The sequence below is a fragment of the Columba livia genome, chromosome 12, assembly GCF_036013475.1.
Source record: "Columba livia isolate bColLiv1 breed racing homer chromosome 12, bColLiv1.pat.W.v2, whole genome shotgun sequence".
Taxonomy (NCBI): Eukaryota; Metazoa; Chordata; class Aves; order Columbiformes; family Columbidae; genus Columba; species Columba livia.
The window spans coordinates 7451838-7710853 of NC_088613.1; the positions used below are offsets into that span (position 1 = coordinate 7451838).

At 43.6% G+C, this 259016-nt stretch overlaps 6 protein-coding genes and 4 long non-coding RNA genes across 31 annotated transcripts; 5 read left to right on the forward strand and 5 right to left on the reverse strand.

Moving 5' to 3' along the window:
• The first annotated feature begins 517 nt into the window (after positions 1-517).
• RAP2C (RAP2C, member of RAS oncogene family) lies at positions 518-10484 on the forward strand. The gene is made up of 4 exons (XM_065077640.1): positions 518-689; positions 772-1184; positions 2940-3259; positions 7973-10484. Exons 2-3 carry the CDS (start codon positions 912-914, stop codon positions 3216-3218), a joined length of 552 nt encoding a protein of 183 aa, XP_064933712.1. The 5' UTR covers positions 518-689; positions 772-911; the 3' UTR covers positions 3219-3259; positions 7973-10484.
• Positions 10485-13141: 2657 nt separating this feature from the next.
• FRMD7 (FERM domain containing 7) lies at positions 13142-31240 on the forward strand. Of its 12 annotated transcripts, none has more exons than XM_065077615.1 (16): positions 13142-13156; positions 14630-15149; positions 16227-16690; positions 18150-18352; positions 19069-19291; positions 22371-22475; positions 22844-22886; positions 24477-24555; positions 25434-25790; positions 25992-26139; positions 27649-27744; positions 28038-28201; positions 28446-28514; positions 28608-28683; positions 28838-29859; positions 30787-31240. In XM_065077615.1, the coding sequence occupies exons 5-16, from the start codon at positions 19235-19237 to the stop codon at positions 30803-30805; spliced, it is 2235 nt and encodes a 744-aa protein (XP_064933687.1). In that variant the 5' UTR covers positions 13142-13156; positions 14630-15149; positions 16227-16690; positions 18150-18352; positions 19069-19234; the 3' UTR covers positions 30806-31240. The 12 variants fall into 12 exon arrangements, with proteins under 12 accessions (XP_064933687.1, XP_064933686.1, XP_064933688.1 ...); XM_065077623.1 differs by lacking the exon at positions 13142-13156 and having other exon boundaries at positions 14296-15149; positions 25434-25531; positions 25676-25790; XM_065077625.1 differs by lacking the exon at positions 13142-13156 and having other exon boundaries at positions 14298-15149; positions 24522-24555; positions 25434-25531; positions 25676-25790.
• LOC135580704 (uncharacterized) lies at positions 19418-28683 on the reverse strand. The gene is made up of 2 exons (XR_010475650.1): positions 28297-28683; positions 19418-19675 (listed from the first exon to the last, which is right to left on the reverse strand). It is a non-coding gene; the product is annotated as an uncharacterized LOC135580704 (long non-coding RNA).
• A 2483-nt stretch (positions 31241-33723) lies between the features above and the next one.
• On the reverse strand, positions 33724-66604 carry STK26 (serine/threonine kinase 26). The gene is made up of 12 exons (XM_065077626.1): positions 66309-66604; positions 66084-66202; positions 50115-50345; positions 43171-43227; positions 41423-41531; positions 41172-41329; positions 38534-38719; positions 37751-37899; positions 36990-37083; positions 36443-36505; positions 36216-36352; positions 33724-35652 (listed from the first exon to the last, which is right to left on the reverse strand). Exons 2-12 carry the CDS (start codon positions 66123-66125, stop codon positions 35628-35630), a joined length of 1251 nt encoding a protein of 416 aa, XP_064933698.1. The 5' UTR covers positions 66126-66202; positions 66309-66604; the 3' UTR covers positions 33724-35627.
• Positions 66605-87715: 21111 nt separating this feature from the next.
• IL13RA1 (interleukin 13 receptor subunit alpha 1) lies at positions 87716-105299 on the reverse strand. Its single transcript, XM_065077652.1, has 10 exons — positions 105129-105299; positions 101734-101891; positions 99538-99673; positions 97529-97649; positions 95174-95358; positions 94682-94833; positions 93328-93460; positions 92732-92828; positions 92043-92127; positions 87716-90459 (listed from the first exon to the last, which is right to left on the reverse strand). Exons 1-10 carry the CDS (start codon positions 105205-105207, stop codon positions 90340-90342), a joined length of 1266 nt encoding a protein of 421 aa, XP_064933724.1. The 5' UTR covers positions 105208-105299; the 3' UTR covers positions 87716-90339.
• A 6528-nt stretch (positions 105300-111827) lies between these two features.
• Positions 111828-191982, reverse strand: DOCK11 (dedicator of cytokinesis 11). 8 transcript variants are annotated; one of them, XM_065077646.1, is made up of 56 exons: positions 191789-191976; positions 175169-175285; positions 174857-174946; positions 174065-174147; positions 172865-172934; positions 170595-170690; positions 167460-167594; positions 166107-166284; positions 165577-165656; positions 164921-165004; positions 162737-162877; positions 160846-161055; positions 160354-160476; positions 159377-159459; positions 157779-157901; positions 157521-157597; positions 156373-156557; positions 156206-156271; positions 155950-156042; positions 155423-155546; positions 154660-154781; positions 154127-154213; positions 152820-152909; positions 151247-151365; positions 149007-149076; positions 148804-148929; positions 148178-148249; positions 147573-147719; positions 146982-147065; positions 146460-146571; positions 144824-144862; positions 143145-143323; positions 140973-141089; positions 140186-140261; positions 139782-139885; positions 137681-137792; positions 137442-137508; positions 136662-136709; positions 136387-136458; positions 136018-136160; positions 135225-135340; positions 133318-133455; positions 128093-128275; positions 127310-127423; positions 125401-125616; positions 125262-125319; positions 123713-123819; positions 122667-122789; positions 121646-121759; positions 119724-119870; positions 118434-118644; positions 117904-118094; positions 117147-117247; positions 115784-115922; positions 113308-113320; positions 113074-113213 (listed from the first exon to the last, which is right to left on the reverse strand). In XM_065077646.1, the coding sequence occupies exons 1-55, from the start codon at positions 191888-191890 to the stop codon at positions 113315-113317; spliced, it is 6210 nt and encodes a 2069-aa protein (XP_064933718.1). In that variant the 5' UTR covers positions 191891-191976; the 3' UTR covers positions 113074-113213; positions 113308-113314. The 8 variants fall into 8 exon arrangements, with proteins under 8 accessions (XP_064933719.1, XP_064933713.1, XP_064933720.1 ...); XM_065077647.1 differs by lacking the exon at positions 113308-113320 and having other exon boundaries at positions 111828-113213; positions 191789-191982; XM_065077641.1 differs by lacking the exon at positions 113308-113320 and having other exon boundaries at positions 111828-113213; positions 154127-154210; positions 191789-191975.
• LOC135580705 (uncharacterized) lies at positions 139970-147681 on the forward strand. The gene is made up of 3 exons (XR_010475652.1): positions 139970-140095; positions 141214-141269; positions 147546-147681. It is a non-coding gene; the product is annotated as an uncharacterized LOC135580705 (long non-coding RNA).
• Positions 191983-192232: 250 nt separating the features above from the next.
• Positions 192233-193404, forward strand: LOC135580706 (uncharacterized). Its single transcript, XR_010475653.1, has 2 exons — positions 192233-192359; positions 193249-193404. It is a non-coding gene; the product is annotated as an uncharacterized LOC135580706 (long non-coding RNA).
• A 6525-nt stretch (positions 193405-199929) lies between these two features.
• On the reverse strand, positions 199930-224823 carry WDR44 (WD repeat domain 44). 4 transcript variants are annotated; one of them, XM_065077649.1, is made up of 21 exons: positions 224620-224823; positions 218658-218691; positions 215608-215682; positions 214455-215085; positions 213706-213836; positions 213519-213611; positions 212504-212640; positions 211453-211536; positions 211041-211147; positions 210233-210384; positions 208640-208778; positions 208480-208544; positions 207161-207274; positions 206456-206578; positions 205389-205580; positions 205122-205223; positions 203789-203904; positions 202274-202401; positions 201459-201590; positions 200893-201017; positions 199930-200792 (listed from the first exon to the last, which is right to left on the reverse strand). In XM_065077649.1, exons 1-20 carry the CDS (start codon positions 224694-224696, stop codon positions 200923-200925), a joined length of 2727 nt encoding a protein of 908 aa, XP_064933721.1. In that variant the 5' UTR covers positions 224697-224823; the 3' UTR covers positions 199930-200792; positions 200893-200922. The 4 variants fall into 4 exon arrangements, with proteins under 4 accessions (XP_064933721.1, XP_064933723.1, XP_005500544.1 ...); XM_065077651.1 differs by having other exon boundaries at positions 199930-201017; XM_005500487.3 differs by lacking the exon at positions 224620-224823 and having other exon boundaries at positions 218658-219012.
• A 5003-nt stretch (positions 224824-229826) lies between these two features.
• Positions 229827-235706, forward strand: LOC135580707 (uncharacterized). The gene is made up of 3 exons (XR_010475654.1): positions 229827-230028; positions 230122-230277; positions 232442-235706. It is a non-coding gene; the product is annotated as an uncharacterized LOC135580707 (long non-coding RNA).
• The last annotated feature ends 23310 nt before the right edge of the window (positions 235707-259016 follow it).

Sequence of the window (259016 nt, forward strand, 5' to 3'; positions counted from 1 at the left end):
GTGGATATAAGCCATGTATGACCAGCTGGTGGGCGGCGAACATATGGAGGGACAACCCCGGTGTTGATTAAGAAATGCTACTTTTAAATCCCAAAAACGTGGTTTTAAGAGTTTATTTGCCGATTTTACGGTATCACCAGCAGGCACCCCGGCGGGGCCCTGCCCTCCCCAAAATCAGCTTCTGCTGAGCACCGAGGGGGAGTCGGCCACCGCGCTCCTCGAAGAAAACCACCTTTAAAATAGAACCTCTGCTGTGACTAAGAATGATTTAGACGCTGGGGGCAGCTCGGCCCCGCAGCCCGCGGCGGGATCGGGCCCGACCGGCCGGTGCTGGCGGGAGGGGATACCCCGCGCCCCCACACAGCTCGGCGACCGCCCGCCGCGGCCGCCATCTTGGGGCGGGTCCCGCTCGCGGCCGGGCAGGTGCCACGCGAAAAGCCGTCCCCATGCCGGAGGCGGCGGGGCCGTCTCGGTGCCTCACTCAAACCCGTCCCCTCCATCTGCGCAGGGCGGTGACGCAGCACGCCGCGGGGCGGGGCCCGGCCGCAGCTCCGCGCCGGAAGGGACCGGGGAGCGCGGCAGGGAGGGGCGCGCCTCCGGGTGCCGCAGCGTAACCCTTCCGGGCGGGGGCGGCCGCTGCCGGGCGGTTCCCGCGGCGGAGGCGCGGCGGGATGGAGTGAAGCGCGGCGGTAAGGAGCGGAGCGGGGCGGCGGGCGGCGGCGGGGCTGGGCTGGGGCTGTCTGGGCCCTAACGGCTGTCTCTCCCCCTCAGGCCGGCGCGGGAGCAGCGGGGCCTCGCCCTTCTCCTCAGGCGGGCCGGGGCTATGCGAGGGCCGCGCTGCCGCCTGCCCTAGGCCCGGGCCGCGGCGGCGGCGGGCCCGGCGGGGGAGCGGCGAGCGGCTGTGGGGCCCGATGCGGGAGTACAAGGTGGTGGTGCTGGGCAGCGGGGGGGTGGGGAAGTCCGCCCTGACGGTGCAGTTCGTCACCGGGACCTTCATCGAGAAGTACGATCCCACCATCGAGGACTTCTACCGCAAGGAGATCGAGGTGGACTCGTCCCCGTCGGTGCTGGAGATCCTGGACACTGCGGGGACCGAGCAGTTCGCCTCCATGCGCGATCTCTACATCAAAAACGGCCAAGGCTTCATCCTCGTCTACAGCCTGGTCAACCAGCAGTCCTTCCAGGTAACCCGGTGGGGAGGCGGCTGGACCCTCCTCAGAGCCGTTCCTGCCCTGGGGAAGGCGCTGGGCCGAGGAGGAAGGTTTAGGGTCAGCCATGTGCGGGTGTAAGCGCTCTATCTCTGAAGGGGCCAAAGGGAAAATGCCCTGCTCGAAGGCACATTTACCAGCCCGAGGGGGAAGCTCCTTGCTTTGCTGGTACTTGTTAGGGTACCACCCTGTTAAATCCCATGCAGTGTTGGAAAACAATGACCCACTCACATTTCCCGCATAGAAATCTTTTGGCAATCCCACTTTATGAAGAAATCACTCTATATTAAAACCGAGACTTCCTCTTTTTTTTTTTCTTTTCTTTTCTTCCCCATCCCCCCCCTCCTTATTGAAAGGCCTATTTCTTCAGTTGGTCTTGAAGAGAGTCTTATTGTTCTGCAGTTGTGACTTGTTAAGTAAGCTGCTATTTTGCACCTTCTTCCCCTCAGATATATTCCTGTCCAGCATAATCTCGATGTTTTCACAGAGAAGGTGGTGTACTGGAGAGAAAAAGCAAGTCATATGTGATAATTTTTCGGTCTGGATTTCATTTCTACTATTAAAACTCTCCAAAAATTTGAAATATCTTAGCCAGTAACTCATCCAAGATGCCTCTAGAAATGGGGCTTTATTTATGGGGAATAAGTGGATTTAGCAGCACTGCATGCAGCGCACTGCATGCAACTACTACATTGGCTTCAGTTGCTGAGTTGATTGTATTCCAGCTACTTGGCAAAACCTTGCACACCCCCACTGAAGCAGTATGTTTGCTTCTGCTGAAGGCTAAGCTTTATCTGAGCAGAGGCCTCGAAATAGCCCATGTGCAAGCTGAAGACATACTTTATTTGGAAAACAACAGCAATGACATTGGGATGCTTCTCCCCTTGTTTTCACTTATTTTGGGGACCAGCAAGTCCCCATTATTCAAGGAATGGACATACAGTCAGTAGTCCACCCTGCTGATATTTAATGATTTTCGTCTGTCCATGGCATGTTTACTCTGCAGCTTGTAGGTGTAACAACTCTCTGCAGTTCTTTTACACAGTGGTAACTTCAAATGCTTAATTTGCTGTGTCTCAGAACTATGCAAGAATTTGTAGAACTTAGTAGTGCTGATAGTAACTCAAAACGGTCAGGGGGCAGAGGAGGCTGACTCAGACTTCCAAGTGTAAACTCCCAGTGTTAGCTCAGACTTGAATAAATGCATCTCTAGGTAATAAAATCTCTTTACAGTATCTAATTTGATTACTTACATGTGATTAAATGTCTTCACAATAAATTATTCTAAGCATTCCAGAAGTGAGAAGACTTCATTTAAATTACAAGCTTTCTCAAGCTGTAAACTAAACACAAGCTTCCTAAATGATGGTGTAATGGTACAGGTCATTCGACTTCAGATATTTTTTTTTCAGAAAACTGCAGTCAGCTTTCAAAGCAGCTCTGCTGCGTCTTTCTCTAGCTGAAGCAAAACTCTCTCTTAGAATACAGAAGTCACTTTCTGTTTGTATATATGCATGCATTTTATAAAATATGTATGCATTTATGTAAAACTAATAATCTTTTGTTAAAAATGAATAGTGAACTTCCTCTGAGTTCTAGATCTGCATGAATTGAAGAAGGCTTCTGATGTATTTTGAATGTTCAGTTGCATGTGAGGGTTATTAAAATGTGGTTATGTAGTAATTTCATGTGATTATTTACCCATACTAACCAATTGGATTGTTTGATCAGGACATCAAGCCGATGAGGGACCAGATTGTCCGGGTGAAGAGATACGAGAAAGTTCCCCTGATCCTAGTGGGGAATAAAGTGGATCTGGAGTCGGAGAGGGAGGTCTTATCTGCAGAAGGCAGAGCCCTGGCTCAGGAGTGGGGCTGTCCCTTCATGGAGACATCAGCCAAGAGCAAAACAATGGTGGATGAACTGTTTGCGGAGATCGTCAGGCAAATGAACTATGCCTCCCTGCCTGAAAAACAAGATCAGTGTTGTACAACTTGCGTCGTCCAGTGAGAGAAATTAAGAAAAACCTCAATCATGGCCATACAGAGCAGGTTGGTGGAGCAGTCATAACTAATTGAGGTGCATAGTCGTGCTGTTTAATTAAGCAGATAAAGCGTGACAGGGAGTCTGAAATTAAGGAGTCTAACCTGGAGGTAGCCTTCCTCCAAAAGAGATAGAAGCTTGTGCATTTGGTTGCACATGATTACTCGAGTCAAATGGATTTGTCGCATTACTTCAGTAGGGTTAGTCAGGGAACGCTACATTTAGTTGCAGCAATTTTACGAGACAGGTTATCTCATCAGCACCTATTTTGAGTGTCATTGCGTATATGACGTTGCATTATCCTTAATGATGTTTTGTGATGTTGCAGTGGGTTTCATTCTTGGTTGTAGTTGGTATCTGAATTATTTTCAAGTAATGGGAATTACTTCGGAGTTCGATGGGATTATTGTGACCGAGTTTCCTAATAGTTTTGCTAAGAAGACTTTGAGCTTATATTAAAAAAAAAAATCTATGGTACAGAAACTGAATGTACTTCGAGTACATTTCAGTGGAAGAAATTTAAAAGAGAACCACCCTGAGTTGTGAGGAGTAGCTTGAAGCCCATGTGTACTAGTCAAGGGCATGTGCAAAGAGCTTTTCAAGTGAAATTTCCAGACCAGAGAACACACTATAAAATGGCATCCCAGTGCCCGACTGTTTCCTCTCCGTGTGACTCATCAGAGGTGTGGCAAGAGTGGAATGTTGAGAGGGGCATCTATAAACCTTCCCCTGTCGTGGGCATTGCTTTCGTTTTTATTTTTTCCGCAAGGATAGCTGCTCTTGGCCCTTCGCACGCTTGGTGGTTGTTGTCAGTACCTTTTTCACCTGATGGTGTAAATGCATCTGCTCCTCCCCTGCGTGCAGCGGCGCTGTCATTCCTGTGCAAGGCAGTTCTGGACCCTTCTGTTCTTGTTTTTGCCTGTAGCCGTTGCAGGTCTGGTTTTACCATCGGCTTGAATCCATGACAGGGGCTCCTCTGTGTATGCTCTGTGTGCAGCCAGCCGGTCCATCAGACCTTCAGTTGTCTGTTGGATCTCTCTTGGCGAACAGCTCGATGTGATCTCTGAGGGCAAGTGCAGGGATGAGGGAGGACATGGAAATTTGGGGGAAGGAACTCTTGAGAGCTGCACTGATTGAGGCTTTGGCTCCAACTGCCACATTAGTAGCTCTTGCTCAAGTCAAAGGAGCTTTTTGTGTCTGAGTGACTAGAGGGAAAATAGTTTATTACCGGAAGCTTTGGACCATGTTACCTCTTTAATCTTGAGTGCAAGGTCAGAGAGTGAAGTCTCAAAGCTTGTCTTTGATATTGTTATCAAGTGCTTTGTGAATGTAAAATTTTAGATACTCATGACCCTAGCAGTGTCATACTGAAGATAATACACAATGTTTTTATCTCCAGTTCCGCGAAATAAGGAAAGGCTGCTGTCACCACGTAAGAGGTGTGTGCTTGCTGAAAGGTGAGCAAACTGCTTGTATTGGAGCAGAGAAAAATACACCAAGTCCTTCCTCAGTCAATCCGTAACACATGCAGATTGTAGGAAGGAGCAGACCAGATGAATTACTGCTTTTTTAATGGAGCGATGCAGGGTTAATATCTTGAATTATATAGTATAGCAGTGTAATGTTTTGGCTGTTTCTAAGTCAGCTTCACAAACAAGAATGTGGACTTGATGTATCACGCCAAAGCTTGTGGCAGTCCCCTGGGTTACTAGTGGTTCATCTTGTGCAGGTTGCTGTTTTCCACTCTGGCAAAATCAGGCCTTCTGTCCATAAAATGTATACATTCAGAAGGGGATATTTCTAAGGGAGGCTTTTTTGTAACCTGTCTGCCCCTGGATTTAGCATTAAATATCAACTTTAATCTTAAAGGTGAAATTGAGGTGATATAGATTTCATCTCCTTCATTCTGCCTAGCTCATAGTGTTACATCAAGCTTCTAGCAGCAAAATACTTAATGCTTCTAGGAGATGCTGCTTCTGCACAGTGCAATCTCATCATCTGTGCCAAACTTTCCTGCCTAAGCAGTTTCCTGTTCAGTCCAGATCTCACCATGTCTGCAAAATCTTTTCTTATTTTTGGTCCTTGCTCTTCACAGCCTTCGTCCTCCATATCTTTCATTTCAGCCTCACACTTTTGGTATCTTTTCTTCTTCCATGCTCCCATTTTATTCTTGTTCTTTGATTGAGTAGGTGTAGGTTCTCATTAATGTTATGACAAGCCTTTACTGCTTGATAATTTCTGTCTGATGTGCTCTAATGTAGGAGACCTGCTGATGGTCTCCTGTGATAGCTTCAACCAGCTTTGTAATTCTTCTGCTTATCTGTGATCCAGGAACAATTGCTGCTTCTCAAACATCTGCTTTAGCAGTGACCCCTCCCAGGTAAAGTGAAACTGAGGAAGTGGAACCAACTGTCTGAAAAGCTGTGTGTAGGAAGTGAGCTTAAACTATAGCTCTGTCCTGGCATGATCTTCACCATCTCTGAGTTCTGTGACCAGTCCATGTCAAGCAGGAGTCTTTAGGTTAGTTAGTTCAGAATGAATTAAGTACAACAGTTTGAGTCTCTGCAGTTCTGATGGAGAAACCCAGCGGAGAGGTGTATGATATGCTGGACCTGATTTTATCTAAGGCTGTTTCAGTGTCAGTTCTAACTAACAAGTACCACTTATCTCTTTTTTGGTACTGACACCTCAACCTATCTGTCAAGTATGATGTTGTATTGGTTCTTTCATGACATGTTTTAGCAGCACTTGCTTAAATTACTGTTCCAGTCAGCCGCCTTGGGTGAAATGAAGGATGGAACATAACTACATAACCAGGATACCCCATAGTTCCTTTTAAAAATGTGTGTTGTTCTTGCATCCTGTTTCCCCCTCTTCCCTTTCCTGCTTCTGCAGTGAGCTCCTGTCACCTCATTATTGCATTCAGAGATGTGAGATTTCCCGTAGCTGCTCTCTGTTCCTTGCTCTAGTATTTCTCTTGAATTCTCAACATGACAGTGGTTTGTATTTTAAATCTTCTTTAAAATATGGCACCTCTTACAGTGCTGGTGTGTTAAGTTTTCTGCAGAGGTACTGATCGCTGTGGGAACACCTTAGTATTGCGGCAAAAGGCTGATGCTGATTAGTGATTTCTATCCCCTTCATTCATGAATAACTGATAGAAGCACACTTTGAAGGAAGTGTACTCTGCTTTAGGGATAAAAGCTGAAAGTATATTGTCTTCTGGTCTGTGTGGCTGTGCAGCACAGCCAAATTTATCACACTAGATTGTTTAACACCCCCCTCTTTCCTGCCTAGTCACAGAAGAGAATAGAGTTAGAGAGTGCTATAGAAATTTCATGGGCAGGCAAAAGCGGATAAGGTACTATACGGTGCTAATTGTAGTAACTAAGCGCAAGTTAAATAGAAAGATTACAAATCTGAATCAAGAGGTCCCTAGCCTGCAAGTACAAGGACACTGAAAGAGCATGTGGAGGAAAATACCATTACTTGCTTTCTCTATTCTTACTATCCCCAGCAGTTCTTTGCTGGCCACAGCACTGGATACTGGATTTAGGTGAAGTTTTGGGATCCATCCAACTCGTGCAGGATGAGAAGCTGCACTGTAAATGGTTTGCCTTTTCTGTGCGCTAAGAAAAAACAAAACACCTCTTAAGTGGGTCTAATCCATCCCTGTTAAAAGTTAAGTGTTTGCTGTTTGGACAGGGCAGGAACCCCCCCTGTTTAAAATGCTGTGTGGTGGGACACATGATCACCAGAGTGGGTGAGAACTACTGTTAGCTGGAAAACAAACAGGCAAGCAAAACCTGGCTATTGGCTCCTGTCAGTACAGGAGTACTGCTCCCAAATGTTGGGGGTGACCTGTTAGGCAAGTAGGGAAACCCTGACTGTTGGAGCACTCTGTAGTGACAAACTGTTAATTGAGAGCAAATCAACAGCTGAAAAGAAATGGTGCAGTAGGTAATGTAAGGACCTGACTCCTATGAAGGAATTACTTCAAGAATTGAGAAGACTCATCAAAATCCCTGGAAGGCCAAGTGTCAAGCTTCAGTGAAGTGCAAGCATACATGTATGTAGGACAGACTTCTACAGACTGAGCTTCGGCAGAAGCTGTTAGGATATATCTGCAGATAAATCTTTGTATTTCTGATAACTTGCTTGCACTTCACAGGATGTATTTGTCACATTGGTGACTACTTATGAGTGTGCTTGATTGAGTACAGAGGCTTACAGTTCTGTCCCTGCTGGGGCTAAATCTGATGAATGCTAAGGGGATTTTTTAGTAGTAACTTAGAGGATCTGGCTGCTGAGAACTCAGATATCAGAACTGATTACTTGGCTCACCTGCCTGTTCCCAGAACTTGTGCAAAAGGCCATCGCTTCATGTTAGTGGGTGCTGTAGTGCCTGCTCACCACCAATGCAAAGCCTACTGTATGTGTTTCTGTACAGGAGAAATTAAATTTCCTAAGTATTTCATATCTTCAGAAGCAATTCGGTATCCCACAGGGGCAGGTGTTACAAAGTTCATAGCAATGAGTTGTTACCTGCTTACCTCTTGTATCACCAGAATTAGAGGAGGAGAATTTCAACAATGCTGCTTTGGAGCGAGGCTTTGGAGCGCACCATGGAAAACCAGCTGTTCCACGCTGTGGGAGAAGCTGAGTTTGCTTTGAATGTGTATTGAACATGGCTTTCATTAGTTATTTTGTTTAAATTGCAGATAAAACTCAGAGGAAACGTGCACAGATGCTGCTTTGGAGAACTTTCAGCCCAGGTTGCAGAGCTGAGCCTTGGTAAACCTGTCTCTATTACAGCACATTGCCATACATCTAAGTGCATAAGGTTGGTGGCCTCCAGGATCCACACACCTTAATCAGAATGCTTAGCATGTTTACCATAAGTTTAAAAATCTGTTCTTTATCTATCAGTCCTTTTATAGCTTTCTAAGTTCATATAATGGCTAATATGCAAGAGTTCATTTTTAATATTTTAATTGATTTCTTTAATCAATTTCTGAACTTGTATTTATTAAATACTTAAACTCAGTATTACCTACTCAATGCCTTTTAAAAGAAGAGAGTTTTAATGGAGAATAAATTGAGCCTTAAACAAATGGTTACTTCTGTATATTACCTCGCATCAGTGCTTATTTCTGTTTGCAAAGTTTTCTCCTACAATGTACTTGGACATTCTTTGAGACTTTTTGTTTACGTGTGACAGTGTCATGAAAAGATACTGAAGGCACCTCTGTTGTATGGATGTAGTATCCCTTTTCTTGGCAAATGCAGCTGTGATATTGGGTTTGTAACTGGTCTGATTTGGCAATAGGGATTACCTGGAATGGGATGTAAAGTCTCCAGCTGATGTTTCTTTTCTTGCAATCATGGGTTTCTTAAACTCATTTAATCAAGAATTACAATTGTAGCATTGAAACATGGCAGCACACTTTTCCTTCTACTGAGTTTCTAAACTTGCTTGTTTACAAATAGCTTCTTTATGCCTTGAAAAGGGATAATTTATCCTTCAAAATGGGCTGTTGGCCTCGTCAGTCAGCTCAGCTTTGCCTGGCACATTAAGAGACATCTTAGTAGACCTCTGCACATGTAAATCTAATGCAAATAAGATCACTTTACATTTTATACTTCCTAATGTTTGTCTTTCTGAATAATATTTTAAAGCAATATTTGTTAAAGTTTTTCTTGCACTGTCACAAATTGCTTTTTAGTTATTTTTTTTTCCCGATAAACAAGTTTAATATTAGAGACAAGTTGGTGTAACAAGGGGAAAAGCACCAGGTTTCAGTGATACTAACTGCAAGTGTGCTTTGAACAGCCATTGCCTTCCTTATTGTTTACCTGATCGACATTTTCTCTGAATACTTGAAAATTTTAACAATAACACAGGTATAAAGAGCAGAATGAAAATGTACAAAGAACAGATGAAATCTTTTTGTTCAGTTTTATTAACATGTTGCATACATGAGAGATTTTTCTAGCAGTGGTTTAAAATGTGTAATTTTTTTTGCAGAAATTTAATAACTGCAGCTCACCTACTGCACCAAAGTTCTAGGTTTTTAGGAGCCCAGCTTTAGTCATTTGAACATGCTTCTAGAATTGTACATTCTTTCCCTGTAATAGCTAAATAACTTTGAGAAAAGCTCCAGTAAAAGCAGTGATGGATATATGAGGTTAAGCAGTTTCGAACTTATGAATTGTATTGTGGATGATGGCATTCTAAACAATAAAAGATCACCGGTACAGTATCTCAACATTAATGTGTTTTATTGTTAATAATGCAGGCTGACTTTACAGTGTTAGCAGAAATAAAGATTCTGAGTCTACATTCAGTGTTGAATTTGAATCCTTCAAAGAAGAGGACACCAGGTTTTCTGCTTGGGTAGCGAAACACCTGATTTTTTAATTTTATTTTATTTTCCCTGTGGGGTTACTTGAATTTTTTCCCCCCCCTTGTTTGTACAAATTTCATAAGCAGGCTGAGGCTAATACTTAGGTTTGCACTTTAATCTCAGAATTAAACCAAACCTTGCATTCAAAGTAGATTTTTCTTTTTAAGTGGTGGTTGTTGATCTTTTTCGTAGGTTGTAAGGAAGTAATAGGAAATAAAAGTAATCCATAAAAGATCTTAGTTTTCCTTTGTCTGAGGGGGGGAGAAGTTGGTTAATATGAATCAGTGGTTCATTCCTATGGGTAGTTATCAAATCAGTGTTCATTATCATTGACCTCAGCATGAAAAAACGAAAAAAAAAAGAAAAAAATAAGAAAAAAAAGCTTAAAAAACTTGAACTAGCTTAGAGTGACAGGACTGGGAAAATGAGAGATGGTTTCTTCAGCACACTGTGGGGGGAAAAAGGGACCAAAAGTTATTTTAGGCTTCCTCAATAGATTGCATGTGAAGTTGCTTATTAGAGTAAGAGGCTAATAATAAATGCAATATGTATTGTCTTTACTATGGCATCTGTTTAGGAGTTGTTCAAATCACTGCAGTAGGGCTCTACAAATAAAAATGTAACCTAACATCATGTATCTAATGTACTGTATCTTTATCAGTGATAGGTGAAATCTGGAATAACAAGTGCAAAAATGGAACAATTACCTATAATGCTTTGTAAAAAGTTTTTTTCCAGTAGAATTCATTCTTGTCATTTTGTAAGACAACCCTACAGTCCACCTGTTTGTAACTTTTTTAATAAAATAGATACCTGTATTACCAAACTGGGGTGAGTAGTCTGTGTTCAGTTTCTTGTAAAGTGGGCTGAAGTGACAATCTGCTATTTATTTTATTTTGCTGGTTATTTTAAGCACAGTGACATCAGAGCAGCGATGGTGCCCCTCCTCACAGGCCAGTAGGATGAAGGTTTGTTCAAAAGAAGTATCTGCGTTTTTCTTGTCCAAGTCTTTAATGTTCTTATTTTTCCTACAGGCTGTGTGTGTGAACACAGCTGTGAGTCCTGACAGCACCTTGCAGTGTTTCTGTAGCTGCTCTCTACCATAATAATCCAGAACTGGCATCTTTCCACCATTCTAGCAGAGTGAGTGCTCTTGGAGCTCTGCCTCAGGAGAAGCAGAAGATTTTTCTAGAAAACCTTCCAGCGGAGAGTGCCCAGAGCAACTTGATAACAATTAAATGCTCAGGAAAAGCCTTGAGTTTGCCAAGTCGCTGATTGTCATCCGGGCCCTGTAACAAAAAGCACATCTTCCTTACCACTTACAGCCGTGGTACTGACCTTTAATATCGCATTTGTAACTAAACCCATGTGTTAATGTAGAATGTGATTTATACTTTAGAAAAACATGCTACCTTAGTACTTGCAGTCCTCAGTGATGTGTCAACAGACAAAACCACCTAGCATGCTCACCACCCCTCCTCCAGCTAAAACAGCCTTCATCTTATCTTGAAGGTAGGTTGCAATGCTGTTTCTTCTTCCTGCTCACACTTCCTTCACTGTGGTGGAGGAGTAGTTTCTGTCTTGAGAGGAAAATGACAGAGAAGAAAGGCAGAGTATCCTTCCAAGTGATATTGGATGAAATTTCTGCTTCCTTTAACCTTGGCGAGGGGCTGGGGGTGAAGCACACCCTGTTCTGACAGGCAGCCAACACGTCAGGACTGGTCTGCTTCAAGAGGTGACAAGTGGGTTGGTCACCGAGTCTGATTTCTCATGCTGTTTAAAAGAAGTTGTAATTGAGCAATAATATTCCTGATTCCTTGTGGCACTTGGTGCAACTCAGCGAGTTGCTTCCTGTTCCTTCTCAGAGTCTGGGAAGTGAATGCAAGTACAGCCAGTAAGTGTCTGTGGCTTTGCACAACTCGGCTGGTAGTTTTAAGGAGGTCTGCAAGATTTATGTTTAAGGCCATTATCTTTTGAAAGTCTTGGTGCTGAGAGTGACCTCAGCTGCCACTATACGAGTAGTTGAGTGATGTCCTTCATAAAACAGGTGTGACAGCATCACATTGCTTTAAATCTGGGGTGGCTGTTTTGGGGGGCTGTATAGATGGAGTTTCATAGGCAGCTTTTTCTTTGGTGTAACAGCTCTTTTACAAAACTGCACAGGCCCTCCAGAAAGCTCTCCCGTGTCCCATTTCCCCTGTGCAGCCAGAGGACGGGTACATCCTCCAGTGTGTTTGGAGGGCAGGAGCTAACCACAAACCAGAGGATTCTTCTCCCCCGCCCAGCACGGGTGACACGTAAATGAGTCGCTAATGAGAGCAGATCCGGGCCTTGCAGCCTGGCCGGCTACGCTTGGGCGCGAACCCGCAGTGGGGACAGCGCTGGCAGGAGCTGCAGGAGACACAGATCCCTGCGTGGGTGGAGGAGAGCTGCCGGCCACACCTCGTGTCGAGCAGCGCGCCGCTGTCTGCCCTAATAGGCTTGGCTGTGATTACAGTTTGAAGCTAGGTGGAAGTGTCTAGTCTTAATTAAAATGAGATATGGATTCTAAAACAATACACGTTGACTTGTTTGAGTTATCTCTGCTGAAAAGCCAGCAGTCCGGGCAGCTTGGTTTGCTGGTAGGCGCTTCGGTTTGGTGAGTCACCGCTCGCTTGCTCGGCAGCCGGAGGAAGCGTTTGCAGAGCTACTGGAGCTGCAGGCGAGCTCCCCAGCACAGGAGGTGGCCCTGTGCTCTGTGCCCTCTGAAAGTGAAATAATGTGACTTTTTTTTAATTAGCCACTTTTATCTCTGGCTTGTCAATACAGCTGTGAGGAGCGGAGACGGACTTTCATCTGTAAATCGGCAACAGTGCTCAATTCAGGGGTCAGATCCTACGTGTAGTAGTTTGTTGGCTCTGCTGAGGGCAGCATTGAGCTTCCAATAGCTTGGCTGGCAGTGGTGATACAGTTGCATTACAAGATTGTAGGGGGTGCAACTTTCTTGTTCTCCGTGGAAACAAAATAGTATGGAAGTAACTAACTTGCCTTTGATTCTGCCTTTGGAAGCTGTGGTTCCATTCCAGTCCCCCCAAAAAAGTCTGGAGCAGTAATTGCAATAATTGCAAAAATTGATGGGGAAGAGTCTCTTGTGTTGCAGGAACCTGCAGAATGTTCACCCATAGGCAGGCTTTGCTGGTCAGTTGGTTTGTGTTGTATCTGCGCTCCTCGGTGTTTGCTGGTTCTGCCCGAGTGTGCTGTGACAGCTTTCTTAACACTGGCTTACTTCCTCCAAATCATCTTTCTAGTGATCAGGCTTGCGTGGTTGAGACACCAGGATGCTGCCTGTTACTGGATGACCTCAATTGTTCTCGCCTCAGAAGAAAAATGGTAATTGTAGCACTTCCCTCCTGAGGGCACGATGTGGGAGGCTGTGTTAGAGACGGGGAGGGGCTTGGACTTACCTGGAATCAGATGCGCCAGCGTTGTAGAATAATTCTGACACTGGACTTCTCGCATGTAAGTAAATAAGTGGTCTAGAACCTAAAAAACAAAGTTAAAATTTTATTAGATTTATTAAAAGCATTAGTATCTTTCATACATTTCTGAAACTAAAATGTAACTGATTCACTTCTTATGCTTTTACTGAAAGGTATACTTGATAAATCACTGTAACTCAGTAAACCAAATGATCAGTTCTCTGGGAAATTTCTGGCACTAAGTTTTTTGGTTTTGTTTGTTTTTTTCCTGCCTCTAGGCTGACTAGTTCATCCAGTTTTATATCCTTAGAAGATCTGCCTTGACATCAGATTTAAATTATCTGGTCAGCCCATAAAAGAGAAAATATATTTGCTTTTTGTGACATTCCTTAAGGGCTACTTGTCTTCTCGGGAACTGGTAGATAGGATGATTAACCATCAGCTTGGGATTCATCCTACCTTAGGCCTTTTTTCTTAAAAGCAAATTAATAATGATCGTGTAATCAGCAACAGCATGGCTGCTAGGAGAAAAGAAGCAGAGATGAACTGAATTTTCAGCAAAGCTGATTTACGTTGGAAAAGAGAGTGAGCTGCTCACAGAGCTTGGCTGAGTGCTGGAGCAAGCGGTTCTGTGCAGGTGGTGGGGATGTTCAAAGCTGACACGGGATGACCACTGCTGGAGGAAGGGGCGTGTGTCCTCTGGATAGCTCCTGTCTCCGTGCGCTGGGTTGTCACGTGTCATCTCCTGAAGTCCCTTACAGCCCTGCGTCACGTTGCTGATCCTGGCATTGGTTTCCATGCATTGTTCCAGGAATTAGCACAGACTTGCCAGATGTCCTATGTCTAACCTCAGTAATGCAGGTGTATTTTTAACAAGTTAGAAGAAAGATTTTTAGCTTTGGGGTCTGTCCAGTGTCAGACAGTGGTTAGAAGCACTTTGGAACCCAGCTATGTTCCTTTCCTTTCAGCTGGCTAAGCTGTTTCTCTGTTGTCAGCACAGTATCTCAGGCTATCTGAATTGTCCCATTTTGGGGCCCATATTAATAATTTAGAAAGGTTTTATGAATGTAATTCTGAAACCTTAGGACAGTCACGATGTAGGAATGTTGCCTGTTCTTTGAAACACATCTGTCATCTCACAGCTATCACCATCTGCCAGAGGGCCCTGGAAGAGGAACCATGAGACAGGGGTTACCTTGGGCTACAAAAGTACCAGGCTCCCAGCTTCAGGTGGTTGCTGCTCTGTCCTCCACTGCCTGCTCTGAAGAATGGCTCTGACACGACTTTAGCTCTGCTTTGAGCTATATGCCTGGAATTTGGCAGGCTTTAGTAGGACTGAAGTGTGATAAGGGTCTTTTGAGGAAGAATAAAAGGAAAAGAAGGGAGTGGGGGAAGAAAGTCTACCTGGGAGGGAAACTTGTTAATGAAACTCAGGATCAAGATCCATATGTTGAGATGGGTCTGATCCATTGGCCTGGAGGCACTTGGAAAACACGTGCATTTCTTTGCCTAGATGTAATCAAGGCTTACTCAACCAGAGCTAGTTGTCTTGAGCCAAGAGGGAAGCCACATATGTCATGAAAATGAGCAATATAGTTCCTCAGAACTCCGTCCTTCCCACTAGGATTTGGTCTCTTCACCCAGCATTACGGACTCAATTTGGCAGCTTCCTCAGATGAAGCCTTTGGCCGTATGACCCTTCCTGATGATGCTCAGCAAAGGTTTTCACCATCCTGGCCTTTAATTCACTTCTGAAGAGCTGCTGCTGCTTCCAGTCTTGTAACTCCCTGTTGCCAGAGCTGTGTGAGCAGAAGAGCAGACGCTGCCCACCTGTCAGGTCAGATTTCTGCAGTGTGCTACACGGGGGTCTGTGGTGTTTTATTTTCCCCTTGAGGTAGAACCGATGAAATATCTGCACGTGGCTCATGGAAAGCCTTAGGGAGGGGGTAGACTGGTTTGAATTCCCTACAGCGCTGGTGAGGACGGAGACCCTGGGCATGTGGAGACCTCTTGGCAGGACCGTGGGATTGCAGGTGAGTTTACGCTGCTTTCGGCTTGTTGGTGTGGGGATGTGCAAGCAGAGCAGGAACGATTCGTGCTTGAAATGAATTAAGGACAGCAGATACGTGTCCTGTGCTTTGCACTGCTACATAGATGTAGTGAGGTGCGTCTCTACCTGGAAATGACCAAATGCCAGGAAGTGCCTGAGTCTGGAGGCACGAGCACTCCTGTGACTCAATACAACCATGCAGCTTTCTTTTTCTGGATAAATGGCTTTCTCATGTCTTGGAAGTGATCTGTTTGAATTAAACATCACAGAGTGCTTTTCATATAGCTGTGCCAACAAGAACGCAACTAGCATATTAAAAAATGAGATAATGTGTTCTCAATAATACCAGAGTCAGGCTGTTATTTGGTTTCTTGTGTAGCTTGTGCTATCATTTGCATTTGCCTACAGGAAACTGCTTCAGTGTCTGGTAATAGTTTCATAGAGCATATAAATCTGAAAAAGGAAGAAAAGTCAACAACATACATTGATGAACACTAGATTGTGTTATTTATTGCTCACCCGTGCGAACAGAACTGTCACCCGTATTTGTCGTTGGGCACCAGCACCACGAGAGGGAGCCGGGAAGCAAAGATCTGGTTTGTCCTGGCAATGGGGCTGTGGGCTGGAATGCGCGCACTGTTCTGCACAGGTTGAGAACGGAAGAGAAATGGAAATAAATTTATATTTCAGGACTTCGGTAGCACCGTGTGAGTATATATTAACAGGATTTTAAAGAAAGTTTTGCACTTACAGTTAGTTTGTCTATGGGGTGTCTGGAATTGCAATTGTATTTGGAGACTTTTGTGCATAATCAAGGTTATTTATGATTTCCTACTCTGTTATTACAGGTAGGTATAAAGAGCAATTTACCTCAGCTGCTGAAGCTGAAAGAAGAATATAATCACAAGAATAAGATTTGATATAGTTCTGCTTCCTTGAACATCAAAAACCTACTAAACAAACAAAAAACCCCAAAACATGAGATAAGCCCGATTGACTTTTAATTTGGCTTAGTGCTTAAACTCAGCTAAACTGATTTATTCTTTTATTATTATTGCAGCCATGTCCAGCAGCTGAAACACCACCACGATTCTCACCACCTCGGGGTCCTGCTCTGCTCCCACACACGTGCCTGCAAGTTGTACTGACTGTACTGTCTGCTGGTTCTGCTGGGATACCTGCCTGCACAGCAGCCAGACCTCTCCCAAAACCTCTGTCTCTGTTTATCACGTAATCCTCACCAGCTGAATATGCAGCGAGCATGTAACTGTGTCATCAGCTGCACCAGAATCACCGGGTGGGAGACCGCCAGACAGCGCAATTCTTCTTTAAACTTGTCTTAATCTACAGTCTAATGCTATGGGTGTTCACCTTCGCTCCTCCTGCCAGCATTCGTGCACAGAAGCTGCTCCACTCCCGTTGGTCTCATCCAGTTTTTCAGACAAGTTATTAGTGCTGATGAGCACTGAGGTGTCTGTGGAGTTGCTTTCAGCGAGTGAATAATATTTGTCATGTTGCTTTGCCGTAAGTACAGCTCTCGGTGGGAATGTTAGCGAGATGAGGAGGCACCGTGGTGGGATGTTGTTGGGTAGGATTGGGGAAAACTGGAGAAAAAATGTTGCTTCATAACGTCACCTTCCGTGGCAGCAGGGTCCAGTGTATTAAAAATCCAAGGGTCAAGCTGGCTGAGCAAACAGCTCTGCAGCAGTCCTCGCTGCTGCTGCTCGGTATCTCCTCTCTACCTGCTGGTACAGCTGCGTTTGCCCTTCACCTTTTCCACGTTTTCTTGCACCATTTTCACATTATTCCCTGCCCCTGTGGATAAGGAGGACACATGTGCCCGGCTGGAGATCAGCACTGACCTGGAGCCAGGATTGCTGGTGCTCCTCATGTGTCCTGCTCTGTCTGACCCCGAAGTCCCCTCCAGAAGAAGGAAGGAGATGGATGGGGGTAAAATGGGTGTCTCATCTGGTGGATCTCACCTGATCTCAGCAACAAGCCCCAGGTCACGTCTCTTCAGGCCTTCCCTTACTTTCGTGCTCTGAAAAAGTCCTCATTTACCTTGTTTGCCTCTGACGGATTCACACTCTCTGCATCAATGCCTCTATAGGGTAGCTAGAGGCCCTGATAAACCCCAAACTGCCCCCTTTCTTCACGCCACAGTAGTGAAAAATAACCCTTTTCTTCCACCCACAACCCAGCTGGCTGGTGCTCAGCTTCTAATAGCATCCATGGACCCCAGGGCTGGTGTCCCCAGCAAGTCAGAAAAGCCTGTAGCAAGGTTTGGTTTCCTCTGGGGTTTGAGGGCTCTTCCATCACATCCCCATACATCCTTCCTGCCGGTCTGGTGCAGCGGTGGCAGAGCCGTGCCTGCGACGTGTGAGCTGCTCACCAGAGTGCTGCTCTCTCCTCCGTCGATATGTGACTGCACAAACGTTTAAAACTGCAGAGAGAAAGTGTACTCAGCCCCTCCGGATGGTTTGTGTGTGACACTGCCCTTCTCCCATGACACAAAGAGCTCAGACCCGGGGCCAAGGGCAGCTCTGGAAATTTGGTCCTCGGCAGCAGCGCCTGCACTCTGGGTCCAGCCAGCCCCTGCTGGCCACTGGCAGAAGATGAGCTCAGCTGCTTTGTGGAGTATTTTCACATGGAAAAGCAGATTTGCCTTAACTTTTATGCTACTTTTTTCACCCCAGTTAGTAGAAGACTAGCAAGTTTTTCTGTAACTAAAAAACTCCAGATGGCAAGCTATGTGCATGCCCTGACAGGCTCTGTCCTGATATCCCCAGGAATATTTTGGAAGTGTAAGAGGGACCAGAGCAAACAGCCTGCAGTGACTTACAGTGCATGTTTCAGTGGAAACTGGAAAGGGAGAAACAGGCATAATCTCCGCAGCACTCAGTGTGGCTTTTTCGGTTTGCTGAGATGCATTTTTATCACTCTGGGTCCTACAGGAACGTGTGTGGTTGTGATTTTTTTCCAGCAGCGATAACGATCTGTTACGACAGTCCAACACCTGCCTTTTTGCTCTACTCAGTGCGTTTATTTCTGCAAGTGGAGGCTCCTGCCCAAATGCTGCCTTCATCCAGATGCTCAGGGAGGGGAAGCTGCAGCTGGAGGGCAAGAGCAGCTGGAGAGGTGAGGCAGCTCATCACGGCCCCGCAGTAGCCGGGGCAGGGACACCAGGTGAGTGTCAGCCCCAGGCACCCACCACCCAGCCCATCGCAGGCTGAACCCCAGGGGGATTTTGAGGGTGGGTAGCTGGCTCTGGCACTTGGAGGATGAGCTGGTGTGTGGAGATGTGGGGCTTTTCAGGTGTGAACCAAGAGCCAGGTTGTCTCAAAAGCTTGTGCGGCATCACTAAGCTGCCAGACCAGGGTGCCAGCTGAGAATGAACAACAGGTCCTCCTCTACCTCCACGGGAAGGACTTTCACCCGGTTTCGAGTTCAGTTGGGAACATTTCCGAGTGTCCCGTGAAGTATACCAGCCTGTCTGCCAGCCTGCACTTGACTGCTGAGCAGACAGGACCTTACCTGACCGCCGCTCGAAGCGAGCACGGCTGCTCTGTAAGTGCACATAACCAGAGCAGAGAACGGGGAACATCGGCTGCTGGGCGACTTCAGAGACAGAGTCGCTCAGCTCTTCCCCACCAGCCCCGCGGCCCCAAGTGTGGGTTTGCTTTGCCCTTGCCTTGCTCACCACCAGCTGAAAAAGCTCAATATTTATCTCAGCCCTATTAGTGCCACTCTTGCAGAGCAGCTGCACAGCCTTTCGTCCTATTAATAGACCCATAATTCACAGGAGGGAAATATTCTTTAATGCAGCAGTGATATTTAAACCAGGGGACGTATCGTGTTGTTGGTTGTTTTCTGTGTTGTTGTTGTTTTAAATTGTTTTTTAGGCATTCAATTCCTCTGCTCCAGCCTCCACTCCACGTCTGTGCAGCCTTCTCCATCCAGCTGAGAGGGAAATTATGTGTGCAAGAGGAGTCAGGGCTGCCTTCCCGGCACACCGTGCACATCACTAGCACTCCCGTGCCCACCGCACGCTCAGCCACATGCTCGAGGATGCTGCACCTGAAAGTCCAGTTTCTGGATGACTCCCAGAAGATCTTTGTAGTGGATGTAAGTGGGTATCATATTCTTATTGTGTTTTTTATTGTGGGTTTGTGTTTTGTTTTGTTTTTTTGGGTGCTAATTATTAAAGTCATTGCTGCTCTGAATGATTGCATGGTCTCTCATAGATTCTAGTTTTCAGCTTTTAAGGAAAAAAAAAAAAGCAAAAGAACCTCAACTCCAAAACAAGAGGTTACACTGCTGATTGCTAAGTGTCTTTCAGCATCAACACTCACTTGTTAACATCGTTTATAACAAAGGAGGAATGGCTTTTATTTATGTGGTGTCATCTTTTTGGAAATTGGCTAATATGAGCTGATGTTCTTGACAAGTGTTGAGTTCTTCTGTCGTTTATCTGACTGCCAGTATAAGCATTCACCAAGGAAGAAAAACCTGGGAACAGAATAAAAATAGGATATTTAACCAAACCACCCCAGTGAGAAACATCTGTGTGCATCCCTTCCTGAACATCCAGCTGGAAAAGAAAACTCTGTGGTTTTGAGAATAGCAAAGGAAAAAACTCAATCTTATTTTCTGCATGATAGTATCCCACAACACACTGTCATTAATAACTCACATTTAGTCAATGATAGCTCTGAAATAGGTTTTAAATGCTAAAAGTGTTTAATAACTGTGGTGTTAGACTTATATATATGTATGTATACAGATAACTGAAACTAGATATATCTTGACTGTGTTAAGAACACATCTTCTTACAAGTGTGACTGAGCATTTACTGTTGGTTAGGATTTGATAATCACAGTAGGAAACTGTGTTAGCTAATTCGAGGAGATTTGTCCTGGTATTTACGGTCTCCTATGGGATCAGAGAGTTTTGTATAATTTTGGGTTTTTTTTCAAGTTCTATTGCATTTCTCAGACAGTCCTGCCTCTGGTTTATAGCACAGCCTGAGAATTGCTTGGTCTCAGACATACTGCTTGGTTTCTTTGCTACAGCAATTTTGCACAAAAGAGGATTGTAAAGCAATTCCATCACTTGGCACAGCGTGGAAGTTGTTTGATCTAGTTAAATTAGTGCATCCTAGACCTAGAGTAGGTTTAAAAATGAGACTAGTGATTTTGTTTCTTTTTCCTTATTGATTAGATCAGGGCATAGTGAGAGACAATTTGAAAGATGCTGCTGGTACAATATTGCTGCCTTTTTTTCCATCTCTGCTTTCTTATTTGCCCAAAACACTTACAGCACTATAGTTCTGCATGACATGTTATTGCAGCAAATAGCTTCCATTAGAGGAACTCCTGGTCATTTCTTTTTTTAGCATGAAACACTATTGGAAACCCCTTTTAGGCATTTCATGCATTTGATATGCTGTATGGATACGATAAATGAGTAGCTGAATTAGCGACTTCATTATAAAAGGACCGCTTTGGGCTAAGTTTTGAGCAGATATTTCAAGCAACTCTTCCTAAACCTTTCCTGACTTTGGAAAGCTCTTTTCAATGTGCGATACTTCAGCGTAATGGGAGAGAAAAAGACAAAAGAGAGAAAACACACTGGGCCTGATTTCCCCTGCGCCTCACGCTTGGCGTATGTATCCATACCTGCCTCACGTGGGGATGGCCGCTGCTGGCACGAGCAGCAAGGTCTGGTTTTGCATGGGAATGCGGGGTGGGGGGAGGCGGGGGCCTGGCACATCTCCGCACACCTGGGATGGGGCACCTGCAAGCTCAGCTCTGCAAGGGGAAAGCCACTGTTTTTAAACTACCCCCTGCATCACAGGGCTGTGTCTCCCCGGTGAGCAGGTTTTCCCCAGGGATGGAGCCATTCGCCTCCACTGCCCTGGGCGATGCTGAGTTTGGAGGAGCGCGGGTCACTGCCAGCAGTCGTGGTGGGTAATAACCTGGTAAGAAATGCTTGTCTTGCCTGGCTGCCTGACAAAGGCCAAGGCCTTTCATGCTAGAAAATTCTAGCTTGGAAATCAACGTTTATAATTGTTTTAATTACTCTTGTGCTCTAGTAATTTTGGGGAGAACCGGGAGTGCTGCAGAGTGAATACTGTTATTACGCTGTCACTTTTCAGCGGCCTTTCAGCACGGAGCCAGCAATTTCATCCCAGAAGCAGCTGTGAAAGGTGGTTATTAGCGTGCATCACCACCGGCAGCCGGGTCCCTCTGCTCCAGCCGGGAGCAGCCGCTGGCGTGGGAGCTGCAGCCTGCCTTCAGCTCCATCACCCGAAATGCCATAGTTTAGCAGCTGTCTAACCTGACCTCTCTGCTCTGGCTTGCTTTTGCACTAACCCATGCTCATTTTTGGTCTGTTTTTCACAAGCTGGTAAAGGAGTAGCAGGGTTTTTGCTGGGAAGGGTCACTCCCAGGTTCATTTCTGGTGCTTTCTGGAGCATTTTCCAAAGTCAAAGGCCCTCTGGGTTGTTCCCCAGCCATGTCATACAGCACAGCAACAAGTCAAGCAAAACACCCTCTGAGTGTTTCTGTTTACTGGGAATAACTACAGCCTGGCCTCCTTTACCAGCATGTAGTGCCACTTAATTAATATTGCCAAAACGCATGGATGACCTAGGGCCCAAAGCACGTGATCTCTGCAGGGTCCTCTTGCTGTTAATTACTATTAGCTATAATAGTAGTTTGTCCCCAGCAATTTGGTCCCCAGCTGTTGGGGCACATGGGCTGACTGTGCAGGTTTGGGTTGTGCTCCCCTTTGCTCTTAACAGAGCACGTTTGCCATGGCCATCCCTGGGTCAGGCAGATGCTCATCCTAGGGATCACTCCCTGGTTTGCCAGAGATAAAGCTACCTGGACAGTGATGGTTGCAAAAGGTGAGTCAAAAGCAAGATTCCTTTCCTTTCTGGTTTACTAAAAAGGATAGAAGTGATGAGAAGGAATCTGATTTCCAAGAGCAGAGGTAAGAGGAAAGCAGAGTGCACTTGTCCTTTCCCACATGCTGAAACCAGCAGCATTTATTGAGTAAGGTTTTGGGAACAAGAAAAATCCCACAGTTCCTCCCAGGGTGAAGGCAAGGAGCTAAAACTTCTCCCCATCTCACCAAAATCCCATCACCATTGCTGTCAGCATTGTCTAACTTGCTGTTTCTATGGTGTGCTTTTTGCTAGCAAAAATCCTGCGGGAAAGGGCTGTTCAACCTCGCCTGCAGCCACCTCAACCTTGTGGAGAAGGAGTACTTCGGGCTGGAGTTTTGCAGCCAGGCTGGGAACCAAGTGAGTGCAGGTTGCAGCGTGGGCTCCTGGTGCCACACCGTGCTGTCCTGCTGTGCTGTGACCCCATCCTCACAGCGGCTGCCCGCATGGCCGAGGGCTTGCTAGCACCTCCCTGAACTGCCACATGGGAAATTGCCACAGAAGGATTTGCCACAATGCCAAAAACCCCTTGGAAGTAGGGGTTAGGAGGGGAGCCACAAGCTGGTTGGCAAAGCCACAGTGATAGCGATGTTTTATCTGTAGCCATCAGCAGGTCTGCTTGTCAGAGCTGGCCAACATTTTTGTGTTGCACTCTAGCATGATAATGCTTTTATTCCCCCTGTCACTTGTGCTGTTTATTCACCCAGTTCTTCCTTGCTTTTTTTCAGGTCTGGTTGGAGCCACTAAAACCCATAACAAAGCAAGTAAAAAGTAAGTATTTCAAGAATAAAATTATTCTAAATCACTGCCAGTGACAGACTAGTGCAGACTACTGCAGCTTTTACTGCTTGGGCATGGGAGCTTGGTTTCCAGCATTTGCCTGAGCTCATTTTGTATCACAGTATCACAGTATGTTTGGGATTGGAAGGGACCTCAAAAGATCATCCAGTCCAATCCCCCTGCTGGAGCAGGAACGCCCAGGTGAGGTCACACAGGAACATGTCCAGGCGGGTTTGAATGTCTCCAGAGAAGGAGACTCCACAACCCCCCTGGGCAGCCTGTTCCAGTGTCTGACACCCTCACTGAGAAGAAGTTTCTTCTCAAATTTAAATGGAACCTCTTGTGTTCCAGCTTGATCCCTTGTAGCATGAGGCTGGACAGGACTCTTTGCAAAGACACCCCAGCCTGTATAAAATCCTGTAGAAACACTGCTGCCTTTGCAATCTGGTATCTGCACCAGTTTGGGCTGGAGTTGTTAACAACCTGCCAGCTTGGCAGAGCAGCAGGGCTGTGTGTGTGTGTTTCTGAGATGGCAAGGCAGCAGCATCGCTCCCTGCTCACCCTCCTTGCCCCATCGCAGCTCTTGGCAGCCCAGACGTCTGCGTGGTGTGAACTCTGTGTGGAGCAGGGTTTGCACCGTGCCTCACAGGCTTGGAGATGCTGTGAATCCTGATGTGAATTCAGGTTCAGCATCCCTTGATGCGGCCACAGCCAATGTTAACGCTGTGCCACTTTCAGCCTATGACTCTTTCCACCCCTGCAATGAACCAAATTATATTTTTCCCCAAATACATGATGACCGGGAGGTGGTCAAAAGCATGAGGCCACAACCTCAGTATTTGTCACAGGGAGGCTGCAGTACAGTGTTTGCATTAATTTTCTTGTAAGAGGAAAGCCTGATAAAGAGCCTCCCCTTTCTGACTGCACCAGAAGCAGGATTATTTCAGGCACCAATTTCTTTTTCCACATCCCTTCTGTCCTGCTCTTGTAAGGTCTTGTTCCTGCAGGGGCCTCTGAGCCATCACATGGTGCCATGGGACGGTCAGTGCTTACAAAATTGCTTCTCTCCCTCCCTCCCTCCTTCCCTCCCTCCCTCCCTCCACTCTCTCTGCCTTGGGCTTGGCGACTTGCTCTCCCTCATCCTGTGGAAAAGCTTTGCCCAAACGGCCTCCTATGGAGCTGTTGCATCCCAAGTGATTGGAGGGCTGAGTTCAATGTACAGCCCTGCTGATGGTAATTACACTGGGGCTCTGGCCATGCTCCAGACCAGCATCCCTGGCACTACCCCATGGAACCCCCGTCCTGGTAGGGGGTCTTTGCAATTCAAAGAATTGCTGAGGCGTTTTCTCTTCAGTATTATTTAGGTGTCCAGCTCCCTGTTTGCTTCCACTGGTAACACTGGGGATCGGGGCAGGCTGGTTTTTGGGGGCAGGTTGGAGTCCCTAATGTTTAGGGTTTCCAGCTCTGATTTGTAAGGGTCCAGAGTAATTTACTCTGTAAGGAGACAGCATGTGTGAAGAGAGTTGTAAATGTTCTCAATAGACACGTAAAAGAAAACTTATGAAGATGTTGTGTTTTAAGATCCTAAGGAGGTTCTTTTCAAATTTATGGTGAAATTTTTCCCAGTGGACCCCGGCCATCTGAGAGAAGAGCTGACAAGGTACCGTACTTGTTCTGTTACTTTCTTACTGCACAGTTCTGTATTTTTACAATTGTGATGTATGTGTCTAATTCCTTATCTTCATCTACCTGAGCCCGTCTGTGAGCAGTGGTTATCCTAAGTACTGGAAGAGCTCTGTACTTTACAAAACAAAAACTGAGTGTCTTCTCTTGATCCTCTGTTTTTAAACAAAATCCACTTGAAGGATCAGCCATCTTAAGAGGCTGAAATTTGTTTACTGCCAAATGCTTTAGCAGTTGGGCATCGAGTCTGACTCTGCTCAGTCTAGCTCCTGCCTCAAGCTGTGTTCTGAATGAAGCACTTGAATTTTATTTTTAAAAACGACATTGTTAGCTCTTATGTTTTAGAGAAAGCATTGCAAACAGGAACTAAGAATAAAACCAAGACAGTGCTTCTGCAGAACAGTAGAGATGCAAATGCATGCCAAAGCATAAAGAAATGTTAACTCTGAAACCTATTAATGGCCATTTCAGTGGCAGGGTTGTACTGGTTGTGGTAGTGCCCAGCTGCAGCATTCTGCAGGGGTTGTGTGCTCCTCTCGTGACCTCATGAACCTGCATCCCGTGGGCGAGCGCAGGGAGAGGTGTGGGGCTGGTCAGGTCCCTGCAGCAGAGCCCTCACGCCTCAGCCTGGCACCCGGCTCTCTGCTGAGCCCGTCTCCACCAGGGTAAGCTCACAGAATCACAGAATCGACTGGGTTGGAAAAGATCTCAGAGATCCTTGAGTCCAACCCTTGGTCCAACTCTAGTCTGTTTACTAGATCATGGCACTAAGTGCCATGTCCAGTCTCAGTTTAAAAACCTCCATGGACTGCTGAGCCCATCTCCACCAGGGTAAGCTCCTGTCCCCCTCCACAGGTACCTCTTCACCCTCCAGATCAAGAAGGACCTGGCACTGGGGCGGCTGCCCTGCAGCGACAAGAGCGCAGCGCTGCTCGTCTCCCACCTGCTGCAGTGTAAGGGCAGGCGAGAGCCTGCAGAGACAGTGCCCCTTCCCCGGGTAGGGGGACAACTGGTCTTGGCTTTGGCTGTGCAGCCCGGGTCCCCCCACCCAGTGACCCCTCACAGCATCGCCCACACTTTCCTCGTGTCCTCCACAGCCGAGCTGGGTGACTTCCATGAGGAGATGGACCAGCAGCACCTGGCGACCCACAGGTATCTTCCCAACCAGGAGTATCTGGACAACAAGATCATGCACTACCACCGGAGACACAGGTAAGGGCTGCTCCACACAGGGTTGCATACCCAAAGCACCCGACGGACACCTGCCAAGGGGGCTGTCCCTATCAGCAGGCAGGGCCGTCCGCAGGGTCGGTGTGATGCCAGTGTGTGCACATCCAAAATGGATTTTCTTTCAGCCCATTTCAGCAGCTGCCTTCTCACTCTTGTCACTTTCTGGTGCCTCTGTCTCTCCAGTGGGAAGACGCCGGCTGAGTCGGATGTTCAGCTGCTGGACGTGGCCAGGAAGCTGGAGATGTATGGGATTCGCCCGCACCCCGCCAGCGATGGCGAGGGGACGCAGATCAACCTGGCTGTGACGCACATGGGGGTGCTGGTCCTGCGGGTGAGCCCAGGGCTCAGGGTGGGTGGCCTATCCCAGGGACAGAGCTATAAAGATGACGAGGGGTCTGGAGCATCTTATGAGGAAAGGCTGAGAGGGGATCTTATTTATGCTTATAAATATCTCAAGGATGGGTGTCTAGAGGGTAGGACTGAGTCTTTCCAGTGGTGTCGATGACAGGATGAGAGGCAATGAGCACAGACTGAAGCATGGGAGGTTCCACCTGCATATGAGGAGAAACTTATTTACTTTGGGGATGCCAGAGCCCTGGAACAGGCTGCCCAGAGAGGTTGTGGACTCTCCTTCTCTGGAGCTATTCCAAACCCGCCTGGACACATTCCTGTGTGAACCTGCTTTAGCAGGTGGGTTGGATTAGACAATCAGAGGTCTCTTCCAACCCCAACCATTCTGTGATCCTGTGACACGGCCTCTAGTTGGTAGGGGACCTTTCTCCTCTCCATGTGCTCCAAACCCTCCCAAATCCTACAAGAGGGAGTGCACCCCAGCAGGCCTCAGGCACAGAGGTTACGCATTGCTACAGGGCTCAGCCCCACCACCTCCATCCGTGCCGGCTGAGCGCCGCTGCGCCCGCCCCCGTGTAAACACCACAGGTTACATGGCTGCATCACACGTATTCACCATATAATCTTCCATCAAAAATAGGCACCTCACGTCTGTGCAATTACATAACGCTGTAATCACGGCGTAGCTGCGGAATAAATACAGACTTCCCTGCAGCCGGCGTGAAGCAGTGCTTGCCTCCCACACCACCTAATTTCAATCTGGGAACATCTTGCCAGAGCAGAAAAAAAAACCCAAAACAACAAGCCCTTAACCATGGGTCTGCTGTTCATAATTAGCACTGCCAGACCCGGTTATTTATTATTTATGGCTCCATAAACACCCCTCACGGATGATTAGAGTATCTGTAAACCTATTAAGATCTGAACTCTCCCAGAAATCTGAGAGGGTCTCGATGCCACAGCATCAAGTAACGCAATTTTAGCTGGTCCTGCCCCTGACACCAGTGTTGTGCAGCTGCCTCCAAATTGATGCATGATGATAATGAAGAGTAAGGTGTGCTTGCAGACTGCTTAAGCTGAGTCTAAAGGCATGAGAGTGAGATGGACTCTGCTACGCTTCCCAGAAAAGGAGAGAAGGATCTTTTTTATTTTGGGGGCCTGATATTGCATTAACTCATTTGCCTCTTGAGCTAGGATGGATGGGATGCTCTGCCTTTACCTCTGTGGGGTTTATCTTGGGATCCTGGAGTTTTACAAATAGCTTCAGCCAGCAAAGTTAAGCCTTGAATCTCAATTCCCATTTTTGGGACCAGCTGATGGAGAAGAGGGTCAACCAGCAAATCCTGACTCCCCTTCCTCAGACCCCAGCAGCACTGAGAGCTGTGTTGGGGTCTCATTCAGTGTCCTGCAAGCTCAGGACCTGGCCCATCATACTTGGGCTATTCTGAATTGCCCAGTCCTGGCTTAACTGCTGTGTTTGTCCTTCCAGGGCAATACAAAGATCAACACATTCAACTGGTCCAAAATTCGCAAGCTGAGTTTCAAGAGGAAGCATTTTCTCATCAAGCTCCACGCAAACCTCTCTGTAAGTACCGCACTGCAGGCAGCTGCCAGGCTCAGCAGTAGGTAACTGTGGACTGAGGATCAGTCACACAAAGTCTCCAATTGTGACTAAAATCCATTTCTGCTGCTCATGGGTGATTCTCCTTCCCCCACTACCACCTCGAGCATGGCATGTGCCAACCCCGTGTCCCCAGCAGAGTGACGCTGCACAGCCCAGAGTCACTGGCAACCCAGTGTGATGCTTTTGGGGGGGTCAGGAGGGCAAACAGCAGAGCCCGGCGCCATGGCCCTGACACTTTGTCTCTGGCTGCACAGGCGCTGTGCAAGGACACGCTGGAGTTCACCATGGCGAGCCGCGACGCCTGCAAGGCTTTCTGGAAGACGTGTGTGGAGTACCATGCCTTCTTCAGGCTGTCTGAAGAGCCCAAGTCAAAGCCCAAAGCCCTTCTGTGCAGCAAAGGCTCCAGTTTCCGCTACAGGTAAAGTCCTGGGGCAAAACCAAACTGCTGGGATCAGGGGGGGTGTGGGGAGGACTCTAAGCGTGCCGCCCCCCCCCCCTTTATGTTGGACCCACCTTGATGCAAGGGGATGATGCTTGACAGCTGCTTTTCCCAGAGAGACCACTGCTCGGGTCCTGCCGCATCCCTTCTCCTCCCCTGGGATGTGCGTATGCCCAGGGCTGGGGCTGATAGTGGTCTTCATGCCTTTTCCCCATTGCTGCAGTGGGAGGACACAGAGGCAGCTGCTGGAGCATGGGAGGAAGGCAAAGATGAAGAGCCTGCCCTTTGAGAGGTACTGGGGGTGTGGTGGGGGGGCAATGCCTGGGTGACTGTGGGCAATGGGATCCTCCTGGCCACGCACACACCCATGCTCTTGGCCCTGCAGAAAGCACTACGCATCCCACTACGACGAGAGGCAGTGCCGCTCCTCCCCGGACCTCCTGACAGACGTCTCCAAACAGGTATGTGAGGTAGTTCTAGGGCTGAGAGGGTCTTGGCATCACAGCTGGTGGAGCTCAGCTGGAGTGCCTCGGCTCTGGGCACTTGCTGCTGGCTCTTTTGCCCCTCTCCCCAGCCAGGGGTCTGGGCACCCACCCACCCTCTGCCCCTGTGCAGGTGGAGGAGCTGCGCCTGGCCTACGGCAGCCGGGGTCCCTACCATGCCAACGGGGTCCACACCTCCGAGCCCACGCTGGACAGCCGCTGCTGTGGCTCCGCCGTGGAGGTGACATTTGCCACCGAGCTGGAGCGCTCCAAGCCAGAAGCATCCCCCACCTTCCTGCCTCACTCCAAAAGCTCATCTGCCTTCCCGCTGCTGTATGCTGAGCTGGAGCTGGAGCGAGCATGGGAGCCCTCTGACCTCTTCAGTGCCAGGAACCCCTTGACGTCCTTTCGACCCCACCACCAGTTCACCGGGAACAATAAAAGCACCTCGGTGGGCAACATGCAGGAGGTGAGCACCCGGCCACTGGTGTACATGGATGTGCCGTGTCCCCCACCCATGGTCGCCCCAGCCCCCCAGGTCCTTTTCTACCTGGACAGGCCCCCACAGCCCCCGTGCCACGCACCAGCACCTGGTGAGGACGTAGTAGGACCAGCTGGTGGATGTGGCCCTGCAGCTGCAAAACCCCCCCGGCGGAGCCTGAGTGGGACCCGGGCTGGGGAGTTTGATCGTGAAGCCATGTGCATGGCAGCGGGCATTAGCGTGACTCCCACTGGGGAGAGCAGATTGCTGGCTCGCTCCTTTGATTATGGGCTTCAGGAGCAGCCTCCTAAGCGGTCTTGGAGCCAGTCGGACATGAAAACCATCCGATTCCCCTATGGCTCGGAGTTCAGGCCCCTGGGGCCGTGCCCCACTCTCAGCAGCCGGAAAATGAATATCTTTCGGCACGTGCCAGCCCAGCAAGGCCTGGGGCTGCGACGTTCGGCCGAGCGCTACGTGGGCAGCAGCACCGAGTCCAGCGACTCCGACTCTGACCTGCTGGCCGCCGACTACTGCTCCCTGTATGGCCGTGTGCTGCGGTCACCCATGGCCCGGGTCCGGCTGTCCTCTGGCAGCCTTCAGCTGGATGAAGAGGATGAGGAGGTGTCCTTCGTCACGGGCGCCACTGAAGAGACGACTTCCAGGGGGACCTCCAGGTATTTCACTTAGGTGCCTCACAGCAGTTGGAGGGAGCACAGGTGGCCAGCACACCTGGGGACACAGAAGGGTGACACCTGCAGGGCTGTGTATGGCTTGTGAAACATTGTGATGGGCTTGTGTTGTGTGAGTGCTCTTAGCTATAGAGGATGTGCTGAAGGACAACAGGAGAGTGTCCAGAAGTACTCAATCCCTGCTCCACACTGGAAGCTGGTGTGTCTCTGCTACTACACGTGGGAGTCCTGCTCTAGCCGGAGGGAGCAGGGCTCTCCTAAAGCCCTGCAAAGCCCTCGTGTCCCTCCCATGGTGGTGGCTGCTGGCTACATTTGGAGCCCAGCTGCTGGAGTCTTCATCAGGGAGGAAAGGAAAGAAAAGGAAAACAGAAACATCTCACAGAAGAGCGTAAGCATCTATTTTTCACAGGTACAGGAAAGCATAGTGATGGGAAAGGTGTTTGAGGCCATCCATCCTGCCTTTCCTCCCTCCAGGACAAGAGAGCATGTGTGGGATGCTTTGAACCAGAGACAAAGCAAACTGTTCTGTCTTCTCCCTGGGCAGTTCGAAACATTATCCTTCCCCAAGAAACATCTCAGCTGTGCTTGTAAATCATTTGGCAGCACCCCACAGTGAGCTCTGGGACATGGTTTAATGACTGATACTGCACAGCTTTGCTTTTCTTAGGCCGGTTAGCTGTCATGCATGGGCACCTCTGTGCCCTGCTTAATCTGGAGGAATAAGGCATATAAGGTGGGGGGGTCCTTTGGTCCCCCCAAAATCAGGCATCAGTTAAGCAGCATGGGGAAAAGTATCTCAGGAAGGGGTAGGAAAGAAGCAGGCAGCTGGTGTTTGCCCTTTGCAACCTACTTTGCCCTTGGTGATTCAAAAAGTTCCTGCTGGCTACATGAGTGTGATGTTATTTTTACCAGGGCTTGTTTCTGGCTATAAAGAAGGAGCAGGTGATGGGACTTCTCACCATCCATGGGTTGGCATCCATTGCCCTCTGGAAGGTAAAAGGTATAAAGATACTTCCTGGAAATATTTTTTTAATTACAAAAAAACTTATTATTACCCTAAAAATACATGAAATCTGCTCAGAAAACTGGAGAATGATGACATCACTGTAAGCCTTTTTTAGGGAAGAATCTTGGTGATTTTAGGAACAACTCTGTGAGACTGTAACTCTGTGTGACTGTAAATCCCAGTAAATATTCACAGCTATCACTGTAACCTCCCAGAACAGCTTTTAGAAACCAGGCGGCTGGGGCAAAGACAGAAAATAGATTAACATGTAAAAGAAACAGGGTTTAGGGGGTACCACGCCATCTGCACATCATTGTCCTTTTAGAAGCTGGACAATAAAAATCAGTTGTTCATGTCAAAGTTTTGAGTTCTTCCTTCTGCCCTGTCGAATCTGCAACTCCCCCCGCCCCCTCCACCAGCTCCTGTGCAGCCCCCACTGCTCCTTGGAGCTGCTGGTTTTGTCTCTTGCAGCTTCTTGCTGATTCCCTCTGTGCCTTCACTGTCTCAGTGACTGGGGAGACTCGCCGAGGTCCCTGAATGCTGCTGAAACAACCACATTCTTGGTTGGTTGCCCAAAGAAATGCAGTAGATCAACAAAAGAGCACACTGTAAGGTTTGCTTTTGCTCCTGCTCACCCTGTGCTGCAGAAGCTGTGAACTACAGGGACCCTCACATGCTTTTCTGGGATATGTTCTATTAGCCCTCAGAGAATGTCCCTTAAAGAGATCTTAGGGACACAGTGTTAGCTCCTGAAAGCATGTGGAGATACAGGTACAGGTCAGCTGTGCCTCAGCATGACCCAGGAACAGACACACAGTCCCACCAGGAGGGATCAGCATCCATCCACACCACCCAAAGCTCCAGGAGCTGCCAGGTCTGGCATTCAGGACTATGCTGGGAAATCGGCATTGAGAGGGAGAAACAAGGACTTGGGAACAACAGCTCACACGTCAAGGTACAACTGAAATAACCGGTAAGCCCTTCCGCACAGTCCCTGCTCAGCCCACTTCACCCAGAAGAGGCCAGAACAATCTATTGAAGTGACTGTGGTTCACTAGGGAATAAAAAAAAAGGATGGCAAGATGACAAGAAACGATTTGGTTTGCTGATAGTGTGAACTTTTACAGCACTTTGCCGGCAAGGACTGTTCCAGGGGGAGGTGGGACAGCAGCATCACACTGTCAGAACAGTGAAGTACTTGGTGCATTTGTACTGAAGTAATTTGGGTTCATACAAAATCTATCACTTACAGATGAAGTTCATCTTAAAATGTTCAACAGCTTTTAGGTGTTTATATTCAGATCCACCAACTGTACACAGTACACAAAGAACTTTGGTTTGGAGAAACACTTCAACAGGTTTCAGTGTATTTACCTTATCTCTGTATTAAGTGTAACTTAACTTATCAGTAAAATGTGAAATAAGGCAAGCCAACATCCATAGCACTAGAACTTTGCAAAGAGGAAAATAATTTTATTCCAGTGTTAAGTCATAAAACAGTGTAATAAAAATCAAACCTTTAACAACTGCTAAACTTTGTGCAAACACATTAAGAACCTATGTACTCTCCTATTCAGCTATAGACATTCAACTGAATGCAAGAACAGGTGTTTATGATACTACATGCTGACTGTACAGAAGTGTTCTAGAGTCAGAGATGGAGGGTTGGAAGAATGGTTACATTGAGAAAGGACTCATTGCCCAAGAACAAATATATCTCCCTATTCTGAGAATCAGACTACTTTGATAAAACTACTTGAGTATCAATTCTTCCCAATCTACAGTGGGAAGCCTACAAACCAAACAGGCAAGACCATTCTTGCATGAGTATTTTGATATATATCTTTCCAATAGCTACCTGTCAGCAACAGAATACTGCTGATTAAGTTACACAGGTCATCGATAACTATTAATTACACCTGGTAGGGAAAAAGACAACCATTCCCTGGAAACCAGTACAATACAGACATCCATTCTTTAGTTAAATCATAGTCTCATGATGCACTGAGATGTGAGGCACAGAAATGCCATATGCAGTACAATAAAATAAACTTGTTGAACTGACTTGAAGAGAACAAGGCTGCACTGTACACACTTGCATGGATGAGTTTTTTCCCCACGCTGTCCTAGAGGTAGGTACACATCCCACCCATGCACAGGAAAAGAAGAGGCAACATAGTTCAGCACTTTGTTACAGTCATTTCACAAATAGGGCAGGTTCCAATTTCCCCCTTAATTCACTAACTCTACCAACCCAGAATTGTTTACAGAGTTGCATAGATTAAAGACCTGATGCCAACAGGGTAGAGCCACCAGTTACAAAATTTGGGAGGAATTCTCATCATGTTTCCCCTCGGTCTCCCACATAAAAAGAACACCTTAAGGGGAAGTGACATGGAAGTAAACACATGTTTTTAACTGAGAAATTTGTATGGAGCTCTTTAGAAAGAGATTTGGGGTGAGACTGCTGAAGTGAAAGCCAAGGTAACCGTGGCACAGGCCTTTTCGTACCTTCACTCCACAACGCCGAGTTCGCAACGAAGTCAGAGCCTTTCGCCACCTCCACCACGTTGTCACAGGCTGCGCACGTTCATCTGAGCACACAGATCCTGACGACTCCTCTTCAGGACTGGAATCACACCGCGTCTATGGCGCTCCCCGTGGCGCAGCAGCGGCACGTGTCCTCCAGACAAGGAAAGCACCGGGGGACCCAAACCTTTCCAAAGCAACCGTGCAACTCTGTGCGAGGAACACCGTTCTCGGACTAGAACATCGGGTTGTAAGAGGTACGTCCACACCTCTGCCTCAATCCAGAATAAAACGCACAACAGAGCAAGCTCAGGAAAGTTTACAGAACTTAAATATTTATTTTTAAACCATTTAAAACCCCCCAAAACATTGAAATAAGCTTCATCTATAAACAGATTTACAAGACTAACAACTACAGAAGCTAGAGGAGCACTAGAATTTGTTTCTGTGATGCAGTTATTTTGTAAAGCTTCAGATCAACTGTATTTACAACTTTTGCTGCTTTTACATTTATAAAAATATTTATTTAATCCATAACATTATTGTTTTCAAAAACTATTTCCAGACTTTTTTCTCAGATATAAATTCTAATTGAATTTCAGTTATATAGCAGATGAAAGTCTTAAACAGAAACATTTTTTTTAAAATTAAAACAAGGAGTTAAAAGTAATTTTTTTTACAGTGTAGGCACCATTGAAAATAATTGTCCTTGGCATATCTAACCACCATCTCTCACAAGTGTCCTTTATAAAAACGATGTAATGGCAACTTTTGACTAAAAATGCGGTATTTACTTGCACACCATTACTTTTTCAATATTTGGCAGATATATTTCAGATTCTTTAAAATTACTTTTGTGCAAAAACAAAATGTGCAGGTCTGAACCATAAAATAAACATACCCAGCCTTTATCAAAAATAAATTTACACCAACAGTTCCACAGCTAAGTACTGAAAAACAATCCCAGTTCAAAACTTCAGCATAATATACATACTGGGTTGAAAAAGGGAAAAACAAAACCAAAAAACCAAAACAAAACAGAAGATATTACCCATCTAGCAGTACCATAAATATATAACTGAAAGCAACTTTATAGTCTTACCTACATTTATGCAAAAAAATTCACTCCGTACTGCACAGTACTACCTTTTTGTGAAAGAATATCTATAACTCAGTTATTTGCATATTAACTGGTAAATACATATTTAAAATACACTTTCAGAAAATTATAAACAAATTATGTTGATGTACTGTATTTAATGTATTTAAGAACAAAATTGTGTATAAATATCTTACAGGAGAAACAACACCACCACACAGAACGCTGGTGTTACACCGATACCTGCTTGTGAGGTATGTAGCATGTGACGCTCGGCTTCTCTGGCTCCCTTCCACCCAGGCATGTATACTCAGAGGAAAAAATTAAATTAAGTGAAATTGGACTTCAGGTTTTGTCCATTATTGCCAAAAGCCCCACCCCCTCAACTGTATTGCTTTAAATTTTCCTACCGTGACGATATGAGATTGAATCACTACTTCAAAACCTGTTCTAAAAGGTAATACATATACTGTACATCAGGATATACCTGTTGCTACATATCACCTGCAAACTATTGACATATTGCTCTCAAATATATTTAATCATAGAGCTGCCTAAAATACTGTACCAATTTAGAATTAGAATAGATACTGTTGCAGGTTTGTTTTTCAGGGCATGATAAATATATGCTGGTTGAAGCAGGTGCTACAGCAATACCCTTGCCACTACATTACATGTTTTGAATACGCTTGTGAAAAAGCTATTTTCTCTGAAGCTCATTAGTGATTTACAAAAGTTTAACTCATGAATACAAAAGACCTGCACATCTCCATGTACAGGAACAAAATAGCATCAGAACATACTGTACTTGCACTTCCTATTAACTAAAGTAATGGTTATTTCTAAAAGCAAAACTGCACCTCAACATTTATCAGATTAAACAGGTGAAACTACAATATTAAAAGTTGTTCTTTACAAAATAATTTCCTGAAAATATAAAACCATGTGCACTGCCACAAAATAGTTGAGTAGGTTCTTTCAAATCCTCAATCACCATCAATATGTTGCAAAGATCCAAAAGGCACAAGGAGCTCATGAGCTAAGCACTGCCAAGCTTGAAGTAGTTTTGGTGGGTTTCACTGGGTCCATACGAAACAGCAGTCAATTATGTGAAGTTTCTTAGGATGAGTCATTAACAGAAAACCTATGGATAAAAAATACAAGTTAGAATTATGTTAATTATATTGTTCCAGCTTGGCAAACAGCCCGTAACTATTTTTGCATCACTAAACTAGCACATGCCTTCATCTCAACAGTACATAGGAAAAACAAACAAAAAAAACCCAGAAGCAACATTCTCAATGAAATATTCCCTAAAAAGGTAAGTTGAAGATTCTCCTGTTCCCTTACTTGCTACAAATATGCTTATGACAAGATTGCAGGCTAACTTAAAGCAAGCAAGGTTTAAAAACTACAGTAGGATTGCAGCACTATAAGACCAAACAGATGTAGTAATTGTTACTGTTAGTTTTAGTCTCAAACAGATGTGTTATGTCTAACTACCAAAGCTACAAGTTTAAAGCACTGGACATAGCAGATCGTTCACTGATCGTTTAAGTTTACCCAACAGATGAAGCTCACTGTCTGTCTGTCTCATGCACCTTTCCTGTGTGTAAGTACTTAGTGTAATTTTTTTCTTTTAAAATAAAACTTTGGTTTTTGTTATCTTTTTTAATTACAATGCATACAAAAAAATTCTTAACTTACTTTTGAAATTTTTCCATAAGTTTCTTCACCATCTTATCTGTGATCCCTGGACATGTTGCTTCTGCCATATTGATGCTTTTCTCAAGTTCCTCAATTGCTTTCTTTCTGCTAGCGTTATTTGTGTCCTGCTGTTTGAGCTGAGTAGCAGAGAAAAGAGAGAAAAGTTATAAAACTTATCAGACACTCGGGCAATAACTTTCAAAGAAGTTTTTAAAGTCAAGACTTACCTCAGCAAACACAGGGGTGATTATCATAGTTAAACAACTCAGCGTTTTAACAAGATCCTGATCCTAAAAGTTAACAAATAAGGATTGCATTAGCATATTCTCATATAATGCACAGGCTGCATTTAACACAGCACGTGTGATTCTGACAGTTCAGTTGAATTCAACAAAATGCTTGAAATACATTACAAAAATAATGAAGGTACAGCACATCAACAAATGTTACGTGATGTGGAAACCGATGCTTGATGACACATCTGAAATGATGTCATATATCGTCAGAAAAGCAGTTCAGTTTTTCCCTTCTAATATTATATGAGTCTTTAAAATTCACACTTCTATGAAGAGATACTGATCTATTCATATGCGGCATCTGTTGCACTTAAGGCTGACATGTGCATAGGAAATATCACTAACAAGCATCATCTCTTGAACTACAAAAACACCATCAGTTCTTGTGAAAAGTGAGTCATTACTAAGTTTTGTCACTATCTGCCTTTAACTGGCTTCAAAACCAGCACTTCGTAAGAACTCTTCAGAGCGTACACACCGTCCCATTCTGCAGCTTCTTCGCATCTGGCTTCTTTCGAACTGTAGTAAAGCTCCACTCAGGATGGGAGTTATTTTCTTTGTTACTGGACTCCCTGAAGAAAAAGGATACGATGTACATAATACTAGCCACAACGTAACACTAAGCAAGCACAGGTAACCCAAATACATAATAAATATACACTGATTAGTTTTGTAGTCCTTAAAATAAGAAGAAAAATATGTACTGAAACATTAACCACTCTTTAAAAAAAAAGAAAAAAAAACCCACAACTTCAGAAGCTGAATAAACTGAAATATGATGAAAGCAAATGGAAGATGTTATCTACCTATAAAGCTTACCTTCTCCATGGCATCCCATTTAAAACAGATATGTGATATCCAGAAAAGCAAGAGACTTACAGAATGTATGTTGTTCCACAGGCACTGTGCCAACTTCTTCATACACCTCAACCTTTCTCTGCAATTTTTCTAATTGTGATTCATTGTTTTTGGTACAACCACTAGCCCTAGACTAGGAAATACACAGCACTTAAACAGAACTGAAATTGAGTTCAGAGAAAGTGTAAAGCGATAATGAGTGCATAGCTGACTTATGCGTTAGTCTTGAGGTTCATACAAGGGGTTTTCTTGAATGGAAAACATATGGATCAAAGACAGATACGCAGTAGAGGAGTTAATTACATAGAGAAACTGCAACAAACCTACTTCAGTAACATTTAAAAAAAAGCCCAAAAGAGACTAAACTGAAAATAAACTTACGAATCGGAGGCGTCAGAATCACTTTCATCACTACTATGTCCCTCTGCTTTCCATCTCTTAAACCTGTCAATCAGTTCTGTCAGATAGGATGTCTTCTTGGCATTTTTCATAATGAATTTGTGCTTCAGAAGTTCTTTTGCAGTAGGGCGCTGTAAGAAACACATAAATATTTAATGTTATGCTAACATTTCATGATTTTAAATGTTAATAGGGGAGATTTAGTAAGACAACTGACTTGTAGAGCTAACTCATATAGTATCAGGAAATTAGTGAAACAGGAAGTCAAGAAAAGCCAGTAATCCACATTTACGAGCGCTCTAAAAATATGACCAAGTCACACAAAGACTATACTGCTTGTCCTTGTATGCTAGAAGGTACACACCCAGGAAAATGACTAATCAAAATTCTCCAATGCAACATTTCCTTGTAAGCAGAATTCAGACAGCAAGAGTTCTGCTAGAGAAAAAGATGTAAGATTCTGTCTTCTGTCAAAGCTTCTCTCTGGCATTATCCTGCGCTTGAGTGCATTTTAAGAAGCTGCCTCCAGCACCATCACTTCTTTCAGCATTCCCCCTCTCCCTTTCAGTATTTTGAACAAAAGGGACTAGGACAGAGACATAGCTATTAAAAACACCACTACTATTAACAGTGGAAAGTATGGTCTCTAAAACGATTTCAATCAGTTATGGTGCACTACACCAGCAAAACGGTTTGCAAGCATGAGAGAGCGTAAAAAACAAAACTAAAACATCTACACACACACACACACACATATCTACTCACAAATGTTGGATCCTTGTTCAGACAAGCATCAATGAATTCTTTAAAAGGTTTACTGAATTCTCCTAATAAAGTCGGAGGATTGTTTTTCGGAATGAGAAACAGAACTCTCATCGGATGCATATCAGAGTTGGGAGGCTCCCCTTTGGCTAGTTCAATAGCAGTGATTCCCAGTGACCAGATGTCAGCCTGAAAGAGGAAAAAGTTGCTCTTAGTACAAAATTAAGGGCTAAGTATTTAATAACTGAAATAATGACATATACTGCATCTACATAATAAAACTAACTTTGGTCTAAGTAGATTGTGCACAAAGATTCCTTTCTAATACGTGGAGGCTACAATTCCCATAGACCTGACTAACTTAATCAGTCTTTAATGACAAACATCTACACCATCACTTCGGTTGCACACTGTCAGCTAGCTAAACGTGCACCTGAATACACATGCTTTTGGAAAACGCTTCAGAAACATTGCTCTTCCTTTGATTTTTTTTTCTATATAATGAATTACAAACCACCACAAATCTCCTATGTCTAATTCAGATTTTGTTTAGACAGCAGAACTGCTGCTGATGTTACTTTTTAAGCTGTAGATGCACTGAGGTGTTTGACCTTGTCTGACACCTCTACTCTAAAGAAAAAAGGCAGAGACTTCAATCAAATCCAGCGGGTGATCACTTAATTTCTTTCTCAACAGACTCTTTGATGAATTTAGCTACAAAACTATCAACAAGTAGTTAGACCTGAAACACCAAGTTCACAGTGTAAGTTTCTGAAGAATAATGAAGTGGTATTTATATTAGCTAAAGGTAAGCACTGTAAACAAATTCTTTGTATCAAAATATCTTACAAACTAGAGAATTCTTTACCAATTTAGTGATTTTTCCCAAGTGAAATATACATTACTTGCATCTTTTTAGATGAGTTACAATAGCTTTTAAGGTCACTAAAGGTGTTTCTCAATAAAAAATGGTTGGCACAGAAGTCATAAACCGAAGCTGCCTACAGAGTAAACACAGGTTACAATTTGCATCTCTCCATTATTCTTGTCCTATTTGTAAGAATTAATATTTGTATTTAATATTGAAGAATTAAACTAGCTCATTGTTTATTACTGAAACATCACAACCAACAATTGTATATTGGAGCAAAATTCGAAAGATGTGACTTGTAAATCTCTCCCACTACAAAAATATATGTATTTCTATCTTATTTTCAGTCATTTTAAAGTAGGATAGAGGGAGCAAGGCTAAAATTCAGTCCAGAAGCCAAAATATTCATCGGAAATAACCTAGAAATTGAAGTCTAAAACCCTTCATCTGTCCTACCGAAGGCTTGGATCTTCTTTGCTTTCCCACCACACGTTTGGCATAGAAAGAAAAGAGAGAGCGCATTGCTCTTGCAACATATTGAGGAGATATGAAAGGGAAAAGATCAGGTTGGTGGGAGAACATAAACGAAGAGGTGATACAGCTGGATTTGTACACAGGAAGAAGAGGAATTACTCTCTCTTCGACTGGACGGCACACATTTTTAAAGCACGGTAGAGTGCTTTTCTAAAATGCCCTAAGGAGTACATTAGAGTTGCACCACTGAAACCCTAAACCTGAGAACTACAACATACTCCTTTTATTAGCCAGAACCCTTGTGACATGTACACAAGTTCCTTCAAGCCTGAATGATCCTGGGAAAGTCTCCCGGAGCATGAATATCTTCAGGACATCTCAGATATTCAACAGTCTTTCATTTATGTGCACATCACAAGTATAGTTACATGTTTACTATTTGAGAAGAACCAGTAGGAAAGTATTACTCTGCATATATCAAAGTTTTTAGATTTCTTACTCCTATTTAAGGTCACAGAGTGCAGAAAGTCCAATGCCAGCACCAAAGCACACTGCCATTTCAGTAAGCACATGCTCTAGGTTGGCTGGTGGGCAGACACATGGGAAAAGAGGGGATTGTTCCCTCCTTATAATTTCTAACAGCAGTTCCCAACTCTCAGAACAACACAAAGGAGGTCTCTTTTTCTATGGCTAGTTCACAGAAGGAAACTCTCCTTTGCAATTAGTCATTCATCAACAGCTCTCATGGCAAAGAAACACGCGAAGTACCATAATGTTACCACAGCTGTAGTTCAAGTTACATTTTTCCTCCTCAAAGTCAGTCCCCTGTGCTAAAATCTTCAGTATGACACAAGGTCCTCAGAAATACTATTAAAGAAATTATATCCAGAGCTGTTTATAAAAATCTGAGAAAACAAACTGATAAGTTCTGGTGGCACTCTAATTTGCGAGAGCTTTGTTACTGTTTGAATTAAATGCAAAACATGGAATTGAAATTAAAAACAAATGAACCAATGAACCCAGAACACTGAAAGCATCCAAGGAGTTTCTCTGAAAGAACCTTAACATGAAAGCTTTAGTCTACTTGGTGAGTTTGCATAGGTTTTGCATGAGAGTACAGTGACATGTAACTGCTGTACAACAATTGAATTGTAGTTTTAGTTTTATTATTTGAAGCCCTGTAATTTGAAATCTGTTTTTTTTCTCCATACTGATATGAGACAAAAGGAGAAAAATCAAAGTCATTTCCATTGGGTCTACAGATACAAAGAAAAGGTATTCTACTCTCATACTTACTTTTGAATCATACGCTGACTGCTGAATAACTTCAGGGGCCATCCAAAACGGAGTTCCAACAAAGGTATTCCTCTTAATTTGTGTGTCTGTCAGCTGCCCAGCAACTCCAAAATCAGCAAGCTTAACATCGCCTTGTTCTGACAACAAGACATTGGCAGCTACCAAGGGGAAATAACATAACACCTAAATTAGAATGCTGCTCTTATGATTTTTAAAGGCTTTAACAAAGTAGCATTTAAAATGTTACGCACCTTTTATATCCCTGTGAATTTTCTTCTCTGAGTGTAGGTAGTCGAGACCTTTCAAGATTTCCTTTAGCATGGTCGCAATCTGGAACTCATCAAATGGGCCAGCACGGAGCTTTAGAGAAAAGACACATTAAAATAATTTCAGTCTTGAGATTAATTTTTACCTTGTTTTTCATATTAAATCTTAAACTTGAAACATTTTTTTTTTAAAGTTAAGAACTAACAAAATTCATGAAATATTCAATGAAGTGTGTCAACATTTTATCAGAAATAGATGCCATTGGAATGATCATCTTCACATCTTCTCTATGGATAGAAGACTGAAAACGCTGTTACTTTTCTACTCTAACGTATACAGTATGCACTCCCCTGAGCACACAATGCACATGAAAAGCTACAACTAACATTCCACAAATTCAGTTTCCTATAGACAGCAAACAGAGCAGACTGAATTTTGCACTTTAACTTATTTTGAAATAAACTGAGTTTCTTAATCGACTCTATTTACTCCGTTTTTAAAATTTAATGATGTATTTTTTTTCTCCGTACAGCATTTTTGATTTCACGCTTGCTTTTGCATCAAGAACATAAAACACTACTATAAAGCTGCTAGTATACAATAATTGTAAACTTTGCACATTAGAAAGCTATGTAAATAAAACAGATGCAATTAAGGTGGGTGATTCTGCTATTAAAAACAAAAAACCAAGAACACGGCACTGAAACAGAGAACATCCCGAAATTTTGGTATGGTAAAGTGAGGCAAATCTTGAATGTTTTTTCTTCTAAAGGTCAGTGGTTTCAATTGTCACTAGTAAAAGCCAATTCCCTATTTCTGGCACTCCACACAAGACTATCAATTACTCAAAAATGTTAAAGAGTAAGTATCTCACAGCTCCTTTCTCAAAAGGACTGAGTTCCAGAGCTACAAACTCCTATATGCTACACATAATTACTACGCTTTGGCATTCCTGTAGTTGCGTTGATGTGATGTAATTTCATACAGAAGTTTAAATACATTTGTGAATATACTTCAGCTCTTGCAGGCAGGACCGCTGTTAGCCAATATATAACCAGCATCATTCTGTAATATTGAAGACATTACGTTTTTCCTTCAGAATGACACAAACAAAGCCTGAGTTATCTGACAGGAAAGGGTGGGTCTCTGAGCTGTACTGAATGTGTGGGGAAACCACATCCACATCCAGGGCACCGTGCTCTTGTACTCTCCAACCTACAGCCGTCATGAATACCACCCCATCTTGAGTAAAACACACTTTCATGCTTAACTGAAAATGGAAAACCCAACACCTTTAAACCAGTTAAAATTAACTGTTCTCTGTGGGCACACACTTCAATCATTCAAAGACCCAATCCCAAAGGAAACATTTTTTTAATTCAAGTTTAATGAATATTTTACTGGGGAGAGGGGACAGACAGATGACTCGAAACCCAAAAAACCCCACCATGTGTGGTAAAAACAATACTTCTTCTCATACTACAAAAAATTGCCTTACATTTGTCTGAGAATAAATGGATGCTTCCTGATGCTTACAGATAAACAGTAAAAACAAACAAACAAACCAATATCAACAGAATATAACAGAACTTCCATTCAAATTTGCATTTTTTTGAGTATTACAATGTAGCAGTGATGCAGTATCAGCTGTCTTCATATTTTATAAAGAGATATGAAAGTGCAGTGAAATAAGGCTTACTAGTACTTATAAAAAAACCAACCATATACTTACAAGATCCAAAGCTGACCCTCCACCCAAGTATTCCATTATTATCCATAGTTTTGTGCCCTGTAAAGGAAAGCATGAGTCGTCAGAAGTCCAAGGCTGCCATAGAAAAAGTATTGCAATAGACTACCAGCATACTGTTAGGAGAATGCAAATGCAGAGTCCCATTAACCACCAAGTTACATGTAATTACTTCTTGTAGAATGATCACACAGTCCCTGTGCAAGGTGTCTAAACTTCAATGGAAGTTTGACTTCCATATTTAAAAAAGCAACAGAAAACTCCCCCATCACTAATCATTTTCCACTAAATGATTCCACCTAAAGGAATGGAACTTGGAGAAAAAAGTGATTTGATGATGGTTTAAGTTTAAACTAAGTGTTTTAATGTAAGGCTGTAGTTCTTACATGACTCTCTTTGCACTACAATTATTAATTCCAGCCATTTGTGATATATAAGCATTACAATTTCAGCAGGAAACTTTCTTGTAATGTCTACCATGCTTTTCATCTGAGGAAAATACTCAGAACTTAAATTACTTCTGAGTGAGAGAGTGAGCATAAACACACTTCAAAGACAACAGAAATTTAAAGCCTAATGGAGGTAGCTGCCAGCTGTCTCTTCACCTACATGGTAACTGTGCCAAGCGTGTATCTAACAAGTCCGCAAGCTCCAACTTAAGTTGTCAGATCCAGCAAAAAGGAAGAACTGACAGCCCGTGAATATGCTTGTACCCAAGGATTCGCATCCTACCAGAACATGTCTCTGCTGCCACAGGGGCAGCTCCTGTTTCGGGGTACAACCACCAGCCCGGAGAAATGGCACTGCCACACTTGGAACCCCACAAAAATGTTCCGGTTTCTGAAGTTTTCAGATCAGAGGTTCGAAATTGGCCATTAAAAGGTCGAAGACAGGAGCAATGTAGTTCAATTTCAAGTATGTCTTAAAACACCTATCTTAGGTTGTGAGGTTTTATCCTTTCTAGTAATATTGCAAGTTCATAATATTCCTTCACTATATGCTATTTGAATTCAACCTCTGGGAATACATGAGTTTCTGTGCTTGCTTTATGGAGATGTCTCAACTACCAGAATACTAGACCTGACAAATGCTTCTAACACTGATTTCTAGATGCTGACTTTGCCCTTGGTAAGTAGCTACAAAATGTGGCTGGTTCATATAAACAAAATTGGAAAGATTTGGTATCAGATCTACAGACTGCACATTTCCAAACTTGGATCTTCTGCTATTTACTTGTCAGAGTCCCCTCACTTTTCAGAATAAACACAAATATTAACCTATGGGCTACTAATCTAATGAATTCTGTGAATAAAAACATTTCTTTATTTAAAACAAAAAAGCAGTTATTAAAAATATTAAAGTGAACCAGACCCGGTGAAGTACCAGGTAAGCTATTTAAGTCTCCAGCAAATATTTACCAGTGCTAGTTCCTTATAGAGAGCATAAGCTTATGGCAGAAGTACTTTTCAAAACCTCTTGCATTCCACATTGTATGCTTGCCTACCCTACTGCCTGACTACTGACAGAAATCTAAAGAAAACTCAACAAGCAAATAAAGGTGCAGTTTCTGAAGGCACCACATCCAATTACCTTAACAAAGCGTGCTCTATTAGATTTATACTGAATTTAAAAAACACACCATTTATGAGAGTCTATTCCAATATTATGAGATCAGCAGGGAAGGGCTGGCTAATTTTAGCGGTTTTTATAAAGCCCAACTTTGTCAGCTGAGAAGACCTGCAAGGAACTCCAGTTTAAGGCAAACATTGTGGTTACCGGACATGTCTGGAGGATTTGACTATTACTTGAAAACAGTATAGAGTGAAAATGAATAAGTACTGTGTTTCTGAAATCATGTCTCAAAGAAATTGCTACTATCCACTGTAACCGGGTGTGGATATTTTCTTGCCAGGCATGAACAACCTTTTTCCTAGCTATTTTAGGTCAACCAAGTATAAATAGACAACGTAGAACAAGCAGCATCTGTAGACAGCCTCAAAGCTTTGCTGCATAAAGTGCTGTACAATTTTGATGGAAGTCCCTGGATGCTATTATAGAAATTCTCCACATTGAAAGCTGAAAAACTGAGAATAACTTCAGGCTTGCTTTGATTTGCAAAAGAAAAGAGCAAGCCCAGGAGGCTGCAGTAGTTACAAGCATAGACATTTAAACTCTTCAGCTAGATGGCACAAATAGGGAAAACAATCACAAAATTTCAGTCACCAGGAGCAGATGTATCTCCGTGGGATCAGATGGAAAGTTCAGCTCAATTATTTCATCAAGCTTCACAAATTTGCGTAACAGAAACACGGCAGTATGACAGTGACTTTTAATATCTTTAATCTTTTTCTTGCCTGAACTGATAAGGCCGTTATACATTGTGACAAGCCGGTAGGCTTGAGGAAAACACTCATTTTTGCTTTCCAATGTAACTCAGGCTGCAGTGTTGCTCTGCACTATCACTTTCAAGGGTACCCTCCCCAACCGACGTTTTATTTATTGAGAAGTGATATTAATTGCAATCAAAATGCAATACGGGATAGGGAGACAAATTTAGATCCTGACGTACCACAAATACAAAAATCTACAGACATGTGCATCAGGATTTAAGTTATCTAACAGCTGCAAAAGTTTCATTAATACACCTCTAAGACTGTACTATACAATTCTACATGCATTTGTGAAAGACACAATATAAAGGTAAAACATTTTACTACTGTACACGGATGTGTTTATTATGGTGCCTTCTTTGACTTTATAGATGCTTGTACATCACCTACCAATACGTTCAGAAAACACTACTGATCTTGCCAGATACCAAATTAAAATTTAAGAAAAAGAAATACTAGCACCCAAACTCTAAGATTAATTCAATTTGAAACTGCAATTCAGGCTCCAAAATTCAAGACATACAGGTACTCTACATTACAAAGATATGGGGGTTTTACATTTTTGTGTGTCACAATAACTAAAAGCTGGCATCAGCTTTATCTCAAGAACCTCAAAGGAGGTAGACCTTGACATTTTTTATCAATGATGAGGTTTTTAAAGCACAAATTATCTGATAACAGACAAATAACACTGCGCTGCTAGGTAAAAAATATTAAGGGACATTTACAAGTCAGATGAACAAGCTGTAGCAAATGAACAGCTAGGCTGCGGAACAGGAGAGTATCTTACATGGCATCAGCTGAGCTAAGTTACAGATCAGTAAGTCAAGTAATTGAAATAAAGACAGTGTTCCCGTCTCCTTTTCAGCAGCAGGAGCTTCAGGGGGAGCCTGCACGGAGCTGCTCCCGGCCTGGGCCACGGGGCTGGATTCACATCCCGCAGCACCAGGAAACGGGAAAGCTGTGGAACAGGAACAGACTGCACTAAAATAAAATCCCTCATCAGAAATGCTTGCAATTAGAAAGCCCCCACAGTTAATGTATCTTATTTCGTGTTTTAGTCATAAACAACTTTTAATTATCAAATATGTTATCTTACCAGAGTAAAAACCAAACTACATACTGATGGCAAGAATAATCTGCTTATTCAAATTAAAATTGGTTAAAAAACCAAGAACAAGTTGCAACAGAAGATGTTCATTACAGTTCAACTGGATGAACTGAGGTGCACACGAAAAACCTGAAGCCAACACATGGTCACAGCTGCAGTTTCTCTAAAGTAAAAACTATCAAATTCCAATGAAAAACTCTCAAATTTTGTAGTATTTAAAGATTTAAACCAGATCTAGATTACTCAACTGAAAAAATATCAATAAAGCGTTATAGGCAACCTGAATGACTTCGCACTGAGGGTTTGCTTTGTTACCGTCAGGAAAATATTAAGTCTCTTTGATTTAAACTGTGCAAAACTCAAAAACATTTCTAATGCCATTCCTAGAGCTTCAGAGAAAACTGCATGTATGATTAATATATGTTAGCAAATTATTTCTATTCCATAGGCATGATACGAAAGATGGCAGGCTGACTCAAAAGTTTTCTTTTCCTGTAAATGAAGATGCAAAGGGAAAAAGAAAACTCTCTTAAACTTTGAAATACCTTCTATCTGCTGTATGCTTATGCTCTTTTTAGCCATTACCTTAAAAGGTATTTCTAGGAATATTTTCAGTGATCCTTATACATAAAACTAAGTATGCACCAACAAACCTACAGGACCACTTTTAATGTGATTTTTCTACCAGTCATATTGATAGGAAACTGCTATTCATCTCTGCAGCCTGGGACTTGGCTTTGTAAGAAATAAGATGTCTTTATTTTCACAATTTACCTCAGTGTTCTTTAACCTTTAATTACACAGCCATTCGGTACACAACTGTACCTATTTCACCACTTCCAAGAGATGTCTACAGTACAGAGAGAAAATAAATCCTGAATGAAATCCTGCACAGCTAAATACTTCGGCTGACAGCCAGAGTAACAGCTCATAAAATGTTAAAAGCTATAACAATTAAGTAAAAAAAAAAAAGGAGATAGAACTCTCAAAATACCTGTTATTAGTAAAATGAAAAGGCAGCATAAAAGATTCTTTGCACATTTAATAAGGCTAATACACTCTTTCACCTAAGGAATCCGAAGCTGAAAGATCTAGTATCAGTATCTAGAATAAATCTAGCCTAAGAAAAATGTAGATACTACTTACACAGTAATTTTATTTATTTTTAACTACAGAACTAAAAGTAATCCTTTATTTGTGAACATTTTTATTAATTTGCTTGGGGAACAGCAATCAGCATAACTACCTATCACGCTAGTCGAGGATGAAAAACATTCCTGTGAACCATATTTTAGGTCGGGTTTTTATGCATGTTTGTTTGGTTGGTTGTTTTAAGAAGAATTTCTTAAAGGAATGGGAAAGTAACCAAAATTCCACAAACACCTTCCCAAGCTCTACACACAGAAATTTTCCTTCCCCAAAAATATTACAAGTGTGAAAAGTAAACAGGAGATCAGCATTAATCTTTCAAAACGTATCCATGTAGAACAGAAATGGAAAGAACTCAAAACAGTGGTGAGGAGATGAGGAGAGCACTGCAGCATTAACACGACCCTGGATTTGGCAGGAATTTTTTAAAAGAAAAAATATCTAATCAGAAGTTGAAAGTTTTATAGCACCGATAGAATAACTACATTTACAAATCTAAGAAAAGGGGTAAAAAGTAAAGACTTGCACAACAAGGCCAAAGACAAACTGCTGTGATGGAGGTTTACAATACCCTTTTTGCTTTCAGTACCTATGTTGCTGGAAATAATGAAAATACTATTTTCTTGTTCAGTTCATGACCTATAAAAGCTTTTTCCAGCCACCCCTCAAAAAACAACAAAGAAACAGAAACCCAAACAAAACCAAACAAAACAACCCCCCAGCAAATCAAAGGTTTCATTTCCCCATTTAAAGCTGCTGAAATTGCTGTTTAGTTCTCAAATTTAATAAAACACTTTTCCAAGCAAAAACACCTTCCAAGATTTACATTGACCTGTTTGTACTTAAGGGCAAACAATTGGGCTTTTACAACACGAAGTTAAAATGATGATACCCAGGAGGATAATACTTAGGACTGAGCTCATCACAAGTAAAGGACCATAAAAAAGACTGATCATGTCTGGATCTGCACTACCACTTGTGCACGGCTCCAGGGGAACATTTCTAGCTGAATTCAAAGTTATCTTGAGAAGAACCAGCTTGTTGTAATACACTATGGTACAGGAAAGTAAATTCTACTACACCTCTGAGCATTATCACTCAACAACAACCAAACAAAAAACTCCCACTGATGGAGCCCAGTAAAGAGAAGGAAAGATGGGACACTAGTGACAACTTGTATGTTCACTTCAGAAGAAGAACCCACAGAGTATCGAGTAACTAAGCAAATGGCAAAGCCACCATAGCTGCCTTGTCTTGGTGAAAATGAGAATTCATATTTGGAGTACAGAAAATTAACCAACCCACTTAGCATTGAAATATAAAAAAAATCGAATACTTTGGCAATTTAAAGATGAAAAAAAGCCAAAACTACAAAGAACAGTACTAAATAAATTCTGCAAATAATTTATAGTATCACTGAAAGATACAAGTGTGATACAGGAATGTTTCTCAGAGATCTGCCTTTAGAATCATGTCAAAACCCCCACTATGCCTTAAGGAGCCAGAAACAAACAAACAAACCAAAACCCAACACAACAAACAAAACCCAAACCCAACCAAACAAAAAAACCCGCAAGCAAACAAAAAACCTCAGACATTTAAGATAGCTCTAACTATGGTTAACACTTCAGCTTTTATTCAAAGATTTTTTTATTTTTAAATCATCTAAAACATGTATGCACTGCAGATCATTTAAGCAATATTTAAGGTGACTATACCTGGACAGCTCTGCAAGTTCAAAAGACTTACTCAACATTTTGGATTTCTGTAGGTTTTCGTTTTTGTTTGTTTGTTTTTAAATTACGCCTTAGATAACATTTCACAGAGTGGTTACATAACTCTGCTGATGTCAGTTTTACTTCGTCTCAGGCCTGATATGCCGCATAATTACTAACACATCTCTACACAGTGCAGCATTTCTTCCCATACCAGGGAAAGGTTTTTGTTTGTATAGCTATGACGGTATTTTCTTCTTCCCCGGGAAGGCCACAAGATTGTGCTAGGGATCGTGGAGGGAGGAGAGAAAACCAGGTCCCAACAGCAATGTCAAAAGGAATCCTCTATCAACTCCATTCATTCTCTAGCCATTTTGTGAAAATTCCAGCCTCAAAGAGCAAGCAGCAAAAGGAGCAAAACAAAGTAAAAAGCTCTGCTCAAAACAAAACCTACTGAAAATGGTCAAGTTGGCATGATAAATCTTCCTCGATTTTAGAATTTTTTCCTAGTAGCATTCAAAACAACTGAGCGCTAGCAAATGTTGGTGCAATACTATACATTACCTTTAAATATGATCCGTAGTATTTTGTTACATAAGGACTATCACACTGACTTAAAACAGTTATCTCTTGCTGTATATCTTCTATTTCATCTTCTGCTTCCTCAAGGTCTATGATTTTTATAGCAACCACTTGCTGTGTCCGATTATCAATTCCTTTAAAGACTTCACCAAAGGAGCCTTTCCCAATGCGTTCCAGTTTTGTGAATAGCTCTTCTGGGTCTGCTCTGTGGTTCTAGAAAAAAAAAGAAAAGAAGAAGAAAAAAACAAAACCAAAAAAAGATACATGAGTTACTTAATAACCTTCAAGTTACCAGCGCTCATTACTTCCCAAGAGGCACATAATGCAGATTTCTGGTCACTACAAGGCTCGCATCAGATAAATTTATTTCCTGCACGCTAACTTCTAATTCAGCTATTAGTTACAGAACATGCATTACGCAATTGTGTCAAAGGTGAATGAGCCTCACCAGGGAAGAAGTCGGGTACAAACCTCACTTCCCGACATAACAACCTTTTTAAAATGAAATAACAGAGCCATTCTTAAAATTAATCCTACCTATGCAGTAATTCAGAAGGGTGGGGAATGTAACTACCGGCACAGAAGCACTCACATCATCACCCAGGCAGAAAGAAAAGGCTGCGCCTGCTACCTGGCCAACAGCCTTGGCAGACGAAGCATCCTACCAAGTGCGGAATTGGTTGTGAGAGGACCACACTACCCGGTATTTGCCATCAGATTCTGAGATCTGATAAGATCAGGTGTCTTCAACCAAGAGTGCTGACAGAAAGTAGAGCAAAAAGGACTGAGGGATGGTCAAAGAAGGAGTAAGAAGGCTGGAGCAGAGTCCTGAAATGGGGATACTGATCAGAACTGGCTGGTGTTACCCAAGCATGTCTTAAAAAGGGGAGCAGAGCATTGCTGAGGATACCTGGCTTGGAATCTCTGTTGATTAACTACTCTGAAGATCAGTAGACTGATTATTACACAAATGTTTTGAATTTCTCAGCTCCATTCAAGTAGCCATGTGGGAAACAAAAAGGAAGTAAACTCTTATTTTCCCTTCAGGATAAAGCATGCTACATGGCTGCTTAGAGAACCCTGTGTATCCAAAAACCACAGCAGGGACTTCTGAAGCATAGAGATGACTTGCCCCACAGTTTAAGAACACAAAACTTCAGATCACAGTAAGAAAGTTTACAGAAAAGTGGTTTTAAGAGGTAAGACAGACTTGCTAAGGGAACAGCCCATGCTCTGCAGAACAACAGAATTAAACACATTACTGCCGCCAGAACCGGGCAACTCATTGTACAGAAACATCTGCTCCAAAAAGCCCTCTGACCCCATAGCAACTTATAATATGAAAGAGATGCCCTGCTTTAGATCTTTCTAGCACCGCAAAACTCAGAAACAGCAAAAGTGACAAAAGCAGACATGCAACCCAAGGCACACATTACATAACAAAATACTCGGGTATCAACATGAAGCTCCAGAAAACATCTTTACACCGGTGTTTTTGCAAATACATGCAAAAATCTGTACTGGGAAAAAAAATACATTACTACTTGAACCTAGTCTGAAATGGACAGTCTCGTTTCCTCACAGGGCCCTTATTGTAGCTTCTTCTACCACAACCAAAATTTCATAGAATCATTTCAGCTGGAAGAGACCCTCAGGATCATTGAGTCCAAATGTATTCAATTTATTCCACAATATGATGAGATGGATCAGGAAACAGATTTAGCTAAGAGTTAACCATATGACTTGTCAGGCTTATTTTCAGTGGAATCAGTTCACTGCTCATATATACCAGGCTGTCATTTGTGCTATCAGAAGAGGAGGGAACATGAAGTCGTACGGCAGATTCATGCTGATCTGTGGAGCTGCATTTTTAGACTGCACAAATACCCAAGAAACGCTGCTGTTCCTGAGCAGCACATTAAAGCAATAAGAAAAAGGAATTTCCCCTTTGTCTAGAATGGGCTCCCTGCTATTCTGCTCCACTAAAAACAAACACGCCCAACACCTTCAGAGAAATAATTAAGCAAAAATTTTGTATTTTCTTCTGTTGATAGAACGAGTAGAAAAACTAAAAGATTAACAAACCTATATCAAAGCAAATGAGAAAAGATGAGTACTATTTGGTCTTAAATGTGGGACAGCTAATGTAAAATTGGGAAAGAATAATTACTGAAGGCTTCAGGTATTCATAAAGCTTTTGGTTAGACGAAGAAACATCAAACCCAAACAAACCGTAAATCTTTAAACTGTCCAAAGACAGCCATATTACCATACACTACTGCATCAGTTCCTGCCATGTTTTATTAACTAAGACTAAAATAATAATAATAAAAAAATAAAACCTGAATTTAAAACTCTATTTTCAGATGCATTTCAACAAATCAATTTTAGGGACAGGTGTGACGGAAGCAGCAGCAACTGCCACCCAGCCTTTCCCTGCTGCTAGCTGCAGAACTGTCATTTATCTAGCAATGTAATGCGTTCCTGAACTACAGCATTACTTGCAATAAGGTATAATTAACTGATAGTTCTTCATTTATAATAAACAATGAACACCACCACCCCATCCCCCCAAGAAACAACTATGAGAGGGGATTAGCAAAACTTTACATTAACTCGAAATAACATCTTCAGAAATAATAGCTTCATTTTGAGACACACTTTGAGCCTGGGATTCTGGGAGTCATTCATATTAACTAACAGCTATTGTTGATTTGAGATGAAACCTGTTAAACACTTCCAGAGAGACAAAAGAAAAGCAATTTAATCACACACACAGCTAATCCAACCCTTCACAAATGTCTGATGAACTCAAAGGGCAACACTTGGGTTTTGCTTGGGGAGAAACCTTAAGCAAAAAATTCCTCTGGGCTCCTTAGTGGAAACGCACATTGTTCAATCCTATCCACCCACTTAACAGTCACCAACAAAACAAGCCAGGCCTCCAAACCCTCTCACCCAAGCTACCTCAGGTGAATCAGAGCTTTACAGGCTATTTTAGCTTCCAACAGCTCCTAACTCCATTCCACGGGAGTGCTGGATCAGGCACGGCTGGACCTCCCGACACCACAGAACTCCCTGTACATCCCTGGGAACAGAGGGGCATCCTAGGAGAACAAACTGCGTGGCACTACTACAGGAAGGAGCCACGTCGTTCTATCCTGAGAAAACCCTCTCACAGCGGGCAAAGTCAGCTTTACAGCTTCTGTTATCCACCGAGGCTGACAAGGGACTGCAGGACACTCCAGGATAAGAGCAAATATTTCTGACCAACTATGGTTAATCCTGAGATAATGTCCTTTGGAAGGGTTTCAAACTTAGAATGGTACATAACTTAAAACATGGCCTTAGAACAAAGACTGCATTTTGAAACAAATTTGCCTTTACGTTTCTTAATTTCCTTGTCTTTCAGACTATTGTTCTACAGGAATGTTTTTCTACAACTAATAAAAACCAAAAAACTTTAAAAGACTGGTTTTTAAACAAACATAAACTTACATAATGCAGTAATGCTTATTCTCCTCTCCTGGTATAGAAAATGATGGATATATATTTTATATAAAAGTGTGTATATATACTCAAATATATACCAATGAATTTTTGCAGCACAGCTGCCAGTTAAGCTTCTAATATGATAAAATTAAAATTTCTAACACTATTAACACTCTTAAGCAAAACAACCAATTGTTATTCCCTGTTCTTTCACAGATCTTTCATTGAAAGAGAAAACTGTTTAGAAGTTTTGAAAGTTGACTGCATGAATAATCATTGTTTTCTTAAAAATAAATACTGGTTTCTATGGGGAGTCATGTCTGTTGGGCAGCAGATGGTAACAACACAATAGACAGTGTATGGACTCTGTCATCACCTCTCTGAAGATAACACCTACAAGTGGACAAATCAGGAAGAGAATCTCCTCCTCATCTCCTCCTTAAGCACGTTTCTACAGAGGAAAAGAACAAAAAAAGAGCAGCAACAAGTATAACAAGCACAGGCACATTCACATGGCAATTTCAATTCAGCCAGCTTGAGTAATGGTACCAGCACTAGCGTGACAACACAAGCCCTCCTGGTACCTTAGGAAGCCCAGCACGTCCCCATGTCACCAGTCCAGCAACACTGCACAGCCTGCTCTAGTGTTCAGTAAAATCTCTCCTTATGTGCCATTACTGTATGTGTTTATACACATACATATGTACGCATATGGAGTCACAGGATCATAGCATAATTCGGCTTGGAAGGGACCTCAGGAGGTCATCTCATCCAACCACCTGCTCAGAAGCCCCAAATAAAAAACACTACAGCATAATTTTTGCCAGCATACTTGCAGTAGCTGCATCAAGTATTCTGCCCTTATGGCTTATTTAAGCATTTTCTTTTGATTTCAATAAACACAGCTACACAGCAGTGTCCTGGCTGTATTCTGCTACAAGACTGACTGGCTGACTCACCTACCCACCTCCAACCCTTTCACATACCTGTTCTCTAAATTGTTCTTCCTTTGAAACAAAGTTAAAGCACACTGAATATCTAACTTCCAAGATTATGAAGACATCTAATGACATACACCAAATTAGAAGAGACAATCTGTCAGACTGCTTCAGGATCTGTCAGTACAGGACGGATCTTTCACAGAAACAGGTCTGCTTAGAAGATTTGTTAATGAATTTCATTAAAGGGTACTGAGTACAACTGAATGAGAAAACAAAGCTTCAAAGAATCCTGGCCAAAGACTGAACTAATGTCTTGTATCTAACACAACCAAAACTAGGATCCTCTAGGTCTCCCAAAGCAAATAATTTAACATAGTCTTGTGAGATTTCTTCTGTCCATGTGAGAACACATATCTTGTTGTCTTAAGAGTATTTCTAAAATCTGATCCAGAGATGCTGTTACACTATCCCGATTTTCAAGCACCTCCCAGGCTTTATTTGGGACAGAAGTTTCCTTAAAATTGTAGCAGTGTTACAGAATAGCTCACCTACATTGGGAGGCATCACTCAAACACCCCTTAGATGAAATGCAATAACTAGCTCCAAAGATTTTATAAAAGATTGGTAGAAGACTAGAGTGTCTACTTGTACACTCCTATAGCACCCAAACACATACTGGTATCTCCGGAAGCCAACACTATTATCTGCGTGTTTATAAGACTGTAATTTCAAGCAATTGCTCACTAAAGTAGAATGATCATGTAAAACCTGATCTTCATAGCCAGGGAGAAGTCAGAGGTACACTATAATGAGAGGAGCTATCTTGCAGAAAGGTTGAGGAAAAGAAGGTTATGTTACAGCAAAACACCTAAAACAAAACAAAACTAAACCAAAAACCTCACCAGTAATTAATTTGTTGTGCAGCCTCACAGTTACATCAGTATTAAAATGCCAGATGAGAACTGTACGCCAACTTTGTTGCTGAAGCCAGCATGCAACGCACCATTTCTCTTAAGTTCCACTGGCTGAATTACAGTTAATAATAAAATTAAAGAGCAATTATGAGGCTTAGTTTATTATCTGCAAAATCTCCATGTCTTAAGAACGAATATCTGGAATACAATGAGTTTAAAAGACACCTGAAAGTCAATAGAAAAAAGACTAAAAGTTAAGACATTTCATCTATTCTCAGCATTTTTCTGACTTTTAAAAAATACTGCATCTGGGTGCAACACATTGAAATCATAGTAATCATTGCAATCATGGATTTATCTGTTCTCAGATAATGAAGCACTTCTAAGTTTTTCCTTTTTTTCAGAATTCCCAAAAAATTGAAATTAAGAGGGAGTAAGACTGGTAAATCTGGTTTAATATCTTTCCATACACTATCTGCATTCTGTCTCAGATATTGCATATATATTAATCACACACCATGCATAACCTATTATATAACAGTATATATGCACATACATTATATGTATTTCTGTATTTTACCTGCATAAGGAACATTTCAGTTCTTTACAACAAAGCCACCACAGGTAGTGATAGATTTTAATTCCTGGAGCTCCTCTCCACCTCCTCCTGCTGATTTTATTTTAAAATTCTATTACCATTAAAATTATTATCACAAACAGTGCCATAGGTGTGTGTGTGTGTGCATACATAAAAATTTAAATAGTTTGAAGTTAATGAAGGAACAGGTGCAGATCCATTAGTACTTATAAAGAATCGGAAAAAAATGAACCTGCAGACATTCAAAACAAGGGTGGTACCTGTAAATGTCTTTTTTTTCCCCGTCTTGTACACACACTCCTGCTTCTCAGCGACTTTTGCATGTAACTAATCTCAGATTGCTACCCCACAGTCCTGTTCAAGACTCAAACATCAGGATCATAGATACTTCATTATATTTACTGGAACTTTATAATACATGTTGAAGAAAACAATTCATTTAACAACAAAACAACTTTGACTTTATACAGTATCAAACTTTTACATTATCAAGCTTATCTACACAGTAGGTAGCAAAAACTAGATCTGAGCTTTGCTGTCCTTAAATGGGACCTGTCCTCTATTACATCCTCCATGAATTACCTCCCTTATCTGAAAAGACTCATTGCCATTTTTAGTGAGAACGTGGAGAAATTCAATATAAAACACAAGCAAAAATAAGCACCAAAAAGCCATGTGGCTTGGTTTTCAGGAAGTCAGCCATAAGGTGAGCTGCTTGAAAATTCAATGACTATTGAACTTTAAAATCAGCATTCAAACCCACCCATTCTCAGGCTTTTAAGGAAAGAATCATTTTCATCTTCGAAGTATCTCTGACCTGTGGCAGATCCAAGCTGTCACCTTTATGTTGTGCCAAAAATGGAAACCACTGAACTCACTTCCTCTGTTCTTAGCCATTCTTTCACTTTGGTAACACAACATGAAGCAGCTTAGGAAACAGCATAAGTAAGTTAAAAGTAAGAATAACAACACATCTTCCAAAGATGAGCTCTTTGACAAAGGTGATTTTAAAAAATTACACCAATTATTTATGAAGAGTATTCTGCATTGAGGAAAGGAAATACAAAGAGAAATTTCTCCTACAAGTGAGCTTCTCTGTAACTGAATGTCCTTACATTTCAAATGGAGTCCCACTTAGCTTCCATTCTATGTATCAGTACCTTCTAACTATCTAGTATCTTTAAAATAAGTATCCTCAAATCGCTGCATACAGCTACATACCCTTCAATCTGCCCACACCTCTGAGGAGCATGGCCTGCCAAAAGAGTCAGAGAAATTAAGGAGGAAGGGGGGCACAAATTATGTGGCCAGGTCTTTACTATGATTTGAGAAACACCTAAGAGCTGAATGCTCTATAACTAGAAGGATGGATATCCTTAGATGGAGATAGAAGTCAGCTCAAGAAATCAACAGGTTCTGGTATCGCAAAGTGTTCAAACTGTTCCGCATTTATTACAGTTCAACAAGCTGATCTTTCAAAACACATTTCATCTCCCTTGTTGAGCAGTGCAGGACAAGTGACTGGTGAATGGGCAATTAACCCACCTCAACGAACTACCTACCTGCCCCCCTGGACTACATGTCAGGAGCCAGAAGACTACTGCAATTTCTCATTGCTGAAGAACATTTGTAATCTCTCTATTTTATGAACTGCTCTGAAAAACGTAATCTGCAGAGAGATTACAAAAGCCACATCTAATAGGAATATGGAAAAATAACCATTTATGGACCGCAGCCTACTTTTAGCAGTACGCTTTTCCTTTCAGCAAGCAGCCTGCTTATCAGTACCCAAGTTTTTACATTTTTGCCACACCCATTTAAAGCAACATCTACGTCAAAACCCTGCCAGCTATAAACCATATCATTACAGCATCTGGATCATTTTCCCAATATCTAGAGGTTCGGTATCTACAGCTAAATGGCAACTGCTACATAATTTTACAGGCCTCCTCACTGCTCTATCTTAGAAGCCATTTAGTATTCTTCTCTGCAAGTTAGAACTTGATACACAGATTTTCCTCCTGTAAACAAGATTAAACTCATACTATAATCCAGCTAGAGAAAAAATAACAACAAAATCCAGCTTTTTAACTTGTCAGTGCATACATGAGAAAGCAGCCACAAGACCTCAAGTTTAACACGTATCTTCGTTAAATCTCTCCACTGAAGCAGTCATTACCTATTTTCAGGCTAAACAAAATTAAAATTAAAGCAAGGCAAAAAAACACTAGTTGAAAAAGGATGGCTCTGAAACACAATGTGGGTTAAAGAGCAGGCCATAAGTATATTCACCACAGATAAGTCTCTAGGCATAATCATTATCTGCAACAAAGCCCAAGCAGGTTAGAGTACATCACACCAGTCCTTTAGCTTTGGTAGAGACTGTTTTAAGAAAGGAAGACTAACACACCAGTCTACTAGAATCCTAGATTTCTGTCCTCTCCCCAACAGTAGACGACCACAAGCTTGCAAGCTGTACTATCCTGAATATTGGCCCTTGATCATATCAGTCATACTGGACCTGAAGCTACAAGAAGCACATAATGAAAAACCAGAAATACAACTCCAAAATGAACTACAAAGGAAGCAAGAAACCTACCCTGCCAGAACCAACCTGCCCATTTCAGGAAACTCCTTTTTCAACTACTTTGCAGCTCATTCATAGCATGGCAAAGCACTTCATTACATAAAAGGCGAGGGGAAGGGGGAGGGTAGAAAGAGAAACACCCTGGAAAAAAAAAAAATCAGATTATTCTTGCCAACTAGGTTAGAATAAAGCTCTGCAGGAATGTAAAAATGTTCTTGCTATGACTGGTTGCCAGATAACACCTTCCTAGGTGAGGGATCAACAGCAAAATCATCTTGCTCCCCTCATAATTATCTATATGTTTTTAACTTATTTACATCAGTAGAAGATCAATCTTTTTAATTCAGCGTTTTACATTTTAGGCACTTTACAACACTTACGGTCATTTCAAGTTATAGAGTGTTTTTATTATTCTGCATTCACTCCCAACACAGAAGCCTGCACTGAAATACAGCTTGACGTCTAGCAAGGCATAGACACACTCTGACCCTTCGCCCCAGTCTAGGTTATTAAAATATTCAGAACATATAACAGCAGCCAGTTCAAAGGAAAGCCTGCAAGAGTTTGGGCAGCAGGGGGGGAAATAGGAAGGTTTAAAAAAAAAAAAGAGGAGGAAAAACAACACCACCACCAAAACAAACAAACAAACCAACCCACACAAACAAACACACAACATTCTCCAGGACGGAACACACAGCTCTGCACATCTGGTTCATGAAAATAGTGAAGCCACCCTGGGCTCTGAGACCCCCTTCCACAGCTCAAGTGTGAAACCTGCAGACAACCAACATTCCTCATTCCTTGTTCTCCTTCAACGATGCATACAGAATTCACGCAGAAACAAGACAGATCACGCCACAAAGCTTTTCCAGATACAGTGCCTCAATCAAGACCATTCAAACACAGATTTTGGCAAGACAAACTTGGCTTCACACTTCTACATAGTTCTTCAAAGCTTCCTTCATAAAGAAAGACCTAAACTGAAGTCATGGACCTAATCAGTACAGACTATCTCTGCAAAACCACATGCACAAGATATGAGGAAGAATGAGACTGGTGAGCTACTGTTACCCTGTCAGACCCTTTATCAACCATTTCTCTGATTGAGTTCTTTTTGCCCGATTTATCTGGCTAGCAATTCCTCTGGCAGAATAGATTTCAGTGAATATCACCGATGGGCATCCTTCCCAGGAGATTTAAGTGTCTCCTTCAGAGCTAAGGAGTGTGCTTAGTGATCCTCATCTAATCAACAGAACAGACTTGTTCTAGAAGAACTGCTATAAGTTTAAATCTAAAGAACAAATGACAGTTCTTTAAATAGAGTAAAAAGTGGTAAGGCAGTGTTAGGAAGGAATTTGATTTTCAATTATTGTAAGTTAGAAATAGGCATGATTTGCAACAGTGACTCCTGACATGATAGATAGCTCACCAACTCTTAATTTCTTCAAAGATAACATACAGGTAGCCACTAATTACAGCAAGCCAGAAAGTTATTTGTTACAGAAGGATTTCAAAACCAAGTCTGTAGTGTTCATCTCCAACCCCATCCCCCTAATACTGAACTCTCCTGTCAATTATTAAATTCAGTCCCTAAGAATGAATGAAAGACAAAACAAGAGTCTCGTATCACTTTTCAGAGTTCATGACTCTTTCTTAAACCTGAAGGTAATCACCAAAGAGCAAACAAGTGATACTTTAACTAAGAGATTTAAAATTCATCCTTTCACTTTTGGAGATGATTGAAAACCGCGTTTTCAGGACACTGAAAATAATGAAAATTGAGGGTACTATATGCTTGCCTGCCTTCAATAAGATGTTCCATAGGCCTCATAGGATGAATATTGCTGCAGAGGCACATTCAGTCGCATACATTCTTCATGGTGTGCCACAAAGTTACTACTACCTATAAAGAAATTATCTTCCCCTCAAAATAAGCATCTAAATAAAACTTTTGTTCCACTTTTTAACAGCAAATTGCAATATATTACTGAGCTATTGTTATATAGTGTCCTTTTTGAGGAAAAGGAGAAAAGAAAAATACAACTTTCATCGGGACTTGTACAGCTGAGACACTGGAATTCAAAAACAGCCAGCATGAACAGTTTCAATGTTGAATTCAACAGAAGAAAAAATACTATAGAAGAAAGTAACAATTACTTTTTATTTTTTTATTTTTTTAAGTTAAAAGTCTGGTTTCAGCTGTAAAGTTTTTATCTTTTGGGAGAAATCACACTATGCTCAAAACTGACAGCATATGATGGTACAGAACAGCAGAGAGATTTAGGTAAGAAGAGTTGAGTTTGTTGTATGTGCTCTCTGCAGCTTCAGCAGATTTGCCCCTGAATTCCAGGCCAGCGCACTTAACGTGTGTACAAAACTGTAAAATCTGCACAAAAACCACGAGTATAAAGACTGCTGCTTTTTTTCTTCTAAGCCTGAAAAAGCGTCTGCTGAATTCCAGGTGATTGTATCTACACAGCTACCATGCATTCAACCCGTTCCAGAGCTCACTCTATCCTCTTCCTTTGATAACACAAGACAGTACAAGTATGACTGAGCCCTACTTTTCTTTGTCATCAGAGTAACTTATCACAATGCACAAGATGGAAGAACCAAGTTCAGCTAATAAAGCCCGAGCTGAGTTAGCAGGCTGCTATTAGATATGATACAGCTTGTACATCAAGCACAACCAGGAAAGGAACAACCGCAGTGTTGAATTCCACAAATATTTTGATACATATCTGCTTCAAGTAGCAAAGAGGCATGTTCTCCACAGGTCTTAAAATACTCTCTTCATGCAGTCTGCCTGCACTGTGGCTCAAAGTACAAATCAAGGAACTGAAATTGGACAAGGTATTAATCACCAAAACACTGGAGTCCATCCTAGCTTAACCATAAGAAATCCCTGTTTTCTAGGCACTGCCAAAGTCTCCTGATGTCCTACAAATGCTAGACTTTCCAGTTCCCTTTAAGTTATGTCTCTAAATAATACAAGTTTAAAGTCTTTTCAAATTTACTGTAGAAGCATCAGGATACAGCCCAGTTCCTAGGAGAAGAATAACAGATCCTTGAATGGATCTTTCTTCAAATGTTTAAGTTCCTTTAATGCCCACCCTCTAAAGTATTGGATAGTAACAGACTGCTTGCTCTTAACAGAAGTCATATTCTTGTAATTACAATGCCTAAAGTTTACTAGAAATCTGACACACTTCCAGACTAACTTTAGGCACCACACATGAAGAGCCCATTTTTACAGGTGCACTAATTTTAAGAAAAAAATCTATTTTTTTTCTAGCTCTATGAAAAAGACCAATGCAAAAATAAAACACTAGCTCTCCTTTAATCTTCCTATCCCCACTCAATAACTGGATGTTAACTCATGTGCCTCTGAGCATTCTGCAGGGAGAGCCTCTGCAGCTGCCAGCTCAGGTGGTTCTGTGAGCAGCGCCCTACAGCCAGGCTGTTAACCAGCAGCACAAAGAGCAAAGATCACCTTTACATCCAAGTTTGTGTTTAATCAAGCAATTCTTCAATTGTGAATCAGAGTACACAGGCTGACAGGTCACATCCTTCTCTTTTAGAGGAAGTTAGGCTCTTTATTGCATTACAGTCTGAATGCCAGTAAAAACAGATGGAGATCAGGTCTGAACAACCTTTCTGGCTGCACTGAAGACTACTGCCATACAGGATCAGGAGATACAAACAAAGCCATGACAAAGCAAGCAAAAAGTGTCTATATTATTAGGATAGCAGAGATAAAGAGAAATAAAGCCCCAAATCAGGTTCCAAAGACACACATATTGACAAGAAGAAACGCAAATGAGAAAAATCAACATTTCCATCAGCTAACGAATTAATATTTGCACAATAAATTAGAATAGGAAAAAGGAAAGTGTATACATAAAAACTCTACCAGCTAAAAAAAGCATTTATTAATTAAGTGATGCTTCATTGCAGGTTTTCAGACTAGCTGGGAAATACAGGATGCTGACAGCCAGAAAAATCTCCTCACTGTCCACCTTGTTAATTGTTACTCACTTGTAAGTTAACAGTTTCCAGCCTCTTTCATTTGTAAAGATGTTTTAGAGTTATCTATGAAATGCTGCCAAAAATACAAGTGCATCAGAAACGCATCAATCTGAAAGGACTGACATACTTTAAACTTTCAGATCACTTGAAATAAACATGACCCTCTGAACTACACATCCCACTTGCTGGGCAAGGGAAAGCAGCAGCGTAGGACTATGAGTAAGGGGTCCAAGACCTTCACCCCAGCTCTGTTTTCAGTACAGGCCCTGGACTGATAAAATCATAGGATATCAGGTTAGAAGAGACCAGGAGAATCATCGGTCAAGACACACGTAGGCTCTAAAAATCTCTCTTGCATATCTAGAAACACTTTGTATGAGTTCAACTAGACTCCTTGAAGACAGTAGCAGTGGAGAAGTTTCTCACTGTGAGATCTCAAAACATTCCAGACTAAGAACTAGTTTGAATATTTTTATCCCAAGGAACAAAGTTACAGGGACATTATTGAATAAAAACTCCAACCTGATATTCAAACTTGGGGAAAACTGTGCTTCATGTAACCAGGACACCTTTAATTGCACTCACATAGCTCTATCAACCTTTGTTTTTTCCCTCGTTTTGGATTCTGTGTAAAATGCCATAATTTGGGGTATCATGCTTGGCTTTAGAGTACTCATTTTATACATTCACAGGGTACTTTGATTTTATTGAATGGGCTTAGAAGTTTGGCAGCAAGGTAAGTTAACATGATACAATAGGATCAAGTGAAGCCTTTCCAACGCAGTGAGGAAAATGAATGTGTTCAGGAAGTTGTCTGCGCAGGCAAGAATTGTTAGGTATAAAATTTGGTTTTGTTAGGGAGACAGGACAGGTTAAGCAGAATGCAACCACTACATAAACAAATGGTTCTGTAACTACTCATAAGGGCAACAGATAATACTACCTCTGGGTCCTATATGGTTGCCAGGCTACTGAAGTCAGACTCTCAGTTCACCAAAATAACTGTGTGACTTTCTGTAATTTTCCATGTTTGGGTATTTTTTTTTTTTTAATGGAACCTGAGTCTTCATAAGATGAAAGATCTTGAAACAATCAAAAAAGCTTCTGTTATACTCTAGTGATAAACTATCAAAGTCTTCTTTTAGGAGTATGAGAATTACACATTATTTCTAGATTTTTATTGATTTTTTTTTTTTTTTGGTATAATGAAATAGGAGGGAAAGTATAAGATTACAATAAAATTGAAAACTTCAAACCTGTAACACATTCTCTGGCAAATTCAGTTTCCAACTGTTATATGCAATGAAATGTTCCCTCAACACAGACTACAAATTACAAAACAAAAGGTTTGACATTACAGGCACTTTCCCACAGTGATAGTTTTAATGCAACTATCAGATCTTCTTCCATCACAGAAGAACCTGTTTATTCCCTCTTCAATCGATCACAATGCATTTAGTTTAACATTGAGCAGGAGCAGGGATGCTTTTATCATCACTTGGATGATCCTGACTCAATAGTTAAGATAGGTTAAACAAACAAAAGAAGCAACCCTTATACCTCAGACTACCACACGTTTCTAGAACAGGTTCGGGGTTTTTTTTTAATTAGAAGGGTCTTGGTATTTTTTTTAAGAGAAGAGTGAGCAGTATAATTTTGCACCAAATTCTATTTATTTGCATTCTAAGACTTTCAGGACTTGTGTAATAGTCTTCATTTTAAAAGAAAATACGTATTTTAATTCTATGCAGCTGTACATATCTAACAGTTTAAAAAAAAAAAAAAGCTTTAAACATACAGATATATGTTAAGGGATCTGGGTTAAACTAACAACAATACTAGTGGAACTAAGTATGCTATTACATAAAGTTTATTAGTATAACAATGGAAAATGGGACCTTAAATAATTCCAAGGTCCTTTTGTGATGACAGGACAGCTATGGAAAATAGGAGAGCAATACATTAAGCAGATATAAAAATAAGAAACTGAGAAACTTGGATTTTGAAATAGAAGTCTCCCAAATACAAACAAACAACATGCCCCCCACCCAGTATATAAATAAAGGAGCTCTGGCTAAAGCTTCTAAATCTTTTATCACAAAATTTCTTTACGATGTGCCAATACAACAGTAACCCTGACAATTAATGGAACAAGGAGGTGGAGAAAATGTGGTTTATGTCCTCTTGTATCAACATAAAGTCAGCAGATGGCCAAAATTTAACTGATGTCAAAAAGCCTGCAAATTATTTGAAATCAGAAAGGTAAACCAAACCTTGCTACTGTAACTGTCCCAAATCAATATATAAATACTCTTCATACATCAATTCTACACTTTCTAAAAGCAATGAAGATACCTGAGCAAGAGAAATTTTAACTTTCTGCTCTGAAACGTCCCGAACTCTTTATTGTACATGTCTCACATATGTATAAAAAAAGTTTTTACGTTATTTGAACTGAAAAAAGCTCCAATATTATCCAGCTGTGACTATCTCTTAAGTTAAGAGAAAACTCAAAACACTGTGCTGCCAGCATCTGAAAATCAAAAATCAACACCAAAATTAGTTTGGTCCTCAGCTCCTTTACGTTTGATAGAGATCCCTGAATAATTTTGTATTACACTGTCCAGTGTAATAACAACGAAGAGTCACAGAAACTCCACCTTTCCTATTAATATCAGTAACATACGAGCTTGCTTATTTTCTAAGCGGACACCACAAACACAGAGAAGCGAGAGCAGGTCTCATTCCCCATTCCCGGCCGAAGAGAGGTGCAGGTTTCTGACAGATGACGGCTCCCGGAGCAAGGTGGCCGGGTTAGCACGGACCTTCCCATTAACCGAAGGTCCTGGGAGAAGCTCCGCTACAGGCCCAGCGCCCAAGTGCCTGTTGGTGGGGAAGTCCTGCAGGAGGGTACGCCTGCCAGCGAGCTTGATATGTCATTTACAGCACACCCACACACCCTGCGATTAACTTCATTTCGCCTTTAATCAGTTTTAGAAGCTCTGACGCGCTCCTGGATGCGGCGCGGCCAACCCTGAACAAAGGGGGGCGGGAGGGAGGGGGCACCCTTCGCCTCCGAGGGGCTGGCGCAGGTACGCGACCCGCGGGGCACGCTGAGGGAGCGGGGCCCCTCCAGGGCCTCCCGTCACCTCCGGGCACCTCCCCGCCTCGCCCGTCGAGGGCTCCGGCCCGCGTTCCTCCCTAGGCCGAGCGAGGCCTTTCGGCGGCCAGGCCGCGCCGCCCGCCCCGCTTCGCCCACCCGCGGTCCCCCAGACCCGTCGCCCCAGCAGCGGCCTCCGCCCGGTGAGGCCACAAGCGCCGCTTCCGGAGCCGGGGCCGAGCCCGGGGCCCGTCGCCTCCATTTTGGGGCCGGCGCGGCGCGGAGCTCACCTGCATGCCGGGCACTTGCACCGCCACGGGCGAGTGGGCCATGGCGGGCTGCGGCGGCCGGGCGCCGCCCGCTGCTCCCCTCTCACGGCCTCCCTGCTCCTGGGCGGCGGCGGCGGGGCCTGGAAGGACAAAGCGGCGGGGAGGCGGCTTCAGCGCGGGCCGCGCTCCCTCCTTCCCTCCCCGCGGCCCGCCCTGCCCGGCAGCCCCCGCCCGCCGCCGGCTCACCTCACGGCCGCGGGACTGGGGCCGAGCTGCGCGACGGCAAGGGGGGCCCTAGCGCCGCTCTGCCATGCCCGCCGGGCTCCTAGCAGCGGCCGTGCCGGCTGGCGCCGCTCGCCCTGCCCATGCCCCGCTGCCCGGTCCCGGCGCGGGGGCAGCTGCTCGGGGCCCCCCAGAGAAGCGCGCGGGGTGGCGGCTCTCGGCACTGCCGGGGCTGAGCTCAGAGCGCCATGTCGGGCTCCGGCAAAGAAGCGGCGGCTGCTGTGCGGCGGCGACGGCTTCTTCCGTCTCAGCCCCGGCCTCGTGGGGCGGAGCCGCCACCGCCGCCACCGCACGGGCCCCGGCGTCAGCTGCCCCCGCCTCCTCGGGCGGGCAGGGACCGGGGGGCGAGGGAGGGGCGGCGGGGGTCCCCACAGCGGGGGTCCCTTCAGCGCCGCCCGCGGCGTTGCGCGTTACCCAGGACCCCTCGAGTGCTGTCACTCTGGCCAGGGCTCCTGAACACGGTGTCACACCGGCCTGAACCCCTCGGGCACACTGCCACAGGGTCGTTTCCCCCTCAGACACGCCGTCACAGGGTTCTGTACTCCCCCATACACCGTCACAGCGGCCGAACCGCCAGACGCACGGCTTCTGCTCCTTGCACCCCCAAAGACACAACCACCACCGCACCCTGGGCTCCTGCACCCCAGGGACATGTAGTTGCAAATCACCGAGTGGATGTTTTATTGGTTTTATTTGCTTTTTGAGACACAAAGAGGTGGTGTCTTGTCTCCTTGCAACCAGGCTTGGAGAAGGTAGCATGGGCATGTCTGATGAAACTGGGGGGGTTCAGCTGTCCATTTGGGGCAACTGGTTTTCTTGTGCCCCCAGGTCTCCACCAGCTCTGTCCCAGCTGCCACCGGACCCACCCAACACACACTTCAGTCTCAAACTGCCTTCTCCTTCCCTGGTGGGGTGGGTTGCCCCCACATTCTACTGGGACCTGGGGAGGAAAAAATAACTGGTTTGGGGTGACATTTTTCCTGTTCATACGTGACTCACCTATTCGTGCTTGTGATTCACATTCTTTATACACGAGAGTTTTTGCCAGTTACTCAAGCAAAGCTAAACCAAACATATTTTATAACACTCGTCTTCCCCTCACCCCTCTGAGCAAGAATGTAGAAATCACATGGGCCCATCAAAAATATCCTCGTGGGTATGCGGGGACTTCCCCCAAATTCACGGGTTTATAGGTCCAAAAGCCAAGAAAACATAAGGTAAGCTGGAGGTGTTGGACTGTTGGTGGTATCATAGCTACCCTGTTCAGAGGGTGGGTCCCTTTGGAAAGAATGTGAAGGGAGCTGTTCTCTCCCCCTTGCAACTCAGAGAAATATTGCACTGTGGCAAGGAACACAAAACACCTCTGTTCAAGGTAAGGTTGTGTTAAAGCAGGCTAATGCCAAGAATTTAAACGTTGGGCAGTCTTTCCATCCTTAACTCACTGTGGTTCGAACCAAAAAAACAGTGATGTTAGTTGAGGACAGGCTGGTGGCTCATGCTGGAGTATTTTTGTTTCCAACTTGCCGGTTTGTTAAGCCTTTACTGTTATTAAAATATGTACTTTCTTCTGCACCTTTAAAAAAATAACATAGCTTTAAAAGGCTCCTATGCAGTAGCTACCTAGGAGCCTACAAGGAGTTCATTTTAAAGGGTGGAATATATAAGGTAAGTATTTTCTGGAAGTTTATACCATATACTTATATTTGAAAATGTTTTTGATTAATAAGCCTTTGGAAAGAAAGAAGATTTTCTACTGAGAAAAAGCCATCTTAAGTATGTACAGTGATTCAGTAAATAAATGAACATTCACTCATGGAACTTATGAATCCTGCCTACTTCATTCTGCTCAAACATACTTAAACCACTTTTCCTCTTACCTTTTAATGATCTTTAGAACACGACCCCTGAAAAAAATCCTGACAAGGGAAATATGAGAATTTTTGTTTCATGCTGCTAATACATTACTGTCCCTCTGTTCCTCTTCTGGCTCCAAGACTCTGCTTTTCTTTTTCCATCCATTAATTACCTTGATTTTTCTCCCCAGAATCCCACTAACTTGTTATCTCAGCCTTGCCTGGATTTTATACTTTTCTTCAGATATTTCCTCTTGAAGACACCTGTTTACTTTCTATCAGAGAGAGTACTAATTGCAAATCCTTCCTGTTTTGGGGCCATATAGTGAGATTTTTTGCCTTTCATGCATTTCTGACTTGCATGCAGCTTAATATAACATGAAAGGGACTGTAACAAATTTATTTAATAGAGGAGGACAATTGCTATGGATGTGATAAGGTACTCTGCCCAGTAATTATATCTGTAGTTATTTCCCGCCTCTGGCAGGATGGCCAAGAGAATCGCAGTGACGATGCAAAGCAAAATGTTTGGCAAAAAGGCAACGCTTGTTTATGCCACACGCACTCCAAAAGTCCTGGGATGATACAGTGAGTGAAGCCAGGGAGGAAAATCTGTCAGAGAATCTTAAGTAATCAGCTGGTCATGTAACAACTGAGTCATCCAGCCAGGCTGTGCAGTGAGGTAGGCTGGCACCATAACATCTAAGAAAAGGCTTGTAATATTGTATGCCACTCTGTAATTAGCAAGTTCTAATTTGTGCATTAAGAAAGTCAGGTGGTCAGTTGCTGATATTGCCATATGAAAGACGTTCCCTGCCCCTTCTCAGCTCGCCCTGTAAATACAAGTTGCTGCAGTTTTCCAAGACTTAAAATGGGTCTACAATTCACTTAGGACAACTCACAGGGCCTTACAGTAGTGATGTGACCCAAGTCAGACCTTCTACTGTTTTGTGTGTTTAACTACTATTTTTGTGTTGCTAGTGTGAAAATGTTTTTATATCAGAAGACTGCAGAGAGCTGGTAAAAACACTGGGCTCTCTGAGAGTGCCTGCACCATGTTAGCTGATTTAGACCTACCGCAAAAAATAGGTGAAATTTCTCTCAAACTTCCAAATGCAAATTAATAAAACAAAATAACTTACACTGCTAAACAGAAAAATACTGCATCTTACAGCTGTGAACTCCAGGGACTCCTCACAGCAATTTGCTGGGGTGAGGGAAGGAGTGGGTGTCTGATCTGGTTCTGGCAGAGCTGATGCAAATTCACCATTAGGAAAGACCCCATCAGACTCACACAGCTGTCTAGGAAATGTGATACCCAGTTTCTATAAGTCAGGGTGGATCTGGGTATTGCAAACCCTTTAGTGCCTTTGCAAAGTTCAGCTGGCCGGTGCAGTGCCCGCCTGGGCTGTGGTGACCATGCACAGAGTGCATCTGCCTCACACCTTTCTCCCAGCAGCATGGCTAGTGGGTCATCACATAAAAGCAGAATACAGAATCCCAAACTGGTGAAATTCAATGCCTTTCTTGTTTTTACATTTGAAACATCCTGTCAAAGATGTTGTGGAGGTTAAAAGTTTACTAGGACTGGGAAAAAAAAGGGCTAAGTGTTCACAAATGGAGACATTCACATAAGATGGCCAACACGCATTTTCTCCAAGGGACAACGCTGGCACATCCTTGACACAAGGATGATGGCTTTACCGCATTCCACATCCTCCATCAAAGACAAGAGGGCAAAATGATATTTCTTAGCAGGGCAGAATTACATATCTTCCTGCAATCTTCTTCTTAGAAACGGCTGAAGTATTTTTTAATTGACACTTCCTGCACTTTTAAGAAAAATGATCAGGCTGAGGTAAATACCTAGGATGGAAAAGGTGGGTGAGGAATGATGGCTCACCATCTCCTTCAATGCAAGAACTAAGGATCATTAAATCAAACAAGCAGGTGCCAAGTTCAAAAGAAAAGTTGGCACTTCTTCACACAGGATATAGTTAAGCTGGCAAACTCCTTGCTATGGGCCAAAAGTGACTGAACAATTTAATGGAGGGGAAAAAAAAACACATTGGGAAATACTATTTATAAAACTAGCACCTCTGGTGGAGGAAGTACATGAGCTGCAAATCCCCGCAGGCAAGTGCAAGTGTTGCCCCTGCTCACTCTGTTCTCAAGCAGCTCCCCAAGTCCCTGCCACTGGCTCCAGCCAGAGATGAGCTGCCATAGTAGATGAGCTTTGCTCTGGCACGATCAGCCTGTTCCTGTGTTGAAGTTTCGACCTGGAGGGTTAACATTTGGCCGGACAGCACCCAGCTGAGATGGGAGGGACTGTCCTGCCATGGTAGGCAGAGGTACTTGCTAACAGAACAAGTAGACATGGTGCCCAGGGCACTAGATGAGTCTATAGCAGTTTCATTTCTTTCCTGGGAGATCTTCTTTGACATAATCTTTAGTTATCCTTAACAGGAAAAAAAAATCTGTAAATTGACTTTATGCAGGTACTAAGCTAATAGTGAATGTGTATTGTACCAGTGTGGTGAATGGTGAGTCATTACTTGACTAAGGATTACGATAAACTGAATGAACTGTTCACAAGTTCAAGGGCACTTTCCACCTTTGTGACAAAAATATCCTTGTACTGGTGAACTTTTTATTTCAACATAGTAATTGGCTTAAAGAAGACAGTCTCTACAGCATACTCCTATGCTTCTAAGATTGCAACATAAGTGAGATGTGGTTAGTGCTGTCTTTTTGACCTCTTTATTACAAATATACTCTACTTACACTTCTCTCTGTAAAATAAACTACCACATATGTGTATATTTATAGGTAATTCTATCCAATTCAGTAGTTTAACGTCACAGGACACTGATCTTCTCAAATTAATGTTCTCATATATTCTCCTCCCTGCTTGCAAATATACTTTATTCTTTTAAATAACTCTTCCCTAGTCTAATTTCCCCCTTAGCAGGAAATCAAAATTTCAGCAAAGCTTACGCTCTTGGAATACCAAAAATAGTTTGGCCACAACAGTGGAAGGGGTGAAGGAAGTGAGTGAGAGGCCCTGCCAGTGGGCAAAGAGAATGCCAGCCCCAGCAGCACAGTGTCTTTGCACAGCTAGTACAAGCTTTTTTTTTTTTTTTTTAATAAAATACATACAGTATTTATAGGATTAAAAACATGTCTATGTAAGGCAACAGCAACAAGAAGTTAGTTCTAGTGGAATTCCCATACTAAGCACCACTACAAAGGGACACAGGCTGATAGCCCCGGGCAGGGCTCCGGGCAGGGTGGATGCTGCTCTTAGCACCCACTTCTGCCAGCACCAAGAACAGGGTGGAAAGAGAGTCAAGATGGGTTAGAGGAAAGCGAGAGAAGAAAGTGGTAGTTTTTAAAAGATTCAAACATGAAAACTAGGGAGGAAATGGAAGAGGAAATGGAAGAGGGAAAAAGAAAAATCCAGGAAGAAGTGGTATCTCTTCTCAGTAGTTCTCACCTGGGATTACCGTTCGAAAGAAAATAATCTCTTTCTACCACATCTCCAGTCTTTTTTGGTGCCTGGCTTCTCTTGCTCTCAAGAAGAGGATGGTCTCATCACCTCAGCCCCAAGCTATGCTGATCCAGGTCTGCAGCAAGGCAGCAACAATTTAACGAAGGCAACTGAGAGAAAAAAAGAAAAAACTGAAGCGCTGGAAGCTGCGAGCAGGAGTCTGGTTTTCCCCAGCCTCTCCAGGCTTTCAGCACCAAAACGGAGCCACGCAAAAACACCTATGTGCACACACATGCACACCCATTTTCAGCCAGTCTCCCCAGAGCCTGAGTGATCCCTCCAGAGAGGCTGGGGCCATCAGCTTGCTTTGTGCCATCCTGCCACATGCCTCTCAACCCCATTCCCCTGCACGCTGGCTGCAGCAACAACGCCTGCCTGTTGGTCCCTGACAGCGCTTGGCTCCCGGGAAGAAGTATTCACACACGATGGCAGCTCAAGAGAAAAGTTGAAAAGGAATCAAAGCCATCTCTGTTGAAATAAACATCTGCTCTGCGTTCAGTATCGTGGCAACGGGGCTCACAAAATGCACGGGCAGCCCTCCAAGGGCTCCTGGCACATCACAGCTATCAGTACCTGCTGAAAACAGGCTGGCAGAGTGGTCACGGCACGGTGGGGAGTACAGACGGGGATGCTCAGAACAGAAAACTTGGGTCAAAGTTAGAAATAACTTCGTAGTTCCCTTGGAGGAATATGGCTTAGAAATCCATGGCCCCTGCAGCGATGCTAGCAGGTAGGAAGAGACAGTGGCACCATGGGTCCTTCCGTGCAGCTGGGTCATGTGGTTATCACCCCAGGCCATGGACAATTTCTTCCCAGTTGCCCCAGTTCAGGCAGAGGAAGAAGGCAGTGGGATGAGGCTGTGGAAATGCACTTGTCCCTGGAGCCCGTGCAAGGAGAGATATGTGTTTGGTGGCTTTCAGTTAACATGCAATTTCCTGAGGAGCAGGAAGGGTAGGCAGAGACCCATTGCCTTTGCCTCTAGCTTCTGCAAGGCCAAACTGGGACATTAAATGCAAACCTCTCCGCTCTTTGTTTCTAGCTTTGCCTTCCTGCATCTCTGCAGCAGCAGCACTGTGACATGAGGTTGGGCTGAGTCTGACTGGGGCAGAAGGCTCTGACCACTGGGATGGTGTTACTGTCACAGCCAGTGACAGACCCAAGTGCCTTATTTGTCTTGTTTACCCTTTGCTATTAATGACAGTGCCTTAGTAAGGAGAGAACCACAGCTTGACTCGTGGAGACCCACCTGAGCCTTCAATTGGAATTAGTAATGATGGGAACGAGTCTTTTTAGTGAGTGAATTGGATGTGGTTGAGCTGGAAATCAGTGTGAAGGGACAGCCTGATAATACCACTGTTACTGAGCTTCTCCTCAGAGTAGAAATGCACATGAAATACAGGAATCTGATACCTTCCTGGGAGAGAGAACAGAGAGATTTTTGTCTCTGGTCCAATTTACCCAAATTCCTCCAGAACACTAAGTGACAAACACAGCCTTCACTGAGAGCTTCAAAAGGAAATGGCTGTTTGCATGAAACACATACTAAGTCAAGTTTGTTGTTAAAAAGGAACTTGAGCAAGAGGAGAGAATGGAACAAATCTCTTGGAAAAATGTCCAGAAGCCACTGGATTGTGGGAAATGAGGCTCAACATCTGTGTCCCAGTTGGGCTGTCACTTGACAAGAACAGCAAGTGCCTGGCTTTGGGTGTGCTGCTACACATCACAGATGGTGGTTTCTGTATAGAGAAAATCAGAAGATGCTCGAGACTTCAAAAAGGACAGTAAGAGGGAGAGGGAGGGCACTGAGAGGCTGTGGTGAGGACAGTTTAGAGTTTTGCTAGTTTTACAGCAAGACAGAGTAAAAGCATAACAGAAATGAAAATGAAACACAGGGCTACCAGAATATCCTGTTAGGTTTTCACCTCCATTTGAATATATAAGTAGGGTCATCTGGAAAACGTCCTCTCTTCACGATTCTGGTTTCCAGTAAATGAACCCTCAAGCAATGTTGCAAACCAACTCAGCTGCCAGCATGGCTGTGACTGGCCGGGGGGCAAATGGGATGACAACAGGGTTGACAATTCTCAGCCCCAGTTCTGCAATCACATTGCTACAGGCAGAGCATGGTAGGTAAAATATAACTCCATGCAAGGGCCAAGGTCTCTCTGGGTGAATGGGTGAGGCCAAAGCACCAGTGTGGTGAGTTGTCTGGGTTTAAGTGTGTTCAATGACAGAGGCTGCAGCAAGGAGAGGAAATTTCCAGTTCAACCCTGTGTGTAGAGTCATTTTTCTGCCAACTAGGAGCAATCAAAGAACAGATGACTCATAAGTTCACATCTCTCCTGGCTGCTTTGGGAACTCTACTCTATCTGGTCCAACTGCTACGTACACTTATCCCTTGTGCTGACAAGGAAGTCAGACATAAGTATGTGGATCAAGGCCAGCAAGGCTACTAGTGAGACTGCGAATGCCATGATGGTGACAATACGACCTGTGTACTAGAAGGCTGCATCTATAAAACGCACAGTGTTTGGTGCCTCCTTCGTGTGTGCTAGTGCTTGACCACCTTTGCATCCAGGAAAGTGGGTGTACTTTTCAGTTAAACATAAATAATGGTGACACTTGTTTAAGTAGCACCTTCTACCAGCAGCTGTTGATCATCACACTCAGTCCAGGAAACTGCCACTACAAAGGTACAAAGTATGGGGAGGATATGAGTGAGAAAGGGAAGAAGGGAAGAGGAAGCATCACAGACCCCATTACCATTCACTGCTAACGAGCTGCTGAATACATGGGCCATTGGTTCCCTCTTTCTCAACGTGTGAATGAGGAACGACAGCAAAATAACCTATCAGCCAGTGGGAAAGGATCCCCGGGAGATGTGTCAAGAGTGCACTCCCGAGCCTGATCTTCCTGCTATGTTTGGAGAGGCTGCCACGGGGTAAATGTTTGCTAGGCTGACTCAGATACTAATGGGAGTCAGGGGATAAGTGGGAGAAGAGGGAAACAAAGAAGTCAGAGCAGCAGAGGAGAGCTGAACTTTCATAAGAGGGAAGTGAGGAAAGCTTGTTTATGAGCTGATTTGCCAGGAAGTCCTGTGACTAAACTTGTTTCACCAACCGATTTTATGGACCAAAATGCACAATAAGGATGTGAAAAGGTGGGTTCACATTCCTTCATAAGGTTATAGCAAACTCCCTGGAAGCTCTCCTGCCATCAGAGCAGCCCATCAGAGCAAGGCTTTGCCTTTGCAGCTGAGACTGTTGCATGGGGCCTGGGAGCAGATTTTGTAAGCCCAGGGAGGAAATGAACACAGCAGAGCTGAGCGTTCTTGCAGAAATGTTCTTTTTTGCAACTTAAAGAAAGAAAATTTGACATGCCTTAGTTTTGCACTGTGCCATTTGACTGCTCCCATGCAGCACAACAGGGCATCTCTTCACTTTCTGTTCCACCTCTCTTGCACCTGTCCTCTCCTCTTTGCACTCAAATGAAAGCAAGACTATACAGTTCTACAGTTTCAGTGGCAGCTTATGGATCACGTGGGAAATGCACAGAATCGCATGGGAGCCTTTTCTAGCAGAACTTTCCACTTTCTGCCCATACCGCAATGTGGACAGAAGACCAGAGGTGTTCTGGGAGTTTGTGCAAGCCAAACAGGATGGATGCAAAGCACAGTGTCACCTTGATAAGCCTGTGTTCGTGGTAGGACAAGTTGAGGAAGATGCTGACAGACTGAAAGAATGAGGAGAAGAGGGAAGGGCAACAGTGCCAATGCAGAAAGATTATCACAAAATAATGTTTGGCTTGCTTAAACATCAACTCACAGATAAGAGGAACAAGCCATCCTCCTGGAAGGGTTTGCACAAGCCAAAAGGATGAACTATTTGTCCTAGGCCCATAAAGGCACATGTAACAAAACCAAACAAACAAATAAATGAAGTGATTTTTAGAAGCAGGCTAAATAACAAGAAAAATGTTTATGGTGGAAGGAGGTACTAGGCAGGGTGTCAGGGCCCAGTGAGCAGAATGAGGTGCATGTGGCATCTCAGCTCTGTCACTGCTGTCCACCCACGCTGCCTGGGCCCATGGCACTGATGTGGGGATGTGGGACTGTTGTGGGTGCTGCCAGGCAGGGTGAGCAGGCACCCTCCAATGTACTCCCTGCCCTACATCCCGCTGCCAAGGAGGGGAAGCCCTGCAAAGTGCTTTCCATCCCCTGCCAGCTCCTGGGGGAAGATGGGTCACCAATCTGCAAGTGTCAGATCAGAAAGGACAAGTAATATACCCAGACTGGCCCAACATGGTGTCACCTCTGTGGAGGTTTATTCTTCAGCTGCTTCTCACCGCCTTTCCACAGCCCGTGAGCTGCTTGGAGGAGCATGAAGCCCTGAGAAAAAGGCCCAGACATCAGATATTTAGTCTGATACTCCCATGGATTAGGTAGGTCCCATCTAGCCAGTTTATCATTCTAGATATCTTCTCTGGCACACTGTCCCATGCTGCAGTTTGGTGGTTTATGGCTGCTCTCATGGATGCACTGTTGGGTCTTGTCTGGCTTGTCCCAACTTAATGAGCAGATTTTGAACTGCCTGCTATTGGCAAGGTCATACTACTGCAGAGACTGGCAACCACTGTGGCTATATTTTGATCTGTAGTGCTTTCTTTCACTTCTCCCTGATGTGGTGGGCAAAGAGGGTGGAAGCCTCCTTTTCTCTGGTGGAGAGCTGTAGAGGGAGCAGGGACATGGTCAGCAGCAGTGGATCATGCCTGGCAGAGATGCACACCATGACACAGTCTTGCGGGAGCTGTGGGTTTGCACTCACCAGGATGCTGAGGATTCCTTGTGCCCAGTCCCGGTGTCCTCCTGCCCCACCTGCTCCCGCCATAGGCAGTGTCACCAGGAACTCGTCACGTCCAGGCTAGACAGACACGGCGCTCCTGCTGCCTTGCCCATACAGTTGCGTTCACGTCCTGGGTAATTATAGCTGGTATAGATTGAAGCCTCTCCCAGCACTTACCCATCTGGTGCAGCACGTTTGGGTGGGCAGGTAAGGGGCTTGCAGCGTATTCTGCTTCCCACCCACCTCCCTGTCCCCACCACGGCTTTGCAGAGCCCTGACCATCCAGTGCTGCCACGCTGCGGCAGGGACCACTCTGAACCTTACCTGCAGCTGCAGTGCTTCCCCTGGATTTCGCCAGCACTCTGCATGGTGGTTTCTGTAGGTGCTTTGTACAGGTGGTTCCTGTATAGGTGGATCCCATTTAATCTACTTTGATGAACATGCTTCTGCTATCAGCCCTAGCACCTCATTTCCCTCCACCTGTAGTACGCCCACACTGGTGCTTCTGTGGCATTTGAGCGCCTGAATTTTGAAGCAATTCATGCCAGCGGGATATCTTTGTCTGTGCTCTATCAAAATGTAACACCAAAGCTCCTGCACATGTATGCAAATACATGCACGCATGGCCTGGAGCCCCCCCTGCTTTCCATCACCACAATAAACACCCTGACAGCACAACTTCCTCAGCCTTTCAGTTTTGCCCCAGTTATTACCCCAGCCCAGGCTTTTGTCCCAGGGAGGGATGTGAAGAGCTGCTCACAGCACAGAAAGACCCTGTGTGGTTCCCTGGAGTCCAACATAGGTGACCCTTTGTCGTGGGCTGGCTTTTGAGACCTGCCTCCACAGGTGGCTGGTGCAGACCTGGGCACGTCTCTTCTGGCTGGGGACAGCGGATAGTGGCCAGCTGGTCCTTGGCTGGGCCCATATCCTCACCCATGCCAACAGCTTCCTTCCCAGTGGGGCTCCCTGCAACTTCACGAGCATGAAAGTGACAACACCAAAGCTCATGTAACCTTCTCCTATTTTCTCACTCTGGCAAAATGGCATGGATGAGGGAGTGGTTTGCCCCAGCTGATGCCAGGGCAAGAGCTCAGCATATCCCTCCTCTCTCCAAGTTTCTACTTTGTCTCCAACCCGGGAAAGGCAAACACAGCCTGGCCACATGCCCGGTCCAGCACTCCGCAGGGTGGAGGAGGATGAGGGTCAGACAAGGTGGAGATGAGAGCCTCCTGCTCTGGGCCAGCCCGCAACCAGGGGACCATTCCCACAGACATCTGCCCTTTTCCTCCGAAAAGCCCCTCTGAGGAACAGTGCTGTATCTCTGCAAAGGTCACATGCCTTGGAAAGCCACTCTGTGCTGGCCTTTGGCACCCAAAAGTTCCCACTTTCTTCAGCTTTGGGGGATAAGAGAAAAGAGAGAAAGGGAGCAGCAACCAATGTCCTCCCCAGTGCTAACTCTCACCATGGTTAGCTGGGAAAGGCAGCAAAACTACAACAGATGTCTCAAAGCAGCAGCAAGCACCTGGTAAAGCAAAGCCTCTCCCCTAGTTATTTGGTAGATACTTATCACATAACACTGACACCTGCACCAGCACCGCCTTTGAAGCCAATTTGTTTAGGAAACAAAAATGAGAGAAAAATAACCAAGTCACTGGAGGTGTCTGAGCACGAAAAGGAAGCTCAATAGTCAATTAGCTTCCCTCTGATGCCTGAAGTGGATGGCGATTTGGGGGTGGAGGAGAGATAAGACAGCAGATTAGCTGACTTTCATTCATTTGCAAGTCAGGCCGGTTCAGCAGGATTTCTGACTGCTGACATCAGAGTGCTCCCCAACAGACAAGGTAAAGCAAACACACTAAGTTTTCAGGAAATGCCAAAGAGGTGGTCATTAGTGGCTTATTAATAAAATGTCACCCTTCCCTGTGATCTCAGGCTTTCAAACAGGGTCTGGGCACACTCTGCCCTCTCCCTCCTGAGGAACTTCCCAAGTATACTTTACCTTTAAGGATATGAGCCGTCCTGGTGGAGCAGACGGGATCCTTTCCTATTTATTTGCCCTATTGCACCAATTTCTCTTGATCTGGTAGGAGCAGACATCTTGTTTGTGCGGTGTTGATGGATGCTCCTCTGAGTACCAGTGCTGGATGCCCATGATCCCATGGGAAGCCCACAGTGTGGAGGTAACCTGACAACCACAGAGTGATGTGTAGTAGCAGAGGTACACACTTTATTGGTACCATGTGCTGCACCATGACCACAGCACCCATCTTCTGGTCCTGGGAGCACTAAAGCAAGGTGTAGAACGTTGTCAAACATCTGACAGAGGCTGGCCACAGATCACAGGCTGCTTGGTCCTGCTTGTTAGAAAACACAGATTCGGTTAAAGCAAGAATATCAGATTTTGTTGAAACATCAGAAGCTGGCTGTTACCAGGCAGTAGGGATAGAAGGCAGCTGTAAGAAGTGTCTCTGCAAAAGGGAATGTGAGACCTGCTGGTGACATGGGGTAACTCTTGGGTAATGCAGCCATGGGAGCTCTCACCTCCTGTTCTTGCTTAAAAACAAAATAAATTTCAGGAGATGGATCTGTAGGCAGCTCCAAGGAGGTACATACCACAAGGGCCCCACTCAGCCCTCTGCTCCCCTCTCACCCTTGGGCTGTATTTTGCACTTCAACCAATGCCCCTTGTAGTCTCTCTGGGTGCTCTTCAGTGCCTGGGACAAGGGCTGTGCATGAGTGGAGAAGCAGGAAGAGCAGAAGGACTCTCACACAAGAAAAGGAGGTTGGTGGCAGGCTGCAGACCAGGGACTTTCACAGGCAGAAGGTCCTTGTGCTCTGAGAAGTTCTTGGAGCTGTTAATCCTTCATGGCCAGACATCCCCCAGTTTATTCAATTAGCTGGAAGAACATGGTCCCTCTGCTCTCCTGCCAAGTCAGGTGCCCTGCATTTGTCCCACTGTGGCCATGCCTTGGAGTATGTATGTATGTATGTATGTATGTATGTATGTATGTATGTATGTACACCTCGGAGAACAGCTGCATCCCCCCGAGCACTCTTGCACGCCCAGGAGCACACCTGCACACCCAACCCTGGTGGGTGCCTGGGCACGCATGGGGTGGGGGGCTGAGTGTGCACAGGGGTGCCTGGGCATGTGCAGGGTGTGCGGGAGGCGTACAGGGGGCAGCCGGTGCCAGAGGGGCCGGTCTGGGAAGGGACAGCGCAGCCCGGGAGGAGCGGTTTTTGGGAGACTCCTGCCCCCCGGTGTCGGCTCTGGACAGCGCCAGCCCTGCCCTCCCAGGCTGGCCTTGGCTTTGCGTTGATTTTGCAGTCAAACATCTTAAAAACATTTAAGAAAACCCATCGGTTTAACAAAACAAAAGCAAACCCCAAAATGTACACCCACCTCCAAACACACACACACAAATAAACCCCCCCACCATCCCCAAAAAGCCCAAACCCACAGCTGTAGAAGCATCCTGAATGTGTGCACGACAAAGACAAGCTCCCTGCAGATGACACTAGCTCTGTCTCCCCATGCTGGCCGTGCCTTCTGGTCTCATGGCTGGTGCCAGTGCCTCTCCTCATCCCAGGCCTGTCCTGCCCCTCTCTGGTCATTAGTCACCTCTGCGCTCAAATTTGACATTTCCACTTCTTGTGTAAACCTTGTGGAATATCTTACAGTCATCTTGAGTTACTGGAAAGACCTTGATCAAAATAGAATGAGAAACCAGAATGTTTTTGTACAAGAAAAGATATTTACAATGTGTTAGACAAACTGTCAGAGTGCACGCAAGATTAAGTAAACCAATCACAAGATAACTTTAAGCACATGAACAGCTGGCATAAGCCAATTGAAACAGAAAGTTAAACGCATGTACAACAGCTACTAACTATAAATGTAAGCGCCTTGCGGAAATACAGGGTGTCTTGGTTCACCTGCACTGGGAGTCCATGGCGTTAATCCCTCAAAACCTGACTTTTCAGAAGCAGAGCAGGGGGCTGAGTGCTCCTCCTCCTCCCCAGAGGATCTTTTGGACCTTCTGGCCACCTTCAGCTGACTCGATTAAAGAGCTGAAAGGGCTCCTCCATGGATCTGCTCCTACCAGCTTGTGAAGATGGGAGAGGGATGAACCTTGAGACTGTGTCCCAGGCAAGGGATGACAGCACATCTACCTGCCAAGGGGTTGCCAAGGAGTGCACAGCACAAGCCTGCATGAATCAAGGCTTCATCTGCTTCAGTGCTCACAGCCTTTTTCTTTGACCTTTCTCCCTGTCCATCCTCTGAGCTACAAAAATAAAACATAACAGGAGCCCAGGCTCTCCTGAGGAGCTAGTTATTCTCTAGCATGAATAACTACAGACAGACATCCAAGTTGCAGCTGGCAATAGCATTGCCTCAGAGTAACTGTAAACGAGGTGCAAGTAATGTCAGGGTTTCCCATGAATCTCACAGTGTTTGACTTTTCCAGAGCTCCATGTCCTGGAGGCAAACGGCTAAAGCTTCTCCCATAAAGCAAAGCTTTAACCTTCCTTATTATTAAGGGAGAGGCAGGAACTGACCTGATTGCACCAAAAAGGCAAAGAAGCCAGGAAAAAAACCCCATGTTGGTCTGATGTGACCCATCTGTATCTATGTTGTATCAGTCCTGAATAGTCAGTTTGAATTCTGTGTTTGTGGGGAAACAACGTACTAAAGCATTCAATTTTATCTGGATTTAGCTTTTTTCTTTTTCTGGCAAAGTGGAAGGTTTTACTCCTGCTACTCAAGATTCAAAACAGAACTACAAAATAAAATGCATTGTTTTATCTTACACATAACAGCAAGTCTCCTTAATTATCTCTATCACTCATTCATAGGCATCTCATAACAGTTAAGCAGTATAATAAAAGCATTAATTCTGTACCAATTCCTGTAGAGGCCGCACACAACTCATTTATAATAGCAGCAGGGGCCTCAGGACAAGGATATGCTAACTAGTCTGTCGTATCATGAGCTGTGCATGCTGAAGAAATACTTTTTTTGCAAGCTTATTTCACTTATCTGATCTAGCAAGGAATAGAAGTGAAAACACAATTGACAAGTCAGGAGATAAATGTAATAGAAGAACGATATAAGCAGAAGCACTTTTATGAAATAATTCTGAAAACAACCTTGCGTTGTCATGTCTGTTATTTAAATATGAATAATCACGATCATATTCCAGATCATCCAGATAGACACTATAATCCCATTACCAGAGGACAATTTCTCCCTTGCACACTGGTGCTGGAGAGCTGGGTGAGCACAGACAGGTGTGAAAGCTGAAAGGCTGGGAGCAGCCGTGCCTGGGGGAGAGCACCCCAGGAGGCGCCCAGGGAGGAACTGCAGGGCTGCAGCAAGCGGTGGCCATCCGCCTCCAGCTCCCTGCCCTGCCGGACCCACCGCAGCTGAGCGCAGCAGGATGCGTGCTGGATCCTCGGCTGAACGCTATCGCTACTTCTGCTCGGAAGCAGCCGGCATCGCACCCCCTTCTGGGCTGCCCACCCATGCCTGTGGGAAGGAAAACAGCTCAGTGAAGGTCTGCTCTGCGCTAGGGACAACGCTCTCAGCTGCTCTTACCAATTGCTCTTTCCTAATCCCAGGTAGGGTGTGACCCTACCTTCAAGAAGAAGCAAAACTGTACGATAGCTGAATCAGCTCCGGGTTGTGTAAACTACACCTCCATCACCCAGGGGGGAGACGTTCATGCTAATTCCAGTGTATGGACTCGTATGTATCCAACAGTATGTTGTTATGGTGAATTTGCAGCTCTGAAAGTCTGTGTAAATAAAATTAATATCAAAAACCTCACATGCATTAAGAAGATGCTATACAGCTTTCCCACTTATGTATAAAATAAAAGGTTGAAGGTGTAAATAATACCATTTAAAGAGCAGTATCATGAAGTTGGGCCCTAGCAGGCTGATTATCTGTTACTACTTACAGTGCATCTTATATGAGCCTAACAGGGCCCCAAACTCCCTGACTGCTGTTTTTCAGAGTACTCTCCCTACTTTTGTTCTACCTCAACAGCACAACAACAGAGCAAAAATTTGCATTGCATCCACTTTCAAATATTTTTTAAACATTTTTTCTTAAATTACCATTGGCGATGTGCAAGAATACATGGCATGTAAATAAAATAAGCCAGGAAACTATTTAGGAGCAACATCAAACCACCTTTGAGGACACTCAGAGCAAGGGAAAGCTGCATGTCAGAAGGGGCTGACGTGCACACCGGCAGGACTCTGCCTCCCTCCCTTCCCACCAGGCACTTGTACCATATTTGGTAGAGTAATGAGGGCAGAAGACCAGAAGGAGAAGCCTGGCTTGGCAGGCAGTAGATAATAAAGCCTGTTTTATATACGCTGTAATTTGTGGTCACTGTCTCAGTGAGTGCTGATGCCTCTCATTCACCCCGGGCATGCCCTTCCTCTGCCTTCCAGCCCTCATCCCACCGGGAAAGGAGCTCTGAACCACAGCTTCCAGCATGGCTGAGAGCACGAAAGCAACAGGCTAAAACAAGCCTGGATTAACAGGGGACAAAACAGACAAGAAAAGAACCTTTAGGTACCTTACAAGCTAAAGGAAAATGAAGTGCAGGCTCATGACCCGACGGGAAAGATCAGAATGAGCTGCAGTGAAGCTTGGTGCAGCTGATTTTTCTTTTGTTTTAGCCTTTCCGAAAAGGATTATCTATAACCAGAGAAAATTAACTTTAACAAACAAATAAACCTACATCCAGATGAACAGGCTGGAGAACATTCAGATAAGTGGATGTCTTCAAGTGGGCAGGGCCTCATTAATCCTGCAGCACATAACAATCTAAACACTGATGCAAGCTGGAACACAGGCAGTTTTCTTTAAGGCCTGTAGCAAACAGGAGAGGTCTTTAAAAACCAAAGGACAAACATCATGTTTGTCTTCAGAAAGGAAACATCCAAGAAATTATCCATCCATTTGTCCAACTTTTAGCCCTAGGGTAATTCTGGAATAACATAAACAATTCTTTTTAATCCCTCCTTCACATTGTTTACCAGCCATTGAGAACAGTTTGTGCCAAATCAATCCAGCTTCCCTTTTTGATAGGCCTAATGTATGAGGCAACATCCTTCTAATTAGCTTGAGGAAACACAACAGTTAATTATTGAGATGGATATGCAACCGGCTAAAAAAACCCCACCTCTTAAAGAGCACTTGACCACCAGCAGGACAGCAAATGCTGCCATTCCACAGGAATGTCAGGTTAGCAGTTTTATTCAACAGTTTAAACAATTTCATCCTGTAAAGAAGGCACTCCAAGGATTCTATCAAAGGAGGAATGGTTAGAAAGACGTTTAGGGACACAATTATAATATAAAAAAAATTCAGCAGTTTTCTAAATGGCACAGCAACACATGCAATCCTATAAAAATTGTTAAAAGCATTCTTCTTAGAAAGGAGAAATCAATTTTGCAGTAAGGAGTAAATGACAGGGCAGCAGCATCGCAAAAAAGCTCACAAATTGTAGGAAGCCAGGAACTGAGGAGCAGCTATCCAACAATCCGTTACCACAAAAAGAAGGAGAAGCTACTAATTCTGGATGGACTTGGGAAAAGACAACTGAGAGACAAATAAGGTAATTGTGCTGACTTGGGGGTGATGCAGTCTGGCTTAGACAGCAACACACTCAGCTCTGGAGAAGAACAACAGGAATGATGAATTATTTAGAAAACATAACTTGGGAGACACAGTTGAAAGATTCAGGGTTTGTGGTTTGTTGTTTTTTTTTTATTTTCAAAGCAGAAAATAGCAGAGACAGAACTCATGTCAACATGATCAGAGGGCAGACAAGATGCTAAACAACCATGGTCCCTAGTGATGCGATGAAAGAGAAGGCAACTTAATTTGCAGCAAAATCAATTTAGGTCAGTTACTGGGGGAGTTTTCCAATTAAAGAGAATAAAACAGAGGGACAGAACATTTGGGAGACTCTTTCACGAGATTTTTTTACAAGTTGGACAAACCTTCACCAAGAGTTCTCTGTCCTGGCACTGCTCAGCAGAAGAGCACAAGGCAGGTGGTACCATGACAACTCTTTCAGCCTTATCTAAGCTTTAATAAATGGATGATCAATGCCATTTTACACACACCCCAGAAACAAACAAACACAAATAACATTATACACCTGATAAAAAAGTCCCAGTGTTTCAAAGGCTGCAGGATTTTTGCTCCAAGCCAGTCTCAAACATAGCCCTTGAAGTCCCACATACAGAAAGGCAGATGCCCTTCTATCCAACTGCTATGTTACCAGCTTTCTACCTTTTATTCCCTGTAGGAAAACAAAAGACCAAGTCTTGAAGACAATAAAAGCTCTATGAAAATCAGCTGTGGAAAAATGTCAGCTTATTACCTGCCAATCTAATTAGGAATATCTAAAGTTGAGTATTCTCCCAAAACATGATGGGATGTGAAGTTAAAATTGAATAGCCATACTCTGAATAAATTTCCATGTAGTCAAATTTGACATTTGAAGTACTGAGCAGTTTCACACCTTTTAAGAGTACCTAGGTGGTATTTTTGAAGTTTCTATGCTGACATTTTGTGTGAAGGAAGGAAACTAGTGAGGCTAAGAGGCTTTGAAGTGCAGGAGGGAGAAAGGCTCCAACAGGCAAAACAGATAGACATAAGGTCATACTGGTGCTCCCACTGCCATTGTCAAAAAACCCAGTGGGTTTTGTTTCAACTTGCTACATTTAAACAACTCCAGGAGAACTAGCAAAGACAGAGCTAAGTGCCTTAAAAATGCCTCATTGCTGGTATTTCAGACTTTACAGAATTACACTGTACACATGCAGAGAGCTCTGAGACTGCAATTGCTGACAGCATGGGATCTAATCAATCTTTCATTAGATCAATAGGAAAGGATGCCCATTGCACACAGCAGTTTGTTCCTACCATAAAATGCATATTCAGTTAGGGTGTTTTTTTTAGCACAGAATATACAGGGCCAGCTCTACTTTCAAAGCCAGATATTAGTTTAACTCCTGGTTCAAGTTGCTCCTAACTTTTGATCTAGCTTAGTGGATTTTGTCCAAGTTCCAAACAGTGACAGTGCCTAAGCTTAACAAAACCTCTTTCTTGCTAAGCTTTCAATCTCATCATGCTCTTAGCCAAGTCCATTTTAGCAGCTTGAGCCAAATTAAATAGAGGAAAACTTCAATGTAATAAGATAAGCGCACAATTACTGGAAGTACAGGCTAACTGGAAAGCGTCTTTTGTAGATGCTTTGTGCAAGAGTCATCAAAATAATTGCAGTACTTTAGCAAAAGCAAAACAAGGAGCAGAGAGTATTACTAGAATACACTGGCTGTTTTACAGCTTTGTGGTGACAGCAGCGATCGCCTTTCCGTGCTGAGTTACTCCCTTCACAAGACTTACTTGGCAATAATCAGTGTAAAAACTGTAGAAGGAGTACTTTAGTGATAAACAACACAAGGTTTACAAGAGAAAATATTTCATCAACCTAATCAAACAGAGTTGGAGAATAGAGAGAAAAAGAAAAAAAACCCCAAAAGTCCTCAACAACCTTTCAGGCTCTGACATGCTACAAACCTGAGGCAGAGTTTCCGGACCCGAAAGAAAGTTTGTCACTCTCCTGAGTGACAAACCCTCCCACTCAAACCCGTATTGCTTTGCTGTGGTGACTGCGTGGATACAGTTACATCGAAGTGATCTCAAGTCTCCTACTTTCACCACGATTCAACACAGCTCCCTCATCCAAATCGAGAGATTTTAATCTAGTTTTGCTTTTGAATCTTAAGTATTATCTAGAAGCTACATTTCTACAGCTGGCAGTATAACAGTGCGGGGGTTGCTCCCATAAAGGATTTTTTGCAAATATTGTGTAACATGAAGTATTTGAGAATCATCTCAATGAACCTTCTATAGCCCTGGTAGATTTGCTCCTCCCAGCCCCAATGTACCCATTCGTGGACCCGAAGAGCTCAGCTGCTGCCCGGCCACGGTGCTGGGGTGAGAAGAAAGGAGGTTCCTGCAGAGCCCTGACTGTGCCTGGGCTTCCATTCACCTGCCTCTGCTCTGCCTTGGGGGAGGGGAAAACCCTTCAGAACTGAAAGTAGGTTTTTTTTTTTATTTTAAATGAAAAATAAATCAACATTTCCCTTCAAGGGGAAATTCTGAATATTTGAAGTGCCAATTCAGAACTAAGTGTATTGCATATTTTCCAGTGAATGGAAATACCTAATCTGTGAATAGTTCTGCCCAGTGAGCATTGAAACACCTTGGCTTACAATTCGGTGTGTTCGTCTGTTGACTCATTTAAAGCTATTCACCTATGTCATGGCATTCCTGAATTTAAAGAAATTAAAATTCACAAAAAAAGAAATTAAGTGCTTATTTTTTCTATCATGCCCAATACAGAAAACTTAAATTATTTAACATAATGTATTAAAACAAGAAAAGGTCACTTATGGGGAGTGATTAAAATAATTACTGCCACAAAAACTGTGGAATTGGAAAAGAAAAATGCAAATGGATTTTTTAACTTCACAGTTTGTTAATTTTGAGTGACCTACTCACTGACCTGAAGGGAGACAAGTACGCTTTCCCCAAATCTTTCAAAGAAGCCATTGCTAATGCATTTATTTGGCACTTAAACACATTTAGGTCTAAGCAACTAGGTAATGGCTTTCATCAGTTTAGCAACCTGGCATTTTTAATGACTTTGGCTGCTAAAAAAGACATAAAATATTGGAGCTACGTTTGGTAAGGCTACAGCAACCTCAGCCAGATTCCAGTCTGAGAATTTATTAACTCTCGACAGTGTTACAAAAAACCATGCCAATGTAAGAAAGCAGCACAATATTGGGTATACAGAGGGTGAGGGGACAAGTCTTGAGCACGATGCCATCTCCATCTCATTACTCTAGCCAAAAACAATGCAGCTATAGCATTCCTCACTGATTGCATGGGCCAAGTTCTCTCTTGAAAGGGAAGAGAGCAAAGCAACACTCGTTTTTTCTTCTCTGAGTTCTGCATGCCTCAAATTTAGTTTCACTCTTCCATCTCAGTTTATCTTCTCAACCCAAGAACGAAATGTCATCCAATTATATCAAAAAACATTCAGACATATTTATTCATTCTTTACACAAACTTACAGATCAAGTAACTGCAATGAAGAACAAACAAATGATAGCAAAATTTGGGAAATTTTAAGCTAAAAAAAACCCCTAACCATAAACAAGACACTTCTAACATAAAAATATACTCAGACACTTTACATGCCAAAACACAGGCTCAAGAAATCCATCCATTAGGAAGTGTGTCAATTACTATTATTTGGGAGACAAAGAATTACCCCAAACATTTCTATATAATGATCTAAACCATCCTCTGCATTGAAGTCTTCCTTTTGGCATAAGACCATTTTTTTTTTCCACTCCTTTGGGTGTATGAATTTGAACAAATAAGCTTTGGGTTTTTTTTACCATAAACACCAAAACAAAAGTCAAAAGAATTTAGGGTAAAGTACCGAGGATCATCTTCCTGGATGGCTATACTGAAAGCCACAATATTGCACTGCTATGCTTACTTATCTTGAAATCATACATTTCTGTTTGTCTAGTGGTCTATGATGAGCATCATTCTAGATGAGGTAGATTTGAGAAATATTTATATTGCTGTAATGATGTAAGTGTTGCAGGGGAGAGGGAACGCAGCTGGCACAGGAATTCAGTTACCTTTTCACCCACCTCTGGAATATCAGATAGTGATGCTCACTGACTTTGTATAACCTGAGTTTTGCTTTATCTCACTGAAATCCCTGAGGCTTTATTCTCATTTTGTCTCACTAACCACTCTTTTTTTTTTTTTGTTAGCCTGATTGTAAGTAGAAGATTGAAGCTGATATTGGGTCTGCTAGTTCTGCTACATCATTTCTACCTCTTGTTACTGGTGGTAGAAAGGAGATGAGAGACGTGGAGGAATTTGTATTTGAACCGCTCAGGGGGGATTGGTTTATTGAGAAAGAGGGAATAAGTAAGAGGGTAAAGGATGTAAATCTGTAGCTAAAAAATCAAGCTCTGTTGGTTCTACTTCTTACAGAACAATGTGTTCCAAAAATGTAGCATTTCATTTCAGATTTTAGATTGAATAGGGTTTGAGGACATGGCTGAACTTTAAAAGGTTAATGACTATAGAGTTTGTTCTAGCAAACTTCTTCTCAGTCTGCTTAGACTGACTATATCAATGACTAATGGGTCTGCATTTATCTTGGACGAGCAAGAAATTCCTGAAGACTGACCATAAACAGCTTGCATGGAGTCCTTTCTCCCCATAATATTACTTCCTGCCTCCAGCACAATCAGTGTACTGCTGTTAACACCCTTGCTGCACAGGGTCGAAACTAATGCTCAGAATTCAGAGCAATGTCACAGTTGTGCTAGAAAATACCTGTTGAGCTTTGCTGGGTAAAGCAACCTCAAAACAAAACCATCAAAAAACAAACAAGAAAATTCATGAATTAACAATGACCAAAAAAAAGTCATCAAGCTGCTGCAGTAAAATGCAGAAGTAATTCTTTTTAAAAAAGTCAAATCAGCACCTTGTGTTAAATTGCTAAGCTCTTAGACGGGAAGGTCAAATCACAGCCTTATCACTACAGAAAGAATAAAGCTTATCCCTTAGAAAGGGTTGGTTGTCATCCCCTCTTCCCACAAATCCATCAGCTCAGCAGTAAGGATGGGTCTTGAAGTCTTTGAATTAATTCAGTTTCAGTGGTTTAGCACTTGCTAATCAATTTGACCAAAGCTCCTTAGACTCATCCATCCATCCTGGTAGTTTCGCTGGACAGATTCAGGATGACTTAGCTTCCAAATATCAGGTGTTTTCAGGCCAATATGGCCAAAGTAGAATCACAGTCTGGTTGAGACTCAATACAGTTATGTGCCACTGTACAACACAGGTAAAAAATTCTATTTATCATTTTAAACAAAACAAAACTAACCCAAGAAGCCCATGAAGGCACGATGTATGAGGACAGGCACTTGAAAGGTTAAAAAAAAAAATCAAGCTTTTTTTTAAGTAGTATGAATACCATCGGGAAAGCAGAGAGGCTTTTTCATAAACACTTTTGAAGAAAAAACAACCCTCTTCCATGGGGTTTGAGCAGGCCACAGCTGATGCACATCATCCAGAAGCGTAAGATGGTCAGTCAGTAAATGCCCTCTGGAAAGGCCATCCACAAATGGTCCATGCCACCAATAGTCCATGCTCTGCCATCCTACTGGGCAGCAGTTCCATGTAGTAGCACTAACGAGCCATCTACTGTAAACAAACCTCATCTCATCTGCAGCAAAACAGAGCCGAATACTTCAGAGAAGTCACAGTGCTTGCTCCAAAAAACCCTTTTACAGTCTAATGTGAGGCACAAACACAAGAGCCAATGACAAATAGTAAGGCAGAGCTGGCTGGAGCCAGAACAAGAGATACTGCAATGTAGTCAGATGAAATTTATGTACAAGCTCATCTCAAGTGATCCAAGATGAGTATTTCTAGCAGAGATGGAGGAATGGCCACTCTTAGTGATGTATCTCCTGAATATCAGAGAAATAAGACTTAGAAAGGACTCAGTAAGGTGAAAGTTGGTGAATGTCTTGCAGGCCTCTTCACATCTACTTTGTCACCTGAGCAGGAATGAAAGCTTCCTCATCTTTCACTGGTAAAGCAGAGTTTATCGGTTTTCTTTTTCAGAATTAGTACACTCTGGAGTTTCTGTTAAAATTAAAGAATGAATTTCTTCTTCTTTAATAAACCTGTCAAAAGCATTCACAGAATCATCCTTTGCACAACCCTGAAAGAGAACAACAACATTTTTAACAGCGCTTCTTCATGCGAGCATTGTTTTCTCAACCCAACAGGACAGACCCATTTCACAACATACAGCCTGTATTATGGTGAAAAAGCCACGGTAGCTGGGCAACAAATTGTGCTTTTTAGGGACATAGATTAGGCCTGTGGCTGACAGAAGAGTTGTCTTCTCTGGAGATGAGAAAGAACTGAAGGTTGGTCCCCATTTTAAGAGTGCTTCCAGCTACAGCTAATGGGCAGGAGGATGGAGAAGTGAGGATGTACACGCTTAGTGGAGTTTTCACTGAGACCCTGAGCACATAGAGACGATCAAGATAATACTCAGAAGCAAGAACATAGCATTACTAGGGGCAGTAACAAAACACTTCTCAAAGCATGACAAAAGCTACTATGCTTATCATCCTCATGTTGAAATATTTACCTAAAAGGCAATAAACTAGGAAGCAAGATCCATGCTTTCCACATAGTTCTGGTCTATTATTTGGTGAACTCAGAACACCCCTGTGGAAAATGGGAATACTGGATTTTGGACTCTGGACTCTGACTCCATCTACAATTGGGAGTTGTGGGAGGCCACAAAAGGAGATTTATTTTCAGAGTCAGCGATTCCTGCAACTCCTGTTCAACTGAGAATATCCAATGCATGTGCAGCACCAGACAGCCAGATAGTTATTATCCTCTACAAACATTTCACAGGTGGCATCAATTTTGAGATGCCACAGCGAGTCAGAAGGTCCCTTCCATACAAGGACTGTGTTAAGAGAACGACATACTTTGTTTCATGCCCAGGTTTGAATTAAGGCTTGTCAGTGTACTTCCCCTAGGATTTTTATAAAGAGCTACTGAGTTAGATTTGTTTAGAAATAAGGGTTTCCATAATCAGTACTATGTTTATTTTTCCTGAAATAAGGGCTCATAGCAAGTCTTTAATCAACAAAAGCTTGAAGCAGCTGTAGTTAGTTCTGTTCTTATGACAATGAGAAGCTAAATGTCCTGATTTACTTCATAGCTAACATGCTGTGATAAATGTGAGAGTGCTAAAAGTACAACTTGCTGGAAGTCAAATATGAATAGCTTTATTCCACATCATAAATATGAGCAATTAGCAGAGGAAGACCTACATGTTCAGTATAAGCCGTTTAATGGAGTTGGGGGGAAAAAAAGCCACAACCAAACCCAAACCGAACAAAAAACAAACAACAAAAAAACCACAAACCAAACAAACACTAATACTACCAAAAAAAACCCCAACAACCAGACAACCCAACCTCCAAACCAACCCAAAACACAGTCAAGGGACCAGCAGTCTGTGAAATAACAGAATAATGCAATTCTACTAATGTTTCTAGAAAAAAAGTATGTGCAATTTGAGGGAAAAAAAAAAATCACTCTCAGCTTTGGGCAATTGCTACTGTACAACTCTTATTATGAATACTTAGTCTTCATATGGTATACTTACTTATGTACAGTTGGTTTTCAGATAAACATAGGTATTAGGAAAAAGAAAACTAGAAGCTTACAGATTCCAGTTCAATAGATTAGTTCACCCAACAGCTTCTTACTAACCTGGGAATCGTCATTCTGTTCTCCAAACATGCGCTTAAGAATTTCTCTAGGGTCTGGAATTGGTGGTAGAATTAATATCTTCAGCCTTCAGAAGATGAAAAAGAAAAGCTTTAGATGAAAGATGTATTAATTTAAGACTCATCATTTCAATTTAATACTCGGGTGTGCCAAAGAAAATTTATGGCATCAGCTTCAACATCACTGCCCAGCGTTCATTCTCTGTAATTATAGCCCGGTTCCCATTTTTACTCCCCAAATGAAAATGGAAACATTCAAACAGATTCTAAATAACTTTTGCTTTTGTCAAGGACAGCAGCAAAAGCAGATTTTTTTTTTTTTTTAATCTGGTAAAATACACTTTATACATAAGTTTAATTTTAAATGCAGACTTAATTGCTTAAAGAGAGGGGATGCAATAGCTGTGCAACAAGAATCTAACTGTAAGTATGCATAACTGATGCTACCCAGGTGAAAACAGAGCACGTATATGAATGATAAACCTAATACTAATGACTGAGGCACAATGGTGGTGTCATTTTTGTTATGCAACGCTTGTTACAGATAAAACAGATGCTATTGAAACATGCCACATCATGGACAGTTACCTGCAGAAGTGATGAATTGTAACGCAAGCCAAAGACCAATCAGAATTAGTGGGTTGTAAATAAAGGGAGATGATTGTTATTTACCTTTTTAGATAAACTAGTAGAATTATCGTAGACACTGCTACTGTTACTGGAAGGGCGATTATTAAAACAAAATAGAATGTAGAGTCTGTCTTCTCACCTGGAAAACAAAAGTTAGAAACTTAGGGGTGTTTTGGAAGGCTTTTTAGGAATAATTACAATTAATTAACTAATTCTCTAACTAATTCACAGGCAGAATATTCTTCAAATACACTAGCACTTTTGTAGGTGAGGACTCCTTTTTCAAAGCATATTATAATACAGATATATTGGGCAATGAAAATTATTTTTTAAAAAGAAAAAAAAAGGAAAATAAATTAAAAAAAAATAAAAGAAAACCAGCAGGACTCTGGGCTGAAGAACTAGTAGCACTTGAAAGGTGTTGTTGCACAACAATCCCTTCAACATATATAGAAGTATAGGCAGTAATTGATGGCACTGCTAATGGACTAGAACTCTCTTGCCCTCTTTTCACCTAAAATGAAATAGATACATAGGGAAGATGATCTTTGACTACCATTCACTTAGCAGACAAAAGGTATTACATGCCTTAGGATGAATAATAGAATGCAATAAATTGCAGTCACAATTGTTCTCACCAATACTCTTTTCTTCGCTCCAGTCACTATAGAGTTTGCTGCTGTAACACTCAGGCTTTGGTTTTGCTCTCACTTTGAAGATGTACTTGCTATTAGGATCAACGCTAGGAATTGACGTATAATTAGTTTCGACCTAAGGGAAAAAGAAAAGGTAATTTGGTTTGTTCAACTACCAATGTATTCTCAGTCACTTACAAGCCCATTTTCATTGTGCAGTTACTGTATTCAGAATGTTTTTTTTGATGGAAGATCTCTTTGTGAATACTGAACTTCATAAAAAAGGACACAGTAGCATTTAACCAGTACAGTCTGCCTAAACAGAGATTCCAAAGCTAAGATTTAATCTTATTCATTGCTACATGTATCATACAGTCTTTGACACCAATGATTAAACTAAGTCTCCGGAACAATGTGCTTTGTCTTTCTTTTTGAGAAATGTTTATGAGTTACGCTGCCTTCCCCTGTCAGGGCAGCAAGGCTGATCCAGCTTTGACCATACCAAAGTCTTCTGTGATGCCTCTACAGAGAGGAGCACACACACACTGGCTGGGATTGAACTTTTATTTTTGATCCAAAATGCTGGTTTCCTGAGGAAAGTTGATATTATTCAAGTTTGCTAAATTTGGGGTAGGACAAACAACTAAATATGCTCCGCAGGAGAAGACTGCCACCTCACTTTTAAATTTATCACACTGTTTACTGTTCTGATCAAACAGTGTTGTCAGTTTGGCTATACAGATATAGGCATGAGCACATCCAGACACTGAAGTCAAGGCTTTTCACATGCACATTAAAATCATTTTATCTAAGAGCGCACACCTTCTTCTTTCACCCCATCCTCAGCCTTTTTATCCCTTTGCTTTCCTGTATAACATTCCATGTCCTTGTGTGCACCAGCAATTAATTTTGCTTTACAGTAATCAAGTCAGGTCATTCAAAATCAAGGCGAACATCTGACCGAGCACAGACCAACACCACCAGACCTAGGTCCACGGAGAAGCAAACAGATACACGCACTGCAGTGTATTTCCTGATGTGTGTTGTTTAGTTTAGTGTATACATTTTGGACTGTTCTGACACATTACTGCTTTGCCATAACAAATGATGGGCCGAGGATTCAAGACTTATGTGAATTGTGCTGTATAGATATTACTATCAGAAACCTACTGTACGGGAGAAAAAGCTGAAGTCCACACAACACTTCCAGCTAGTGCACCAGACCTGTTCACATGCAGATTACATGACTTTTAATTTTTAAACATCCAACATTTGAGTTATTGTGAATATCAACACAAATTACAAAAGATACACAGAGAATAAAAAAATCAGTTAACCGTAAGTAATGGAAAATTACTTTAATTATCTGAGCGCTGTCCATATCACCATTGTGATATCCAACTTCATAAAATAAACAATTTTGTGGAAAGGTGTCTGATTCACTCCATTCTAAATATATTTCATCATTGATCTTTGACAGCTTAACCCATCTTGGTGTAGCAGGTTTTACTGAAATGCAAAATGAAAAAAGTAGTTAACAGTATATGTCACCGCTCACAAAAATTGTTCAAGTCCCGTATTGCATCATATTACAATTATACCAGTTTAGGAAAAGAAAAAAGCACAAAAAAGCCAGGAAATAATAAAAACAACTAAAGAATAAGAGCAAAAATGAGTGGAAAATCACCCCCTCACCCCTCAACCCCACCCCGTTCATATAATTCTCAAATAAAAGATCAATAAAAGAAGGGACCATCTAATGTTGTTTCATCCACCGCATATGAGGTGCAAGCTTCTCAAACACAATTTCTTTTTAAAATCATTTTTTATAATGTGGTGTTAAACTTACCAAGGGTGGTAGGATTTTTACTTGTACACACAGGCCTAATTTCTTCAGAATCATCTCTAACCAAAATACTTATAGCTGGGTAAGTATTGGTGAGTTTTGGGAAGCTAAAATTGAAAATGCATCCAAAGGTTCCTTGGTGCATAGAATAGTTGTTGCACTTCTTATGGTTTTTCAAACCATCAAACCTATAGGAATAAAAATATATATTTTTAAACTTCAAAAGAACAGGAGGACAAGGAGCAAGCTTGTTTTTAAACCTCTTACAAATTCTAAAGACTAAGCTTGCATTAAAGCTGTGCTATAGCATATATAAAAGTAAAGCTATGCAAAGTAAGAAGCTTCTCATTTATCTCAAGCTTTAGAAAGAATATTTTTTAAAGAGTGTCAAGTAGCAGAAAGAGGGGCAGGTTTGCTTTATAGCTAAGCACCAAATACAACAGCTGCTTTTAGCTTTGATTCACATTTTCCACATGGAAAAACAATTTCAAGGAAAAAAAAAAAAATCTATTTTGAAAGCAAACTGATTTGGATCACTTCCTGCCAACAGAATTTCACTTCTGTGATGGAATGAGCTGACCGAACTCCTTCAGCAATGCCTCGGGTATCGCAGCTCTTGCTTGAGATGGTCGAGTTTCACCTATTGCCTGTATTTGCTTTCCAAAATGTCTGTGTTCACTTCCAACAACAGAGAAGCTATGACAACCTTCTTCCTTCCTTCTCTTTCTTCTCCAGGCCCCAGTGAAAATATGCTGGTAGCTCCTCCTCCCAAGAAAAGTGATTATTTATTTACATAAGAGTGATAGAGAGTAAATCAGAGCTTCACTTAGGAGCACTATAGGAGTGACATTCTCCTACTTCATATCTCAATGTATAGGGGCTGGGGAAGCCCCAACTCTCTGTTCTGTTTTCAGGACAGACCCTTTTTATCCACCCTTCTGAGCTCCCTGCCCTGGGGCTGATGGAGCCGGAGGTGCTGGGAGCAGACCGCACCGTGCCCATGCACCAACCTGCTCTCTGTGCACTGACTGGATTCCCTTGCTCTAACCTAACATCATAGTCATGTTCACTTCAGATTAAAAGGTAGTGTTTTAGAGGAAAATATGAAAGAAGAATATGAAATGGAACTAAGCAATAAGTTTTCCGGTAATTGTTCACTCATTTCTGAGAAAAAAACCAAAACCCATCTCCCCTGCATCATGGAAAATGTATCTTTCAGTCCAAAAATCAAGTGTTTCCTTAGTTTTCAGCTTTAAAATTCAAAAAGTATTTTTCTTTCTAAGCAGCATGAATTAAAACACTTTGCTGTCACTGCAGCTACATCTTTCAGTAAAATTAAGGGGTAGGTTGAAAATATATAGCTCTAATCTAAAGCATTATTACAGTAAGTATCCATATACCCAGAAATTCAGATCTTCATTGCCTCATTGGTACTGTCCTTGCAATAAACAAAAAAATTCTTTGAGTAGCAATTTAGAGAGAGAACAGTCCTCTCTGCATTTAACTAAAGCAGCATGTTTTCTGCAGTCTGCTGTCCAAATGCATTAAATTGAGCAGCCAGCCCATGAGACTGCCACTGGAGAGGAAGAGGAAAACATTCATTTAGTTAGTTCACATAAGACAGAAAGATGCTTTACAACTACTACAAGGAGGCTTTCAGAAAGAAAACTTCAATATTTCTACAGAAGCTAATGCAATGTGGCATTTCACAAGCCCCATCGACATACAGAAGTATGCATAGATAACTGTATGCAGACCTTGCTGCCAAGATTTTCCTCACAGCTCTGTTCCTTTGGAACAAGAGTCTATTTATGGCAGTCAGCTGGCAAGCATGGATGATGATAAAAATCCGTTCTCCGTAACATTCAAGATGAATCGATTATTTATGACATAGAAGATAAAAACAAAAGTATTGCTAAATGTTATTACGCTTTCATACTGTGTTCCAATGATTTAAGAGCTGACACATACATCATCGAGTGATTATGACTTAAACAGCCCATGTTTTTGGGGCTGCAAAGAAAGCAATTAATATAACAGTCTAACTCTTCTTAATTCTTCCCTCTTTGAATCCCTAACTAGAAAAAATTAGCAATCGCGGTTGCTTGCAAGTGGGCTACAAAAAGCAGCCAGTGCTTCACAAAATAGTTACATCAACTTCCCAAAAAGACTCAGCAACAGCAACCTCTTGACCCTTCAGCAGCAAAGTTTTCTGTTGGACAGGACCCAACACTAACTTGTACACAATGCCCTGGGATCTTCCAAAGCAACAGGAAGCAGACAAGCAAAATGTATAACGTAAAACTAAAGATTAGAGCTAAAGCACATTAGAGTTGGGAATAAAAAGTTCATACAAACCAGTAGAACAACGAATAATTGGTATCACTGCCTGCATTCTCCCCAGGACGCCATGTACAAACCATGTACTCCAGATTGTGCCAAATGCAGCTTAAGTCAACAGCAGCAGTACCTGGAATACCTGCAAGGCAAGTTGGAAATGTCTCTTTAAGATTTATTTTTCCAGCAAAGTCTTCTCCTCAATTTCCAGGAGTAAACGAACCTTTTTTACATAACTAAAACTGTCTGGAAGGCAAAGATGGGCTCTCAGCCTGCCTGTCTCAGCACAGCAAGGGATGAATTCCAGTTGTTTATCATTTGCAATAGCTGAAATCTCAGTAGAGTAACTTCTAAATGCAAACCAACCATAACAGTTAATCTCAGTTTCCGCCAGGTCTGAATGACTACTTAGAGATACCTGATGCTAAGGACAAGGTGTTGAGTCAGGAAAATATTTTGTTCTATAAAACTACAGACACTTTGAAAGGAAGTTAAAGTAACAGGCTATTATAGGGATAACACTTAGCTTTGTTACAGTTATTACAGCCATCAATATTAAAAATAGTCAGCATTTAATTACAGCTATCTTCACAATACTAGTTTCTCAGTATTCTGAATATGGAAATACCTATAGATCTTAAATATGGACAAAAGCAATACTGGGTAAGTTGAATTTTTAATTGAGAGCCATATGCCTCTAGACATTCAACTTCTTCAACATATTGAAAACCCAAATTACAGAACAAAATACAAAATAGCACATAGCAATTGGGAATACAGGCATTAGTGTATCTCCCAGGCAGAGCAATTACAGAATAGTCTTTCATATTCAATCCCGCATTTTTGTACAGTACAAGTTCTTTATACCGTATTATCATATTACAGTATATTAGGTATTTCTTCCTTGTAACAAGTAGCAACACCTCCACAAACTAAAAAAAAGTGCATGTTAATTTTATCAACAGTCCAGACTTACTGATGGCAAACTCCAAGCCAACTTCTACTTCCAAGCTTGCGCTCTCACTGAATTAACGACTGTGTAAGAATGTAGGAAAAGGAAACTGGTTTTCCTATTCCAATAAGCATTTAAAAATATTTTATCTGCAAGCAGACTTTTAAAAGTCCCAACCCATTCAGTACATGCTGTCCTAATGATCTGCTTCCCCAGTTTTCCAAAATACCCTTCTGACAGACATGCAGACAATTCTGATAAGGTCTCACATTCTCCTGTCCACATGCGATTTTCATCCACGTCAAGTCACAAGCCTGGGTTAGGCAGACTTTTACTACTCAAGGCAAGAGGCTCTATTTTCCTTGCCGTAACTCCCAGCATCCAGCAGAAAACAGCACGCCTTGAAGTCTGCTTCCTAACAATGTTGCTACATAGCCCTTATTTCTGGATGTCAAGAAACAACAAATATTTTTTCTCTATTCCTTTTGCTATGCACAGCTTTGTAGACCCCACACATATCTCTTGAAAAAGAGAGAACCCTACTATAACTATTTAATTAGGCCACTTATTTATTCAACAAGTTGTTAAATTTACTAGATTAATTCCTCTAATATTTACAAATGTAGGTTTATTTTAGAGACTTTTGCTTGTATAGAGAAATCATACAAAACAAACTGACAGATATTAGTCATGAAGGCTTATTACAACATAAGTTGTGTCTTATCTCACAAGCATGACAGGGACAAGAGGAATGAAGGGAACCACATCGTTGTGTTGGAAGAGCATTTAAATTTTACAAGCTTGCCCGCAAAGTTTTAAGTGTCAGAAGACTGAAGCTGTATTTCAAAGTACAGGGCATTTCAAAGAGATGGACCCAATTTGAAGTTGACTGTGACTATGCTCACTAGTATAACAGTTCTGTTGAGGCTCTACCAATTGAACCAGCCCTTGTGCCTGCTCTCTCTCTATTTCTCTATGATATATTTCTATGATATTTTGACACAATAGCAGAGAAAACAAGGCCATATCTCCTCAGGCCAAGACAGGCATGTCTGTTCCCAGTCTGGCCACATGGTACCTTTTGGCAGGAGGGAGGTCTCCACCCATCGGCTGGGCTTGCTGGTGTTGTCGTACTTGCATTCACTTCTCACTTTGAAACGCATTTCCTCATTCAAGAATGTATCCGTCACACGAAAGTGATTCTTACTCCATTCCTGGGTTTAGATGTGGGGGTGAAAGAAAACCAGAATGTTTGGCATACCATATTGGACACGTGGGAATTAGCATTAATGTAAGAACATATTACGGCCCCTCCGAAAGACTGCAACTCAAAGGCAAATGAAATGAGTGTTGAACTACACTGGAAACCTCAGCATCACTTAGATTTTCTTTTTCCTCATCAAGTACACTCAGAACTCAACAAAGGAAAACTACTTCTACTCCAGTGACCTGTAGATATGAGCAATGACCATACAGGAATAATTATAATGTGGAGAAAAACAGTTCTAGAGTAAGTCTCCATGGATGAAACAAAATAAGCCTGTTTATACTACAACTATATAAACAGGAGCTTACAGATCTCACCTTTGTGTGTGTGTGTGTGTGCATGTGAGTGTTTGACAAACAGAAGTAAGAGCATTTGAAGACAAAACCAAAAAGCAATGAGAAGAGTTTGCTTTGATCTCAGGAGCAAAGGAAAAATCTATAAAAACAAATCCACAAGTGGCTATTAAATAGAATGACACCCCATCCCCCAAGTAGCCTATGAGCTTCCATTTTCAGAAAAGAGTATGTGTTTGTGTGAGCAAAAGCCTTAACCTTTTCTCATACACTTTCTTGAGCGTCTTTTGTTTGGCTAGGGATGTGTCTTTTATTTAACTAGAAACAGGATAAAAAATGATCTTTGTGATTACCAAAGGATGGTATAATCACTCTTGTGTATGCAAAAAATAATAAATATTGACACTAACGAGAGGGTATGAAAATCAAACCGCTATGAACAGACTAGGTTCTACCAGTTGTAATGCAAAAAGATGCAACAAGATGATGCACAGTCTGGTTTATTGTGGCATGTGAAACCACTATCTCACAGCTCATTCAACACCACTGACCTTAACATCTGTAAGACCCTTCTACAAACTCAGCCTGGTAACCAAGTAGACTTTCAACTTGTTGATTTGTTAATGAACCCATCAGACAAGGTAAATAGGTTTCTGCGCAGTTTGACTGGCTCATCTAAAAGTCAGATGAAGTTCATTAGATAAGGTGGTGTCAAAAAGTATCACCCTTTTAGCAATGTTAAGCCATTAAATCAGCTCAGCTGTTTGCAAAACCAGGATATCCTGGAGTTGTCAGAAAGAGTAGGGCAGTCACTGTGAAGAAGCCATTGTAAACATCAAGCCATAAAATGGTAACAGAGCTCAACAACAAAGGACTGTTTCAAGAGGTATCATATAGATTTTCATCATATCTGAAATGATAGCAATGCTGATTCCACAGTCGGTGCATATTCGAGGCTTCAAATTCTGACAGTTTGTAATTTTCCTCTTGACAAAGAATGGTAAAAATATTTATCCTACAACCCCTTCAGCATCACGGCAATGCTACTCTCAGTCCTGACCAAAAAGTTGTTAATCCATGCCAAGGATCACATCTGGGCTGCAAATCATCTAACACAGAATAAAAACAAAAGACCAAAACAAAGAAGTTTTACAATTTCTATTCCAGGGAACAAATGTGTTCCATGTTGTATTCATAACATAACTCCTGTGGGTAACTGTATGTACAGTATTGGGACGGGGCAAATGTGAGACTACTTTAATACTCAGCATTACCTCCCAAAGATGCTATGCTGCCAAATCACAGCTACACCAAGGTTTTTTTGCACACCTCTTTCTTAAATTGATTTCAAAGTGAAGGAGATTGGCCTTTGCAAATTGCCATTCAAGTCTTAAGCATGTAGACTGCTCTGTATATGTTTCAGTTTTTCTAGAAAGCTGCATAAGCCAAGACCGAAACAAGTTCTTTTCATGTTATTATTATTATACTTCTGCGTTATCAGTAGCAGCTCAATTATCAGAGAGCGACAGACAGATTTTTCCGATCTGAAGATCCCACAAGCTGGTATGACTAGTTTTTGAGGTTTTGATCCCACAACAAGAATTGAAGACTGTATTAAAACTGTAGATACATATGTTTCTATGCTTATACACAGACAGGTTTATCACAATAAGACACAGGGGCATAGCAGAGTTTAAAGAGGCGATGCACTTACTCTTTTGTCCTGAGGGATCTCATCAATCACAATGTCGCTGGAATACTCCAGGTCGCAGCTACTGCTTACGTTCTCTGGGGGGTTCCACGTCCAGTTCAGGGTGCAGATTTGGATAAATGAGTAGTCCAGGTTGGATGGAGGTGGAAGAACTTTTGCTCCTAAAAGAAATAAGAAATTATCAGCATAACAGTCCTGTTGCTCTACGTTTTGCCATTAGCAATATTGACAGATTTTTAATTCTCCAACAGAAAAGAACACAAATGATTTCTCAACTTTGTCAGCTCATATTTATGATCAGATAAGCTACTGCCCCCTAAATTGTTTCTACTCTTTTGCTATCTCAGTCCATTAATCATCTAAATAATTATAAGAAACACACACAAAAAACTTTTAAATGTACCTTTTAAGTAATCACAGCACGTAATAACCTAGTGGCTGTGGTAATGAAACTTATGCTCACGAAGAGGAGACTCATTTTCCAGGTACTTTCTGCTGCCAGTTTGCATCACACATACTGAATCTTTAGTAAACATAGTATATACATTTTGTGGAGCAATTAACACTTCATTCTACCCCAAAGTTATCCATTAATGCAGTTTTAGACAGAAAACTTTAAAAAGACAAGTGATTACGTCTTGCAAGCAATAGCTGTATGTTACAACCACAATTTAGCCCAATGCAAGCGAAAACGAGAATGTTAAGAAACAACGAAGAAACCACAATGCTTTTTCAATTACTCACCTATTAAACTTTTAATGCTATGCTCTGGCACGGTGAGCAAAACCAGTGTGGGCAAATAGTAATTTACTGCTGGCACACTTCAGCAGTACATTTTTTCACCTCTCCAAAAGCAAGATAGAAGCAGAAGAGCCATGACTCAGAGATAGTTGTTGGGATAAATCCATTTGCGCATTGACCCTTCCGTACTCTTGTGCACTGAGTCACAGCATACTCAATAAACGGTCACACAGCTTGAAGGTTGTATTAGATCACAAAGAAGGGAAATATGGCAGAAAACAGAAAACTGCTAGGAAAAAATAAAGTATGTGTCAGACTCCAGTTCTATAAAAAAATTAAGAACTGGGAATTCCCTGAGAAAATGAAAGCATATTTAGTTGTTTTTTAAAGAGCTACTGAAATGTGTACTATTAGAAGGCATTAAATAAGAGGTCAAATGAGACTGCTTCTCAAGTATCATCACTGAGGCACCACCATCTGTTCGTGTATGGAAAGCACCCCTGTTACAAAGTAGTTTTCCGAGCACTTCAAACTGGCATCAACTAGCACTGCAGGTCTTGCTCATTCCAGGAAACCAGGTTCAACCTGCCCCAACATTCGGGGAAGCGCATAGGGAAGGGGCAGAATAATTCCCCCAAGATCGGTTCTCCCATACAGGTCACAGTGCAGCCTCATTGCCTTCAGCTAGCACAGGGTGGAGAGCGGATGGCAAAGCAAACCAGCTTCTTTTCACAAGAATTCAGCTCAAAGCATCTGTAACACCATTGTCTTACATCTCCTGAGAGCCAGAGCTGCCAAAGCTTGAAGAAAACTCAAACTCTTGGAGGATTGTCAGAACTCTGCATAGTTAAAGGACAGGCAATCATAGCAATCAACCATGATTACCATCTGTGTGTCTGTGTCTATGTGCAGATAACATACACTTGCGCAGAAAATGAGAATTATTACTAAGATTTACTGTTTTAGTCTGAATATGCTTAGCTTTTTTTAATACTTAAAACTTTGGGGATTTTTGTTTGTTTGTTCAGTTTTACAGCTGACCTGAGGAGCAGAGAAATTTCTGTTCTTACAAAAATGCAGTCTCCTCTGAGACAAGTGAACCTAGCAGAACATCTTTGCCTAGTACCTTTTCCACTAACAAAAACCTATGACACGTTTAGGAACAGCATCGGGGCATTAAGATTGCAAATACCGAGTCCTTTGGATCACGTAAAAAAGGAAATATATTTATTTAACAAAATGACATAGCTCCGAGCATTCTGTCGTTTCATGATCACTCTTCTAATTACCTCCAAAAAGCCACAAACTGTTAAAAAAGTCTCACCCTTGATTGCTGTTCTGAAGTTCTACAGATTTCCTTTTAACAGGTTTTATTAGAAGTAATTACGCTAAAGCTTGCAGATTTCTAACCACACAAAGTAAGAACTAGGTTTAGAACTAAATGAATGATTTGTATTAGCCTAGAAAATTTAAGTCTAGTAGGTTTTAGATTAATCTATACAATTCTGAAGCTCGTGCTTTGATGCTGCATTCAGCTGAAGATTTTCTCTTCTTCATAGGCTTGGCCAGTTTCATACGTTTGTTGTATAAAATATACACAGTTTAATACTTTTCTTATTAAAATCTCATCACGAGATAATTGAGCAGAACAACTCAAATACCAATTATGAACCACAGCAAAGACATTATTCCACTCTTGAAAACCAAAACCACATTGATGCTTCTACGAAAATAAAAGTGCAGCAGGAACCAGGAATTAGCTGGGACAATCCCGCATAGAAAATATTTTATTTTGAAAAGCCATAATGTCGAAACATCAAGTATTGTAAAAGTGTTGCAACACTTTGCATTTGTATTTTGTCCTCCTGTATTTTCTTAAGGTTGATGTCATAGTTATAAACCAAATTGTAGCCAGCCTAAAATATAACAAGTCTCTAATGGCTGCAATTCTATTTTTCCATAACATTAACTAAAACAGAATTTATAAGGCTTCTAGCCCCACCTATGAAACCCTCCGAGGCACACGCACCTCTTTCCTGCAGCTAAACGTTCCTGCTTCCAAAAGCAGGGAAACTAAAAGTAACGGCAAATGTAACGTTACAAAGTACAGAGCAAGGGAAATTAAAGCCCAGAGCCCCCGCAATCAGCAAACCCGCTCCCGCAGCGGGACCGGCGGTGCCTTCGCCTGATTTCCAGGAATCTGCGGCAAGACACGCACAGAGAGAAACGCGGTGGGCTTCTGCTTCGGTTTATAAGGCACGGACAGTCCCGGGAACCGAAGACAGAGCTTAAAAGGTTTCTGCCAACCCTGTCAAACGCTGCCTTTCAGAGAGAGAAAAGCAGATTTTTTAAAGCATCCCCGTTCCTCTGCCCGGGAAGAGGCAAGGCGCACTGCCGGCATTGCTCTTGCACACAGCTGACGCGCTTCGGGCATTTCTACACAAAATGAAAGCATTTCACTTAAATACACGAGCGTACCCGCACCGAGCGGGCAGCGCGGCTGTCGGGCCCACGCCCGGGAAGGTCCCCACGGCGGGTCCCCCGCGGGTGTCCCGGCTCCCGTTCCGCCGCCGGGACGAGCGCTCGGCAGAGCCCGGGAGCGGAGCGGGGCGAGCCCGGCAGCCCACCGGTGGTCCCGCTCCCCTCCCCGCTCCTACCTGCCGCTGTCCCCGCGGTGACCACCCAGCAGACGGCGAGCAGAAGCCGGCACGGCAGCGACGTTCCGGGACGATCCATGGCTCAGGCCGTCCCAGCGCGGCCCCTCGCTCCCACTTCCCGTCGCGGGGGCCGGGCCAGACGGGAAGAGCCGCGGCACGGCCCGCCCAGGTAACCCGAGCCGAGCGGGGAGCGGCGGGCGGGGGCAGCGATCCGCCCCGCTACCTGGGCAGGGCCGCCCCGCAGTCCTGCCCGGGGCTGGGCTCCCGGCCCCTGCCGCCGCTGGCACAGCTGGCCCACGGATGCCCACTTCAGCGGGGCTGGTCTGCGTTTTTGTTGCGAGGGGAGCTCCCTACGACACCCCCCGGCCCCTCTCCCTTCCCTGCGTTGTCCACCCCTTGTGTCACCCCATGTGTCGCCTTCCTTCCAGTCTCTGCTGGCCATCGCTGCCTCCCGCATCCACACCACGGAGACACTTTGGTTCCCCACGGAGCCTTCTGTGCCTCCCAGGGGCCCTCTCCAAGCCCCACCACGGCCCTGCCGCAAAACCAGGGCTTCAGTGTCGCTGAGGGACCCTGAGCGCTTCCCGCTCACCCTTTGCAGTGGCCACCACCGTGGACCATGCGCCTCACTGTGCTGCTTCCCCGCTCCAGGCCGGTGCCCCACCGAGCCCTCCTGCAGCACCCAGCCAATTCCCCTCGCATTGCACTTCAGCATGACCACAAACTTGGAAAGATCCTGTTTTGGGAGTCAAAGTCGTTTTCCTTTTACAACCAAATCTATACTCTGCTCCTGCAACTATTGAAATGTGCCCAAGACATTCGTATCCTCTCACCAGAAAATCAACCATGTGAGCAAAACCCCTGCTAGTTCTTTTGTTGTTAAACCTAGTTATTCAGTCCCCCTGGCAGAAGTCCTTGTTTCAAATTCCCTCCTGCAAATTCAGGTCATTTTTAGAGTTCTCATCTGTACTAAAAATTCATATAGTTCTTTTTCTGACCTGCTATTACAGAACCTTCTTTCTACAAACTTCCCCACACACCCTCTGCTTCAGCCCCTGCCGAACATCATATGGTCACTTGCAGTTTTGTTCTCACTTTTATTGGTGTGACGTGGCAAGTAGTTTTTCCAAATTTCCACAGAATTGGCAATATTGAGTGATATTTTTATACATTCCAGGACAAGAAAACATTTGGGATAACGCTCTTACTCCTGAACTAGATTTTGTGGTAGCTAGCAAGCTTGCTCCTTGTTGCCACCCAAATATAGGTATTATAAACATAGTACAGATCCAACAGAGAGGAAACTTTGGCTGAGTTTCAAGGCAAACCAAACTTTACTAGTGAAAATTACTTATTCTTAAGCCAACAGAACGTTTCAGTATTTACTCAGCTCTTCAAGAAGTTTTGCAAGAATTCATCTGCTTTTAAGACACTAGTTTTAGAAAACGGGAAGTGGATCTTTTTATGATAGGGCGGGGAATATCCTGTGTTGATTTTTTTGGTTTGGTTTGGTTTGTTTGTTGTGCGATTTTGTTTCCCTGCCTGTTTGTTTTTATACTCCTGGGAAAAGAAGAGGATTTAGCAAATTTCCTGGTTGCGATTAGTAAGCGCCACAGGGCTTGCAATGATAATCAAATAAAAACTGTGGCTTAAAAGTTCCAGGACATGGAACACTGAAGCTGTGTGACTGTGATCAGAGTGTACAGTATCTATAGCCGGCATGGACCACGCCTGCCAGTGATGACCTTTGTCAGTAAGGCTGATCCGAGATACTGCAATCTCTCTCCTGCTTTTGGTTTCCTTGCTAATTTTTTTTCCTTCCTTCTTTCTGTTTCATCCACTCTCTCCTGGGGGAGCCAGCGCCAAGCATGCATCCAATGGTTTGTATGCTTTTGGCTGCCTGCCCATTATCAGAGGCAGCTGAAATGTTTTTCCTCAGCTTGCTCCCTCCTCCCCAAGTGCTTGGCTTGTCATCACATTCCCGTTACGGTGCACGGCAATCAGAACTCCTGCCAAAGCCCAAAGCCTTTGATCCCTGCCACCTACCTGCGACTTGCCATTTCTCAACCTCATTGAGTCCCGTCCTGCATCTTTCTGCCGCAAACCTCATGCTCGCTCATGTTCTCAGACAATACGCCTGCGCTGTTGTGACGGGAAAACATACAGACACACCTGAGGTATCTTTAAAATAATCTGTTAAATAAGTACTTGGGGTATGGCTTCATGCTTGGTGTAAACTGATTTATGATCATGCTTGTGATCTGCCCTTGGCCGAGTGTTCCTGCCGTTTCCACCTACACAACCAAAGCTGGTGATCGTGGGGCTGCACATTGAGTTTGCTGATGCATTAAAAAAGAACAACTAGCAATCTTTTTCTGTGCATATTCCCTATCTCAGATTAAGAAACGATGCTGATGCATGGTGTGGCTGCATGATCACCAGGTCCAACAAGAGGCCGCGGTAATTAGCAGCATGATGCTGCGGGGAATTGTCCCTTTTGGGACCAGAAGAGTACTCAGTTGCCACACACTGATGGCGAGATTCCTTCTGTACCATTTCTGATTTTGCAGCAGCTTGTGTCAATATTTCAGGCCTCACCTGACATAATTATGGGCTCTTCAGAAAATGGCTGGGGTCAGTTCAAAAAAGAGCTCAGCCAATTAGAATATATCTGGATCTGAAGCACAAAAATCCAAAATCATGAGCTGAAAAACCCCGGTCTGACTCATGGGGCCTCTCCCTTTTCGACCTCATTGTTCTTTGGGGAACATTCAGAGGTTTGTGATAGGTGTGTTCAAAATGGCCATGAACTCTGCAAATTCTCTCTGAGCTGCTGCCCAAGCATCACCAGAAATCAGAAATTATGCAGAATAAAAACTATGTCCTTTAAAGAGCACTTTAGGGTAGATATGGAACCATGTAACCCTCTCCAATAAATTGCTATTGCAAGTCTGTGCATCAACTCTCCTGCTCACAGTTCCCTAAATGCCAAGGTCTATTTAATTCCTCTGTTTATTCAGCAAGGGAATAACTCCTTCACCAATCAGCAGAGGCAGGGCATGAACCTGGTTCTACAGCTGTTTGGCCAAGGCTTGTGAGAGCCCCATACAGGAAGCCTCAGAGGTAAAAACAGCAGCAGAAAATGCAGTTTGTCCTTTATCCACTGGTGAGGTAAATAGCAATACTTATACCTGACTTCATCACATCATATAATAGCCAATACAACTGCCTGAGCTTGGCATATATATATATTAGTATACACATATATATTAGTATACTGGCAACCGAATCTAGTCTTTTGAGTTAGTTGGAGTAGAGCAGCAGTAAGTACATTCCCAAAGGGCATTAGTCTGGGTTTGAAAACTGGAAATACAAACCAGAGCAAAAACCTGATCACAAACTTACTGAATATTCTTTAGGAAAGCAGGGTGATTTGCTATGACATTTCCTCACTGTTCATTCACGTTATTTCTATTTATAAATTTGTAGGCACCTCTGTGCTTGTCTTTGGTTTCCCAATGAATTATGTTTTCGGATCCTCCAAGCTGGATGTGCAAATGCTGCACATCAGTGTTGTCCTCCTTCAGTATTTCTGAATCAGCTGCTCATATTTGCTGCTGAATATTTTACTATTAGCAGTTTCGTTTGGTGTACCTATCTGTTTGAAGACTTATTACAGTCATCTTTGGAGGCAGTGTATGTGGTAGCTCATTTGACTGGGTTTTAGTCCCATGAATCTTACACTGGTATTAGCTTCAGATCACTCACCCTGTTTTGTGAAGGGAAAAAAACCCCACCCTAATCAAAACATGTGTATTACAATGCTCATTTTTCCTGGTTTTGTAGTCTTTTATTTTGACCTGGAATAAACTCTCTTTTATCTGAAGTGACTGAAATGTGATTTTGCTCTGGTTTCTTGTCCAAGTCATTGATTCTTCAAGAAACACAAACAAGAATAAAACCAGTAATATAGGATTGCTGGTCTCAGAAGCTCTGGAGTAGCATTGTGTATTACTCAGTGTCACAGGTACATCAGTCAACAACCAAGGCAAACAGGATGTACCAGTCTGTTGTCACACACAGAAGGTTAAACAGGACTTGTACAACACACATACATACAACACACACAATAAAAGCACTTCTGTTATGAATAGGTAGTAGCAGGTGTCAAATTTACAAGAAAATAGAGTAAATTACATCCAGAATAGTGGAAATATTACGTGTATATCATGAGTGGTTCACCATTGCTTGACACAAGCATATTATTTAAAGGTTAAGTACTACAGTCTGTGGTTTCATATTAGCTGTACTCAGTATTCCTAAATCCAGTAAGAACCTCTGGTTTAATTAGAAGAATTCAGCTCAATGAACATCATGGGCTCAAAAGTCTCATAAAAATGAAACTACATGCTACTCCCCTCAAGTGGGTAGACTGAATAACATGTAGTTTCATTTTTATGAGACTTTTGAGCCCATGATTTCCACTTAGGTTTTCCTCCACTCCTTTTGGGCTGTGTTACATCACATTGTAGGGTCATTCTGGAGCCTGCTGGGAAGTCCGTGGGGCTCTGTCTGTACAAGAAGGGAAAATGAACATGTTTTATCTACTTTGAGATAAAAGGTGTCATGCTTATGCAAACTCTCATTCTATATCAAAATACCATGTGGTATATGTTCAAAAGGCTTCTGGAACAAAATAAACACGTTACACACTACAAGTATCCTCACATCCATGCTTTTGCAATTGTTGACCTACCTCATGAAAATTTCAGTTATCAGAAGAAATTTAGAACATTGAGTAGTATATAGAAACATACCCCTGAATGCAGTAAATTCTGCATCCCAAATTTTTTGGGAAAAGAAACATAACTCTGAAGTTATTTGTCTTAACATACTACTTTCTAATCTCTGCAGAGAGAAAAGCAGTAAGGCAAATAAGAGAATAAATGTTTACACTTTGCTTACTCTGTCTAGATGTATAAATCTCTAAAAGCATGTTCTTGTACATAAAGTGCTGGCAGACCCTGTGGTACTTTGTATGTCGTATTTGCAAACCATCTGTCTCTGACACATCCAGAACAGTCCTGATAATGAGAGTAGCCAAGTGCTCTTAATCCTCATTGACAGATACTTTGTCCTGTTTCTTCACCTTTTATGCAAATAATTGTGTGATTGCAAAATTGCCAATTCATCACTTCTGGAGGCTTGACATGTTAATACAGCAATTTTACAGCAAACGGAATTAAAGGTGTATATATGAAATATATATGTGTGTAGCTATATGGATATAAAGAGGGCATGTGAGATCATCATTTGATATATGCCTACTAATTTTTACAGATGAAAATCTCCCACCATTCCTTAGGCAGTATAAGAAAAACAAAAGTGTTAATGAACAAGGAACATTTATATTCTTCGAAAAAAGGTAGCAAATAGGAATTACGCAATGTGAGTACCGGCTACATAAAACAGGCACATATACATTACGCTCCCCAGGTATATCTGTCAATTAAGCTATTTCAACTAGAAATAAGAAAAAATCTGGAGGGCTTCTTTAAATTGAGTCAGTTATGAAGGAAAAGGATAGGAAGAGGAATGGGAACACCTTCTTGGTGCTGTCGTCCAGATACAGCTGTAAAATATCTAATGACCAGTCCCTGTCATTTCTAGATTGGTGAAAATGTAAAGAAAAAACAAGGCTGGTTTGTTAAGAGTCTTCACAACCCATCTGAAAAGGACAATTTTTTCTTGTGAGATTTTTCTATGAAAAATTCAGTCAAATTATTTACCTGCAGGACAGAAGATAAATCCTTAGGGCATGATCAGTTTTGTTCTTCATCAAAACTGCATGTAAGTCTGTATTCTGAACTGTACTGACTGTATATATTCAAGTTGGATGGGTATTAAATATTTTCTTTTTCTTTTCCTGAACTATTGAGACAATTTTCCAGTATATTAAATTGAAACAACAAGACGGCGCCAATACCAACAATAAATTGAGAAGTTCAAACAAAAATTCATCTTGGACCACTAAAGATATCTGAAGATGTAAGAATTTCACTGGAATATCAGCAAAAGTAATGAATTGAAAATTCACCCAACAATGTTATTTCAGTACATTAAAGACATCAAACCACATGAATAACAATTTCACTACAATTCTAGGGAAACTATTAGGTTGCTGTAGTATTTAAAAGAGCTACAGAGCAAGAGCTTTTGGATGTCCAGATCTCATCATTGCTGACTGTATTCAAGATACACCTTTAGTACTGATATTTAGAGTTTAACTAACTCAAAAAATAATTTTGTAAATGTATCCACTATTACACAGCTTCATAATCTTTTAGTAATTTGGAAAACTCTCACTATGTGCCTTTAAATATTATTTGTTGAAAGACAAAAATCAATAAGGTAGTGACCATATTTAAACACACTGGTCTCTCTTCCTCTTTCTGTTAAGCTAAATTTAGAGCCTGCCTGGCATAAAAGCACATACAAGCAGGAATGTGATCTGTTTGTTACATTGCCATATCCGTGTTTTGGTTACAACAGCTAATAGGTGACTTCACGGATCACAACATTATTTTCTCAGCAGACCATTAATTTTAGGTATTTAGAATCACACACAAGAAACATTTTGGAATGTCGTCCAGTTACTATTTGAAGATAATTTTTGTAACGGAAATCAGAAGCTTAACATTTTATAGACACTATTGCCAAGCTGAACACCCAGCTGGAGTCCTTTTATTATGACATTTTGTTACATATCCTTAAAAAACCCACCCTTCCCATATGAACTACTGGAACCCTATTTACAATTGACATGATTTTGAAAAACACAGATGTTAAAAATGTTGCTGGATAAAAGAATTACTGATCTGTTTTCTTCTTCTTGCATCTACAAATGTCCTATTAAACAAAAGAGAGATACTGTATTAAAGATCAGCAGGGGGAGAAGGAATAAAAGAATTGGGAAAATACATTTTCTCCAAAGACCTGAGAGATAAAAATAAAGGGCTTTCAGAAAACAGATGTGTTTAACAGAAGGGAACATGCACGTCATATGTGGTTAAAAAAACCCCTCAATTTTGTATGAGTTATTTTGACAAACTGCATTTTTTTAAAGCACGTCTCACAGATTTTTAGATTTTTTCTAAAAGGTGTTGAAGCACTTCATAATTCTCAACTCAGTTTAAGGTGTCTTCAGAGTTTATATCTGTGTGAGACCATGAGTGGTAAGCAGAAAAATCATTATCAAATGCCAAAGCTCTTGGGTTGTCCTCTGTGACTACAACCCTTCCTCCTGCAGCCGTGAGAAGCCAAAATTGAAATCAGCTATAGTAATCTCAGCTCTCATGGAGTTTACTTCAGAATTATTTGTTCAGAGGCTGTACAAAAATTATCGTTTCTGAATTAGGTTTTACTTATTCCATACCAGGGCGAGTTTATTCTCCTTGTGTGCATGCAATTGGGCATCTGGACCTCAGGTCACTTTTTAGAAGGCGAAGGTCTCTTACTAGCAACTATGATTTCTCCTTCATGTTCCCTGTCCAACAAAGCTTTTAGCAGCAAATACAATAAAATGCTAATTTCTATATACTCTATGCTTCTTCTATTTACAAAGTGGTTTTACATTTTATTATATTCCATTGTACAACTTTACATAGTACCATTATCGTTTCAATTCAGAGTTCAGCAATTCAATACACACTTAGATAACTGCCTTTCCATCTCCTGTTATACATTTAGCTTAAAAAAAAGAGTAGAAAACAAGCACAGTGGTGCAATGTCCAGGCACTTTCAATGTTGCTCAGCAAAATAAGCAAGCACCCTGTTTGAAAGCATGGCAACCTTTTTTGAAAAAAAACATATTGAATCTTTGCTCATCATGGACTCTTTTAAACATCCTTTTTACAGTTCCAAGTATTCCTGAGAAAGCTCTGTAAAATATGACTGATATGTTTATATTTCAGCAGTGGGTCTAAGTGAACAGTAACTTCCATCACTAGATGTTCCGCTGATTGCACAGAAGACATGTAGGGAGTCGTGCATCCATGGCGAATGCATTGTATCTTCGTGGTAGATCTAGACAAAACAAAATAGTCACAAATTCAGTAACACTATCAGTTCATTACTATAATCAAGCTGTTTGAAAAGGTATGCAAAAGAGATATCCAACCTTGTCTTCAAAGCTGTTTCGCAAAGGCAGCATAATAAAAATGAGAAAGAAGAGTAATTTAGAAATTTCTGTAGCATTCATATATACACTGTCCTGTGCACTATTAGATGATTTTTAATTACAGCTATCCAGTATAGGAAAGAAACAATTCTCTATATAGCAATTTTTTACTATATCTTAGCAGTAACAGAATTTTAACCATTTATTTGGAGTATGTGCGGCTAAATACAGCACTCACTACATCCATGCCATGTGGTGAGATTTTGTAGTTTATAACCCGAAGGATGGTCTTACAGCACTGGTGGAGCTGCTCTAGAGCCAACTGTGTATTTGTTTTTCACCCTGTGGTTCGCCAGTCAACAAGTTCGTTAGCCTGAATTTACATTAGTGAAACTGAGATCACTGGCCATCATAAACAGCGTCTGGACATCCAGTCTTCCACCACTCTCTGAGGCTTCCTGTAACTGTTCTGCTGCAGTTTTACCATTTTTTTGGTGTTTACATTTCCCCAACTTAAAACATCTGTAGACAGGTCACAGGCTGACCCAGTGAGTTACACATCTGCCCTGCCAGCTCACCCTAAGTACACTGCCCATGTTGTTTTGTGGCACTGACAATATTTAGAAAAACATATGTTATTTGCAATGACAACCCTAAATTAATGCAATACGCTTCTTATGTTTGACTGAGTAATTTTGCAAAAGAGGAAAACATGTTCCATTAAGTGTAATTTGTTAGACACTTAGGTCATTTGATAGCAATACAAAGTTCAAGTCAGCAGTTATCTACATAATTTGTATAACCATAAAGAATGGTGCTCATAAATGTGATCTTTTAATCTGGCTTTTGATCTAATACAAAAAGAAAGTGAAAAGTACGTCCTTCCCAGTGAGCCCTTCACATGGACATTTCAGTTGTTATAATATTTTGCCCGTTAACCAAAGACAACATGACAGTGAATTTGCAAATCTAACAGGATAATAGGGAGTGTGATTTAACAATGCTTCTTTGTTCTAAGATAACCTTAACTATTGTACTGCAACGGTGCAGAACTGAGCGATTTGGTTTTGATTTGACTATTGCAGAATTCAGAAACCAGAAACGTTTTAACAGCTGCATGCAAATTAAATGTCTTGGAAAGGTTTACTTTTGAACAACTTAGAGTAAGCAGGTGGCAACTCCTATGAACCGACATTGCTGAAGGAAATTTGTATGCATGGTGGGTAATGTACATGAAAAACACTAGTGTGCAGAATGTGCAAAATTCATAGTTTGCACACTGAGAAAATAGTGGTCATAAGCAGAATAGTAGAGAAATCTAATGAAAGGGGGATGAAGCAGTCACTCTCAAATGGACCCTCTCTTATACTCCTACAACAAAATTCAGCCCCATCATAAAACTGCACATACTGTTACCCTGAAATTAGATTGTAATCTTCCAAAGCAAGACTTCATTTGATTCCAATAAACATTATTTTATTGTAAACAAACCTAACTTACAAATATCAACCTGGTGCAGTTGTATTATTTTGCCACTTGCATATTTTTGCATTAATGTGCAAAACTGCTCACCTTATTGTGGAATCTGCCTATATATTTTTAGTGATTTAAAGTGTTGCATTTTTAATTAATAGTCACACATGGACTGTAGGTTGAGTAACTGGGAGATTCTGAAAACATTGCTTTGAATTTCAAGTACTGTGAACCACAATGCAGCCTGTACTGTTCATTTTATGTGCTTGATAGTGTAAATCTACACTGAGCTTTCTTTTGTCATAATCATGGCAAAATTAAAGAGCAGAAGTATAGAGATCACTTCAGAAAGCCAGTTTTCATCTAATTTCACAGCACAATACCAGATAGATGTGCAACTGTTGTTTGGATCTCTCACATCTCTGATGCTACTATTAGATCTATTTTCCTAGAAAGACTCAAGAAAACGTTAAGATATAGGTCAGATAAATGAGCACAAATGTTTTAATAGTGCCTATAAATAGTGTATTGGCATCAGGCCAAAATTAAAATATAACATCCTTTAGGGAAAAAATTATAATAATAAAAAAAGGAAATTAAGCTGGACATAACAGAGGAAATGGAAATTTTGGCAGAGAATTTTGACTTGTGACTTATCACAGGATTGTTACAATGTAGAAAACATGAGGAAAAATGTGTCACAGGATTTCTGATGAGCAGAGCAGCTAGTAAACTAATGGTTTGTGTCAGCAAAGACTCCAACCTGAAGCACACTGTACACCAACACCAGGCTGAGACCTTCCATCAACAGAAGTCGCTTTTAAGAATCCACCAAGTGCTTAGTTTACTTTTCATGTCCAGCTACTCGCCTTTTAATAATATATTTCGCTAAATGACATGAAAAGTGATCAAGTTTTCAATTAGTTTTCAGTGAGTTTTCAGCATTAGCTCATTTTCAAGCACGGAGAACCACCTCTGTGGGCTCCTGAGATGCAGTACGTGCCTGTTCGTGGATGATGTCAGAAAGCTCTTTCACCATGTCCCGGAAGTTTGATTTTAGGCCCTCATGGTACTCCACTTGATCCTCCTTAATGAGTCGCTCGTTGAGCTCCAGAGCAATTCCACAAGCTTGTATAAACTTCCTGGGGAGGAAAGGAATGAACTTTGGGCATTTGAATAACCCAGTCTTCTGCTAAAACAAACAACCAGATAGGCAAATATTTCTGTTCTTTTTTTCCTCTCTCTCTCTCTCTCTCTCCCCACTTTTCTCCAATGTTTGGGACAAGTCACATTCTAGAAGCATTGCTGGCACAGTGGATCGGGGAATGGGGAGCGACTGCAACACAGGATTGAGCTTTCTGCTGGAGCTCCTTCCAGCCTGGACCCTCAGCAGATGGGACACACACACCCCCAGTGCAACACAGTGTTCTCGCACCTTCTCCCCAGCCCGTTATGGTTATTCAGTTTATTTCACATGCATGTTTCTCCCTTTTTACAGAATATAATGAAAATACAAGCATGACTTAGATTTTTTGCATGAAATAGAGTTTGTGTTTGTCCTTCTGGTTGCACTGCAAGGCTAGAAAGTAAAACAGCCTTTTCACTGTCCTGCATCCCTGCACAGGATTGCAGGGATTGTTCTCTTATTTGTTTCATGGTTTGCTAGGTTACTTAATATAGGGAAGGAAAATAGGATTGGCCCCAATGCTGCTCCTTCCATACAGTAACCAATAGACAAAATGGGGGTCACCAGCACCCCGTAACGAATGCAGAAGCTGGTGGGCAACCAGTTTCTCCTGAGACGTCCAAAAAGTAATGTGGTGATCTTGGGAGACACTTTCATGTGGGAGGTAAAACCTGCCCTAAGGGACAGGAGTTGTAAAAACGCTTGTGCAAGTCGTATAGTTTCAAAAATTAGCAAAAGAAACAAGAATGATCATCGCCCATAAACTGGAAGGGCATTTGCTTTAAAATATTTCAAGTTCATCATCATCAAGGAAAAAATCTCCCTTTGGAAAGACTGGGAAACAATGCACAATATGAAAGATCCCCGAACACAAGGTTTTCAAACACACTTTTTTCACACTATAACCTCAAATACCCACACAAATTATTGAAGCAGGCAGTCAATCAAATCTTCCTATGGAGATCACAGCCCTAAGCATGGGAACTCTTGACATATATTGTTACATTGACTTTTTTCATATGTCTGAGCACCCACAGATCTTTATAAGATCCAACCTGCATCTTTATAAGGCACATCTGAGCATTCAGCATCTGCTGATTTTGGAGACAGGCAAAACATAAGCAAAGCAGGTACCATGTTCCAGCCAGCTGGCAGGTTTTTGTCACATTAGAAATCCTACCTGAACATTTCTTTTAACTCATTCACCTTCTTAGTGGGATATTTGCTGGACTGGCTGTCACTTAAGAAAGCTCTGGCATAGGCCAAGGGACCAGCATTAACCTAGAATCAAAACCGAAATAAATAATTTATGTTGGAACTTCCGTTGATTTGCTAAAAGCAGTTATGAAGGCAATATATATATATTATTTTTTTACAAAAACATTTAGCATACTATTTCAATGCTACCAACCCTGCATGACTCATGTCACCGGAGGCCCCTGAAGTTTCAAAACTTGAGTATTTGTTTCTCTATCTAGTTTTTTTAAGACCAAAAGATAAATGGAGATTAAAAGAGAGATTCAATTCATTTCCTCATGCTTTCACCCTGTTTCTGTTTGAAAAAGCACTATGGTCTGAGTCCTAAGGTCGTTTATCCAGCTTGAGAAAGATCATGTTCACAAAAAGGCTATTTGTGCCTGATATTTACAGAACAATCTTTAAGAATTAAGTATATTTCAGCATTCACCCATGGCTAACTAAGGTATAATTACACTTAGACTTGACAATGTAAACATCAATGGACAAAATACTAATTACCATGTGCCACCCGCTAATGTACCACTGCATGTGGCAGGGCAAGCTGTGCTGGCAGACTGACTGCTGCCTTGCTGCAGACGAGGTAGTTAATGATTTCTGGAGGGTAAATGTGTTATGCTGAGATGACTCACTCAGAGATGTGTAAATAAATGTAATTTTGAAAGGACGTCAAGCCTTACCTGCACAGAAACACAGCCTTGCAATTTGAGTTGCAGCTGGATCATGTCAACATCACCAGCAGAGCAGAGTTTCTGCAGCTCTGCTGTCTTGTCTTTTATTTCATCAGTAGCGACATCAATTGGTTTTAAATTAACCTGATGTTCATAATTAACTGGAATTCTCTTCTTTACGTATGGAAAGGAGTTCAAAGCTAGCAGAAACAGCAAAGGAAGTTTATAGATTGAGAAGTCATGAAGCGAATATGAGTGCTCTTCATAGAACATACACAAGCAGATCCTTGCCCTCAGGATTTTATTCCGTGTTTGTGAAATCCTGAACATGCCTATAATTACCAGTATGACTTATTAATTTGTAAAAATTTGCACACAGAAATATAAGGTAAATTCCCCTCCCAACCAGAATGTTGTATCACAATTCTGATTAAGTAGCTCAGACAATTTCCGACTCTCTAGGGATATTTTCGTGAACTAAAATAGTCTAAAAATAGTCCCTGATACATACTGTATCATGTTCAGATGCTTGTACTTACTAGTTAGAATGGTCCTTTTTTTACACTGCTCTTCCACACTGCCATGCTTCTTTCCAGATAAAGTGTAAGGAGTTTCAAATACAAATCTGTTGATGTTATGATTTCTTTCAAATTCAGTCTTTCTTTCAGAGATTTCTTTGTCTTCGAAATACGGCTTCACATAAGTCACTTGAATATGGGCATACTTAGGATCAAGGTCTTTAATGTTGACCTGTGAAATAACAGGGTTACTCACTAGAGGAACCGATGTTAATAACTCAACGTACAGTTACTTAATTATCTCCAGGGATCTGTTTTAAACTGACTCCTTGCTGAACCAGCCCCATTGTATGCAGGTGGATGACACACAAAACACTCCCCTTGACCTTAGCTGTGATGTCTAGACCACCTGCTAGCAGACAGACAAGACAAGGAGGTGTAGCACAAGAAATATCTCATCTGGTGCCAAATAAGCTGCATCTGGAACATGTAGCCATCTGCATCACCTCACCCATCAATGCAGCATGTGCCTGAGATACGTGGTCCTTCTAATATGGCCCTATTGGTTCCAGGCCATGTGCTAATATTCATCCAGTACTGGGCCACAGCAAGCAAATCTGAGGGCTTGCACAAACCAAGCTTCGGGATCACCAGTATCACCTTTGGTAACCCAGACATATCAACGGTTGCATCACCTTTGGTAACCCAGACGCATGTGAACAGCCCTTGCAGGGAGCATTAATGGATATTCCATAGAAAAAGGAAGGAGCTACAGCTATAAGGTCACAAAAGATTTTCTTTTAGACATGCAGTGCCAAAGCAACAAATAACTCCACTTCAAATCATCTGCTCCTCTGCACTGGCTCCTACTGCCTCCCAACAACAGGGTTCCGTGAGATGTGGATTGCAATTTTCCATTCATAATTCCAAATTCAGTTATTTCCACCTTGGAGTCAGATCAGCACCAAAACTTATCCAGCTGTGCAACATGTCGACAGAAGAGCATGAGGGTGTGAGGGGCAATTGGATGCAACGTGCCTGGAGGACGCTGAAATATGGGGCTCGCTCCTCTCTTTCTACTGGTAGAAGGAAGGGATGATCTGTTATCTCTCAGCTTCAGCTCCACAGAGCAAAGCTCCTCCTTCTGTGCTCCATTTGCACAATGCTTAGAGCAGTGCAGCCCCTGGCCCTGAACAGTATTAAAATACAATCGATATTTTTGTCACGTTTGTCAGTGCCCTCTCTAGTATGTGACTCTGATGTTCACTCCTAATAGCATTTTGTTAGCTTGTTGATGCAGTGTAACTCCACCTTGTTAGAATCCTGGATAATTTTTACAGTCTCCGACCCAAACTTTTCACCATAAAGTTTAAGAAGTCTGAAGGAGATCTCTGAGAGGCCTGTCAGCTTGGGCTCCTTATAGATGTATTCCTTCCCATCTTCTTCTTCAAAGAACGCCTAGAATTAATCACAAACAAGTAGTGAGGAATAGCTGGGCTTCTTTGCTGGGAAAACTTTATTTTAGATTTGCTACTTCGAAAGCAAGTTTCTACTAACATTTCAGAAAGTCAAGAAGGTTTGGCTATGGCTTGCATAAAGTCTCATTGAACGTGGCCTGTTTTGGTGGGGTCCTTCACAAATCATATGAAAAAAAGAAACAGAAAAACCCACCACAACAAAATTCCTCAACCAACACAAACACGTCATTGCTGAGCACAAATACTTGAGTATGACCAGTGAGAAATCTAAACAATGTGTAAGAGGGGTTTGGCCAGCAGTTGACTTTTAGGAAGGTTGGAAAGAGGCAAGCAGAAGAAAAAACACAAAAACAAGGCCCACAAAAGGAGCAGAAAGACACATATATTGAAGAAGCTCTGATAGTAAAGCCACATGAACAGTCTAAAGAGAAGGATTTTGTGTAGGTTGAAAGGGCCTCTAGGCAATAAATAAAGAAATGTGTTTCCTCTGCTTTGATTCCTCTTGTATTCAGGGAAGTGGAACTCTGTGTATTTGCTGTAAATAGAGACAAACTTGAATTAAAGGTCGTGTCTGCATCACCAGACCTTCCTGTAATGGAAATAGCATGAAAGCATCATGCTTTGGCAAACTGTTCCAGCCAAAAGTTAAAACTATCTCACGTGTATCTGGCATACAAAACTGTCCAAAGTGCAAAAGCGTGGGTTGTCTGGATGATACGTTAAACAGCTTAATTTTAGGGGCTGATCCCGTTATTTCTACAGCTTCTAGAAAATTAAGCCAGCAGTTGTTCCCTTTTATCTATTGCTAACCTTATTTTTACATAACCAAAGTCGAAGATAAGATGAGGACAAAATCAAAATGTGTGTTTGCTGCAGCCAAAGTCAATGCTCAGATACTTTCTGTGTGTAACGGCTGCGGTGTTCAAAGGCACAAACCTAAGATGGTTTCAGGGGATTCATCATCTCCCCTAAAAGAAGGAACCAGGAAAGGCACAGCTAATATCATTTACATAGCATTTTCTAAAGAGGAGTCCTGCATCACCCCATCGTTATGGGTCCACAAGCAGAAGCAGATAGTTCAGAGACACAAGGGAGATGAGAGGTAACACACTTTATTAGATTAACTGGTATAGCTGGAAAACAAAACAAAATGAAAACCAAAACAACTGCTTTTAGGCTCAGAAGACTTCATTAGATATAAGATCATGCTCCTTCCTGGGATTCTGAACTCCAAATCTTGTCCATTTTCCCGGCTACCTCAGCTAACAAATAATGCTATCAATCACTACAAGCATGTAACCAACACTGATAGGTATTTTGTCTCCAGTTTCTCCAATAACCTTTTACTCTACTAATATCTAGAAGTGCAAATGTCTGCAGAAAAAGATGTGTTACAACTGCTGTTTGCATGTGGTGGTTATATACTGTTACTGGCTATATACTATACACACTAAACTGTGTTTGTGTAACTTATAATAACTATAACTAAAAAAAAGCCCTGGTGTTTTCTGAACTCACTGAGCCACTTCCTAACTGCTTAGTTGTTTTGTGAAAAGCCCACCAGCAGAATCATAAACTTGGTAAGATATCAAGCACTCCAGGAGAGATACACAAACCGTCACCTCAAGGGTGCAATGTAGATATGGCAGTGGCTGCACCAGAAGTGGCAGCAGGTTTTTCATCTCCAGAACTGCCAGAGCAGTAGTTTTTAGGGGCCAGAAACTAGGTAACTGCTGAGCTGGTGTATATACTTACTTGTCCATAAAAGGCCACTCTGAAAAATGTTCCAAGAAGTCTCTTCCTTGTGTGCATTACTTCCAGTATCTTAGCATACGCTCCATGAAGCGTTCTGTATAGTTGAGTAAGTTTCTGGAAATCAAATCTTGACATCATTAAAGCAGAATTTTGCAAGCATGAAAATCTAGCTAACACTTGAAGCTACTGAGATATCTGCACACAAGCCTTTGGAGAATTCAAGCTTGAATTTCTAAAGAGGTTGAACTCATGCAGTTTTCTTTGAAAAACCTCAATCTTAAGCACGTGCTTATCTTCAGGTCTGAAAGGCACCACAGACTTCAATAAGACCACTATCCTTAGAGAGAAGACTAAGTCTACCATCTCAGCATGCCCTGACTAAGTCTCTAAGGGTAGAGCAGCTTGCAGTATTCTACCCAGAAATTATTATTATTTTTTAATTAAAACCAGCTTTATGATTAAAAAAAAATAGATTAAGGCTTCCCCTAGCTTCAATTATATAGTTGGATGATGTTCTGATGTGGAGGGGGTCACGGGAGAGGGAAGGAAAGAGGACCGCTGCTCAGCAGTCCAGCAACAGCCCCAGCAAAGCTCGGGTCACAGCAGGTTTGGGAAGGAGCAAGGCGAGGGCTGGGATCAAATTCCTTCCTTCCTCTCCACTTGCCCCTGAATTACCTGCAGATCTGGTCCTTTCTTTGAACAGTTCTCACTTTGTTTTTAACCCTTACAATGCTCAAACATCAAAAAGAATCTGGCTTTGATGAGCATATGGGAGGACGACAGCTTTATTTTAGGGGAAGGAAGGTGGGAATTATTCACTAAATATGAGTCTTCTGTGTCTTTAGCTTTTATAATTACTGTCCAGAACATTGCTTTCACTAATTTGTTTAAAGGACCAGCAATGAAGCACAGTGTCTGCTTTACTGACACCAATTTGTTAACTCATAATTTCAAAAATAAAAAAGCCTCCTGTTTTTTGTTTAGCGATACAGGGAATTACCCGATAGATTCAAACTAGTACCTCAAATTCACGCCGCTTTTCATAAATAGGAATGATCAGTTTTGAAACTTCAGAAATTGTTTCGTAACGTTCTGCTTTCCATAGGCCATCTACACATTGCTCCAGCAGCTCTACCAAGACTTCCTACAAGAGCAGCCAAACGGGTGTTGTTAATAACAAAGCTAGAAAAGAAAACCATTTTAACTTCAGATACATTAACAGGTCCCAGTATAAGTAGCCACAGTTACATAAGTTTAAACCCTGCGTGCTCCTGGCCTTTCCAAAGGTATTCCAAACTTCTGGGAGAAAAAAAAGGACAAGTTGTTTTTTAAAAGTGAATTCATTCTTAATAAATCATTATCACAATGTCTTGGTTACTTAGCTACTCCCCCAGGAGAATGCCAAAACTCTGGGAAGGTATGGAGGTGACAGCACTGAAGTAAGAGGTACATGTCTAAGAAACAAGTCCAAGGAACACGTGTGCAATTGCAGTGGTATTCGATGCTAAGGATCAAAGAGCGTAATCTTGATGAACGGGCAGCTGGGCTGCAGGACCACCTCGCACAGCCACGTAGCCCACCCAATGCAGTTGTACAGGGATGGTGCAAAAGTAACTGTGAGACCTTGTGGCTCACTGGAGGATCCACCCACTTCCCCAGTGCTCTGCTATGGTTTCTGGATTGTTCTGCTAATGTGGTGCACAGCCCAAACTCAAGGGCAACCTAAGCTGACCTCTCACTTGGCAGAGCTTCATTGCATTCTGTCCCTGTGCTGACAGAATTAGCATTTGCATAACGTGGCAGGCAAAGATTGTGGTGTAGCTTTTTCAGTCTCAGTGCCAGAAAAGCCTTTCAAAGGAATCAAGAATTTACACCAGTTCTAACATATATGACTTGTACACTGAAAAATCCTTCAACGCAGATTTCTCATGGGAAATTGCTGTGGAAGAGTCTTCCTTACAGATGTCAGTTCACAAGTGTAATTTGTTAGAGATCACATGAATGAAGTCTAAAACTAAATCCTAATTGGCTATCAAATATCCTATAGTCTGTACTACCAGACCTCACCTCACTGTAATGTACATCCATCATCCCACCATCTTCTTTCATTGCACCTTCTTCATCAATGTTGGGAGTGATTTTCCTAAAGGCAGTGCAGCCACTTGGGAAGAGTTCTGTAGCAGACAAAAGCAAATGGATTAGTGGAATAACATATCTCAAATGTGTCATGCTTTAATGGCCAGGAAAGCAGTCTAGCTGTTAGCAAAGTCCGACAAGTAGCAGGGAACCTGACTCCCATTTTTGCTACTGGTTTGCTCTGTGAGACCAAACACATCAGAACTTCCCCAGCCATTTGCCGTGGGAGTCATTCCTAGTACGTAATGAACATCGAGCACAACAGATTTCCCAGTGAGCACTCTGAAAGTCATCTTTGACCAGCCTAACTGACTACAATGAAATGAAAGTCGTGAGGGAAGGACAAGGGTATGTTTTTGCACAGAAGATGCTAGGAGAAGGCTATTAACGGATGCTGGAGAGCTGGGTAGTAAGGCAACAAGATTGTACACACCTAGCAGACATCACAGTTAGGTACCCCAAACCTTTGAGCAGTTCAGCCTTTACTGAACCCTTTTCAGCCTACATATATGTAAAGCGTGCCAGTGGCAGACATAACTCAATGTAGTCACTTGATATTCCTTTGGATTTGTTCCTCTTCTTTTTTAGAAGTTCTCCTTTACCACTCGGTTGTGGTAAGCAGCCACCAGGGTACAAATAAAGAATTGCCAACTTTCAATACCCTCCCCTCTGCACTCAGGTGAAATGTGTATATGTATCAGAAAAACAAGTCCCGATTTTTCCCACATCTAAGAAAAAGTACAGAATTTGGAGGGACTCCAAGCCCACTGAACAAGGCACTAGGGACCTCTCCAGCCAAGGCAGTGCATATAATCAGCTTCTATGCTTAAATTTCTGAAATGTTGTGTCCATTTCAACAATACTCCCTTACATGGAAATGAGAAATTAGTTCAATATATCAACTGTGGAACAGATATTTAAGGAAAACCTGCAAAGTGGTGTTACTTGAGGACACACAAGTCCGTCCTTCCTTCCTGTTTTGCATTAAACCACAACACTCTGATGTGTTATTTCTGATTGTTCTTTACATATTTGTATAATTAGGCTATACTCTCATTTTTTTGACTGAATTTTGACAAATTTTTGTCTGTAGCACCAACAGTGATACTTCTGTTGAACATATTGACAGCCAATTTTTAACATGGGCTTCCCCTGTGAGCATGGTTGCTAATGTAAAATACAACTGAACATTTAAATCGAGACATGATGTGTCAATTCTTATTTTACTCAGGAAGCGCCAACATGACTGTCTAAGCAGACCTGGCCAGTCTAGTAAATGCCCGCGTCTGAACTCCTGAATTCCTTTCCTAAAAAACACTCATCTTCTTCTGGCTTTATCGACTGTATTATTTTTTTCCTTTTAGCTTGTTTCTAAAATAATCATTTAACATATCGAGATAAATTTATCTTTAAACACATTCTGATCTCCCCAGACCCCATCACTGCATCATTGTCCCTGTGCCTCTCAAACAGCACTTACTTTTCCTGTGCAGAAACTCTGCAACGAGGGCTGCTACATGAACATAACACATGGCTGCCTGCAAAGTACAAAGGAAAAATTAAAACGTCATCTGTACAGCTGTTTTGTTTCACATCATGTTTTTAATTAAATTAATTACCTCTGAAAAGTCTCCGTTTTTTACATGTATCTTTGCCATACTGTCCAGCCATGTTTTCCGGAGCTCTGGGGTACTTGCATAAGACTTGGCCAAACTGTATTGTAGATCTACCAACATTTCTGGATCTTTTTCATGTTCTTTCATTTGAGCTGTAGCCATAAGCACTGTACGGATTCTCTTTGTCAAATCTTTGACTTCAGAAGGAAAAGCAGTTGCCTGACACAAAACAGATCTAATTAGACGCGAATACAGAAATAAATGGTGTTCCAGGCTTTGCCAACAAAAGACTGTTGCTGCCCTTTCAGCTAACACTCCACTTACTGCCAATCTGAAAATGCCGAGACCACAGGAGATAAGACTAACTAGCTTTTGCCTATTGCACTCACACTTCATACAGTGTACAGTATTTAATCTACAATTAGAGACATTTCAACCTGGGTGTGCACAGGGTCAATCTCTCCTGGCCATGTGCAGGATGCCAGGATGGCTGTTCTCATGCTATGGTAACGCAGGTGCTTTGGCATTCCGAGGAGCTGGTGTGAGAGTGAGACAGATGTGCTTTGTGCATGCAAATGTCCCAGGATGGGACTGTAAACCATGCCCAAAGTGGCTTTCATGTCATTCAACATCCTGCTTGTTAGTCTTTGATGTGGTCACTCTTTAATTCCTAAAGCACCAAAGGCATTTGTAGAGCTTCCCACCACAGGAATGTAATAAACTGAAAAGGAAACGCAGGCTTCAGTCTGATCCCCTGCCCAGAGCAAGGCCATCATTGGGTTAGAGCAACGCTTGTTAGGCCAAGTTTTATAATCTCCAAGGACAGAAATCCCACCTCCTTTCTGGGTCCTTTTCCAGAGCTGAACCATATTCTTGGGAAATAATGTTTTCTTTAAGTAAATTTGGCCTTTCCCTTCTAGCAACTTGTGCCCGTTGCCTTTTGTCCTTCCACCCTACACCTCTGTGAAGAGCCTGGCCTCCTCGTCTCTACAGCCTTCCTTTTCAGTAGTGGAAAGCAGAAGTTAGGTTCCCCCTCAGCTTTCTTTTTCATAAGCCTGGCTCATGTTCCCTCTCCTTGGGCTCCTGTTCTCAAGCTCTCCCGGTGCACGGCATCCTCTCCAGTGCACTGAAATCTCTTTTGTACTCTTGCACTTAAACTGGATATAATGATGGTCTCATGATATAAAATACAATCAGCAAAGTGTGGCTCAGTGAAACCCTTATAAGCATCTGTGAAGAGAACTGAGGTTTTTGCCAGGTATACTCTAACTATAAATTTGTTATAGCACAACTCAACACCTGGGGTTCCCATTCTACCTTTAAGTCATAGGGTAACCAGAGAACTGCAAAAACTCTTCCCATTTTCCCCAGTCCTACCTTGGCAGCTACACTGTGTGCTATGGAGCAAGCTGCAGTTATGATATATTGTTCAATGCATTGGGTAGAAGATGTTAATTCTAGTGCAAAGACAGACAATTATTTTCTGAACAAATATAACCATTGATCATCATGAAAGAGGGCTTTTTTAATATTACTGACACTGAATTAATTAAAATTAATTCCTGCTAATTATTACCTTCAGACGACTGAAGTACCAGACCCTCCCTTGTGGGAAGGAGAGCTGGAAATTCTTGGAAAGCGCTTTGGACACCCTTGCAAACAGCACACTTTGCAAAGTATAACCTGAATTGCAGAGCTCCTTCCTCTTGATGTGAGGCCTCACGGATGGAGCATGACCTGCCTGTGCAGCTGGTCCTATTGCTGTTGGCACAGTACTTGTTTACTGAGCAAACACAGCGCAGTAGGAGCTTGTAAATCATAGTTCCAATCATTAGCCTTACCCTTAAACATGATTTCCTTGAGTGCATCTTCAGATGATAGCACATAATGTGATTTAACATCTCCAACTTACCTTCATAGGCCTGTCACTGTTTGCAAAGTTGTTAATGATGAGCAAGGAGTCCTGAAACCTTGTCCCACCGCTGAGTGCCACATCTGCTATTAATTGGCTCACTGCAATTATTATCTGTTGGGACAGGGTAGGCACTTTAAATGAGTCCTGACAGAGGAGTTTTCTTGTCACAGTTACATAAAACACTCATTGGAAAACATCACATCTTTCCCACAACATAAGCAACTGTTGTTGTTGGCTTTGCTGTCACATCTCACAAGGATAAATACTTCTCAGAGGACAAAACTGCTTTGCTGAACAGCAGCTTCACAGATTTAACAATATAACAACCGTAATACAAATCCCTATTTGTATATTAGTTACCTTCTTCCATGATTCGTTAGAACCCAGACAGTATTCATCTGCTCCACCGGGTATCTAAATTTGCTTCAAAAAGACAAAGCTGCAAAAGCAGCTCCAGAAAAATCCCTCCTCCTGCCTCAAAGGCAGCTCTTCTTGCCATCCCTTCCACCCCATCCCGGCCAGCCGCTGGGAAACAGAAGTGTCTTGTATCTGTGATTCCAAGGACTCGACAGCTTGGAGTACTTGATAGCAGCGTATTTTGCCCAAAGGGCCCTGGGCCAATCACTGGAAACAGGAATTGGGCAAAGCCTGGAAATCAAGAGGATTTTTGTCCATATAACAGTAAGATCCTCTGCAGATAGGAGGTGACATAGTTATATTGATGTATCTGTTCACTAGGTCTGAGGCATCTTGCTCTCTACCTTTTCCCTGGTCACTGACCTGAAGATGGGTTCTCAGAAACGTTTTCCTTTTGGTGAACTCAAAGTTATTTCTCATCAGGAGATAGAGCAGAGCAGAGGCTTCATTCCTTGTAGAGGACACCTTGGAAGTGCAGCACTTCAGGATCTCGTAGCAGAGGGCAGCGCACATGTTCACCCTTCCCTTGAAAAATGCTGAAGGAAACTTCAGAAAAGGCATGCAAATATTAGAAAATACACCATAAAATTACATCCACAGGACAACACACTGGGCTCCAGCCTGGGCAGCCTAAATAAAGATTCTGTCAGAGTTTTGAGCCTGAAAGTATTTGTGAGAATGGATTTGGGGCCTATTTTTAACATTGTTTCCTAGAGCAATGAGAACTTTGCTGTCACAGTTTTGGGGATGTGCTTGTGTATGTCCACATATCCATCCCAAATAACTTTTGGGTTCAATGGCAAATTCTCACCAACTTGGACAGACAAAAGTTTTATGTTCTTACAAAAGTCATAAACAATGGCAATGGGGCAGAGAGGAGAGGTCCCACGGACATTCCCACCAAAGGCTACCAACTAGGACACCAGAAAATCCACCAGAGCCCACCCAGAAATCCAGCCCCACCAGGAAACATGACCTGTGATACTTGCACAGCTACTTCCATGCATTCCTACAAAAAAGCCTAAAATCATGACTTCCCTCAGGAATGCAAACAAGAGACTTGCTTTTCCCAGAGACTCTAAAATACACAGTGACCTGTCCTGGCCCTCCAGATGGACCTGCGCCTAGGGAATAGCAGGACCAAGCCAAGCTGCATTGTGAGCTGCCTCAGCTAGCAACGGGGCTCGGAGAGTTGCATCAGGGTGAAGAAAAGCAGAAGGGGAAGATCAGCACCTCATGCTGCCATAGCACATGTATCACCTTACCAAACATCTACTTCCAAGCATGTCTGCAGAGGCCAGCTCAGCCGTGCCTGAAAAACAGACAGCGGCAGCGGTGCCCGGTCCTGGCAGGCAGCAGCCACCATGCAGGGCTCGCTGGAGCCGGGGACCGCCAACATGCATCTGTCTGGCTGTGGTCATGGGCAGTAACTGGTGCGGAGGGGGCACTGCACTTGGCTTCCTTCCACCCTGGCCGCAGTGGGCTGGGTGTAGGGAAGCAGAACAAGGAAGGGTTTTGTGCTGGCATGCAGCCACCTCCACAGCCACCACAGGGACCTGGCTGGAGAGGGGTGATGCTAACACCTCCCAGAGGGAGCAGAGGCTGCTCGGGCATCACACAGCAGCACTCAGCTCCCTCTGCTGCAGCTGAGGACCAGCCCCGAGGGAATTTCCTGGCACAAAGACGTAACAGAGACAACCATGCTTTTAATCCATTCAGGGCAGAGATGTGCTCCATTCACTCAAGGGCTAATGGTCCTCGTAGCACACAGCCCATGAGCCGCTACTATCTGCCCCATTACCTTCTCCCCATAGAAGATGACAGTAAATACTGTCAAAAGTATTCACTCACATCCTCCAAGTCAGAGCCTGGAGCTGTTGCGGTGACCCTCTACTCCTTGCATTAAGTATATTTGATTCAGAAAAGCTATGGTACTACTGTGGCTACCACCATGGTGTGCTGGTGAAAGAGTCTCAAAACAGGAATCTAGGAGCTGTAGCTAATGAGACTACACCATTGGGATTACACTGAACCACGCAGGTTTCAAGGCAGTAGGAAGACACTGCCCAAATATTTGCTGTTCACTGCCTGTTGCCAAAAATATTTTCAGAAAAAAAAAATGGGAGAAAGAAAAGAAGCAAATAAACATCATAGTAACACACGGCTAAGAGGATCATGTGTGCACTGGGGAAAGGAGCAATTAAGTAATTGCTGTCTGTCTGTAATGCAATCCTTCTCCCATAGTGAGATGGAGTCACAATCAGCACTGGGATTATTAGCCCAGCCAGCACATGGACACCTACAAAGACATGGCTGGCACTTGCTCTCAGCAAGGACCACTGTTTGCCTGCTGAGGGTTTTCAGACATTTCCAACCCAATGCAAGGGAGAAAAATTTTGTCTGGGAATCTGCTGCAGAGGAAGCCCCAAATCTCCCCCTGCACACTCCCCTCCACACAGCACCAGCTCTGGGGGGATAACTTGTGCCCTGTTCATAGGGAACTTGTGTCCCCAGCCAGCTGCCTTCTGGAGACCAAGTCAAGCAGATGCAATCACTCCTGATGCCGGGTTCAGGGTGGCAGACCCAAGGGTGTCTGTTTGCCTGCTGGAGATCTGGCCAGGTGCTGCCCGTGGCTCTCCAGCTGGCAGGAGAACACGAGCTGGGAAGAGTTGAGAAACAGCACGTGTGGCGATGACTCTGCATGTGCTGGAGGAGCACGTTTCTGATCCAGCCCGGACATGAAGGGCCAGAGCAGGAGTCAACACAGTGAGTATGTCCTGAAGAGGCCGCAGCTCAGAAGGGACACAAGAACAGGGCAGCCACAGTAGCGGACAGGACAGGCCAAGTGCCCTTCACAACTGCATGGGAGGCTGTACTGGTGCTGCGTCCTGAGAGCACTGATGTCGAGGGAAAGCACAGCTTGGTGTGGTCAAGGGAACTGTGGACAGGACAGGGAAAAGCATCTCAAATCAGCTGTTGCAGGAGAGGAGCAAGGCTCTGCTGCCTGGGTCCTTCAGGGTCTGGGATCTGTGACGCTTCTAACATGCCCTGCAAGTGCCAACGCATGGAGGGATGCTGAGGCACAGAGCAGGCAGCTACATGGAGATTCCATCCTTTTCACATCCGTGTGTCTGAGCTGCTCTTTAATTTGGTGCAAATTATCTTGGTACCCTCCTCTGTGCAAGATTTTCTTTGTAACCCTTCATTTCAAAACCATTCGCAAGCATGTAAATATGTAATAATCTCTAAGTTACAGTCTGAATGAAGGGTTTAGATGTTAAGAAAACTTAGAGTATAAAAACAAGAGCAATCTAGCTTCTTTTGCATATTCCTAGCTGGTAAAACAGAGATGGCTTCCTTCCCTAATTCCCAGCACACATACACGCAAGCAGGATTCATTCCAAAACCAAAACCAAACATGCAAGCAATTATAGACCTTGCTTGTTCTTTGCTTTCTTGTGACATTTCTCTTTTTTAAAGTCTTTTGCCTATCAAGTAACCAGATTTAATGTAGAAAGCAAGCTATTTTTAAGAAAGATTTCGGGGTGCAAAATAAATCTCAGGAGTTTTTTCCCCTCCAGCAACCATTTACTGTGACCCTAGATAAGAGGGGGATTATTTCCCTTGTAATTATTAGCTACAAAAGGTCATAAAAATGACAAATTGTCCACTCTAGCTGTGTCAAAGGTATAACTCACTTTTGGTTTTCTTGTAGTTAACACTAATTTATAGCTAGCAGTGATATGCAACACAAAACAAAGCAGTGCAGCTTTTATAGTTCAAAACAAACTCATGGAAAAACATGCCATCCTTGCACTTGTTGTGAAACACAGTGATCCCTCCAGCTATTTTATTGTCACTTTGGGCCTTAGAAAAGTCCTTCAGAGGACTTAAACGGAAGTTTGGGACTCATGTGGTTATGGAGTTAGCAAAGAAAACACTTCCTTATAGATACCATCTTCTGGGCTCATATCTTGCTTTTACAGAAGCGACACTGTGTCCTGCCATCCGGGAAATGTGAGAAATAAACTGAAATAATTCTTTCATATCTTTGAAGACCCGCGATTGCAAATTGAGCGTGGATTGAGGCTGGCATAAATCCAAGAAAATGAACCCACTGCCTGTTCTTGCAGCAGCTAAGAATGCAGTTTGCGTTGCTGTCATGGGCATTTTGGAAAGTGAGCGTGGAACCCCTGACAGGCTCCAAGTTTTGAAGGCTGAACATGAGATCAAGTTGAGCAGGTCTGCAGGTTTGGCTTCACGTTCAGACAACCACAGAAAATTTGCCAGGGAGGCAAGGAAGGTCTCTTATTTACTCTATGCACAAAACAAAGTATTTCTGGCTAAACAAACTTTAAACTAGTAAGGGGAAGAGATGTGCAGAGAGACTGTGTCTGAAGGGGGTGAGTGCAGGTCTGCATCAGGATGCATCTCAAGGTTAAGGAGATCACAGCAAGCAGAAAACTCAAAAGAAAGGTAGAGCAATAAACATGGATTGGAGTCTGTAGAAAAACTGAGTGATTCCTGCCAGTGCCAGCTGCCAATCTGGCAGGCTTTAAGAAGCCCCATGGAAAAATACCTCATAGGGGACCATGCTGTCTGGAGCCAGGCAGGCGCCTATAGCATGAGGAGCAGAAAATGTAGAAGTCTTGTGTGTCATTAGGACAAACCAAAATACAGCCCTACACATACTCATACTAGCTCTTAGCTTTGCCGTGGAGTTATAGTAAAATGTACATAGCATGGACTTTTTCCATCTTTGAAAAACAGTTTAGCAGTTTCTTTCCTTAGTCAGGCTTTGTTTGACAACTCATGCAAGACCTCCCTTGGAAGTAACACATCACTGCTTATCATTGACATACTGTGCTCTGCCTGTCTGCAATCTCACACCACTTGGATCTACCTCATTAATGAAGTGTTGCACCCAAGTAATTGAGAGGTTTTAATCCATTTTGAATATATGATAACCGAGCAGCTTGGAAGGAATGGAGTTTGCATGTACATCTAGTCTCAAAAATGTACTTACGAGAAGTGGCAGGTTTTGAAAAGCGCAAAGGGAAATGTCAGCAATAGCACAAGTCACTGCTCTTATGTGGTTACCTGCGGCTTTGGCCCTGCTTGAGCTCAGGGGATTAAACAGCCTCACTGTGTAACAGGGCTCCGAAAAGTGTAGAAAGAGGTTCAGCCAGTAGTACTCTCTTTCAAACGCAATGGGAGAGGAGCAGCTTGTCAGTACAAGTATTATTCACGCAACAGCTTTGTCAGCAATACTGACAGTTTGGGGCAAAGATTCAAGAAGCACCAGCTTTTGGTCAGATACTAATCTTTAACAGCAGTTTCGTGACCAAGGCAAGTGAAGCAACTCCTCATAATTTCTCCTTTTGTTTCCTGAAACCCATCAAATAATAAATAATTGTTGAAATAAATAACTTAACCCAGGTTGTTTTTCAAATCCACAGAGAAGTTGTTTTCTAGAACACATCTCCAAACTGCACAAAATATCAGTTTAACAGGAGTTTAAGCACACTGGTCTCTTCTGTCATACCTATATAAATTCTCCTGCACCTTTGGAGTCACGTATTACGTACCTTACTAATGAAAGCTCTCAGAGAGGCAAACACATGCTTAAGAGCGGCTTCTGATTGTCCATTTTTGAGAAAAGCCAAATGAATATCAAAAACCTTTTTCATGAGCGGATTGTGGCCATCGTTGCTTAAAAGCTGGGTCTGGAAAGAAATAGGAGAATTTACTTTGCAGAAATGTTGTGCCCAAAGCTGGAAATGACAGAGATAATTTTGCATAATCAACCACATCAGTTCTTAAGGCAGATAAAGATCAGGGCCTTCAGTAAAAACATAACCAATAAATGTGACAACCAGTACAAGCTTACACTAGTTGCTCAGATGATATTTCTCTGGCAGAGAACAGAACAAAAATATGTTACCACTTTTGCAGCACTACTTCCAAACCCTAACTGAATATTCTGTACAACTTTCACTGGTTGCCTAGAGTTATTTTAAATAAAACAGGCTGTTACCAACATAACTATCACGCTGTTTTTTCCATTTCTTCACATTTGTCTCAACAAGTGTTTCGTTTGCAGTCAAAAAAAAAAAGACTATCACATCGTTTCGCTGGACAGATTTGTAGCTGCAGTAAGTCAGTACACTTCCCTTGGCTCCTGCAAAGTTTTGACAGTTTGCACCTTTTGGAAATATGGAAAGTGAAATTACTTGGAGAGGATTAATACAGCTTGGTGTCAGAGTTAATGTGCCTGCTGTCATCCTTGCAGCCACTGCACAGGAAGCCTGGCACATTGTGGCCACTCAATGAGGATGTGGATACCCCATATCGATGGGAGATCAGTAGTGCCCATGTCATTGCCAGTCCAATCATATCCTGTAGACATCTTGTAGCAAGGTAAGATTAGGATCCACACTTTTTAACTGAACTCATTTACTCTGGCAGTAAGAACAGCATCAGCACTTTTACTGCAGTACAGAGCACACTTTTGTATGGTGACACTGTATGACCATAAAAGCAAAGCAGAAGCCCATTAAAGAGGAAGAGAATCCAGTCTATCCTGTGGTTTGAAAAATCACATTGTTTTGTGGTTCAGCGATATTCAAAAAGAGGCAACTGAGAAAGCCAAGCAAGTTTTAGCTCTTGCACATAAATCCTTCTGCTGTTGCCAGACTTTTAAGGAATAATTTAACATAGACACCAGGATGGCTTTTTTGCTCTGTAACAGAAGCAGAGGATATGATGACCTTTCTCTTCAGGTTGGTTCAATCATCTGAAAAATGCATCTCCATTGTGCTTACTCTGAAATCTAGAGTTGTTCTTGAGACACATTGCTATAATCAGGATTCCTCCACCCACACTTTGAGGAAGAGCTTTTCTGGAGCAGTATTTCAGAATATTGCTGCCAGTCTGGGGTTCTCTTCACCATCAAGGCTTTGAGTCCTGTAGATGGCAATGACTGCCAGGAGTGTGAATCACTACATGGAAGAGAAGACTTCTACCAGTCCTACTGGTCCTGTCTGAACTGATAACGACAGCTGGAACACCTCAGCCCCAGAGACATTCATGTACAGCAATTCAAAGAAACCTGGGCCTCGCTTCTAGGCAATCTATGGTAGAAAACAGTGACTGTTCTAAGAATACTAGACCTTCATTTCCCTTTCCTCTAGTCCCTCCTTTCTGTATGAGGTACATTTCCTCTTACTCTATTTTTGTAATGCCTACACTCATGCTATAACATCCATGTAATTTTCACTGGTCTTGCAGTTTTGAAGAAAATACAAGATTGCGTAAGTGCATAATTATTCTGAGATCCTGTAAAACACTCAGCATTTTGGAAAACAAGCTGCAAATGATTTGGTTTTGTAAAGCCTTCCATTATATGCCACTCCAGGAGAATGGATCATGAAAATCTACACATGTACAGAAATACAGCACACTTTTCTACAATACTTTTGATTTCAATGCTGACCTTGAAACTCTGAGTGAAAAAAGAGATGGTGTCCAGGACTGTCAGGCACACTTCGGTGGCAATATTGCCCTCCAGTAACGCCTGGTGCACAATATCTGCTTCTGAGGTGCCTGCATCTGTGGATAGAAAGCAAATCAGGAGGAAACAGTGTTCAACAGTCCAGCTCTCACAAGATCTCAATGCTGATATGGACAAGCTTCACCCACTCACACTTCACTGGGTTTGGGAGATGAGGTAAAATAGCAAGATGTTGAATTTTGAATTTGCCAGCTACATTAAGAGAAGCTGTATCAGCCTGATGCCAGCCAAGAAAACCAGTATTTGTGCTTCCCCTTAATCTCACTGTCTTTAAAGCCAGACAGAGAATGGGGTGTCCAGGTTGTACCCACAGAGGGGAAATGGCAAGGTGCTTCAATGGGGTAAAACTCACCCACGTGAAGAGGCTCAGAGCAGGTCCCGGCCCAGGTGTCTGCACGGGGCAGCTCTCCTGCCTGCCCTGCTCACTACCCAAACCAAGGCATTGCCTAGACACACCCCCAGCCAAGGAGCTAAGCCGAGGTAGACAAGAGGAAAAAGTCACACAACTCCTAAATCCCATAGGTGATTTTTAAGGGGCTGGCTCAAATCTTTCTGGTGAACTAATCTAGGGATGCTGTAGGGAAGAGCAGTGACCACCGTAATTCTGCAGAGTTTCAGCATCTTGAAGCAATAAGCAGCATGCAGAAAATGGCTACAAGCACTTTTCAGCGGGCTAATTATACTCCACGGTCCCACCTCGCTCTGCTATACATACTGTGGTTGAGTGTGAAGGAGGTCTCCAAGCTGCCCAGATGCTGGAGCCGCACCTGCATCCCCCCAGCTCTGCTGCGGAGAGCTGGCATCGTCTGGGATTTCCTATCGGTTCCCGTGTGCTTGGATAACCAGGCATCATGCACCCTGCAAGGGGAAGCAAAGACTGCAGGTTTGGACGAGCAGCAGCGGCCACACCACAACAGGATTACAGGAGGCACCAGGATGGAAACCTGGCCTCCCTCCAACGCACTAATCTGGCTCATCCTGGACAATCCCAGTGGGAATGACCAAGCTACCCTGCCTGCGCCAGATGATCCTAGAGCTAACGAAAGAGCAGTGCTGCTGCTCGGGGAGCAGAGATGTGTCTCACCTGCAGCTGGCTGGGGGGGACACTGCCAACCTGCAACCGGGAGCGCGTGGGCCTGGGGGTCTCATGCAGGAGCTGGAGGGGAGGGAAGGGGCAGGGTGCTAGGGTGAGGGGACTCTGCTGGCAGCATTGGTGCTGAGCAGAGTCCCAGCCCCGCGGGTTTCCTGCCTGTGTGGGTTCACCCGGTGTGGCTGTGCACACTCCCTTCCTGCCCTGGCTGTGGCAGGGAGCACAGGGATGGCCCCCCTACCTCAGCCCTGGGCAGAAGAATACAGTACCTGGCAATATTTCTCTTCCCCACATATCTGAAGTGAAATAAACACACCCTAGAAAGAAAATAAAATATGTATCTGTTAAAGATCTTGCAGATCAGGAATGATCCAGAACACAGGACAAGGGGTAATGGTTTTAAACATGAGGAAGAAATTTATTACAATGAGGTAATTGCTCAGAGAGGTGGTAGATGCCCCATCCCTGGAAACATCTCCGGCTGGGCTGGACTCTGAGCAACCTGATCTGGGTGAAGATGTCCCTGCTCATGGCAGGGGGGTTGGACTAGATGGGCTTTGAAGGTCCCTTCCAACCCAAACTGTTCTATGATTTAAAATCTACGCTATCCCTGTCTGCAGACACACTCCTCCATGCATGAGAGTTTGGGGTTTGTATTTACAAGGCACTTGACTCACACTCTCGGTTTCCAAACCCTATGGCCCACCCCTGTCTCCTCTCCCATCCGTTCCACCAACCTGGCTGCAAAGCACAGGTTGTGCTGGTTATGGCAGGAGGGTGGGCCACGAGCCCTGCTCCTCCTGGGTGTTGGGACACCCTCTGCACAGCATGGACTGAGCACAGGACACTGCCACTTCACCCTGTTCCCTCCATATACACCTGTTTCTCCTCAGAGGGAGGTTGAGCATTTCATTACATCATGCCAGACACCTCTCGTGCTGCCCAGGACCATGTGTACCCAGCGAGGCACATCACTTTCATTGCTTTTTCTTGGCCAGTGCTGCCCACACAAAGGTGCAGTATTTGAATTTCAGCCTCATCATACTCACTCCAAAAGCACAAGGACATTGATCAGCTCCTGGGGTGAGAATTTGTTCCAGTAAGCTAAAAGAGTATCTGAAAGGAAAAAAAAATAAAGAAAAAAAAAGAAAAGAAAAGAAATATAAAACAACAAGCAAACAGTGCACTGAGATTTAAAAAAAAAAAATGAACATAGGACCTTATAGACCAAAACTGCCAGTGATGGTTTCCTGTCCTTCTTGTCCTGCAGTGAGCAGGAGCCACCCACCTTCAGAAATCATCTTCACAATGTAGAGGTAGCACATCAGGAGTGTTCGGATCTCAAACTGGTCCAGGCGGCTGCAGTGTGACACACTGCTTCTCGTGGAGCTTCTGCGGATCTAAAGGCACAGGAATGTGATGCGGGGGACAGTGGCCCTGAGTGCATGGGCGCAGCAAACCCAGGCACCAGCATTCCTCCTGTCCCCCGACATCTGCAGCCCCACTGCACCATGTGTGACATGCTTTGGAGACATCTCAACTTCCAGGGTTGCTGCCCACCTGGTGATGGGCACTTTGGAAATGCTGGACGCATGGCTGAACACTTCTCTGCCACAAGAAAAAATGTCTAAGCAGAGAATGCTGCCTTATCCAGTGAAATGCACGGCAGCCCTGCTTTCACTTCCCCTGCTCTCTGCAGTGCCTAAGCTCCCAGATATTTTTGAAATCAGTTCTTGTCAAACAAAATAGTTCATTAGCTGTCACAGTTTAAAGCAAGAATCTAACTTTTTGTTAAAGATGTACACTTCAAAATAAAATGTCAGTTACTAAAAAGCCTGGAAATTTCAGCTTAAGAACTTTTTCTTTTCTCCTGATTTTTGGAAGAGTCTCTTGTTTTCCCTCCTGCTTAGTGACTTAGACAAAGATAAGTGAAATCCTGCTGGTAAGTCAATCTGTGTGGGAAAGGCTTGGGCATTGCGTGGTGGGAAACACAACTTCTAAAGCTTTACCTTTTTTTTCTTTTTTGCATTCTCTGTGCTCACCCTAGCTGTATCCTCCGACAAATGGATACGATTAAGCTCTAAGCAGAACGCTTCTCTTAAAGCTGTGCCTCACATGTCTGGGGAACGATCCACAGATCTTATTTGTTGTTTATTCTGAGACAAGCTGTAGATATGAGTCATAATCCAACAGAATTAAACATTCAGTTTAGAGCTTGAGATACAGTGCTATAGCCAGAACTTTGCTGTTGACCACGCCAAAGTATCAAGTCACCACACAACTCACTCCAGCGGAACAAGCGATAAGCAGCGTGCCTGCCTCTGCAGAGCAGTGTTAAAACTGTGTTCCTCCACGGGGCATTGCTTTTCAATGGTTTTGTGGATATTACAATCCCTAACAGAAAAGCTGTTTTCAAGAGCTCTAAAAAACATGTCTTCAAGGACACAGAAGAGGCTGCCTAGCTGTGGAAAGAGCTGAGCTGCAAGCAACAACGTTTTCTGCAAACCCAGCCAGGTGCTGCTGCCAGCAGGGTTGAAGCATATGCTCAGAGATTTGCCGAATATGAACAGTTTGATAGTCAAGTGTTTGGCTATACTTGGTCTTGTAGCTTCGTGATTCATGTGGGAGAGCTTGGAAGGCCCCACCTCTCCTAAACCTGTCAGGACAAAGCCAGCAGGAGCCCAGATAATCTTTGCCTTGCTTGTTGTAGGGGCCAAAGTTTTTAAAGATGCATCAATTATTCATGCCAGCCCAAGACATCTGGAAAGTGCCTTGAGGAAAACCAGGAGCTGGTCTGCACAAATACCTGATTTCCATGCCTACAATCTGCCAATAAGCAGAGTACATGCTGTTTGAACAGTGGGGTCAGAGCTCTTTTTGATGTGACCGCAGTCTCCTTGTGCCAGTTTGGGGCAGTGGTTATTAGCCTGTGGTGATTCTCCTACAAATAACTCATCTTCTCTTAAGTCGGTGGCCACTGGCAATCTTACATCACGGTGCTTTGCCTCCCAGCCGTGTGTGGAAACCAGTTCCCAGCACTGCGCACTGGGCACTGGCCAAGCTGAGACCCATCCATGCACAGGCAGCACATCTGAGTGTGGATAAATGCACCATAGGAGCAGAGATTTTCCCCACGGATTTTGCCTTTCATCTTTGATAAGTAATTTGTTGACAGTTATATTTCTGTCTCAGAGATGTTTGAAGAGAGAAAGCATACCAGACCCCTGAGTCTGACCTCCTCTGTTAAACATGAATCTCGCCAAACAGAGGCATTTATAAGCTGGCCTTTGAGAGCATTACCACAGCAAACTCCTTTTCCCTCCCCTTATTTAACACAGCCCACAGACCAGTGCAGTGAACACCATTCTTTCTAACCCCAGATACGTTACATTTTCACTCTGATCTGGAGAACTGGTCACCCCCTCTGAGTTCAGGGATCCTTTCGAGTCCTCTCGCTTTATTGCATGGCCATTTGGAAGTGCTGCTCCACTGGCTGGGAAAAAACCAAACCCCACAATTAACGCCTTTGCAGCTGCACTCTTCAGTGCATCACTGACAGCATCAGACAGCACAGAGAGGGATTGCCTAAACCCCATGTCGAAAGCTGATTAATCTTGAAAGGACAACTGGGGTGACACCGTGTTTGGGGAAAAGCATACAGACTCCAAGAGGTCTTCTGACAGATGGTTATTTCAGGTTTCAGGTAATGGGTCTCGGGGGCTGGTAATAGTTACTTTCAAATAGTTATGTTAAAAATAAATGGGAAAGTTAAAGTTTAGAAAAATTAATTTACCTGGATCTTTGTCTGCAATCAGGCTGGATCTGTTTGATGGGGATGCGAAACTGCACATGAATTCATCCCTGGATGTCTGTAAAGCAATATGAGGTTTTTGTGACCAATGGAAAATAACACCTATTCTCTTATAGAAGAGAATAATGAAATTAAAAAAGGCGAATTAGAGCAGCTTTTAAAAAACAGATGAAAAAAATCCATTTTCTTTCTTCCATAACAAGGAGACAAGTGACTTGGGGAGGAATACAAAGAATAGCAGAACATATTAAATTAAGTCATAGTAGCCTTTTGCCTTTTGTTTTTCACCATTTGAGTTGAAATTTTGAATTGTTTTTTTCTCAAATGCCTTTTGTTGTTGTTGTTGTTGTTTTGCCCAGAACAAGGTGGAACAAAGTCCAGTCTGCAAGGCTAAGCCTGCCTGGGAACCACACACAGCCCTCAGGCAGAGGCAGCTCCCCAGATCAGCTGCTGAAATCCCAGCCTGAGCCCTTTTGCAACTCATTGCACTTGGAGGGACTTACCATACCTGATAGCACTACCCATACCATACAGGAACACATTAAACAACAGCAAGGAAAAGGGGGCAGTGCCCAGTGCTACAGACAGAACCGAGTCACCAGAAAAGCCAAATTAAAAGAAACAAGTACATTTTGGCACTGTGGGGAGAAGCAAAACACACTTATTTCTGCAGCTGAGCCTGGCTGCGGGCAGTGGAAGTCACACAGGGGTGTGCGGGGAGAGGAGGATGGAGGAGGAGGGCAAAGAGGCTTCGCTGGGCTTTACTCACGGGACTGGAGGCGGCGGCGCAGGAGTAGAGAGCCTCTCGGCTGGCCACGCGCTGCAGGTTCTCCAGTAGCAGCCCGAACAGCGGCAGGTACAGCTGGGCTATTTTTGCCTGCTGGTTCTGAAAGAAGACAGGGAGAAAAATGTAGGTAAGAGACCAGGCTTTCAATAGGGTAAAAGGTGGAAAATCTGGAGCCAAAACATATATAATTTTTTTTTTTTTTTTTTGGTTACACACTTTATAGGGTGTCTGAGGACATGAATTGGCTTGGCTTCTCATCTCCACTTCCAGAGCTGCCAGGTAGGTATTACCCTTCTAGCAGCAAGCTTGGGGCATTCAGGGATTTTGGGAGCTGAAAAACATTCTCAGTCATACAGGATGTGTGATGAACTAAATCCCGGATTTCCTAACTCTTTGATAGGCACTTCACTCACATGGCTTGATATTCAAGTGCAACACCCAAGAGCAATGAAATAAAAACATTTGCTCCGTGCCTAATGCTGGCTATTGCTTCCAGTCAGGGATTCTCCATAGCAAATGCTTCTAGGTAAAACAGTTTGTAGGAACAGATAAATTTTAATTAAGTGATACAGATCAAACCTGGACAGGGTTGCCATGATGTAGGGCTCTCTAATATCCACTTCTCTTTTGTTAAAAACTTGTTATTCTGGACTTGATAGAAAGGTTAAAAAAATAAAGGTTTATGAATTGAATTGCATGTTTTAACTGATACAAGAGTTCAGGTTTTTCTTCTGATTCATTATGATAAAAGATTAAAGAAATATTGAAAATGCCCAGGGGTTGAAAAAAACCTCTCTCAGCCATTGATGGAGCTGGGGTTTCCTTGGCTGGGGTGAGACTGCAGCACCAGAACCTGCCACGCTCAGCCTGTCCTGCCCGTGACATGTTTTTTTCACTTTGGTGTCTTGGGACACCAGCTGAGCATCCTGCCCTGGCTCCAGGCAGTTTCCTGCTTATGCAGCCAGGAGCACAACATGCGTACAAAAATCCAGAGGGACAATTTTAAAGCCAGTGGTGTTTTTGAGGAGGCAGGAATTGTGCTGCATACGGAGGGGGCAAACAGCTCCTGAATTAGTGTGAGGGTTTTCAGGCACCCAGGAGCGCAGAAACAGGCTGCCTCTGGCTCAGTCTTGACAGAGAGCTGGCAAATCTCTCCTTAAAGATCAAGTCTCGCCAACTACCACAGACCGCAGCTTTGTTTTGATGGCAGTGCAAGTCACCAAGGATGATCATGGCAGAGAAAAGCAAGTCCAGCTCCCGCTCAGCCCTTCCAAACAAGCAGAGAAGAGAGAAAATGAGAGGAAAGAGGAGAGAGCAGAGAGGAGAGAGCAGAGAGGAGAGAGCAGAGAGGAGAGAGCAGAGAGGAGCTGGCTCTGGGTCCATGCAAAAGGCAGGAGCCCAGGACACATTTGGGTCACTTCTCCCACCGTTTGTGTCCAGGAGGCTACCCACATTCCCAGATAAATCCCAGGAATAGAGCACACTAGGAGCAATTCAAAGAGCTCTAGACAGGCATGTTTTCAGCCTAGAGCAAGGACAGGTAGTGTCTGCACAGGGAGCTCAGCCCTTTCAAGGACATGGGTCAGCAGAGAGCAGCATCAAGAACGAAAACAAGCACAACCCCAGGCTCTTTCAGCATCACCACACACGGAGCCTCCGACCAAAGAAGGCTGAAAGTTACCCAGCGGACACCCTGCATCTCATGAGAATCCACAGATCCTCTCTTCTGATTCACTAATTAGTAGAACATGAAGCTGACTTGTAACAGGAATCAGTCCTGTTTCCTAATTACAGCATATTATTGCAGGATATTAATTTAAGTCCAAGACCAGAAGAACATTGATGTTGCTTAATTTTGTTGAACAGCCTCTTGGCTAATGACACTTTCAAGTTCCTTAATGGCTCAGGGTTTTATAATCTAAATGCTCTGCATAAATAAGAGTGCTGCAGTTATCTGATGGCATTGTTTGTGTTCCTACATCACTTCTCAGAGCTATTTCTGTAATGCCATAACAATCAGTTACTTACAACAGTTCCCTAAAAAATAAAGAGAATACCCTTAGTGTACCACACAAGATCTAAAGCTCTGACACATGCATTTTTTTCACAAAATTCAATAATATTATGTTTAAAAGCCAACAAAATATGCCTGACCTTGTGCTGGTATCTGTTGTCGAAGGCATGCTTTATCAGGAGATTTTTTAAGACTGAGATGGCTGTATATCTGATATCATAGTTGTCCTGCAAGGCAACAGAGGCTTCTCTGAGAAGCATCCCCACCAGGAAATGATGCTTGCAATAGTCATCAGTTAAGCTGTATTCAAGATTTACATCTGAAAGAAACAGCAAGGCACTGGTTAAGTGAATTGTTCCAGGGATCTGTTCAGAGCAAGACATAATGGTTATGTAAGACAAAACAGTCTCCGAGTATGGTTCATCACTCTGTCTCCTACAGTGCGCTGATCTTTTAATAAAGCCTGAACTGACTGCAGTTTTCTCTATCACTGAGTTAAGTCATATCAAAGAACTTGGCATCTTCCAGCTAATTAATTTCAGTCCTCACCACTTCAGCAGCATCTAAATGAAGGATTTGTGCAGTGTGATGCTTTGCAAGGACTAGTGCTCTGAAGAGTAAAAGCCAGAGATGGATGAAACGGAAAAGGATGGCATGACTTATTGCCGGGGGGTTGCTTTGCTCCTGACTGAGGGTGATCCTGTAAATCCCCCAACTGCCCAGGCAGCGGAGGTGCTAATCCCCACAGAGCAGCTATGAGGGTGGTGATGGGCAGTGGAGATGGTGGTTTTATCACAGTGGCCCAGCCCTGGCAGTGCCTCTGCAGCTTGCTCCACATCCTCTGTGCAATCTGCATTCCTTCTCACCAGGTCAGAGAGCAGAGAAAAGGCAAATACTCCTGCTGGGATGAGGGATGCAAGCAAGGATGTAGCAACAAGTGATCGCTACTGCATCCTCCAGCAGTTTGCACAGCCGGGCTTGCCAGCTCCAGAGAGCCAGGACAGGGTTCTGGGCAGCTGTTTGCCAGAAACTGAGACTCCCTCAGCTTCCCACCAGCAGATATTGAAAAAAATCTCCTTAACGGCTGCACTGACTGCCAGGAGAAAGGCAGCTCAGTACCTAATGACCTTGGTTAACTTGTACCCTGCATCTCAGATTCAGGCTATATACAGTGATCAAAGGAGCGGCTGCTATGAGGGTAAGGCGTCATTTTCATTGACTTTCCTGGATAATGCAGCAGAGAAGCGACAGAGACACAGATTTCAGTGCAGGGTGTGTGCGCACTTGGGCTGCTATGAATGACCTTGCCCTGACACCATTATCTCCATCAGGCAATCCATATGTCTAACCAGAACCACAACAGGCACCATTTGACTGTTGCATTTTGGCACTAAGCCTCCCAGAGGGACAACCCCAAAGTGACTTCTTCCCCTAAAGGGTACAGATGTTGTTTGGTCAGCTCAGACTTTTTCATTTTTTTAACAAAAGCCCACAGATGTGAGACTATTTCTGTGCTAAGGCAGGATGCATACACACATCTTTGAAAAATCCCAGTCAAAGGGCTCCAACAGCTCTGTGGCTGCAAAAGGTATTTTTAGGTTTGTTGATTCATAAGTAGCATTTACTGGTTTGTGAAAGTCTGATTCAGAGGAAAGAGAAAGCAATCTGTAGCATTATCTAGCTTTCACTGTTAGTCATGTTAGCAAATGATTAAGTGTCACACATCATGGTTATCCCATTAGTTGGATGCGAGCTAGTTGATTGGAAGCTACATGTTTAATTCTACCTTAGAAGATTCAGTGATCCCAGTTGGACCTACCTACTGAAGTGAACCGTTCCACAGCAAATGAAAAAAAATCTAATTCATGTGTAAAAAGAAAAGGGACAAATAAAAAGAGAGCAAAATAAACAGGAATAAGTAATGTTCTAAATCCTGGAGAAACGGGAAAGTACATCATGTTTTAACATTATTCATAAGGCTATTGCTTAACTCCTAGCTTCTGTCAGTCTCTTGGGTTTTTTGCTATCACACAATTGCAAAAACAGTCCTGTGCTGCTGGTTGTGACGTCAAGCTCGGTGGTTTGCTCTGGCTGATGAAATACACATGTGCCCCAGGCAAGACGGCAGGGACACAGACCAGGAACCAGCCCTATTGCTTGAGATGTTTCAGAGAAACTGCTCCAGGATGCAAAGCTCCAACTGAACAGGATGTGGTCACAGGGATGTGCTCTGCCTCTGCTGCAGAAGCCCTCCTTACTCACCTTCCCAGGGGCTGTTCCTTCTTTTCTCAGAAACAGAGTAGTAGGGAGCTGGCACATCCCCTTTCTTCATTCGAGTAAGCTGACAAAGGGGTGAGGCATGCCAGCAGGATATCTCCTCACCTCTGAGCCTGCTGTCCTCTCTAATCACAGGTCTGTCCATAAAACCAGACAAGTTTGCAATGGAGATGCATCACTGCGTGCCTCTGCTGGGCAGGCAGTGCACAGGCACCTCTGCAACCTGAGGACAGGCTGCTCTACTGTCAAGACATGAGTGTGAATGACAATTGCTATCACTATTTTAAAGTATGCACCTAAAAAATAAAACCTCAACTGGTAGGTCCTAGTCACAGTAAAACACGGGAGAAAAGATGAGCTACTCTTACAGCTTTTCAGTTTAACCATCCCAAAATGCAAAGGTGAATGTTAACCAAGAAAGAGCATCCTCGTGTTATTATGCCACTAGCAAGCAACGGGGAAGGACTGTAGTTGTTTTTCTCTTTCTCAGCCTTTTCTAGCGGTGACTTTGTTAAATTATGCCAGGCAAGTAGCCAAACTGATGTAAGTGTAAGATTAACAGCTGGTCCAGAAAGCTCTGAGTGGTCAGAAACATACCAAAATAAGGGAAACTTCACAGTTTGTGTTGCTTCTACCAACGGGATGTAAAAGGAACCACTGTGGGATTTGTATGGCTGCACCCTGAGGCACAATTAAATATCCCCTCACCTGCATCAGAATAAATCCGCTGGTTTTTCACATGGGGGAATCCCAAATTTCGCTCTCCTCTCTGGTATTTATCTTGTCAGGCTATTAGCACCCAAACCTGGCAATCTTTACTGTATTTATCTAGCAGAGATGAGAAATCAGGACCCAGAGAGAATCCCCTGCTTCTCAGGGGATGCTGACACTCGTAGTAACAAAGGATTACACTTGCACGATTTGTGTATTTACTGAAATAGGGGTAATTTCTTTTGGATAGTCCCATGCAAACTTGAATATAGGAAACACTGAAAAAAACTGACCGCATATCATTCTAGAGCAAAATTGAGTAAACCAGCCAGAATAGCATAGGTTACTGTAAATCAGGCTAACCAGGAAATAAATCTCCTTGACACCAAAACAGATTCCATCTGGTCAGAATCCATCAAGACTAATAAATTATAGCTCTCTAACCAGTCTATTGAGAAAGGACATACCTTGAACTCTTTGCAGCTTGGGTTTAGAAAAGGTCATTGGTAAGTTCAGAGGAATGTAGTGCTCGTGATTGCAAATGGTTTGAAGAAATTCAAACTTGTATTCAACCAGCAGCTGAGGAGAAAAAGAAAGAAGACAAACACAAACTATGTTTTCAGTTTGACTCTTTTGCTTCCAGTTCAACGTGTTTGTACAAGGATTGGGGAATCTAAATAGTGTTTGATGAAATTCAGTAATAACTGGCAAATTTTTGTGTTGTTCCCCCTAAGTGTCAGTGCATATAGCTGTCACTTGGGACTTCTTTACCTTTTTAATCTAGACTATTAACGTATCTCTCCTTTAGTTCTGACTCTTTACATTGTTTAAAGCTCTTGGCCCAGACAAAGAGGTCTTTGCCTCCAGAAGACTCTGCAAGAATAGTGTCTGAAAGGCCTCCAAATGTCACATAAAACAATCACTACAGAGTTTTGATTGACATACACATGTACAACTGCAAACCACCTTTCAAGAAACATACTTCTTACCTTAGGGTCTTTTGGGCTGAATCCCGAAATGTAATCATTTATCAAGTTAAAAACAAATCCTCTGTCCATAAAGGTCAAACAACGCTGGAGAAAACATAGCAACATGTGACCAATTGTTAAAAATAAAAGCAATCAGCCTAAATCATCTCCATAGTACCATCCTTCCAGCAGCCAGATTTGATCCTCTGGGCTGCTGCTGACTTTCCAAAACATACTTGATTCTGTTTCTCTGAAATTATTTGGATGACATCACTTAAGTCTCCAGTGGACAACAGGAACACTTAAAAAGAGACCATATGTATTTCTTTTCAGGTTTTGAACAGTTGCTAGGCGCGACTGAAAACCCTAGGTAACATACAGAGTATCACTCTCTCTCAGAAGTTTTCTTCCCTAGGAAGGTTTATCCCCTCCAGAGTTATCATCATCTTTTCAGTTTCTTCAATGAAGAAGTATAAACACATTTGTTTGCTTGCTGCTTATTTCTAATTGTTTGTGATTTTGTTTGTTTGATTGTTTGTTTGCAATTTTGTTTGTTTGTTTGCTTGTTTTTTCTTCTGATAAAAGCCTGGGAGAAGGAAATAAACTGCTGACCTTCAGGAAGTTGGCCAAGCTAAAGTTGACATTCCTGGACTCTTCGGGGATTTCATTATAGCGAATGGTCACATGAGGAATGATGGCGAGCAGCAAGGAATGCAGGGCGTGCTGGTAGGAGTCGGGGAACCGCTGGCCTCTGGGCAGCTGAAACCAAAAGCACGTCCCACACTCAGTGCTGCAAACAGCTGGGGAGAACCGCGCGCAGGCACAAGGTCCTTTTAGCATTCGTTTATGTTATTTCTTAATAAAACATTGGTACAAATGAAGTACTGGCTGAAACTGCAGTAGATAGTAACAGAAAAGAAGGCTGCACAAGCCCACTTTCGCTCTTCCTCTTTTCACTCTCAGCTGTAATTTAGAAGTTCCAGATCTCTGGATGCCTCATGCAGCCATAAGGAGATCTGGAATTTTTAAATTACAGTTGAGAGTGGAAAGAGGAAGAAGGGAAAAGTAAAGTGGAGAAAAGGGAAAGATCCGGCTAGCTGTTCAGCTTGTGAGGGTTTTTTTTAAGAAACAAGTTACATAGTTTTTCAGACAAACTTTTGGAGGAGAGTTTGTTTGTGATGGCTCTGTAATGTAGCATCCAATAAATTTATTTTTACCTTGATTTTGTTTTCTTCCAGTAAGTACATTGCCATTGACTTTGCCAGTGCTTCAAAGAAAAACCACGAGTACTAGAATGAACAAAGAATACTATTATTTTTCTCAGCAGGATCAAACATGTTTGACTATGTGGGGAAACAGCAATGTGGGAGGGAAAGCTCAAATTCAAATGGCATTTTTAAAGCACGGCTGAGCTTGCACAGGGGGCTTGGCATGGGTGCATTTGCAGGAGTCCTGCCAGTCTTGGGGTGGGAATAACAACAATCCCCTCTGCACCCCGGTGTGCCCTGAACGGAGCCAGAAGAGTTTGGAGTGCAATCCCTGTAAAGGCCCAGAGGGGCAGAAACTCAGTGAGCCACCCTTCATGTGTGGCTCAGAGAAAATAGATAAAACTGGCAAAACGAAAAGCCCTTTGCTGTGTCCTGTTGTGAGCCTTAATACAGCCAGGTTCCCTGCAAGAATTAATCTCTGCTATAAGGGGAGAACCTCAAGGATGTGGATGTGAGGAGCTGTCCTGGTAGCTTTGCTCCTGAGGTGGGTTTGGATGGGTGGAAGTGTTGGGCTTTATACAGATCCCCTTTTCCTCCCTTGCACCCCTGGCAGCCAAGTACTGCCAATACTTCACCTTGAGTAGCTTATTGATGGCTAGAAAATCTGCTGACTGCTTCAGGATGGTGGCCATGGAAAGGACCAGGATTTCATGGGTCATCTTCGCCTGTGTGACGCTGGGTTTCTCAGCTCGAAAGACGTACTGAGGCAAGAGGAACAGCGTTAGCAGTGTGCCTGCTCCCAGCAGGGAGTTTTGCAGAGTGGTGTGTCATGACTGACCTTTATGAAGGAGCGCAAGTAGTGGTCTAGACCTTCTTCATGGCACTTGGACACGATGTGCAGAAGAACCCTGAGGAGAAATGTGGTTTGTGTTCAGCACGCAATGCGAGGGCAAGTTCCTCCTGCTCAGGAAAGCAGACACCATCTGTGTCCTATCTTATCCAACCCCAAAAGCCTCACCACTGGCACTGCCTGATTTGCAGATAGCCAGTGTTTGCTGGCTGGCATCCCTCACAACTCCTGTGGCTGCCACAAGCACAGCCCCTCGACAGAGTGCTCAGAGCTGAAGTGGCCACCTTGGTACCAGACCGGGTGTCGCCCAGACCAGCTGCCTTCAGTGCTCCAGGCTCCCTGTGCGAGCAGCTGAGGTGGAGCATTTCTCTGTGGGGGACATATCCTCTTCTTTGGCTTGACAGGATTAAAGCCTACAGCTACCTAAATTCACACTGCAGTGAACATTAGGCATCTGAATAGTGCTCAGGTGTTAGATAAGTCAAAATGAAAAATATTAAGTTAATCTGCTCTGCACTCCATTCTCTTTGGCTGCATCTATGGACCTGCTATATGGAGAACCAGCCCGTTTTCCCCTCCTGCACATACTGCAAATTCATCCACACCGTACGGCTGATCATGTGTTGAGTCCATTCTCACTGGGAGCCCTTTCCTAATGATGAAACAAGTGACAACTACTGTACTACTGCACCAAGTCTGCAAAATGAACACAAACCCCTACAGAATCTCTGTTGAGAAGGGAAGAAAAAATTCTCCATCATTATTTAATTCTGATATCTTCTTGCATCCCCTGAACATATTAATTTTGGAAGGCTCTTTTTTACTGAATTTGCAAAATTTGCTCCTTGTTACATGCACTGGATTATTTTTGGGCTGTTGCCTTGCAGTTCACTCAGGACAAGCAGACCCTGGAGAACCTGCCAGCCCTTTGGAAGCGCTCCAGGCCGCTGATGAAGGCAGCCAGCGCCTGGTTTCCCCAGCCAACATTGGGGATTTACATTCCAGTCCCAGACAGAGGGAACAACAAACTATTACACATTGTCACAGAACCCACAGGCCAAACCACAGGGAGGAGCTTACAAGTCATTTATCAGATAAATGGAGTTTTAAATTTCACTTTGAAAGACTGGATGAGAAAACAGTTGTCATTGAACGGAAAGCTACTAATGAACTGGAAAGCAACAGGCCAAACTTTGAAAAAGTCTCTGGAAGTGAGGATGGGAGCTGGTTGCCCAGCAGGTAATGGGGGTCACTTGTTCTCTTGTCCTTGCCCTCTGCTGATTCAAGCCAAGTGGGATTAGAGTGCTCCACACAAGAGAAGTCTCCACAACCTGCACTACATGGTATAGGACTGTGATTGCAATGGGCCCCGCATCCCTGAGGGACCAGGGCTCAGGCTCCAACCTCTGCTTTCATGGGAGTGAGATGCTTTTGGTACATGGATGCACAGTGCCTCCTGGAGTCAGAGGAAGATCTCCACGGAGTGGCATCCAGCATCTCCCTTTACATTGCAGCACTTCATCAAGGATGAGCCACGGGAGGAAGATGGATGTTGTAATGAGTGTATCCAGCAGTTTAAGGGGTGTCATGGCCAGAGCTTGGCAGCAAAGATACTTTTGCACCTCTTGCTCCCTTTGGGCCCTGCACAAGCCTGCAGACAGCAGAAGCTTTCTGTGGGGATCAGGCCCTGGCTGGTGCTGCCCTCTTGGGGCTGCAGGCACGGCAGAGCATCACTGAACAAATCCGCTTCTGGCTGTATGTTCTGAGCCAACACGGATGTATGTAGTGGCTACTTGTACAGCATAACACACCCAGCGTCAGGGTATATTTAGTAATACTTCTGACACAGGGGGCTGGTGTGCAGGGATGAGATCAGTGCATCGCTCCCATCTGCAGCTGGGTTGTGTCCGGGAGCTCTGAAGCCTTTTGACACCCCAGTAACTTGTCTTCCCATCCATAAACCTCTTTTCTTTGGAAAAACAAAACAGGATAACCTTTAAAACACCACATTTTTTCCAATGCAGCTCTCAGGACAAGTGCCCCATGCTGCCCCAGATGTGCCAGGAGAAGCCAGCAGCTGGTGTTTCACAGCAAGGGAGCCAGCAGCAGAGGACAGGCAATGCTGCCACTTAGCACCTTGTACTGGGAAACCACACCCTGCTTTGCACTGTAGTTTGTGGCCTTGTGTTTGTAATTGGAGAAAACTGGATGGTTCACCAGATACTCACATGGTACAGTTGACAGCTACTTCATCTTCCTGGGTCACATTTGTAAGGACTCTAAATAGTTGCATAAGAATTACAGGTAGAAACTGAATCATTACTTGGATCTCCATGGCGTGCAAACACTAAAACAAATGTTCAAAACACACTTTTAGTTCAACATTTTGCAGACGTTAAATATTTTCAGTGCACAGATATTTCTGTGGCAATAGGACAGGCATTAGCAAATGCTTCAGCCTGCGAAAGGACAGGAGAACTCGGACCCATAGCAGCACTTGCTGCTTGCCCTCCACCTGCCAGATCCCAGCTGCCTGCCTTTGGGGAGCTACCTATATCACTCATGGCAGGTGTTGATCCTCCTATGAGTTAATTAGAGGCCACATGCTGTTATTTGACCCCAATAACCCAGAATTTAAGTCTGAAGTTTTGCTCTCAACTCTTCTCATCACTTGTGACAGTTCTCCGAAGAGAATAAGTCCCATTTTTACAAATGCCTTTGGAGCATGGAAACCTGCTGGTCGGTGACTTGCAGTGAGATTTTTCTCCAAAGGGCACAGCTTGCTATTGGAAACAGGATTTAAGTGACTTGATGAAGGTCAAGATCACCTGGTGCATACACCCTCCACGCATCTCACAGACCTCACTTGCCTGAATCTCATATAATGAGTCTAGGAAAGACAGTGTGTTTCATTTTCAGTTTTCGAATTTGCAAATCTAACGAAAAGTTCTTAAATTTGTATCTAGGTATTTAAATTGCTGAAATTATTGAGGTATTGGTGGTAAGAAGCCCTCATGTGTGGTTCCCATGTAAACATCTCCCTGCCAGACGGCTGCAGCAAGGCCGCTGTGGCTGCGCAGGGCTGGGACCTACCCAGTCCCTTCACGAAATGCTCACAAAGAAGTAACTGTTCCTTTTACTGCATGGCCTCAAAACCTGCCATTATTTCTATTTCTTAAAATATTTATACGTTATCTGAAACACATCCAATAACTTTGTGGTGATAAATCCCTGACACTGGAAGCGAAGCTTTTGCTATGGCAGCACTCCGAAAAAGAGGCAGTTATGGGAGGAAACAAGGACAGTAAACAGCCAAGAAATATATTCCCTGAAGAAGCCTTTGCTGGACCTGCACTGAGGCCCTTACTCATGCCACAGTGATTGCCAAAAAGCTGGGTCTCGGCCACAGGTCATCTGTGGTCAAATGTAACTAATTGATAATCTCACAGATCTTTTTCAGCCTGAAAAAAAATCCTGTTTTGAATGGAAAAATTCCTGAAAATGTGAGATTGTGCTACAGTTTGAAGGTTTGAATCAGATCTAGGGCGGGAGGAGCGGAGAGTGCAAGCCCACCGAGAGGAGGGCTTGCCACCAGCGATGCTGACTACTTATTGACTATGAAAGGCGGTGGGAAGCAGCACACAGACAGCAGATCTTGTGTCAGTAAGCAAAGGTAAGGATCCTGCACAATGCACAGGTCCCAGTGCTGCAGCCAGTGTGTGCTCCTGAAGGGCAGGGGTCTGGGTATTTACTGGTGGTCTGTAAAAACACCAACAAAGCCCACTGATGAGAACTGTTCACCTTTAGGTATTTAATGAGCTCTCCTGGGACTTCCTTAGCTCCCCCCTGAACCAGCTGGCAGTACTGGAAGAATTTGTGCAAGTGCATGTCCTGGAAGAGAAGAAAAACCAGTTAAATGCAGCAGCCTCAATGTTTGTCAACATGTACTCTGCAGCATACACCCAAAAATCTGCTGACATACCTGTGGCAGTGGGCCATGTCTCTAGCAAGCCCCGTGTCACTACCAGTGGCACTCTTGGTCCCCAGTTGCCATCTCCCAGCCCTACAGTACTGCTCCATGCCCTTTCCAATGCACCCAGCCACTCCCCATCCCCTGGCTCCCAACTAATCTGGAGATCAAGCACAAAACTGCCAGCAGTCGTAAAATTTTCCTTTAGTTGCACTACCCTGAATCACAGTGTCCATCCAACACTGGTCTGGAGAAGGGGGAGCCCTCCTATCCCAGCTGCCTCACCATCTGCCTCACCTACCTCCCACTGTCCATCTGAGGCAGTCTCCTTCCCATTCCTCTCCCTCCTCTTCCAAGGTTAAATTTAATTACTGGGTTATTTAACTCTGAAAAGCATCTGTGAATGTAATTTGGTGAGGAGCGGAACTACTGTGCTGTTCTCAGTGCTGTACAGAACCAGTAAGACCTTAAAACAGATTTAGATGTAGCTGAAAGTGAGTTGCTGTGAATGTAAATGCAGGTGATTCCATCCAGCACAGGACAACAAGCCCTGCCAGGGGCATTTCCCCTGAGCAGCACTGACAGGAGGTGCCCCAGAGCAGGTGCTGGGGATCTTTGCTGCACATCACATGAAGCTTGGGGAAGTCCATCACTATCATAAGATCACAGAACACATGAAGACTTGGTAAAACTGCCTGACCGGTTTCAAAGGGAAATTGGGACTCTTGTTTTCTTGTGTCTGCTGTTGTCAGAAAACATTTTTTTCCTAAACTCCATAAATAGTCTAGTATTTGGGGAAAACTCCCATTTCTACCAGTTCTTCTCTCTCTTGCATCATCAAAACAGGTCATTTGCTCAAATGTTTCCTTGGTCTTGCCAGTTACAGTGCAATTAGCTAAGAAAACATCACCCTCTCCCTTGGTTCATTCATGTACACAACTGCCTCATCACGTCTAGACCAAGGAGCAGATTCCTGCAAGTAATCCCAGACCTGCTGCTGCATGAGCATCTCAGTGCTGCTCTGCAAACACAGGTACCTCTTTCCCACAGCACCCATGGCACAGCAGTAGTAGAGATACAGCAGTTGCTTCCTCTGCTTTTGTGTTGAAAGTCTTTAAGAACAAAGTGCTCAACTCACCTGGGTGTAAATGGTCGAATCCAAATGGATTCTGACCTTAAACAGTGGCTTTGCTCCATCCACCCATTTTGCATCCACACTGGGCTGCTGTGAACAGACAACATTCAAGTACTTGGTTTCAGATGACGGTGGGACGGTGGCTCTGTGCAGACAGCCACCTGGTCAGAAGGTACAGGTTGGGGTAGAAGAAAGGGACCCTCCCCAATGCAAACATCAGTGACCCCATTGCAGCCATGGCAGGGCAAAGGCATCACCGTGAGAACGTACACACAGAGCACGTGCCCACGCTCCTGCTCTGAACCACAAGCAACAGCCCAATCCAGCCTGCCACAAACATATACTCCGCAATCTTTATAACCACACAAAGTGGAATTAAAAGTGTTCTGTCTCCCACCGCTAAGAACCTTAAGCTTTGGGGGCTGTCCTGCAGCAGGAATCTTTCCAGCTGCACAAGCCCAGAACTTAGAGTTGTAACGAAAGCTCAGTTTTCCTCTTCCCTTTATGTTTAAGCCCATTTTAAATGGCCTTCATACCCTTCGTGACTCTGTGTCCCCAATACCCAAGTAGCCAGGTGGAAGGTTGGATGAAACGGGCAGATGCCGCTCCAGGGTGACAATCCGTCCGTCTTTTAGCAAGGGGACCCAGGCGTATCCCACTGTGGAGGCAACCAGCAACAGGGTTAGCGGACACACAATGATGCATGTTTAGCTCAAGCTCCAAAAAGAGCTGTGTCATCCTGAGAAAATCCAACTCGCCATCATGCAAGTGGCTTGAATGCGGCTGAGATCGGCCATGTCAGCCTTGTTAAAGCATCTTCTACCCGCTGACTTGATGAACGAAATTCAGACACAGCGCAACCAAGATCAGGAGTGGGTTGGAGGTTCAGAAATGGTGTGTGAGTCTGGAGCATCATGACAAGGGTCCTTCAGTTGCCCAAGGATAAATGGAGATACATCCCAACCAGCAGCACCTGGTCTCCCACATATGCCTTGTGTTGGCAGGATCAGCCTCTGAGGCCACATCAAGTTTTTGTTGATGACTTGACTGAGAGTAGATCCATTCATACAAATCAAGGATATGCAAAAATAGCTGCCAGATTGCAGCAAAAATTTGAGCTTTAGTATACACTAAAAACATTGTAGTTTAATCCAGTTTAGAGCCACGATTTGTATTAGATTGTTTTCAAAAAAGAATTCAGATAGGTTAGTATTTTAACCTAATATTTTTTCATGTTCCTACATTCATTTTATCTTTACTCTTACACTCCAGCAGAAGTAATTTAAGCAGTGAACATACCTTGAGTTTCAATGGTGTCTTGTTTTTTCGATGTTGCCTTTGCATTAATTTCACAGCTGACATGATAGAAGGTGAAAAGCAAATGATGCTTTTGATGGAGGTGAATTGGAAGCTCAATTTTAATCTAAAATGATATCATGATAGATAAGTCTGTATTTTTAATTGTGGAGTAATATTTTAAGTTCTATTTTATTTCACAAATTCTGTGTTGCATGCAGTTACACAAGACACATTCTTACCCATTTTAAATAACTCCCGGCTAACATTTTCATCATATTTGCACATTACTTATTAATGGCAGTGTGTGATTGGAGTGCACAAAGCGTGACAGTAAAGACAGCAGAAAATAAACTGGCATTAAAAATTGACAAAGTTTTTGGCTTTGCTGAGACCTTCTACTGAGGCAAAGGGCTCACAATTATTTTTATCTCTATTTCACCCAGCCCTGGAAAAAGAGATATCTTGAAAAGCCCCTCGGCTTTGTAGCATCCAGGAAAATGTGTTATTTCCCATCATTTTGTTTTTACCTCATCATAGAACTCCGGACTCTGGTTGTGATGCAGCACAGCAGCATATGCATTTGTGGTCAGGAGATGGCCTCCGGGTTTGCCATATATACACTGGAAACACAAAGAGCTGGATTCAGGGTTGCTGCCATGCCAAATTAGCCAGCCAAATTAAAACAGCACGGATACTCAGTGTTTTCTTCTTGTCCTGCTCAGCCTGGCTGGCACAGAGCACACAGCAGTGAGCCCCAGGTCCCTAGAAATAACAGGTACCCACCTTTAACGGCCTGGCATCAGCTTCATCTGAATCCCTGAACTCCACACAGACAGCAATATTCCTTGCCTGAAACAAGGGAGAACGGGAGGATGAGACACTGCCAGAGCTCAGCAGTATCACCCCAGACTACACCAAGTCCAGCTGCAGTGGCTCTCCAGATGGCTCACCTTTGCGAACACCTTCTGGTTCTCATACTTCAAATGCAAGGGGTAAACATAGAGGTGGTTTTTGTAGACAGTGAACGGATAACAGTATTTTGCAACTTCTGGGACAAGTTCCTCCACTTCAACTGCAATGTCCTCACAGCTCTTCTCAAAGGGCTTTATAGGAATGTAAGAAGCTGTGACACAATCTAGAAGAGAAGGAAAGCTTGGCTAAGTGCATGCCCCACAAACATGGGAAGTACAGCCCACGTGAAAGGGAATTTGTGGGCTGGAACCCTGCCATTGCTCTCGAGCATCCAGTTCTGTTCACATCAGAGGGTTGTGCGTGTTGAGCAGGTAGGAGGACTTGGACCATTCCCACTGAAATGATTAAGGGAAAATTAAAATTCTCCCCTTGATCATGCAACATCTGTGGTCCCAAACTGCATCAGCAATACTGAGAACAGACGGGTGCACAGGCACTACAGGGCTCTGCTCTCCTTGCCAGGGGAGACTGCAGAAACGGTACTTGCCTGTAGCTCTGGGCAAAGTCAAAGGGTCTTGTGAACTACCCATGTCTGGGCAAAGACGGCTGCTCTGCCCAGGACCTGCACCTTGGGACTTCCAGGAATTTGAGCCATTAAGTTACTGTTTTATAAATCACGCAAACATCACCTGACTGAAGCAGACAGGCTGCTGAGATGACGACTTTCCACGAGAAAAGCCTTTTGGACAGACTATAGAACCTGTGATAAGAGCTGCAAAAGGTCCATGGAGTAACACTGAAGACATAATGAGTGTTTTCTTTGCCTCAGTTTCTTAAAATGCAAAGTGAAGAATCATACTGACCATGTCTGTGAAGCCCTCTGGTGTTATGGAACAAAAATACTACATGAGCTTGGTGTAAAAATAACAAAAAAAACAGGCAGGTGCCTTCCTTTAGATTTAGGATGTGACGGCCAAACTGCAAAGCAGATGCACCCCTCAGGTAAACCTCAGAACTTGGACCATATCCCTCCACAGAATCCATCAGAAAGATGAGTCAAGGCTTGTGCCGATTACTCATTGAAACCCCAAATGCTCTTGTTAAGGTAACAGCAAAACTCCCCCTAGAAGCATTAACTCCTGAGGCCAGAGCCATCAGCGTTTATTTTAAGATCCAAGATCCTTACTTGTGAAGTCCAGTGGGATGTCTTTGATGACAATATTTAACTGGGCTGGAATGACCTGTAGTTTTGTCTTCTCTGGTCTGCATTAGGGAGAAAAGAACAAGAGTGTGAACATCGAAAACTCAGGTGCTGAACACACCAGTAGGGCTTTTTGTTACCCTCTGTGTATTTTAGAAATTGTCATCTCATGCTTACACTGAACTGTTTAAAAATGTATATTAAAATGCCTGCTTAGCCTCTGCACCAGTCTCTTACACTTACTTCTTATACTCTGCTAAAAGCTTCAGCATATCTTCATTTGAGATTTTGCTGCTGTCTTGCTTGTACAGAGGTGAGAATTTTCCTTCAGCATCGAGAGTGCCCTGGGAGTCTTTGAACACTGGTCTGCAGAAAAGAAGAGACACTTTTCTTAAATGTTGGTAAGTATACAGACATTGAGGTCCTTGACTCACCAGGTTGAAGGGCAGTTTATCAGGCAAGAGGTTCACTGGCCTGCGACAGCTCTGCACGCTGCCAGGCCTTCCGATCACCCTCCACACAGACTGCAATCCTCCACGTCACATAGAATTACATGGGACATCACCCATTTCTCTTCTCTCCACCCAGGTGAGAAGGACACACTCAGCCCAGACCCAAGCCTGGTCCACAATCACAAGCACCTTCAATTCTCTTCCTCTAAAACCAAGTGGTAAAGTATCTTCCTATTTGCACATAGGCTCAGAGCATGGAAATCCTCCTAGAAAAGGAGTGCGTGGTAGAGACCATTCTCGGGACATACATCAGCTTCCTCCTGAACGTAGAGCAGGAGATTGGACTCTGCCCTGGATGAATACCAGCATCTTTGCCCTTGAACAGAAAGGCTGTGGGTATCTCTATACAGCAGGAACATTAAAGCATCTGTACCCCCTTTCTGTGCAAACAGCTTCTTCTCAAACCCACAGGGATGCAGAGCAACACAGCTTGCTACATCAGGCTGTTTGCTTCTCAACTCCTTGGTCTCTAAATGCAGCTCTTTACCCAGCAGGAACAAATCTGAAGCCTAAAGAAGCCCACACAGAGCCCACAGCCATGCTGAGGCACTGCATAGGCTGTGTGCTAGCTCCCAGGAGCAAGCTGCACCCCACAAACACGATCTTGAAGCTGAACGGCCAGTGTCACAGGAAAATTCAGCTCAAGAATACACACTGCAAGCTGCATACTACCAAATCCCATCCCATTGTGACAGTCATCTGGTGTTCCCATGTCATTACCATCCCTTTTGTCAGCACCAAACAGCAATTTAGGACTAGGAAGCAGTGGCAGAGGGATAAACTTGCCTCAGGTCTTCCTCTGATGTGAGATTTAATGGAGTTAGCACTGATGTACTTTATGAGTCCCAGTAAAAGAACAGCGAGGGAACAGGATCACTATCTCCAGTCATTCTCAAGGACATACATTAGAGTCTAAGATGGGAGACCAGGCACAGCTGATTGCGACTGCCAGGCCAGGGGATCCTCTGCCCTCATCCTGCCCCTGGCAATGGCTGGTGCCAGGAGGGAATTTCTGCACCGATTCCTGCAGTAGCATGGGACAGGGTAATTCACCCCCAGGAACGTTCTGACCTGATAGCAGTAGCTACAGGTCAGCAGGAAGGTTACTGCCTTCCCAGCACTGTTTACTTTTTAATATTTTGTTTCTAATTCTAGACAGAGCATTTCAGGCCAATCCACATTCTGCCTTGGGAATGGGAGCCAGATTCTGCCCTCAGCTGTAACTTCACCGACTTCAGTCACTTGGCCCTTTGCCACTCGGACGGATCGTGTCCCAGACAACTCGCAGCAGCTCCCACCATGGCCAAAGCAGTGTCTGAGGTCACTAACCTGGCAGCCCAGCCAAAGGGCATCCTGTACTGCCCCAGACGGCTGCACACCTGCTTGGCCACCTTATGGACCTTCTGAGCAGTCTGCAAAACACAAGAGAGGTTAGTGTGTGCCTCGGCTTCTACATGGCCCTGGAAAAGGCGTAAAGAGCACTGCACCCTCCAGGGAAAAGAAACTTCAGGCATGCAGTGCAACAGTCACCAAAGCAGCTGACAGACATCCCTGTCGCTTCATACCATGCACATTTATTACTTTTGCAAAGCAACAGTGAACATGTTGTGGGCACAGTTGTATTAAAACTGACTGTAATTGGCTCATCCTACACAAAGTGTGCTGAGGCAATGTCATCACATATCAGGTGCTCCATACATTGATTTTCCAGGGATTTTGACTGGCTGCAGCAAGGCAGCATCAGTTCCATCTAGGATGCAGAGACTGATGCCAGCAGCACCAGGGCCCCTCCCTGTACACCCTTTGCTACCGTTCCCCTATGATCACGGCTCCCTGCGTGGAGCAAGAGAGAGGCAGGGTGAGCAGAATAAAGGGTGAAGCCCATGTTTTGCTGCTACTAAAACATGGCTTTTCCCAGCTGGTGTGAGCTGGGACCAGTTCAAGACACTGTGTGAGGCACTGTGTAGCAGCGCAGCCCCTTTCTCTGAGGATGAAGTGTCCCACTTTTTTACTGCCAGATCAGGCTTTGCTTTCTTGAACTGTAATGGGGAAAGGTCCCCCTGCCCCAACTGCTTGGATTTTTCTAAAAATCCTCTGTCTCCTCCCAGGGGAAGGAATCAGTTCTCCAAGGCCAGCTCAGCTGATGACAGTCTGGGAACAGCATGAGTAGCAGCATCAAAGAGAAAACAGTATTTGCCAGAAAGCAGCTAAAGAGCAGCAGAAACAACCCATGTTTCAGATTACGCTACCCTCCACAGCAGCAGACAGCATCACTAAGCAAGTACTTTCATGGCCCCATCCAATACCTTCCCCGGGTCCGAGTTTTTCATATACGGTTCTGCACAGTGTGTAATGCTGCCCTGCAGCACCTTCTCTACACGGGCCACCAGGAAGATCTCCACGTGTGGGTCAGTCACAGAGAAAACACCCTGCAATAGATACAGTAGGCTGTCAGAGAGCAGGACACTCCACCTGCACCTCTGGGTTTGTCCCTCATCATCTCACAGTTTCCTCCCACAACCCACACAGACCCAGCCCTGGTTGATGCAGAGGATGGGCCATGGGGCCTCACAAGGCTTGAACATGGTCAGGTCTTGAAACGCTCTACCTGGTGTTTTGTCTATGGCTGCCAATCAGCCCAAAGTGGCAATTGGCTTGAGACACTGACCAAAACCTGCCAGCTCAAGAGAAAAGCTTACTTCTGCTTCTCCACATGGTGGATAATAACACACCACAATGCTACTGAACAGCTACAGCCTCAACAGAGATACAGAGCAAGGACAAAGTCAGTTCTTCACCCGTTTAATGTAGCGCAGGCGAGACTCGGGGACTCCATGCACAAAGCTCTCGCCCAGCGAACGTCCCTTGGTGTTCTCTGCTCCTGATGGGGAGTTATCCAGCAGCATGTCACGGACAGATGGTGGGTTCAAGTCCACATGGAAGTCAGCTGAAATCTTGCAATTATTCTTCAGGTCAAATAATGCCAAGCTTAGGAAAAAGGGCTCAACCTGGAAATTTGATTGAATATACGTGTCAAAAAAAATTGCATGGTACAGGCTCAAGAGTATCAACATACATTGCTTTCCCTGCTAGGTTTGTCTTTTGCATCTGTTTGTTCCTTTAATTTTGTATACCAGCATTTTAGAGAATTCCAACAGACAATCCATGTTTATTTGCTTTATAAACACATAAAACTATATTTTCCTGCATCTTCCTGCATTTTGATCTAGTCAATTTGAACAAAGCTACTTTAAAACCATCAATGAAATATAAAGAGTGAAATCTATGGGTTTTTTCATATAAGTCATAAACAATGGAGTTAGGAAGAAAAGATGAACCCAATCCATCAGACCTGTTTATCCTTTGGAATGAGAAAGAAATCAATTCAGGAGTGTTTATATTCATATGCTAAAGACCACTCCAGTTATTGTCCAAAGCCAATCAGCTCTGGATGACCCGACTCAAAATGTTCCTCAGCTGCTGCACACTGGGTGTCACAGGAGCAAAGTCAGCTCTCCCAGCCAGGAGAGCTCAAATACAAGGCTAACACTGCTGAGGAGCTGCATGTGCAAAATGTGCCAATTCTCTTGTAGCTACTGACCTTGATGGCATAAGCCAAGTGTCAACATTTCCACATATTTTTAATTCAAAGATCCCAGCAGGCATGCGTCCATGTAAAGATAAAAGGGGAGGCCTGAAGGTAAGGCTGTAGTGAGTCTAAGACATTACAGCATAACTTGGAAGCATTACACCAATACTAAAAATGTGCTGATTAAGTCTGACTCTGGGCCTGACTAAGGATGAATAACAAGAATCTCTGCTATCAGCAACACATTCATCAGCTGGGCGTTACTGAGGAGAACGAGCCTGCTGTACATGCCGTGAGCTGCCAATATGAAACCATCACAAAAAAAGCCTTGGCAATTCAAACAGGCATCAGATGAAGTCCCATCAGCAGAGATCAGTCGGTGCCAGCACTGCTGCTGCCCCTGCGATGCTCTCTGCTGCTCAGGCACCCTCATCTAACAGCTTGACTCCAGCTAAGAGCAAGTGCAGGATGTGATTACAGGGAGTATGTTTTGGGAGGAAAGACTGGAGGGGTCTGGTCTATTCAGCCTGGCAGGACAAAGGCTGGGGAGAGATGTAATAGTTGTCTGTAAATATCAGAGGCTCAGAAAATACAAGGAATAGCTTTTTAAGCTAAGGCACAGCTTTGGCACAATAAGAAATACACATAATAAAGTGGCTGTGAATACAGTCAACCTGGGAGTCAGAAGAAATTTTCAGAATAGGGAAATCCCTTGCCACTAGGGGAAATGAAATAAAACACAGCAGTGAGTGGTTTGGAGATGGAGCTTAATCATTTACCAACAGGACTTTGACAGGGACCCAGAACATGGCAGACACACACTCTCCATTCCCTACGCCTCTGAACTGCTGGCTTCCCAACAGCCCCAGTTCCTGTCACATCAGGACAGATGCCATCTCCAAACACAATTTTGAAACACCAAAATACCAAGGCAGACAAATCCTGCAATGACTTGGGGCCAGCAGTTGCCACCTGCCCAGGTCCCATCGGAGCTCATGGCAAAATTGGTTGTTTTTGTCCACCCAGATTAATCTGTCAAGGGCTTTTCTTGCTGCTGAGGAGAAAGAAGACAAAGCAGGAAACACCAGAGCTCCCCTTACATTGGTGGGTCCTTCTTCCGATCTGTCGCTGAGCTGAGCGAGGAGGTTGAGGGACAAGTCCTGGCAGCACACCACGAAGCGCCTGCTGCACTTTTCCTCAAAGGGCTTCACGTCAGGCTCGAGCCCTGAGAAGTCTAGCCTCTAGACAGCAAACAAACAAATCTAGTCTCATTAAAAAAGAAAATAAACCCCTGAGTAATGTTAAGGGATCACATTACAGCCAATGCTATCTTAACTAATTGTTTTTTAAAGTGGTACAAAAGGTACAAGACATTCACAAATGAGTGCCATTTGGTGATGTTACACGAATGTATTCAAGACATGAATTCATGGGGATGTATCAATTTTTAGCAATCTGGTTTGCAGAGCACAGAAAACTAAACCTCAGTATGATTTCAGTTCCTTCCTGCTTTGCTGTAACCCTGGGGATCTTCCCAAACACCATTTAGAGCTTGGGGAAGAAAGCGGAACATAAAGCCGTCGTTACACTCGGAAAAGTATCTTCCACTCTGAAGATCTGACTAGTTTAAGAGATGGTCCCTGTGCCTGAAATAGAGAGAAGGCACATGCTGTTGGGATCGTGAACATCATCTCGAACTGGAAGGCATTTCTAGATGCACAGCAATAACTGGTGTGGTTAGAACCAACCAAGACTGTCTGTGGAGCCGGCTGGGAAATCCAGACAGTCTTGATTATAATCAACTCCTTCCTAGCCCAGAACACCCATGCCTGGTCTTGACATCGGCTCTTCCAGAGAGCAGACATATGTGACCAAGATACCATCAGCCAGATAAAGACCCTCAGCCTTCACCACACCCATTGTACTGGCACTGGGGACAGAGAGCTACTAAACACCCCTAAATACCAGCACATCTCTCAGAGACAATCTGCCACAGTCCTATTCATTTTTCCCCTCAAATCCTGCAGAAACCTGCATGCCAAACTTTGGCCGCTGAAACCTCATGATCAAGTAATTTCAGCAAAATGGGCTGCAATTGTTAATCCCATTCTGGGAAACTCTTCCTATTTTTTCCCCTGTTTCTTTCTGAGGAAAGTACGTTATGGATATACGTTCCTGCTCCCAGTTTCCTTAGCACTAAGCACAGAAGCACTCACATACACGCCAGCACTAACTGGGGCAGTGACTTTGAATGCCCAGTGTTATAGCAGATCTGACTGACCCACAGCAGAATGAAAAGCTCTGGGTAGAGAGGGAAGGCAGTGAATTCAGCCTCACCATTTGGTTATGTAAAAATATAAATCTTAGATGCTCCACACTGAATAATATTTCCATTCTTATTATCTGACTAGAACATAGGAAACTTCTCAAAGCTTCTCTTGAAAAAAAAAAAAGCAGCCTCCTGGATGCATATCTTCAAAGAAGTGCCAAGAGAAAAGTTCATTTTGTACAACTAAACCTTTTAAAGACTAATTACATTTCCTCGTTAAACCAGAATGTTCTTTTTGACAGGCGTGAACAAGCCAAAGCATGCCAGAAGGAGAACCAGAAACTATGAAATAACTTGGAACAATTCTTTAAGACTGTGTTAACAATTGCAGCTCATTCCACTGAAATCACACACCTGGACCTTGGCAGTGAGCTCAGCCAAGACATCAAAGTTGAGAAGAAAACAAGCCAATAGTCAATGAACCTCTACTCTATCCAGTGCATGAGAACAGCATGGTGTGGGTTTTTTTCCTGTTTGTATGTCCCCTACATTTGATAACTCGCTGAAGACTGAGGTTCTCCATGTAAACCCCTGTCATGGCCTTTAATGTCACTGCTCCCTGCTCCAGACGCGCTGAGCCCACGCAGCATTGCAGATGTCCTTGCAATATCACTTCTGCTTCTGCAACCATGAGAACCTCCCAGAGGCCCAGATGATGGGTTTAAAATCCAGTAACATCAAGATGCATCACAAAGAAGCCAGCAAAGCGAGAGGCAGGCCATGTGTGGGGCTACTCTGAGTCCTCCCTTCATTTGAGTTATCACCTGAGCACTGATATCTTGTTCAGCGCTCACTGACAGGAACGTGGGCTGCACTTCTGTTCTCCAATCCACCAAAAAACATGTTGCCTCTGCAGGCAAACGCTGTGGTCAGACAAGGGAACAGGAGAGGGACCACCCCAAGAGAGCTCTTACAGATAGCAGAACCTCCCACTTGCAAACATGGGGATGTTTACCTGGACTTCTGGGTCAAAAGAAAAGAGGTTTTGTCTTCCTTCATTTCTGCTCAGTTTGTTCAGCTGATCTGTTTCTCTTCCATACTAGGACAAAGGAAAGCATTGAGGTTACTGCCTGGCCACACAGAGGCAAACATTCATTATTTGAAAAGAATGGAAGCAAAACAAAATAAACATATTTCAGGTTCCCTTTGTGACACGTGAGACGATGTAAGGCTTTTCAGCTGCAGTCACCAACACGGTGCAGTGACGGTAAAGCAATGTGGCTCTGCCAAATGTGAAAGCAGACAGAAATAAGCAAGCACACTGTTGATCACGAATAGGAGGTGGCTGTCACCTAACTGCCCTTCAGCTCTCATGGCCAGGACGGTCACCCCTGCTGAGCAGGGACGAGCAGTACCGACCACAACAGCCCATCATTTGCTCCAAATCTGGTTCTTCCTTAAGGGCCCCACACTTGGAGGTGAGGAGCGTGCAGCCTCAAAGCATGGAGCTCCCTCCATGAGACAGGCAGATGAGACAACAGAGAGCTCAGAACACTTGCTGCCTGCCCAGCTGCCCCAGAACTGAAGACAACTGAATGTGAAAAACATCTTTTAAAAACAAGGTGGAGAGAATGGCTATGGGCTGGGCGAGCATCTCTGCAAACACGATACCTTCATGAGCTCCGGATGCATGCTTCTCTCCAGGCTCTCCAGGATGTTGTCTGATTTTCCCTGCGTGCTTGATTCATCATCTGCAAGGACACAAAAAACAGATGTTCAAAACAACTGCAGGAGCACTGTTCTGCCAGAAAGCATCCTGCAATATTTGCTTACAATAGCATAGAAACATTTTATGGAGACTTTTCCATTCCTCACAAGAAAGATTTTTCCATATATTACTAGTACCAGAGTGTACTATTACAGTCCACCAGGTCTTTCCAAAGCAGAACTTCAGCACAGAGCCAATTTTCCAGGAGTCCTGAAACTCTGCCATGGATTTCCCATCCAGAGGAAGGGTCATGTTTCCCTCCACTTTTATTCCTCAGACTATTGTCTACATTATACTAAGCCCTTTTTTATGATATCATGTGTCAGCCACAGTTCTTGCTATTAATCCAGAAAGAAAAGTTTTCACTTCTCCAGGCACACTGCTTGCATCCTGCTGGAGAAGGGTGAAGGTAGGTGTTTATTTATAAACTAACCTTGCACAGATTCCACAGTATCTTTCTTCTCTTGCATCAAACTCTCAGTATTGCTCTGAATGATCTTTCTCAGGGTTACCAGCCACTCTTCCATCTCCTGCTCAGTCTCAGCTGCCAGGTAGTGGCTGTACTTATCTATTGTCTTCAGTTCGAACGCATAACGGCGCATTTTAGGACACTGAAAAAAACAAACAAGAAAGAGCAAGATTTTTATTATACTTTCCTCAACGACTCAGCACAGTACCTGCCTCTCTGTGGAAGCCCCCTGAACTGAAATACCACTACACAGAATGCAAGCGCCCTCCTTCACACAGCAGTTCTCCTGCAGCAATCACAACAGGCTTCATGGCTGCGTTCAGACAGTACTCAGCTCCACGGTTGCCAGAGTGGTGGAAAGCGAGACTGAACCACAGACATCGCACTGAGGAGCAGGAGCAAGCTCCTTCTTATGTTGTTAGTATTTCTGCAGAGAAGCTAGGAACTGGATTTGTCTGACACAATAAGTAATGTTGCACTCCAGGACACTTAGAGGCTTAAAAGCAAGTGGTTTCTTTTCTGAGGCAATTTTCTGAGGTCCACTGGCCTTCAAACAGCATTTTCCAAACATAAGCCAAGGCAAATCTGATGCAACTTGGGAAGCAGATCCTCTGCATCACTGAGGCGTGTGCACTACTGCTTTTACTGCATTCAGAAAGATAAATGGAAACGCACAGCTCTGACTCATCCATGCTGAAACAAACCATTGGAGTAATTGAAGCTGCCCTGTACCAGCTGCACCACACTCAGTGCTTGAAGCTCCTGCAGAGACAGCAAAGGCAGAAGACACAGCAGCAACCCACTGCTGCACATCACTCTCAGCATAAGATTTAAGCCCCATACAAATACCTGCTCCTGAAACCTTACAATCCCTTTACAAGTCCTAAGACCCAAAGGGCTACATGTTTGCATGGAGCTATTGGGACGTAACTTAGGAAACAAGAAGCTGGTGTGAGCAGCAAACAGAGGAGGAAGGTGCCCAAGATCAATTATTTACTGTCTTTCAAGCCTCAGGTGTCCTGGAAGGCACCTGACCTACAATAAAGGTAAAGGAGATGGACAGAGCAGGGAGACAGCAGAAGAGGTAATAAAGAAACGCTTTCATTTTACTCTGACAGCAGTTCTTCCACTTGCTGTCTTCCTGGACAAAAGTGTGAAACTCCTTGCCTGCCTTTTAATCAACTGGCTGACAGAGCTCTGGATTAGTTTGTAGGTCCATGTTTTCATCCCTTGATGCCACGGACCTCAAGAGAGCATGTCTGTCTTGGAGCCGACAATGTATAAGCCCACGTACAGCCATGCAGAAAGCCCACCTACCTGAACAACGTCATTGCAAGCATCCAAGAAAATACAGCCTTTGGATTCTTTTGAAATTTTCTCGTCTTTGTAGGAATTAAGAATATAGGAACCATCTGTGAGTTGTGACAAGTAGAAATATCTCCTCTTGAATACCTGCAAAGGAACAAAGTCTTGCTCATGCAAGTAGTCACTCTGTCATATATCACAAACCACAGCCTCAGTTTCAGTATCTGCCCCCCTGCTATTGAGAAAATACCGTAACAAGAAACACCGATGACCCTAGTGTTGCAGACTCACCTCTTTGAGTATGAGTTGTTTTTGTAAAGAGAGATTTCATCATCTTCTTTAATTTTAATGTCCTTGTTATTATTTTAAGTTTGCCCATCTAAAGGAAAGCCCCAGGGCTTCCAGCTCACCTCTCAGCTGCCTCCAGCCTCATTTATCTTTACAAAGTAATGCTGCACAGCAAATTCAGATCAGCACATGGTTTGAAGATTCATCCCACCCTAGAGAAGGTATTTCCAGAGCCTTTTTGATAAAGACCTCAATTAGAATTACAAAGCAATTCTCCAGAACAGACATGTGGAAATTCCTAGCACTCAAATGCAAGCCAAGGGACTCTGTTTTTTTGTGAATTTGATTCTTTTTTTAATACAAACCCATTTTTATGATCTGGCTTTGGCTTAGTGTTCGATTCTCACTCAAAAAGCAATGCTCTCCTCAAAAAGTGAGTTTGGGAAGAAGTGCTCCTATGTTTGAATTACTGATTTTTATGAAAAAAACAAAGGTTCTCCAGTATCTCAGAACATCTTTCTTCACATTTCTCAGCCAAAAGGCACTGGACTGTAACTCAGGAGGCAAGGGGGACCGTGAGTATTTCTACCACTCTGCATATCTGGAAGCTCTATCTATCTAAACACAGCATTTTTCATCCCAGATGGGAGGCTACTAGCAATTTCCTGCACCCATCTTTGCTGACACTAGCACATGTTCAGTAAAACCACTCACTTTTGCACAGAACTGGAAGGGAGGACTGTGCTCTGAATGGTAACCTATGCCCTCTGAAAAGTAACCTCTGGCACCATTGAGATGAGTAGTTAACTGTAGAGGTGCTCCAAAGGTTGTTATGCTTTAAGTTTTATAAATTTAAATAAACCTTTAGTTCAACAAAGCATAAAAATACATGGAAAGCTATGTATGCTACGCGTTAAGCCAGCTTTAACACTGATTTAACACTTCGTTGAATCAATCTCAGAAACTTTGGCAGTGGAACCTGCAGAAACCCATGATAGATCTCTCTCTAGATAGCACAGTGCTGACATCCCTCATGGGTATGGCATTTGACGCTAAACTATTTGCATCTTTTGAATTCTGTTCAAAAGGAAATGCAGAAGCAAACAGCAAACACTATGATCTTCTTCCCTTGTAAACACCGCTGTCAGAAATAACTGTCAGAAGATTATGATGATTTGAAATTAATACTATAAACATAGGAAAAGAGGGGATATCCCCTCTGATCAGGCTACAGTTGCTGTTGGTGAGCATTGCAATTACAGAGGGATGGCCAGAGAACTGGGCAAGTCCATTTGGGCAGAGATGGAAGAAAATAAAAAAGGAACGGAAAAGGGAAAAGGAAGAAAATCTCAATGCCATGGTTCCAACACAGCATAGTGACACGCTGCAAAACAGACAGCAAGGGAGTTGGGCCAAACTGGGGAAGTTCTCTGCAAGAAAAGGTTATTTTGAAATAAATGTTGGCAGCTGTAGCATAATTACAGTTTACTTGTGGGCTGTCCCTCCACAAAATAGACTCTGCATGTGCTTAGCAATAGTGTGAGGTACCAAGAGCTCAGCACATCACCCCAATGAAAGAACCAGCACTGAAAAGATTGACATGTCCGCTTCTGCAGTAGCACAGCAGCCTCTTGAAGCAGTGGTAAGGCTGAAGACGTTCAGAGTCCTCATGTTTCTCGTGTGTGCCTTAGGAGGTATTTTGTAAGACAGAGAAGCGACTAGGACCAGCTCAGAAAATGGCTACTGATTTTCAGTGCTTTGATATCTGAGTTTCATGAGAGACTCGATGGATCTTACTAATTGAACTGAAGCCAGTGTAGTTCAGACATCACCTCTGAAAGGTGGGTCTGAGGTGCTGGGCACTGAGGCCAATAATACCACAAAAGGTTCAATAATGGACCCAAATAGCTGCTTTGAGCAGGTATGATACCTCCCTCCAGCAGTTACAGGAGCAGAAATGGCTTCAACCTTGCTGCTCGGCAAAGCAGAGGATTAGAAAACCCGGTTCTGTCTATCACCTTCAAGCTCATGAGGAATCATTTTAAAACTGAACTTAAAATTAGCCCTATGAACTGTCCTGTTTCACGCCTCATGAAAGCATAACTAGTTGAATCGAGCCTCAGAACAACTGAGTTGTTTGAGATTTACTAATATCCTCGCAAAGCATCAAGCCTCACTGCAGCCAGCCTTCAGCTGCACAGTTGAGTGTAAGTCCCTCACGTTCTCTCTATGCTGTAATAAGGCAGCTGTGTGGTGGAACAGCAGACGGGCTCATTGCCACAGCAAAAGCTCTGCAGTGGAACTACCAAAACCCTCCATTTCAAAATCTAAGCAATGTCATGCTGGATTATGTACAGCAGAGAACAGGAGACAATGCAGCTGTTGATTCTAGGTCGGTAATGCTCCATCTCCTCAGTGATATCACCCCTGCTTTTAAAGTAAAGACTTGTCATTTTGATTTAAAGCTGGCCTCTGTACATATTTCCTACCAGCAAGGAAACTATCAATTCAGAAACTCTTCTTTGCAGGGCAGCTGTTTCAGCTATTTGAATTGCTTTCCTCTTCTGGGCCTCAGCTGCCCATTCAGAAAACAATCTTGGTTTACTAGAACATGCCCAGCCTTTTTGTTCAGCTTGCTTGAAATGACTTGAAGTGTGTTGGTTTTATATTCTGTGAAGGGAATGGACAAAGGCTGTTGCCAGACTGGATTTTCCAGTCCATGTTGGGATACTCTACAAGAAGGACAGATGTCCATCCAAACCCAAACCCATACGCTGCAGTCCTGCTCGCTTTTGAGACATGGTCTGAACTTAACCTGGTGCCTCGTTCACTGTGAACATACTGCTGGATTGAACTCACCTTCATGGTAACAGTGATTGTGCTATTTACATTTGCTTTGTGCAGCCAGCCTTGCTTTATCACACCACCCTTCTGGGAGCACAGGGACGAGGAATCCTGAAAGAGAGCAAAAGATCAGAAAGAGAGAAGGTCAGGTGAACTGCCTCCCATGCAAAATTCCCCTTGGACACAAGGGATATGTCTGCCATGGGAAGGAATACTGTTTTAACTACAGCAATACAGTAACATGCAGTATATATGTGTAACCTACTGCTACACGCACAGTGTTACCATAAAAAATTTCCAGGTTACCTCTTTCCAAGAAAGAGGCAAAACTGACTAGTTTGAGTCACCTTTAAAAAGAAAGGTTACATCTACGCTGATAGAGCTGCACAGTAATTTTGCAATGAGGAAACACATGCTGGTTCTTAGGCAGTATTTCAAAAACCTGGGGAAGAAGGACATTTTCAAAATGGTCTGTTTGAACAGTTGCAAAATACAGAACTCCAGACTTATTTAGTCATTTCCTTTTGTATAAATCAACTCTCCATTTTAAATTTAGGCAAAACCCACTAAACCCCAATAGCTGAAATGGAACTGACTTGTTTCACATTTATTTAAAACTGAAAGTTTCAAGTGACCCAAGCAGGCTGTTCTCGGTGCACCAGCTGGGATTCACACCTTTACTCCTGTCCTGTGGTCCCAGAAAGGGAGAATGGTTCTCCTTCTGTACCAAACCGTGACCTCCGCTGGGGAGGCAGGGAAATGAGATCCCAGTCTGATGAAAACCACTCACCCTGGGACTTCCAGTGACTCAGCAGCAGAGACGGACCTGGACTGTCTGTCGATGAGCTATGGGGGGGCTGGTTTATATCATCTCCTGCATCCCAAATGGCAGGTTTTCAGCCTTTTCTTGTCAAACTTCCAAAGACAAAGTAAATTGTCTAATGCTTTGTTTCCATGGCTAAAACACTCCATGATATCTCCTTCAGAATGGTTCACATTTTTTTCATCAAGAGCTTTCTTTTACTTGAATTTCCATTACAGAATTCTAATGTAAATGCTCTGTCAGGAAACTGTAACAGAATCCTTTAGTTATGGCCTTGCCAAAAGATACAAATGCCAAAATATCTGACAAAGCACTTGGAATACTCTTCTGTAACCAACATCAGTAGCTTCACTTGTTTGAGTATTCAGGACATTGACCAGAAGAAAAAGGTCTCCACTGAATTTTGATAGCATATTTTTGTCCTTTTACTTTTTCAGAAGCATGCTGATAACATACTGCACAGCTTTGTCTGCAGCCCAAATTCAATATTATTAGAGGTAACACTCAAGTTAACGACATCATGCAAACCATGAACACAGCCAAAAAAAATTAAGGCCAAACTTGAAAATACCTTTCCATTTAGACCTGAGGTGCACTGGGACACACACAGCAATTGCGAGAAATGTGCATGAAACGGCCCCTAAAAATCTTCAGCTCTTCAAGAAAGAAACTTCCTCTTTCCTCTGTAAGCTCCTCAGCAGCAGCATCTTGGTGCCATGTGGATTTTAAATAGCTAGGCTAAACCCTTCCTGCCATAAATTAAACCTTCTTGATGTCTCATGCGTGAATTAATCTTCACATGCTATATGAGACAGAAAAATGCTACCCCTCCCTTTTATAGCAAATGCAATATGCACAGGGAAACGTGGCATCTGCATCATCCAATCTGACCATCAGGTTTGAGATGCCCCAGTTGTCCAGGGCTGCAAATCTTCCCTGCAATGAGCTGAGCACAAACATGGCAGCTTCCAGAGGAAGAAAACACCTCAACGTTTGCACAGTATCTACAGAATGGGACTGACACTCTGTGAACAGAGTGGAGAAGAGTGGGTGATTAAGAATTGTTGGTTATGTGGCAGAGCACAAAACTTTTGAAGAGAAGGATCCTGATATCGCTGTACAGTTGAAAGCGAAATTGCCCTATTTCACTCTGGATATGAAGAATTTGACTCAGTAATTGCTTGGCTTCTTTTTTTTCCTCTCCTGCTGCTGCACTGTTTCAAGCAAAAAAGCCATAAGATATATTATGGTTAATGTTCCAGAAAATTTAGGAGACTCTTGGCTCTAAGAGGTTATCTTGTCACACTTTGAAAATAATCACTGTCTCAGTTTTGGTCCCATCTTCACGGTACGAAGCATCTTACAAGAAAACCACTCCTGGGAAATGAATTCTGACTTTGCCTTGTTAAATCTACTTTTTAATAGATCTTAGAGTGGAATACATTAAAAAAAACCTCCTTACCTCATCCTTTTCAAAGTCTTCATCAATTTCAAACACATGGCTTGGAATCTTGTCTGGCCTAAAGGATTTGCTGAAATCACAACACATTTTCATTTTTAATGCCTGGGAAATGAGGGTCCTTCAAGTCAGCATGTGGATGCTGGATCCAGAACCAACAGCCAAACTATGGACTACAGAGTAGAACTGTCCTCCTGCAGAAGACAGACTTCAAGAGACCTACAGCCCCTTACAGCTAGAGAAAGCAATTTTTTGAGTGCATTTCATGGAAATTAAGCACAGGCAGTATGTAATTAGCTATCTCCATATTAGCTGTCTGATTCTGCAGTTTTTGCTGACTTGTAATTATGCAACACAGAGATGCAGCAGGCTGGTCTATCTTCCATCTTGCTATAAAAGAAGCAAAGTGAAACCGCAAGGTTACTCACAAATTTTAATATGATTTGATCAACAGTGTTGCCCCATTGGTGCCATCCTTCCATGTGAGATCCTCAGAACAGACCCACTCAGCCAATTAGCAAGAAAAAACATTGTACAAGCTGTCAGCATACGAGCATTCTGAACAGCGGTCCAGACATGCATGGAGAGCAAGAGCAGAACAGGCGCCACCACTGAGAAAATAACAATCCAGCAGAAATGTGAGATGCATACGCCCGTCTGAAAAACCCGATTCGCTTTGAGGTTGGAATCACTGGCACAGCCCGGCATTTCAGAGCATATAACTCTCCAGACAATATTAACAGCAATACTGGATGGGAGTGGTACAACTGTGACAAGGGGCACAAGGAGGATCTGCTCAGCACAGGAACCCCGTGTCTAGCACGCAGAGAACATCAGCCCAGGGGGACAATGAGGCTCCTGATTCGGGATGAGCAGACACTGCCAACACTATTTATCCCGCCACATGCCCAGATTGCAGTCCGTCCTCATCCTAGACGGAGGGGGCTGTTTGCACAGCAGTGGGTAGGACATGAAGTAACAACCCAAGCTGGCAATATTGTCAGCGTTTCCCTGATGGAGCTGAGCGACAACAGCATGATAACGTAAACCTCTGGCTCTTGAGCTTTCAGAGTGACATTCCTCTGGAAGGGAGGCTGCTTGTGGGACAGGTACCAGCAAAAAGGGCAGATTGTTTCTCCTAAGCCTGATTAAACTCCAGCCCTGTGACCATGCATTAGTATTCCAAGGGAGCGCGACACTTACCATGGCAACATTCGAAAGTCTCCTGAGTATTCCTCATACTTGTAGTTTACCACGTGCCAGTCTGAGCTGTAGGTTTTAATGCACTGAAAGGAAAACAATACAGATCTTTGAAAGCTGCACCAAGCAAAATAAAACCATGCACAAGTCTGAAAGGTTGTGGACTGCTGGGTGAGATAAGCACAAGTGGAAAGGGTCTCAACAAGCTGCTTCACTCTTTTTGCAGTGCAATAGAGAATTTCATAAGGAACCTCTTCAGCTCAGAGGCAAAACCACACAGCATCTGTTGTGCCGCACAGCTACTGGTTTTGTATTTACATTGCTCTGAGGCTTTAAAAAAGTAGTGACTTGAGAAGGAACTGTTTTCCAGAGAGCACCAATTTTCTGCCCTCAGAAATGTATTGCCTCTAACTCGACACTGACCATTGCCTGGCATTTAGTTCCACTGCATTTGGCAGGAATGATCCTAGAGAGCAGCACTTTACAGAACAAACGTGGGGCACTCAGGATGCCTGTGGGGCTGGGTAGTCCACCCCTGCCCTGCTGCATGCCCGCACCTTGCAGCTCAGGCAGGCAGGGCAAATCCACACGCCTTGTCTGCTTGCCTACAAAACCCACTGGAAAGAAGCACCGCACAAGAGGTGTATACAAGAACTACCTTGTGCAGCCAGCCTGCCAGTGACTGGTGCTTCCCACACAGGAAAAACTAAGTGATCTGCAACCTCACAGCCCAGGAGCTGCAGCAGAGGATCTTGCCTAAGGCAGAAATTACCGAAGACAGACTTTTGCTCCCACCTCTTTGACAAAGAGACTCTGAGCTTTCTTTAGAGCGTCTTCTGGCACTGTAGACTGGACAGTCCTTCTCTGCCGACTGATGACAGAGATCTGCAGGGAAAAGTAGAACATGGTTTCAGTGCTTGATACTTCAGGGCTTGATACTTGCTTAAAATAAATGTGGTAAGCCCAAATCACCAGTGGGACATTTTGGTTTTATGTGTCAGTAACGCAGCCAAAACTAACATATGGTTAACAGTGGAAATTTTCCAAGGTAAGCGGGACTGGAGATGAGTGAGCCTCAAACATGAGAAAAAGCCAGCACAAACTCACAGATACGTCTTCGATGGGAAATATCAGCAGGTCCCGGAGGGGATCACTGTAGATCTGAACTTTGCGTTGAAGGATCACGTTCTCATAGTCCAGGGGTTCCACCACTTTAGTTTTTTCCTGCAGGAAAAACAGAAGACGATAAAATGTATATATATATATATATATATATATGTATATATATACACACACACATATATATATAATAACTAACATGCTGTTTTCAATTTAGCCTGACAATTTCAAGCCGTTACCTTGTTACTGATGGACTACTACTTAATTCAGCCATCTAATATTCACATGATGCAAGTAACAACTGATGTACTTGTTTTGCAGAGAGGGAAATGAGGGGTTAAGTTATGCGTGCCTGGTAATAAGCTATTGGAAGAGACAAAGCACTGTGCTGCTCTCGTCCAAGCACAGTCTCTAATTTCTTAATGGAGCAAGAAATCCTCCTGGACATGCCACAGCTTTAGCAGCTGCAAGCTTCAGCATCTTTATGTTTGAGCAGCTCATCTGTATGGCTGAGAAGAAATACGGCCTCCCACCCTGGCTGTGCTCAGCTCAAAGCTGGTTTTGCTGGAGGAGCTGATGAGAGTTGTGTTCTAAATGTGTTGTTGGCGAGATGAGAGCGAGTCGGCAGCTGCGACCTCCAGAGCAGGGGTCTGGCCCCATGGAAGGAAGAGCAGCATCCCTCCGGAGAGGCAGGAAAGCCCTCTCCATAAATCACACCTCAGCCACAGCCGAAGGCTGGAAAAAATCTGGGGCCTGGTTTTGCTCCCACCTACATTTCTGGGAAGCAAGAGGAACTTCTCCAAAATCTTTGGAGTCACGAGTAAAAACTATTAGGAGAACACTATTACATTCACTATCGCAGCACTTTTGTCCATGTTACAAGTCCAGAAAACAGAACTTTAAAAAAATGTGACAAAAACATGAACTTCTGAAGTTGAAAAATGTCATCTCAGCTGCCCAGCCCTAGACTCCAGATTTCATAAGCAAGAGTCAGGCACTCAGCACTGCAGTTGTGAAAATTAAACTTTACATCAAAACCAAACCCATGACTCTGTATTAATAGGAATTTTCATAATAAATCACATACATACATCACTTGTCCTTTTGTAACAGGCCCTGCTAAAATGACCAGCACCTGAGCTGCACAGGAATCTCATAAAAGAGACAATCTGAAAAATAGAAGTCTCTAAAATTCAACAGCTAGACAGAGAAAAAGAACCCATTTTCTCTCAGTCTCATGCTCCTTAAGTGCTTAATTGAATTCAGTTAATCATCTGAAACACCAGTCTTATGTCAAGATAACATCACGTGCTTCTGAAAATTTGCCAAGCTTTGCAAATTAATGTGAATTAACAGGACATTCATGAGCTGCCCTCCCATTTGCAGGTCTGAGGCCAGGCATCCCCAAACCTCCGCTACCCCACAAGACCAGGCAGGATCCTACAGACCAGATGTAGGCTCTCTGCTGCCCTGTTCGATTACTTTTCTCTCTGCCAATCGCCGCAGCAATCCCAGCTAAACTCAGCAGCCAAAGCTGGTCAAAGCAGCACCGTGAGCCCGAGCACTTGCTTACACCAACTCCCCTGGCTTGCCTTGCCCCAGCAGCAGCTGTAACAGTAAATTAGATTCCCTCTAAGAGCCTTTCACATCAGTATGGCATTAAATAGTCTCTTTGGGTACACAGAACTCAGGCCTAATTACACAGTATTTTCAGTCCTTGTTTGCAACATGGTCCTGAAACTGGGACTGTTTCTAAAGTTGTTCTTTTTAAAAGTTGGGGGTTTGAAAAAATTTATTTTCTAGCTTTGACATCTCTCATGACCAGCAAGACAAAGTCCCAGCAGTGACCCTTGAGGGATTCGATGAGAATTAAAGTGCAAGGACTGAAAAGGATCCCACATCCTCACATGAGAAGTTTCAAAACCTGCACAGCACTGTCCACCACAGGTATGCAAAAGCTCCTAAAAATAACTCACTACAGCCCTTCCACTCTTGTGGATTTAGTGATATTGGACAAACCACTGGTGCTGTGATTTACTTCCCACAAGCCTGTGCTGAGACACACAGCTGATGGTCCACAGAGCTCCAGGAGAGAGGGACATGCACCTGCAGGGCTGCCAAGAGCTGCCACCCAGATGGGCTTTGCAGCACCCACAGACAGGCATTTCTCCTCCAGAGCTGTTAGAAATGCCGTCCCTAGAGCTCTCGTTACCCAAGCTATGTGATTTCCCTGCTTTAGCACACTGCAGGCCTCCATCACCTGCAGCACCGTGTTACACCGGCTGTGCTTGCACTCAGCACGATGCAGCCGGGCTGTCACAGGCCATGACAGGAACCACAGCAATGTCTCTGAAGTGAAGGTAAAAGATGTAGGTCAAGCTGCTCGTGACCCAAGCAGCTGCTCACGAAAGGATGTGACCTCTCCTCTGCCTGCCATCGAGCAAACACAGACTCCTCCATCCACCCTGAACTGCACTGGCTGCCCGGCAGGACCAGGCACACTTGTGTCCCTGCAAACAGACCTGTGGAGTAAGGAGGGAGCCATCGTAAATATTTTTCACCCTTCAGCCCACCCTCATGCCCAGTGTGCCAATAGGACTGGAGGTAAAGCTTTGAGCCCTGAAAATGGGATTTCAAAGTCTTAGTTTTCCTGACAAGTTTGGTTAAAGCACAGACCTCCCAGCATCCAGGGCTCAGCCTCGCACTGCCCTGTGACTGCTGTCACAACAGCAGATGGTACCACCAAAGTCATTATGAAGCAGAGGAAAAACTATTATGCTAAAGCAATTAGAGTCTTAGAAACCACAAATTCCTCCACAGGGAAAGCCGATATCCAAGTACAAAGAAATGCTGACAGTCCAGCAACAAAAACAACTGATTTCTGCAGGAAAAAATGAGCAGTGCTTCCAAAGCAACCCTGTTCTCCCCCCCACACACAGCAGCTATTCAAGCAGGGCAGGCAGACAGGTGCACTGCGATGTTCCGCAGGTTCCTCCGAGCTCTTGTGCAACAGCAGTGTGGGCAGGTTGGGGTGAGCTGCTTCTCCCACAGCCTCCGTGGTTCCAGCACCCTGAGAACACCCGGCAGCAGCTCCCAGCCCAAAGCAGTGCAGCCCACTGCACAGGGATAACAGGGCCTGTGGGAAAGACCTCAGAGTAGAAAAACATAAATAAACACAATTTAAATCAAAAGATAACAGGAGACCAGTGGACCCTGCCAGTTAAGCCCACTCACCTCTCTTTGAGAAACAACTGGTTCAAGCCCTGTGCCTTAGCCTGTTCCCAAAACCACGTTGTTCTTTCTGTCTCTCTGCTTCTGCCCCGAGGCTGCTGCTCCCAGGAGCACAGGGACATGTGGACCACGAGGAAAAGGGTTGTCTGCTGTGCTCGAGTCCCCATTCAGGCTGGGTCACGAGGCTCCGCTTGGACCATGGCACAGGCAAAACAACAGCTTATCTATTAGAGTAGTGACTCTCCAGCAGCGAGCAAGTTGGCTGGCATTTTAGCAGGAAATTCAGTGAAATGACTTCAAGAGAAACATGCCCACAAACACCAACGCAAGGCTCTGCCTTCAGCCAAGTGCAAGCACAAAGGGCCTGGCACAAGGAAAACCCCAAGTAAAGGTCCTTGTCCTCAGTGCCTGGCTTGTCCTACTGTCCTCTGCCAGCCTGAGCACAAAGCCCCACTGCATAGAAACCACCAGAGAGGGTTTGAAGGAAAGGGTTAGCAAGGGAATTACCCATTAACCAAAAGGAGGGAATCTTAAGAAGTCAGATTAAACTGTCACCTTTCTGTGTCCATTTGCAAAGCTTAAAAAATTCCTTATACTTGCTCTATAAACAGTGGTTCACAATGGCAGCTGGAGATACTCATGTGGGGAAGTACAGGAAAGGACACGTTGAACTTTTATTGCCTGAAAAACAGTAGCCACCTGCCTTCTAGTGTTCTGCATTTGTATACCATACAAATCTGCCAATGTTTTTATTACAAGTATATGATTAATGTTTTTCTGAGATACTTTTTTCCCAGAATTACAACAGGTATAATCCAAGTGATGTAAATGTACAGAAAAAAAATTAAGGAAAGAATGTTTAATTCAAGGACTTTTTAAAAACAGCAACCAAAGGAAAATTATCATAAAGCTTTTGTATTTTCAGTCCTTTGAGGCTGGCTCTCGTTTAAAACAATACTGAGAGCAGAAAATGGCAAACCCGACTGGTTTGGCTCTGCCTTAACCATTGTGTTGGTCCCTTTGCACTAACACAAGCCCTGTGTGGGCAGAAGCCAAGCCCAGAAAAAGAGCTGCACCATGCTCGACTTTCGCTTCTCAGGGCACTCAGAGCCAGCACACACACCCGCTGCTCCATCCCCATGGGTTCATCAGCACTCGGGACTTGGTGTTTTCTCACTTCCTCAGAAACAAAGCTCAACCCAGCACATGCATCATCCACACTCACTCACAAAACAGCTAGAGACACACAAGCAAGCCGGATACTAAAAGTGCTGGTTCTTCAGAGTAGCTAAAGAAAGAAGAGGAAATAGTCCAAACCACATGTACACGCATATGATTACCTCAGATTGTACAACTGTTCCCCAAAATTTAACGAGCATTTTACAGCCTATCTACTGCCTCATCTGTTGCAACCCTGTAACGCACTTCTGCAAAAAGCCTGGCAAAGCTCGAGTTTTAAAACAAATGCCAAAGGACCAAGTAGGTGAAATACACTGAAAATAGGAGGCAAAATCAGTCTGGGGGATTAAGAGCTAAAGGCAGGAAAAAAAGCAATTGTACAACTACCATTTGGACATACTGGGCACGGTCATGTCACTTCTAAGACTGGCACCAGCCCAGGGCAGAGAAGGGACCACTTACCACCACAATGCACAGATACCTCACAGACAGCAAAGAGAATTCCTAATTTTTTATTTTGCTCATGAATTTAAATGGGAACTGAGAAAACTCACTTGGCAAACTGTATGGGTACATGGAACTGAGGAATTTCTATCCATAGAAAATCTTTTCTAAGGCTAAAGATCTTGGATCAGGGATCTCTCAAATAGTGTGGTCTTTAAGAGTTGTTTGTTTGGTTGTTTTTTAAATAGCACATTTGTGACTCTTCACTATTTCTGCCCCCAGTTTCTGCACTACCATCTCATCCCATTTACGTGCCCTAACTCAAGCTTGCAGGAAAGACACTGAGCTTCATTTTTAAAAGCTGAGATTCACACATAATCCATCATTCCAGGAACTTGGGCATGAGAAAGAACAATTAAAAGTGGCAAACCCTGAGCTTGACTATCCAGCACCTGGAGCCACCATAACCCTGTGCAAAGCTGGAATAAATCCTCTGCCCCCAAGATGTTGCATTCAAAAGCACAGGAGAGAGAGCAGAGGTGTGAACAGAAGTGGGGAAGGAGGGGCAAGCAGGGAGACGAGACAGTGTGAGTCAGCACACATGGCAGCAGTCACAACACGACGCGGCCTTGCTGCTGCCAAGAGGTTTGTGGGCTTCTCAACAAAGCCACATTTTGGGAGGAAGTCAGAAGAGGCAATGAAGCAGGTGACGAGGAGCTTGTGCCCATGAGCCTGCTGCAAACCCAGCTCTTAACTGAGGTAACAGCAGGGCCCAGGGCAAGATGCAGAGATGGGCTATGGTAAAACCACAAGGATGAAAAATAGTCAATAAAGCTGCCTATGAACAGGCCCAAACTATTTTTACACTGGCCAGAGAGAAGGAAGTTTAAAAACACAAGAGGAATACCCAGACAGGAATCCTGGCTGTGCTGAAGGCACAAAAATGCTGAGCTTGAGACCACAGGGGAAACATCTGCACCTGGGACAGGGGAGGGAGGTGGGCTGTAGGGTGGACATACAAACACACCGAGCATTTTGTGAAATGCCAAGGGAAAAAACCTCCCAAAGAGGAGATGAAGCAGGGAGAGGGAAGGGTGTCAGGAGCTGGTCCAAGGCAATGCAGGGGCGGGTGGGATGGGGGATACAGGTTTTGCTCATCTGGGAATGGGGCTGCACTGGAGGCAGGTGAGTGGAGAGGCGACGTGATGGGAAGTGGGGCTTGTGGAAAGGCTGGGGCTGTGTAGCTGTGAGAGGCAGAAGATGGGGACAGGGAGGCCAAGAGGTGACAGCAGAGTGGGTGTGCACTGCAGACAGGAGAGAGGAGCCCCATGGGCAACCAAAAATTATGAAGGATGAGGTGAGGAAAAGGGGCTTGAGAAGGAGAGACTGGGTGCCAACATGGCTCAGAGCAGTGCCCTGCACAGCTATCTCGCGGGTAGCAACTGAGCAACCTCCAAAATAGCATCCTATCTGACAGCTCCAATGTCCAGTGGGCACTGCCTGCTGCCAGACAGCCTGTCCTGCACCCCATTCCATGCTCACTCAGATCCTGCATCCCAGAGCAAATCTGGCAGCACTACCTTGTGTGGCTGCTCATACCACAAAGATGCAAGTGGATGCTCTGTAGCCCAGAGCAGAACGATGAAAGCAGGACACAGGTGTGTACCAATCAGACCAACACGGGAGCAGATCTATGGCACGTCAGACCTCCAAGGGCTCTCCTCTCCCACCAGCAAACAGGTCGTTCCTCAAGTGGCATGGGGTCCCCAAGGAGTTGTTAGGTGATGCCTTCAGCAGGGTACCCCAGCACCTCCTTTCTCCCCTGCAGTGCTCATGCTATAGTCTGGAAGGAAATGTTTCCCTAGCTGCAGTCCAAACAGGCAGGTTCTGCCTTCCTGAGTCCCCACCACCCCCACAATAAGCTGCAGGACTAACTTTGCTTCTTTTACACCCAGAATTGGGCACATGGGGCTAAGGGAGCCCAGTGGCTGGACAGCACAGCTGCAAGTGCATCATTTCCAGGAGTCTCATTAGATGGGGACCTGGGTGAGAGCCCCCACACTCCCACCTCCATACAGGAGTTATGTGCCAGTTCGCATCATGCTCCAGCTCCTAAACATGGTGCAAACAGCACAAGGCAGAGCTCTCAGAGAAATAACAAGCCATGTGGCTGGGAAGGGGAGGATGGGTGCATAGTCTTGGCACCCTCCAAGAAAACACTTGCAGTGAAAATGACTCACAATTTCCATACGAAAGTGCAGAGCAAGAGCCTGCCCCCTCACCTGCACTTCCCTCCACCCCGCTCAAGTCCTGTCCAAAAGCATCTCACTGACCCACACCTCCCTCCTCCTGCCTCGATGGCCCCAGGTAGCAGTAGAACCTCATCTGAGCACTAGAAATGGCAGACTGGGTTCTGGGTATTTTGTTAGTCAGATATCTCCTTTTTCAATGGAATGCCCAGTTGTCTAGTGGTAAAGTGTTTGCAGTTATCAGCTGTGTCTCTGAGAGTGGCACAGCACCAGTGCAAGATCCCAATTCGGATAAACAGTCAAAAAATTGATGTCAGTGTAGGCATACAAACATTTACCTGTCATTACTGCCTAGGCCTGGCAAATAAAACTAATTCAGGCCTTGAAACATCTTCAAACTGGCACTGAAATTACAGGAAGTCAGGATAATCAATGTATGGCTCTTCATTTCCCTTCCACTTATTTAGAAGTGGACTCCACACTTCACAGCCTTTAGCAGATCACATTTTGAAACTTAGTTCTGCAGCCATGAGGGCCAGGAATGCTGTTTTTTCCTGAACGCTTGAGATTCTTGCATAATCACTTAAGCAAAGGAAACAGCCCTTAGAAAGAAGCTGCATTGCAACGAAGCAGTGAGAGTTCCCAGCCAACCTGTGAGCGACCCAGGCTGCCACTCCAGCCCATGTGCACTTCACCTTCGCACACCTCCTCTGAAAATGATGCCCTGCACAAGTGCAGAGTCAATACGTAAAGCACCACCAGGGGCAAGTGGTAGCTGGAGCCATGGCCCATCTCTGGCATAAGCACCCGCTCGAGGTGATCCAGCACCGCTCCTGCACAGGGCAGTGAATTAGGGCAAGAATCTGAGATTGCTTTCAGTACCCCTGTCTTCTGTGCCCTGACCTTCCTCAGGATCACTAAGTGCTTCTGTGTGAGAAACAGCTCAGTACAGACTGCCACAGCATCTCCAGTCCCCCAGCAACACCTGAAGTCCTGTGTGTCCCTGCCCACACAGGTAAAGCCTGGCTCAAATCCAGCCCTTCTGCACGAGGAGCAGAGGGAGGGATCAGCGCATCTCTACGTCAGCCGAGCTGCACCTGCATCCAGCTGAGCATCTGCCGCAGAGCATGAGAGGTATGAAAACACAGCACAGCTTTGATTTTCTCCTCTGAAAATAATAGCGTTAATAGAAATTGGCAAAAGGGTAATGGTTTCCACGGGACAGCTGAATTTCTGCCAGATATGACTTCTCAAAACATTCTGTAAGCACAGGCATGCTAAAAAAGGAAAACAGTAATTACAATGACAATAATACATGTTATTTATATAAGTTCTTAACTGGAGCATCCCAAATTGCTTTTTCAGATGTCACTGGTATTTCATCATTTATTTATGTTGTATCAGTTTTATATTTAGCATCCAGCTCCAGAATAGCCAGCTTCAGAACATCTTAAAGCAATTAATCACACATAAGTAGGACCCCTCCCTTTCCTGCCTGCCCTTAAAAACTTGTTTTTCACTCAAGAAACCACTTGTGCACGGGGCCAAGCCAACTGCGCAGCTCCTCCCAGAAGGCGAGCAGGCAAAACACTCCTTGGCTTCACCGGGGCACAAAGCAAAGCCAGGCAACGGTGAAGCAACTTGCCCAAGCCCATACAGCAAAAAACAGAGCAGGAAGTCATAAGACGGTTTTGGGTTGCCTTGGCAATTGAGCAAACACACCCAGCAATGAAGTCAATCCCCGGAGATATGGGGTGGTTTAACCAGCTCAGGAAGTCAACTGTTCAACCCCCATCTCTGCTCTGGCTTGGGGCTGCAGGCATCAGCTGCAGGTGCAGATGGCTGCAGTGGCTGCAAAGTTAAACTCTCTTCTCCCCAGCGAATGCAGGAGGGCCTGTGGACGGGCTCTGCAGTGATTCAACCTACTCACAGTCAAAACGCTGCTGTCAACAGAAGCACCTCAAAGTTTCCCCCAGATGAAGACACCCATGCAAGCTCCAGCATTATGCAAAGGGACAAGGGACTGCTCAGGGCTCCCCAGGCACAGAAGAAACAGCAAAACTGTGAAGGGAAACCCATCTGAGTTGAATGCAACTTTCCTGGATCATTAAACTGCCACAGAAAATGGCTGTGTGTTAACAGCTGGGTTTGCCTTAAAACCAGCTTTGTGGGCATTCAGCCCACCCCAGCCAGTATCACCGTCTCCCTCCAAGAGATGGAGGCTCGTCTCCCAGCCGTGCCTTTCCTACCTGCCCCTGTCATAATCCCAGCCCCTGCCAAGCCTCTCACCGCCCTGTGCCCTCCACCCCTGTCCAGCTGGCACAACCCTTCCCTCGGGTCCCCACACCCGCCAACCTTGCGTCCCCAAGGGCCAAGCCGCGGAGCCGCAGGCTTGGCAGAGCCCTGGTGGGCAGGGGGCCAGCTGCCATCCCGAGCTGTGGCTTCCTCCAGACCTGCCAGAGATGTGTCCGGCTCAACACAGACACCGCAGTGCAGCTCCAATGCACATCCCAGGCTCCTGATCACTGCCAAAATACAGTTATATATAAAGAGCAACGGACAGCACTTTGACATGACCGGGTCCTAATACTGTATAGAGAGATGTCATCTTTCCGGCTGCACCTGTGCAGTGTCCCTGCCCTGGTGATGGAGGGAACAGGCTGCAGTGGGGATGTCACCCTGCACAGAGCCAGGAGCACGATGATGTAGCAGGGACCACTCTGGATCGAAACAGGCAGGGTCTCCTTCTGCACACTCCTCAGGGACAGCCCTGTGGCAGGAGATATTAATAGGGGAGAGAAAAAACTCCATTTCAGCAAGAAAGAGAGAGGGGTGAGAAATGGGTCAGGAACGAGCAGACCTGACCCCATTAGAGAAGCAGCGGGAGGCAGGGAAAAGCTGTATAGATAAGTCACAGCCGTGCTGAAGCAAAAAGGAGCCAGCAAGGGAGAGCTTTGATTTGTACTTTTTAAGGGAATGAAAGAGAAAGAGGGAGATGGTGGCAGGGAAACGTACTCCAGCATTTCTAAGATGATAGCAATGCCCACAAAGGCATACAAGACTACCCTTTTCTTCCTTGGACAGAATAGGAGTGAGGAGGCCAATTAACCAGGGAAGCTAAAGCACATGTGTACCCTGAGCCTGACTGCTGTTCAGCTGCTGTGTGTGACTGTGACTTGCATTCTCAGGTCACAGAAATGTCAAAAGCTTTGTATAACTTTGCATCATTAGAGATAACAAATCAGTGTGCAAAAGGCTGAGTGAAGTGCTGTAAGAAACACCAGACTACATATATAAAAGAATGATACAATATGCACTAAAGCAGGTAGTCCAGGTTCAAATGTTTCTGATCCTGGCGGGGCACTCCACAAAAATCTTTAGATAACTGAAAAGGCTGAAACAAAGCCTGAGAACCATCCCCTCAATGAATTTTGAGTGCACCAAATCCCCAACCGCATTGCTGGCATTAGCTGCAGGCACCACCACCAACCATCTGTTCCAGGCGTTTCGCTGCATTGACGGTGGCAGACTGGGGCAGATGCTGTCAATGCAAGGACACCTGCATTTTCATGACACTATCCCTGGCAAAGAACAAGCCACTCTCAGCCTTGCCCAGAGAACGCTAAAACCCCAACAACGTAGCTAGCAAAATGTGATAAGAGGTATATGCATACCTGTGTAAGGGCTGGATGCTTTACTCCCTTCCTACAGCTTTCCTGTAGTAGGTGGGAAGATGTGGATATTTAAATGATGCCTCGGGAAGGACAAGATTTAGTGCCCATCAAAAGCTTGTCATAGCCCCTAAAAACCTCAAAAAAATGGACATATTGACTACAGCTCATCCTATAATACCCGTTCCTCGGCACACAGGTGCGTGTGGAGAAGCTTCATCTCTTCTGGGCTGGGCAGACATGCCAGACATTTGCTAAGTGGCCCCAAATAGCAGCACAGTGTACTCGGGGCCTTGCTCCTCTCCACAAAACGATGCATTTCGTCCCCCGCACAACCGGTGTGTGCTCAGGCAGGAGCAAACGCAGCCATTCCCATGGCACGTGCAGCCCAGGGCCGTGCCACAGCACTCAGCCGGTGCTGAGCTAAGTTCATCTCTTTACAGCACATGAGCCCCAAGTCAGGAAAGCATGTGATTAATTTCAAGAATGTATTAACGTGTTTTCTTGAACAAGCCCTTGTGAGCAATAATCTCTCCACAAGCACTTCCACAGAAGTCACCCGAGCAAGCTGCGGTGGCCGACTCCAGAGGCAGCCTGCCACAGCGGGCAAAACCTGCCCTGCTGAACCGACAGCACAACTCCCACCCACTTATGCAGGGGCAGAATTTCCTCCCATGTCTCATATACATCTCTTTTTCTATGAAAATTATGCAAACGCAGCATATTGACTACACCCGAGGGGGAATGTGCATAAATTCCATGTCTTTCTTGAGCACCGAGATCGCTACAAATGCTGCATATAAACAGTCTTCACATTGATCAAAGTGAATTTAGCTTATTAAAAGTTTATTCTATGCAGAAAGCTGATTTCCTCTGCATGAGTATAAATTCAGACATTAATAATATAGTTTAAGCCGAAAAAACCCCATAGAAAGTACAAAATGCCTTTTTGCCTCCAGTCAAAACCTTCTTAATATCACTGGTAAGGAGCTTTTTATCTCCTATTTTGCATCTGCCTGAAACTGAGCCACACACACAAGCCCAGCCCAGCCAGGATCAAACAAAACCCATCTTCTCCTGGCACGCTGCCCCCGTCTCCCAGCGCGGTTTGAGGGAGCACATCCCACAGCACCACGTAACACAGGAGAGCAGACACTTGGTTTGAATACCTCTGTATGGCAAGAATCAATGAGGTTGTTTGCAAGGAGAGGTTCTCCCACATTGCAATTGCTGGGAGTTCTTGTGCTGGCAGATGAGTGGCCAAGGGCTGTGAGCGTGCCTGGGTGCCACCAAGCTGTGCCTCTGGGTGCCGCCAAGCTCTGCCTTGGGGCACCTGGGGATACACCACAGGGCTGGCTGACACTCAATGTGGACAAATCCTCTAGGGCTGCTGCTTCTCAGATAAGATACTCTGGGTCTGCATCCTTTGTAAATCTCAATGGCACAGCAGTAAATGTATCTTCAGTTAATCTGTACATATATGAACTAAAAAAAACCCAAGTTATTGTGGGAGACTTAAAATTGCCACCAGATGCCTAGTTTTGGCAGCACTGTGGGAAAATGGATTGTCTGGGTTTTGTCAAGTGCTTGCTCCTCTGATCTCGTGTCTCCCACACATTTTATTTCTCTGTCATAACACAGAGAATGACACCTTTGGAAAACTTGCAACTGGGTTGAGATAGAGCCCTTTCTTTGCAGGGGCCCAGCCACTGCTGAGCATATTGCTCCCAAAGAGAGAGGGGAAACGCAGGGAGGCTCTGGCTCAGCCTTGGCCTTACATGCACATAGGGAAACAAGTGACCATCTGCAGCTGATTCGGGCTCTGAGGCAGAAGGTAGAACCTTTGCTATTTTCCTGGCAGTGCCACAAGGCCAAAAATTATAGATCTCATTCCCATGCATGTGTGCAAAAGCAAAGGTGGGGTGAAGGAGAGGTGCACAGGCATCTCCATCAGACCAGGGGACCATACACCAGATCACACGTGTGCATCCTCCTGGCGAGGCCTGAACTCTGTCTTGCAATGCTCCTGCAGCTGCCAGGTCCCATGCCAGCCAGTGCCTCAGTGCAGGTTTCTCCAGCCTGGCCAGGTTACTTTCCCATTGATACTCAGCAACATCCCAAGTGTGGAAAGGATGGGAGGAGGGAGGTTGCACTGAAGGTCTGAGCCAAAAATCACCCGCGTCTACCCAGTGCCAAAAATCCCTGGCTGCTCTCTTTGAGGCTCAGCCTAGATATTTCTCCCAGGTACCATCACCACTTTGTGCTCTGGCTCTGAAGTTGCACTTCTAACACATTATTTTATGGTTGCTGCCCAAGGTTTAAGCTGCAGGTAACCTCTTGGTTAAGAAAAGTTTTAAGTCATCACACTTAGGCTTTGACTGTTCCTCTCCTTAACCTAATCTTACAATTTTCCTTCATCTTTTAGCATAACATTTATCCCACCTGCCAACTTAAATGCATTTGCTATATTTGTCTGTTTATTTAAACAGTGACCTCATCTGTCAGTTATTCTGCCAAAACTCCATCCATGAGTTACAATCACTAGCACACATCAAGGACCATTCAAAGCTGAAATTGACACAAAGCTGTCCTACAGATTTACAATTTAAAGTGCCCAGAGGGAACCAGGGTTCACACGCGCTCTGGCTGCCTGTGGCAGCCCCGGCTCTCCCAGCTCCACTCTGCAGGGCCGTGTGTGTTTTCAAGGGATTCCCATTGAACTCTTTTTCCTCGCCAAGACCTCCCCTCCACAGCCTGTCTGTGAAGGTGATATAAGGCCAGAATGACAGCCGGGATGCTGGGAACACCAGCGCAGTAAGAGGAAACAAAAGAGGCCCAAGCGAAAGCAGCATTTCATCCTTCCCCATCCATGGGGACCAACAAGCCCATGAGGTCCCCACCACAGCCCATGCTTACTTTCACTGCTACAGCTCCAGATTACAGCTCCACTCATGACAGGAACAGCATGGACTGCATCCTAGCAGCTGGTCAAACAGGCAACGGGTGGGACCTGGGTACTCCTGGCCACCTTGGAAAGGGACAGCTGCTGATGTCTGACCACCACCATATGCAACGCTCCCCTTCCACAGGTATAAAAAAGCAAAGCTCTGCCAGAAGTCACCAAACTCCCACCAATTTCACTCCGGCTTTGAGCACCAAGGAGAAGTGTAAATATTCTTTTGATGCTAGACAAGCATAAACAGAAAACCAGGAACAGAAACAACATGCCATGAACTTCCCTGCACCTGAAGGACAGCACTTGCAGAGCTGCATCGAACCAGACATCACACTTGCTCAGGCTGGCTGCGCAGGAGCCCAGTGCTCCTGGCTCGAGATGCATCTCCTTCAACACACAAATTATGGCTCTATACAAGCTGACCACTTCCATGACACTAAAAGCTTTCCTCACTGACACGTTTTCATTTATCACTGACTACAAACGGCTTCTTACTCCAGACAGTTCCTTGTCTCAAGGGAGTGCCTTGAATGCCCAAAATGCCAAGCTTAATCTACACACTGGGAGAGCCTTACTGAAGTTGTGTGCTCTGGTACACACAGCATGAACTCCGCTCCCCACTCCTTCATCTCATCCATACTCACCACCGCAGATTCTCATGGTCTCAGCTACAATTTTCCACTTACCAAGCACTAGCCCTTGCTCCCCTAGTATCCATCAAGCAGCACCTGTCTCCCAGGGGCACCGGTGAGCTTGGATCTGTCCCAGGGTGAGGCAGAGCTGGGACTGCAGCCTGCTGGCACACACCTGATACCCAGACCTTCAGTCTCCCCCACTCTGCTCGTGGCAAGAAGGGCGTAGACAGGTGGGGGTCGCGCTCACTCCATGCTCTGCAGCTGCCCAGCTCATTAGTGCCAAGGCTGAGCCTCGCCTTGGGAGCACAGTCAGAACCTAAGGCTTTTCAGTCTCTCCCTCTCTCCACCATCATTTCATGGGATGCCCTCTCCATTCTCCCGGCAGCCAGCACACCAGCACTGAGACATCCCTTCCTCGCAAGGATGATGACCTGGTAGATGGAGAGGAGCCACCTTTTTCTTGGAGCAACTCAGAAAGCATAACTCTCATCCTTAATCACTGAGGGCAGCAAAAGTGCCACCTGAGACAGTCCTATAAGCTTATGCCACCTCCTTCCCCACTCCCTGAACACTGCAGTGTCTTATGGCTCTTCCTTGTGATGCAGAAGGGCTGGGATTTATCCCTTACTGCTGAACTGTCAAAAGCAGGAAGCTTTGCCAAGACCTAGGAATCAGAGACACCTGCCCTCACCCTCCTGCAGCACTTGGCTGCAAACACACTGAGCAGCACAGCAACTCTGGGGGATTTGCCTGTCAGAAAGGGAGAGAAGTTAGCAGGGACAGTGTGGACAACGAAACCCTAGAGAGGATCAGAAAGAGAGTGGCTGCTGATGGGGGCTGGACTCCACTGGCTCCCTCGGGTTGCTGTCAGGGTTTTATTTATTTTCATCTGCAGTCCCACCCATCCCTTCCTTCTCTGACAGGAGGCACCTGGCATCGGTACCAAGTAACCATTTGCCTGTAGGATATCAAAGGTCTTCAGGTTCTACACAAACAATTTCATTTTTAATGAGAAGTTCCATCAGCTTTTACAAAGCATTTGTTCCTATGTATTGTTGATAAAAGAGGGAAAGCAAATCACACTGAAGCCTGTAAGGATCCCTGAACAGCTGCATATGGGAAGCAATAACCATGGCACTAGGAAATTAGGCTGATTATCACCATAGCTTTTTTCAGCTTTAGAAATCAGTACATTTACAAGAAAACTCTTTTAAAAAAGAGTTGTTTAAAAACCTCCATTTATTTAACAGCACATGCTGGCAGTAGAGAACTAACAGGAAATATTCATTGAACTTGTACTGCACTTTCTGTATATCCCATTGACTAACCTTCCATCAAAGTCAAGGTCAAAGTTGATTACATGCTAGAGTAATTCAATGAGCAACACTGAAATACATCCAACAAAGCCCAGGGAAGCTTTGGACTGACCCCAGCCTCCACCCAGGGTACAGCAGCTAACGTTTGCACAGCTGTGAGAACAACAAAGACAACCTGCTGCAGCATCCCACATGCAGGGATAAAGCATGTGATTGTCACCCCAGACATTCGAGTGTGATTGCTGGGATACATCAGGCTCCTGGCTTATGCCAATGCCCACATCTCCCTCTCACCTTGCCAGGCCATACCCTTCTCCTGCCCTATTTATTTGCCCATTTTACATTGCTTGCACCCTAAAAAGGGTGAGCTCTGTTACCCGTTTGCTCAGTGTTCTACACAGATACTCGTTAATTCCTGCTCCCATCACACAGGCACTAACTAACCCCAGGCGTGAAAAGTGCCGGCTCCCCGCGATCCTCATGTGTCTGAACGGCCCTCAGCCGGGCACCGTGACGGCAGGTGGCAAGCGGGGTGGAAGATGTGATAGTGTGACGCAACACACACGGAGGGGAACCCAAAGAGCGAATTCTGCCCCTGTCCTGTTCTTCCCCATCTCAGCCGCGCCCTGCCCATCCCTTGCCCAGCGCTTCCCAGCCTCTACCCAGCCGTGCCCTGCGCATCCCCCGCTCAGCCCAGCCCCGACCGGGCTCTGCCCCTTCTCCATCCCCTGCCCAGCCTCTTCCTTTTCCTCTTCCCGCACTCTGCGCACCCCCTGCCCAACTCTGCCCCTTCTCCAGCCGCCGCCGCCCGTCCAGCCCCGCACGGCCGCTCCCGCGGGCCGGGAGCTGCCCAAGGTACCACCGGGCCGGGCTGGGCTGGGGCTCCCGGCCGCGGCGCCCCCTTCCCCCGAGCTCCGCCGCGCTCACCAGGACGAAGGAGCTCCGCACCGCCTCCGAGACGCTCTGCCGCAGCTCGGCCGCCGTGCCCGGCTTACTGAGCCGCTTGGTGAACTTCCTCACTTCCGACATGGCGACATGGTCCGCGCCGACCGCTCGGAGCCGCGGGTGCTGCCGCCCTCCCTCCCTGCCGGCGGGCGCGGCGGGGCCGGGCGGAGCCGCTGGGCGGGGACGGGGAGGGCTCTGGTCGGTCCGCCCAGACCCCCGGCCCGGCCCCGCTTTGTCCCCGCAGCAGCCGCTGCCCCGTGTGCCGCGCTCTCCCGGACACCCGTCCTACTCCGCACACGAAGGCCGGGCTGGGGATCTGCAGGGGCTCGCAGCAGACCCAGGGCACTGCCGGACCGTGCCTGCGCCGGGGAGGCGCTCCCTGGCCCCACCAGGGCTGCAGGGGCTGCTCCCTTGGTGGAGCTCCAGGGACGGAACAAGGGCAGACCGGTGCCGGGGCTCACCCGAAGGCAGCCAACCTCTAGGTGAAGTTACCGGACATTTATAACAACACTGCTCCGAGGAGGCTGGTGGTCTCCATGCAGCTCTGCCCAAGGTGTGTCCTTGCTGTGTTCATGTAAGGCTAAGCTGGATCCAGGACAAGATCTTATTACTAAGCATCTCCAACCTATTGGGTTTGCTAAAGGAGAGTGCTTTGATTATAGAGGCCATGGTCCCATTTGCCTGTCTGACTGCAAAAGCAAGAAGTAAGGATGTGGAAGGAAGGTTCCTTAGGACTGAAATTAATTCTTAGCCCTTGTTGCTTTGTCATTATGCACTGTTTTTAAGAATGTTGATTTTGAAATTATAATGGAACTAGAGAGAGCCATTAATCCTTTATGTTTTATACATTAAAGCCTTACTTTTAAAACCTTTTATTTATTTTGTGTGCTGTGTCCTCACAGCAAGATACTGAATTAGACAGAGTTGCCATACTCTCAAGAAATTTACACATATTGTGCCATATGGCTGATTAAATATTATCTACAAGGACCTCATTGGAACTACAGGCATGCTGTAAACCACACAACATATAGAGAAATTGTTTCAATAATGAAAGGAAAGCTGTAGGGGATAATGAATACAGCTATTATGATCCAAACCATTCAAAATGTTATTTGTGACTTCTAAAGCATGCAAGCCAGTTATTGTTCTGCTTTTTAGCAGTTCACTGAAGGGGCAGCAGACACCATTTCATATTAAACATTGCTCTAATTTTTTACACCAGAGGCAAAACAAATTTAAAAGTTCATTGCTAATTATCAAACATCTATTAGATGAGGGACGGGGGGGGGGTGGGGGGGGAAGAATTAGCTTTTCCACCAACACAAAGCTTTTCCAAATCTGTCTAAATTAAGAAGCAAAAAAACATTGTGAGGCACAACTCCAGCTGCAGTGCACTGACGTTCTCCTCCTTATCCCCACACCCATGCCCACTCCTGCAGAGATTTTACCAGCCACTTCGAACCACCACACCACGCAACTCCAGTGATTACACTGCGACGAACTGGGCTGTACTCGTAAGTAAAATCATTCAGTCTCATTCACCTGGTTGCAAGAGAACAGGTACTGTAATGATCCCTGTCACAGAATGGGGTAGATCCATTCATCCCGCCTGCTGGGGAGAGCCCCGGCCCCCGCGGTTCCTCCGAGCAAGCTGGGCACTGCGGGAGAGCACATGCCAGCACAACACCAGTGACCAGAGGCTGACACTGAGGGCAGTGCCATTTCTGCCTACATTAGGAACAGCTCCGAGAACCAGAGTGTTTGCCAAGGGGCTGAGGAGAAGAGGGCTGTGACAGGTCACTTGACAAGAAATAAAGTCTTCCCTAGAGCATCCACCCCTCGTTTATCCAGTCAAAAGCAAAACGTTCCTAGTAGGGTTATGAACTTGGTTTGGTGACAGTGAGGGATTGTTTCTGATCAGCTGCCCATCAGCATCCCACTCAATTGAGCTAAGCAGCCATCGAAGACCAGTGAACAGTGAGGCTGTTTTTTGGAGCTGAGCATGAAACCAAAAGGAAAATAGAAGCAATGGGCAGGACACATCACATGAAAACAACATGCAGAAAGCTATGACTCCCTCTCAGGAAAACCAAACATCAGAATAAGAGTCTCAAGCAGAAGGAGTACTAAGGCAAGACAACAGCAGCCACAGCATCACTGTGAGAAGATAAACCCAAGGTTGCAAGGACTGTGGTTTTCATCTCCTTTTTCACAGGGAAGAAAGGCCAGGAGTGGTTTATCAGAATAAGAACGGCACTCAACATGCATGGGCATTCTAGAGGTGCTGAGGAATTGCACTGCCTCAGATAATCAAACTTGCTTGAACTGAGCCTGCTGTGGGGAACTCACAGACTCAACTCTGCTAACATCTTCACCCCTTCATTGACACTAGCATCTTGAGGTGTCTGATGTCATTTTGATCCCAGGCCTTTCCAAAACACAAGCTTCATTGATATTGCTTCCACTTTCTTCCCATGTACATGCAGCTTCTCTTTTGCCTTTAGCAGATTCAATCTAGAGCAATGGAGAGCATCAGGCTCTCCAGCTGACATGCTACAGCTGATGGATTGATTGTCCTTTTCCCAGGCACGTGCATTTATCAGAAGTGCAGGATCAGCAGTGAACACCAATTCTTGAGGGAAAGGAAAAGGGAAAAAGGGGGGGGGGGGGGAAGTGGGGAAAGGACATGTGCTCAGAAGTCCAGTTGTGGCATCAGGCCAGCTGTAAACACTATGCAAGGCTGGATATGGCAAGAGCAGCTGTTGGGACTCCATAGCTACTGCTGTGACTCTGCCTGTGCCATCTGTCCTGTCTCCTGACTCGTGTCACTGCTGCAGGTGACAATGGGACTGTCAATGAGCAGCTACTTATCATTGGCTTCTCTAGGCCTGTGAAGGGAGCATTCTCCAGCTGTGCAGCAATAAACTGATTCTTAATTCAAGGCTACAAAGTCCTTGCTGTTAAAGGGCTGCCCTCTGCTGATCCAGCCAGGACCGCACAGGCACAGCTCCTCAAAGGTGGCAGGAATGCCGAGTCCAAGCACTGCCTTCCCTGTCACCATCCAGGTGAGCACCCGGCCCACTCGGCAGGATCAAACACTGCTGCCAGGGCTGCTGTGCTCCTTGCCTTCACCTGCCTCAGCTCCTGAGGATGGGAGTCGTGGCAGTCACATTGACCATGGCTGTGGGTGCATCCTGTGAGCTCCCACCAGCACCCATCTTCATGGAAGAGCAGACAAGGGTCTGCAGCCCACTTCAAGGGGCAGAGGTTTGGGTCTGTTCTAGTGTTTGACCACCCCGACAGGAAACAAACAACCAACCAGCAACCTACTTTTTCCTATGTTTAAGTGGAATTTCCTACATTTCATTGGTGCCCATTGCTTCTTGTCCTTCCACTGGATACCACCAAGAAGAGTCTGCATCAGTCATCTTTACCCCGTCAGGAATTTATACACATGGGTAATATTCCTCTGAGGTGCCTCTTCTCCAGGCTGAACAGCCCCAGCTCTCAGGCTCTTCCTGTGTGTCAGATGCTTCAAGCCATTTATCACCTGAGTAGCCCTTTACTGGACTCTCCCCAGTATATCCATATGTCTCTTGTACTGGGGTACTCAGCACTGCACGCAGAGGAGGTCATTGAGCTGTAGCCTCATCAGTGCTGAGAGAGGAAAGACCATCTCCTCTGAACTACCGGCAATGCTCTTCTGCATGCTGGCTGTCTTTTCTGTACCCTGGATTACAGCTAAGCAGATGGGAGTCATGGTATGAAAGTAGAGAATTTGGTTTAAGAAGTAGATCAATATGGTACTGAGGCAGAATCCAGCTTCTGAGTACTCACCTATTTATCCTTCTCTGCTTGAAGTCTTTAAAGATTATTTACAGTAACTGTCACACAAGGGGATTATTAAGATCTCACACAACTCCCATGAGCATCTCTCTGGCTTGGACAAATACAGCAATTAAGAGGAAGATACACACAGCTGCTGGACATCTCACTTGGGGTCAAAATGCCATTGCTGCCTGGTGTCAGCCCAATATTTTACAGGACAAGTCTGTGTGAAAAGGCAGAAGAAAAAGGCGGTAAAATCTCCTTTGTATTTGTTTCCTTGTTCAGATATGCTAGGCCAGCTGGAAAACAGTATGAAGAGGTCACCATCCTTCAAATAAATCAATTTGGCAGTATGTTCTACAGTATGAAGTACTGCACACAGCTCAGGCCTATATAAGAACCTCTCACCTTTTCAAAAGCTCTGAACTCTGTTACTGCTCTTGAATACCTGTTTCCAGGCAGGAAAAGCAAGGACCCACAAAGGCAGCTCTATGGAAGAGCTTTTCCTGAGCAGGTACATACTGTAATAGTTAACAAGGCCTCCAACTGCTGAACCCTTTGACTGACAACAGTTTAGAGGAAGCTCCAGTAGTGCTGAGTATGATAAAATATTGTGCAAGGTCTTCCAGAGATTTCCATGAATTGAAGTCTTGAGGCTAGAAACACTGAAAAGCCAGAGATGAAAATGAAGTGACTGTCAAAGACACTGATCAATACTGATCCCAGCCTTGTGTCAGACCATTTAGCAGTTACTTCCATGAAAACAGAACCTGTTGAAGAACCGAACAATTTGGACACAAAATCACCTAAGCAAAACCCAGGAGGACTAAAAAAGGCAAAAATGGCATTGGGACATTTAGATATAAAAGCAGAGGAAATAAGTGGAAAAAGAATGAAAGATGACAAGAAAGCACTTACTGTGAGGCTGCTCAAACACCAGGACAGGTTACCTACAGAAACCGTGGAGTGTCCATCCCTGGAGATATTAAAAGCCCAACTGGACACGGTCCTGTGCAACCTGCTCAGACCCCATGGGGGTGGAATAGAGCTCCAGAGGTCTCCCTGAACCTTAAATAGTGTGTGATTCTGTAACAAGCTGTTTTGATAATCACCATAATCTAATGACAGCCTTTATTCAGGAGGGTACTTTAATTTTTGCATGAACCCTACAAAAGTCAAAGGAGTTACAGTTATTGGTAGAACAAACTTATGAGCACAGCTCTAAGCATATGCTCGTCACTTACTGTGGTTAAAGAAAAATTTACTGACAGGCTTAAACAAGCGCTCAGGTTCTTTTCTGAATGGTCTTTTGTCTGTTCTTTTGTATGTAGCACTTGGCTTCACTAATTTTTTGTGCTCCATTTACTTAGTATTACATTCTGATCAGATGTACACACAGAAGCTCGAAGCACTCGCACTAAAGCACACATAGGGGGAAAAAAAAAAATCAACCAGCTTCTCATCATGTGAACTGAAAAGCCTCCATAACATCTCGTTAGCAGGCCAATACTATTGGCAAAATACAAGGAAAGCTGAAGCAGCAGCTGTAGCCATTAGCATAAAGAACCTGGAAACACAACTCCAGTACCGCATCCTCAGAACTAGTCAACAGTTCCCTACAACCTCCCAGTTTGCTCCCACGTTCACAAAATGAAACAAGACATCCATCATATACGTAACTAAGGAGAGAAGGCACACAGAAAACAGACATTGACAAAATACAAATAAATTTGCATTGCTTGATAATCCAGTAAAAAGCAGCACGCATGTTTTCTTCAGAAGAGAGCAGCTTAGCATTCCCCCACACTCAACAGTTCACTCTTCAGGTTTGAAGATGGCCAGCTTCCAACATTTCCCTGAACACACGTACAGCAAATTGTTAATGGCAGGCAAAAAAAAAGCATACAGCAGCTTCCCATGTCTGAAAAAAATCAATTCTGCCCTGTCTATGGCTAATGTCCTTATATTTAATAGTGTTAGCATCACATTAGTGGCTGAGTTCAGCACTGCTTTAAGTTAAAAAAAATCTCAACAACCAAAAGAAACAAATACCCCTTTCCTTTTCAACATGAGAAAACATGACTTGTGCAGCATTTAAAGATCCAATTTTAGCATTACTCATCTACTTGAACTGTCGTTATTGTCCTCTGCACATGCACTGGGCTTGATGCCCAGTTCTGTAAGAGACAAAGGCAGCAGCAAAGCAGCTCTGTTTCATTCCTGGCTGCTTGCTGCCAGAACCAGCCCACAGGAGCCACTGACAGAGACATGAGGTGTCCAAGGGAAGAGTTCAAGTGATCTATGACACTCCCATCAGCTCATTTTATTGATTCTTGGGAAGTGATTGAGTTAATTCAGACATCTCCTGTGCCAAGGTCCTGTACAATGGCAATTCCTCACTTCTGCCTCCTGGGAACCCTCAAACATATTCTCTAAGCAGAATTTTGATTAGATAAACGTTACCAACTTCTGTTACAGGCCATTGGAAGAAGCAGTCCAGAGAGGAACCCTCCAGCACAAGGGAAGTGTTCTATGTTAACAGACCCCCAATCCAAGCTTTTCTTGTGTTTGAGGGAACATCACTTCCCAGTGCAAGGGGATACCTGATGTATACACCACCAAAGCATTTGACTGAACAGAACAGGCTCAGCAGAGCAATTGATATTTACGTGAAAAAACAGGGGAACTTAAAGCTCTAGATAAAAGCAGAACCCAGCTGTGTATGGTACCAGACAAACCTTAAGATCCAGCAGTGGGTGAGATTAGACAGGACACAGCACCACTCACACCAGAGTACCACTTACCTGATGCAGCTTTTGGAAGCAGAGAGAAAGAGGCACTGATTTCTGAAGCACAGTTCAACTGGGGAAAAAGCATAGAGTACCAGAGCACTGCAGGGGAGCACCAGACCTGTGAGTGCTAGAAGCTAACTATCAGGATAAATGGAAGTCAAACATCTTCCTCAAGATCAGCTTTGTTTACTGCCTGCACAAGATCCCGGACAATGAAAAACAACAATAACCTTTTTTTTCTTTTATGATCACTTGAGTACTTTAACAGGTCCAGCACAACACCTTGAGAGAGCTTCTGGCAGCTACAAGGTGAAACTACAGTTCAACTTAGGTTTCCAAAGCCATAATCTTTACATCCCAAAAAAACCCCAAACATTCAAGTCACTACGAAGTTAGGGAGGAGGCTGTTTGTATAGAACATCTAAACGTTGCAGGATGCCCCTGAAGGCCACTGTGCTGAATTGAGGCCATCTTCCATGCAGCTACATTCTTTTTCTTCTTAGTAGCTAGCATGGTCATTTGTTTTGGATTTAGTTTGAGAATAATGGGATAAAACCCTGGGACAGAGTTGTGTTTTCTTCCAGTAGCTTTCCAGTGTTTGGGATTTGGTACGAAAAGAAAGTAAGAGCTCACTGATATCCTGGCTGTTGCCACGAGGATTAAGGACTTTTCACCAGTCCAGCTGTAGGTGCAAGACAGCAGCTGGGAGGGAACATAACACACCCGGATTGACATCCGGGTTGCTCAATGAAGTATTCCATACCATCAACATCACATCCCATATGTAAGCAGGAAGTTGTTGGGGACAGTCCTCCTGTGACGATCACTGTCTGTGACAAGTCCTGCTCCTGCTGCCAGAGCCTGATTTCCATGACTTCCCTGCATCCACTGTGATCCCTATGTTTTACTGGACTCGCTGTGCTTGCACTGTCCGCCCCTTGGATGTTTATTACCGGGAGCACGTGTTCCAGCACGTGCTCTGTATGTTTGTATACCTTTGTATTTTATTATATTCATGTTATTAACTTTTATTATTGTTTAATTAAATGTTTTGATTTCAACTCACAGGTCTTTCCTCCTTTTCCCTTCCTCCCTCAGAGGGAAGGAAAGGTGAGAGAGAGCAGCTGTCTACTGTTTGGCCGCCAGCCCAGGGCAAATTCACCTGAGTAAAATCATATTAATAGAAGAGTAAGACTCATCTCCTGTCTTTCCATGTCTTCATTCTTAAACAAATAGGAAGGAGAGATTTCTTCACACACTTTCAAAGTCTCCTCCTCAAACTCAACTGTCATAACTACTCTTAATTCCGCTTAATATCCCGTTTCAGTACCCCATTCCCCACTATTTTAGAAAGAAAATTGCCATCAAAAAAGTGAGATGATTAGGAAAAGTAAAACTCAAAAGTTAACAAGTGCATGCAAGAGCAATGATCTGAGAAACAGGTCAAAACTACTTAGATAAAAAGCAAATTTATGAATCAAAATGGAAAAGAAGCAACGATTTCCAAGTGTGTGACCCAGTTTAATGATACATCCGTTCTCTGAAACACTTGACCATCAATAACATTTCATGGGTTATGACGCCCAGAATGTTACTTCATAGGTGTTTTATACGAATATTTACAAAGACTTTCAAAATTCAGTGGCACTAAACAAATGAGAAGAACTTAAAACTTTAAGCTACAATGCTTAAAAAATGTAAACAGTTTATTTTACATAGTTGTAAAATATAAGAACTTTCTAATGCAGCTTAATTTTATCTGGAACGTGAATATATCCTGGTGCCCGTGAACAAGGAATGAGAGAATTTTTACACAAGTATTGTGCTCCAGTGTGCAAAAAATTGTATATAAGAAAGAAATCTAAAGTCCACAACAATTAAAAGACAACAAAAAAAACGTCACGTCCTGAAGTTGAGAAATTTATAAAAACATTTACACATGGTTGCTGACCCATCAAAAACTTGCATAACTTAAAATTCTGAACAATAGCTACTACAAATTCAAGATCTTTCTCAAATGGAATTTTGTGCAAAGATTAGACTACATCATTCAGCATTTTTCCAGCCATACCTCCAACCCTCCCTTCCCATTCCCATCCCTGACATCTAGTGGCCACAAGCACCACTAAAATCCTTTTGATATATAGTCAAATTAGTGCACGTAACCAAAAGGCACACACATGTGTGAATACGTTTTCGTGCAGAAACCTGTGCAGGTTCACAATTACGTTGCAAAACAACTGTTCATAGAAAGTTTAGAGTCTAATGTTTGGCAGGATTATTCTTACACATTCCTCTCCGTTCTACAAGCCCAGGTGTTAATAGGTAGACACAGCTTTCCAAGGATCCAATATTTGAGTAGCCTTAAAATAAAAGATTTAAAAATAAATCATCCTGTAACATTATTATATTAGATACTTTGCTTCTGCCCACATTATTTATGGAATTTTAATCCCACAGTACCATAGCTTTATGCCGTCAGTTGCAAACCAACTAAGATACGCATTTCTTTTTGTTAATGAAGACTTTGATTGCTCCAGTAAAGTCAGCCGATAAAAGCACTTCTGTGTGATCTGTCTTCAAAGCTCCTTTTAATAAGGAAAGAGAGTAAACTGTTAGTTCATTACAAATAAATAAAGCTCTCATTAAAAGATAAACTGTCCCTGTGACACCCTTCTTCCTGTATCCCACTCCTGTTACCTAGCCAATACTTCAAGAACACATCTGCATTTCTAGGAGATGGACTTTTTTTACTATATATTGATACAGCTCTACCTCCTAACAGCTCAAGTGTAAGAAAAATAATCCTGAAGTACACAGGACAACAGCTACACCCCTCACTTTGCTTTCTTTCAGATTTTAAGAATGCAACAGCTGCCAAAGTGTTCAACTGCTAAGGTGGGAAAATATATCCATGCCACTGCAAGGACTTTCATCTCTAGAAACCCCCCTCCCTAATTCAAAGTGTTCTTCATAATCTTTTCCTTCTTGTACTGTGGTATCAAGCAGAGATCACCTTAAACACCTACCAGAGGGTATGGTATCTGATGTTTCAGAATCTTCTCCCTTACTTTCAGCTTCTTGCTTTTCAGAAGTTTCCAGTGACACCATCAAACCAGGATTGGGAGCAAAAATCGCAGATGTGACCACTGCATTGTGCGCTTCAGAAAGACAATCCCATTTTTATTATTTTGTTCCAATGAACTGCTAATTTTACAAGAATAGCAGGCATAAATGTTAGTAAATATCCAAGAACCTTAGTGCTTGTGGCACCAGGTAAGCTCATCATGCAAGGAGCTACTGTCATTGCTTTGGAAGCTTAGGGATCTCAGAAGTTTCTGTAAGTGCCCAAAACTAACTCTCAAGAGCTCCAAAACATATTTAATATAAACATGGTCCCACATTTCCCCAAAACTGTGTGTAGGAGGTATGAGTTGCTTTTTTTTTTAATCTTGACACAAAAATTAAATGTTTGCATTTGTTTTCACGTACACTTTTCCATAAAGGATCTAAGGATCGATAATTATTTTGATTACTACACTTACACAACCAAGTTCTGCCAGGGAAACATTACATTCATTCAGAATCTCCTACTGAAGCTGGACAAACTCTTAGCTACTCTGTCTCTTGCCATCCCAATCATGCATCTGTAGAGAGTTTCCTGTGGACAAGGTTTTCTGACAGTCTACCTATGGAAAATTCAGCAGTTACAATGCATCTTGCTAATAATTTCTTCAAACTAAATTAATTGCACTGCTGAGCAAATAAAAACTAGAAAATAAAAATAATTAATTTTTTAAATAACATGACTTTCAATAAACAAGGATCAAAAACTGATTTTTACCTTTAATGCCTTCCCAGAAATCATTACGGTCTCTTCTTACAGATGTAAACTTGCTCAAGTCATGGTATGTACTCCAAATATAAACGTATTTATCTTCTGAACCACTTACAATGTAGGTAAAATCATGGCTAAGGATTCGAAGAAGGAAAAACACATCACTTTTCTTAGCTGTGCAAGCAACTGTTACAGTAACTCCTCAGAGGACTTGTAGCTTTACAAGTGCAATCAGGCTAAGTTCACAATTCAAACTGATCCTTTATTTTAGTGACTGCATCTCAAAAAAAGTACATAGTCCTTAAATGAGTGTGCATGCAAGCTTCCCAGTCATGAAGAGCACATACAGAAGCTGTTCTCCTGCAGCTTCTGACATAGAAGAGGCTTAGTCTAACAACCATACTTAGTAAGAACAACAATCTTTACATGCAATTTGCATCTGTTTGAGTCTGGAACCTGTCTGAATACCCGAGAGAGTAACAGAAATTGTTTACAATATAATCACAGGCAAAAAAAATCCACACTGGTGTAAGACAAAAAGCATTCAACCAGATTGTAACCAGATGACTGTACAATGCACACTGACAGAGACAAAACAGTACAAGTCAAATATTTACTTTGAATTTACCTACTGATGAATATGCTACATATCTAAACTCTAACTATGCTACAGCCCTGTATCTAAAGATGACTTAATGTGAGAAATTTATCTTTAGTGGGGGGGCTGGACAAGATGACCTCTAGAAGTCCCTTCCAGAGCCAGCCATTCTGGGAAATACTGGGTCAGCCTTAAAGGGGCTTTCAAAGGCCAAGAGCTGACAATCGAGATTGCATTTGGCATCATTGCTTAAGCACTGCTGCCCTTCTCTGCTCAAACATCCAGGTTAAACAGATAACCAAACATTTTTTCCCCTTTGGCTTCTGCAAGACTCAAAGAGTGAATAGAACTAATACTCTCCCTCTACTCCCTTTCTTTTACTACTTAAAACACCAGTATCTCCATGACAGTCATAGTAATATACTCAGACTCAGAAAGGCATCTTAGGCCAGCACGGAGAAAGAAGAAAAAATAATTCCAGCTCAGATTTGCAGGCTGTTTCCTGACAGTGATGGTACACGGGCAGTGACCACCAACCTAGGACAACAGGTGGGTGACCAACACACCAGCAACAACACCTGACAAAATTAAGGAAATAAAACCTATTTATCATGGATGAGAGAAAAGATGCAGCATCCAAGCCCCACCTGTTCTAGCACAGTTCCTGTATTTACAGCAATAGTATCGGACACGCGTCATACTATCAACAGAAAAGGATTCACTCGTCCACAGAAGCTCCCTGCTCACAGGCAGCTGTGTCATTCTTGACTAGAGCCTTTAGTTACATTTGTATTGCGAGGCAAGTGACATTTCAGAGGCTCAGCTACACACCAGGGTAAACAGATTATTTAAACAAAAGCCTCTGTACTTCAGCAACAGCATTTCCCAAATCCAACAATTCCACTGCTGTAACACTGACTTACCTAAAGCTGGCTTTGATTTGGCTGCTGCTGTTGACATAACCTTTGTATTTCATAGACAACGACAAATCTCTTAGGTCATACAACCTGATTCTGGAATCATTCGATGTCACTAGTATCTAGAAAAGAAATAAATAAAATTTAGAATTGGAAACCATTAGCATGCCCAAGGAGGAGGAACAGAGTTCATTCAAACAGTCAGAATTTCCCATTTTTTGATTTAAAAGGTAACATAGACAAAAAATAAGTCCAAAGAAGCAAAACAAGATTCAGGACAATGACTTTTTTCTCTCTCATCTTCTGGTTTGAACCAGAACAGCTGCTCTTTACTGAAGGAAAATGGTGGCCCTAAGAATAGTCATCGATTTGCAAAGGATATTTTGGAACACATTCCACAATAATATAGCAAAACAGCTCTTCTAGTGAGGTAAATTTCTGGAGACTCATGACCATGAAGCACAGATCAGAGGCCATTATCTGCTATATAAATGTGGTGGTTTAACCCAGCAGGTAGCTTAACACCATACACAGCCGTTCACTCACCCTCCCCACAACATGGCATGGGAAGAGAATCAGAAAACAGGTAAATCTCGTGAGTTAAGGTAAAAAGTTTAATAAGACAGAAAGGGGAAATAATAACAACAGTGATAGTAAAGAAGTATATTAAAAAAAATGATGCAGAATGAATTGCTCACCACCCATCAACTGATACCCAGCCAGTTCCTGAGCAGCGGTACCCCCAGCCAGCCTCCCCCAAAACATACACTGAACATGATGTCGTAGGGTATCAAATATCCCTTTGGCCAGTTTGGGACAACTGTCCCAGCTGTGCCCCCTCCCAGCTTCTTGTGCACATCAACAGTGTGAGAAGCTGACAAGTCTTTGACTACTTAGCAACAACTAAACCATCAGTGTATTATCAACATTATTCTCATTCTAAATCCAAAGCACAGTGCTATACCAGCTACTAGCAATAAAATCAACTCTATCCCAGCCAAAACCAAGACAATAAGCAAACTGAGCTTTTCTTGGTTGATGTAAATTTCACTTTTTTCCAAATGAATATAAAATTCAAGAGGTTGTTTATGCTAAAGAAATTTTCACTGAAATCCATCTGTAAATATTTTGTGACCTTTAGATTAATCAGAGTGTGTCATTTAAAAAAGTGTATTTTACCACAATTTAGTACTGTATTAGTCTAAATCAGCAAAGAGTCGTGTTCATTTTAGTAGTGTTAAGATGCTGATTTAAGTCAGTGATTACAAACAAGACTTAGCACAAGCTTATTAAGCATCAGACTCCAGGACTGAGCTGAAGTTGCACTGAAAAACAGTACCTTATTCTCTCCAGGCAAGGGTTCAATGCCAGTAATTTTTCTTCCAACTCTATTTCGGCCTCTGGTAGAGCGCACATGTATTTGTGTATGGTACTTCAAGTGCTGAAAAGATATTAAAATGCATCTTGATTTGAAATAATTGTGTAAAAGCTTTAAACTATTTTGCTTCAAGTTCAAATGGTTTGTTTCTTGATATTTAAATAAGCATGACTTTTAAATGTTTGTTATATAACATGAAAAAAGAAACAGTCTCAAAAAACTTTTTACCTCTGTGTCATAGAAGATGCATCTTCCATCATATGTGCCTATGACAGCGTATTTGCCATTCTGACAGAAGTTGGCAGCTGTAATCAATTTTGTCTGCCCATCTACTTCATTCCATAATGCCACTTTTTTGTCAGGAATGTTCCAGAGTCGGAGTTTTCCATCCAATGAACCACTTAAGAAGTACCTGTCATCCTGAGAGGACAAACTACATTAATCTCAGCTTGTGCTATGAGCATGTCCCGATTTCCTTAAAACCTTCCCGTCCCATTTCCAAACAGCTTCTCTCCAGAACCTCCCAAATAAGAGCTCTCAAACAAGTTCATCATAATGTTTAAGAAGGCTGAAAAGACAATGTTAAAATCACTGGTAAATGAAGTTCAATTTCATAGATTTGAAAAGATTACACACATACAGTGTGTATACCTCAAGTTCAAAAACTGTTCACTGTTAGCACAATTACTTTTTACCCTCTCAAGACAAGTTAGAAAAATACTAACTTTGTCAGTGGTTGAAAGCTCCTTTCAGAGTTCCTGATGCATCTACCAGTTACGTATGTTCAGGGAACATAAAAATCATCAAATAAGAAAGGTTGGAAGTAATCCCTGGAGGCCTCTGGTCCACCTCACCTGCTCATAGCAAGGAAGGCTTCAAAAGTTTGATCAGGCTGTAGATAGTTACATATTCGCAAGTTTTAAACATTCCCAAGGATTCTGTGGTTTCTGGACAATGTGCTATATTTCATTACAATTTTTTCCACTAACATTTAGTCACAATATCTGTCATTGGAAATTCAGACTTTTCACAAAGCTACTCAAAACTATATCAGCTATAATGTTATAGCCAATAGATAAGTGACTTTCCAAATCATGCTTACAAGCAGTTAAACCACAGGAACACTCCTGGTGAAGTTTAATGAATACCTAAAGTTCCAGAGTATTATCCAATAGGGATATTTTCAAAGTGCACAAACTGTATTATTCATTTTTTTAAAAACTAAAAATAAAGGGGGAATACTCCTGTAATTTCCAATTCTGCCTCCCTAGAAGTAAGACAGCAACTACACTTACCCTTGGGTGGAATGCTATAGCGGTGACAAAGTCTATATGCTGGAAACAGCAGAGACATTCTCTTCTTGATATGTGCCATAATCTGACAGTCTTGTCCATAGAAGACGAAAGCAAGAAGTAATTCTGTGAAACAAGAGCATTCCATGGTTATTAATAGACTCAAAAGTAACAGAAAATACAGAAGCAATCTGATCGGCAAAGTTGATTAACTTCTCTGGTAGTTTCTTTGTTACCATGAAATTTAACATTTTAACCTTTACCATAAAATGTTTTATCCAAATTATCATTACTAATCGGTGTTTTCCCTAAACCAAGCGCACTAATGCTCAATCACAGAAAGTTTTCTGGAAGAATCTCAACAGAAATGAATAGTTGGAAAGTAGTTAAAGTATTTGGAGAAAAAAAACGGCACAACAGACTTCTACAGAAGGGGGCATCACTCCCGCCTAAGATCCTTCAGCCAGACTATTCTTAAAATTAAAACTGTATTGATTTTTTTTTAAGAATGCTTTTAATTAGAGAAGCCAGAGAAGTTTGTTCATTTTATTCCAATTATTTCAGCTGGAATAAGCATTGTCTCTAAAAATCTTTTCTCTTAACTTCAATATGTTTCATATTGTTTAGATGCATGGTTCCAATGGTAACTGACAACAGAAAACAATGAAAATACAGGAGAACCGTGTAGGCTGTGTTAAGGTGCCTTACTTTAGACCAGGAAAGATCAAGAAGATCTGCTGTATGCCCTTTGTATTTGCAAAATGGTCGTTGACGAAATGGGGCATTTTTATCATCTGGGTCTTCATCAACTCCACTGCAAATCTATCAGAGAAATGTATAGAAACATTACAAAACGTTAGCTGGAAAAAATAGCAATAAAGCAATTACTGCTTATGAAAAGTACAGGACCAATAACAATTCAAAGAACAACTCTTATGACTTTAAAATAAACAACACTGCAGTAATAAACAACCAAAACAGATTTCAAGTAGATTTCAAGTCTGTGAAACATCATATTGAAATTCCAAAATAAAGAAGCTCCACATTTCCCATCCATACAACTTTTATTCAATGAGACAAGCTTGGCAGCAATTTAAGCAAACATTTGAAGGTAAGCTTTTGGAAAAAAATGTATCAATCTTGAAAACTGCATTCCAATTTAGAACATAAACTGCAGTTAAAGTTTCCATGTTTCTAGTGCATATCAAGAATGATAACTTCCTAATAAGAGACCCTTTCAGAATAAACAGGTGCAAAGTAAAAAAAGACCCTAGAAATTCCTATACAAAAGCTTTCCACCAAAAAACCACTCAAGATGACACCCCCGGTGTGTGTGGCTAAGCAAGCCCGTTCACTTACCTAAGGCAAGGAAAGACTCTAGGCCCCCTCCTAGCCCCCCGCCCAAATAGTGCACATTAAATAATGCTGTTGCTTTGTCATCTATTTCTTACACTACTGGAAACCAAAAATAGAAAAAAATGTAAATAAATTAATTTTAATGGCAGGTTCACTAAAGCATCTCAACACACTACAAGGAACAGTGTCTTAATACCTTTGGTCAGTTATGTTCCATTTTATTCTACACAGATGTGAAAAAATATAAAAATGTCAGGTTTTATTATGTTTCTGAGTATCCCATTGCTGAGTTTGGCCTTCCTCAGAAGAGACATCATCAAGTCAGATGTTAACTGCAAGTAATGCTCTGAGGCAAAACATTAAGACAGGAAATTCAATAATGTAGGTTCTTCCCCTTTAGCATTTCACTTGGAAATCTACTCTGGCAAAGGGCCACAGAGAAGCTATGCACCTTTTGTAATGTTTAGTGTTGTACTTTCTCACTTGCACCCCATACACATGGAATAACAGTATTTGACTGAATATGTCTTTGAATAAGACAGTTTGTCCGTGCCTCAAAGACAAAGGCCAAGAACTCTTTAATGTGCGTTTGGATAAAGCAACAATCCAGATGTGGCGTTAGAGACCAATGCGACCCCTCACCTCTTTCCCGCAACACCCAGTGTACGTACCCCTGCATCAGTGTCAGACTTCGAGGAATTCAGACTCTCTTGAGATGGGGAGGGAGAGACACGGCCTACAATACAGGCAGAAACACCATGGTCAACTCTACATTCCCAAATAACTAGATTTGCTAGTGTTTCAGAGCTCTAGTGATGCATAGAAAGATACCTTCTGTGTTGTATTTCATTCGCATGTTATTGAAGTAGTCAAAAGCATTCTTTAAAACCCATATTCTTACTACGTTGTCTTGTCCTGCAGATGCAAGTAACCGACCGCAGTGAGAGAATTTCATTGTCCAAACAGCACCCTGCCCAAATAAAAATATTATTGTTTAAGTTACATAAAGAGCCTTTTTTCATACAAAAAACCCCTTTGTGTTAATGTAAACTGACAAGACTTAGGACATATACAAGATACCACAAGTAAATAAATTGTCGATCAAAACACTGAAAAGTAATTGTTAAGACAGGTGGATTGTGCAACACACTTGCAAAGACAGTTTGAAAGAAACAGCTCACAAAGCAGATTACTGTAGGAGAACAGTTAAGGAGCTCAGTGCTACCACAGCATCCTACATAAAACTGGTACAGTTAGTAACAGTCAGCAAGTCAGGGTTCTGAGTGACTTACAACCTGCTACTCAATTAGTAAAACTGGCAAGTACTTGCAGCTGTACGTGAAGTTAGCACTAGCTGTGCAAACACTTTTTTTTTTTAATAGAAATTGTGCTTGGTTACATCAACTCTAGCAACCAACATGAATACTACATTTGTTAAATTCAGAACTTGTATGAGGATTTCGCAAAGCCTGCAAAGGCAACAATTCTTTCTCCATTGCAAAGTCCAGAGTCAGTAGTCAATAAAACACAGTACCACACAAGCAATATTCCATTTCCTCCTATTATTTACTGAACAGCTATTAGACATTTGACTCCACCAGCCTACCATTCTTTTAGTATGCTTTTGGGGAATTTCCTAGGTTTTAAGAAGTCATATACTGGTATGATAGAAACTAACACAGATGGATTACCAGTAGGGCTGGAAACTTAAGTTGTGGATGACAAGTTTGAACTCTCCAGTCACCAAACAGATTGCTGTAGGTCATTACGCTTAGCCTAACACTGAAAGATGTGGAACTCTTTCAATCGTCAGACAGTTGCTGTCAGCAGAAGTACCTGGGAAGTCAGGAATACTAGAATGTGTTTCAGACTCTGCAGGGGAGCTTGCACACTTCCAACAGTGATGAATAGGTAGGTTTTCTGTCTCATTCTCCACAGGTATCTCTGCGAACATCATATCCCACTCTCTCCCCTCCTTATCATCCTGATCCACACAGCCTATTAATCTTTCTGCACTTTTGCCTCTAGAACCTGTCTATTATTTCTGTTCAATACTTGTGTTCATACCTCTAACAGGCAGACTAGGTCAATACTGTTGCTCTGTGCTCAGTTCTGGTAGTGGAACATGGCCTATTTCGGCCTGAATTTGTAATTGCAGAAACTAAGAAACCAAGAACCACTCAATACCAAAAGTCTTTATGGGAAAATCTCTTGAGAATCCCTGAAGCCTGAGTATCAACAGACTTCTTTTTCCTGAAGATCTGATCAAACCAGCCAAATTTTAATTTCTTGCCAGAATGAAATTGCTCTTGAAGAATAAACTTGGCAGTAATTTCTGGAGGTCACCAAGCAGATGAAAACTAAAAGCTGAAACTCACACTGCAGAGATTCAGTAAAACCACCGATGAAATTTCAGAGACCTACCATATGCTCTCCACTGAGATCCTGAACAACTTTAATTTGTTCAAAATCATAAGGTCCCTTGAAGCCATGTGCTGCTTTGAACTTAACTGGTCTTGTATATGGCATCCCTTCATCATCACTGGAAGAGGGGTCGTCCTGATCTGTATGAAAGACTAAGAACAACACAAATTCAGATGCACATATCTCAGCACACATTTAATCTATTAGTAAGCATTTGCCAATACTTTTTGGTAGCAGATTATTCTTGAATAAGCAAATTTTTATAGGCGCTATTAAGCAAACCAAGAATACTGTGTTGGACCAAGGTCTAAAATACATCTACACTAATTTTAGGTTGTAGTGAATCCAAATATTGAACATTCAAAGTAAGAACTGCCACCCATTTTTGTTCTGCCCCTTTCTTTACACTGGGTTTTAAATTTGGCAGATCCTGCACTAAGTGATTTACGTCAGTTTAATGTGTGCTGAAAATTATCCATTTCATTGTATTGGCTGCTTTTTGGAACAACTTTCCAAAAAGGTTCATATTTTGCTACCCAGAGAGCTTTCTAACAGCACAGCAAAAATTATAGTATTCAACTGGTTTAGCTGAAAAGGTCTCAACTACTACTTTACAAGAATTCATCCTTGTAATTGGCAAGTTTCAGGATGCCTTCCAAGCTACAAACTTCAACTCTAAAAAGCCACCATCTGTACAGTGGTAGTATACAGCAGCATGTGTCCCTCAGACACCTTTGAATCCTAGAAGCCCAAGGATAAACAGATTTATCCTGTCAAAAAAAGAAATGAAAAAGTCAGTATCACCAACCTTCATCTCGAACACTCTTAACTTTGTTTACAGCACGTTCACCATATTCTTCAGCAAGGTGCTTTGCTCGCTTTACAGATTTGCCAAGGAACTTTTTCAGCTGGGTCCTTAAAAAGGAATGGCACTTTTTCAACAAATAACTCTGGCAAATTCTCTGTTTTTTTTGCTATTATGAGTCAATAGTTTTGATTTGAAATGCAATGTTATCTCTTTCCATTACTGCTCCTTAAAATAAGCATTTAATTTGCCAGCAGTAATGTAATGTTCAGTTTAACACTAGGGCAATGGGCTTATGTAAAATCAGGTAGCACTTGTACTTAAAAGGTAACTTGTTCAAAAGTCAGAAGGAGAGCTGCAGCTTAGAAAAGCAAACCCTGCCTTTTCTTTGTAGGGACATGAAACAGCATCTTACGTTTTTTGTTTTAACCTTCCTCCATCAGAATCAGTTTGCTGTGTCTGCATTTTGTCTTCATCATCAGACTGTGCTGCATCATTACTAGGAAATACAGAAGTGATTGTTCAACATGAAATCATAATTTATCTAAATTGAATAAAACATTAGTAAAGTAGGAGCTGCATTTTAGGATCCATCTTTGTTCCTTCATGTACCACATTGGAAATACATGGATATGATGTTAATCAAGTAATAAGACACATCTGTCAGTTCTAAGGTATCTTGATATTAAAACTGCATACATACTCCAGATGCCAAAGATAAAGTTTTGAATTTATGGGAATAATTTAAGCTTATTGTGATGCTCTGAGAGATAAGAGGAGATAAAATACACTACATTACTAGGAATTGGCAACATTCCACATTGTTCTCATAGATCAAATTAATACTGGTTAATTCTGAAACAGAAGTTTGTACACAGAAGAGTATAGCTCTACCGAAGTGAGCTTTCTTTGACAATACAACAAGGCAAAAAAATTAAAATTATCTGATGCAAAATTCACATAAATCTAGGTTTTGAAAAAAACATCTCAATTCATATAATTTCCTGATCATTAAGAAACTGTATTTTGCTACCAAAGCTTACAGACTCAGTTTTAAACATTAAAAGGGCCTAAAACCCTGTTAAGCATAGGAAAGCCTCAAAGCAGTTAGCTATACTGATGACCACAGATCTTCAGAGCACTGAAGTCTACTAAATTAAACACTGAAAAAGCTGCAGGAGGTGGTAGAATGAACAACATATAGTACTTGACTTGACTTAACATATCAATTGCTAACTGCAGTTCAGCTGGATTTTCAGAGATTCTTGCCTATCGATTTCAAGCAATATCATCAACTTTCAGTTAACTTAACTAACAGCCTAGTTCACAGGGAACTGGCATTAGCAGTAAATTTGTCAGATACAGATGGATTGGGACTCTTTACTTGCGTAAGACCTGTCTCCATGTATGCAAAAACTATGAGAGCAACAGCATCAGAAAGAGCTGAAAGCTATCATCATTCATACCTGACGTATTCTTTAGTTCTCCTCATGATATGCAAAGTTAGGGGATTAATGCCTGTTGGCAACTTTTCTTCTGCCAAACTCAAGGGTATTTCCTCACCTGTATCAAGGTTCTTTATCATTACGCTTGCTAGAATTTCCTACGGAAAAATAAGACAACTTGATCAGACTCCAAAACCTAGGGCAAAATATAAATCATCCAATCTTACAGATTTATTTCACAAAGTCTAAGTTAAAATTGCCTTTAGCATGTTAGTGCAAACATTATCAACCACTATACACAGATGATCAATCACATGTCATCACAAGCTTCGACTTCATAAATCAGAAATGCAGCTGTACAGACATCAGCCACTGCCCAACATGCTAATATCAAACATATTATGCAATTATATGACTTTGAAGTCCTCCCGTTTCAGATATTCTAACAGCCGTAGCTTAGATTTAGTTAAAGACAACCTGCACCTACAGAGAAAAAGCATTTAGAGTACTAACTAGTACTACACAAAAGAAAAGGGTTTGAGCATTTAATGATCTGCTTATGATCACACATCTGTATAGTAGCAGCAAAAAAAAAACCCTATACACAGATATACATAAATTGGCAGCAGCTCAATAAGATCATTAGGATTAATGGAAGTTACTAACTAAAGAAACTATTTCTTAATAATAGTAAAATTATTCTCCTATAGCTGACTTCTCCTTTTAGAAACATGACAAAATGCCAACTTTGCTGGTGCTCCCACATGTTGAAATCTTGAAACATGTTTGCATAGCTACAAACATAAACTCACGGCATTTCAGATCTAACAGCTCACGCTTTCAAACACTAATACTACATATAACTCAGGGACCACAAAGCACCTAGGTGGACAAAGCCAGCGTGTCATCACTCCTGTTTGCATCCCTCGTCACAACACGTAGCGGTGCAGAGTGCAAAGAGTGACGTGTGGCTACCCCAATCCATTTGACAGGCAAGCACAAGAACGTACTATGTAGCGATCACATTCATTGATACCTCATCTGTGAGTTCTCTTCCAGAATTAGACCTGGGTCTTTGTGGTCCAAGCACTTCATTTGTTGTCTGGCCATCAGCTGCTTTCCCATTTTCCTGAAATTTTGAAGACAGAACATGTTATCTCCAGTGTAACACTGAAGTGATAGAAAACTTGAAAGTTACTGAACTTAAAATCTTTTCCTGATACCTGTGCAGTGACTATTTTATCTCCACTAGTTGCACTCGCCAAATCCAAAGAAGGCTGAGAATCTTTGGGTATGCCTTCTGTCACTGTGCTTGGAGTTAAAAGACCACCAGCTGTGAAGTTCTCTCGAGAAACTAAAAAGACATTCATATTAGAAAGAAGAGCATAAACACTTGATATAGACAGTCTACAGATAGCTAGAATCCTAACATCATACTCCTAGAACACCCTTTCTGACAATTTGCATTTTTTATTTTAAACATCACCTGTCCCCAAATTTGCCTTATCAATTCTGTATTTCATTTATAGCTGGAGGCACAGGCACAATTTCACACCTAGTCCTCTCAAGTTTTATTAATTTTTTTCTTAGTCATTCCCTACTAACCCAGGACTACTCATTTTCATGAATCCTCAGCCTACATCTTGAGTTGTATTTCCATGCAAATACAAATTGCACACATTTTATTTGAAGTAACTTTTTTTTAGTTTCTGTATTGATGAGGTAATTTCTTCTTGCTACAGAAGTAGCTATTTTGGTAGGAAACATTAGTTTACAAGAAAGTCTATGAATTAGGAACACTTGTAATGCAAAAGGATATTCCTCCACTTTAAGAAGCTGAGATTGTTGAAGAATTCTTTTTCCTCATTTAGACATCAACTAAACTAAAATTACAAGATGGAATGATTCTTCCCCAAAAGACAAAAATAGTAACCATGCAGATAACTCAAGCCATCTAAAATAGAACACTTGCCTTCTAAAACAGGTTTTTGCACTTCAAAATCCAGTTCACTCTTCTTCTTCCGGGGGGGTGGAGCTGGCCTTGCAGGCGGTGGTGGTCTTGGAGGAGGAACATGTGTTGGAGGTGGTGGCCGTGCTGGAACAGGCTTCTTTGTGCTCGCAACTATATCAGGTTCTACAGTAAGCTGCCTCGGTGGTTTTGCTGGAGGCAATTCTTCTGCTGTAGAAAGGTCTTTGGTAGATAAATCTGAAACCACTTGTTCTAAAGTATTTGCTTCTTTCTTGTCTGTTATGTCCTCATTTTTTGATGTTTCTTCCTGTGCTTCTGTTTCATCCGTTTTGTGGTCAGTTGCATTAGTTACTTCTGTTAGTTTATGAGTTTCCTGTTGCTCAGAGGCAAACAAACCCTTCCCTGACTCCAATTCAGTGTCCTCAAACACACTCTGATGTACCGGTTCTCTAGAGTCTTCTTGTAATGATGTTTGAGCAGCTAATACTTCTGGAATACTACTAATGATTCCTACTCCAGAAATCCAAGCATTTGCATCTGAACTTGGAACGGTCAGTTCTTTTTCTCTAGAAGCTAAAGAATCATCGTCCAATTGTTGTGACTTCTGGCTTTCTTCTATAATACTGTCAATGATCTAAAAGAAAGAAAACAAACCACAAACAAGCAAAACACCAAAGCATTCTGCTGTTAAACAGCAGGCAACTGTACGGCACACTTACCACTCAGTCTGTACAAAACCCACAAGAACTCTTCCACTGAAGAGTTGCTTTGTGTACAAAATACATTTTGTTTAAAAATTCTGGAGACCTAGGTGTAGAAATAGGTGTAACTGAAAATTGAAACAAAATTACTGATTTCCATTCTCTTCAATGTACTTTGAGAAAAACTTATGAAACAAGAGCTGTTCACTTGTTCACTCTCCAGAGTTCTCATGCGCTGCTAAATATGACCCTGTAAATTACACAAATAATTCACCACTGCTGAAACCCAAGCGTGTTTTTAGAATTCTTAGTTTCATATTTACATTTTAGATGGACACTCTTACTAACATTAACAACAAATTCTAACCTCTGTTAGTTTCAGGATGAACACTGCTTATTAAATTATTTAATATTTCTAGTGTTGTGCTGGCAGCACAAAGCAATATTTAACTAACCTCTTTTGAATCATCTTGTTTCATTTCTTGCAGAAAGGTTTCATTTCCAGCTTTGTGTAGCTTGCTGTCCATATCCTATAGTAAAAATAAGGTAGATATCATAAGACAATTGTAGTAATTGTAGACAATTTTAGTGATCTTCAGCAAGATGATCTAACAAAAATATATCTACAACAAATTACATAGTACAAAGGACAAGAATTCTGCTACATTTTCACATATTACTGTTGTCAGATAGATGTTTAAACAGTCATGCAAATGAAGAGTATTTCATCCAACCATAGACACAGAGAAAGCCTGCACACTATTAAACAAAAAAGGCAGTTATCTTTGAGAGGCTTGAATCTTAACTGAAATAAAACTGAAGGTAGCATGAAGTTTACAGAAACATACACATTCAATAATCTGCAGCAAGGAAAATCTATATTAAAATATTACTTTTCTTTATCAGCGTGTGGGAAAGGATGCAAGAACTGTATTATCACAACATATAAAACAAACTTTTCTAGAAATATCCAGGTTAAATCAGGCAGATCTGTCAAGTGGCCACAAATATGCTTCTGATGTTCTAACATGGAATCTTAGTTTCTACAATTTATTCCTAGCACACATTGTATATTTTTGCCTTCAGTCATCTTCATGCAGATCCTTCTGAAATCTAAATAAATTGCAGCTGAACAAATGAAACAACTGGATTTAAACACCAAACAAGAACATTTTCAGCAGATTTGGATGAAAGACTGCATGAATATTCAAAGCTGAGTGTACTATTTATTCTTTATATATGTAAAATCAACACCACCAGGATATCATACTAGCGATGTGAAGCCAGCTTGCAGTTTCAGAAGTGTATTTTTGAGATGCACAAACAGCATCAGCACTTTAGTATATCCTACCAAATAAAGAATTAAGAAAAACAGCTCACTAAAGGTGGCCTTGCATGCCAAAATAATGTAGCAAATCTTAGTAATAGTTTTAAGTCTTATTTAGTAATAATTTAAAAAATAAATAAAAGCATATACATTAGCAATATCTAATGGAGAATAGGATAGTATGCTTGATGTTGGAAGGGACCTGTTGTGATCCTGTAGTCCTTAAAGCAGAGCCAACTAGAACAAGTTGCTCAGAGATATGTCCAATCAGGTTTTGACTATATCCAAGGATGAAGACCACACATCATCTCTGTGCAACTTGTTCCACTGTTTGACCATCCTGCACAGTCTATTTGGTGACCAAAGCTGCTGACAAAAGCATGTATTTGTCTCACAAAAAACTCCTGACAACTGGCTCAAAGATTTAATACACTGAGTTTAAAGCATTAAGAAAAACAAACAAAACTCAGCCGATTCCCTGAGTTTAGATACAGAACTGCTGTTCTACTCCTTCCTGTCAGACACAAAACTCTCTTCTGCTGAGGTCAGCAGTCCCCATCTGTCTCCCAATGTTAAAGCCCCCAAAGGCTAGCTGTTACCATTATAAACTCTTTTTGTTAGGCTATTAATTTAATTCTGCTTATACAGTTTTAGATATACACAAGATATCTGATCTCCATAGTAAACAGGTATTTTTCAAAACATCTCCATATATTTTTGGACCCTGATAAGGTTTAGAGTGACTGTCTAGTACAGATATCCAAGAAATTTCTCCTTAGACTTTTTTAAACACTTAGCTAGTCAAACAGAACCTTTATGGCATACTAACATACTATAACATGTTTGAAAAAACCCACACAAATCTTTTAGACATCCATCTTTGAGAGTTCTGACCTCAAGAAATATAGCATATCATACAGAGACAACTGCAGTTACAGAAAAATTCCTCCTCCCTGCCTACTCCATCCCCATCCTTCCACGTTTTTTTTCTAATCTAAATGCAAGTTCTACTTTGCCTTATCACTAAAAGATATTTTCAAAGGTATGATTAAACATTTAAGTGTAATCAGCGTCTACAGAAGTCCATTATATTAATTTCTGATTTTATTGACATTAAACTCGCACACCTGTTAAACTTTGGACTTTGGAAACATTTCTTACCCATTCCAAGGCAAACTATACCATTAGTCACACATTCACTCAATGGATACGGTACCAAGTAGAGAAGTGCTTTTTCCACCTTCAAAAGCTTAGCTTTGAACAAGTAACTTATGAAATACTTAAAATTTAAAAACCTACAAGCAACATAGAGAACTTCATAGCTAATACAATAATTCAGTCAACAAGATATTGTATGGAGTTTAGTCAGAATGAGTGACATTTCTTGAAAGGCTTACACATATAATACTTAATCAACCGGACATGAACCAGAACACAAAATAGGGGATAAGTCCCTACTGCATAACAGATACCATAAGATATGGTATCACTGTAAAAATGTTATTGATTACAGCAGAGCGCTGCTGACAAATCAGAAACGCTGTTTCCACTACGATTTCCCAACACCTTGCAGACAAAACATCAAGCCTTCCGTACTCTGTCTAACAGTGTTGCACAGCATCACCTTTGGCCTTTTCAGACCGGGAAATGAGATTTAATTGTATAAGGTTCCAACTCCTCACTTAGTGACAGTGCAGATGCAGCATACCAATTACCTGCGTGGGACGCGGCAACGCTGTCTCATTAAGCTAAATATAGTGTTTTATCTTCACATAACCTAGAGGGAAGGCTTTTGAACTACAAACACTAAGATTTTTCTTATTTTGAAGCCAGAAAAGAGCAAAGACCACTATTTCATATAAATAGAGACCAAAACCCAAGTGCTGCAGAGACTTGTTCACTACTCACAAATCACTTGAAAGACGGTAGTCTAGTAATTAAGTAGAGCTCAATTAAATTGCACATATATATTTCAGATTAAAATTAGCTTTAAGATGTTAACATACCCTAAATAAAAGTTGGAACTTCAAGAGACAAACACAATTGCTACCTGTGACAAGAAAAGCCTATAATTTCCTGTCTGTGCAGATGTTAGAGCTACTGCAGCACATCTGATTTAGGTAGAAATGCTCCACGTTTTGTTAATCAACAAGTATTTGATTTGAAGAAGAAACTCACCTTTAGTACACAGGATCCAACTTTTGTTGGTGATCTGTTTGAAAAAGAAGACAGACTTAGACAGAGCTCCAAGAAAAAAATTCCCTTGACAGTACGTTTCAAATTAAATAGTCCAGAGTACAGTCCTCCCTTATGGTACATGTATACTTGATACATTAGACCAGCAAACTGAACACTTCTCTTGCCACTCCTTTACACAAAACGCCCAAATAAAGCGCTCAGCTATCCAGAATGCGCAGATCCACAGTTTCTACAATCCCTGAAAGTTTCTCAGCAGAATCTTCTAGAAATAATATTTCTATCACCCTTTTCTAATAAACTGATGCTATTCCAAGTACAGATTTGAAAACATTTAACATTACAGAGAATTTAAAGTTAGCGTATACAGGTAGCACAGGGTGGACATCAAAGAAACCAAAACTCTCAGAAAGCAGAAGCACAAATACTCTAGGAGTTTGCAAACCAAGTACCTGAACCCTACTCTGTAAAGTCAACACTATTACAGCCATTCTGTCCTTCAGCCTCTCCAGTAAACATAAGGTCTTGTTTCTAATCATGACACTGGGTATAAATTTAAGTATTTACATTATAACAAGAGGGAACTAGTTTTGCACTACTTTCCAAAATGCATACTCTGAAACAGTGAATGTGCATTAGCATCCACTCACTTAACCTCTCATTTCACTAATTACATGAAAGAACAGGGTATCTTAGGGGAATGGTATCAGATAATTACTTCTCTTCAAGTCACCACTCAATCCAATCAGTGAATGATCAACTCTTACTATGACCTGAACTTATATTTCCCACAAGATTTCAAGAATTCTAGAACATGTTTAAATATTGAGTTACACTGCTTACTCTGACTACAGGATCTTACTCATATATAAAAGGCTGGACCAGATGATCTTTCAAGGTCTGTTCCAAACTGGGCTATTCTATGATTCTATTAGTTTGTCAGTCACAAGCAGAAACCAAATTACAGATTACTTCCTTAAAAGCTTCCTAGTTAGTAGGTCGAGAGAGGTTCTCCTTCCCCTCTACTCTGCCCTGGCAAGAACACATCTGGAATATTGTGTCCAGTTCTGGGCCCCTCAGTTCAAGAAGGACAGGGAACCGCTTGAGAGAGTCCAGTGCAGGGCAACAAAGATGATCAAGGGAGTGGAGCATCTTCCTTATGAGGAAAGGCTGAGGGAGCTGGGGCTCTTTAGCTTGGAGAAGAGACTGAGGGGTGACCTTATTAATGTTTACAAACATATAAAGGGTGAGTGTCACAAGGATGGAGCCAGGCTCTTCTTGGTGATAACCAGTGGCAGGACAAGGGGTAATGGGTTCAAACTGGAACACAAGAGGTTCCACTAAAATTTGAGAAGAAACTTCTTCTCAGTGAGGGTGCCAGAACACTGGACCAGGCTGCCCAGGGGGGTTGTGGAGTCTCCTGCTCTGGAAACATTCAAACCCACCTGGACACCTTCCTGTGTAACCTCATCTGGGTGTTCCTGCTCCGGCAGGGGGATTGGACTGGATGATCTTTTGAGGTCCCTTCCAATCCCTGACATTCTGTGATTCTGTGTAAATGAACTACAGCCTGGACTGTACAAGTATACCAGCTGGCTACCAAGGTCAGTGACACTCAAAAACTTTGAGTATCACCTTGTACCAAGCAATACAAACAAATATAGACTTCTCAGACTAATTGGCCCCGCCTGCCTCCAAAATGATGGTTTCAAGGGACAATAGCTTCTGAAAAAGAAAACTATTTCAATTTCATTTTTAAGAATTTCAGTTCTTCTCTTTACTGTCTAAAAGCATTTCATCACAAAAATAAAATCACATTTATATAGCAGAGTTAAGTAAACTTAAAGTACAGTGGACTGATATATAATGACTTATCATTCATAACTAATTTAATACCTTAAACCTAGATGATTCTGTCCAGATATTGACACTTAAGATGTACAATATCCATAATACTGTTTTGAGGCATAATCCTCCTAGAAGGTGCTAACACCAATGTGCAAAAAAAAAGAGCAAAATCAGTATTTTGATCTGAAAAAAACAAACACATCTTTTGTCTTCCAAAATATACTGTAGAGAAAGGCCACAGCTTGTGCTGAGTTTCTGGTTACTGAAACATTTTCAGTTCCACTATGAACTCTGATTTCCTTAGAAAGAGTGGCAGAAATGTGTGTCAGTTCATCAAATCCACAAGATTACTTCAACAATGAGTATTTATAATTGCAACATTAATGCCTTAGGCTTCAGCAAGCTATAGGGTCCTATTGTACAAGGCATTGCTACAACTTTACAATCTAAATAAGATGTAAATCCCTCAACTGCAAATAGATACTTTAGGTTTCTACTGTGACACTCAGCGCCAACTAGGACGTCACTTGTGGTACAGACAAATAATTCCTCCACTAGTAACACAAAATATGAGGTTCAAAAGACACTGTACTCTTTCAGACCTCTTTAGTTAATTTGTTTTGTAGAAAATCAGCACTCAAACTGAGACAGATGTTATTTCCCACTCTCAAGCTCTACCTTGGGCAAAAGCTGCTCAAGTGATGAAGGTTACAGAGATAGTAGGTATAGAATACAACATAGCTGTGATAGCTATTGGGCAGAACATCAAGACTGAGAGATGCCACACAAAACTTAAGGCAAAAACTTAATTTTGTTGTCCAGTAAGATTGTTTAGTAAATAGTGGGATTTACAAATTGATAACAATAAATCTTGTAGACTGCATTTCACATAAAACAATTCTAACAAGTTTTCTTACATAATACCGGTGTTACAGCAGTTTAACAAAGGAGCAGTTCAAGGTTATCCACAAAGATCAAACAAAAAATCCCATTTCACCTGCACAAACATAACCAGATGCCTGATTAATCTGAAAGGCAAATAAACTCCTGAAGATTTTTTTTTTTGGTATTTATTCAGCTGTCACATTCATCCTAATACTGACGAGACTATAGGAAGCTGACATTCCCCCTATCAGGTAGCTCCCGTCTAGTACCTATTTGAAAAAAGAACTTCATGCTTTCACCACACTGTTGCTAAGTTTTATGACCGAAAACAAAACATTTAGTCCATAAAAAAAAAAGTGAATGAATGGCCTTGGTCAAATCCCAGGAGCACACTGCCTGCTTTCCTGCCAGGATGTACATTGTTACAAAGCAGGTGTGCTAACAGGCAGATGAAAAGAGGTTTAAAGTGTATGTATAGTAGCAGTACACTGCACAGAACATACAGGTTCAGCAACCAGCCCACTAACCTTATTTACTGTTGTACTTCAGCTTGCAAAGGCAAGTCACATTTTCCTCCCTCTAACCTATGGCTGGCCTGGAAGCTACAATTTTTCTCGATGCAGCCCTCTGTGGCAGTCCACACCTCCCAAACCACAAGGACTCGTTACTGCAATGCACTCTTTGGGCTGCCTCTGGAGAGCGATTGGGAACTTCAGCTAACCAGAGGGCAGAACTTGTCTGCAGTGCTGCAAGTCACTACAGCAACATAACTGACGCTTCACACTCCATCCGTTTGCTGCCAACATCAGTTTTGCATGTTGGCTAAAATACACATCAACAAACAAGTCATATTATACTAAGAAGGACTCATGTGTCAAGAGTGCACAACTTAATGTTACCTAACTTCCTACAAAGAAGAAAACTAGATTCTTCAGGAAAAACAAACAAACAAACAAACATCGATGCAACTTCACAAAGACAGAACTACTGGAGTCAGAATTCAAGAATTTAACATAGCAGAGGATATTTCTCATTAGCCACACCAGCTCTTGAATCCAGTGCCTTTTGTTTGGTTGCTCATAATAATCTTTAGGATACGAGTACCTTAGGAATAAACTTGCCGCTTACTGTCAGGCATATGGCATTCACACTATCAGGTTTGGCAGTTCTTGATTTCAGAGTGGGTGGACAACTTTTCTTATAAATAAGAGGGTCTGCCACATGCCTGCATCCAAACAGGTGTGCCTTCATGTTTTCTTTTTCTAAAAACTGACTTCCCTCTTAATGTGTCAGTTTATTCCTCTAAATTACAGGATGGCTATAGCACATGCTGCTAAAAAGGATTCCCAGGTGTTCCTGCTGATCATCAGAAGATTGAATGCACAATGAAATGTCTCACACTGCAGAGGGCAATATGCACTTATTTTCAGTTGCCCTTCCTCCCACAGGAAGGTTTTGATTTTTTTTTTTATGGGTCCCAACTCCACATCATTACACACGCACAGGTCTCAGAACTACATTCTGCAAGCTTGCTTCCCAGAAGTGTCCAATGTAAACGTGAAATTAGCTCTTAAGAAATCTCACAGCTTATTTAGAGAAAATACTAGCTAGCATAGGCCCAACAGCAGACTGAATTACACATTCAGTATCTGTATTGCCAACTAAGCCCTCCGAGATCACTTCCTTACTTCACTCAAGCTGACAGAATTTTATTGAGTCAATGATGCATCCTTATAGGTTATGGAAGAGCAACAGAAATTTTAAAAGTATCTTTGATCTTAATTTCTAGTGAATGACTTCATATTATCAAGTTCTGCTTAGATACAGGTGGAGGAAACCTGCAAAGTCAGGACATACGGCATTATCTGTATTGAAGAGAAGTCAGGATGTGTGGTTGGGCCAGATTTAATAGCTCACTTCCACCAAATCGTCTCGCCCCCCCCTCCCTTCTGCATGTGGCTTCTAAGCACACAAATCCCACACCTTCACCCTCTCCTGTCCCCACCCTGACAGGTTCCAGCTGTTCTAACTTCTAGAAACAGCTAAAACTATTCTGTTTTTCAGCTGTTTTCAATAACTTTGAGTTGAAGCAAATCACAGAACCGTCTGATGATCACTAGTGCCAGAGCAAGGAAAGCAGTTGGAGCAAAACCCCATTTTGGCACAAGTGCTGCTAATTTGGTTTACCACATCTTGTGGAACTGTATGCCAAGATACGCTTTTCACCAGACTACCTAAAAAGCTACTTTCTGAAAAGCTTTGATACAGGATGTGTGGGTGAGGAGAACAGATCTAGTCTTTCCTTTGTTCTAGACATCCAGTGACCACTGACACACAGATTAAAACAAGCCCTTAGTAAATTATTAAAGCTTCAAATGGATGGATCCCACAATCCATATCTTATTGCTCTTTGAACAAGCTACATGAAACCTCATCTTGCAAGGTCATAAAATGGAGAGGTTTGGTCCAGACTACATGAAAAACAGAACTGATACAAATCATCAGCGATTTAGAACACAACCAGAAAGATATATTTACAATTTTAAAAGAGGGAGTGTACTTTGCTAATATCAACCATATGGTGACACAGTTTTATGTCAATAGCACGGTATAAAATGCTGTCAAAACTTTGTTACACAGAGCCATACATTGGCTAAATACAAAGAGCATTGAAACAACACCGTTAAAAACAAATAACAAAGCACACCATAAGTTGTTTTACACAGAGAAGCTGCTAGCCTGTTGCTGAAGAAGCTCACTCTCTTATTTTTCCTCTGAAAACTCTGTCGATTTTACCATATTTCGGGGATTAGTTCTGCCGGTCCCGATCTCGTCTGCGCACATCTTTTCTAAAAACTACATGTTGCCAGCCCAAGGTAGGCAGATATGATCTCATCAAGATAATGGCTACTGCCCTCCCCACAAGCCTCACGGAATACACCGAGAAACTGCTCCATTTCTTCGCAGCCTCCTGACTTTGGGGCTCGCCCAACCCACCCACCGCCGGGGCAGCCCCGCCGGGCCGCGGCCAGGACGGCCGAGCACCCGCTCCCCCCGTGCTCCCAGGCGGGGTCACTGGGCTCTGGCAGAGCCCCCTTCCCTCCCCCCTGCCGCTCCCCAACGGCCGCAACGCTCGGGACCAGCCGCGTCTCCTCAGGGCCGCGCTCAGGACGGGGAGGGCAGGGGAGGGCGGCGGCCCCGCCGGACTCACGGCACGGGGGAGACGCCCGCCAGATGCACGTCCTCGGGCGCATCGTAGAACTCCTCGGTGTCGCTGTCGGAGGCCATGACGGCGCCGGGCCGAGCCGCCCCGAGCCGGCGGCAGCGAAGCGCAGGGTGGCCTCCGCCACCTCCGGGCAGGACGGGCGGGCGGGGGCCGCGCGGTTCTCGCGAGAGCGGCGCTAGCTCCGCCCCCTGAAGGGCGGAAGTGCGAGAGAGGCCTGAGGTTCGCGGCGGCCCGGCCTGTCCCCGCCGCGTGACGTCTGGGAGCGGGGCGCCCGCACCGCGTGTCCGCGCTGCAGCGCCACCTCGCGGAGCGGCCGGCGGGGGCACCGCCAGGGGCACACGGACAGGGCCGAGCGCCCCCACATCACCGAGCACCGGACTGTGCACCGTCACAGCACCGAGCGCCTGTACCGGACCGTGCACCCTGTGCAGCACCGAGCACCTTTACCGGACCGTGCACCGTCACAGCACCGAGCACCTGTACCGGACCGTGCACCCTGTGCAGCACCGTGCACCTTTACCGGACCGTGCACCGTCACAGTACCGAGCACCTGTACCGGACCGTGCACCCTGTGCAGCACCGTGCACCTTTACCGGACCGTGCACCGTCACAGTACCGAGCACCTGTACCGGACCGCGCACCCTGTGCAGCACCGTGCACCTTTACCGGACTGTGCACCGTCACAGCACCGTGCACCCTTACCGAACCGTGTGCCTTCACAGCACCGTGCACCTTTACCGGACTGTGCACCGTCACAGCACCGTGCACCCTTACCGAACCGTGTGCTTTCACAGCACCGAGCACCTTTACCGGACTGTGCACCGTCACAGCACCGTGCACCTTTACCGGACCGTGCACCCTGTGCAGCACCGTGCACCTTTACCGGACTGTGCACCGTCACAGCACCGTGCACCCTTACCGAACCGTGTGCCTTCACAGCACCGTGCACCTTTACCGGACTGTGCCCCCTCACAGCACCGAACACTTCTACCGTACCGTGCACCCTCACAACACCGTGTACCCTGTGCGGTGTAGTGCACCCCAGCACCCCTCACAAGATTTGGGAGGCAGGAACCATGCAGCCCTCAGCATGGGGGGGTGACAGTCCTGCTGTGGGAGCCCCCCATGCGCCCCCTGCCAAGTGGTGATGGCAAATGGGGCAGCCACAGCTCTGCAGCACTTGGCCCGTTTTTCTGCTTCTGTCACAACTGCTCTTTCAAGGAGGTTACCCGACCAAAACCATGCTGACTCTGACCTTTCGGATGACAGGCAAAATGAGGTCGATAAATCAGATGCAAATATTTATCTGTGCTGTTAAACACTGTCAAAACACTTGGTAATAAAGGCAAGCAAATAATACAGTGGAAAAGAAGGAGAAAATCCGATTTTTTTCTATTGGTCTGGCCGTACAAGGAAACCAGAATTAAAGTAATAGAATCAGATTATAAAAAATTAAGATATTCTATTACATTAATTGCTTGGAAATATTTAAAGGATTTTTTTTTTCTCATTAACTTCTGCAATGAATGTTTGAAACTTGTAGCAGGAATTCAATTTCATGGTTCTCTGTTGACTTTTCCCCATATTTTTCCTTCCAATAAATTGTCGTTTTTCTTCTGCCATTGAATTATGCATGATCAGACAGCAACAACTCATGGAGGAAAGAGGCTGCCCTTTGAAACCTGAAATGCTTTTCCTTTTAATATCTACATGGCAATAAGTACCTGTTTCTGAGCCAAAGCAGTATTCCTTCATTGACAAGTGTGATGGTGACAGATTGATTATAATTTTTGGCTTCCCTCAACATTCTCTGTGTGCTGACCTCCCATCCCTGTTGCTCTCTGGCACCCTTAGCTGGGCTCCAGTTCTTTTTCATGTGTTTTCTCTGGCTTCCAAAAAGCACTAAGTTTCCCAAAGCAGTGACACAAACTAGAGCTCTCTCTATATGCACTTATTTTTGTGAGACAGGTAAAAGCTTAATATATTTGAGGCACCTGCCCTTACACATGCACGTGGTGTGGGGCCAAATCCTCCTGTTCCCTTAAAAAATCATGAGGCTTCTCAGCCAAACCAACAGAAGGGCTGGGTGGCAGGAAGGAGATGAATTGAAAACCCATGAGCAATTCTTCTGATTCCTCCTAAAGACAAGGAAGGATGAGCCTAGTGTACACCTTAAGCTCTTAACGTTGAAAAATTTGGGCAAATAAGTAGTACAGAAAATTACTGACTTGTGATTCATTGCTCACTGTTCCTGCTCTGACAGCCAAACATGACAATTGCATTAGCGTAAGTAGGGTGGTCTCTAAATTATTAAAGACAACAATGATGTAACATTAGCTGGGAAGGCAGACAGCTCTAGAAACTGAGAAAAAATGCAATTGAAAAACATCTTGAATTGTTTATCAGTTTGTCAGTAACTAATGGCAGCTGCACGACTTCATGTTTTGTTAGGCAGAGGAAATTATATAGCTAGAATTAAGGAACGTTCAAATAAAAGCCCAATTCTGGCATTTATTCAGGTCTGCATGATTATTCAATTTCAGCCTAACTGCAATGATCTTGGCCTTCGCATTCCAAACTCATGTGCCCTTCGCACTCGAGTGGCTTCTCAGGGGCTGATAGAGCCCCCAGACCAGGAGGATTGCAACCATGGCTCCGTGGTGACACAGCCCAGCCTGCCTTCGTCCATGGAGACAAATGTAATATTACCTATGAAGGTGTGCTCCAGTGTCACAAAGTGCCAGGAAACCCACTGCCCAAGACAGAGGCTGAACAAGAAGGTGTCATGGCCAGTGACAGGTGCCGATGGGCTTACGTTGGCTCCTGACTGCAGGCGTTGCTGGAGCTTTGCAGAGCACTGCCTGGGCTGACTGCTGGGATCTTGTAGAGATCTGCAAGAGAACAATTGGCTGTAAGAGGGACAAAGTTTCCAGAGAGAGAAGATTAAGGTTATAATTAGCGTTTACAAATGACCCAAGTGTTTTCTCCCCAGGGTTGGCACAGCCCTTTCCCAGCTGCGGGCAGGGATGAGCACTAGGGCGGCAATGGGTGTTCACAAGTGCTTGTCTTGCCTTGCCATGCATGTGCCTTGCATGCATTGATGACAAGTGGCATGCTTTGGCTTGGGGCGGCTATGGTGGCCAGCTCTTTAAGAACTGGGCTGTTAAATCCTCAGGCTTATACCTGACATTGCCCCTGGGCCAGTTGTCCCAAAAGCCAAGCCCATATGAGGAACAAGAGGAGGTCACAGGTAAAAATCCTTATGAATGGCAGACTCTGGCATAGCAGATAGTACATTTCCTAGGATTTTCTAACATAATATAATACACAGTTGAAACACTTGAATTACTTTCTGACTTCTATGTACTGCCTAACAGGTAGTCTATGCATTTAACACCCCAGTGAGCAGACTGGGCCTGTTGCTTCCCCAGTACTCAGTGGCTGACCCCTGTGCCCGCTCTGCTCCTGACTAGGTGATGATAGGTTTTTTTTCTTTGGCTTAGAAGTGAACTTCCCCCAAGGACTCCTATGAATCAGAGCTCACATGTCAGCTTGTCCCAAGCACCCCATGGTGTCAGCAGGACCATTCTACCAAAATCACTGCTGACGTGTGGAAATTTCTGTGTTTTGCCTCTGCCAGACTGACTTCTAGGATAAAGGGTTGTGCCTGCTTAAATGAGTGTGTTGCTGCTTTTCTAGATCAAAAAGCACAGAAAGCAAAGAAGTCCCTCTCCATTGTTTTCTACCTCGTTTGCTAGCAGTGCTGATGTTGGCAGATGGATCTTGTTCCCACTAAATCTTAATATACTCACTGCAGACAGATAGAGGGTAGATTTGCAGCCTCTGCAAAATATTGCCAGTCTCCTGATTCATCTGGTCACCTAGGGACATAAGCTCTTAAAGCAAGTGTTTAGAGAGAATTTGGAGCTGGGTCCCTCACACAGCAATGATAAAAAGTCATTTTGCTTTAAGAGGTAGTGGGCAATCTCCTGTGTGCCCTCTAGGGGCAGAGAGAGGCAAGGGGGAGATACGCTGGAAGAACTGCTGGTCCTGCACCACCCATGGGTAGACGAGGGTCAAAGTCAAGCCCAAAACATGCAGCTAAACTAAGAATGGAACTCAGGTCTCCTGCATCTCTCATCCCAGAGCTTATCTGTGTGACCTTGCTTGTCTGGAATATAGAGTGTGGTGAGAGCAGGAGAGACAAAGATGACCAGTGGTGATGACTATGTGGAGCTGCGATGTGGCTTGGGAACAGCAGCTATGGTCAGATAAAAGAGGATGATTTCTTCTGATTTAAAGTCCTAAGCACCAAACTTGTGCTGGTCTGAGAGAAGCAGGAAAACAGGAAAAGCTGCATACCTTGAGCATGCATGCAGGATGATTTATCTTTGCCAACGTATTTGACAGTCCACTGATGTAAATAACGATTTCTGGTTCTCTTTGTGAGAACCGCTCCTTCCCAGCTCTGCAAACTGCTGCTGACTCACCGCAGCCACCACCGCAGCCCTCACGTGGCAGCGCTCCGACCCCTGCACCGTCGTGGGAAAGGAGTCGCGGGGAGGTTTACGGGAGTCATGACTGTCTTGCACAGACAGCTTTGTGCAAAGGGTGCTCACACAGGATAAGGTTCAACTATGGACCGAGCTAACAACAGCCTGACCCTGTCCTTAGATATGTCCCATGGCTTTTGCTGCAGCAAATAACCTCCCATACATGTGTGTGTGCATGTGCACAGGGGCACACACAGACATACACATGTGTAGGTGAGCAGACACACATGCACACAGCATGTTGTAGCTGACACACCAGGAAAAAACATCAGGGAGCAAGGCAGCACGATGCAGGATGCAGCAGAGTCTGAGCAGATCATGAAGAGCTGTGGCCCAGAGGTGCTTTTGTCTTTTCATCTGGATTTCGATCACTTGTATCTCCTTCTGCTTTTGTTTGATTTTTCTTCCACGTTTGTCCCAGGTGGAGGCCCAGCAGATACGCTGCTCCCTGATGTTATCCCAGTGTGCTGATATACCCCATTGCTGCAGGCTGTTACAGAGCCTCCAGAAATTACCACCACCCAAAACGGTGTGGGAGGACCAGGAAGGTCACAGGAGGATGTGGAGGGGTGAACAGCTTTGGGAGGGTATCAAAACGAGAGGAAACGGGAAACTGGAGGAGGGAGGGAGGATCCCTATGAGCAGGGAGTCAAACGCTACAGGGGAGCTCAAATGATCTTGCAAGGTGGTGAAGTAACATACTGAGAAATGCAAACTCGGTGACAACTGCTGGAATGTGGTTCAGCACCTGCCTCCAGGCGTGGAGGAGTGGAAAACCTGCTCTGGGAAATGCTTTGTACCTAGCTAAGGGTTCCCACACAGCCCTCCCTGGGACACTGAGGTAACAACAGCAACAACCCTCCCATAAATACTAAATCAGATCATTGCAAACACACCAACAAAAATACATTAAGCCAAATGTCTCCTGAAACAGGTGTGGCAGGAGGGAGAGACGTGGCAATGTCGACTGTGGCTTCTACTGTGCATGGCAGGTATGGAAACAGAGACAGTGGCATTCACCAGCTGCTGATCACTAAATCATGCTGCAAGACCTATGCCTGGGCTGTTCACACCAGCAGCGATGAAACAGGTTTGTATCCATGCAGGTGATGGGTCTGGCAGAGAGCATGTGGTGCATTAACATGTGTCTTTCCTGTCTGGGAGCACGGGAAGGAAGTGCTCAGCACTAGGCACGTTGTAGGAAAGAAAATATCCCATATAGCTGTGAAATGCAGATGTGAAAAATATTTTCCCTGAATGGACTGGGTAGTCTTTTCCTGTTGTGATTAAGAGTAAAAGGTGTTCTGACATATAGAGGCTTCACAGATTTGGTTATATTGAAGGGTTGTGAGCAAGACAGGCTGTAGCAACCTTCTCTAATTGTTGCTGGTTTTCTTCTGAGGTGGTAGCAGATCTTCAGGAAAGTCAGATTTCCCTTTATACCTGAGTTGATAGGTCAGAGGAGTCACATCCCAGAAGGACATAACCTGAGGCACAGATGACTGCAAATGGGTGGTGAGACTTTCCTGTAATGCAACTTTCCTGGTCCTTCAGCCATCCCAGTGCAGCCCTGCAGCCAGGAGAGGAGCACTCAGTCAGGGCTGCAGCCTCCTTCCTTGCAGGGCTGTGTTTCAGCAGGGTATTTTTTTATGTAGTTGAAGTTGTTGGCTTGATTTTTCTCTTCAAAGGCCACTCTGGGAAAATACAGCAGGGAGTCACCTTTCCTTGGCCCAAGATGGGGAAGGAAGGGGGGTCAGTGACTGCCAGAATGCTGCCTTTTTGCTCTCACTACAGGGTGAGCCCAAACCAGACCCTGCCTCCATCCTTGCCTCCATCCCTGCCTCCATCCTTGCCTCCATCCTTGCCTTCATCCCTGCCTCCATCCTTGCCTCCATCCTTGCCTCCATCCCTGCCTCCATCCCACAGGTGTGGGGACAAATAGCCTGGAGCTGCACAGTGGCAACTGATTCCTGGCAAGGAGGAGCCAGGATGGGCTGAGCAAAGCCAGCAACATCTGGGGGCTTTCCCTGCTTCCAGAACCAGATCATCTAACTGGTTTGTTGGAAGTTAAATAGCCTTGTTATTTTCATGGGGAGCTATCCAAAGTGTGAAACAGAGTGGAATGCAGCTACTAAATCAAAGGTGAGGTGCAGACTCAGTGCCTGCTGAATGGAGTAAGAAATGGTTGAGAAAGCCCCCTCTGTCTCTCAAAGTGCCCTCCCAAAACTCAGGCTGTGCATGGATTTGTATTCAAAGAATATTCCTGCTGCTCTGACTTGCACTGCATCATCTGCTCACACAAATAAACCAATTTAATTACATAGACATGTTCTTTATTCATTCTTCCTGGCTTACTGATGACTCCTGCATGTGCAGATGAGTTGTGTCTCAGCTTTTGCCAAACGCAAACACCCTGTCCTCCGAATTGCCATGTTTTTATTTTTGTCTGAAAATGCTCAGTAGACGCATATGCTTTCATATGCAATTGTCACATCTTTGTTTTCTTCTTTAAATGCCTAAAAGCATATTGCTGGTTTATGAATCAGAGTTGGTGCATCACTGTATAGCGGAGTCGTGAGTTATGCTTTCCTCTGGAGATGTATTTTTGTTCTTCATTGCAGCTCACCAAAAGTCACGATGAAAGCAATGCACGCTAAAAGAGGGTGCATTTGCTGGTTTTGTAAGGAAGAATAGTGAGCATTTTACTTTGAACCGAGTTTTGTCAGGTTTGAAAAGTAATTTGCCACTTGTGAAAATTAGAAAATAATCACAAATTAATTCAATTGTTGAATAAGAAGCAAATAAGTAGTTTTTGCTAGCATGGCTTTAAAGAACACTCTCACATTTGAAAGGAAAGTAGAAATAAAAAAGATAATACTACAGTGAAGGAATTACATTGCATACCTTTTCTGTATGGGACCAAAATTCACGTAAAATTGGCTGCATTCTGAAAACGTTCACAAAAATCAGCTAGATTTCTAAAGATATAACAACACCACAAAGTACTGTGGTGTCTGGAAGTTTTAACTTTATATATGCCATTAACATGAAGCCAGTCAGTTCTAAGGAAACTTCTTATCTGGCTCCTGTCATCACATCTGTGTTTAATAACCTGTAGCCGCTTGCCTGGACGCTGCCTCTGATGTGGCTCAGGGAGCTCCCAGACTCTTTTGGGCTACAACCAGCAGGTCAATGTTTTCAATGGAGATTTTATCAGCTATCGGTCTCTGCTTTAGACTCTATTTCCTCCACAGAACAATTGCAAAAGGGACTCGGTCGCATGAAGAGAAGAATTACTGCAAGGATTTTTACGTGGAGAAAAATGAAGCTGTTTTGTCACATGGAGAACCCGGCTGGGCAGAGCGGGAGCTGGGAGTTAGTGGCTCTGAAGGCAGGACCTGTGCTGCAGCTGGCTCTGGTTTGAGGCTTGCAGCTGGGATTTCAGTGTTGAAGTTTCACAACCAAAACTTCTGCTTTCCTGACCAGCTTCTAGTGGTGCCATGGCTTGCTGGGGCTGTGGGCTCAGGAGTTCATGTGCAAACTCACTTGTGAGCCTGGTTTTACCCAGCATGTGTTTGCACCCTCTGGGACTGGGTTTCCAGATTTTCCCTCAAAACTTGCATCCTCTTCCACAAATGCACCAGCCGCTTTCTCCAGCAGATCCATTGAAATGTCCATGAAATGTCCATAAAATGCTCAGGAAACATCTGCATTTACTTGGAGGTCCTGTAGAAATGCCCAACTATGGCAGCAGGAGTGAGGGTTGCCAGGACAGCCCCAGCTTTGAATTCTCATGCTTTGGTGGTTTTCTCCCTCAACCTTACATATATCTGTATTTCGATGATAATTACTATTCATTTCTAGTGCTGCCTTCTACTGCTTTTTCTCTTGATGGACTCCCAGGGGAAATTAAATAGCCCATTGTTGCTTTCTCCAGTGCCCAGAAACAGCATGTGGTGTATACTTACAAACCTGGCTGGCCAGATGTGGGAAAATAGTCTGAAATGGGCCTTTTGAGTTTTTATGGAAAGAATCCACCAAAAAAACACTCGTTGAATCACCTGTCCCGTTACTGGAGATGAGCTGTACCCTCTGGTGCAAGAAGTGATGCTGGCAGAGGGTAGAGACAGGCAGAGAAGACCAGGTGATAGCAGAGAGGTGTCCATGAGGGGTGACAGTAAAAGCTGGAGTAGCAGCAGTGGAAAACAGAGGTGTCAGGGTCAAACAAGCCAGAATCCACCCAGATCAGTGAAGGATTTGCTGTGGTATCTCCAGGGCAGCCCAGGACTGCTCTGCAGCTGCTCTGTGTTTAATCTCATTCTCTTTTCTGCTTTTTCCTTGCCAGCAGGGACTGTGCTTTGTTCTGCCATTGCACTCTTTTTAAAGGGTAACACAGGGTGAGGCAAATTCCTGATGTATACTTCAATTTGTGCCCCTTTGCTGCTGTATATATATTATTTTAAAACTATAGCCAGCGGAAGCAATTTATTTGTTTAGTGGTGTCCGGGAAACATACCCAAGGGAGATCTCTGAACACAACCACAAAGCCGATAAGGATTAATGGTAGATGATAGAACATCGGATAAGGCTATTCCCACATTTGGGTCGATATCTACTATTAGGAGCATGAACATCAAGTAAATGAATATCAGGTTATTAATATGTTATTATATTTAGTGACAGTCAGTATTTACTTCTCCTCTAAAGACTGCTGAGGACCACATTAGCATCCTTGTATGCTCTGGCAGTTGGGAGATCAGCCGGCCCTATCTCAGTGGCTGTGAGTTTAGCACAACCATCACATCCGAGCTTTAAAAGGGCACTATGTGACCTATATGTTTTATTCTTAGACAAAGCTAACAGTATCTGACTTAGTCTCCATTGCTAGCAGAGAATGCATTACTAGTGGGGATAAATCTCTTTCCTTCTACAGGTGTTGATATCTGCTGTGGAGGATAATAGGCACCAGTAGTCATTTGTAAAAGCAGCTCCAAGACCTAGTGTTGATATTGTTGTGTCTTATCCAGCAGCTCCAGGTCCCTGCCATGCCCTGGGTGAGAATTAACAAAGCACCTCCTTTGCTGACACCTGCACTTTCATTCTTGCCTCCCTTGATTTCCTGCATTAATTTTAAAAAAGTAATAACAATCTTCCCAGAAATATTTAACAGGTGCAGAAGCCCAGCTGTGTCCTGCACGTGGTGCACCTGTGTGTGTGCGTAAGTCCAAGCCAGGAAACCCCTTCTCCCCATGGAACAGCTGCCTCCAGGTGACTGCTCCCAAATGCTGCAGCCCAGCAGGATTTCTTCCTTCATCCCCAGGTTTCCTTTGCTGTTCTCAGCTCTGCCCTGCTCCCCCAGCACCACAGCCTGCCTGGCACCCACTGTGTGGGCTCTCCAGGGCCACCACTGCCTCTTTGCTTCCCCTGCAATGCCCTGCTAAGCAAGAGGCTGGACATCCCGAGTACCGACCACCACAGCAATGGAACCAAACCATATCCAGCAGTAACTTTAGGGTGGAAACAGGGGTTGACTGGGAAAGTCTAGTTATCTCTTTGCCACTTTGAGTCACACTATGGGGCTGAGGGGGCTGAAACTGCCCTGGGAATTCTTAAGGCTGTGCTAAAAGGAGCCTGATTTATTATGCTCACTTTATAGAGGAGTGAAAACCTCGCTGGCAGTGAGCAATAAACAATCTGTGGGGATGCAGAAAGCAGCAATGTTAAAGGATGTAAAATTGAAGATATTTCTTAATGACTCAGTTATTTGAGGAAGCAGAAGCATGGAGCACTTCATGCACTGCAGCATGGCAATGCCAGGCTCTAGATGAGCAACCTTGCTGGAGCAGCATCTGCACCATCATGGGACAGTGAGAAACACCCTGCCCTACAGAACCCACTGAAAGCCAAGAGGAGACCTATAGATACCAGAATACAAAGCCAAAGAAGGGAACAATGAGCCTGTGTTCTTTGTGTGAGAGACAAAATTATGAGCGTGTTGTTTATCCCACTATTTTATGGACTGCTAGGCTGAAAACCAGCACACCTGGCCCTCAGTGGCAGTGGGAACAAACCTGAGTGGTTTCCTGCACCAAATCCCAAGGGATGAGGAACATCTGTGTGCTCCAGACTATGGCCAACATCCCACAGAAATGGTTTTCTCGTTTCAGGGAAGTGTTCAATATTTTAGACTTTTCTGTCCCTCATCAGCCAGAAGTTCAAAATGAGGGAGAAACAGAAACCTTAGACATTTTATTTTAAACAGAGCTCCATAAATCATGCAGCCTAATAAGCAAAATGGGTTAATTTAAGGTCTTTGTTTATATGTTTGTTTTAAATTTACAGCATTTACTGACTTTAAATAAAATCCTTGTAGTTGCTTCTATACAACATCTTTCCTTCCCTTGGTTTAATTTTAGATGTGTACAGCTCAATGTTAAATACGCATTATTAAGTAATGGAAATGTCATAGTCCTAGATTAAACTCCTCTAGTGGAATTAAATTAAAGGTTTCTGCTCCTAGTTTAGAAGAGCACAGTCTGAATGTTTTATAGTAGCAGCAAAGCCAGAATTACAGGTTAGGCTCCCAGTCTACGTGTATGACTAACACCAGGAAAAACAAAACCAGTTTGAACTTTTAAAGACTGAAGCCAAGAAACAATGAAGTAAATGTAACTTATTTTAGATACAGCTTTCTGCTGGAAGGAAGCAGCTCCTGCTACGGCCCTGGGCCCTGAAAGCTTGGAGCTGGTGGTGCACTCCGGGAAGGATAGCTGGACCCTGCATGGATGTGCTGTGTTCACCCCGGTCATCTTGTGGTGCTTGGTTTGGTGGGGCTGGCCTTGCTACTGCTCACAGCAAAGCCACCGAAGCTGTGCAGTTAACTCTTTATTTCTTGCTGTACGGGATTTAGGAGCTCACACCCATAGTGATCGCTACCCTGCCAATGGTTGTACTGCAAGTCAGAGTTTTGGCAAACGTTCGTTGGGTGCAGGGAAAGAAATCCCACATCAATAGCTGGTTGTGACTGCTCGCCATGTCCTCTGCACGGAGCCAGCCTGGAGGCAACGCATGCTTGGGGGAAAATTAAAACTCCTGAAGCAGAGGGGCGTTAAAGGTCAAACCTCCCCATCGCACAGGCTCTGCTTCTGCCAGTGGTGGGAGCAAAGCAACTGGGAGTGAAGGCTAAGGAAAAGCCTCCTCCAGATTTTTCTGTGGACCAGCTGACCCTGGGAAGAACAAGAGAGCTGCTTAAGTCTGCTTCCATATTTAGTATGTAAGGGAAATGCCTTCTCCAGCAGCGCAGAGGCTCAGTCTCCCAGCTGTGGGGAACAGGAGCTGTTTGCGGAGCCACAGCACATGAGTGGGGACTGCCAGTTCAAACTTATAGTTCCTGCCTGGGTGTTGTAGCTCAGGGTCTGAAATCTGCAATGCGGAGCCCTGCACATCACAGGGCTGCTCGCAGTACAGTGGAGCAGCTTCTGCTAGCTCCTCGCAATGCTATTTTCTGGAAAAGTGCCTTCATCCCACTCTCATGGAGCTCCATTCATCCAGACTTGGAAATCAGGGTGCAAAGCAAAGTCATGTGTTGCTGGCACAGCTCCTGGGGTAGGAGGCAGACTGTAAAACCAGCCCTGCGCTTGCTCATGGGCACAGTCTCACTCCGTAAAAAGAAGAGTATAACCTGTGTCTACAGTATTTTGCTGACCATGCAGGATTGCATAGCAGTCAGTAAAGACACTCTAGACTAAGTGCTCTTTACTGGTTCAAGGTGTCCTGTTGCCAGGTCAGGGGTGCATGTCAGGACAGGCTGTTGCTCTGCCCACCAACATCAGTGGTGTAGACAACATTCACACTGAGAGCAATGGCCAGTGGCTGGGCTCACAGGCTGCATTGGTGCACTCGAGATGTGCCAGCGGGGCCAGGCTGCTTTACAACTTCAGTGTGCCAGAGCACGGCCAACCTGACCTGGCTTCGCAGTAGAAGTGTCCTGGGGACACTGCGGCTGTGATTAAATGCATGATTATCCTTATTACCAGCACTGTGTATGTGGCCGTGCAAGGGGCTGTAATGAGCACAGCCCAGTGACTGCTGAACAAACAGGTCAGCTCTGGAGCATGGCCAAGTGGCCAGCAAGCCTGGGCATTTTCAGCAGGAGATGGGAGCAGGCTGGGAGCTCCATCCCGCACCCAGCCTCAGCGCCCAGCAGCCCGGCACATCCACGGCAACCGGCTGCTTCGCACAGGGCTAAACCCCCGCGATGCAGAGATGCTGGAGAAAGGAAGCAAAACCCCACTTGGCGGTGGTGGAGGAGGAGGAGGGCCGGGCCGGGCAGCCGGGGCCGGGGTGGCTCCAGGCGCGCCCCCGGAGGGTGGCGCTGGGGCCCCGCCGTGCTCGCAGCGCCGAGTTGCAGCGCTGGGTTGCTGAGAAAAAAGCAGAGGGCCCTGGCTACAGACTTTAAAATACATGAAAAGTGTTTTGTCTGGCTGCTATTACCTTGGTTTTGCTTCAAAGTGGTGCACTGCACTGAAGCCGCAGCCAGCAGCCAGCTGTGCTGGGGTTGCCCACAGCAAGGTGCTGTGTGGTGGGCACAGCCCTGCCTGCGGGGTGGGTGTGATGCATCTGGGCAGGAGCACGAAACCCCTGCACCCACACCAGGGCCTCTGCCCACCCAGCCCAGCCGGTCCTTCCATGGCTGGGCTGCAGAATGGGGACCCAGTTTCAAAACCCACTGGAGGCTTTAGGGCCACTGGTTCCCCTGGGTCGACATGGATTTGATACTCTGAGGATAAAGGCACCATGTCCTGCCATTGGTGTCTGATATCTAAAGCCATCCTTAAGGGAAAGTGATCACGCTTTCCTCCAGGGGATGCCAAAAGTAGCTCAACACCCTTTCTTTGCCTCCACATGAGAGATGAGCTTGGGTGTGCTCACTCATTTAGGAACTCTCAGTTTGCTCGTCTTTGTGGCAGCTCTCGGGTTATTTTGACCTTGTCTCCCTTTATTGTATAATAAGAAGTAAGACTCTGGTGGCTTTTCCCAGCTCATTTCCAGCAGCTTGTCTCTCGGGTACTGGTTGAAATATTGGATACAGTGTGTCTGCAGTAAAGCAAGCTGAGGTCTGCCCCTGCCCCAAGCCTGGTTTGGCTTGGCTGGTCTGTTTTCTAACTAAGAAACACAGGAAGCCCATGGGCTTTCCTCCACAGATATTTCAGAAAGACTGAAAGACAAAATCAATTTTAAATGGATTAACTCTTATGAGTGTACCTCTGTTTTCTTGAATATATATCACAGAGTAATTTAAATAGATTAACTGTTGTTAGTTTAGCTCTGTATCCTGAATACCACAGAATAAAGAAGATCTTGTTTTGTAAGATCTCTGGGAAGGACATTGATTCATTTCACTAAGCACAGGTCTCAGTGCAGGCCAGTGTCTGTTGCAAAGAGCTTGCTGTATTGCTTGGGCTTCTGATTGATCCTTATCTCCCCTCACAATGTCCTAAAGCAGAACGAACGTTTCACTACATCCTTCTTCAGGCAGGAGTGAAAGGTAATTCTGGTATAAGAGAAAAGTGCCACTGCTTCTGCAGTAATGACTTGGAAAAACCTACTGCCGCAGGTAAGAAATGCAATTTGGTGCAGTGGAAATGGAGCTCTCCCGTTCCTCAGCGCTGGGGCAGAGCAGCCTCTGGGTAGCAGGGGCAGGAGAGGGTCCGGCACTGTGTACCATGCTGAGGATGGCATCCATGGGCTACTCTCCCCCTCCTGCCACCTGGGTTTGGGTGTCTCCACAGTGCCACACGCAGATGGAACCACAGCGGGGCACCGTGTGCGCATGAATGCAAGAGTCACGCTGCAGGCAGGGGGGGTATCTGCTGCCAGGTCCCGTGTGGAGTCATTCTGTCTCACCAGCCCCTCGAGCATGCTCCATTTGGCACACAGGCTGCTGGGGTTTTGTCTGAATACCTGATGTGCAAGGCAGCTTACAAAGCCATGGAGGGCTCTCAGGGCAATGGCATCAGGAGAACGGGCACTGATGCAGCACGGTAAATCCTCCAAGGATTGCCAGGGATAGGGGCAAGTGGGCTACACTACAGGAACACTCCGTGAGGTCCCTCAGATGCCTTATGTTAATAACCACATTTTTATCAACTGCTGTCATTAACGTTGGGAAGATTACTGCAAATTCATAGTTAAAATCCTAGCAAACACTCCTGCAGCCATTCCAGCCCCTAGATCTCCCAAATAATGCTGCAGAACTTAACAAATGCCCATCCACGGCATGCTTGCAAGCGCCAGTGGTAAATCCACTGCCTGTCTCCAGTACAGGGTATACGAAAGAAAACCTTAGCACTGGTGTCCTGAGTTTGTCTGGTGTCCTGCAGTAGGATAAGGTCATGTAAATGAATTAACTCCTGTGAGGTCAAGGCAATTCCCTGTAACTGAGAAACCTTTGTTGTAATTGAGAATGGGGTGCACGAAGAGATCAAGTAACCTCTGTCATGTGGAAAACCACATTCATTATGTTTTTTATCTCTGTCAAATGCTTCTCTGCAATACAGAGTTTTTCTGCGCTTAGACATAAAACCTTGCAGCATAAGCTGGAGGAATGAAAGCTTATGGAGCCGTGGTCCAGTGGTGCCATAAGGGTAGGACATGAACCCAACTTTGCCTGTGCTGGCCCGGATCTGGCAGCTGCTGTGGGCAGGGATCCTGCTTCACCCTCATTGCTCCCCCTGGCTCTGGGTGCCACCACCTCCAATACCATCCTATTCCTTCAGTGCAGGCTGTGCATGCCCCACATGGTGCTTGGAAACAGAAGATAGGATCCTCCTGTCCTGAAGATTTTAACCCCTCGTTTGTTTTTTATAACAGCTAAATGAGCAGCTAATTCCACCAAACCCATAAAGAAAGACTTGCCCTTTCTGGGATACATCCCCAGGCAGATAAGCTCCATGCATGCAGCACAAATAAATGTGTCAAAGAACAGAACAAAACACTTTAAGAGATCATATCTGTGTGTAAGAAGCCCAATGATTAAGTACTAGTATGAACCTTGAAATAAAGGAACCAGACCCTTCCCAGAGGAGCCACGTCTGGATGTGGGGGGGAACAACTCTGCAATGCCCAGCTGCCTCCTCCCAAGGGCATGAGGTCTCAGAAAGCCTCATCTGGGGGCTCAGAAACATAGGCTGGCAGCCGAGTACATGCAATTTGCAGTGCTATTCAGCAATAAGTGTGAGGTGCTCTGCCAGCTTGCGGTAAAAGTAAATGTTGATATTTTGGTGAGGAGGGAAGAGAAACTTGTAAATAGCACCTGGGATAAAACTTTATTTAAGCAGGCAGAACCTTTACTCTCACAAGCAATGTGAAATCATCAAAGACCAAATGTCAGACTGTAGCCTTTAAAGAACAAGACAAACTACGACAGTAAAGGATGCATTACAATAAGTAAAGATTAAACAGTCAGCAGCCCTCAGAGCACTCAAAGGAAACAGAGGCTGCTTCTGCAGACCCCCCTGCACCAGCACCGCCCCACGTCATGATGTGAGGTGCAGGACGTGCAGCAGAAGCCGATTTCCAGTTCACACTACTGAGGATGGCCCTGAACCAAAGGCAGATAATTTCTACTCCTTTTCCAGTGCATGGCAATGTTGGCGATGCTAGTAATGTGCTGCTTCGCAGTGCAGAGCAGCAGCAGCACCTGGGGGATTTTCCATTGAGCTGGTCCAAAGCAGAAGAGCAGCTTTTGCCCAGGGGCCAAACTCTGGGGTTCACACACCAGCACCCCAATGCTGAACACAGCGATGTTCCCTTGGCACTGGTGAAACAGGACAGGCACCCACTGACCCAGGGGGGATCTGGGCTGGAAGGAGCTTCTCTCTGTGAAAAGGGCTTCACAGAGCTTGTTCTAAATGAGAAGGGGTGATGCTGAGTGGGGCTGCATAACAGCACTGAGGTTTGTGGCATCCTTGATGCCTAGGACATGCAGGTCTCGGCTGGATGCGCTGGCAGGGCAGGGAAACATGCTCTGCTCTTTGCCAGCCATTTGCTTGTGCCTCTAGCTAGCGCTAAAAATAATTCACTTTCATCAGCCTCAAGTTCATCACCAAAAGAGAGCAAGCAGATTTAGTTCATTTGAACAGAGCTTCATTTAGTCTTCAAGCGGAAAATTCACGCCTGGTGTGTTGCATTTATTATTTATACAGGATGGAAAACTTTGGTTTGCTGAGCCCTGGGATTACACCGATGATCGAATTACTTCCCGTTAGTCAAGGACTGAATAAAGCAAGCTCAGTATGGGTTAAAGCCCATGCAAACCTCAGCACGGCACACCAAACTCTGCACACTCACATGCAGGAATGACTTGTTCACCTCAGCATAGGTAATATTCATGCATGAGACTTTCACAGGGGGTGGCTATCACAGAGCCATGGTCTCAGGAATTCATCAGAAAGTGTATTTCAGTCTGTTTTGAAGTGTTTAACTCAGGTGGGTGCTGGGAAGAGCAGCTTGTTAGGAAACACGATGTTGTTACTTTTGGTGGACGCATCTCACCCTTAGCATACTGACATTTAGACTCCAGTGTCATCTCAGCCACTTGTGTTTGATTTATTCCTCTGCTAGGAATGATCTCTATTTCTGCTCATTCATAATTATAGAATAACCCTATTGCTTCAACCTGAGGAATCATCCCATTTTTTGTGCTGATGTACACTGACATAAAACCATCCAGGAGTGAAGAACTATGGCAATATTTGCTTTGGGCCCACTAGTCTGAACTATTCTGCGACCAGCCAGTGCCTGGATGCCCACCCCAGGGCTCTCTGGCACATGGAAGCTGCAGAGCACTGAGCACAGACGCTCCTGTTACAGCACCACAGTCCTAATCAGAGGGAACATCAGGGCCCTGGCTCAGGGACTGACTGCTGCCCCGATGCAGATAACACCACAGTCCCGGCTTGCAAGGAGACTATTGAGAGAAAATGCTAATGTGACTTTTGCTGCTTATTTGCTGTGAGCCAACACCAGCAATAAGAAAGTGCAAATTGTATCTGACTGCAGAAAAGATGAAGGCAACTCTGCAGAATCAAGGAATATGACCTACAGACTTTCTGTAATGTAACAGAGTGCAAATGTACCCATACTCTCTTCCAAATGTCCTTCCAAATGTCCTGGAGAGCCAACACTGGATCTTGTCTACTGCTGCTGTACCCTGGGCTGAACCATCCATCAGCAAAGCTCCAGCCCCAGTTTGTACCTTACGCCTGAGCAGCCTCGTGGGAGCTGAGAGCTTGCCACAGGACGTGACATTTGGGCAGCTCTTTGTTCAGCAAAGGTCAACAGTGATGGGGTGAAGCCTGGGGGGAGGCCAACAGCTTGATATATTGTTGTGCCCTGGATCAGGTCACTGTGCACATATCATGCCTTTGTTAAATGGAAAATTAAATAAATAATAAAAAAAGAAGAGTAAACTTGGAAATGTCAGAACATTTCAGCGCTGTGCTGGGGCTGCCTGCCCCACCACGATGCTCAGGGAAGCATCACATAAGGACTCAACTCCCAACTGCTCCCAGGGTGCCAGGTACTGCCTCAGCCACTGGCCACTCTAGAATTATATCCTTGCTCCATAGATACACTGGGGGTTTGCTCAGTGTGTGACGTACCTGCTCATGCTCATGGAGAGACAATTCAGAGCCTTCTGCCTGCATCCTCCTCATGGGAGATAGCCCCTGCCTGGGGTCAGGACCACCCTCCTCTTGACATGGTGATGGCTCAGCCAGAGGGAGGTTGGAAAAGGTATTTGATTTCATACTGAAGTATGACAGGCATCAATCCTTGAAGACCTGGCTCAAAATGAATTATTCAATTTCTTAGTGGGAAAGAAGTGTTTTAGCACAACCAAAATATTTCTGTGGAAAACACTGTGTTAGTAGATAGCACATCATCTCCTAAGAAACTTGAACTAAAAAATCCAGCGCTGAGTCCTGCTGGCAATGTGCAGACACAATGGCTTCCCAGGCCTTGCTCAGAGCAAAGAGACACCACCTTCTCACTTTCACATGGATTTGTTCTGTCTTGATTGCAACTTTGTCTTGATTTGCTGTCTTGATTGCAACTTTCAAGATCAAGCAAAAAATCAACATTGAAAAAAAGAAGAAAGTTCTTGCCTGCTTCATAGCTGGAAGCTGCTGCTCTGGAGAGGAGTGACTCATCTTTATCTAGAGAGCAACAGCTTGCTCCAATGCTCACTGTGGGGATTACAGATACTGCCAGGGTGGTCAAGATGAATGAACCTGCCCTTCACTGGTGTGTGCCAGGAGCAGGTCAGCCCTGGGCACTGAAGCCTTCCTCCTAGTTTTGCCCCCGGGCATCCTCGCACTGTCATCTGCAAGGCTCCAGAGGGGTTCTCAGACACCACCACCAGCCCTTACACCTATTTTTCCCACCTACAGTGAGGAACAGATTTGGCCTTAGACCACAGCCATGTCAGGGGTCTGTGCCATCCATCCCATGGAGCTCGGGGGAGGGAAAACCCTGGGCTGAGCTCCTTTCCCCAAGCACTGAAACACCCTATAGCCAAGGGCAGCAGACGGCATTGCGGCAGGGGGGACCTTGCATACTGGTGCCTGAACCCTCCCATTCCCAGAGGTAATGCTGGTGCTGATAAAAGACAATTTCCCACACATTCGGCAGTTTACATAGTGATTAGCTTCTATGCTAATACCCGAGGGTGGGAGTGGGGGGGGAGCTGAATTATAATTGGATATATGATGTAGCAAGGGTGTAACTTCACTCCTCAGAAGACTTTTCTGAAGCAGATGGGTATCTTGATTATGCTATCTGCATTCTAGTCAAATGTTTGTTGAACAAGGCATATCTGTTATCTAGATCCAATGCACCCCCTCCTGCAGCTGGGTGCTGAGTCAGCAGCTCCAAGCCAATGAGAGAAACCACGTAGGTGCAGGTGGCTTCAGAAGTAGCATGTCTGCCCCAGCATGGCAGCCCCAGGTGTGCTCTGTGTGGACATGGGGCGGTGAACAGGGACACGCACACAGCTCTGCTCCTGGCTTCTCAGTGACAAGCATTGGGGTTTGAAATAGACTGTTTGGGGGTTTTTGTTATTTTTCTTTTTTTTTATTTTATTTTTTTTCCCCCCAAAAAAAAGTCATATAATAGCTGTTTGGTTTTTTTGTGTGTGTGTGTGTGTTTTTTTAAACTGACTTTTTTCTGATACTGCTTTCAAGTAATTGATTTTTGCATTGCATATGTTCTGGAAGAAAAAACCATGGGGAGGGTGAAAGAGCTGAGGTTGACTTTCCCAGCTGGCAGCTGTGGAGCTGTTTGGCTGGCACACACCAACGGTGAGTGATGTTGGGGACACAACTGGTGGGCAGACATGATGTGGATGTGGGCTGGGAACATCCCGGTAACTCCTGGTCTGAGCTGGCTTCCTTCAGCCCCAAAGAGATCTGGAAGAACATCCCAGACAGCTCATTCCGATCCAGCGGAGACACCTCTAAAGCCAAAACCCAGAAAAGGCAGCATTGTGGCTCTGCTCAAAGCACGTTTTTGGCATCATCTCTCTGCAATCAGGGAGACATTAAAGTGGGATGGAATACTGAACTGCAGTGTCCAACTTGAGCAGCTGTTTCAAAGTACTGGGTTACATGATAAAAGCTTTAATCATTGAAGAAAATGCAGAGGGATAAAAATAGCACTAAATGCATGTAACACTGGCACATCTGGTTACGAGTCACTTTTAAACAGAAATTTTTTTGGAGGAGTTGGATCTCTGATGTTGTGTTTGTGGAACTTTAGCAGATGGGCTTAATAGCAGGAGAAACAATTGCAAAATCATCTAAATACAAGCTGGCACAAGGAACTATACATATATGCTACAAATATATATATGTTTTGGCAGCAGAGATTTAAGGGAATAGCATCCACATGTGATTTCCAAAGAATCCCTAAGTACTTATTTTTGTCAGCCAGTTTCTCCTTAGGGAATCGTTAAGGGAAAAACATCCTGAGGCCAGCAAAGCAGTATCTCAACAAATCCCTGAAAAGACAAGATGTGCTTTTAAAGTTAGAGGAAGCATTATAAAAGGCACAAAAAGTACCTGCCAAGTGCTCAAGTATGGCTGGATTTCGATTTCCACAGGTCTGTTCTCCCTTTGTTCCCTTGGGAATGTCTCCCCAGCAAGTGGCTTCACAGTGACCAGCAGGCTCGGACACGTCCCACCCAGAACAGCTGCACACAGCAGGGCTGGGCTGTTATCTGTCCAGCGCTGGCAACTGCTACCTAGAATTTTCCCAGCATTTAGAGGCTTTTGAAAGGTTTATTGTATCTGGCTTTTCAGAGGTGTCAGCACGTCTAATGCTGAATGTGGGACTGATCTCCCCAAAGACACAGACTCTTTTTGCTTTGAATTAAGCTTAAATAAACAAGATTAAAGAGCTTCTACCTGAGAGGTAGCAGGGGAGCAATCCAGCAGAGAAAACAAAAGCAGGGTGGTAAAGTCAGTGACAGGTTTTGAGCATAAAGGCCCTGGAGATTGTGTCTTTGTCCTAATTTTACACTATTGGTTTCATGCTTTTCCTTGTATCCTGAGGAGTGTTATTACAAGATATAAATAGCTGTGACTGAGAACAGAGCAGTAGCTTTGTCTCCTCTACAGCAGAGACAATAACTATGGAGCATTAAGCTAGCAAACCCCCCTTGAAATAATAAGCAAAACTGATGAGATTCATTCATGCTTGTAAATACAATTATATTCTGTGATGGTATGTGTATGTTCAAATCTCAATCCAAGGCTGATGGGCAGGTGAAAAGGGACCGCTCCTCCCTGCACTCCCCATCAGCCCTGGGCAGATGCCCAAAGTGGCAGAGCCCAACCCCAGCCATGCCCCATCCTCCTTGAAGCAGGGCAACCGCTTTGAATGGAGAGATGCGAGGAAGTGAGAGTTGCAAGAAGTACTTCAAATTAATGCCAATAAAATGGTATGGATGCAGCTTGGCACTGCTGGGTGACTGCAGCGACGGAGGACATTAATGCCCACGGCCATTGGCATAACCATACCTGAGACAAGCAGGACAGAGGCAGCAGCAGCACATTTCAGTGAGGCCAAGGCATATTTCACAGCTGAAACTTGAGGCTGGGACACCGTGCTCATGAATCTGCCTGTCTTTACCTCCATATAACTTTCTTCCTGTTTCTTTTGGCCATGTCTGTCCTGTTTGTTGGACTATGCACCTAATCCCCATTTTCTTTAAAAAAAATTGCAAGGAATTCCTGTTTGAGAGCATTTTCCCAAAAGCTGAAGCTGTGGCTTAGAAAGCAAAAAGTTTTTGTAGAAATAATTTTTAAATGCCCTTTTACAGGTCAAGGCTACTACAGAAGCAGCAACAGCAAGAGTGATGACTGGTAAGAGCCTCAGGACAGTCTGTAAAGTTTCTCAGTGGTCACTCCGCAGCCACAGGTAACCAGATCTCAGTGGAACCTGCCTGTGCTCTCCTTTTCTCAGACCTGCATGTCCCTCTGAAGGATGCTCTGTGCCAGGGCCCCTCCGTGGAGCTGGAGTGAGCCGGGACAACATCAGAGCCTCACCCTGCTGTCACTGCTCACAGTGCCCCACAAGCACCCAAGAGGTGGGGGACCAAGCTCGGGCCAGCATCCAGGTGCTGCCCCAGGAGGATGGACAATTTCTAACCCAATGCCACTGGCTGGAAGTGGCAGAAGGGCTTAAATCCCTCCTCAGTGCCTCAAGGAGCAAAGCCAGCCATGAGCCAGCTGCTGCTGCCGTGGTGCAAGGCTCCTCGGTGACCTTTCGTTTCTTGGGAGTATGATTTGTTCCTTTTACATAAATAATATTTATACTCTACATCACAGGCATTTCAAGGAATTGGCATGTGGACCCTTGTTTGCTCATCTCTTCCATGCACATTGACTCATAAAATACACAAAATGAATTATGAAGTATCTTTGTGGAGGCTGCTGGATATAATCCCTGGGAAAACGGTTCCTCTTCCAATGGTGGAGCAGGACATACTAAGGAAGTTGTGTTCTTTAATGTAAAGTTGCCTTTTTATACTGTTATGAATTTAACACAAGAACTCCCCCCCCCCAAAAAAAAGGAAAAACAGAAAAGTGACTAGAAAATGCTTAGCAGTGGCACTCCTGGAGCTGTGGTGGTTTGAGAATGAAAGTGGGACAAGTTTCATGAAGACACAGTTTCTTCTGTGACATTTATGGAGCCTGAAGAATGAAGACACTTTTGCACATACAGCCCACACCAGACCTGAAATAGCAGCAACTGCCTTCAAATGCAAGTGGAGAAGAAATGCTCTGGGGTTAACTGATGATGTTAGGGCAGTTAAACTGTCTGGAAAATAAAAAGGTCAGTCGCTATGGAGCACGAGTGATGCACTGCATGGTAGATGCCCCTTCCCTGGAAACATTCAAGGCCAGGCTGGACAGGGCTCTGAGCAACCTGATCTGGGTGAAGATGTGTCTGTTCATGGAAGGGGGATTTGGGCTAGATGACCTTTAAAGGTCACTTCCAACCCAAACTATTCTATGATTCTATGCAACACAGGCAGCTGTGTCGCACTGTGATGTTGCACCTGTGCTCACAATTTCTTGTGGACAAGTAACATAAAAAAGGACTGGCCAGAGGGGGACATTCCTGCTCTGCAGGTGGTTTCAAAGCTTTGAGAAAAAGAATTCAGCCTTTTCCACAGGGAAAATTTGACAGTTCCTGCCAGAAGCTGCTGCTGCACTGAGCAGAGCTGCCAGAGCCCTTCCTCCTCCTCCTCCTCCTCGCCAGCCCCGGCAAGTGGCTGGGAGTGCAGGAGAGAGACTCTTGAGTGCTGCTGGGGCTCGCAGGGACAGGGATGGAGTGGGGATGGATGTGGCATGGACACCGCAATTACACCTTGTGGGAAGCAGCTTCAGCAAGCCCCAAACGTCTTGCGTTGCTCCTGGCAAGCAGCAGGTTCACATCAACTCCCCTCAAATACCAGAGAAATCTCTTCTGGCAACAGGATACTCTCCTTTTGAAAAACAAAAGCTAGAGACTACTTTTAGCATCTTGATTTCAGAGGTCGGTATATTCAAATATTTATTGGATCTCCACTCTTGCAAGGGTGTGTCTACTCATCTATAGCTGCCCTGTGTTTCTAATTGTGGTTTTTCTCATTCTTTTGTTGAGTTCCAGCTAAAACAGCAACTTTTACAACCTTGCTCTGCACATTTTCCATGTTCGTGCTACACACAGAGTAAATGAGAACAATACTACTCGCGGTCAGAACTAAATCATGCCTAGAAAAGAAGCAGAGTGGGTACAGTGCTGAAGCAGAAAAAGGTTATATTAAGGGAGGGGCCAGAGCACCCACTGATCACCATGGTCACCACGACTGGCACCTCTACCACATCAACAAGCTGTCAGGGATGCTCTGGGGACCGGGTGTCCCAGCTGCTCTCGTCTCTGGGGTCCCGTGTGCCCCAAAACTCCAGGCATGGGGATGAATGTATCTAATACCTTCTTGTTTCTGACACTTGGCATTTTGCAGCACCAGGATGAAGTCATGCTGCAAAACCCAGGCAGGATGAATAAAGTGGGACAACATATAATCAAATCAAATAAATTTGCAGCTGCCACTGAATCGTATGCAAAGAGCAACTGATTTGGGGAACTACAAAGTGCACAGTGACTCATATTTTTTTGAAGTGGTCTGTACTATTTATTTATTGTGCTTTTCAGCTTATATAATATTTATTTTTTAGCTTGGTTTCTGCAGGAGCTTTCTGCAACCACAGCGTGTATATGCGTCTGTCTGTGGTCGGTGCTCGCCGGCTACCTCGGAGGTGCCAGCCCAGAGGCTGCCTCCCATCTGCAGCACTGAGAAGGGAATGGAGGGCTGTGGCTCCTGGAAAAAGCTTTACTGCTGACACTTTGCAGTGGGATTGATGACACACATCTCCTCTGGCTGGCCAGGCCCCTACCCCTGGAGCCATGGTGAATTCTGTCCTGCTTTGGCCAAGCAGGGACTCTATGCTGGTGGAGGCTTTTAGCTTTTTTAAGAGATGGGGGAGAAATGATTTCTTAGATTTCTTTAGCTAAAAAAAAAAAAAAGCAGCATGTTTCCAGTCTTTCTCTTCTGAAGCAAAAGCAGTGAGCTGAAGTGCCTAATCCCACGCATCTAGAGGTTGCTGCTCATTTAGACAACGTCCTGAGAGAGGTGTCTTCCATTGAAATTCAGGTTACGTTGTCACAATCCCTCTTTATACTCAGGGTTTATCTGTAAAACCTTGTCCTTACAGCAGTGGTCATTAAAATATAGTTTACATAGAAAATACATGCGGTCCAGCACTGCCAGCATTAGGCAGTCATTTGAGTGAGTGTCACTGGGACACAGTCCATGTCTCTGACCTGCCTGGGAAGTTGTACCAGGTGGCTGGCAGGGGCTTACAGAGCCATGGGTGAAGAAAGTATATACACACATATGTATATACACATATATGTACGATCAATTATTTCAGAGGTACAGTGGAACATCAACTATACAGTGAAACACTGAAGTTTGATGTTGATGTCTTTCCACTTAGCTGCAGGCTACAATCCAAGGAAAATTCACATGTGTTGTATTAAAATGTGATTCCTCAGTGCCCCTCAGGAGCTGCATAGCAATAAGCAAGGCAGCACCCAGGACACCTGCCTGCATTTCTGAGCATAAGCAGCACCACGGACAAACAGGAGGGATGCAGTGAGGCAGGAGCAGTAATTTCTTTTATTCAGGCTTCCTTGTCAATAATATGACAGGATCAGTGAAAGTTTCTGCTGCCAGAAATGTGTGTTTTTAGCATGAAGTCCATAGACAAAAAAAAAAACAAAACAAAAACACTGGAAGTACCTCAATGTCTTTTTTTCTCCTGAAAAGCTCAGGGCCTTTGGAAACTGCCTCTGAGGCACCACGTACAAATGATTTGTGAAGGGAGACTGAAAAGTGGGTTAAGCAGCTCAGCAATGATGCCTTGAGACACAACAGCTCTTGAGAACAGACACATTTTTCTCGTCCAATGAGAATCTTCATTTCATTTTTGAGTAAACTGAATCTCTGCCAGAAGAAGTCGCAGAGATGCCATGTTACCCCACCGGGACACATGGGCTGTCCAGGAAGTGGAGTTTGATGTAAAAAAAGATAACATGTATACTAAAAATATTTTTAAAAGATGCTCTAAATTCCATCATGAATAATAAAAAAAAAATAATAACAAAATAATAACAATTTTCAGGCAGCCCTACATGACCCAGTGTGACTCTCAGCATCCCAGCAGGCTGGAAACTGCACACAGTGGCGGCTGATGCCCCCCTGGGTGCATATCTGCCCGTGCAAGGAAAATTGATTGCTGCTGGTGAGCCCAGGGCGTGCGGGTGGTAAGGAACAGCAAGAGCCCCTCATCTGGATAAAAGCAAGTGTGCCAAGGCGGGATGGGAGGCAGAGGTCTGGGATTAAATGGATGTCATACAGTACACTCAGACATGACAGGCTGGATGGCATCCTCAGGAAGGCTCTGGTGACATCAAGGAATCCTGTTTGGATATGAAATGGCAAAGAACCAGTAGCCACATCCTTAAAAATGGACTAGGCAGGACTGCCAGCACAGCACAGCCTGTGGACTGAGAATGTTACGACCTCTGCTCTTGAAGGGAAATGTAGAACAGATTTTCTTTTCCCCTCTCTGCTCGGCCACCTGGATTAGAGCTTCCCTAAGGATCCTTCCCTGGCGCTGCAGGGATTGCTAGACAGCAGACATCCAGAGCATCTGAAAGAAAATGGAGTATCTGTCTTGTAAAGCCTGCAGTATTCACATAAAAAATACGGTCACAGAGCCCAAACATCAAAATACTGGAGAAAAGACAATCAGGGCTTGCTTCTGTGCCTCTGGTTTTAATGGCACAAACAGGAGCACTCGTCGTGCTTGCTCATCAGGCACTCGCAACTACCTCCAGGAGCTTTTCAAGGATATTTTTAAAATGCTTGCTCTATAGTTTAATGGAAGTTATTTTGAATGACGTGTTGAACCAAATGAAGTGCAGCTTCACTGACCCAGTTATCCTATACATCTATTTTACTCTTGATGCTGCATTTCACTGTTTGGTGTGTGGGTTTGCCTCTGTACCCTATGGACAGACTTTCAGTGTGATCCACGTTCCATTATCCAGGAGTGATGTTTACAGACATCACAACCCTGCAGCTGTGGCCAGCAGTAAATAAGGAGTTTCAAAAGCAATTGGCTGGGTTCAGCTCCAGTATTTATTGTGGTGCTGAGCACCTATAATTTCTCTGCCGATACTGATGACTTGCAATTTAAAACCTGTCTTGGTTTTGGCTGGGTTAGAGTTAACTTTCTTCCTAGTAGCTGGTGTAGTGCTGTGTTTTGGATTTAGTATGATATGTTGATAATACATCAATGTTTTAATTTTTGTTAGGTAGTACTTATACTAAATCAAGGACTTTTCAGCTTCCCATGTTCTACCAGTGAGGAGATGCACAAGAAGGTGGGAGGGGACACAGCGAGGAGAGCTGACCCAAACTAGGATATTCTATACCATATGGCATCATGCTCGCTATATAAGCTTAGGGAGTTGGCTGGGGGCAGCAATTGCTGCTCAGGGACAGGCTGGGCACTGGTCAGCGGGTGGTGAGCAATTGCATTATGCATCTCTTGTTTTGTTATTATTATTTGTTTGTTATTATTATTATCGTGTTCCCTTTGTGCTTCATTAAACTGTCTTCATCTTAACCCACAAGTTTCAGCTTTTTTTGTGTGTGTATCTTTTCCGATTCTCTCCTCCCTCCCAGTGGGGGAGTGGTGAGCAAATGACTCTGTGGCATCTCGCTGCCTGCTGGATTAAACCTCAACAAACCCCCACTTTATGCTAATTCATTTTGACTCATTGAAGAGAGGACTGGATGCTGCAGAGAAGTTCAGGAATATCGTGATGAGACACCATGTTTAGTACCACTTACACCATTTTCTACCATGGCGACTTGAAACTTCTTTTTGAAGCATTGTTTCTGGAAATGTCCACTGGATGGTCCCAGGTTGCTCCCCTGACCAGGTTTAGGAGCAGCTCAGAGGATGCTAAGCTTCTTTACTACTGGGTGAGCTCAGCTGATGGATGGAGTACTTCCACATCACTGACAGTTACCAAATTTCCTCCCCTTGGAACCATTCAGCTATTCTTGCTTGGAGACAGATTTGTTAATGTATTTCCTGACAGCAATCAATAATTTCTTCTATACTCATTGTGATCTCTAACAGGGAAGGAACCTAAAGACAAATTGCTTGGATAGAAGAACTATTGATTGATGAAGAAAGGCCACTTAGCAGGTTACATTTTGGAGAACAAGAATATACAGTTGCTTGCACCGCTTTTGTGGTATTAGGGGAGGTAAGAGGTAACTCTTCTGCCAGGACATAGCCAGGTTGTGTCATAACCAACTTCAGTCAGATCTTACGACTTGCACATGAGCAGTGCTCCAGATATCAGCACGAGCGTTTGCAAAAGCCAAGCAAGATCTCGCATTTAATACTTTCCTCATGATAGTAAAAATAATATCTGACTGAAGTGTGTATCTTGTTTTGAAACCGTAGTGATAAATGATAATTTATTAAGACATACAGGGGTTGTTAGAGTTCTGAATTATCTATCCTTAGTGCTAATTATTAGAAAACTAAGGTGCATTGCTTTCTTCTATATGAAAAGAAATTCCCAGGTGCAAATTTGGATTATGCCATATGCCCTGAGAAGAAGAACTGTGCAGTGCTGTATGCACTGCTTTATTGTCTCATCAAAAGCTGCTGCTCTCCCTATTGCTCCATGGGGAATTATATACATTAACTCTCCATCTGGCACAGACGACATTTTCTGCATCCTGGTTAAACTGTGTTGGCTGGAGCAGTTTCCTCTGCTGGCACTTGTCCCTTGTCCTTCCCCACCTGTGGGAACCAGCAGGAAGATTAAAGGAATCTTCTTTATCCTGCTGCATTCCTGGCAAGATAAGGAGGGTTCAGCTCCCCGTTTCCTGTTTGTGATAAGGAAGACCTGTATCACTAGTTTAGTAGTCAAAAGCAAGGTGATTTTACTGAAGTTTGAGAGAAAAAATAGTAGTGGGTTTTTTGACGTCTTTATTATTATTATTTTTTTTTAATTCCTATCACATTCTTAAATCTGATCTGCAGTCATATGAGAGGAATTAGTACCATGTGCCACTGGGGAACAAAAACATATACACATACAATGATAAATTGTTTAGCCTGGAGAACAAACAGTCTACAGTGGTAGAAGTAGTTATCTGCAGTGACCAGTAATTCTGTGTAAAAAGTATTGTTGCAGTTATTGCCAAAAGTTGGAGAACAGTGAGGACTTGCAGAACACATTGATTAATCCAACATTTCTGCTGGTTGTTCGAACTTGTATATGGTAAATGAGAATGTAATTATTTCATGAATCATAAAGCAACCCCATGCTAGCACATCAAAGCTCAATGTTGGTACATTCTGCTGTACAGACATTAAAAAAAAAAACAAAAGAAAGACTGAGGGGAATGATACTAAAATCCCCTTTGTAGTGCATTTTGGAAATGTATGGAGTTGAAGCTAAGTATTGCATTTTGCTTTTTTCCTCTGACGTTTGTTGGAAGCATTTCCTTACTGACGCTACTTCACTTATTGCCTCACAGTAGAAAATAATTACATTTGGCTATGTTTTCCAAGAGAGTAAAAGCCAGAAAAAAACTCCAACCTTCAAAAAGAGACGATGAAGATACAAAGTTGGCTTTAAAATAAAAACCAAAACCAAAACCAAGCAACCAACCAACCAAAAAACCCCAATCCACACAAAACCAAATACCAAAACAAATAGATAACTGATACTTTGGACTTTCTGAAAATCTGTGACTCAAACCTCTCTCCTCACTGTCTCAAAACATGTGTAAGAAATTTTAAAAAAGAGCAATGTAGAGAAATAGCATTGAAAAAAACCTATTTTAAAAATAGCTATTCTTCCAAATCTGAAGTTTGGCTTCATTGAGATTAGTTGGAGAAAAAAAACATCATGAACTCCAAAACGAGTTTGGAGAAAATGACAAGTTCCACTGCTATTTGTTGTCTCTGTGTGAAATCCTCCCAGGTAAGGGCAGGCTTGGCGCTGGGACTGGCAGACTGCAGTTGATTAAGGTGGTTATTTTTCAGTGCTTCTGTGCCCATGGAAGGCTTCCAAAACAATTTAGTCAACTGAAGATGAGGAAGTCCTTGTTACAAATGTAAATGTTGCAATCATACAAGAATTTGCAAGACAAAATGGGTAAAACATTTGATGTGTCCTCCACAGTGACTTGTACTCTGGGCCACGGACCTCTGGCGATGGAAGGGAGTGATGCATTCGCTCATTTATTAAAAACTGACATGATACAGCAGATAAGATCTACCGGTATTTCTTAAAAGGCAATCTTACAATGTGTGAGTTTAAAAAATAGCATTAAAATGTCAGTGTTACTTTTATCTTAGTCCTTCATGTTCTCAAACTGGAAAGGTTATTGTAGCACTGGCCAACGTAAGATTGTAAGTGGCCTATTTAGGTCAGATACTGTCCTTGTAGTTGCTATGTTAAATTTTGCAACCACTCCAAATTCCTGAGGCACTTAAACCTCTTTTGCACTGGATGGCCTCCCCTCTGTCTGAATGTTAGTTACAGACTGTACTCCCTGCAGTTGTCTTCTCTGATTTCCCCATCTTTCCTTCCGCCCCTTTCACATTTCATTTGTCTTTGCAAACTCCTAAGCTTTGGATCAATTATACACTGAATGTTTTTTGCTTTTATTCCCCACATATTATGAATGTTAATGCTCAGTGGCCAAAATAATTCCCTCTTCCTACATATTTTAATATTTCAACTGAGCCTCGCTGGTGAGATGCTCCATTTACATTGGAAATGTTTCTCTGAGAATAGCAGTGATGTTTACTCTGATTTCTTCCCTTTTCTGCTCTGTTTTTGCCTGGAAGAGAAGGGCAGGTTGTCAAAACATCCTGAGATTCTCTTCAACCCCAATAATTGTGATTTGCATGGGGGGTAGTTACATGGAGGGCAAAATGAGATAAGATACTAAAAGTAGCATCAATTTAATAATTATGTTGGTGTTTTACCCTCATTTTTACATTTGTGCAAATGACTGGGTGCTGAAAAAAGGTTGAAAATCAAGGCTTGTACATGTAGGGTCTATCTGTATTATAATTATAATTTTAAATGATAATGTGTGCCAGCACATACTAGGCAGTTGTTTCCTCTTCCAAGCATAGGGAAAAACTCTGATATCTGGTTGTTTTATAATGTGGAGGCACTGATTCTGCAAGGAGAGACATTTCAAATGTCTTTTTAATAAAGCTTTAATAAACGTTTTAGTGTCATTTTCTTTTGAGGGCTGCCTTCAGCTGTCTAGGCAGGCATGGCCATGGCTTGGTGAGCTTCAGCTGGCTCTGACCCTACCAGCACTAGAGTGATATGGAAGATAATACATATTTCTCTGCCCTAAAGCTGGGAGTTGACATTTCCATTTTCCACTGTGAGCAACAAAGGCGTCCAGTGCTTGCAGCTCTGGGCAGGGAGATGGTGCTTCTGGAAAAAGAGATGGAACAGGACAATGTGGTAGAACAGCAGCGCTCAGCTGGGACAGTGAACCTCTCTCTAGGGATTTTTATTTTTGTAACCTCCTTGGGGAAATTTCCAATTCACACTGGGGGAAAAAAGCAAGAAAAGGACATAGGTACGCATCACTCTAAAAAGATTTTTTAAATGAGGCTCCACTAGCCTCAGCAAACACAATTTATTGCTGCTCAAATTCCTTTCTCCCTCTTGGAGGCTGGAATAATAGTGATGGAGCCGCCCCAGATGGCTGGCTGCCGAGCAGCTTCTGTCCGTGCATCCTGGTCTTCAGGATGGGATGCCAGCCTGCGGGAACAGTTGCGAACCGGCTGCCTGCACGCAACAGATGTTAGTTTTTACTCCAGCTTAATAAAATGACTTGGAAAAATTATCTCCATAGGATTTGTTGTGCATTAGCCGGAAACAGAGTCATCAGTGAACTTTAAAATGCATTGTGTATGGCTGAAATCAAGTTGTCTGTAGATGTGGGTGAGGGGGCAAGTTGAGGGCTTTAAAAATACTTAAAATGGATGATTTTTTATCACAAAACATTGTCAGTGTTTACTGCTTCACAACTATGCAGCTTACTTCTCGTTTTAGAATGATTTCACTTCTGTGAGGCTGTTATTGTGGCATGAATATGCAGATCTATCTGACACAGAACATTTTCAGTATAAAGTATAAATCCTGAAAGTAACTGTTTTCTCAACTGCAGCATGCAAAAGGTAAGAGGAAATAAAAGCTGCTCGTGCAGCACAAGAGGATGCTTCAAGAGTTGGAAGCAGATAAATGCATTTGCAGTACCACACTTGGAGAAGGGGTCATGGGTGGTACAGTTCACTTTGGCAGGCGATGCAAGTTGAAACAGCTGCAGAAATGCTGCTGTAAATACACATTTATGGGCACTCCCACTGCAACTCCTCGCATGCTCAAATTAAGTCAGCAGTGACAGCAAAACTGCAAATAGTGAATCTACCTCGTCACAAGCAATTGAAGCTTAATAGAGCCTGGTTCCTCTTCTACCCAAGTTCTGTGTTTGGCTTCGTAATAGATTCTGTTGTAATCTGTGACAAATGCTGAGTGAAATGTTTTTAGCTCACGTGACGGTGGGTGTGTGTTATTTTTGCTTTTTATTACTAGATAAAACCAAGTTGTAAAATTTCTGAACAGGAAATACTGTTGCTTAATGGATGTTGTTCTCTCTATATAATCTGTAATATCCATGGAAAATGATTGTGAGGTGAATATAAACATGCTCTGTCTGAACTGGTAATTTTTTTCATTCTTTATGTTGCTATTAGATGCTGAGAACATACATTGCCACAGCAAACTGTGTTCAATATAGATATCAAACGTCAGTTTTGTGGGCATAAATACTTAGAATGATGTTTTGAAAGGAGCTATGCTATAAGTAGACTTTAATAGGAAATGTTTGGGATTATAGTCTTGTGGTAAATTTATGTATAAAGAACTTGCCTTGTAAATTGCTTTATATTGGTAATTTTGTATATTTGTCTCATGCCATGATTATACTGTGAGATGCCTCTCAGAGAGTCTACAGCAAATTAAAGGTGAATTTATTGCAGAGAATGTAACAAATATCAAAGCTGTGTAGAACAGTATGTTTAGAACAATCTAATTAATAACAAAATAATATTTGAGTAGCCTAATACATGTATTTTCAATAAGAAATCCTTCATGGCAAAGTCTAGGTTGTCTGAACAGAGCTTTCCAGCTTTCCCCAGCCCTGCTGAGCTGTCATCTCCTGGGGCTCCCAGAGGCACATCTATGGGTTTTGGTGCTGAGAACCTCCAGGTAAAGCTTGGGAAAACCTGTCTGTTTTTAAAGGTGGAATCATTAGAACACTGAAGCACTGTTAGCACCTGATTTACTTGCCAAGTCCTTAGCAAAAAAAGTGGGTATATTCAACTGTGAAATGAGGTGGAACTGGGTTGTAAGAAAAAATACCTTCTACTATGTAAGTAAGCAAAGAGAGTCAGAAAGTTCCTGTGTGGTTAGAAGTGGGGCATCAGTTTGAAACCTGGAAAAAGATCCCATGTTAAATGTACATTCAAGACATTACCTTGCCTTAGGAGATAAAAGAGCTGCAAGAACATTGTATCTAGAGGGTTATGTGTTGTATAGTTTCAGTCTAAATGGCAAATTTCACTCCCTTTCTAATGGAAATAAACAAGTAAAAAAGTGAAGACCTCACTTTTACAACCTGCTTTTTGTAAAGCATTGTGAGTGAGCACATTCCAAGACTCAAGTTGTTCTGTTTGGGAACATTTGTGTAATATCGAGCGTGTTGCTATGTCCATATCTCTTCTCAGTGGAGATGTGGTCCTCCCAAAGTTTCATAAAGATAGGTCAAGATTGGCACTGGCTTATGCAAGAGGTCATTTTTAAGGACAGAAGGAGGAAAAATATAGACAGAAATGCTTTCTTCTGCAAATGAGATATGGGATTTCTTGTCAGCTTGAGTGTAGTGATGAGCTAGTTCTCTGTGCCTGAATTTGCTTCAGTTGCTGTCAATGATGTGAAGAGAACAGAAGTGAACCTGAAACTGCCCATAGCAAAATCTGTTAGAGTTACTTAACCAGAATCTCTTTGGCTCTGAGACAGACGATGCACAGGCTTTGATAAGCCAATTTTAAAAATTTCTAGATTAAAGACAGCTTTAAAAGCAAGCAATGTTGGGGATATGCAGCTCTAAAATGGTGTGGTGTGGTTTCAAAGATTCTTTAACCTTTCCTTTAGGGTTAAAGCTGGCACCTTTAGAGCCAAGAGCATTCATCAAGCTGAAATAACAGAGCTGCTGTGAGGACATGGTTGCAGTCTTGGCTGGAAGGCTACCTATGGTTTCATAATTAGTTTTGCATCGAGTTCTGCCCTGAATTGCATTGCTGAAATTCCTATAACTTCATTAGAGCTGACTGGGTTTAACTAAGGTGTTATTTACCTGAAGATTACCTACAGTCAAAAATTTGCTGAATGTTGGGAGTTCAGTAATTAAAGCTATGTTTACAGGAAACAATACAGGCAGAATGGCAGAAGAACAACAGTTCCCAAATCGGAGTTGCAGCCACATGAAAGAGAGAAGAGGACTGTGAAGAAACT

Coding starts and splice junctions, on each gene's coding strand:
- RAP2C (XM_065077640.1), top strand. CDS start 912: ATGCGGGAGTACAAGGTGGTGGTGCTGGGCAGCGGGGGGGTGGGGAAG. Junction 1,185..2,939: donor TCAACCAGCAGTCCTTCCAG/GTAACCCGGTGG, acceptor TTGTTTGATCAG/GACATCAAGCCGATGAGGGA.
- FRMD7 (XM_065077615.1), top strand. CDS start 19,235: ATGCTGCACCTGAAAGTCCAGTTTCTGGATGACTCCCAGAAGATCTTT. Junction 19,292..22,370: donor AGAAGATCTTTGTAGTGGAT/GTAAGTGGGTAT, acceptor GCTTTTTGCTAG/CAAAAATCCTGCGGGAAAGG. Junction 26,140..27,648: donor TGGGGGTGCTGGTCCTGCGG/GTGAGCCCAGGG, acceptor TTGTCCTTCCAG/GGCAATACAAAGATCAACAC.
- STK26 (XM_065077626.1), bottom strand. CDS start 66,125: ATGGCCCACTCGCCCGTGGCGGTGCAAGTGCCCGGCATGCAG. Junction 41,330..41,422: donor AATTCACAGGGATATAAAAG/GTGCGTAACATT, acceptor TCCCCTTGGTAG/CTGCCAATGTCTTGTTGTCA. Junction 37,900..38,533: donor TGAACAAGGATCCAACATTT/GTGAGTAGATAT, acceptor TGTTTCTTACAG/CGCCCTACTGCAAAAGAACT.
- IL13RA1 (XM_065077652.1), bottom strand. CDS start 105,207: ATGGATCGTCCCGGAACGTCGCTGCCGTGCCGGCTTCTGCTCGCCGTC. Junction 95,359..97,528: donor AATTATTCGTTGTTCTACTG/GTTTGTATGAAC, acceptor TTATTCCTATAG/GTTTGATGGTTTGAAAAACC. Junction 94,834..95,173: donor TAAAAATCCTACCACCCTTG/GTAAGTTTAACA, acceptor TTTGCATTTCAG/TAAAACCTGCTACACCAAGA.
- DOCK11 (XM_065077647.1), bottom strand. CDS start 191,890: ATGTCGGAAGTGAGGAAGTTCACCAAGCGGCTCAGTAAGCCGGGCACG. Junction 148,250..148,803: donor CCATCAATAAGCTACTCAAG/GTGAAGTATTGG, acceptor TGTTCATTCTAG/TACTCGTGGTTTTTCTTTGA. Junction 127,424..128,092: donor TTCTGAGAACCCATCTTCAG/GTCAGTGACCAG, acceptor CTGTCCCAACAG/ATAATAATTGCAGTGAGCCA.
- WDR44 (XM_005500487.3), bottom strand. CDS start 218,813: ATGTATCAAGTATACATGTACCATAAGGGAGGACTGTACTCTGGACTA. Junction 213,612..213,705: donor ATAAAATAGTCACTGCACAG/GTATCAGGAAAA, acceptor TCAAAATTTCAG/GAAAATGGGAAAGCAGCTGA. Junction 207,275..208,479: donor AGTCTGACACTGATGCAGGG/GTACGTACACTG, acceptor TTTCTCTGATAG/ATTTGCAGTGGAGTTGATGA.